Genomic DNA, 207,550 nt, shown 5'->3' on the forward strand with positions numbered 1-207,550 from the left:
CAGGAAAGAAGGGAAAGGGAATAGGCTTTTGTTTCCTCCATGTGACTCTTCGCTATTCAATTCACTACTGTGGTTGGCAGGTCGAATGCCACCGTGTGATGGACTTGCCGTGATGTCTTAACTTCTGTACCCTGGGTCTTCAGCATTTAAAAGCTAACTCAACAAGCCACGGTACCTCAGAGAACACCAACACTCAGAAGGGAAGCACAGGGAACAGCAATTTATTATTATTTTTTTTTTTAATCTGAACTCATATTTGTAGCTGTTTTAAAAACATTATCAAGAGTTACAGCTCTATGAGTCTTCATGGTAGCAGGTTTTTTTCCTATGCAATGGGACCCTACGGCAGGTGCCCATGGAGAAGTCTTGCAGGTGAAGCAAGAGCTGTATATCTTTGCCACAAATGTGTTTTGTTTCACTGTGCCTCCTGATTTTAATGCCACCCAGTTGCCTGGTGCTGGGTCCAGGTAATTTTTTTCCTTTCTATCACATTCCTCTGAGAGAGGACCAACCGTAGGGTCATTTAGATTGGAAGGGACCTCGGGAGGTCACTCGGTCCAAAATCCTGCTCTCAGCAGGGTCAGCTGCGAGGTCAGACCAGGCTTCTCACAGCTTTAGGTGTTTCGTGTTGGTCATCTTCTGCCCACAGCTTGCAGATCACGAGACAGGAAGGGGAGCAGTTTGAGCTGTGTTGGGTGGAAAGTATCCAAGAAGATGATTATATGTGATTCGTGGCAGTCCTTGTTCACTGAGAACATCTTTCCACTTGCAGGCACGTTAAACTGCCTCTTCACGCTGCATTTGCACTATTTCATTAAGCTGCTCTGGTAGTGGGCTTCAGTTGAAAGAGTATCTGACCTGGCTGGGGTTAATCTTGGGAGGGGAACAGGGACAGTACTCGCCTAGGTTGACTTGCTGATAAATCAGCCTGAAGCTGGCAAGCGACCCATGCTGCAGCATTTTGGTGGAAAGCTTGGAGGTGCAAAGGTCATGTGCCATTTTTCTAGGCAAAATGAAGTAAGAAATAAATACCTGTAGGCATAAGGATTATTGTTACTCCCCTGCTCCCTTTTCGCTGTTAAAATCTTGCATTGCGATTTCTCTTCAGGCAAGGGTGAGCATCCTTTTGGAGAGAGCGCTGAGGCCTCTCTTTCTCACGTAGGGTTCTCACACACTGTTGGCTGGCCACGCTGTGTGAGGGTATGGCTTGGTGCCAGCTCGGTGCCAGCACTGTGAAGCGATGCCGTGCATCCCTGTTTCGGGCTCTGTTGGTGTTTGTTGTCAGCCCTCTTCAGGCTTTTGCTAAAGAGCCCTGTGAAGAAATGGAGCTAGATCTCCTGCCCAGTCCATCAAGGGAGGAGAGTGTTAAGAGCAGAAAGCCCATGTGCACTGAGGTTGTCCCAAGTACAAGCTGGGGTATGCTTGGACTCTGAGATACAGCTCTCCTTCCTCCAGCAGGAACATCAATAGAATCTGCTTGGTTGTGTCCTCTTGCTGTGGATGTGAGAGAAGCGACCAGGTAGCCTCATGCAAGCTCTTGTCTCGCATGGCTACTGACTTAGTGCTTTTTGTGCAGCTATGCTCCTGACTTAATGCCAGGTGTGGGCGTAGCTCTGCTGTGTTCTTCCTTCCTCTGTCCATGGGGTTCCAGCGTGCATTTAAAGTGTCTCTTCCAGGTCCCAGAGAAAGTTTATGAAATCCCTGTGCATGTTGCAGGTCCCAAGAACAGGCTGGCTGTAGCTGTATGTTGTCTAAAGCTCCCCGCATTGAGAGGAGTGCTGGATCAAGGCCGTTCAACCCTGGCATCTTCAGTGGTTCCAACTGGGTGCTCAGAGAAATCATCTTGGTTTCCATCCTACAACTCGTAGGAGGTACTGCAAGTACCTGTTAGGACCAGTGGGGAACAGAGTGGTTGGGTACTGCATGGAGTAGCAGAGGAAAAACCTGGTTGTAACCTCCAGAAGTACTGCATTGGGTGTGTAGTGGGTTGCTGGTCAGTGCTTTTACCTCTTGATAGTTACCCGGTTAGGACCCAGGTGAGCGTACTAGGTATGTGAACACTGATTTTTCTTCTGCTGCTGCTTCGGTTACTGCCACTCTTAATGTAAAACTGGCAGGAATAGATGTGGTTCGGTATGGGTTTTGGATCTCATTGACTGATCTCCCTGCCTCAAATTGCTTCTGGTATTACTCAAAATGACTTTCAGTCAGTGGTAGAGCTACTCCTCCGTCAGCTGCCTGTTCAGTCTCAGCTCTTATCCACCAAACCCCGATAATCTGACAGCCTCCACGCTGTCTTTTTAATCAAAATCCTTACCACTGTCTTCTCTGACTTGTAAAGCTTGACCTTTAAGAAGGTACCCGAGCCTCGATATGATATATCACAGTGGAGTGTTAGTAGAAGTGGAATCCATACAGATACATCTTTGAAAAACCCGAGCTTTAAGACCAGCTCAGACCACGGATGTTTTTGATAGACCGCCAAGAATTCTCTTATTGTCTTCGGTAGGTTCTGAGGGACGATCTCAAAAGAAGCAAACTGAAAATATTTACTTTAGAAGGCTTCTGTAAGTCTGCTGGCTTTTCATGCTTCGCATAAATATGTAGCCCAAAATAAAACTGTCAAAAGGTTTGATGTTTTTACTTGTGCAGGACTTGTCTGAGAACCATCAAGTTGGTTTATGCTCGTTGGGTGCACAGGACAGCATCCCCCAGGAGCAATTGGTAAATGATTTGGTTATTAAGGAATGTGGTATCCAAAAAAGAAAAGAATTGTGTGCAGCAGGTCACTGGAAATGTAGCACTTGATTAAAATGATGTCAATCAAATTTTTAAGGTTTCAGAGTAAGTATTTTTGGAAGGTGGTTGTTAGTAAATAATGCTTTTGAGGGTTTCTTGGAGAAAGTGCAGGAGAGCCAGTCCCTGCTACTTAATTGCCCAGTAAATGGGGGATAATTATGTGGGTTTTGTTGCCGCTGGCGGTGGTAAAGATGGCCGAACAACTCCTGCTCCAAGAAGAGACTTGGACAGACGTTGTTTAGAAGCAGAGCTGCTGTTTCTTCTGCGTCTCCTCGTCGGAAAAAAGCTGCAACCCCATAGTGGGAAGGGCTTGCTGGAGAGAGATGCAGTTAGATGGGCGACTTGGCCTGGATTTGGGCTGCCTCATTTATGAAGCGATGAGAAACGTCTCGGTGAGCAACCAGGGCACAGACTGAACACTTTACTCCTTATGGCGAGACCGCTGCGGAAATAATCTGCACAGGCAGGCGCTTGTGTTTCATGTCAGGAGAGCAGGCTCGCTGGCTGCAGCCATCGCCTCGGATAATCTTATCCAGAGGCACTTCACCGTGCCTGGAAGGTAAGTAAGGAGATAGGAGGACAATGCAGAGCAGAGGTCAGGTTTGAGGTGCCTGCAGCAGATAACGAGGAATCTTAAGAGTATTTCTCAGCTATGAAGAGAATGAACTAATCAGAAGCAACCATGGAGTCTGCAGGTATGATTTTATGGACAAAACAGCCCTCCTTCTGCTAAAGGCATAACCTGGTTCAACTCTAGTGATTGCCAAGTGCATCTTGACTTGTCACAGCCCAGCGTGTAGTTGCACTTGGCCAAATACATCTCCGATTTCCCTGCAGTCCACAGTGATTTAATTAAGGTATTTATTAGCATTAATAAATATCAGCAGTAGTATTTCTTCTTGTAAGGCTGAAATGGTACCTCGAAGAAATACATTGCCAAGGAAGATGACTGAGTAACAGTTGCCCATTGCTTACAACCGCTCTTCAGAAGAGACGTGGACTTGTGTGTGGTTTTGAGCTCAGATCCCTTTTTAATTACAGGATGGAGCTGCAGGCATGCCTTCAAACGGATTGTTTCCCCGTTTGGCTCTACTGTACATCTAACTGTATTTTTTTACCCTGCATTCATGTGATTTAAGTACCTCTCTAGAACCATCACTGTTTGGCTGTGGTGAGCAATACAATAAAGATGAAGGGAAAATAAAAGTGAAATAAAAATAAATAAAGCAGCTGCAGTGGGTAGGGAAAGGAAAATGAAGTAGAAACAAAATAAAAGTAAGCACGAAAGTCCACATTTGCAATGTTGAGAATTCATCTTCCTCCCTAAAAGTCTTCCCTGGAAAGAAACAAGATTTGCAAGAGGAGAAAAAAACCCAAACCCAACCAACCCCCCCTGCCCATGGATTTTTTTGTGTTTCTTTCTCACTGAAGGACCGTGTGAAGTTTGCTGGCTGGGTTTTAACAACATCAGGGCTTATCTCTTCTGGTTTGCTGTCTGTGGTGCAGCTCTCCTACTTGAGCTCAGGACTTCACGCTGCTTTCATTTTTGTTTTACCCGGGATGGTGTGAAACTTGGGTAAATGCTGAATGAGAAGCTTTATGCAGTTGCTGTGGTCTAGTGAGTGGCCCCCATGCGAGATGTCCGGTGCTAAAACCGAACTGTTTTTGCGTAGAACTCCTTTAAAAGCTCTGTTTACAAGTAGCTCAGTGCTGATATTTGTGACTCAGGTGGTGGGGACATTGCCATCTCCTCTTCTTTGCCTTGTGCTTATTTTCAGCAAAAATGAAATCTCTAATTTCAAGAAAAAAAAATTGAAGTTAAAACCTCTAGGCATGGATTTAAAATATTTTAGGTGCTGCTGTTCTGTATTACTTGTAAATCATTTGTACTCTAGCATGGACTATCCTCTGTGCTGAGAAAAGTGGTACTGTTTTTTGCTCTTGCTTGGTTTTGTTTGGGTGGTTGTTGGGTGGTTTTTGTTTTTTTTTTGTTGGACTGGATCAACTTTCTTTTGTGCTGTTTAGATTTTCTGGGAGCATTAATCTACATACTTTTCTTTCAGGTATGCTCTTCAGGGGGTGGAGGGGACAAGTATTTCAAAAACTTGAAAAATTTTCCTTAGGTGAAGGATCATTACGGGTTCAGGTGATGTTGCTGTTATTAGTGAGACTTCTGCCAGCTGCAATTTAACATTCTCAATGTATAAACGTTGAAATTCCTGATCATTATTGAAGTATGTGTATTTGCACGCTTCGTGGAGCTGCAGCTCTGAAACCCTGGAATAGTGTTTAGCAAGTGGCTGCTGATGGATTCAAAGGGAAGAATCACAGGGGTTGGAAGGGACCTCCAGAGCTCATCGGGTCCAACCCCCTGCCAAAGCAGCTCCCCAGCTCATACTGCACAGGTCGGCGTCCAGACGGGGCTGGAATATCTCCAGAGATGGAGACTCCACACCCCCTGGGCAGCCTGTCCCAGGGCTCCCTCACCCTCACTGGGGAAAAATTCTTCCCCAGGTTGGTGCAGAACTTCCTGTGCTCCAGCTTGCAGCCATTGCCCCTTGTCCTGTCCCCACAGACACTGAAAAGGGGATGGCCAGTTCCCCCTGCATCCCATCCTTAAGATATTGATAAACATTAATAAGGTCCCCCCTTAGTCTTCTCCTCTCCAGGCTGAACAGCCCCAGCTCACTCAGCCTTTCCTCACAGGGGAGATGCTCCAGGCCCTTCATCATCTCCGTAGCCTCCTCTGGACTCTCTCCAGGAAGTCCCTGGGTTTTTTATCCCAGGGAGCCCAGCACTGGACACAACACTCCAGGTGGGGCCTGACCAGGGCAGAGCAGAGTGGGAGGATCCCCTCCTGTGACCTGCTGGCCACACTCCTCCTGATGCCCCCCAGGATCCCATTGTCTCTCCCAGCCCCCAGGGCACACTGCTGGCTCACGTCATCTACGAGCACCCCCAGGTCCTTCTCTGCAGAACTTCAGCCTTACCCAGCAACGGTAATTAATAATCACAAAATACAGTTGTTTTGGTATCTGAGCTCCATGTGACAAAATAAGCATTGTAGGGTGCAAAATAATTGTCAGGCTGCAGCGTCAAATGTGGAAGTTGAGCAAAAAATGGTGAGTTAGGGACTAGGTGCACACCAGTATCATGTTTTGTAGCCCTTGGGGTTCTTCTCCAGGTGGGCTCCTTCAGGAACGGCATCTTGAGATGGGTGTGCCTGGAACTTTAGAGATGGGAAGTGTGAAATGGATGGAAACAAAGCTCGAAACTAGCAACAAAAAATTCCTCTGGTTTCATTTTGGAAGCATTGCCTGAGGCTGTCCTTACTGTGAAGACCAAGACAGAAGATACACCATGGTGACATGGAGGATGTGGGTCAGGCCAAGTTAGGCTTGAAGGGTTTGATATTTTGGGGCGTTCTGGGTGTTTTGGTCTCTTGTGTTTTTGCTGGTCACCTTGTGGGAATCATTGCCTACTGTAGTGGTGACCAGGGAAGTAAATTTTCTTTGGTGGTGTTTGCTTGCTGATAAGACTATTTTCTTTTAACACATTTCCTTTCCTCATTCCCTACGTGCCTTCTAGTTTCTCAAGAAACAAGGTGTGGGTCCTTCTGCTGAGTTACTGTCTGTATTCCATGTGCGAGTCCTGGGTGGGTGAATGGATCATGGACTGATGTGCAGCCCTCCTTAGTATTTTGAGGAAAACAAGTAATTTTGCTGGCATTACAAAGTATGTGCAGCCAGGGGGTTAACACCGTGGCTGAAATGTTTGTTTGGGTTAGGCACCTTGCTCACTGTAACATGCCTGAAAATGGTGAATCTGCGTTTGTTCTTGCTATTTTTCATTTCATTTATTTACTTATTTCCATTTTATTGTTGTCCTGAAGCAGTTAGTGCTGCAGTACGTTGATTTTGGGGCAAAAACAATGTAATGCAGTTGCTGTGGTCTGCAGGGTGTGGTTCGGTGCGGTCTTGTTTCTGATTCCCTTTGCTAGGCTGAGCTGGGAAGGGCTAATTATAGAGACAAACTGGGGAAGGAAGAGAACAGGGTCAATTAGAGCATCCAGCACAGTTTCCTTTAAATTACTGGTTGGGTTTGGATAGATTTAAAAAAAAAAACCCACAACCAACCAAAACCCCAAACCCATTAAAGAGGCACGGGGTGAGATTTCAACTGCTCTGGTACAGCACGAGGTTGGCAGCTACAGGAGATGTTCTGTGGCTTCGTTTTGAGTTAAGTAAAGAACGTTTTGAATTAGCAGTGCTGGTAATAAAAACTCCTAAGTTGAACTGGAAAGGGAGAGGAGCTGTTGCTACTGGTTTTCTTCTTTAAGCTCGCGCTGAGTAGCAGTAGGTGGTGATAAAAATGAAGCAAACAAGTGCTCTGCCCCCCAGCCATTGAGTAAAATGGATTTTCTGTGAAAAAGGGTTTGTGTGATAATTTGAAGTCTTGTAATAAGCTGTTCCGTTCCACTAATAGGATGCAGGGGGCAAAGCAGTCCTGTGTAAATGTCACGTGGGTCAGTTCTGGATGTGTTTTATCTCTAGTTGGGAGACCAAACTGGGACTAGACTTCTCTTTCTTGAGGCTGGGTTATGGGTTTTAAAGGTTTGGTTGGGTTGTTTTTTTCTGAATTTATGTATGAACTAACTCAAATCAGAGGACACAGTGTTTAAAGAGGTGATGCAGAAGTGGTACGAGTTTTTGGCTACGTAGTTTTGGCTCGAGTTTTTGGCTCGCAGGTGTGGACAGCAATAAACCCCTGTGCCAACTGGAATCCATGCAAGTCAGTTAAGAGCACCATAAAAGCTGTTTTATTTTTTTTTAACCAGGTGATTCTTTCAGTCCCTTAACACCTTCTTGTCTCAGTTTTCTCCTCCTTGGTTACAAAGGCTTGTGTTTCTGCTGTGTATTTTTGCTTCTCCTTTGCCGGATTGCATGTGGGGCAACGTGTGGTTACTGGGAATCGCTGTGCAGGAGTGGAAGGAGGCAAAGCAGGGAGAAAAATCCAAGTTTCATCTGCACTGCTTTTTAATTTTTTTCAATCCAGATTGGCAAGTTCCTTTTGCCAGTGGCGTGACTCATCCCGGGCTTCCTTGCTGGAGGCCACTTCTGGCAGGGCATCAAAGCAGCAGCCCATGCTTTCAAACTAGAGCTGAACCAAGACCTTCCTTGAGTGAAGGGAGGCTGTTTTTCTGGTCTTGGGATTGTGTTGGAGATGGGTGAGGTGCGCCCAAATCTCAAGGGAATTCGTGATAGGCTTGATGGATTCATCAGGAGGGTGAGAAGCTTTCTTCTTGCTGTTGGGGGGACCACATGTGCTTGCCCAGCTGGGGGGTGCTTGGAAAAGGCCCTTTGAGATGAGTGGAATATTGTTTCCTCTTTTTAGTTCCATTCCTTTGTAAGGCTTTAGAGTTTCAATTAGGAGAATCTTAAGCAAGGAAGGGAATTTTCAGTTTTATTTTTCCTGAGGGCATAGGCAGAGGGTGTGCTTTGCTTGGGGCTGTGATGCCCATAGATACTTCTGCTTTCCTCTCCTGTTAAAGCTAACAATATAAATGCTTCTCTCTCATTTTTGGTTCAATCAACTTGGCTTTAAACCTTTTGAAGAGTAGGGTTTTTTCATAAGCTTATTTACCTGGAGCGAGAAGTGAGAGCAGTTCAAGCAGGAGGGATTTAAGGTGGTGCAGGGAATCACAGAAAGACACACCTGGACCGAGGAGAGGACATTGTATCACATCTATGTCACCAGTGATGTGATACAGGAAGTTCCTTGCCATGAGCATTATGGTTTCAGTTGTGTTTTTTCGAAACTGAAACACATTGTTGGTTGGTTTTAGGTTTCTAATATTATTTTACAAATGGGTTATGGTATTATATAGAGGTTTTTAGGCTTACTTTTCGTGCCCCAGTTACAGACCCAGGTAACAACCTTGTTGTTTGAGGTGGATCCATAGGAAGGCCAACAAAAAACCTGTAAGTTAACATGGGGTCTTGGCATGCCTATGGGCTCGGCTGTGGGATATTTCTCTTCTGTAGGTGTCGTGTAAGGGAGAGAAAAGCTTGAGAGGAGATGAAAAGCATGTATTAAATATTTAAACTCTGCCTCTTCCAAATGTGGGATGGGTAAGTCCTGGATAATCAGGAAAATGCTGGTGGCTTTGGGTTTTTTTTCCCTAATGGGTTGGAAATGGAGATCAGCATCCTGAGCTGTCAGTCAACCTTGATAGCAATCTTAAGTTATACATGAGGAAGAGCCTTAGAGGTACAGAGAAAGAAATGCAAAGTTATTTCAGTAAGGCTGTAGTAGGATGTGAGAGAAGAGCGTCATGGTCATATAAAAATAATGATTTGGGCTGCAACATCCTGGCAGGTTGGGGCAGGGCAGGATCCCCTTTCCCCTCATTGGAGGGAACCTGCTCCACTGCCTGAGAAAAGTGCCTGAAAAGGGAGTTTTGCCTTTTTTTTTTTTTTTTTTTTTTTTTTTTTCTTCTGTATCTTGGATTTGGTCCTGTCCATTTTATTTACTGGCACTTTAAATACTTAATCACTCTGGTCCTTCTTTTGCTGTCACATTTCACACGCGTTTCTTCTCTTTGCTCACTTTTTGCTCACTTTGTGGTTGCTTCCAGCTGTCAAAGTCCGCAGCAGACAGTGGTCATGGTTTTCCTATCATCTCTATCCCACATGTGCAGTCCCTGGAGTTCTGGATGGCTGCTCTAGTACTTAAGAAAAATTGCTTACATGTACTTCATATCTTTTTCAGCTGGTGTTGATGCATCGCTCTGTGAATTCCCTCCTGTCTCTTTCCTGCCCAATGCTCTGTGACAATTTAGGACACTTTAAACACAAGGTTCCTCCCTTTTTCCTTCGGTGTTTTTTTTTTCTTTTTCTTTTCCTCAAAGCCAGCAAAGTTTCACATTTTTATTTCAGATTGTTTCCTGCAGAGCACTGAGGTGACTTTTTCATGTCTCTGACCTGTCAGCACAACTGTTGAGCAAGAGAAGTTTCACTGTGTGAAATGGTTTTGCTCTTCAGTTTTTGAATTAGCCCTTTAGGTAAGAGCACTCCATTGCAAGGTCTTGTGGTTTCTGTCTGTCTTACAGCTAACTTGGCTGTATTTCTAATTAACATTTTAGGTGGTCACCTTCAGGTGAAAACTCTACCCGAGTGTAGAAAGCGGCTTAACTACAGTGAGTGTGCTGAAGAAATTAATTCTTTAAGTCTGTGTTAATGATTTTAATAGTCTTACTTGATTTTTCTTCCATGGATTTAACTTGCTGCTCAAACTCAGTGCTGCGAACGACTTCGTTTTACGTCCTACAGTGTGCTCAGCCTAGTGAAGATATTATACCCAGCTTTAATTCTCTCTGTTTCCTATGATTCTCAGTTAACCCTCTCTTCAGGAAATCAGTGGCTTCCTGCAGACTATTTGTAGTTGTTGTTGGCCGAGAGAAGCGAGGTGATGTCTACACAATGAAGTATGACAAAGCGGTTAGGAAGATTAGTTTGGAGGTACCAGGGTGGTTGGGTTTGGGGTTTTTTTTTGGTGTGTTTTAAAGCATTGTTGAGGTGAAAACCCACAGCAGCGGCACTTGGATTCATCTTTTCTACTGGTGTTTGCAGACTGGCTGATGCTATTGTCCATTCCTTCATATGTGAAATCTAATCTGTGCTTGAATTAGCCTTTGTAATAAGGCTCCAGCTTGATAAGGGAGTAAACAAATATTAGAGCATTGCCACCAAGGGCTTTATCTTTCACTGAGGTAACGCGGTTGAGCTTGAACGTAGCTTATTTATGCAGAGAAAACAGACTTATCAGCAGTCCTGAATTACCTCTATTGCAGAGAGCAGGCACTCCTGCCCCGGAACAAAGCCGGATTTGGCTAGATGGTCTCTTCCCTATTGCAGAAGTAAAATATTTTCCCGTTTTCCCACGTGGATGGTATTTCTGGTGCTGCCTACGTTGTGCACGCAGAAAATGTATAAAGAATCCAGTGTCCGTGGGCAGGTCTCGCATCAGCCCAGGGCTTCGAGCGCCGGGGCTGAAATGTGCAGCCTGTTCCCTTGGCGCCTACACAGCCCAGTGACCTGGTGAGGAGGAGGAGGATGACAGCAGGGCCAGAAGCAGATTGTTGCCATTGCAAATAAAACCACTTGCTCTGGAGCAGAAGGATCCTGGAGATCAAGCCATTTTCTTCTGTGGAATGTAACTAGCTAGTAGAGCTGTACTGAGCCTCACAGGTTGAGCAAGATATCATCTCGGTGTCGGAAGGTGGCTGGTGTTGTGGGGCTGGTGGCTGTTATTTATTTACTTCTGTTCAAGCTTGGAAAGCGGAGGCACAAGGGAAGATAAAAATCACGTTAAATGAGGTACTTCTGAAGTGTTTTTATGACTTTCTAGAGTGATGGTGATGTGAATTTTTTTTTACTTTTTGAGGGGGAGCTGGGGAGGGAAAATCGAGTTCAGAGATGATTGTGCAGATGACAAGTGGTAGCACTAAGGTAGAGATGGTAGGTACTGCAGATAGAGGACGTTTCATCCTGTCCTTACGCAAAATTCTTGTTGAACTTCTATGTTACGGGGGAATCTTTTGTGAAATAGCACCCAGACACCTGCTGGAGAGCACCCCCTTGTTAACTCTTGCAAAGTTTAGCAAGCCACTGGCCACGCACGCGAGGTATCTGGGGAAAAAAACTTTCAAGTTCTCCATGTCATGGGAGACTGAGTAAGCTCTTGTCATTTCATTGTATTCTATATAAACTCATTAGCTAAGGCTCTTGGCTTCATGTTTCTCTGAATTCATATTTCAGATGCCCTAGTGCCACCATTTGGTGGCTCTGATATTCATCTGATTGTATTGTTTTTGTGTTGGCATAGCATTGTGGTTTGGTTTGTGCTGGTTGTGGTGCAGACTGGAGGGACCTGCAAAGCCTCGGGGACATAAGCAGGTACTGAAAAGAGGTAGGAGTGTGATGGAGCAGACTGTAGACTGACAAAATCAGTGACTAGGCCATCGTGCTAGGGTCAAGCGGCATGATATACAACGCAGTCATCAACTTAGGTTGGTGGAGGTAATTTAAAATTCAATTTGGGCGTATCACAAATAGCCCCAGAGTAGTTTTGGAAGCTGTCTTGTGTCCAGGTCTTGCTTCGTTTTCCTCTCATTCATGCTCATGTGGACACTTGCCAGCAGAACTCACAGGCCTAAAGCTTCCTAAGAGCTTCTGGTTGGTCTTGGCCTAGTGATCTATGTGTGTCACCCACCTTAAAACTGACCTGGTGACCAGAGTCATGGAGAAGCCAAGCTGATCCAAGCTTTCCTCTGGAGATCTCCCCAGGTATCTGGAGTGCTTGCTCTGCAGGCCTCTGAACTTAGTGGGGTTTGTGGGGGTTGGTGTGATGGGCATCCACTTGACTCATTTGGAGAGAGTCAACTCCTCTGTCTGCCTGATCCAGATGTGTTCAGCTAGAGTTCTGGCTGGTTGCTTAGATGGTTGGCACATAAAATGGAAAAAGTACTTGTCACCCCAAGAAGTGCTTTTGGTGGATGCGTTGACTGGCTCCACGGTAATGCCCCCTTGACTTTGGCTTTGATCGTTTTCAATCACAGAAAGCAGCAGCCAGATGATCCCAGGGAAGCAGCATAGTGGAGCACGTTCCCTTTCTACAGGAACGTGCTGTCCCCCTTGATTCAGTTGGCTTGATCCAGTGTTGCTCATATGCTGCAGTGAAAAACCAGCTTGTGTAACCTTCCCTGAGGAAGACTGACATGCTTTCACCCAAAAACCCTGGCAAACTAGCAAGGGTCTACCCTGAAACAAGGTGTCATCCATGGCATATTCTCATGGAGGCCTGTGACAAGGACCTGTTGGGATCCAGTTTATTAGAAAACCAAATTAGGAGCGTGTTTTCCATGGCTGCTTGTCAAAGAAGCCTTCTTGATTTATGTTCTTGCATCTTTTGCATCTGAGATGAAAACCAGAATGGCTAAATGATGAGGTTCAGGGTGATACGAGCCAAACAGATGCACTTGAGAAAATGAGACTTCAATCTTGGATTTACTTAGCTCATTTCCTAGTGTCATTACATGATCCGGATGATGAATGTGCTTTAGTTGTGTGATCCTACACTGAATATATTTTTAAACATTTTTTTCACGCTCCCTTCTGTTGATCTCATCACATAACCAAGTTAATAGATTTAAGGCAGTTTGATTTCCATACCATATGCTCTCTAAGGCGTTTTGGAGGGATAATTATGCTTACGTATTTTGCTGTACCGTACAATGCCAGTATATACTCTGCTTTTCAGGTAACAGTGGTAGTAGGCATAAGTGTTCTCAGAGATGCTCTGAGATGACTTGTGTTTCCAAAGGTGCTCTCTCCTGATGTCTTTTAGAGGAGCCCGGAAGGGCAACACCTTGGACATGAGGACAAAGGCTGGAAGTGCTGGAAGTGTTTATTAGACTTACTCACCCCCCTCAGCCTGGTATTGGGATGTTTTCCTTGAACTTCTAAACCATTATTTCTCTAATATTAATTATTGGGGAAGGTAGGAGTTGATGCAGAAAGCTGTAAGTATTGCAATTAATTAAATTATAAAATCATAAAAGCCCAGTCTCTTTGGGGAAGGATGCAATTAGTTTTTTCTCAATATTAAACAAATCGTGACAGGTGCTTGAAGAATATAATCGGTTGCAGTGACAAAGTGCTGCTGAGGCTTCACTAATTACTTAAATCACTGGATCAACCCACTGAAGCTGAGAAATTTAACAGCATCTGGATGGTACTAAATAGGTTGCAGCTTTCTTTAAAAAAATACAGTTGGTCATTTCGAGTGGCTTGTGTTACAGGTGAGCAGGTTGTCCTTAGACTAAAGATGTGACTGAGCTTTGGAGGAAAAAAGACAGTTGGATCATTTTGTGTCTTTGGCCATGAAATTTCCTCTTCCTTGCACACCCTTTGGGTTTTTTAATTAAAATTTGAGTGATTTTTGTTTATGATGGGGCCTGGTAGAATTCAAACCTGGATGCCGGTGTGGCTGCTGCTTGTTGTTGTTGTTGTGTAGAGAAGTTTGTATTGGCCCCGTTAAATTTTAACTTGACAAAATAGTGCAGAGAGAATACTTATTTTCCCATAGCAGATTTATTTCTACTGCTTCAGTAGAAATTCATGTCCTTTAATGTTGAATGATAAACTTACGGTCTTAGTAGAGAAGAAAACCTGAAGTGTTATGAAAATAGAGCTGTAATGATTGCCATAATTAAAGATAAATTGAGCAAGGAAAAGGAAGTTGGTACAATATAATGGGGAGTGACTTTATTCCATCAAATTCATTGCAGTATTTTAAGAGTATCAAAGCTGAAACCTCTACACAGCTGATTTTGGGACTGTGTCTGGGATGTAAGTGGTAAAGGAGACTTCCAGGGAAAGGATCTGAATAGGTTCGATGATTAAAAATTGTGGAATTCCTTCACTGTTAGTGATTTGGAAGATGGAGATGTAGGAGGTACTTTCCTTGAGGAAAAACGTGAGACCTTGGGGTGACTTTTGATGGGGGGGGAATCCCAGATCAGCAGGTTACAGAGTATGAGAACAAATAACTTTGTCTGGTGTTTCACTCTTCATTAACAAAGTAACAATCCCCAAAGTTCTGTTTGAGAGAAACATGTTTAAAAAAGGGCGATGTCAAAAGGCCCTCCTTCTTGTAAAAATAGTCTTTTGAACCTGATCCTGCTTCAAATACTAGGGTTTGGGGTGCTTGTCGAAGCCAAGTGGATGAGTTTCAGCACATACTTGATTGAAAAGGCTTAAGGAAAGTGGGAAATCCATGAGGCTCAGGTGGAAAGTCAGTGAGGACAACCAAGAATACAGCAACTGGGTTCCCGTGTGTCTGTCAGACCCCAAATGTTAACCCCTTAAAAACCATTGGTGTGCATGAATGTCTGGGAAACTTTAGGTTACATTCTGCCTGCAGCCAAGGATAATAACCCCAAACTGGTTACAGTGCATTTTTCTGTAAAAGGAACTTTTGGGCTGAGGATGGAAAGGTGGGATAAGATCAGAAACAAGTTCTCTATCCTGAGAAGTCAGCTAAAATCTCAGCGTTCCGGTATAAATCATGCTCTGCGATTCCAGTGCATGCGGTATCGGGGTGGATCTGGTGTGTCAAGGAGAGGGGTTTATGGGGTAGGAGCATGAGGATGAGGCTGGTGTGAACAGAAAGAAGAACTTTTCATATCATCTGATCTTCCAAAAAAAAAAAAAACCCAAACAAAAAAACAACCAACCCCCCCCCCCAAAAAAAACGCAGTGAAAAATAGAGCGATGGTAAAGAAATAAGGAGACCTATTTTCATCCTCTCTGAACAATGCACGTTGATTAGCAAGAACTTGGCATTTATCCAGTCAACTGAGAGGAGTCCTGAAAGCCTTTCCAGGCCAGATTGATGTCTCTCACGATTTCCTTTCTAGTGCCTTCTTAATTTTTCCATAGTGCTTTTTAAACTGGCAAGAGCAGCACATCCGTACTGTCTTCCAGCCACGCTCCCACTGGTAGCTTATCTCAGGAGTCTGTAGTGCATGGGACAAGTGCTGTGTCTTTGTTTGCATGATGAGAGCTGAGAGGTAGCATCTGCTCTGGGACAGACCCGTTCTTGCTGCAGGGGGATGGCTTCTTGCATGATACAGCCCTGGGGCAGCTGCTTGTTGTGACCGGCGCCACTGTCCTGACGTTTCTAATTCTGCTGGTGAAATGGAGTGCAAGTAATCACAAAACCCAATAGGTTAAATCTTCCCATTTTTTGCTACGTTATTTTCTTGTTGGATCCCCTTTTACCCCCCCCCCCCCTTTCCCCTCCCTGTTTCGTAATGACCTTGCTTTGCCTCCAGTAAGAAAATTGAACTAATTTTGTTGACTTGTCTTTTTAAATACGCGTTATTGGATTTACCCGACCTCTTTTTCCTGATGTGGAGAGTCCTGCTGGCCTTGTGCCAGCTGAATAATGTGTAGTAATCCGAAAGTGTTTGGGTGAAATGGCTTATGGCTCCCCTCCCCTGACTTCTGCTTGAAACAAAATGATTCTCGTGCACCTTGTAGGTGTGTTGATGTAGTTGAGTGGATGAGAATTTGAAGTAAGCCCTTTGTGTATGAAGAAGAGATGCAAGAGTGAAAATATTTCAGCTGAAATAGGTGCAAAAATTGAGTGACACAAGGAAAAGTAAATGGTGTAACTTCTTTAGGGGAGATCCTGGGAGGTGTTTTTGTTTTGAGGTCTGGTGACTTTAGAGAGGTTTGTGATCTTGGATCCTATTTTAAAGTGGCAAAAGGTATGAATTCTCTTTTATGACGGGTGCTGGATTCCCCATAATCAGGTTCTAGTATAGGGAAAATGCTGTCTATTTTCTAGGCGATGATGTGCTCTTGGAAAAGCATTTAGTAGTTCCCATCTCAGTTGTCCTTCATGTAAATAAAGGGTGGAAAGAAAACCAGCTCTGTTACCTGAGCTGGTTTGACTACAATCAGCATTGCGTCTCAGTTTCTTCAGATAACACCCGGTTGACCTTGGCTGCGCCCTCTCCCTTTCCAAGGGCAGTGAGATGCTGAGCTGGTGTCGTGTTTTGTCCTAAACATGTGTCCTGCTCGGCGTCCGCTCCATGGTGTGAGGTTGGGAAGGTACACTGGGATGGAGAGATGCATGGTGCTCCTTGCCTGGTTTTGGGTGGACTCATGGTCTTGGCAAAGCCTACCACCTGCTCAAGTCACTCATTGCTTTACATTGATGCTCAATGTACCCAATATGTTATTGATAGTTGGGACAAGATTTTAGGAACTGGGGTCTGGTTTGTGCAAATAATATGTTTATGGGGTGGGAAAAGTGAAAAGTCCCCTGCAGAGATGGGGGTGTTGTGAGGACCTTCCTTTCTGTAATGAGCCCTTCTCCAAGGACACAGAGAGTGAGGTCTGCAAATTGGTTCAAGCTCACGGAAGCTATTTGGTTGTTCCCTAATTTAAAAGTAGCAATAATAATTTTTAAAAAGATTCAGTAAACTTAAGGATTATGTTTATAACCAATTCTTCACTGCAGCTTTGTTACAGGCAGCATTTTTCTGTTACTAGCAAAGAAAGTATCTAAAATCCACTGCTAAGACTCTTTACGAAGGAAGAGGCTTAAAACCCATGTGCACTGCAGGTTTTGGAGGGATGCCTGTATTTCATCTCTTGTGTCAGGTGGAATTGATGGGTTTTCTGTACTGAGATGCCGAGATGGCTGTGTGTCTTGTGGGGAAGAGGCACCTCTGCTTCCCCTTGAACGGGGAAGAGGAAAATTGGGAAAGACAGTTGGGCACGTGGTGGAAAGCAAAAGGTGAAAGGGCACAATGACTTTCTCTGGAATAACCCTGCAACTGAAGCTAATAGTCATGGAACAATTAGAAGAATCACCTCTGAAATATTCAAAGCCAAAATATCCTGGGGGAGGCTTTAGATTTATAGCAGGTTTCAAAGAAAAGGAATATAGGAGGTGGAAGACTAATTCTTCTCCTTGCATTTGGCACCCCTCAGAGCAGCTAACTGTTTCAGGGCAAGTACGATTATCTGTTGACTGCAATTAGGGCAAACGCCGTCACCGGAGCCGCTTTCTAAGCTGCCCTGCGGTAAATGCATGAACAGATGCCAAAGAAGCAGTTTTACAGACTTGGCTTAAAACAGCTCTTCTTTTTCCTGGTGATGTTTCTACTTGGGCTGTGGAATTGTCTTTGAGATGTTTAATACTTTCCTGCTGCAATCTCCATCATCTAATTTCTTAAACCATCTGAGGATGCTTGACCTCCGACAGCCAGGCTGCCTGAGCTGTGTGCTCAAGGACCATTTGTTTTCCATTTGCTTTAATCTTTCCTTTTCAAGGGTGGACCGGGTCAGAATGTCTTTGTTGTAGCTGTGCTCTATCCTAATGAAAAAATCTAAACACCGCCCCTCCCCCCCTCCCCCCCCCCAAAAGGGAAGCTTCCACACCCCCTTTATTCTGGATGAGAAAATAGTCCTCCTAAAAGATAAGGAAGATATGTGGAAGTTCAAGATGCTCTGAGGGAAAGAGAAAAAGCAAATGCATTGTGCTACTTCAGATTGAATATGCTCAGCTTTAATTTGTGCTTGCTGAAGCAGGGAAGTCATTCCACTGCTGGTCTTGTGAATGTGTCTATTTTTGCTGCCTGATCTCCAGAGAAACCAGATCTCCCACCTGCAGATGAGATGGATTTTATTTTCTTTTTTTTCAGATGATGTAATGAGATTCAGGCTGTTACCTCAATCGGCTTAATTCTTACTTTATTGGGCTAATATACTGAGTATTTCTTCATTGTTAAATTACTTAGTTTTGAAATTTCTTTGCTCCACAGCTTGGTTTCTGCTCTGTTGTTGAGCATTGAGCTCCAGCTTGGCTGGTGAAGGTGGAAGCTGTTGCCCAAGTGTGAGACTGAAATTGTGATGTGAGCTGCTATGTTGTTCAGGCTTTTGCCCAAAGCTGGGGAGATAAAAATGAAACACAAAGTCCATGTGTGTCTTTGTCCCCCAGTGTCATTTTAATTCTTGTCTCAAGGTGCTGTGTGTGACCACCTTCACGTTGGGTGGCCATATCACCCCCCAGACCAGCCTTGAATACCCCAGGGAATATCCGGGGTGACTGAAAAGCCACGTTGATGATGTTGGTGTGCTGTGTTATGGCATCTGCTGTAGATCTTTGATGTTGGACCTAGTAGGGCTGGTGAGACGTTTGGAGTCAATGACCTTGAAGGTCTTTTCCAACTGAAACCATTCTATGATTCTGTGAGTGATGCTTTCACTTTGCCTGTGAAAACATTAGTCGTGTGTAGGAATTCCTCCTCTTGCTGTTAGTATTTGTTTAATAAAGCCATCTTTTTTCTGCTCTTTCAATGCTTGTTTTAACCAGGCAAATAAAAAGTGGGTCTTGGGAATGGTACCTCCTATCTTGCATTGGATAAGAACCTAGTTAGGTAATTAATTAACCTTATATCCTTTTTTCAAAATCCAGCTTGGCTTCCTCCTACAACTTTGCTCCTGGACAAGCTGCAGAGGTGGAAACTTTCCCAATGGGACAATACTGCACCTCTGTTTATTAAAAGGATTCCTAATTCCCCAAAATAACCTCTTCTCTGCAGTCTATCCAGCTCTCACCTTCCCTATTCAGAAGGTTGAGGGTGATGCCACAGGGGTATCGTTTTGTCTTCATAGTCCTTCACGTGACATCCACAGCTTATTTCAGATATGTCATGAAGGATTAAAGCAGCTGTTGATAGAGACCTGCAGCTACAGAATTCCCAAAGAAGATTAAAAATTGGGGTGTGGGGAGAGGGTGTGGGTGTGGGGAATAGGAAACAAAAGATTAGCATGAGAAGCTTTGCCCCTGTTAGGGCCAAGGGGGCAGAAAGAGAGGCAGCAGTGCGGAGATTCATGCTAGAAACAAGAGTGGTGGGGCAAACGACACACTGATGGTATTTCAAGCTGTCCCTTCAGCATTAAAATATCAATATTAATTAGTGAAATAGCAGCCTTGAACTATTTTGGTGACGTGAATTATTAAATACTTGGATAGTTCCCTTTCTTTTTCCTTCTCTTTTAAGTATTACTGTTTTCAAAGAACTACGAAGCTCATATTTTTCAGGTAGCTGACAGTAGCTATTTTTAGGGAAGCTGTCATCTATAATTCAAGGGGTTTTTTTCAGTACTTGGGCTGTAAGAAGGCTTTTGTTTTTCAGTTTCGGGTCCTGATGCTTTCAGAATGCTCTTCGTCGAGTTTAAAAGCTGCTCTAGTGTTGTGGCACTTTTCCGACAGCTTAATTTGGAGATTGAGTGTATTGTTTTGTGGTTAGCTTAAACTCAGCGTCCTCATCGTGCCCTTGCTTGTAAGTTATCGTCTGAATATTTTTTATAAATATGGCCTTTAGAAGACAAAAGCTTATTTTTTTCATAAAGTAATTGGTGGAAGCCTTGATTAAAATAGGATTCATCCTGTTTGGTGTATGTTTTGGGGGCTTTTGAGGGTTTTCTTAAGGAAACTGAGCAGATCTGGTAGCACAGGTTTGATATTCCTTTCTCTTTGATGTCTGATGGCACATTTCTGAATGCTTTAAGATCTATTCTCTGTCCTACCGAGGCTGTCTGGAGAGTGTGTATGTCTCATTGGATGTGGTGTGTGGGTAACTGGTACCCGCATGGGCTGAGGAGTAAAAGGATACTTTCAAGCTACCCATATGGTCTGTCTGGCTTACATACATGAAAACTCTGAAGTATATAGGTTGAATGATCATAGAATCACAGGATGCTTTGGGTTGGAAGGGACCTCAAAGCCCATCTAGTCCCAACCCCCTGCCATGGGCAGGGACACCCTCACTAGACCAGGTTGCCCAAAGCCCCATCCAACCCGGCCTTGAACACCTCCAGGGATCCAGGGGCTTCCCCAGGCTCTCTGGGCACCCTGTGCCAGGGCCTCACCACCCTCACAGTAAAGAATTTCTTCCTAATGTCTAACCTAACACTGCCCTCTTCCAGCTTGAAGCCATGGCCCCTTGTCCTGTCCCTGCACTCCCTGGTGACCATCCCCTCTCCCACCTGCCTGTAGGACCTCTTTAAGTATTGGTAGGCCACAATTAGGTCTCCCCACAGCCCTCTCCTCTACAGGCTGCACAAGCCCAGCTCTCTCAGCCTGGCTTTGTAGAAGTGCTCCAGCATCATTGTCCTCCTGTGGACTCACTCCAACAGCTCCACATCTTTCCTGTCCTGGGGACCCAGTGCTGGACACAGCGCTGCAGGTTGGGTCTCAGCAGAGCAGAGGGGCAGAATCCCCTCCCTCGACCTGCCGGCCACGCTGTTCTTGATGCGGCCCAGGACACAGTTGGCCTTCTGAGCTGCCAGCACACCCTGACAGCTCAAATTGAGCTTGTCATCAATCAGCACCCCCAAGTCCTCCTCCTCAGGGCTGCTCTCCATCCATTCTCCGCCCAGACTAGAGCTGTGCTTGGGATTGTCCCAACCCACAGGCAGAACCTTGCACTTGGTCTTGTTGAACTTCACACAGTTAAGCTGGTTTGGATGCTGAACTCGGAGAAGAGTCGGATAGCACATGACATCATCTCTTACTTAATATGATCCTAAATCTAGTCATAAGCAGCTGCTGTATTTTTCTGATGATGCTGCAGTTGTTGCTGCTGAGGCCTGACTTTCATTTATTGCAGCAAAGATTCTCTTCGGGGAAATGATTTCACCCGCCAAAGGAAAAAGGGGAAGCAGAAGTTGCAGACTGGAGGACAAAGCTCCTGCGTGTTCATGGAGGGTTGCCTTCGTTTGCAGAGGGTTTTAAAAGAACAAGGATGGGGTTGTGCAGGAGGAAGCCTTGGTGATTTGTGTTTCAGATGGAAGATTTAGAGCAGAAGAAACCATGTCTGGCAGAAGAGAAAGCTCAGGTTTTTGTGTTGATGGGAACAGGTGGGTAGTAATTTTTGTGAAACGTAATAAAACAGCATTGGGAACATTGGAAAACATTTCCTTGAAGCAGATTGTTTGGCAAAGAGTTTTCTGGGAGAAGGCTTTGCAGTCATCCCTTTCTCGCTATCGGTTGCAGTCCATAATCCTCCAGAGAAAGAGGGAAGCGAGAACATCAGTAACAGCACTCTTATATCTTATCCTGTTACACTTAAATTTGGCTTCACACTTAAAATTCTACTAACATCTTCCAGGTAAACTCAAAGCTCTTAAGACTACAGGAAAAACATCTGAAATAATCAAGAATATTATTAAAAACAAAGTGATGAGATAGTTATGTAAATTGTTCCTAATTTTAATTTTTTTAGGGAAATACAGCACAGGCATTGTCACTTCAAACTCTTTACCCAAGCAACAGGTGATAGGATGAGGAGGGATGAACTCTCAAGCTACACTTGAACATTAGGAAAAAAGTCTTCACCGCAAGGGTTATCGGGCACTGGCACAGGGAGGGGCTGAGTCACTGACCCTGGGTGTGTTTAAAAGATGTGTAGATGAGGTGCTCAGGGATGTGGTTTAGCATAGGACAGGTATGGCTGGACTCAGTGGTCTCAAAGGTCTCTTCCAACCTGGTGACTCTATAATCTGTAGTGAGGGATGCTCTGTCAGATGATGCTCGAGCTCAGAGTTCATCTGGTTAAACTTGGAGTTGCTGTGAATGTGATTTTTGCTGCTTCTATGAATGAGATGCTTCTGTTGGCGTTTGGAACAGCGTCATCATGCCCCTGGCTGGCGACTGCTTAGCTGTTAGGAAAAGCAAAAACAACCTCTAAGAACATTCTGTCCCCCTGAAAGTCTCGCAACACTTGGGACACACCAAGCATTTCCTGATTTCCTGGATTTTTGTTAGTCCTAATCAGTTTACAGCCCTCGTTAGCCACGCGGGGAATACGAGAACTGCGAGTTCGTGTTATATGAGTGCCACCCTTGCAGCCTGAGAGGGGATCCAGCAATTTCTTTTGGGTTTTTAAAAATTATTTTATTTTTTAGACTTTTTTTTGTATGTTTGTTTCTGGCAAAGCCAAAGGAGCAGGGAATGGTGCCCGACACGGTGCTTCGTTACCAGAACTTATTTGTCAGAATGAGTCTTCTAACGATGCGATCTTGCTACGTGCTTGGCATTTCCTGCATCCTTGCTTGCTCTGGTGCTGAGAGAATGAACTCCTGAGTGCTGGTTGGTCAGCCAGTGCCACAGAAAGAGCAGGTTATTTAATGCTTCAGCACCAGTGCCACTCCTTATGCGTGGGGCGCAGGTTTTGGGGAGCGGTGGTGCTTCCAGGAATCAGTACACAATGACACAAGTTGGGAGCTCAAGAGAAAGGAAGGGTCCAGATCACCATTTTGTTTGCCCTGGTTTTGGGGATTTCATAGCATCATGTAGAAATGCTGTGGTGGAATCACAGGATAGGTGAGGTGAGAAGGGACCTTCAAAGGCCACTTAGTCCAACCCCTGCAATGAGCAGGAACACCTTCAGATCAGGTTGCTCAGAGCTTCATCGAGCCTGACCCTCAGTGTCTTCAGGGATGGGGCCCCGACCACCTCTCTGGGCAACCTGTGCCAGTGTCTCACCACCCTCAGAGAGAAGAATTTCATCCTCATGTCTCATCTAACCCTGCCCTGCTCCAGTTCAAACTATCACTCCTCGTCCTATCGCTCCAGGCCCTTACAAACGGTCCTTCCCAGCTTTCCTTTAGATCCCTTTAGGGTCTAGAAGGGGGACTCAGAGGTCTCCCCGGAGCTTCCTCCAGGCTGAACTAGCCCGACCTTCTCAGCCTGTGTTTGTAGGAGAGCTGCTTCAGCTCTTGGATCATCCTTGTGTTCCCCTCTGGACCTGCTCCAAGAGGTCCAATGTTCTCCTTGTGCTGAGGGCTCCAGAGCTGGACACAGCACTCCTGAGCTCTCAGCAGAGCAGAGGGGCAGAATCCCCTCTGGATCTGCTGGCCACACGTCTGGTGATGCAGCACAGGATGCTGTTGGCCTTCTGGGCTGTGAGGGCATGTTGTTGGCTAATGTCCAACTTTTCATCCATTAGTACCCCTAGTGCTTTCCCGCAGGGCTGCTGTCCATCACATCATCCCCCAGCCTGTTCTGGTAGCGAGGATTGTCCTGTCCCATGTGTAGGACACTTGTCCTTGTTGAACTTCATGAGGTTTGCACGGACCCACACTTTCCTGTTCCATCATCTTGCCAGGCACAGAGGTGAGGCAGACAATCACTTCTCCTGTTCAGTTGCCTCAGTCACCAGATGTCCCCAAGTATTCCTGTAGTGCCTTTATTTCAGTTTTCATATTTTTATGCTGTTGGTTGCATCTTCAGCTGTGGAGGCCGGAATCCCACAGATAAGAACTTAATGCACTCTGTAGCCCTGGTTAATTCCTCGAACGCCAGGTCATTCCCTGCACAGAAGGTGCTTTGACCTTAAGGGGAAGAAGAAATGATGATGATGTTGTTGACATCCTAATTTAGTTCCTTGTTCATCAGAACTGTTTGGAACAGCTTTGGGGAGTAATTCATTTTGCAACAGCACTTTTTTAGGTGCTTTTTTTTTTCCCCTTCCCATTTTCATTTAGTCTCAGCTAAAAGGTCTTAAAGAAGCTGACAGATGTCCCCATGAGATGCATCAGCAAGGGTGTGATGAATGGGCAGCAGCGTTTTTGCCCATCTTCCAGCTGCTAGAAAGAGGAACCATTGAGTGGTTGTCAGATGGCAGGAGAATATCAAAACTTCAAAACATAGGGTAGTGCCAGGCTCTGGAAGGGGTTGTCATCTACTGAGGGGCTTGATGTATCCATGGGCTTCTTAAATAGCAACAAATGTCAGATTGAAGTGTGGTAAACAGAGCCCATCTCTGAAAGAGAAGACAACAGACCTCTAGTGTGCAGCAAGAAGCTTCCAGGTAACAATGTGAATGGCAAGTCTCGTCCTCTCTACGGAAGGGAAAAGAAGCCGATAGAGTTGCTTGAAGTGCTGAAAAAAAGTGAAAAATTCAGGTAAATAACAGAGCCTGATGGATACTCCCTGTCAGAGTTCAAGGCCAGGTTGGATGGTGCTTTTGGTGCCTGGGCTGTCTCTGCCCATGGCAGGGGTTGGAACTAGATGGATATATCTTTGAGGTCCCTTCCAACCCAAACCAGACTGGGATTCTAGGACTCTGCTCAAATTTTTCAAGCTGCAGGAGAAGCCGTGGGCTTAGGAACAGCTTTAGAAAACTCTTGCAACCTGTTTTTAGTCTAGTTGTCCACTTAGTGTGGACAACTACATGTCTTTGGGAATGATTTACATAGTTTGAGCTGTGTGTTCACAGCTGCTTTTTTTTATATTCTGGGAATTCTCCTTGGAGGCTGAGTAGACATCTCTGTACCAGTGTGATACTGTGGGATCATCCCTCCTTGCAGAAATGTCCTCCCAGCAGAGGCATGGTGGTTAACTGACCAAGCGTGGTTTCTCCTTTTATTATGACTCACAACAATGATGGTCAAAAAACACTTAACAAATCTGCCTTGTTTGGGGGAAGTCAGGAGGGTTTATGTACAAAATCATTTGGGTTTGCAGAAGGTGAAGGGACATCAGAATTTTTGGGTTAGCCAGTGTTGGCTTCGAATGAGATGAAGTGGTTTTAGCAATGTACTTACAGAATTGGGACCAAATGGGAAAATTTAAAGGGAAAGTAACCACTGAAGGAGTAAAATGTGTAGCTGGGATCTAACTGCCATTGCATGCTTGTCCTTGTTGTCCCAGGAGGGTGGGTGGTTTTGGTGCCTGCAGGGTTTGTGTTTCGCTTGTGTATTGGCACCTCACAGCCCTGGGCCCAGCAGGGACTCCTACTGCTGCCCAGCATGTGCAGCGTGTCTCTGCTCCTGCTTTCAATTTCTGTTCTGATTTGGTCCCCTTGCTGTAGCAGTGTTTTGCTTTTAGGTGCTTCAGTCCCAATAAACCACTCTGAGGTGTTTGCACTCTGTACATGGACAGTCATGGAGTGCTGATTTATTATCTTTTCCCCCCTCTGAGCTTATCATCCCTTTGGAAGAAGTAAATCTGAATTGGGATTTACAAATCTAGTTGAAGATGTCCCTGCTCACTGCAGAAGAGTTGGACCTTTAAAGATGTCTTCCAACCCAGGTCATTCTTACTTACAAATCTCACTTCCTGCATTAGAGGTTTCATTCTTCAGAGCAAAGCTCCTATTATGGAAATTTTGAATGCAGTATTACTGCAGAGCAGATGTCTTTGCACCTCCTGTCTTCCTGCCATAAGTTGCTAGGGCCATAAATTTGCAGCTTAGGTTGCACCACCTCCTGCACTTGCACAGAGACAGACTGACATAGATGACAGTGTGATGATAATGACATCTCTTCCATCAGCAAACAGTGGGAAGATAAAAACACAGTGAGCATGGTGAGAAAGATCATTGAAATCACAGAATGCTTTGGGTTGGAAGAGATCTCAAAGCCCACCTAGCTCCAACCCCCTGCCATAGGCAGGGACACCCTCACTAGACCTGGCTGCCCAAAGCCCCATCCAACCTGGCCCTGAACACCTCCAGGGATCCAGGGGCTTTTCCAGCCTCTCTGGGCATCCTGTGCCAGGGCCTCCCCACCCTCACAGTAAAGAATTTCTTCCTAATGTCTAATCCAAACCTGTCCTCTTTCACCTTGAAGCCATGGTCCCTTGTCCTGTCCCTGCACTCCCTGGTGACAATCCCCTCTCTCATTTGCCTGTAGGACCTCTTTAAGTATCGGTAGGCTGCAGTTAGGTCATCATGGATCTTTCCCTTTTCCAGGCGGAACAAGATGATAAGAAGGAGAGGGTTAAGCATTATACAGAAGATAAAATGGACATGTAAAGCTATGCAATAACCAAGGTGTTGGGCATCTACTTGGGCATTTCTGCCTGTCTAGGATGTTTTTTACAGCATCAGCTGTCACAGATGTGTCAGTCTAGCATCAGTTTAGATGTTGCAGGGGTGTTATTTCAGGTACCAGGCTATTTCCTGCTGCAGGAGAGAGCTCTTGTGCCAATATATTCAGATTAAGCAACAAAGTATGTTTAATTTGGCCATTTCCTTATCAGATATTTTAAAGTTTATCTGTTTTCAGGAATTCCTGCCCTATGTGGTATGTGTTCTGGCGTGTCGCTGGATGGGTAATTCCAGGTTGTCTTGAGCAACTGATTTTGTTACGGTCGCCGGAGGATTTGGAATGGGGTTCTCTGTTTTTGCCATCCCTAGTCTGGATTATGGGTTGTTATAATGAAACCAAGTGAATTTTGCTTCTAGAATTGCCCCTTTACCGGCCTCAGTGCTGACACTAATCTCTGGGGTTTTTTCCAAATCATACAGTATTTAGCAAGCTCTACCCAGGATTTCAGGCTTTGGCTCCCACAGATTATCTGTGATATTTATAATGGGTACCGATGCTTCCAGTGGATGCTTTATTTGGGATTTTTGCAACATGTTGCTTACGCTGCCCCTGGAAATGAAAATACTGAGATTTTTCAGATGTTCAGAAAGACCAGGGGTGACCCAAAGCTTCCATTTCAGTTACTGTTCCAATGGCAATTGGAGCATCCTTGTTGGTTTAATGCCTGCTTACAGAATGACACTTGCCAAAAAACTTGCAGCCCCCAGGAGCGCTCACTCTCTGCAGTTGTATATATGTTTAATTTGAGCAACTGCCTTTGCTGTCAGGGTTTGTGAATATCAAACTGCTGCCAACCAGTAAAAAATTGTGTGTAATATAAAAGCAAACCTCTGTTTACAAGTTTAGCATTGACTGTTGTAATTTTAGCATGTTTTTACTGTAAACCCATTGGAGTAATCAGATTACTGCTGCAATTTTTAAAAAGTCTCTTGGAAAATAGCAATGTGAATCCATTTTGTATAGGTAGGACGTGCGATGTAACTTGTAACCTCTCCTGTGTTTTTACATTATGAGTAGAAATCAGAGAGCAAAACTGAGCGAAACCCATGCATGGGGTCAGTTTGAGGAAGAGTCTTCGTTCAAACATAGAAAATGAAAAAGGATGTAGAAAATAATAGGCTGAAATTATATTTCCTTAAAGTGGCATAAATTCTTCCGTTCACATGCGTGCCTGGTCGCGAAATTCTGGCCGGAGTGACTAGGGGAGTTTGCAGTTTTTTCTGACCTCTGAGGCTCGATGCACCCTCCTGGTTTCCATCTCCCGTGGGATCGGCATCCCATTACTGCTGAAGCCAGCGTGCCAGCGAAGCAGCCCGATGACGTTGCAGGGATAGTCGGGTCATTTTATAATCCCTTCCTTGAGTACAGAGATGAGCATCCCCTTCCAGTAAGAGGCCAGCTTGTTTTGACCATAAATGACTTGGATGTAGCATCACAGAATTGTAGGGGTTGGAAGGGACCTCCAGAGCTCATCGTGTCCAACCCCCTGCCAAAGCAGCTCCCCAGCTCATATTGCACAGGTCGGTGTCCAGACGGGGCTGGAATATCTCCAGACATGGAGACTCCACACCCCCTGGGCAGCCTGTCCCAGGGCTCCCTCACCCTCACTGGGGAAAAGATCTTCCTCATGTTGGTTGGGAACTTCCTATGCTCCAACTTACAGCCATTGCCCCTTGTCCTGTCCCCACAGACACTGAAAAGGGGCTGACCGTTTCCCCCTGTGTCCCACCCTTCAGCTATTGATAAACATTGATCAGATTCCCTCTCAGGCTTCTTCTCTCCAGGCTGAACAGCCCCATCTCACTCAGCCTTTCCTCACAGGGGAGATGCTCCAGATCCTTCATCATCTCCGTAGCCTCCTCTGGACTCTCTCCAGGAAGTCCCTGGGTTTTTTATCCCAGGGAGCCCAGCACTGGACACAACACTCCAGGTGGGGCCTGACCAGGGCAGAGCAGAGGGGGAGGATCCCCTCCTGTGACCTGCTGGCCACACTCTTTTTGATGCCCCCAGGATCCCATTGGCTTCCTCAGTCTCCCAGGGCACACTGCTGGCTCATGGCTACCCTGTTGCCTACCAGGACCCCCAGGTCCTTCAGATCGTTTAGATGTGCACACGTAGCCTTTAATTAAATAGTTGATAGTATCTATATCCAACATAGCCATTATTTTCATTAATGTTTCCTTGACCTACCATAATACACCGAGATGTGTTTAGCTTTATTAAAAGTTAATCCTGTGGCACGAGTGTGACTTACAAGGCTCAAATTAACACCTCTTTGCTTTCTGACCTCACTAAATTTCTTCCTTGTTAGTGGAAACTTCTGGCGTTGGTTTTGGGGGGCCGACTTAGCTCGGGGAACCCCAGAAGAGCCATGGGGCTTTTAGAGTGGGGTTCACACTTGACTTACAATTCTGCTGGATTCAGGCTATTTGGATGCAGAAGAGGCAGATGATTGTTATTCGGAGTCCCTGGAGAGTAAACATCTGGAGAGAAGTTGGGAATGCTTTTGGGTAGGTGGAGTAGCCTGATGCTTTATAGAGGAGTTTGACAGGAAGGGAAGGTCACTTTGCTCAAGGTAACCAACTTAAGTCCTGTTTGCAGTTCTCATGTGAGTCAGAGTCTTTGATACACTCTGATAACTGGAATAAAAATATCCAGCCCTCTCATAAGCTTTGAGTAAAATCTTGATGGGGAGTTATCCAGCTGAAGTGGGTATTTGTGTGGGTTTTTTTTTCCTCAAAGAAAAGGCAATGCTGGAGTCCCTAAAGCCAGACAAAGCCCAACCCAGCACTTAACTGACATCATCCTTGTTGCATCTGTGCCTTTGCTAAACCTATAGAAAAGCAGCTGGAGTGCTTCCCAGTATGTAAGTCCTGCTACCAAGCAATGTGCCGTGAATCCCTGCCAGATGTATCTCACTGGGACGTATTAATCTCTTTGCTTCAACTAGTGCGTGGCTGAGGATAGTGCATACTTGATGAGGTATGGGGATGAGACACAATGCAACACACAGTAACGCTTTCCATTCCAGGACCTCAGAAATGCTTGTAGTAAATTAAACTAAACTGCAGATCCTGGCTTGCATGGATGTAGATGATGGTGGGGCGGTGCTTGGACTGTAGGTTTTGATTCAAGGTACTTGGGGAAGAGCCCAAGGACAAGGAAACCTTGTGAAATGCTTCCTTTGAATGCTCTTCCTGGCACTAAGTATCTGAAGCTCAGGAGCTCCTGAGACCTGATGTGGGTTTTGACCTCGTGTTTTTTATGCTGGTCTTGAGCGTTATGTTCACACTGTCAAGGAACCATCTGAGCCATGAGGTTTTGTTCCCTTGGGGCAGTGCTCAGGGTAAAGCACAACATTTTAGGTAATGTTAGAATGTGCGTTACATCAACTTCTATCTGTATTAAATGTCACCTGCCACTTTATTGCCCAGATCCTGGTTCTAAGGGTCTTCTGTGTTTCTTTGTAGTTACCTTTTTGTCTTTGTATTGGAATAACCCTTGATATCTTCAAGGGGAGTTTTGAGTTTGTTAGAACCAGTTGGTTGAGAACCAAGGACCAAGAACTCTAGAATCGCTTTCATTTGAGGTCGGTGGTGAGATGTCTTCTCCTTGTAGTGATTAGTTTGGAGAAATTATTGGCTCAAGGCCCAGATCCACATCAGAGGGTGATGGTCATTTTCTCCTAGCCTGAAGCAGTTAAAATCAGAAGATGTTGTGTACCACACACCCATGAGAAGCTGATATTCTTTTCACAGTCTGGATTTTGGAGCAGCTGTAGGAGTAGGTGAATTTAGTCAATACAAGGTCCTCATCCTAGGAGTGGTGGAGCAAAACATCTGGCCTGTCAGCAGTGTGGATGGATGTCTGTGGAGGAGTCACATGTCCAATTACAGTGAGACCTGGAGCTTGTGACCACTGAGTAATTAAGTATTTTTTAAAAAAACTTGTGACTAGGCAGAACATTGTGTTTTCAAGAGTAATTTTGAGCATTGCTTAGGAAGGCCTTTGAACAGATAAGAGGAAATGGCCTCCAGTTGTGCTAGGGTAGGTTTAGGTTGGATATTGGGTAAAATTTCTTCACTGAGAGGATTGTCGAGCACCAGAAGAAGCTGCCTGGGGCAGTGGTGGAGTCTCCATCCCTGGAGGGGTTTAAATGGCATGTAGGTGTGGTGCTTGGGGATGTGATTTAGTGGTCAGACTTGGCAGTGCTGAGGTAACAGTTGGGCTTGATGATCTTAAAGGTCTTTTCCAACCAGAACAGTTCTGTGGTTCTATGACAAAGGCGACATTTTCCCTTTGACTGGAGTATGTCTCTAAGGTGGGATCTTCATGTTTGTTGTCTCTTTTTTTTTTTTTTCCCTTAAGTTGGCATTTTCTGCAACTGGCCAAAGTCTCAGAAGGCTTCTCTAACAACATCTAGAAAAAATGGGGCAGTCAAGGGGTGTGTTCCAAAGCCAGGGGCAGTTAACTGACTGCTCCTTTCCCAAGGTTGGCATGAGGTGTGAGGTATGCAAACATGGAAGCAGAGGCACTTGCTCTTAACTAAGTTATGAGGTGATATTAAGCGATAAGGCTGTAGCTGCTTTTGACCCGAGGAGAATGCTGCTGTTGATTGAGTAGGCCATGCAGTGTGTTGCTCACAAAATATGGATTGTATTCTCTGTAAAAGACGCTGGAAATCAGAAGGGCTTGTTGAGTCTTTGATGCTTCGTAGTCAGGGAAAAAAAGCAGCCGGAGCTTGAAGTGCTGTGGGTAGTTATGTCTAAGTAGAGGGGGGGCCTGAGGCGTGGGCAGCATTTGTGTAATACCCTTATTTATTACAGCCTTGGGGTATGAAAACCGTGCTCTTTTCCCAGGTGCGGGTTGAGCCATCATCATTTGCTTTCTTTAAGGTGACCAGTCTCATCACTTGAGTTCCTCCATGGTGCACTTGAACTGTTTCTCAAGGAGCTCTGTTGAGACAAATCACGTAACCTGTTTTTGTGTTGTTCTGTTTTGTTGTTTTTAGCATTGCTAACATGATGACCTGACAAGATACAGGACGGTCCTGACTATGCAGCGCAGGTACTGATGGGAAAGGATCCAATATGAGTGTAAATGATGTTGGAGGAAGACGACGCTTTGAGGATAGCGAGTACACGCTGCACATATACCCTGGGAGCATTGCAGAAGGGACTATCTACTGCCCCATCACTGCCCGGAAAACTTCCACTGCCGCCGAGGTGATCGACTCGCTCATTAATAAACTTCAGCTGGAGAAGACAAAATGTTACGTCCTTGCCGAAGTGAAGGAGTTTGGTGGGGAGGAATGGATCCTCAACCCCACGGACTGCCCGGTCCAGCGCATGATGCTGTGGCCTCGCATGGCCCTGGAGAACCGCATCAGCGGCGAGGATTATCGTTTCCTCCTGCGGGAGAAGAACCTGGATGGGTCCATACACTATGGGAGCCTCCAGTCCTGGCTGCGGGTGACGGAGGAGCGTCGCAGGATGGTGGAGCGTGGCTTCCTTCCCCAGCCACAGCAGAAGGACTACAATGACTTGTGCAGCCTGCCGGACTTGAATGAGAAAACGCTCTTGGAGAATCTCAGAAACCGCTTCAAGCAAGAAAAAATCTACACCTATGTAGGCAGCATTCTCATCGTTATTAATCCATTCAAGTTTCTACCTATTTATAACCCCAAGTATGTCAAGATGTATGATAACCATCAGCTGGGAAAGCTGGAGCCCCATATTTATGCTGTGGCAGATGTGGCTTACCATGCCATGCTTCAGCAGAGGAAGAACCAGTGCATTGTGATTTCGGGAGAGAGCGGGTCGGGAAAGACACAGAGCACCAACTTTCTGATTCATCACCTCACTGCCCTCAGCCAGAAGGGATTTGCCAGTGGAGTAGAACAGATTATTCTTGGAGCTGGACCAGTGCTTGAGGTAAGATGAAGGTGATAGTAGCGTGGAAACGTTTAAATGGTGTAAATAACAAACCCAACCCCTCCCCCCCCCCCAAACCCAACACAACCCCCAAACCACCCCAAGTGATTGTGGCGTTTATTATGACACTGGTTTGGGGTTATCTGGTAAACACTGATAGATAACAAAGGTACATTGTGTTAGCAATGAGAGCAGGTTGTGGTTTTGCCTATGGAATAATACCTGCCTCAAAAAAAAGAGGGGAAGATGAAAGTTGAGCAAACGTCTTGCTAATACAATCAGGAAAGCTGTGTTTTCATTTGAGTATTATTTAATATTGGTATATCTCAGTGACTTTTAGGCTTGAAAACTGAAGTGAAAAAGCCTTTCTTAAATTCTACTTGTGTGTAGTGTACTGGTGGTGGTGTGTTGCAGCTGTTTCTGCATCCTCAACGTCACTGAGCTTGGGGAATAGTCAAAGGTAACGTTTGTGGTCAATGCTTCGTTATCTAATCGGCTACTAGATTAGCCGGTGCAATTAGTGACTTTATGAGGACTTTTTCAGGGGAGGAAAGGAGATTAGATGAATTGCACCATTAACTTCCCAGATATCAAACTATGAAGAGAGATAGGAGCAGTCATTAATTAATTTGCTGTAACTCTTGGAAATGGTTTTCCTTGGACCTGTCAGTTTTACCTGGTAGAGGCTCAATTTTTTGGGTGGGGATTTTTTCCCCCTCACCTCCAAATCCAGATTTATAACCACTGCTTATCATCAAATGAGCTTGTGTCCAGAGGCAACAAAAATAGAGCTTTGCTATTCTTTTCCGTCTCTGCCCTTACTAAGCAGGGTGCAAGTAATTTCAGGAGATCCCTGATGGTCAGGGTGCTTGTTGGTACCCCCATGTTTCAGGATCTGAAGTTGAAGTCTACTTGCTCAGCTCTTGGAGAGCTAGCCAGGAATTCTGCTTTGCTGATGGCCACTTCTTCCCGGCGTGTGTTGGGGTTGGGTACAGGGGAGGGAAGCACTAAGCCTCTTTGCTTTCCTTTTGCAAGATCTGCAGCTGTTTTTAACCATAAAAAAACTCAAACCCAAAAAGGATTCGTATCCATTACTACTACTGCTTTTGGAGCAGAAGTTGGAATTCCTTCACTCTGCCAGCTGGATGGCTGCTGTCCTACTTCCCGAGCTGCCTCCGGGCCTGTTGGAGAAAGTGAGGGTAATCCAGAATTTTTTCTGCTCTGCCACTCCCAGAGTGTCACAAATCACAGAGGCTTAAAGATAAGATGTGCAGACTTCTGCTTTTCCTCCCCTTCCTAATATTTCCTAAAAAACGGATCTTCAGGGAAGATTTGATGATAAGGGTTGTGTTACCCTGCCACCCATTTGCAGATTTGACCTTTTGATTCCTTGCATTCGCTGTTGAAACCCACTTCTTGCTTCTCCATAACCTTAGATGTCAAATTTCTGTCGTGGTTTTATTTTCCCCCTCTTTTCTTCTCATTCTTCCCTCCTCCTGACATCATCTCTGAATCCCCTTGTTTTCTCTCCGCTTATTTAAAACTAAATTATCTTCAGCTCAAGGTTATCTTTTGGGAGGCAGCACCATCCCTCTTCCTGCTGCCACTTCTGATTCAGGGAACAGGGTGCAGCAAAAAAAAAAAAACAAAAACCAAAACCACGTTTCTAATAGGGTTGGATTGGGAATCTCTCTTTCTGTCCCTCCTTGCAAATGAGTTTTGGTAGCACGAGCTACCGAACTGCCTGTCCCTGAGAACACCTCCGCAGTTGCGCTCGCACGCCTGGGGCGGAAGCAGAGCACAGTTAAGATTTATTAATTTTTTTTCCTCTTATTTCCCCCTCCACCCCGCTCCAAAGCTTCGCTGTTTTCCTAATTTACCTTCTTTTGAATAGCCTTCGGCTATTGTTTGTGATTTCTTGTGCAAGACTCCTGTGAGTGCTTTTGGGGACAGCTCTGCAGGCAAGCTGTTATTGCCATCTAAACCTGGTGATATCATCCGGTCCTTGTGTGTTGCAGTGACTGCAGATAGAGGGGTGGGACCGAGGCAGAGTGTGTCATTTTAAAGCGGATTTGACCTGAGTCCTGTTGATTTTATTTATACAACAACAGGAGTTGATAGGGAAGCTTTTTATTCTCCTTGGAGCGGTTGCAATGCCCCTTTTTCAGTTGGTCATAAACGATATTGGAAAATATTTATATATTGCTTAAAATGGTAATACTTAAAATACCAGTTTTATTTTTTTTTCCTAACAACAGGATTCTAATTGGTTTATAAAGATGATTTTCATGACCTTTTTCTTGCATTTTCCTCCATTCTCTTACAAAGCACGCTTTTCCCAGTAGAAAATGGCTTTTTCCACAGGGGATTTGTAGAGCTGAGCTTACCAAAGTTTTGCCCTCTGGTTATTTGGTTTCAAGACCGAACTTATCAAATCCAATTAATTTACATAGCCATCAGAGCAAGAGTTGCACGTGCTGCAATCCAATTCCGTTCCGGATAGACTGCGTGCAATACTTGAGATGAAGACTTGGTTCTGCTCAGCTTGATGCTCCGTCAAGGACCTGAGCAGTGTAACTTTGCTGCCACATATGTGGTTTTCTTTTTCATTGAGATACCAACCTTGATATTATTTAAGACAGCATCAAGAAAGGGTGCTGGTCAGGGAAGCACTTCACTTCAAAATGGCTCTTCTTTTTCGGAGAGGGGAATAGGAGGAACATGGCCTTTGAAGGTCCCTCCCAACCCGTTCTGTGATCCAGTTAGGGGGTCTCCCTGGAGAGCTGTGGTTTAGCCTGGGCTTTTACCTGATAGAGAGGTAACTTGTCCATGGGAACATAGGACAGTGTTTTGAGACCTGGTTTTCTTTCTGATTAGATTAGCTAGAAACATCCAGATGAACTTTAGAGTTGGAAATCTTAGATCTTTAGAGGGCACGTTGACATGCCCGTAATCCCTGTGTCCATCGTTACCCTGGGCCGGTGGTGCATGATGCAGCACATGAGCATCTTCCTCCCTTCAGTGTGAAGCGAAGCATAAACCCTGCTTCAGCTTTCCTGGAAAGGTTCCAATGGAAGTTAATTTATTACATCATGGTGGGTTTTTTTTTGTGGTGAGTCATTTTTCTTTTAGTTCTAAGCAAAAAAATCCAGAAGCAGCAAATTTCTCTGTGTCCCCAGTCTGGTATCAGGTGAACTCAGATCTAAGGGAGCCTGCATGGGATCATCTTCTCACCCGTATCTTTCTCGACGTCTGTCACAAGAAGCACTGCGCCAGCAGCTGCGAAACCCAGACATGTTTTCTAAGCAGCTGTTTACGTGTGTCTTCAAACATCCCCCTGGGATTTCTCAATTGCTTAGAAAAATAAAACAGCAAAAAGCAACGTTTCTGTGCCAGAAGTGGATCAGAGGCAGAGGGTAGCTGTCGCTGTCCTTCATAGCTGATGTGCATCTGCAATATCTGTGCTGGGGGGGGAGTGGGGGAAAAGAAAAAGAGGTGATAGCTTGAATTGCTTTGGGGGAAAAACAGATTGCAGCTTGGCTTTCGTAGCGATGGCCGTGCTGTTTGCATTCCCCATCGGCGCTGGTTTGCATGGAAACCTTTGGAGCACCAACTGCAGTTGTGCTTTAATTTGCTGCACGATGTGTGTGTGGAAGTTACAGCTTCACTTTGAAGGTCTACAAGTCGAAAAGCTGATATTTTTCTTTATTATCATTATTATAATTATTAGTTTTAATCCTGATTGTTGGCTTGTTAGAGGAAAATGCGAGCAGCAGCCTCAAGTTCCCGAGGTTTCTTTCATGGGGCTGTGCCGTGGCAATGTACAGCTGCTTGCCGACGGAGTGGAGCTCTTGCAGCAGCTGGCTGCTGTTAGGTGCAAGTGAGAACAACACCACGCTGCCAGAATTTCAGTGGATGCTGCTGAATGTTTCCAGAGCTCAACAAAGAGCTATTGAGTGGAGTTAAAAAAAATAAAAATAATTGAAAAAATTTTATCAGTTAACTCGAAGAATCAGGCAGGGCCTGGGCTTTCAGTATGGGTGAGTGGCATGTGCCAGTGTGGAGATGCTGAAGGTAAATGTATGAGTGTCCTCCACTGCTGCTCCCAAGCATAACCTGTAGTGATCCCAGGTAGAATCACAGGATGCTTTGGGTTGGAAGGGACCTCAAAGCTCATATAGTCCCAACCCCCTGCTATGGGCAGGGACACCCTCACTAGACGTGGCTGCCCAAAGCCCCATCTAACCTGGCCTTGAACACCTCCAGGGATCCAGGGGCTTCCCCAGCCTCTCTGGGCACCCTGTGCCAGGGCCTCACCACCCTCACAGTAAAGAATTTCTTCCTAATGTCTAATCCAAACCTGTCCTCTTTCAGCTTGAAGCCATGGCCCCTTGTCCTGTCCCTGCACTCCCTGGTGACCAGCCCCTCTCCCACTTGCCAGTAGGACCCCTTTAAGTGTTGGTAGGCTGCAATTAGGTCTCCCCAGAGCCTTCTCTTTTCCAGGCTGAACCAGCCCAAGTCTCTCAGCCTGGCAGGATCCAGCTCTGCTGGCAGTTTCCCCTCTGCTAATTCCTGTGGAGTGTAGCCAGGGGAAGGGGGATGCTCTTTTCACAGAGCAAATGATGGTGTGATTATTTGCCTGTGGGAATAGACTTTTTCGAGTCGAGCATCTCTGTATTTTTACTTGGAACAGTGTTCATGGGAGGTATACGTTGAGGATGTTCATCTAGTTAATGGGAGGTAAACAAATTTCGTTAAAATGCACTTCAAGTAAAAGGACTTCTGATCTCATTGGGGAAATTCAGTTTCCAATCCCCTGGTGTTTAAGTCCTTAGGTTGTGTCTCATGTCTCTGGAGGGTTTTTATAGCCGAAGACTGGATTTATGTGAAGGAGAGAGGCAGCAGTTTGCTATTGAGCTCATTACTCGCCTTTGGTCGTTTCAACCAATAATATAAACAATTATTATTGATCTCCTCCGTGGCCTGAGGTCGGGGTCGGTGTTCAGTGCAACAACCAGGATGATTTTCTGGTTTTATTTCGCTTTGCCTTCTTCCCTCCCCAGCGCCCAGGCAAGGTTAGCGAGGGAGCAGCGCACAGAGATTATACAGATGATGCCTAATGTGGGAAGAATTTGTGCAGGCCTCCGCCGGCAGCAGCGACACAAAGGGCTCATACAGCAAGGCTCATGCACCGAATGCTTTTCACCAGCGCTTTCAAAATGCTGTTATTCTTCAGCCGGGGATATTTTACAGTTTCAGGCTCTGTATCAAACAGTGTCTTGTTCATCAGTTCCTCGGATGCTGAATTCTTCGGTCTTTTTACTTCAGAGGCTGCTCACAATATCCAGATTGGCTCTATCAGTGGCTGAGCTCAATATTACCACTGGTTTTAATTATTTGCTGTCTTCAAATGTTATGTTACCCTAAAGTCTGGCTTATTATGGCAAAAAATCTTTATTTCTGACCCAAGATGATTACAGGAAAATGGATTAGTTCTTCGAGTGGGGTTATGCCAAGCTGCCTTTTTCCTCCACCCATAGGAATTAGCAGCTATTTTATTTCTAGGAGGAAAATGCTAATGACAGCCCTGCCTTTGCTGGATGGAGGGGAACATTTCCCCTCACGGGGAATGTTTAATTGAACCAACATGTCCAAGCATCCCATCTTTTTCCTCCTCTCTCCTAGGCCACATCTTTTGGGGAGCTGGGGTGCGTGTGTGTTTTGTTCTGCCATTCGTTCTCTCTCATACCCTCCCAATTTTATTTTTTCCCTTTTCTTTAGTTTTTTCACCCATCTTTTAGGATTTCAGTTTTTCTTCTATTGATCTGTATCTAGCTTTAATAGACACCTGGATCTTGAGCCAGCCAGCCTTTATGCCCCCCCCCGTGTATCTGGATATCTCGATTTTATAGATATTTATAGATACCTCTGTATCTTTACAATATAATCCCAAGGTTGACTCGAGCAGTGATTGTGTGCTCATGCTTGCATGTAGCCAGTAGCCCAGATGATGCTCAGTTTTGTGTGGTATTAGAGAACGATTGATTTAATACCATTTGTTTTTTAATCTCCCACTGACTTACTGCACCAGCCTATCTGTTATTTGGTGTTGGATTGAGCTTGGGTGTTTTTAACTCAGATATCAAAGGGCATGTTTTCTATGGCATGAAGGAAAGACTCTTTCCTGAAAGCTTTTTGCTTCACCTTTTGCTTTACATGTTTATCAAATAGTAGAAGGATGCTGTAGCAGCCTGTTAATGGCTTTGATCAAAGATCGTGCTGCGCCTGTCCGGTAAGGCTTCCACGAGGGCTTAATAACCAGGGCACAGATTTTTTTTATCCCTACTGCTCATAGCTAACAGGGCACCGTGTTTTGCTACTCACAGAGTGAGGGATTTTGTATCCCCTGTCTCCCTTTTCCCAGTCGAAACACAGATTTTTGGGTTTAGGGCTATTTCCTGAGACCCTTTTGACTTGTTTTTTCCCTGGCTGGGTAACCTGTATTGGATTTTACACGCTGGGCTTGGGTGCTGGGTGGATGCCAGAGAGGTGATGTGCTGCAGCTTGGTCACCCGTGGTGGCGAACAGAAGAGCCGGAGAACAAGGAGCCTTTGTAGGACAGGGACTACACTTGGCTCCAGTGGTAGCAGTTGACAAATTTTGGCTTTTTAACGGTTTCTGCTGTCCCCATGGCTTTTCCAGGCACAAAACCTGAGTGCTGTACACTAAGCATTGCTGGCGAGAGCGTTTCTTCGGTTGGCTGCCTGAAGCAACATCCTCTCTCTCCTCTCATCTGCTCTGCAGCCAAGGTGCTGGTCTTACTGAGCTCCATGAGTTCCAACAAATTGTTTCCCAAGGCAGCAAATAAGATTTTCTGACTCTTCTTGGTGCCTTCAAATGTGAGAGGCCTTTCCATCGTATAAATAACACAGAAATTGCTATTGATAGCACACGAGTTGTTACTGTCACTAATTTTATACAGTGGGGAGAGAAAATGCTGTTAGTTATGGGTTGTTTTTCTCCCTTTAATATCTCTGGTGGTTTGACCCCAGCCCCACACAGCTGCTCGCTCCTCTAACGGTGGGATGGGGAGAGAATTGGAAAAATAAAAGTGAGAAGACTGAGTGGGTTGTGACAGACAGTTTAATTGGCAAAGCAAGTGAAGGAATTCCTTACCCACTTCCCGAAAACTTCTCTGCATTATCAACACAGCTTTCTGCACAAAAAAAAGAGCTCTGTCCCATCCAAACCCAGGATGGTGATCGTTGATGTCTATAAACCTAAAGAAAGAGGGTTACTGCTGGAGTCGAGGCACTTGGCTGGCGCTTGCTCTTGCCTCTTCTTTACTTTGCTTTTTTGTATGAGCCCGGACAGGTCTGCAAGCATTGTATTTGTGAAGGTACCGAAGTACCTAGCTGCCCTAGGATGCAAGTTAAGGTGTGTATATATGTGTATGTGTATATGCACCCTATATATACCCTTTAGCAAGCAGTTGTGTGGAGGGAAGCAGCTGGTGCTGAGCCTGCTCGTACTGCAGATGAGCTCCTGTCTGGTCCTGCAGCAGAAGGCCTCAGTGACCTACAGCAAGAATGCAGTTTGAATCCCAGCAGCTTTGGAGCATAGAAACTGAGGCAGATGTAGAGGGTGGGTCAAGTGGTTCCCTTTGAAGACCTCTTGTGCCAACTGCAGCACAGCAGCCATGTGATGTGTATGCCTTGTTTCCCCATATACTTCCTATAGGAAGAGAGAAGTCAATGCCTTCGTTGATGACTGCAGGTAGAGATTGAGCTTTGCTGTGAATAGTAGTCATTGTTTTGGTCTGTGTCAGCAACTGTGTCTAAACCCAAGAGCTACTGGGGTGAGCGGTGTTGCCTGTTTCTTCCACAGCTTGGAGAAGATTACGCTTTCTTTGTGGTCCTAATGTCTGCAAGATAAAGAAGCTTAACCAAGTGCCTCCTGCTTTGCTCAAGTAGCTTTGCCCAATTCAACAGAAATCAATTTTAAAAAGTAAGGCAGTAGCGAAGCGTAGACAGCGGCTGCACAAGTCTCCTGAAGCTCGTGACAGCATTTTGGGGGAGGCAGATAACATGGTTGTTTCCTGTGTTTGTGGAAGGGATCCACCTTAGCTGGGGCAGCTGATCACGACTCGCTTTTACTCGTTTAATTAAGATGGATGAGGGATAAACGTCGTGCCAGACGGTTGAGCCTCTGGCTTTGTCACAGTGATTGGGGATTTGGACTTTTTACGGGCAAAGGCTGCGAAGGAGAAGATGAAAGGACAGGCTGAATCTTAAGAGTTACTGTTGAGTCTAAAACAGTGGAGGTGTTTTGCAGATGGTTTATTTTAGGACATACAAAACATATTTTTTTTAAAAAGATTATGTTCGTTTTGTATCAGCAGGAGCAACAAATTAACAAAGCTTTCTGTCACTGTTGGTCAGTGCCCTCTGTGCATCACCACTTGCTCCTGGGAAGCTTCGTGGTGTAGGTTAGCACCACCTCAGTTTTTGGAGAGAGCGAGGTCCTGCTTCTTTGCTCACAAGGATGGCCATGCTCAACCAGATAAAGGCGCCACCTCATCCTTCATCCCATCCCTACAGGACACTGGTCAAGGTGAGGCTTCTCTGCCAGTCTCACTGCTTTGTCATTAGTAGCTCAAGGATCTCCTAAACTGGTGGCAATCTCTGTCTAATAAATCTGGATGGTGGGTTTTTTGAGGGATCAGCTTGACTTAATGAAGCTTGTGATGACTACCACAAATTGTCTTTGTTCCAGCCTTCACAGTAGGAACAGCAGCATACCACTTTCTTTGTAGCTTACATCTGGGTGGCTCTACAACATACTGCTAACCCAGTAAGGTTTTTCATAAAACTGCACCTTACTGCTAGGTGAAGGCTGAAGTATTTGGTAGGTCTTAACGACGTGACGGGTAAAATGAACATTGTCTACATGATTTAGCTGTTGTCTGCCTATGCCGGTGCTTCTCAGCCACAGCAAAGCCGCCTGGATATGAAATGAGCTGTTTAATCTTCCTTGTTGTAAAAGCAGAGCATTTTTTAAAAGATCTATTTCCATTTTCAAGAGCCCTAGCCCCACCAGCGCCTGTAAATAAAGCCAGAATGCATAAAAAGATGGGACAATATTGTTTAAGACTCAAAATAGTTCAAAATTCAGCACAGCACAAGACAAATTGGGATGGTTGGCCATTACTTACAGTCACAAAAGCAAATTATATCCATTATAAAAGGCAGCAGGAGGCCATATAACCCACTATAGGAGAAATAAGGATCTGAGTAATTGTGATGAATTCTTATTTTAAGCATTACTGGATATATTTAATTTTTTGGTGTTTAACAAGACAGTTAATACAATGTGGGCCAGTTCATGTTGTTATGGGCAGACTGGTAGCAGGGTATAAATGTGGTGGTTCCTATGAAAATACATCAAGAAATGCCACACATTAAGTAACTATGAATCTTGAGAGGGAAAAGAAAGATAGTTCAACAATTTTTGGTCATAATGCAGTGAAATATGTGAATTTTTCCAGATCTGTCTTGTCTTCATGTTTGATAGAAGGGAATGAGAACAGAGAAACGGGGTTCCTATGCAGCAACTTTGTGGTAGGAATCAAAAGATTTACTGATTGTCCCAAAATAGGCAGATTTACTTACGGTTTTTAAATCGGGCGAAAAATCTTGGACAAGGATCCATGTGAGCGCTGCCAAAGCAGAAAGAAAGCGCGTGGATAGCAACTCCCGTGTCCAAGATAAGGGGAAAAAATGTTAAAACTTGACTCTGCTTTTATCAGTGAGGAAATTGGAAATATTTGGGAGAAACGGTAGGTTTGGGGAGCAAAGGTTTGATGTGGCGTGGCGGGTCAGGGTGGGAGCCGTATCCCAAGTATTTGCTGCTCGAGAGCTTTCCAAAGCAGAGCAGATCTAATGTTTCCAGACTTCAGCAAAGCATCTGACGTGCTTGGAGAAGAAACAAAAAGAGAAGAAAAAGGGGAAAGGAAAAAAGACCAAGCAGATATTAAGAATGTGAAATCTTTTGGGTTTGTTTTGGGTTTTTTTTTTTAAGAATCACTTTTTTCTGTGAATTTGTAAAAATTTAAATACCATCTGGGAGACGTTAAGGGATAATGCTGAGTCTCCGATGGGAAATTGTCGGGTTCAGGCGGGGTTTTCTTCTTACGGCATGCAAACATCACTGTGAAATTGAATTATCCCTTAATTAAGGAGATCCAGAAGATTGTCCTGAAGAGTGGAAAAATCCACAGGGTTGTTTTTGTTCGTGAAATCTAGGTGGAGTGGACAGTATCTGACAGAGCTGGGAAAGGTTTGGGGTTGTCTCCTTGAAACAACCTTCTCTACAAGGCTTACATCTATTTCTTTATCGAAAATAAACTTTACAGGCTTTAGAAATGCACTTCTAGGGCTCCAGAAATGTTAAGTTGGACGTATTGGAGTTTATTTCTTTATTGCCTAGGCTACGGCTGAGGAGCGGCGATGCTCAGAGGAATGCATTTGAATTATCAGGCTGAACTCTGCGTTTCTGGGCCAGAGTTTTCTTGGTATTTGGAGGCCTCTGGGATAGAGGTAACCTTGCCAACAGTTCGTAAATTTGAGCCAGAGTTTTTTACCTTAGTCAGGAAATTCATGTTTGAGCTTTATTTAAGCTGGGATTCACGGTGATCTAATCCCAGCACGCTGCCAAACCCAACCAATTTATGTTTTAAATTTCTCTTGTAGTTTGTTCTGTTTTGTTTTGGTGTTTGTGTTTCGGATCGCTCCTCTCTGCAGCGCTGGTTTGTTTTCTGTTGGGGTTTTTTTTTCCCCTGGAGCCATTAATCAGGAGCGGATGAATGCGCTCAGTCACCTTGCAGAAAGCCTCGCCGCTAATTGCAGGCACGGCGATGGCGGCGGCGAGCAGAGGAGCGGTCGTCACCGCAGGCACCGCGCTGCCGCGGAGTGGGGCAGAGCCGACCTGCCATGCAGCGGGATGCGCTGTCCAGGGAAAATCATAATGAGGAAATGCTTTGAATTGAATTTCTCCAAATAGGGAGAAAACACACGATGGGGGGTTGGAAGTGTTGGGAGTTTCTGTGCGTGTGTACACCCATCAGTCTGTGTTGCCAATAGAATCTATACCGTAACATCTACTGTATAGTATCATATTATTGTTATAATATACAGGCAAATCTGCGTTGCAGGTGTTGTGTGGAAGTCCAAAGTAAACCTGTATCTCTAACCCAGGATCTACAATAATAATAATGCAATAACAGTGTAACAGAGGTGGCACTTTGCAGCTCTTTGTGCTTATGCACACAGCTTTCTTTGCTCCACAGCTTGGTTTCTGCTCCGCTGTTGAGCATTGAGCTCCAGCTTGGCTGGTGGAGGCAGAAGCTGTTGCCCAAGGGTGAGACTGAAATTGTGATGTGAGCTGCTATGTTGTTCAGGCTTTTGCCCAGAGCTGGGGAGATTCAAATGAAACGCAAAGTCCACGTGTGTCTTTGTCCCCCGGTGTCATTTTAACCCTTGTCTCGAGGTGCTGTGTGTGGCCACCTTCACATTGGGTGGCCATATCACCCCCCCCAAACCAGCCTTGAATATCCCAGGGAATATCCAGGGTGACTGAAAAGCCATGTTGATGATGTTGGTGTGCTGTGTTATGGCATCTGCTGTAGATCTTTGATTTACTGCTTGTTTCATTTTAAAGAGGTGAATTATGGAATCTCTGATGGCTGCGTCGGTCACCGAACATGGCTGCATTTCTGCAGACCGCAGTCAGCAGATCCACACCATCAGGAAAAGCAATAATACCTGGGTAGCCCTGGAGGGAAGCTGAATTTAGCTCCAGCAGAGCTTGGAGTTCCCATAGACATATTGACAGGTCCAGTCTTAGCTTGGTGGAGCATTTGTGTTGGAGCTGCCCAGGGAGGTGGGTGAGTCGCAGTCATTGGAGGGGTTTAAAAGAAGAGTAGGTATTGTGCTTGGTGACATGGCCTGATGTTGGACCTAGTAGGGCTGGCTAGATGTTTGGAGTCAATGACCTTGAAGGTCTTTTCCAACTGAAACCATTCTATGATTCTATGATAATCTCCCAAAACTTGCAAATCTGTGTTGCAGGTGTCATATAGAAGTCCAAAATAATATATATAATTACATCTCCACTAATAATATGTAAAATATAATAATAGACACACACAAATCTGCATTGCACATAGTGTGTAGAAGCCCACAATAATATATATTATAATACCTACTATAAGAATACAATAATATAATGTTATATAGCCACAAAAAAAATCTGCATTACAAGTGTCAAGTAGAAATCTAAAATAATTAAGTCAAACTCCGTGCAGCTGAACATCCTCCTTCTAAAAACTGTTAATTAAACTTCTCAAGCTTCAGAAGAACCCTTGTGGTCATACGAGTAAACCTTTTTTTTTTTTTTTTTTTTTTTGCTATGGAACAGCATAGCCCTGCTGGGTAAGTGAAATATTTTGGTGAATCCCCTGAAACAGCAGCTGATAGCTACAGGGATGATGATCCATCATCATTCACAGCGTGATCCTTGGAGCAGAGCTGTTGATTGCCTGTTCATGACCCTACTTTGAGCAGTGATTGTTTTGGGTAGCAGTTAGAGCACAGTGAGGCTCAGGGTTTTTTCCCCCCTTGCACAGACTAACCTGCCCCTCTGCTCTGAATCCTCTCTTAATTGCTGACCGAAGTGTGCTTTTAGATGAGTGTTAAACAGGATGGGGTGGGAAAGTAATGTTGCAAGAGCATAGACCTTCAAGGATCTTTCCTTACTTGTGAAAATGTGGGTTTGCATGGCAAGGTTTTGGTTGTGGTGAGGGCTGCAGGGTGGCTTCTGCACGAAGCTGCCAGAAGCTTCCCCTGGGTCCCACAGAGCCAATGCCAGCTGAGTCAAGGACAGACCTGCTGCTGACCAACGATGAGCCCATCAGTGATGGTGTCAGCAGCTCTGGGGGAACAGTTAAGGAGGAAAAAGAAAAACAGAAGCAAGTTTTTTGCTATCAGCAAAGGGAGTGAGAAGATGTGAGAAACTCTGCATCCCACAGGTCAGAGCATAAGGAAGGGCTGGATGTGCTCCAGGTGCCAGAGAGAGATTCCCCTGCAGCCTGTGTTGAAGACCAGGGTGGAGAAGGTTGTCCACCCTCAGCTTGTGGAGAGGCCCCGCACTGGAGCGGGGCAGGGAATGGAAGATGCTGTGACCCACATAGGAACAAGCTCCTGGCAGGACCCGAATCCTATGGAGAGAGAGGCCCATGCTGGAGCACGTTTTCTGGAGGGGACTTGTGACTCTGGGGGGGACCAGACTGGAGCAGTCCAGGCCTGGAGGTCTGCACCCCATGGAAGAACCCACACTGGGGCAGCTGGTGAAGATCTGAAGCCCATGGGAAGGACTCGTATTGGAGAAGTTCATGGAAGACTGTCTGCCGTGGGTGGGACTCCATGCTGGAGCAGGGGTAGAATGCCTAAAAACTCACTGAGGTAGGTCATCTGCCATCATAGCTCCCCACATGCATGGCCAGACACTTCTTAAATCCCTGGTGATTTACTCTTTCTCCCCATTTTCACGTCAAGTTGCTGCTTAAGTAACTTCTTTTGGCCTTGCTACTCCACGTGTGCTCGATGGAGCTGCACGTTGAATGTTACCCCCGAGACACGCGGCAATACTTCCTAAATTGCCTTGTGAGCATGTAGGCAAACTCTGTCTGCTTTCTTAATATTCTCAGTATAACAAGCAGGCATCTCCGAGCCGGCAAGCCTGGATTAATCCCGGACTCAGGCTCCTTCAGGAGAGATTACAACCCATAATACTGGCATTAATGCTGCAAGATGGGAGCGAAGCTTCCCAAAGTGCTTACACGGCACAAAGAAACTTCACGGAAGCCTTTCGACTTGCATGCTGCTTTCTACTTGTGCTGCAAAGGAGAAAACTGGTTTCTAGAATTACATCACAATTATAATATTTGTAATAATAGGGATGTAATATAAATAGCCTTATGGCAGGAGGGAAATTTATGGGTAATGAATGGGTGCGACCTGCCTGTTGCTGCCTTGAGTTTTTTCGTTCTGGCTCGTGCAACCCTTCCCTCTCTAGAACATCTGGTTTTCATCTGCTGCAGGAAAGCCAAATAATTTCAATAAAACCGGGAGAAAACATGCTGCTTTAAAAAAAACCCCAACCTGACGTATTGATGCTTGCCTGGTTTTCAATTAAACTCATCAGCCTGGGTTACCGACAGCGTGGATGCTGATTCGGATGCTCGAGGAGCTGCATCCTCTGATGGACCATGCAATTACAGCTTAACGAGGTCAGAGTGCCACGGGTTTTTCTTTCCAAACAAGGCTCTGAAATGATAAATAATGTGAGCTGAAGTTTACTGGGAATTTTGGAGCTGAGGTGTCTGATCAGCCGCGTTTTAGTGGCACCAGCCACGGTCACTCAAGGGTCAAGCACGCAGCAATATCTGTGTTAGCCTGCAACAAAGGTGTCCATAATAGATATATAGGGATACCTATCTGTACCTCTCGTATATTTATTTTATATGAGGTATATTAATAGAAAACACTGATCTGCAATACGTAGATTTAAAATAAATCTATATACACACAAGATAGACGAGTCTGAAATAAAGTACATTATTCTCTTTACATCTGCCCCTCATAAATCTGATTCAAATTGTCATTTTGGCTGATTTGGAAGTTTAGCTGCAGCGTGGGTCAGCGTCTGCTTAATCTCCATCTCACTAGCTACCCCCCTCCACTACAGTTTAGTGTATTTTAATTGTGCTTTATTGATCATCAGGCTTTTAAAGGAGTCCATAAGCTCTTCGCAAGGACTCGACGGCGTGCAAATGGAACATGTGTCTTGCTCCGAGCTGTATTGACCCCAGTGGTCAGGCACTTGAGGAATATGTAGTAATTTATTAATTTTTTTTCCATTTAGGCTGCAAAACTCTTGCAGATCGTTAGATTGGGCCCTTCTGCCCTTGCTGTGTTTTTCGTTTTTGCTGTAAAAGCTTTGCTAAGATAGAATTACGAGTAAGCAAAATATATAGCTCTTCTCTGTATTAAGAAGAGTACCTGGGAGAAGCAGCTATCTGAAGAACTAGGTTGCCTTACCTGCTAGCTGAAGGTGTGAAGGATCCTATGAGCAAATACTGATGTCTGGGAGCCGTGAGTTTGCATTTTGACCTTTAGTGGCTGTCACTTTTAAATCACCTTATGGTTATCATGTCGAAAGATCTTAAGCACTACTGTTTTTCCAGAAAGTTTAATTAAGTTTCTGGCTTTCAACTTGAAATTCAAAAAGTCAAATAGGTTTGAGCTTCCCATGAAGTTTTGTACTTTGATTGTGCTGTGTTTCCTTTGCTTGACTCAATTCAAACCACATTGGATTTGACTTTGCCCCAGACTCCCGGATTCGCACTCTGTTTTACTTAGAAGCACAATTTCTTTGGGTAAGGATGGGGTTGAGCTAGATTGCTTTCAATTGCTGAAATTAATTATGGAGCTACTTTATTCTTATCTTTGATACATTTGGGTTTTGTAGCAAATTTCTCTTTCCTATGTTTCTAAAAACACCGTGTTAATCCCAAACCCACTTTGGGCTGGCTTGGGATCTTGATCTGGTTGGGATTAGGGTCAGTCCCCCATATATTATGCTAGACATCCCTAGGAACAGAGTACAGATGAAAACCTCACATAGTGATGCTGATGCTCACCACTGTTTATCTTCAGACTTGGATTTTGGGGCTCCTCTGCACCAATTCAATCCTTTTTTTTAACATTTTTTATATAGTCTCTGATACCTTGGGACTTGAATTTCAATTTTTTTTTCCATGTCTTGTTTCAATTTCTACCTGGGTTGTAATTATCACAGTGACTTCAGACTAGACAGCTGATGAATTTTTAGTAGATCCTGTCCGCCTGGATGTCATCCAAGGGGTGAGACAGGGAAGAAATGACAGAGAAAAAAAAAAAACAGAGGAGTTGACCAGGGTAATAGCCTCACGTATCGGATGCCGGAGGCTGGGTGACCAAAGCCTTCCTGCTGAATTCCGGCCAACATGAGGTAGGACAATCGTGCTGCTGTTCTCTTGGGGAGTTATAAACAAGAGGATGAGGCTCAGCAAGAGAAAGAAAGGTCTCTCTTTCTGTATTTTTCCTTTTTTGTGAGTTTTTTTAGATTGCTTTTCCGTCCCTCCTCCTCCTGAACTGCAGGCAGAACTATTTAGAAGAAATACTGTTTTCACATGAGTTTCATTTTTTTTAACATGGTATTTTACTCGCTGATTAAAGTTAATAAAGAAATACATTTAATGCTCTCCTGATAAAGATGCAAACAAAGCCTTCTTTACCAGTAACAGTGTTTTGCTTTGGGGTTTTCTAAAGCCCCCATCTTTCCCATTCAGGTAAGTAAATGTGCTCCGGCAATTTCTGCTGCACCCTGCATGCATCCTTTTTTAGGGAGAAAAGGAAAGAGAATAATAAGCAGCTTTAAAACTAAGTAAGTTCACATCATTGCAAATGGAAGCTTCTTGCTTTAACCTTTCATTCAGCGTGACGCTCTTTATTATTTAAAGGAGATATCCTCCCACTCTGCCCCTATAAAATCTTTACAGATCGCTCCAAGCAATTATGTCCCAAGACATTTTTCTCTGTACAGTGACTGTGCTGTGACTGCTTGAGTGATCATCCCCTCAGTGGTCTCACCAGGTTCAGGTATGGGTTGGTTTATAGTGAGAAAAAAACAAATTGCTCTCTGGCAGTGGTAACTATGTATGGAGTAAAGGTTTTAGAAGTGGATAACGTGTGATGAAGAAAGGTTCGTCCGGATCTAAGAACCTCCAACCTTTCTGTCCCCTGTAAGACTGGTACCTTTGTGTACATGTGCTCTACTGAGTTTGATTTAAATCATAGAAACCATCATCTCTGTAGTTGTGCCTTAACTGAAGGGAAATCCAAGACCTCAAAGTTACACTCTTAATGTTGTCTTGTCTTGTGTTCTTTATGGAGAACATAGCATTATGTCTTGAATTAGACATTGTGAAGTTAAACCTAGTTGGTGTCAGTCACAAGTGGTGGTCCCCCTGGTTTGGTGTTGGGCCCAGTTCTGTTTAATATCCAGATCAATGATCTGGACAAGTGGATCAAGTGCAATCTTAATGATTTTGCAGATAACACCAAGTTGGGTGGGAATGTTCATCTGCTGGAGGGTAGGAAGGGTCCACTGGGGGATCTGGACAGGCTGGATCAATGGGCTTAGGCCAGTGGTATGAGGTTCAACAAGGCTGAGTGCCAGGTCCTGCACTTGGGTCACACCAACCCCAGGCAATGCTACAGGATAGGGGCAGAGTGACTGGAAAGCTTCTCAGTGGACCTGAGGGTTGGTCAACAGCTGCCTGAACATGAGCGAACAGCAGGCCTGGCTGGCCAAGAAAGCCAACAGCATCCTGGCTGGTGTCAACAACAGTGTGCCCAGCAGGACCAAGGCAGTGACTGTCCCCCTGCTTGGGGCATTGGTGAGGCTGCCCCTCAAGTATGTGTCCAGGAACATCAGCGGAGTGGAGAGGGGACTGGAGAACAAGTCTGATGGGGAGTGGCTGAGGGAACTGGGGTGGTTTAGTGTGGAGAGGAGGAGGCCGATGGGAGATCTGATTGCTCTCTACAACTGCCTGGAAGATGGGTGTAGTGAGATGGTGGTTGGTCTCTTTTCCTAAGTAATATGTTAGGACAGGAGAAAACGGTCTCCAGTTGTTCCAGGGAAGGTTTAGATTGGATATCAGGGAAAATTTCTTCACTGAGAGGGTTGTCAAACACTGGAAGAGGCTGGCCAGGGCAGTGGTGGAGTTACCATCCCTGGAGGGATCTAAATGGCATGTAGATGTGGTGCTTAGGGACATGGTTTAGTGGTTGGCCTTGGCAGTGCTGGGTTAATGGTTGGGCTCGATGGTCTTAAAGGTATTTTCCAACTGAAACAATTCTGTGAAGTCACATTCACCTTCTGGAAGCTCTATGTTATCTAAGGGTGGTGTGGGCAGTAGCTTTGGGGCTGGGGCTGTGCCTTCGGCATCGCTAGAAAAGCAACGTCCTCCATCCTTCAAGAGTGCTTCAGCGGTCCTTCCCCGCTCCAGGAACAACTTCCATCATCTCCTTTCCTTGCAAATGCAGGTTCTCACATCAATTTTACATGCTAAGCATAATTAGGAACAACCCACTCTATTCTGATGTGTTGCTGTGTGTTAGGTCACCACCTGCTTCCAAATAATAGATGACAATGGGTTTTTATGTAGACTGCAAATATAGTGCTTGGTTTTCCCCTTTTTCATATCCCTGTGCTCCTCCAGGTAAAGATGTTGGGTTCAACTGCTGAATCTTGCTAAATTCGGGGGGAAAAAAATACCCAGAACTTGTACTTGAGCTTTGCAGTGTGTCTCAGCCTGGCAACAAAGTCTGTGTACTCGAAAGCTTCTTGGGTTTTCCAGCTCTTCCTGTTAGTCTGGTTTAAGATAATAATATGTCTGTCTACAAAACTTCTTGTCTCTATCTGTATCCTATCGCAGCTACCGCCATCCCAGCGTCGGGTTGGGATTTTCATTTATTTACTCTAGAACTGAGTTACAGAAGAATTACCAAGAGGCTTAAATGCACTGTGGAGATTCTTCAAAGCTTGAGAGAAGAAATGCTCACCTAAATTTTCCTCTTGTAGAGTTTGCAGGGCTCTTTGGAGGGGAGTTGCGCACCATTCGCTTAATTATGCCTCAGTAGAGAATGGAGCGTGTCAGCTGAGTATCTTCAGAGCAGGGAGCAATCGGGGAGGGCTTATCAGGCTCTGCAGTGGCAATTAAACAGGGAAATAAAAAAGAAATGAAGTGTACAGTGCCTATCTACTGGAACCTGCTGCGTCAGGAAAACAGAGGGTATTTTGTGAGCATCCACTCCAACAAAGCATTGCTTATTTGCATGAAATTAGTGGGAAAGCAAAGTCTGCTGCTACTGTTTTACTCCACCAAGCAACGACTCCATGAATTCTCTGTGGATTTTCTAAGTGCATCTTCTGCATTTCTCCTGCTGTTGGCTATGCAGCGTGGCTGGCATGGATTATTTGTATGTGCAGCGTGGATTATTTAGCGTGGTGTGGATTATTTAGCATGGATTATTTATGCATGTCATAGCATGGATTATTCTTGAGTGACTTCTGGTGCAGTGAACAGAGGCTCATTGCTTGGTTATTGTGAGCAGGTCACCATCTCGCCATCCGTCACGCCCCTTTTTGTCTCAATAGTGTATAATTTGAATGTGGAACTGCACAAACACGGTCATTCCAGGGATTGCTGTATTTTTCCTAAAAAGCAAAAAGAACCAAAAGAGCAGCTGGTCCCCAGCCCATTACGCCCAAGGACTAAAGGGATTGTGAAGTGAAATTCAGTTCCTTTGGAGACTGGGTTTGCACTGCAGTGCTGGAGCATCCTCAGCATCTCCCTGCTGTGGGGAGCTCTGGGGACCAGCTGAAATTGTGCAGGAAAGCAAGCTCACATCTGGGAGGACCTCAGCTTCATTTGCTGCCACATTTGGCAGACATACTGCCAGTGGTGGAGGAAGATCCCAGAAGGGAAGCTCAGTGCTACTTGGTTGCCACTTGAAAAATTGGGACTGCGTTCCATTCTCCAGTTTGTTCCATTTTGGGTCAAATTTCTGATGCAAAATGTGTGATTTGTGTGGGCTTTTTGGTGTCTGTTTGCTTGAAGTCGTGCAGGTGTATGCCACCGGCCTGAAAATTAATATTTGAAGTGATTCTCATCAGTGAAAGAAAGGCCTCAAACTACATTTCTAAACACAGGCGTGAAAAAAATTGAGTAGAATGAAGATGCTTTTGAGTCCCCCCTGGACTCACTCCAGGACCTCAATGTCCTTCTGATGGTGAGGAGCCCAGAACTGGACCCAGCACTGGAGGTGCAGCCTCACCAATGCCAAGTACAGGGGTACAATCACTTCCCTAGACTTACTGGCCACACTATTTGTGACACAAGCGAGGATGCCATTGGCCTTCCTGGCCACCTGGGCACACTGCTGGCTCATACTCAGCCTGCAGTCACCCAACACCCTCAGGTCCTTCTCTGCCTGACAGCTCTCCAGCCAGTCTCCCCAGCCTGTATCTCTGCATGGGGTTGTTACGTCCCATGTGCAGCACTCTGCCCTTGGCAGTAGCGAAGAACACTGTGCAAAGCTATAAAGAGGTGATTTTGACGGGGTGTACCTTGACAAGAAAGCTCATTTTCAGCTTGGAGACCTCTGCACATGAACGGCCAAATTAAAACACTGGGCTCGTCTTGTGCCAGGGGGCATCAGCCCTTTGGTGCCCGCGTCGCAGCTGTTCCTTTCTCCGTAGGCAGCGGGTGGCACGGTGTCGGATTTACTCCCAGCTTAGTAACCTTTATCAGTTTATAGAACACCTCTCCATCCTGGCCTCAGAAATACTCAGGTTTCACACCTTTGGAAAGCTGACAAGCCGAACCTCTGAAATCCTCCTGTTGTGCTTTACCTAATGGTGAAAAACACCTGGTGAAGCAGTTGCATCCTCTCCTAAGCCAAATGCCTGGTCAGAATACGTTGGGGTTTTTTGGAGGCTTCTCTTTTGCTCCCTAAAAATAATCAGTGCCAGACGTTGTTTTTCTTGGCACATCCCAAACATTCTTGTCACCAACAAGATTATTTTTTAATTATATCTATATTTTTTCAATGCTACGCATTGGTCCAGTGAAATATTTTTTGCAGGGCCATGCAGCTTGGAATCTTTCTCCACAAACATCTTTTCGTGTACTTGGAGTTCAGCGAAGCCTTTGACACTGTTTCTCACAGGACTCTTCTTGAGAAACTGGCTGCCACCAGCCTGGCCATGCGCAGCCTCTGCTGGGTAAAACACTGGCTGGATGGCCGAGCCTGGAGTGGTGGGGAATGGGGCTAAACCCAGCATGAGGCCGGTCACAAGTGGTGTTCCTGGGGCTGGTCCTGTTCAATGTGACCTGGATAAAGGGATTGAAGTTCGGGGAGGATACTGAGCTGGGAGGAAGTGTCAATCTGCCTGAGGGTTGGGAGGCTTTTCAGAGGGACCTGGACAGGCTGGCTGGATGGGCTGAGACCAACGAGGGAGGTTCAACAAGGCCAAGTGCAGAGACCTGTGCTTGGGACGTGACATAACCCTGGTGCAGCACGGCAGGCTTGGGGCAGAGTGGCTGGAAAGCTGCCTGGAGGAGAAGGACCTGGGGGTGTTGGGTGACTGCAGGCTGAATGTGAGCCAGCAGTGTGCCTGAGTGGCCAGGAAGGCTGATGGCATCCTGGCTTGTGTCAGAAATAGTGTGGCCAGCAGGTCCAGGGGAGTGATTATGCCTCTGTATTTGGCATTGGTGAGGCTGCACCTTGAGTGCTGGGTCCAGTTCTGGGCTCCTCACCATCAGAAGGACATTGAGGTCCTGGAGTGAGTCCAGAGAAGGGTAGCCAGGCTGGGGAAGGGGCTTCAGAGGAGTGGCTGAGGGAGCTGGGGGTGTTCAGCTTGGAGAAGAGGAGGCTAAGGGGAGACTTTTTCACCACCTCCACTGACCTGACAGGAGGATGCAGAGAGGTGGGCGATGGTCTCTTCAGCCAGGGGAGAGGAGATGGGACAAGGGGCAATGGCCTCAAGCTGCTCCAGGGCAGGGTCAGGTCAGATGTGAGGGAGAAGTTCTTCACCGAACAGGTTATCGGGCACTGGCACAGGCTGCCCAGGGAGGGGCTGAGTCCCCAACCCTGGATGTATTTAAAAGATGGGCAAACGTGGTGCTCAGGGATATGGTTTAGCTTAGGACAGGTATGGTTCTTGATGATCTCAAAGGTCTTTTCCAACCTCATGATTCTGTAATTCTGTGATCAGTCTGGCTCCTTGAGGTGTTGGAGTCCATCCCTGGTACTTAGCAATAAGCATTTTTAAACACTGATTTCACCACTTGAACTACATTAACATGGGGGAAAGACATTTCTATGGACTCATTAGATGTCCAAAGCTGCCCATGGCTACTGAAAGTTGGCAAGCACTGGAAAATGTTAGCCCAGCAGAGTAATCTTAAGTGAGCAAGTAATGTTAACCACATGCAATGCACTAGAATCCAGTGGTGCAGCTTAAAAGCACTTGAAATTTTGGAACTGCACAAGGAGGAGTTGTGGATTATTTATATAATCTTGGAGAAGAGCAGGGAAGGGCCGGAAACGTGTCTGTTTATGTTTGACCTTGTCCTTACTCGTGTGATATTTACATGGCAGAAAACAAATGTGGTTTTTATTGGATTGATTTAATGACAGTGCTCTGATTTTTAATTTTTTTTTTTTATTTGGGTTTTTTTCTTTTTTTCTTTTATTTTTGGAGGGGGATGGTGTGTATTATTTTTTTTTGTCTGTAACCAGCAGAAAGTAGCTGAGGTCTAAGAGGAAGGATAACAGGGGCAGAAGCCAAAGCTGGGTTTCATATTACAGTGGTATGTTTTTGTTTTTCTTCATTACGCATATTTCTCCTGGGAAAAGGAGGAAAAATATGTGTGTAAAATATACATGAGGGCTCCATGCCTCTGTTAAGAGGTTCCAGATGGGAGGCGTTATGGTAGGGACACTTTCTCCAGCCTTTTGGTTTGTGGCATTGATCTTGGTGATAAACTGCAGGAAAGTTTCTATTGGGCCCAGAGTGGTGAATGCTTCCATTTATTTGGGTTTTAATGTTTTTTTGGACGTCCAAGCACGTTGTGAGAAGTTGAAACTTGGTTTCTAAACATTTGTGGTTCCATGTAGAATTATTATATTTGAAAAAAAAAAGGGGTGGGGGGAGGAAATAAATGGGGTTTAGGGTTGTACACTGGACCAGATACCTCTCCAATTGGCTGGTGAGGAGGGAATGGAAGCTGGTAGAGGTGCCTCTCCAAGGGATGAGACTCTTGCCGACAGGCTCTGTTTCACTTCCATGACAGGCAGCGGCCCTCTGCTCTGGCTGAGGTTGGCAATTGCAATGAAGATGCTCCTCTTCAAGAAGACTTACCCAAATTCTGAGGGCTTATTTCCAGACCTGTCCTCAGGCTAAAGGTCCACAGCTCATCTAAGCAAAGCAAGCAGTGTTGCACCAGGACTTCCCCAGCTCAGGGAAGCCGTCAGTGATAACAACCTTTCATCACCACTCTTAAATGAGTCACAGCTCCAGCAAACACTTCTGAGTGCTACTAGAGCCATCTCAAAGTGACAACAGAGCCTGCTTACAGCAAAACCTGTTACCCTGTGATGTTGTCCTAATGGAATGTAGTCTCCTGTGTGGATGTATTTGCATATTTAAATGACTTTTTGTGGTTGTTTTAGAAGTACTTGGTTTGGTTTGCTGTGTATCATTTGAAACGTCAGCATTTCCAAGACAATATGCTTCTGGCTAAAAAAGACTTGTGGAAGTGTGTGGAGCAACAAGTGAAGACTGCCCTTCTACAGCTGTCTGTAATGCCTGATGTGCTAAAAAACTATGGGAGATGCTTCAGGGGCAGCACTTCACCCCTGTTTTCTGCTGAGCACTGAAACATGTGGATGTTTGTCTGGTTTTGAAAATGGATAAGTCCTGTTTTCTGTAACGGTGGCTTCACAGCACATGAGGCATAGAGTGGTCAGCTGGGCTGGAGACTCAAAAGCCTCAACCTTGAGGAAAAGAGTGCCGTGTATGTTCTCATCAGCTCAGCTCAAGGGATGTATTATTTACAATAAGACTTTATTTAAAGTGAAGGGAATCAGCTGTGACCCTGCCGGCTCTAACACACTGCAGTGTTAATTCTAGCAGTTACCGAGGAGTTTTAATTGCAGCATTGCTGTACTTCATCTGGCTTTGAAAATGGATGGTGCGAGGTGGGGAAGCGGTGCTATGACTTGATGTGACTATCGAGTAGGTCAGATATTGCAACTTTAAATAGAAATGAAGGGCGCTTTTTTTTTAACCTTTTAGACGCAGTTTTGTTTCTGCTGCAGTGATCATTGATTGTGCTGCCCGTCGGGGCAGCGTGAAGTCCCCTCCTTAAGCCGTGACTGGTCATTTTATTATTCTGTGATTATTTCATGTCTCTATCAATGTGGAAGAATGGTTTGAAGTTCTAACAACAGGAGATTTTCCTCTGGCTGGGGACCTGTCAGACACTTGCTATCTGTGCCTGACATAGTTTGTTCTTTGGTTGCGGGATATAAACGTTGGGAGTTGTAAACATCTCCTGGGTTGGAGAGACTGCTGTAGGAGAACACCGAGATTCCCAACTTCATCTGGGGATACTTCAATAAATCCCAAGCTGAACCCCAGTATGATCTGGGTTTTTTTTTCCCCACCAAAACATTCGTTGGCTGATGTGCTTGAGTTTGCTGGAAAACACGTGCGTTTGGTGGCACCTCCCAGCACCGCCCACCCTACGCATGAAAATAAAATGTATGAGCGGAGGACCAGGGATGTGAGCCAGACCTTAGAGATTTGGCAGCCTCCAGGATCCATCCGTACCGGCATTTGCCGATGACCATCTGCCAGCTTAGACGGGGTGGCTTTTTCCCATTACGGCGGTTGCGTAGGAACACTGTTGCCGTTCGGGAAGAGGACTCAAGTAGGAGGCTTTGGTTTGCTTTTGGGGTTAGGGGTTTTTTGCATTGTGGTTAAGTGGTAATTCCTTTTATATTTTCCAGAGTGTTGCTTAAAAGGAAAAATCCGAAATGGGCTGATCTGTGCTTAAGTATGGGAAAAGGAGGAATATTTTGCCAACGTTGAAGCGTTTTCCAGGAATGCAGACTCTAAATCCTATTTCTTGCATAGCTGATAAAGCTCTGTTGTTCCAGATGCTCTAAATCTCCCAAACAAGTGTGTATTGTAATGACTTTTATAGGACTTTATCCAGTGTGTCTGACCCTGCAAGTGTATTTGATGGAACTCTTCGTATTTCCATGCCGTACTCTGGCAGTTCTTCATTTAAATCGACCCCAAAAACTTTCTCCAAATCACTGTTCTCCCATTAAAAGTCATTTTCTCCCATGAATGATATGCTGAATGATACGCATTTTAGGTTGGATAATAGGAAAAATTTCTTTACTGAAAGGGTTGTCAAATGTGGGAACAGGCTGCCCGGGGAGGTGGGCAAGTCACCGTCCCTGGAGGTGTTTAAAACAAGGGTAGGTGTTGTACTGGGTGACATGGTCTAGTGTTGGATCTAGTAGAGTTGGCTAGATGGTTTGACTCTGATCTTGAAGGTCTTTTCCAACTGAAACCGTTCTATGATTCTCTGATAATCTCCCAAAATTTGCAAATCTGTGTTGCAGGTGTCATAGAGAAGTCCAAAATAATATATATTATAGTAATACCTATGATGATGATGAAGTCTTTGCCAGCCTTTTGGACCTGTTCTCCATAAGGTCCAAATGGACAAGAAGAAGGGGAAAGGTCTCATCAGCATTTCCCAGATCTCTTTGTCTTTTTAGACTTCCCCATCTGAAGTATTTTCAGGTCACACATTTGAAGGGGTCTTTGATGAGGGATGAAATTAAGGAGAGGTCAGGGTTGTATTTTCTGGTTGCAGTGGTGGCTTAAAAATTTGCATTACTAATATTATGGGAAGAATGAGAAAGCTAAGTGCTTTGAGAAGTTTGTAAGCAATAAAACCAACAACCCCAACACACTAACAGGAGATGCTAGAGAAAGCAAGTGCTACCAAAAAGATGTTCTGCTGCGTTTGCTATCAAAGACTAGGGCAGAATTGGATTTTGTTCTAGGCAGTGTGTTGAGAGGTGACTCTGGTGTCCCTGCTCTCTCAACACAGTGGAGAAGGTAGCTAGGTACTTGAAAACTGAAGAATGATTGAGGTTGGCAGGGAACTCCAACCCAAGCAGGTAATGGACGTTTGGTCTGTCCATGCTCAAAGCAGGTCAAGTGGACTCAGATCACCTTAGATCAAATCCCCAGCACCTTTAACCAGCTAACTGCAGGGCTTGCGGAGGTTTGAGTGCTTTTACTTCCTTCTTTCTCCTGCTAGAGACTTCTATTACAAAGAAGGGCAACATGGATCTAGTATTTTTTTGTAATTATTTTTTATTTTACAATTATTTTTGTTATGGTACAGCAGCAGCTGGAGCTCTGCAGATCCTTTCTTTTAAAAATACTAAGTTGGTTTTATTTAACACAAATTCCTGTGTGCTGTAGGTATTGCCAACCAGGAGGTGCTGTGGGGTTTACCAACTATAAGGGGGGTTGGATGGAGGAGAAATCCCTTAATATGTGTCATGAATCAGTCTGAGCTGTGAATGAAAACTGATACGTATGAGAGACTTGAAAATTTGAGATGTACGCGTGTGTATGTGGTTTGTTCAAACCCATATTTGCCAGAGTCTTCTACTTGTGTCAACACCCAGGAGAAATTTTTTCTTTAATTTTTTTCTTTAATTTTGTTCTGTAACGTTTGAGAAAAGCGTTGACTTTGTCATTTGACCTTGTGTTTAAAGTGCTTTGTCACCTTTGAGGCAGGAAATGGAGGATTGTGGTTTGGCTCCACAACGCCTTCCAGTGCCCGTTGGAAGGAGGACTGAAAGAGAAGTCTTTGAAAGGCTTCCAAGGTGGACATTTGGCAGTTGGGGGTTGCGCGGCCTTCTCGGTGAGAGCTCTGCTCAAGTGCTGCACCGTGACCGCTATACCTACTCTGTGGTTGGTGCTTTTTGCCCTAAAAGTATCGATGGATTCATTAGGCGGTATGGAACATCCAGCCATGACCAGGAGAATTCAAAAAGGAGGTGTCAGCACTTGAATTTATACTCAATAGCTACAAACTAGATACTCAATGGTAGTGCTCGACCACGCAGAACACTGCCTTGGAGGAGTCTCATAAAGGCTTGTTTTACTTCTTAAGATTTCCCAGTGTGGCTCATAGTTTTTGGCCGTGGCACTTGCATAGGTGCTTCTTCAGTAGTCATGGGCTTAGGTGCTTCTTCGGTTGTCGTGGTCCCTTGATGGTTTTCAGGGCTCCTCCTTGAAACCAAATGGTGGGAGGAGGGAATCTCAGAGCAGAATCGTTTTAGCAGTGCAATTCGGGTCGATGGGTTTTATCGGGCAGTAAGCTGCAGATTTATAAGAAGCATTTCCCAGGCCAGACTCAATAATGAGAAGGGATTTAGCAAAGCTCTAACTGAAGTATTGAAGATGCATTTTATGTTCTGGTCATAATTTAATATATTTCTGTTAAAAAGCAATGAAACAGGACAAGAAGAGTGCTGGGTGGTTGGTTGCAGGTTGAGTGAAAACAAGCAAAAATTATCTTCATCATCCATACATTTATATTTCAGGATGCAGAAAGGAATTCTTAACTGTTGAGTGACTTAATAATTTTAAAAGCCAGTGAACGCCATGGTGATGTAAAAAAGACACTAAAATTACAGAATTTCAAGACTTTTTTTTTCCTCCTGTGTGTCTCTTCCATTTGGAATAAAGGGATTTGTGAATTACTGTTTGTCTAAGCATAATGTGTGGAATATTGGGAAAAATAACCTTCCAACCTGGAAATGGATTACAGGTGGTATTTAAAACCACCACTCTCAGCTGGAGCATATGCTGGGCATCTCTAACAGAAGCTATGAATGAAGCACGTGCAACGTCAGGGATTCATTGGGCATCATATAGTCTCCGCAGCCTCTTGTCCTTCACTACCAAGGTGGTGGTGACTTTAGGACCTTTAATTCACCAATATTCTCTTTAGTTGCATACGTTCAGACGAGGATTTCATTTCCGCAGCTGCTACATCGCTGGCTGACGTGTTGAGTTTCCACTCTGCTTATACAGGGACAAGTTATTCATACTTTATGAATGCATTTGATTCATGAATTCCCAAATTCACAGTAAACCTGGGAATATGAGTTTTCGAACAGCCTCTTTTCTGATATTAACCTTGTTCTTATCCCTTGCAGGAGTGAGCATGGTTAAATCTCAACTGCCAGTCCCTTCAGTGCTCCCACAATGGAATACAGTCCTTGCCTGTGGCAGGGGGTTGGACTAGGTGATCTTTGAAGGTCCCTTCCAACCCAAACCTTTCTGTGATTCTAATATAACAATTAACATAACTATTCCACAATGGCATGGCCCTTCTGGAGATATAAGCAGTTGGCTTGTTTGTCTTTTGGTATATTCGCACTATAGGTTTCTAAAAAAATTAAATTTATGTTTGAAGTAGATGGGAAACCATTTCAAGACTCTTGTCTGCTGATACATTTCTCTTTCTGTATAGCAAAGATAAAATGATGTATCTGTTTAAGGGTGAGTGCTGGAGGCTCACTTGAGGAAGGAGGCATGTGTTTTCCACTGGTGCTGTTACTGTGTACAGCAATACAGGTGTTACTGTATGTGGGAATGACATCCAAGTAGGATTAGCTAACAGCATTGTATTGTTGTTGCCATATGAGAACAAGTCATGGTGGGGTTTTCCTAGATGCAGGGCTCTGGAAAATCACTATTATTTCAGGAAAGACGTTAAAATACTCCTCATTCCATCTGTAATCTGTAATTAATCCAAATTGCATTAATATTCAGTCCCAAGCTGAAGAGACCAAGAGCCTTTGTGATTGGACAGAGGAGGAACATGAAGAATTCAGCCACGAAGCTGTTAATTCGCTTTATTTATTTATTTTTCCTTGCCGCCCACGATAAGCATCTCTCTGTGCAGGAGGGTTGTGGGAGGCAGGAGGAATGGAGCTGCTCGTTCCTCTGCCTTCTCTGAACCGTTGAATTACCAGCGCTGGGTCCAGAGGGATGCTCGGCTCCTACAGAGGAACGTATTGAATTTTGTTTCCATTGAAATATTGAGCCCTGGCCAGTAAAAGCTTTGGTCTCCCCGAGAATTTTAGGAATGCTGTTACACAGTTTTGTCCGTTGAGCCGCTCAGCAGCTTCGAATCAATGAGTCAGTAAAGGGAAATAATGCGAACAGAAGATAATCTGTTTGAGGGAAGGAGTTACAACTTGGTTTTCCGAGGCTGAACTATTCTATTATGCGCTGGCTGCAGAAGTACGTGGTGTCCCCTTCAAGTATATATAGATTAGGCATGCATAAATTGAATTAATAACGCTTTTTTTATTAGCCCGATAGTTCTGTTGGAGAAACGTGGTGAGTAAACCAAACAAAAATGCATAAAGTTGTCTCAAGTTAAACATCAGGCGCTCCTTGAGCTACTTGTTGGCCCTTCCCCAACGTGCCTTTGCTGTAGAGTATGCCCAAAGCTTTAACAAGATGTTGATTCAAAGAGCTTTCACGTTTAAAGAAAAACACCTGAAAGAGGGATATTTTTTGGACATTGCAACCCCATGCAGAGCTGCAGGCTTGGGGAAGGGTGGCTAGACAACTGTTATGCAGAGAAGGACCTGAGGGTGTTGGGTGACTGAGGACCAGCCAGCGGTGTGCCCAGGTGGCCAGGAAGGCCAACAGCATCCTGGCTTGTGCCAGACACAGCGTGGCAGCAGGTCCAAGGGAGAGATTATGCCCCTGTGCTTGGCATTGTTGAGGCTGCACCTCAAGTGCTGGGTCCAGTTCTGAGCTCCTCACCATCAGAAGGACATTGAGGTCCTGGAGTGAGTCCAGAGAAGGGCAGCCAGGCTGGGGAAGGGTCTGGAGGGCAAATCCTCTGAGGAGCAGCTGAGGGAGCTGGGGGTGTTCAGCCTGAAAGAGGAGACTGAGGAGAGACTTTCTTACTGCCTACACTGACCTGCCAGGAGGGTGCAGAGAGGTGGGCAATGGTCTCTTCAGCCAGGGGACAGGAGATGGGACAAGGGGCAATGCCCTTAAGCTGCCCCAGGGCAGGGTCAGGTCAGATGTGAGGGAAAAGTTCTTCCCTGGCAGAGTTGTGGGGCTGTGGCACAGGCTGTCCAGGGAGGGGTTTGAGTCCCCACCTCTGGATATGTTTAACAGGTGGGTAGATGAGGTACTTAAGGATATGGTTTAGCATAGGACAGGAACAGTTGGATTCGATTTTAAAGGTCTTTTCCAACCTTGTGATTCTGTGGGTAACGATTTCTGTAGGCGGTTGGCTGATAATATAGAACAGGGTCTGGCCTATTAATGCAGGGAAAAAAGCTCATTAAAACAAAAAAGTGCATGGGGAACTGCAGCAGAAAATCCTTTTAATATTGTTTTTGCTTAAATGCTTTATTAAATTATAGGGAAAGGTGATTAAACTAGGGCTGCTGTCCATTTAGTCTGTTTGAGTTCATGTTGCCGCTGGCTTGTTTCTTCTCAAGTGAACAGCGGTAATTAGGTGTAGGGAAAATGTATTGTATTGCCTTCACGTGATGTCTGATTGCTGCTGATCCTATTGGAGGGCAATGTTAGGAATAGAATTAGGATTATTTTAAAAAAATAGAAATCAGTGGCAACACACTAGCTTGCATTGATTATCAACATGTTCTGCTTATAAGCTTCTTGCCGCATCTTCCGCTTGCTGAAATCCGTGGAGGAGGATGGGCAAATCCTTTGGAAACGTTAAATAGCATCTTGTAATGCTAAAATGCTGCTTCTTGGGGAGAGTCTGCTGGGATTTTCATTGCCAGGAGGGTTTTGGGGCTTCAGTGGTCACCTGGAGGTACTGTCACCTTTGATGCCCTGCTGAGGGTGGGGTAGGGGAGAGGTGTGGGGTGCTGGGAGCATTTTTTGGTGGGGGTAGTAAGCAGAAAACAAGTGTGAGCAGCCTGAAAAGATGTGAAACCTCTGTAAGGGGAGTGTTCCTTAGCTGTGCGTCTGAAATCATCTCTCAAGTATAATTGGGTTGTTTGGCAGGTTTCAGCTATCCCAGAACTTGTTTTTAGTAAATGAAAGCAAATTCATATGCAACAGTTTGAGTTTAAACAAATTCCTGTATTCAAATAGGGGGAAAATCACGTCGTTATTCTGCTAGCAAACCTCTTTTGGTTCTTAAGTAATTAATTCTAACCAGATTTGCTAAATAAATCTGCCTGGGAAGATAAAAGTACACATGAAAGTGTACATCACGCAGGTACCGAAGGTTTCAAATGCCTTTTCACCAGGGTTTCATTGAATTTAGCTTTTCTTTTCTTGTTTTTCGATGCAAAGTTAAATCTGAAAAGGTCATTTGAAAAGCTTCAGATTATGGATTTAAAGCCCTTTTAATCTTTTCTAATAAACAGCTGAGTAGGGAAGAAATCTGTTGGGAGCTCGGAGCTGAGCTCTGATATTAAGTCTCGGCACAAAATGTATTTGGAATTGCAATTCAGTGTCCATCCGCAAACAGCGCGTAGAAATTATCTTGCCTATCAGTGCCTCCAATAAATTTGGCTTGGAAGAAAAGGTGAATGATTATCAAAACTGGTTTAATAAATGAACCATTAATTGGGCCTGGCAGCTTGACAGCTCCTGTCACCGTGGGGCAGCCTATTATTCAAGTGATTTAGGCGCAATCGAAAAATACTGGTTTTGGGTGAAGCTGAGCTGTGGTTCTTACAGGTTTCCAACAGCTCTTCTGTTGAGCGATTTCTTTCAGCCAGCAATAAATGACTCTCTGTACTTGGTAAGGCAAAGTTTTAATAAAAGCTTTGCATAATCAAGACTTAAAAGCGTTTTGATTTTGGAAAACCAACAGTAGCAAATCGAAAAGACTGCATCTGAAAATACTCTGGGTTATACTGATGCTGAGTATGACATTGTCTAACATCTGAGTAGCCTTCAAACGAAGCTCCCTCCCCCCTGCCTCTAATTCCAAATATAATTAAAAAGCAGCTTCCTCTAGCTCATTAAAATTTAGACTCTTGTTAGAGCAGTCTACTTTTATATTTATTTAAATAAGTAAAGCAGAGCCTTAATATAGACTGCAATAACTTGCCATACTAAATCTCTCTCGTATGGCCAACGCTTTATTTTTAAACAGCATTTCTCCACACGACGTGAGTTCCAGGCCAGTGTGGTCCCCAGAAGCTCGGTGTATTGATTTGTAGGCCGTGCCATTAACTTTCACTGTATCCTTTTCTATTAATTATAGAATGATAGCAAAGCCCCCGAAGTGAAGCTGCTGGTGACGTGCATGTAAATAAGGCAAGGCGTTGGCTTCTTGAAGGTAACGATGGCGTCTCTCTCTCTCTCTTCCCAGGCTTTTGGAAATGCGAAAACAGCACATAACAACAACTCCAGTCGCTTTGGCAAATTTATTCAAGTGAATTATCAGGAGACAGGCACCGTGCGAGGGTAAGTGATGCTCTGCGTGCTCCTACCTGCACAGGGAGCCTAAACAGGGGATGCACAAAAAAGAAGGTTAATTATTTTGGCCAGTGTATGTCCCAAAATGGAGGGGAAGGTGGATGGGAATACTTTTTTTTTTTTATAGTATATTTAAACCTGTTGGTATATCTGAACTGCATGCTGAGGTGTGAATACACCTGAGCTGGTTTCAAACCCGTTGAGCGTTCCTTAATCATGATGTCAAGTTTACAATAAAGCTGAAATGGCACTTTTCTGCTAAAGATAGCCATCAAGGCAGGGAAGGGGGATGTTTTAGCTCAGATGAGTTGGGGGCTGGAGCATGTGATAGGAAGCATAGGTGGAAGGAGCTGGCTTTGCTCTGTCTCTGGAAGAGAAAGCCAAGGGTGGGGGGGGGGTTAATCTCCAGCTGCCTAACGGGTGTTGCAGAGGCCATGGAGCCAGACTCTTGATCACCATCTTAATTCCCCATATGCTTCTGTCTCTGCCTTGACATTTCTGTTTTAACCAGTCCTTGACCGGTTTGCCCCCTGCCGAGCCATTGCAAAGAAATGCTTGTATCCACTGTGGTTCTCTATGATTTATTTCAGCATCTCTTTTCCTCCCCGAAGCTCACTGAATGTATAGCTGTGACCCAAACCTTCCTTTGCCAGGGAGGGCAGTGCTGCATGGTTGGACGCCTGTGGATGAAACCTTCTGGGTGGGCTTACCTAAGCCTGCCTTTCTCTTCAGCTTTAGGCAATTTAGACAATGTCAGGTCACCACAAAGTGACTCAAGCTAGCTCTAAATGAGCAGAGCTACATTAACTCAGTTTTTTTCTCTGGGTTAATTAACACAGTTGGAAAAACGAAAAGTAGAAGTAGCATGCCAGGGGCTGTATAATTTCTGCAGCTAGCTAAGAGATCTCTTGCTGGGACTTCGTTGTTATTTTAGAGAATTGCTTTGAAAATCTTTTCTTTCTTACTTTCCAGCAGAATGGTATCACACAAATAGCTTCCATTAATTTTCCCAACGAGCTTGGGTACTCTGTGTACCTTCCTGCGGTTTTTTCATCCTACGTCAAATCTGATGTTCTTTTTCGTTTTCTTTTTTTCTTGAATTTCAGTGAACAGTTCTCTTAAAAGGATAAGCCTCAAATTATTCCATTGTTTATTTTTTTTTAATACCTACTGGAATATAGCGTAAAAAAACCCCAACAGAGGCCTTGACAGAGTATGATCGTGGCATGGCATGTCAGCTCCATGGAAGTGGCTTTGATTTATACTTGGCAGATAGGTGCAAATACTCTGGTTGATAAAATAAGAGGAATTTTCTCTCTTATTTAAAAAAAAAATGCACTTTCTTGGGTGTTGGTTGCATGGTGTGATGTGACTGTGTGTTGCTCTAAGCTTGCACGTCTGACCTGATGAAAATAAAAAGACATTTAAGAAAACCAAACTTGTATAGAACGGTTTGGGTGAAAGGGACCTTAAAGATCATCAAGTCCCAACCCCCTGCAGTGGACAGGGACACCACTCACTACACCCGGCTGCTTAATCCCCCATCCAACCCAGCCTTGAATACCTCCAATGAGGGGGCAGCCACCACCTTTCTGGGCACCCTGTGCCAGGGCCTCACCACCCTCGTAGTGAAGAATTTCTTCCTAATATCCAATCTAAATTTGCCCCCTTCCAATTTAAAACCATTCCTTCTTGTCCCATCACTCCAGGCCCTTCTAAAAAGTCCCTCCCCAGCTCTCTTGTAGCCCCTTCAGGGACTGGAAGGCGGCTCTAGGATCTCCCTGGAGCCTTTTCTTCTCCAGGCTGAACAAGCCCAAAACTCTCAGCCTGGCTTCATAGGAGAGGTGCTGCAGCCCTTGGATCATTTTTGTGGCCTCCTCTGAACCCATTCTAGCAGTTTCATGTCCTCCTTACGCTGGGGACTCCAGAACTGGACACAGTACTCCAGGTGAAGTCTGATGAGAGTGGAGTAGAAGGGCAGAATATGAGATGTCAATTTTTTCCAGTCTTACAAAGATCACAAGTATTTAGGTTTTTTTCAAAATTTAGCCTAGATTTTATGCACAACCCAAGCCAACTATTACATGTCTTGTTTTCTTCATATATTTAACTGCAATTTGCAGCCCTGAATCAGGATTTTGCTGTTCGTTGGCTGAAAATAGCAGCACAATAATTCCTTATAAACTCTAGCAATTGAAAGATCCCAGACTTGAAGCAAATTTAAATTTCAGAGCTGTAATGGCCATGAGATTTTGTACCAGTCAACCCCACCCCACGAAATGGAGTCTTTGAAGATGCCTTTAAAATTGACGGAGCATGAGCAGTGGCCACAGTTAAGTGCATTCCCAGAAAGCTTTATGAATTTATTATGTCCTCTTCGATGATAAGCAAGTTCTGGAGGAAGGTCTTTGCAACCTGTTCAGGTCTTGTAAGCTGATCAAAAGCCTCAACGTCTGACATGCTCCATAAAACTGCAGAAGAGTCAGATAGGAGACATTTTAATTCAAAGCACCAGTTTGCTGGTGTAATGGTAAATCTGTGCAGTGGCATGAGGCTGGCGCTCAGCTACCACGAGCTGGCACTTCCAAACGCGCAGTGCTCGGGGGTTCTGCCTGTTGTGGTTTGTGTGTGAAATTCAGGCTGACATTTCAGGTGATGTTAGCTAGGATGCCGAGTACAGTCTTGGTGGCACACTAAAATAGGTATTTTGCATGCAATCACGCTCCTGGAACTACTTTTCTTCCCTCTTAAAGATAGATTTGCCATAATTGACAACAGGGAAGTAAAAAGAAAACGTTTGGAGACATCTACTTTTTTATATTTGTTTAGCCTTTTCACTGTCTCATTACAAGAGGGGATGTATGTTCTTTCCAGGACACGTAGTCATGACGACCTTCACACTGAGCATGGAGTATTTTATTGGAAGAGCATCTTTGTTGCATCTACCAAAAAAACACTTAATAATAATACCAATAACAATAATACTAGAAAATTCATCCTGCTTCAAATAGTGGTTTGGACCAGATGACCTCTAGAAGACTCTTCCAACCTAAATTATTGCACGAGACTGATTTATTGATTTGATTTTATTTTTTTCTGTCTATAATAAGAACAGAAATCACAGGGGAAGGGATGAAATGTCAAGGGCGGTGGATGTGATCCAGGTTGTCGTACAGCAGCATGCAGAGCTGCTCCCCATAGACGTGAGTGGGATCTGGGACACACTGATAACTTTCTCGCTCCCTCATCCAGTCACTGAGTCCGCAGTGAATTTATGGAGTGGCTCCGAAGAGGGAAACTGGTTTCACGTTAGAAAGGGGATGTTAAAAAACCGACCATGTTTGTGGGGAATATCCTTAGTATGTTTTCAGCTTCCTCGCAAGGAATACGTACATATCACAGAATCATAGGAGTTGGAAGGGACCTCGAGAGCTCATGGGGTCCAACCCCCTGCCAAAGCAGCTCCCCAGCTCATACTGCACAGGTCGGCGTCCAGATGGGGCTGGAATCTCTCCAGAGAAGGAGACTCCACACCCCCTGGGCAACCTGTCCCAGGGCTCCCTCACCCTCACTGGGGAAAAGTTCTTCCCCATGTTGGTGTGGAACTTCCTATGCTCCAACTTGCAGCCATTGCCCCTTGTCCTGTCTCCACAAACACTGAAAAGGGGCTGGCCAGTTCCCCCTGCATCCCATCCTTAAGATACTGATAAACATTAACAAGGTCCCCCCTTAGTCTTCTTTTCTCTGGGCAGAACAGCCCCAGCTCACTCAGCCTTTCCTCACAGGGGAGATGCTCCAGGCCCTTCATCATCTCTGTAGCCTCCTCTGGACTCTCTCCAGGAGATCCCTGGGGTTTTGATCCCAGGGAGCCCAGCACTGGACACAACACTCCAGGTGGGGCCTGACCAGGGCAAAGCAGAGGGGGAGGATCTTTTTGGTGCACATCATACTGCTCTGCTGTCTTTTCTTCTCTACTCCTGCCAAGAAGAGTATGCCATTGAGGGTTACATGTGCCATTCCCAGTAGCAAGGATTTCCAGATGGAAATGATTTATTTATTTTTTAAAAACAATTTATTTTCTTTTAATATTTTAGCTGAAAGGAGCAGAGAATTACCAAGACACAAGTAATAAATAGATGTGTCTTCCCCATTGGGAGACTGTGGCGGGAGAAGCGAGTGTAAGAGACACCTCCTTGTCCTACCATGCACAAGGTTCATTGGGTTTTCTGATTCATCTGTTGGCTGCTCAAGTCGGTGCCACGTCACTGGGCGTCTGTAGCTGGAAAAACATAGCTACATCATGAAAATATCCAATTATAACTGCAGTTTCTAAAGTCCTATCATTACTGGTTAGTATTGTTTGGAAGAAAAAAAACCTGTCGAAGCTTGTTTTAGCTCCTCAAGCTTGAAGAAAAGGTATTTAATATGTAAATTAAATGTTTTTGTTATGGAGGCTCTTAGGATAAAATGTAAACACCAGTAAGGAGCTTTTGCAATTGTTTATTGTTTGACCATAGCCACAAGTTAATAACCCAATTTTTTTCTCAAGAAGAGACTTTTTTGGAAGAGGAAACGATGATTTGGGGATGGATTCTGCAGCTAAATCTGATCGTGCAAACTTTTGTGCCCAGATATGTTCCTTGTGTGCACAAATCATGGTCTGCGAGCAGTTTTATTTCACTGCCTTTGGATTAAATAGGTATCCCAGATTCTTTGTTGCTGTCAGAATTTCCCCCTGTGCTGCCTGGCCGTAGGCTAACGCATCCGAGATCATGTTTTTCACATCTAAGTTAGTGTTGGCTTTGTATCAAACCAAAAAACCCTCAAAAGCCAAACATAATATTGGCCTTGTTCTGCCTAGGAAGAAATTTATATAACTAAGTGAAACAAGGCTAGAACTTGTGTGTGTGTGTGTGTGTGTGTGTGTGTGTGTGTGTGTACTAAGTCTGAATGGTCCTGGTAAAGCTGTGTTCATTTAAGTTGAATATTGGGTCAGTGAATAATGTTTCAATTTGTTCCTTCTAGAGCTTATGTTGAAAAGTACCTCCTGGAGAAATCAAGACTCGTCTATCAGGAGCACAATGAACGGTACGTGCCTCTGTTTTGCTTGCGGGGCAGGGTTTGACTTCTATACGTGCTGATAGCGTGGCACAGGTAGCTTAAAACCCCGTTGGAGCTGGCACGGCAGGATCAGGATTTTCACACTTTTCAGGCTTCAAAGAGAAATGATGCATTTTATATTTCTCTCTTTAGGGAGAAATTGTACTCCCCGGGGAAAATCAACTCCGTTATGTTATTGACAGTCCTTGACTTTGAAGTCCATTGTCTCTATAATTCATGTTGTATGGGTTAATAGGTACCACTTGTGCAGCTTGTTGGCTGTTTAATATCTAATTTGCCGGGAGGTGGGGAGGTGGTCTGTTAATTCCATTTTACAGTTCTTAAGATACTTAAGATTGAAGCCATCAGAAGGGCCTCTACAAAAAGCTAAAATTATGTAGACAACAAATTTAAGCAAATTGTTCCTACCTAATTGCAACATATTTTTGTTATATACTCCCCTCTTGGTAATTATTACTCTGATTTTAAATAACTTTGCTGCTTCTAGTTGTCTTTCAACTCTTGATGCTTTGGAGCTAGATATGCAAGGAGTTTTTTTGAGTGCTCATGGGCTGATCTCAGAGTGGAATAGCATGTAGAGCTTCAACAAACCTACTCTTGGGTGTTCTAAGACGAGTCAACTTGGTTCCTCTAGGAAAACGTAGAATCATAGAATCACAGGATGCTTTGGGTTGGAAGGGACCTCAAAGCCCACCTAGCTCCAACCCTCTGCTGTAAGCAGGGACACCCTTACTAGATCAGGCTGCCCAAAGCCCCATCCAACCTGGCGTTGAACACCTCCAGGGATCCAGGGGCTTCCCCAGCCTCTCTGGGCACCCTGGGCCAGGGCCTCACCACCCTCACAGTAAAGAAATTCTTCCTAATGTCTAATCCAAACCTGTCCCTTTTCACCTTGAAGCCATGGCCCCTTGTCCTGTCCCTGCACTCCCTGGTGAGCAGCCCCTCTCCCACTTGCCTGTAGGACCCCTTTAAGTATTGGTAGGTCGCAATTAGGTCTCCCCACAGCCCTCTCCTCTACAGGCTGCACAAGCCCAACTCTCTCAGCCTGGCTTCATAGGAAAGGCACCCCAGCCCCCTGATCATCCTCATTGTCTTCCTCTGGACTCACTCCAACAGCTCCACACCTTTCTTGTCCTGGGGACCCAGCGCTGGACTCAGCACTGCAGGTTGGGTCTCACTAGAGCACAGCAGAGGGGCAGAATCCCCTCCCTCCACCTGCTGGCCATGCTGTTCTTGAGGCAGCCCAGGATGCGGTTGGCCTTCTGAGCTGCCAGCACACCCTGCCAGCTCTCGTTGAGCTTGTCATCAATCAGCACCCTCAAGTCCTTCTCCACAGGGCTGCTCTCCATCCATCTAAAGTATTAATTTAGAAATACTGTTGCACACTTAGCATTAAGCCATGTTATAGTTGTCTTGGAGCAAAACAGAGGAGCTTTGCATTGGGGTGGTTTTAGCACTAGTAATATCTGAGCATTTTGAATATTTGAGTAGCTGTAAAAATAGAAGATTTTTCTGTTCTGTCATAAGAACTGTGACTTGAAAATCTGTACCTTTTTAAAGTCAATTAAGTATTAAAAATAACAATAATTCCTGCATGACAAAGAAATATGCTGTTCTGAATCTAATAAATATGTAGGCGTCGCATGTGTCTCTGGAGGAAAAAGTGATGACATGGGCTAGGAATTCTCTAAGGATATTCTAGGCCAGTGGATGTCCTTGGCTGGAAAAGAGGGATCTCATTCTCCATGACTTAATTTAATCTTTTGCATCGCTGCAGCGTGAGTCTGGGCCATTTCTAAACAGGTTGAAGTCTGAGTTTGGAAGCAGGAAAATCAGGTTATGAGGTTTACCTGCGCTTCTCTGCTTAATGCTGCTGCTTCGCAGGAAGCTTAACTTCTCTTTTTTCCTCACCAGGAACTACCACGTATTTTATTACCTCCTGGCAGGAGCGAGCGAGGAAGAAAGATCGGCATTTCATCTGAAACAGCCTGAGGAATATCATTACCTCAACCAGGTGGGAATATTGTATGGGAATACAATACAGGGTCTTGCCTTTTCTACTGCGGGTATTTAGTGCCGACAAAGAAATGGTGGGGAGTAGCAAGACATGGGTTGTCTTAATGCTCTGTAGGCAGCCTTCCACCATTGGAAATTAATCTGCGTTGGCGACCTCAACATCTTTATAGCATTAAAAAATAAATCAGTGTTTCCTTTTTTTCTCCCCCCTACGTGGGATATGTTAAATCTATTGTAATTTCAACTGTCAAAGGGAGAACCAGTAGTAATCTAGCTGTTACCTCTGTGAATGCTTTTTACCTGTTAACGTCTCGCTGCTGGGAAGGAGAAAAGGTGAAAATGCGTGATACTAGTTGCTCTTCAGGACATAATGTCTTGCATGAGGTAGTCCTTATTCTGGAGCTTCATGGCAGGCTGCTAGCATGATCCTTTGAATTTATTGATATTAAAAAGTTTAGTGTGAATAAAACTACAGCAACCATTGAAAAATGTGTGAATTAAAAGGAGTGAGGTCTTACTGATGGCCAAATAAACTCATACTTCAGAAAATCTCATTTACTTCAGATATTTAAGATGCCGTTGTCCAATGATGCTCATGGGTAGGGACTTCAATGCTTTTTGCTAAAGGAAAAAAAAAGATAAACAAGAAATAGAAATATATAGAAGAAAAGCTACATGATGGTTTTAACTAATTGCAACTTTCTTGGAGCTGAAACATGATTAGCAAATAAAGAGTGATTTAACCCCGAAGCTAATGAGAAGCTCGTACACACAGTGCAATCCAAACAGCCGTTAGTCTTTCTAGAAATAAAACTTAAACTCCAGCATACATCTCAATTGCCCAGAGCTTTTAAAAGATCTTTTTCAAGTGGGCTATCAAAGCCAAAATGTATTGTAATATTAACAACTCCCACCCACTCCTGGCAGGAGCAGGGAATTCACACAAATGAAGAACATATTAAGAGCTGAAGGGTTTTTGCTCGCTGTCTTTGCGCCTCAGGCATTGGTTGGAGAACATGGTGTGATCTTCACAACCATCTGCGCTGCAGTTTTTTTGCAGCGGGAAAGTGCCAAGATCGTTTGGATTGAATGTTTTGTCAGATTCACAGATTTTGTTTGGCAATCCGGGAGTTTTGTTTTAATTATAGTCCTCTTTTTTTTTTTTTTAATAGCAGTTTAATGTGCAAGGACATTAATATTTAAAAATAAGAAATCCAGTGGCGTGTGATGTGTGGATCTAATAGGCATGTGATAATTGAGGTTGAAGTATTTCTTTTAATTGGGATGCTGTGAGTGAGTAGGCTGGAGAAGGGATGCAGAGTTACATCAAGTGGATAAGGAAAGCGGACTGTGGACTTGGCTGAGCGCGGTATATGGACAGTAGTGGTGGTCTGAATTGTTAGGGTGTTTATTGTAATAATTTAAAAAATTTTCATAATTAGGGCTAGCATTAGAGAGAGCATTTAATACCAGTGTTGGTGGGAAAATGGCTCCCAGAGACATGTTCAGGGCATCGTTTCAGACTAAGGCTTTCAGACAATGTGGTAACAGCTTTCCTGTGCCCTATAAGCAAGGTGAAAGATTAAAATAAGGAAATAAAATTGGGGTGGGAAAGAAAAAGAAGTGGAGGAACAAGGAAAATAAACTTCGAAAACATAAAAAGGGAAAGGAATAAAATGACCTGTGAGCATTTACTGTAACTTCAGTGTGTCCTAAAGAAATCCCTGCCTTTTTGCAATGTAAAAGAACAAGCTCAGAAATAACCTTTTTAGCTAAAAATTAAATATTAACATGAAAAAGCTATAAAATATTGAACTGGGCCCCTTCAGTCAAGGACTGATTCAGTACTTGAGTCAAGTGTTGGGGTTGTTTTCTCCCAGGTTCCTCAGCTCATGTTGCATTTTGCAAAATAAACATGCGTTTTGCATCGCAGGTGAGAAATAATCTGTCCAGCTGCTTCAACAAAACGTGCTGGTACTCTGCTGATCTGTAAATGCAGGGCGTAGATTGTGGGGGAAAAAAACCCAAGAGAAGAGAGATTTCATTTTTGCTATTTTCTTTGTTGGCTTTTCATATTTGTCTGGTTTGGAATTAGGAATTTGTGGAATTAAGTCTTTATTTTAAGTTCATCAGGAGCTCTGGTGCCATGTGTTTTCTCCGTCTTGGGACATTTCTGTGCACCTGGAGACTGGCCGTGTCCTTTGACTTCTCTCACCTCCATCCCCATGAAAAAGATAGTTCCTGAAAAGCTTTCAAGTGTTGCTTTCTGCTTTGGAGAATTGCACTTTTCTAGCACTTACTCGTGTCTAGAGCAGAGATTGAGTATAGAACCAAAAAAACTCTGCTCTTTGGTGTGAAGAGTCTTTTTTTCAGCTGTAGGTAAACCAAAGGTTTCTCCAGTCGTGGAGTGAAAGAAAAGATCTTCAAATCCACCGAGCTCATTGCCTGAGTACAAACACTGTAAGCAGGAATCGGAGTACTGCAGGTGCAAAAGCGTTTTAAATCTGACCTCAGGAAAAAGAAAAACGAGTGGCTATGCAGAGTAAGATCAGTTCTTTTACATGGAAAGTCAACGTTGCTTCCCTGCTTGAAGAGCAGGTAGTGGGAGATATTTTTGGTCTGAACACTACTTAACCCCATCTGCCTTGCTTTCAGATGACAAAGAAACCCCTCAGACAGAGCTGGGATGATTATTGCAATGACTCTGAGCCGGTCAGTACAAGTACCTGTGTCTTCTGTGTTGCCGGTGCAGGACTGCTGCTCACTTTAATTTGTTAGGTGCACCAAGACCTGAGCAGAAAATGAAGCCAAATTAGGTTTAGCTTGTTAATTACCCTCTCCCTCTGCCCTGCAGTGGTGTCGCTTGTGTGTTATTAAATGCTCATGACAATGCAGATGGTTTTTCCCTTTCCCTTTTCTGGTTCCTTCCATCTGGAAAGCTGCTTCAACAGTTGGATATGGTCATCTAACTTTAGCAAACTGAGGGGGGGGTCTTTTGTTCCTTCTTGATGTAATGCATGGTGATTTATGGAAATTGCCATACGGCAGCAATGTGACAATTGAAGTTCTTTTCCCATAAAACAGCAGATCAGTCTCTCCAAGCCCTAAGAGCTGCGTGATTTCATGATGGTGGTAGCAGTGTATCTGCTCTCCAGCTTCCAGGGGAGAAAAAATAAAAGACAAAATAAAAACCATCCCCACAAACCATCTGCAGGAAAATCAAATCCTGATATGATTGGTCATGCAAAAATAATTCCTTCCCCTAAAATAGTTCTGCTGGCATGATCATCCCTTCCAAATGGATTGACCCCAGAAAAGGGAACAGTGAAGCTTCTCTCCTTTCCCCAGCTTCTCTAGCACCAACCGAGTTGGAGGCCTTGGCTTCAGTTGGCAACGTGCTTTGAGTGTCTGTGTGTCCCGTGATGGTCTCTGTTGGTTTTTGTCTTGCACGGGGAAGCATGTTTCATTTCAGCATGTTGTTCCTCCTGATTTTGCTGTGTGCTTAATGGTTACTGAACTCTAGCTGATGCATCTGGAAGAGTCAGAGGTGACCTTGGAGACTTGGCCTAAATGAGCATCTTAATAAACAAGATTTCAGCTGTAAAATCCTTAGGAGGGGAGGAAGGAAAGGATGTCTGGTCTCCCAAAGGTTTATCAATGTCGAATATTGGGTTAGCGTTCTTAACACCTGAGCATCCTTGGAGGTCCTACAAGAGCAGAGAGTGAAGAGCATATGTTTTTCTATACAGTTCAACACACTGAACTGTGTTACAAAGGCCTTTGGGAATGGGTTAGGACAATTTATTGAAGGAATTAAAATTAAAACAAACCCCAAATTTGCCATCTTCTCCTGGAGAAGCCGACAGTGCCCTGCAACCTCAGGAGCTTGGGACTTAAATTATTACACCAAAAACGCGTGCTGGTACGGTTTGGCTGTTTATCTGGTGTTTTATTTTGCTCAAGATCATTTTCTGTGATGTTGGTAAATCCCATCATTGCTTCATTTGGTAATTCATTCTTAAATGTAACCTGGACTTCTCCCCCTAACCATGGGCCCAACCTGCTGCGGAAGTCTGGTTTATAAAGAAACACCATTTCTTATTTCTTCTTTAAACTTCCTGTGGAAATCCATGGATTGCTTCAATGACAGTACACGCAGGAGATTCACTTTTGCTGGGAAACTAATTTCCCTGGAGGAATATTAATGATGGGTATGGTCTGTGGGCATGGACTTGGAAATGCTTGTCTGCCCTAATATCAAGGAAACTACTTTTTTTAATGATTACTGTCCATTTATCATCCATTAGGAAACAGTACGGAGCTGAAACACTACAGAGAGCATCTGCTTTTAAGTAGCTGCAAAAGGCCTTTCCATGTGGATTAATGAGTTCGGCAATTGTTATGTAAATCGTTAATTAAATTGCCTTTGGCATCCATTGTGCTACTTCTGAGCTTGTCTGTGGTGTTTTGCTGTTGACTCGTGACTTAATTTTGGATGAATGATGCCACAACATGAAATTCTCGCCTGGAATGTGGAGCGCTGCTAACAGCGACTCATGGTGTCTTTCAAAAAAGCTTAAAAAAAAAAGGGCTGACTTGCAGAATTTGTTGGTACATTTTTGCCTTGTGCCCTCCAGGTCCCACCTCAGTGGATGAGAAACTTTCTCCAAGTTCTGTTCGGTGTAGCAGCCAAGGGAGCGGGTTGGCTCAGGTGTGAGTTTGAGGGACAACTTCTTAGCCAGCTATTTTATGGTGTAAATAATTCCAGTGCTGATCCTTGATGATCTCACTGATCCATAGCATAGCTGTCTTCGTTGCATTCCTTTGTTAAAATGGGTTGTTTTCAATAGTCTGTTCAACATCTCCAAACTCTCCTTGTCTGTGCAATAGTAACTCATCCCTGAGGACCTTTGATAAAAGAATTTAGGGTTTTCTTGTCTGGTTGGACTTCTTCAGCTTTTAGCCGAGGGGACAGAACAACTGTTGTTGAGTACTCTTCGATGTTGAAATAAACACTTCAATAAGAATTTCTCCCCATTACCAGTAACTGTTGAAGCTTTAATTTGGGAGAAATGCTTTGAGACATGAGGCTGCTAATATAAAATAATTTTATTCTATATATTCCATATTTATTCTAGATGTCTGATGTATTCTCTGTGCTTGAAGTCAGTCCGAGTGTCTTTTTCAAGTAACAGTCATCGTCCCGTGACTGATTGGTACCTGTTAAATGATGTTCGCTGTATTATTCGCTTAACTCTGTGTAGTGTGACTCCAGAATTAGTTTGTGCACACTTGCTCATCTGGTAAATACAATTTACAGACAAATAGCCAAAAGAAACTCTGAGGATACAGCTGCTTAATGGTTACTTTAAACACGGTTGCCTGGATTAACTTGTAGAAGGTCTCTATTTAATTTTTAGTAGAATATTATATGAGATTTAGTCTAACGCTTTCTTGTGTGATGCACAGGAAACTAATCCTGATTGAGAGATTAAGAATTTTTATAGGCAGCAATGGGAAAAAGTATTAAATATGGGCTGTGGAGTGAGGAAATAATCGATAATCCAGGGGGGGTGGGAGGCAAAAGGAACTTGGTATCAATAGTTTCTATACATATTTAAGGAAGGTTAATTTCAGTGTCTTCCCTAACTGTTGGTGCAGGACAGTGTAAATTGGGTCCAGAATGTTATCAGATTGCCCTGGAAGTACCAGTGACTGCCAACAGGTTGGGGGTTATCTGAACACAAATCGTTAGGCACGTTAGCCTCCAAGACATGTAACATGTAGTAGATTTCACATTCTTTTTAGAATATGTCTTGGCAGTTGGAGTAAAGTTAGTGAGAAATACATTTAAAGCTTTCCCATGCAGGATTAAATTCTTTCACATTTTACATGAAATTACGTGCGTTCTATTTTAAAACTGAATTCTTCCTCTTTAGTTACAGGAGCTGCTAACGGACCGGGACTTAAATGTGGAATAAACTGCTTGTAAATGTGTAGCACATTTCATCTTGTTGTTAATTCACCTCCTTCTTGTATTCTAATTGTCTAACGATGACGAGCTCTCGCCGTACTGTTAGAATGGGCTGGCTCACTTCTTGTGTTTAAGGTGAAGGTCAGGAAAAAAGGGTCTATCTGCCAAAAAAAAAAAAAGCCAAAAATGTTGTTTTGGAAAAGGTATACCAACATAGTCCTCTTGGAGATCTGGGCTATTCAAAGCAAGGCATTTGTGATGGAGATGTAGTGACCTTTGACACAGTATCTCGCCACACTGTATAAAAACGCAGTAGAGAGAAAAAATGTGCATGCATAGGCTAAATAGTTATTGTCTTGAAGTTTGGAGTCTGGTTTGCTTTTCCTTAAAGTCCTTGTAGAAACAGATTCTACTTGAGAGCTTGATTTAAAAAAAAAAAAATTAGAAAAGAATATTAAAACAAATTTGATACTTTTATGTGTATGTACTCTTTCGACTACTTAGGAAGAAAAAAATCTACCTTGCTCCTGGAGCTGATCTTGGTTGTTTTATTGTATTGCCTATCTGTTCCTCACAATATCTGCTATGGTGCTGTGAAATCCCCCCCCGTCCCTGGGCTGGGTGTCGGGGTAATCAGTCACAGTTATTCCCCGTAATGTCAGTGGGGCCTCCTGGATATGTCCTTTCCCTGTGCCAGATTGGAAATGTTATACTTGCTGATAAAAGACAGGAAGATCACTCTATGATATTTATGAGGTGTTGACTTGGCCATCTGGACTGGTTCTGATCTTAATTTCTTTCAATGCTTAATCTTTTTGTTTCAACTCAACAGGACTGCTTTTCTGTGGAAGGGGAGGACTTGAAGCATGACTTTGAGAGGTTACAACTAGCCATGGAGATGGTGGGGTTTCTTCCCAAGACTCGCAGGCAGTGAGTTTATTTTCTTTATTGATAGCTTGGAGATTACATCAACTAATATAACCTCCATAATTAGTGAGATAATTCTCCTCTCTTGATTTAACTGTGGTACTCAGTGTAACTCATCGGGTTGGTTAGAGGGAGTAATTGGTGAGACACTGGATGAGGTTGCCCCACGGAGTTGTGGATGCCTCATCATTGGAGGTGTCTAGGCAACCTGGACTAGTGAAAGATGTCCTTGCATGGCAGGGGGATTGGACTAGATGATCTTCAAAATTTAAAGATGTAAACAAAATATGCCCATCATTACTGGAGCTAATGAATCTCTTCATACAAGTGGAGCGTTGACACCTGGAAGTATTTGTCAACTGTTCGTGAACAGCTATGCCTTACTCTGCCTATTATGAATCCAGATCCTGATATAATCAGAAATCCTGATCAATAGTCTTCACACTTAATCCTTTGCATGTGGTCTCTGGTTCTGTAGACTCATTTCTGACTGGCCTTCATTCACTTAATTCACTGTGGTTGCTGGTTGAAAAACTGAACTTAGTTGGGTTGTGGTACCACCTTCCTCTGACTGCAAGGAATCACATGCTTGTCGTGAGGGTTGTCTCCAACTGAAACCACAAAATAATTCCTCTGGTGTTGATCTTGGCTTGAAAGTCTTGAGTAGGTTTGAATGAATTTGATGAACATGTTACTTAAGGTTGGTAACGGGCATAGGAAAAAGTGTATTTAAAAACAAAATTCCCTCAAAGTGAGTATGGTGTTGATGTGCTGATGTCCATCAGTAGTTGGAACACCATGAGAAATCTTGTGCTTTTTTGAGACAAAATGTTCAAAGAAGAATTTACTGAATGTGGTTCTTTCTGTCTGAGATCCTGGAGGTTTGCGTGGGAGGAGAATTACTGCTTTGTACTAATAGCACTTGAAACCCTGCTCATCACCTTCAGTAAATGACATTCAAGATGTGTAACATCAATATTAATTCCCTTTTTTTTGTTTGCAACCAAGTGGATTACCTCCTGTTCTTTTGAGCACCAGTTTTCTTCATTTTTAATGTGTCAAGGAGCCTTTAACTGTGAGACATTGTCCGGCCTTCTGCTCCAACAAATTTTCACTCAGCCAAGGATCTTCTCCATAAGCTAATCCTTTATCCCTAACTAGCAACAAACCAATTAGGAAATTAGGATTCCTTTTTCTCCATGCATTCCACACACTTGGATAAATCCAATTATACATACTTCTAGTGTAAATATATGTCCACATGGGTCCTTATCTTTGAAGAATCAGCTTTCAGGAGTGAAGTTTTTATCAAGCCTGTTTAGGGTGCAGTGAGAGAATTTAGTTGGTGGAGTAAAACACTAAGTGTCAGGACTGAGCAGAGTTGGATGTCACAGTAAATTGACTCTTGATTTACTGTGCAATAACTTTCCTTGGCACAAAAGGTCTTGTATTTCTCTTAGTGAATTGCACTTGTCAGAAAAATAGATTCTTCTCTGTATGAGGAAATTTAGTCTGCTTGGTGCTGTACAACCTTTAAACGATAAATAACCACCTTCAGCTGAGTATATAAAGACATTCAAAGTATTGCAACACTTCTGCAAGTGATTGTTTAGGGCAAAACAAGGGGTTTCACCTTTGTGGAAACACAGGAGAGAAATGTTTATAATTGTCTCCCTGTAATTTATGATAAAGAATCAGAATCCCCATTTTAGAGATATGGAAGAACAGCTTGGAGAGATGAAGGCGTGCTGTCCAGACAAGCTTGAGTCAAATGCAAAGATGCCACTTGGCTGTTTGAGGATGTGGTTTGCTTCTTAAAGCTAACAACTGAATGGAAATTAACTTTTCTGTTTTCTGTAGAATTTTCTCTCTCTTGTCGGCGATACTGCACCTGGGTAACATCCGTTACAAGAAGAAGACCTACCGGGATGACTCCATTGATATTTGTAACCCTGAAATACTTCCTATCGTGTCAGACCTGCTGGAGGTAAGCCTTCGCTTTCCATCCTGTAACCTTCCCAACTAATGAGCCACCTCTGTTTCACAGTAGAATTTATTTCCAGTTTCACTGAAGGGTGACTTCTCTTGCATTACCTTTCGTATGGGCTCTTCATGTTTGCCAGTGAAAAACTATAAAGGTTTTTCTTTAGTTAGGTTTTTATGGATAGGGTTTCCCCCTTCCCCTGATCTTCAGTTGACTGAAAATACTGCTTCTGTGATTAAAGTTTTAAAGATTTCAAGCCAGCTCTGGGTGGAATGAAAACCTGCCATTCAACACAGTAGTTTTTTTTAACTGCCAAGCACCAGCTCCCTCGCCAGAATTTCCCAACGCTCTTGATATCTATTCCAATATTTGTACAAGAAACTGGAGCAACTGGAAGACCATCAGCCCACTCTTCTGGTTCAGTTACTGACTGTAAGAGACGCTGAGCTTGCTCATCATATTTTGCTACCTGTTGTTACCACCAAGCTTGTATCAAAGATGCTGGAGGGTACATCTCATCCCTTTAGTACCTGTTTATGGACCTATTATCAGTACATTTACCTAGGGTTTTTTTGAACCTCTCAATACTCTGCTGTTTAACAGCCTTTAGCTAAAGCACTTTGTCCTCCATGGTTCACCCCTCTGCCAGTATCATCTGGAACAGGTTTGTGGGTCTCAGCCCAGATGGCCCAGGGCCATATCCAATCAGTAAATCAGGGAAAACCCCAAAGATCTTATGAGAGCTGCCCTGTTAGCCCCAGCAACTTAGAGATGTGGCATTACTTGGTCCTGATAAAAGTCTTGACTTATTGAGCCAACTTGTCCTTCTCCCAACTTCCTCTTTCAAGAGCTGAGGTCAAAACCTCATAACATGGATACAGAATCATAGAGTTGTTGAAGTTGGAAAAGATCTTTAGGATCATCAAGTCCAATCATTAATGTGTCACTGCCAAGTACGCCAATAAGCCGTCTCTAAGCGTCGCATCTACGCATCTTTTAAATACCTCCAGGGATGGTGACTCCATCACTTCTCTGCACAGCCTCTTCCAGTGCTTGACAACCTTTTCAGTGAAGAAATTTTCCCTAGTATCCACTTCAAACTTCCCCTGGTACAACCTGAGGCCATTTCCTCGTCTTACCTTTTACTTGGGAGAAGACACCAACCCCCACCTCACTACACCTTCCTTTCAGGTAGTTGTAGAGAGGATAAGTGGACAGAAGCTCTCTTTGTGGTCTCATGTCTCTTGAAATGCTCTGAACAGCTTATAACTCCAATGAATACTGAAATGTCATACTTATAGTTGGTGAAAACAACTATTACCTTAATCCCTTTGTACTCACTTGACATTGTGGAAGGTACATTTCTGTTAATTTTATGGCTGCATCAGAAAATGATGTCATTTTGCGTATACATGATGCTCTTCTCACTTTTTCCCTTAAAAAACTGGTGTGCTGTCTCACTGCGTACAGAACTTGGGAACTAGCTGTCAGATTTTCATAGCACATCATTAATGTTTGGAATTTAGGGAGGGAAGAGCTTCTGTAAAATATGGTTATAAGCAGCTGGATGCTCTTTGCATCTTGGCCTCGGAGGCTGCAGAAATAAACAGAAAGGAAATATGAGCTTAGAGGAGAATGTTGTTGATCTTACCCCGTTAAAAATGACCATAGTAAGAGCACCAAGTCATCTGAGAAGTAATCAGTTTTTTAAAAAAGCTTTGACTAAGAGAGTGACGTGGAGACCTGAAAAAGTTCCAAGCTTTGGGTCTTTGCCCTTGTTTTCTTCTGCAGACAAGCTCTTCTGCAACGTCTGCATGCTGGAAAGTATCGGGTTGGTTGTTTTTTTGACACATGAAATGATGCACTGGTTAAACCACACAGATCCCAGGGTGACCGAGTGCCATGGTCTGATAGAGCACAGAGCACAGATGCCATGCAGGTGGTGTCAACAATATGTAAAATAAACCCCAACAAACCTATAAATTTTTTTAACCTCCACCACTAGATCTGACCTAGATTTCTGTTGACCTGAGTAATTCTTTTAGGGCTAAATGACTAGACACAACATAAAATACTTGTTAATTAGACGAAGGCAATGCAGATCTCTGGTATGATCTTGTGAAATACATTGCTGGGTTAGAGCAAGTGGTGTTGCTTGTCCTTCAAGTTACATATTTATGGCAATTTATCCATGGAATCGGAGACGTTGGTTGCCTCCAAATGTAAAGTTTCTAGTAGACCCACTCCCCACTCAACTGAAACAAAGCAAATCATCTCATTTTTCAGAAGAGGATTTTTTTCTCTTGCAGACCGCAACAAGTCTTTCATTCCTGCTCAGTTTTGACCAAATGGAGTACTAAAAGGTTCAAACAGATCAATCATCATCACAAAGATCATCCATTGCGCTTCATTGTTAGCCACTTAGAACTCTCACATTAAGCATAGGGACTTCTCCTGAGCCAGAAACCAAAAATATCAGTTGAAACATTTGATGCTTTGTATTTTACCTTATTTGGGTAATTATTTTTATGACTATTACTTCCCTCCATCCTCCCCGCCCCCCACTGTGGTATTGAACAGTGTAGAGTTTTTCTTTTCAAACTGAAAATATGAATTGAGTTGAAAAAGCTATTTAATCCCCTCTCCAGATCTTGGTGTCACTTGTTAAGACCAAAAAACTGTCTTGGAATAAAAAATACTAGTAGTTGACAAGTAGTTTAACTTTTCATATGGCCACTGACTGCTTGGCAGGAGGGTCTTAAGCAAAGCAAAGGCATGTAAGAAACCAGCTGTGCTGTGGTTGATACTTACTTTGGGGGGTGCTTTGGTTTGGAGCTTTTTCCTTAAATGACATGCTGGATTTGTCCCAACAAGGATTTGATATGGAAAAGAGAAGCAAAAAGGTCCAACTAGGCTTGGTGGAAAGGTTCTGAGAAGTGGAAGAGACTGGCCAGGAAGAGGATACAGAGGTCTTCCTGCACAGTACCCATGGGTCGGTAGCCTTCATGGAAAGGAGAGGACCCAACAGCCTGTCTGAAATGAAAACCTGAGGCAAAGCTAAGGTGTTAGCCTCCTCCAAAAGAAAGTCTGGCCCTAATTATCATGAGCTTAGCTGGTTTATGTTGGAGCCTCTGAGGACAACTGGGGGAACATCCCTGCTACAGCAGTTAACGCATCAGCCCTGAGCAGCTATCCTTCCTCTGTATAATGAGATTTGCATCCCCGTAACATGAAGCTAATATGCAGATTTTTGGAAGGAATCTGGGAGGAGATGATGATCTGCAATAGATTTGATTTTTTTCTTAGATACTGACAACCCTTTCCAATACAGGTTTGGTTTATTAAACATTCAGAGCAGCATTTGTTGAAAAGAGCAAACTGCAATATAGGATTTTGGCCAGACTCTGTGGATCATTGTTTCATTTACAGTAAGACCCTGATTCCTTTTTTTTTTTTTTCCCTGAGACTAGACATAGCATGTGGATTATGTGAGGCTTTTGGCAAGTTTTTCATGGCCTTTGTTTAAACTTTGCTGAAATACTGTGCTGTAGCATGATGTCAAGGCTGCCTGATGGATCAAGCAGACGTTGAGTCTTGTGCAAGCACTGCAGATAGCACAGGTCCTCTGCACAAATCATAAAAGATTGGATAAAATTGGGGAAGACTTTTGTATTTCTTGGGAAAAATCTGGAAAGGCTCATTTGTGAGCTTACTAACAAAAGTAATCTAGTAGGAATAGTTCACCTTGAGAGACTATTTTCTTCCCCCCCCCCCCCATTAGAAGAGCAAGAACGTTTTTGGTTAGTTTACTAACACTGAAAATTATTTCCATGGATGGAGCATTATGGATGGAGCATTGAATCAGGAAGGCAGGTTCTGTCTTCACTCAGTAGATCTCTCACGTTCAGTGTTGAGACCCAGGTAACCAGCCTCAATGCAAATCAAATGGAATGTGAGTTATTGAGTGCCCTAAATTAGTTTGGGCGGATCTCTTTGTTTGCACTGATGATGTCAGCTTTTGGAGCTGGTGTCTGTCTTCGTGGGAAATTTATGTGTTTTCCCCACCCCCCTGAAAAATTATCTTTGGCTTCCCAGAGGGATCCCCCAGACTTTGTGCTCTTCATGTTGGATAAGTAGTTGGAGAGCAAAAGGGAGGTGAGGATTATGTGGCAACCGGTGCTTGCATGCAACCTCTTCTTCTGGATCCATTTTCCAGATGAAGTTTTGGGGATCATAAAATTGCAGAATGGGTTGGGTTGGAAGGGACCTATATGAAGACCATCTAGTCCAACCCCACTGGAATGAGCAGGGACATGAGGAGGGTTGGGCCAAAACTTGAGTCAGATAATTTTCTGATTGGTTGGTTGAAAGGCTGAAGAAAAGGTTCGTATCTTTTTCAAGAGCTACTGATAGAAATCTGAGTTTATTTTGTTACCCCACACCAGGCAGCTCCTGAACAAGCACTCGCCACCCTAATCCCTTTCTCAAATATGGGAGGAGAGAGAAAATAGGATGTTTTCTTGTTGTCAACTTGGAAATGGTTCATTTTTCTTCAGCTGCTATAACATAATACCCCAGCATTACTGGAGAAGTAGTCTCTCCCTGCCTTGGCTCCAGCCCAGCTCTTGTGGGAGCCCGCCGGCTGTCTGCTCCCTGCCGCGCTCGGCTGACGTTTATAGCTGTGGTGGCATTGCCGGTCATCCTGCGCTGGGTTTTAGAGCTCTAGTCATCCAACCCTCTCAGCGTTGGTTGGACTTGCATGTGGCAGCAAAGTCTTAAATCTGTATTGTGTCCCTGTAATTATGATACAAACTCCTACAGGCTGTGGGGCATTTTTGAGAGAGAGAAAGCAGGACTTGACCTTTAGCACCAGAAAGCAAAAAATCCACGAAACATAACTTAGGAGTATAACTCCCAGGGCAAAAACTAAAGAAATAAGTTTGATTTTCCTCTTTCCTAATCAGCTAGGATGGTTTTTGTCTCTGTTTTAACATCTCGTGCTTTACAGGAGGTGGAAGCACAGGATGTACGTGATGGGAAGCTGCAAGTATCTCAATGCACCAGGTGTCCTTAGTCATCGGTGTTCACTCTGTTTATCTTTAGAAAGCTCCTATGGCTCTTTGTTGGCATCAGGACTCAGCTACCTTCAAGCTGTGACCTTAAATGAAAATTAAGATAATTTGGCTGTACCCATGGTGTTGGCTCTCAGCAATCAAGATCAAGCTCCACTGGGTGGTAATTGCAGGCAGAAACCCCAGGGAAATGCAGGAATTAGCATTTCCATCGTTGCAAGTACCTTTTTGTGCTAAAAGATGATTCGACACAATCCCTCTGGGTTAGCTCGCAGCAGCTCAGGAGATGAAGGGTGGCCGTCTGCAGGTCTCATCCATCAGGAGAACAGAGGGAAAAGGAAACCGGGTTGAACTTCAGATGGGCATGGGGAGGGATGGCGAGGGTAGTTGTTTAAACCATTTAAAATCCCAGTGTTTGCTGACAAATCTGGGACTTGGAAGCACTCAGGCTGTTTAGGGATATTGCATCGGCCTGTTTTGATTAGTAACCATCTGATACCCCTCTGCCTTGTTGCCTTTGATAATTAAAAAAAGCCAGCGTGCTGGCTGCCACTTCGCAGCATCCCTGAAGTGGGCTATCGGATGGTGTAAAACTCAATTTTGTACCAAGCTGTGCAATTGAGGGAGAGCAGCCCATGGTCCCACAGTCACAAGCTGTTGGAAGAGTGTCCACATTCTGCATGCAGAACTGCAGTTTAAATATTATTATTGTTTTAATCACCATGTTTCTGAATGGAGAGGAACAGAAACCAACCGTGAAAACTTCCCGTGGATTTCTGGGGGAGTTTTCTTTGGTTTAGAAAGGCAAAATCAGATGGTTAGAAACTGGGGGACATTACAGTATCACTGAGGTCAAATGGACTGGTTTTCAAGGTGTTGTCCTTCAGATTCCAATGGTGTTGACCTTGCTGATAGTTTAAGGTCATATCCATGTCACTTAGTGTATTCCATTTCCATGCCACAGCAACAAGTTGTTATAAGTGGGTTTTGCAGGGAAAATCCATTATATAAAAATATGCTGGAGTTTATCATTCCTGTGACAGTATTTTTCATTAAAAGTAGTAGTGTTCTGTCCAGAATGACGCCGTTGTTGCAACAGTTTGTGAGATTTCTTAGGACTGGCTGGTTTGTTTGCTTTGCTTTTATGACTGATTATTGGGTTATACTGGTAAGTCAAAGTCAATAAAGAACTGAGTTTCCTGTAACTCATGTCAAATGGTTTACCTGTAGTAAAAGCCTGGCCTTGGAGGGTTTTAGAAACATGGATTTGGTGCTTCTAGTATTCAGCAGAGGTGTTGTCAACAGATCTGGTGTCTGCATGGAGTCCTTCATGTAGGATAAGCAGCTTGGACAGACTTCAGCGCTCAAGCACCATCATCTCCATATTGATCCTTAGCTACTAACGCCCAGCTCAAAAATTTTTCACCCACTAACAATTTCTTTTTTGACATTGAAATTTAGCAAAGAGCACTCAGTGACTCCAAGTATTTAGGTCTAACTTACGTCTAAGTGTATCATCATCTATTTGGGTAGAGAGGGCATGCTTCTCAACTTCTCTGGCGTATCTTAAAATAAGAGGGTCTTGAATATGTTGGTAGAAGAGGTGGTTTTCTCCTGACAATTTGTGACCATTTAATTTGCTGAAGTATCTGTATTTACACAACTGATTCTTTTCTTTTTTTCCTTCAAACTGGTTTCTTTTCTGGCTGATTAGAGGTTGTCACCTCACAAGGAACTTTACTAGGGAGTAAATCTCAAGTGCTTTTCAAAAGGTTTCTTCCTCCTCCTAATTCCTCCCTACCCAGAGAAACACAAAAGAACCCACCCACCCACCCCCAAACTGGCTATCTCAAACTTATTGCATTCTTTTGCTCGCTTGCAGAGTAATTTCTATGATGTCATCTTGACAATGCTAGAAAGTTGACTTATTTTGCCAGTGAAGACTGTGGGAGGGAGGAGCTGCACTGGGAATGAAGAATACCAGTGGGAAATTGCTAGAAATGTGGTGACTGAATGCAGAAATTCAGGTTCCCTTGAATACATGGTGTCTAATTTCTGATGCTGGGGTTTTGTGCCAAGTTGTCTCCTCCCCAGTGGGTAGCTCCTTCTTAGGCATTGAACATTAACCCTGCAAGCGCTGGTAAAAGTGGGGGTTGGGTTATTTTGGGGTACTTTGAAATGAAATGTATAAATTTTAAAGGTATGGAAGTACTTACATTTATAATTATTTCCAAAATATTAGACTTGAAATAAACTATTCCTAGAATAAACATTAATGTCAAGGTTTTTCTTTCAGGTAAAAGAAGAGATGCTCTTTGAAGCCCTGGTTACCAGAAAGACAGTGACAGTAGGAGAGAAGCTGATCTTACCGTACAAACTAGCAGAGGTCTGTACATGATTCTCATTATGAAAAGGGCAACTCTTAGGATGATTTTCAATGCTTTGAGATGTATGTTCAGCTGCAGTAGAATTTCTTTCCATTTCTTTATGTAAAAATAATGGAGGAGAAGTTAATGTGTATGAATCTAGAAAATTGTTGACTTCTACACTGCTCCTGGAAAGCAGGTTTGCACGTTCTATGATAGTCTTTCACAGTTTTAACGACTTAGAGTTGTGTAAGAGTTATCCAAAGCAGAATGGAGCATTGCTGAGTGTATATGATACTTGTTAAGTAGTAGTCTTCATATGTTGTTCCTTAAACTGCAGCACCAATTCGTACCACAACAGAGTGAGCAAAAACTCAGCAAAAGAAGGAATTCAAAGAAATTTAATTTGGTTCTGTAAGCTGTGAGAGGAAATTCCTGGGCTCTGTGGGTGAAGTAGGAGTAAGTAGCGGTGGGCTTCTACCTTCAACATCACTGATGAGATCGCTCAAGATAGTGGGAGAGTTTGTTGTTGAGGAGATTGAGGCACCTGTAGACCTGGGGTTTCTTGGTTGTCTTCTACATCTTTATGAATTTTGGGTTATTAGCACGGAATTAGAAGTATGGAGCATTCTTACCTAAAAAGCCTTGAGACCTTAGGTTTTGTGTGGGTTCTTGAGCTTTGATTGACATCCCTACCGTGCATCTACTCCATACTAGAGAGATGTATCTCGTTGAGCGTGGGTGGTTGGACTCACCCATAGGGATTCAGGCTTTGTTTCACTTTGTGCTCTGCACAGGGGTTGAGGTTTCATCAGACAGTGTTGGAATATACGTGGACCACAACTCAGCGTAGAAATATTTTCTGTGAAACAGCTAACACTCATGTGGTCATTCTGTGATCACAGCCTGACTGCCCTGAGATCTGTAACAATCGTCACCTCACCTTGGTAGTCCCGAATGGGCAGAGGAGATGCAGGTGTCCTGGAGTAATCCTTTGCTTCAGAGGTTTGAAGGCATCAGAGCTGAGATTGGACTTTGTTATACCAAGCTTGCTTCGTTACACCTTCTTGCTTCTGTTTTCCCCAGCTGTAGCCCCACCAGCTGTAGCTCCACCAGTGCACAGAGAGGATGCCTTTGGATTTGCAGCGATGCTGCATTCCTCTCTGTCTGCATGCTGGCTCACTGCGTGGGTATTGCACGCTGATTAGAAACGTTGGGCTGTGGTTTGGGGCTTTTTTCTTTTTTTATTTTGGTTTTGTTTGAAATCATGGTTTGAGTGGTTAGCAACTCCTCATTTAAATGTCTCCTTCATGAAAGTTATCAGGCTCTCATCCTGGGTTGGTTCTGTTCATCTTTGCAGTAAATGTATATAAACCTAGAGATTTTATTCTGGATATATTTGATACTTGGGTAAAAGGTATTGAAAAAAATCCTTGAGTCAGGACATCTTGCAGCCAGACATGCCAGCAGTCTAAAGCCTACAGTGACAGCTGCAATTAGCAACCATCTCCTCTGTATTATTTCATATTATGCTGCTTTGCTTGTGACTTTTCTTGTTGTGCTTTGTCCCCGTGAGTTGCATGCCCCTTTTACATTGGGCAGAAAAGTTGGCTTTATCAACTCTGTTTCTGTCAATAAGTCAAGATTTTTTTAGTCAAGTCAAGATTCTCTGAGTCTTACCTGTATACGGCTCTTCAGCTGGATGACCTTGGAGAATCTAAATCAGGTTAGCAGGTTAAAATGTTCTATTGAAGTCCACCTAAAAGGTAGGACTCCAGCAAAGCAAAAGCACTGCCTCATGCATACCAGCAGCGGCCAGTGCCGTTGTCTTCAGTTGAGCAAGCTCTTCCCAGCACATACAGATTTTGGTTTACTCATTTTTTTACAGGGGCGGGTACAAGATGTGCAATAGCAACACCTGCTCAGGCAGAGCTGCAGCCCAGAGCAGCTAAACTGTTTCAAGTGGTGATCTGTTGTTTCTTGGTAGTCGGTACCTGTTCCTTGTGGTATTGCAAGGAGTGTGGAATGAGCATGTGGTTCTTCAGGAAGACCTTGCAAAGAGTCATGTTCCATCAGGTTTTTCTGATCGTTCGGTGAATCGTGGTGTATTGTTAAGGAGTTGTGCTGACATTTGGGTATGGCCCAGTGTCACTGGAGCTGCTGGTGTTTCTGAAGTTAAGGAGAGACCTGGCTTGGAAGGTAATCAACACGCCTTTGTAGCTGCAATCCCTCCTTGCACCGATGGCAAACGTGGGCTTGACTTTAGACCCTATGAGCCTGCAGCCCTGTCCGCTCTCACTCTTTCTCCAGGGGTTGTTGAAATTGAAATGAGCAAGGACACCACATCCCTAAATAATGCTTACATTTACCTCTGGCAGCTGGCTCTTATCTTCAGAGCCACGCTGGCTTGTCTGCCACAGAGCTGCCTCCTGGAGCCATTCATTTTTCCTTTTATAGTAGCTGGATGGTATTTTAATGCAGTGTTTGAAACGTTGTTTGGCCTAACACTAAGGTTTAGAAGCTTTACGCCGTAGATAAACTTAGAAGAAAAGCCCGTGGATGTGAAAGGCTGCAGTTGTGTGCAGGGGTGTCTAGGTTTGTTGTCCAAAAGACCTCTTAATGTCTTTATCCAGAGGGAGATGGTGAATTAACAGAGCTAGCAGCAGTTAATGGATTTCCAGGGAAATCACTGTGTATCCATGCAGGGTGAGGGCAGTAGTTGGTACCAGCAAGCGGGCCAAGTCTGTTCCGTTCAGGTATCAAGTTCAGGTGCCCAACAGAAAGAACACCCACCAGCCACGCTGAATGTCCCACAGGGCAGCCTGGTGATGTCTGTCTGGTAGGGAACGCACAGCCAGTGTAGGAGCAGGGCTCTTGAGTCAGGTCGTTGTGGAGAACTTGGGGGTTGTTAAAAACCTTTCTCTTGTTTCCTGCCTGTAATCTGAGCGTCAGTTTAGGCTTAAGCTGTGCCAGGAGCTGACCTCCTGGGATGTGTCTGTCTTCCTGCTTCTATCTAAATAATTCCTTTTTCTCCCATCTCAGCTTACTGCAGGGTTCCAAGGCTGTGAGTTTATGCCTTGACTAACACAGCCCTACACCTCAAATCCATTGAACATTTCAACTGTTTTCCATCAGTCTCGGTACCCCTGTACCCTCCTCCCCCATCGTCGCCTTCATCAGATGAGGCAAAACTCGTTATCAAAGTAAATAAACCTGGTAGTGAATCCTCTTACACCCTCCAGAAAATGTCTGGGTTTTTTCCACGATGCTTTCAGTTAATTTAGTTCTGTTGGTATTTCTCAAGTGAATGACTTTGCAAAAAGGCTCTTTTAACAGATCTTTATAATTTTCAGCCATTTGTGACTGCGGACATTTTATCCCTAAGAGTTAGTTAATGAATTAATTCACACTTTCAGAAGTCTGATGGGGAGAAAGAAAATATGTGAGATGACTTCTTGGGCAAGAAGTAACCTCATTTTCTCCTTCCTTTAAGCCTGGAAAGCTCTCATGAGCTGGTGGTTTGATGTGATGAATGTCACCATAAATATGTCTTGAATTTAACTTAATTGTAAGTGGAAAATCACTATCTTAAAAACCAGAGGAATTGATAGGGACTGAGTTGTATCCAGGGAGGTCTCTGCAAGCAGAGATTGTGGGGCACAAAAAAAACCCAACCAAGGGGTGTCATTTCCTGGCCCTCTGTCAGTCCTAGATGGTGACAGCAAGACCTGGGATGCAAACGTGATTCTTCTTTCAGTCCCTCTGTGCTGCCTGAAGTGTCCCCAATTCTGGTGCACGATCAGACTCTACGTAACACCGAGAGATTTAGAAGTATTTTCTTTGCAGGCTTCCCTAGCGTGTGGCGTGGCCATTGTGTCCCCATGCGGATGGCATGGGGTTGTTTTCAGTTGGAAGGGAGCTGCCATCATCTAGTTCGACTGCCAGCGTTGCACCCAAAATGCAGCCGAACCCGTGATATGCTTTTTGTTCTGCAGGAATACATGGAACTGTAGGTTCAGGGGAAGGGAGTTAATGATCACTTATGTGAGTTGGGTCAGGTTTGCCAGCAGGAATATTCAATCTTCTGAAAAAAGCAGAGGGTGCAAAGCATCAAGGCCACGTTTTTAGGTAGAGCGGGAGATGACAATTCGGGTCCTCTGTCATTGCTGAGGGCTGTGCAGCTTTGCTCCATCCTTCTGTCGTCTCAGATGTCCATTCTCCCTGGGTCTGTGCTGACCTAGAGAAGGTCCTTGAAGGGGAAGGAGAGGTGGGACAGGTGCATCTCTCCCTTTTTCCTTTTCTTCATGTCATACTGTGTGACTTGACCCTGACCTTCGTTACCTGGGCTTGAGTTTCTTGCTGATGACTGCAAGGCACTCTACATTTTCATGAATAACCATCACAAGACGGTTATTTTGGATGATAAACTGCCCTGCGTTAGCGGCTTCACTTGGAGAGAACATTTAATTTTCAGCATGGTAGCAGTTAATTGGCAGAGACACACCTAGGGAAGCCTTGCAGAGCAGACCTTAATGAGAGGGGGAAAAAAAGCCTTTCATTATGGCAGAGCGCGGAGCAATGTTTCATTAGTTTATGTCCTGGTACTGCCTAATGCCTTTTCCAGACCATTATGAAGACAAAAAGGAACGGAGTTCCAGAGCCAAACGGCAAGATTTTAAATGAGAAAAAAAAAATCATAGTTGCAACTAATCATGAGCTTTTAAACAGGCTGAAAACATTAGAGGAGAAAAAAGTGGGAAGGAGACAAAATAATTAATAGCATGAAGAAAGTGGAATGAAAATTCTCCGTCCTGAAGTATGAGGACAAGGGACACGTAATGAAATAGAAAGTAGCAAAACTGCTGGAAGCACCTACTTAAACCAGACCCCATTAGCTCGGGAGGCTCATCGTCACCACAGGTTATTAGCATCAAGAGCTCAGCAGGATTCCTTTGAAGACCTGGTACGTTGATGAGTGTCTTCAGAATTAACAGAAAATTATTAATAGAGTAAAACTGAAACCCCACAAAGCTTTTAAGAGCCAAGCAAGCGTCTCTGCTTCAGGACATGAGGGCAACCTGTCAGTGTAGAACTTCAGAAGAAACTTTTTCATGGTTTCTTGGTTTTCCCTTCAGAATGCAAGGAACAGGTATGGTTTGTGACACAATACAGATTCCATGAGGTTAGTGGGTTTATAGAGCTGGTGTCCTTCATGTATTTCTTCATGGGATTCAAGGGCCTGTATTAGGGAGGCAGAGTCCATCAATGTTGGATCTTGGGTTTTTTAATCTGTCCCAATGATTCTTTTCTACAAGGTGTTTCTGTGCCCTAATTTTTCCATGAAGCAGTGCATGTGATTTGCTACCGAGATGTGGCTGGATGGAGCTCACATCTACAACATCCTCCAAACCTGCAGAAACTTTGTGGCTGACAATGTACATCTGAACAGGGCGGGAAACTGTGGTATGGTTACTCTTCTCCTCTGTGCCACCATGGAAATTCTTGTGTGTTAGCTATGTTCATGCTACTTACTTGGCACTAATGTTGGGGTGGGGGGGGAAGAGGAAGACTCAGGTCTTCAGCTCAGAGCTCTGAGCACAGTCCAAAATAAGGACTTTCCGAAAGAAAATGCTGACTTCTCATGCACCACTCTGCCGTAATCAACCCCCCCTCTCCAACTGCCCTTTCTGTCATCAAATCCATTCTTGACTCTTCAGAAGCTTCTTTTAATTGCGTCTCATTACTGGAAAAAAAAAAAAAAAAAGATGTTTTAATTTCACAGGGTCCCCTTTGTTACTTAAATTTAGGCTGAACTCATGTGAAGCCTTTTGTAAGAACGGAAAGGAACCGGGCCTGGATCGGTGAATCGGCTCTTCCCACGCCGGATAAGTTTGATACAGTCGCTTGAAATATGGGATTTTTCACTGTAATCTCAATCTGAATAAATTCAGATTGATTCCTTCTCAGCCTTAGGCTGTTTGTCTACACTTGATGTAGGAGGAGGTGTAGAAGCTCCGTGACTGGAGCACCGACTTTGCCTCTGCAGCTATAGCAGCCAAGGTGTGACAAGAAATAATTTCTCTTTGAGGAAGCTTGCCAAAAAAACCCTGTAAAAAAAGCTTGTAGTGAAGGTGATGATACACCGGCAGAACGAGTTTTTCTACGATAGTGTCTTCTGCTTGGGAAGGTACAATGGAAAGGCAGGATTTGGCTTCTAAAAGCTCAAGTGCTCATTTTGTCCCCACGTTAGGCTTTGTGGTAGGAATGCTGGTGCTTTGTGCCTGTGAAGTAAGGAGCAAATTGCCCTAAATGTAGTCTACAGATTCCTCCTTTGGTCAGGTCACTCTTCATGTGCTGCTTAGTAACCTGTTAGTTTATTTATGTACTGGTTTCACTGTGAAAACGTGGATTGAAGGGGATCTCGGTTTGTGCTTTTGATAGATTCTGGGTGAATATAGGTGGAGGAAACAACTTTTTCAGCTGAAAAAAGTGTTTGAAATCTTTGCTGGCAGCAGACTCTTCAAATTTGGCTGCCTGGTGACTCTGTTCTTCTGCAGCTCTTCATGGTGGGCTCACAATTGTCCTGTGTGAGCACTTCCCCATAGGGGCTCTCTGTGCTGTCCTTTTTTCTGTGAAGATGAGAACAACAGACTTGTTTTCTGGAAGAATTTTATTTCGGGAAGAGAGAGGATTTTTTAAAATGCATTCATTTATTTTGATTTGTTACAAATGATGTTTTCTAACCACACTGCCCTAATAGAAGGTGGAAGACTTTGACTGAAATCTGTTTAGGACAATGGCACTTGTAACCACGTGGCTCCACAGTTAAGACTGTGAGAAAAATGGCTAACAAGATTTTGGTTGGTTTCATTGAGTTTTGGCTGTAGCCTAGGTGCTTTTTTTCCTGAAAAGCATGACCACAGCATCTTACAGACATTCAGCTGTAAGATATGACAGTATTCCACATGGGGACTTGCAAAGCATCTCTAATAATAAATAGCAGGCAGGCTCTCGGCTGTGATGGGGATGATGGGTTTCCCATCTATCCTCTTCCAAGTCCAGCCTACCACCAGCTGAGATACACCTGTACACCCACGGGAGACAGTATTGCTTCACATTTTCCATTTTGTTTTCCCTGTTAACATCCCATCTGACGATGAGAGGAGTGAGGAGGGGGAAGGTTACAGGAACATGCTGACAGCTCCGGTGTTATTCTTTGGGAGTCGTGTTAGTGCAGGAACAGCATGAGCTGTTTCAGTGGGAACATAAGCGAGATAGGGAGTGGCATCAGGACAAACACGTTAACCCATGATGAAGATACCTCAATGACATTAATGTTTTAACTTTTTAAAAAGTAGTTAATTCTTAGTAGTTTATTGCAGGTGAACTAGTAGCTCTGAAGGACTTTCTTGTCACCCAATGGTACATTGACTCAGATGAGTCAAAATCCATTGAGTTGTTCTGATGTGGCTGGGATTTTTTGGAAAGGGTGTTGGCATGGTTTGGGAGGGGCCCTATAAGTATCTCTGAGTAATACAGGCTGGCAGGTTGGAGGTTGATGTTGGTGAGTGTGAAGGTACTGGTAGAGAGAGCAGAAGAAGAATTACAAAAAAGGTCTTTGCTACATAACATTGGAAACTAGGACCAAAAAGTAATAATAAAATCTCAGAATCTGAGAACTTTATAACTGGTTTAGTGAAAAAATTCTGCAGCACCTTCTTGTTCCAGTGTTGATCGAGGAACGATCCTGTATTGTATTGTAATGGCATTCCAGTCTACTTTTTTTTTCCCTCTTTGTAAAAATCCACCCATAAGTTCTGGAAAACATCATTGACACTTGCATCTCCTGGATAGAATCCATCATCGGGACACCCCGCTGCCTCCTGGCTCCGGGGGGATACTGGAAGGTCTCTGCGGGAACGTGGCAGCCAGGGAGGAAGGCAGGAGCCAGCAGTTGTGGTAGTGCAGAGCTTAGGGGGTTAGAATTTTTGTATTTGAGTTTGAAGTAGGTGGTTTGCAGGTACTTTTATAGAGGTTAAACTTAAAAATGAACTTTTTCAGGGAAACTTACAGCATTTTTCAATGAACTTTTCATAGTTAGGCTCCCCTTGCATTTGTCACTCATCTTCTTCCAGCGATCCTTTTAAAGATATTTTACCTCCTTAATCAAACATTAAAAAAAAAAAATCATTAAAAAAACCCTTTTACAGGCCAGAGTCAGAGTGATGCGTTAACGGTTCGAGTTCTCTTAGGAAAAGCAAACATGAGAATGACAGGATTTTAATATGATGCTAAGATAAAATACGAGTATGGAAAATTTACATCATGCTTAGCCAGCCCGAGTATGATATAATACTCCTTGATGCCAAGATAGGGATTAAACTAGAGCCTGATATCCTGCAAGAGTACTTTCCTCTGGGTGTTAAGCCTCTGTTTAAGAAAAAAACCCCAACCCAACAGCTAAGCCTGCCTGTCTCAGCCTGTGTCCCGTGACCCAAAGGGGAACCACAAAAGCTGCTTAATCTATCTCCTGCCGCAGGACACGGCTGCAAATGTGAACCAGACGTGCGGTGTATTCAGTCATAAATAGAAAGCGAGCAGAACAGCAGGAAACCGTAATTCTCCGTGCGCGCACACGTGCGACTTGGGACCTGGCTGAATAGGCTGAACCTGGTGGGAGATAAAGAGTTGAGACACTAAAACCCACGTTTGGATAAAAAGAGGGATGTAGACCTTGCCTTATTCCAGCAGTTTATGGTTTGACATCTGTTTGGGGTTGGTGTTTTTTTTCAAATCCAGCAGCATTCTCCCAGTTGCGGTGGCGAGCTGTAGCGCGGATGCGATGCACCGCCTGGTTTCGTATGCGGTGCTACTAGACTTCATCACCACCTCTCCACTCCACCTTGTTTTCTGCACCCTCCATCACACAGCTGTGCTTCACAGCTACGTGTCTCTCCCTTCCATAGGCCTTACTTCATCTCAGAGCAGGAGTGACAAACCCCGTGAGCCATCCCTTAGCAGTTGTTCTGTCCCTACAACTACAAATCCAAACTGAAGCCACCTTACATACGGGGTATTTTCCAGCCCTCATGGAGCAGTAACGGGGACAGAGAGAAAAATTGGATTGCAATAGTATTTTAGTACATGGAGTAGCTACTTCTCGGAGAGTAGGGCTCTTCTTATTAGCTGGCACCCCTAAGCACTACTCAAATAAAAGTATATTTTGAGTCTGTTTTATTTAATCACCTAATTCATGATCTCTGTGGAGATTGTCATCACCTAGATGCCTACGTGCACTGTTTACAATTGACTGCGTGTCCAAGACTGATTGAGAACAGAGGATTGGCTTCTGTTCCTGCATATTAGGCCTCTTTGAGACACAAATCAAGTGTCTTAGGAGAGCTTGAATCACTCTTGGTCTTGCTTATTCTAATCTTAGCTAAGTCCTATCCCTAGCACTGATATAGCTCTTCACGCTGACTAAGCATTGCTAATGTATAGGAGTTTTGTGAAAAAAGAGAGATAAATGTGGGGTTTTTAGAACAAAACCTGAATTATTTCATCGTTTACTCACACATGCAGTGTGATTTTCTTGACTAGATGCTTGGAGTTAAATATGAAAACAAATACGCATTTTTCCCCTGGGTTTTTTTTCCCCTATTTGATAATATATAGATCACTTAAACCCGCAGAAGTGATTGAGGGAGGGAGGCATCATCAGAAAACATTTGGTTAATACCATGGGTAAAATCCAGTAAGTATTAAAATGTATTTTTTCCACTGATCCATCTTGGAATAAGACATTCGTGTTACAGTAAGTACAACTTTAATTATGAAGCCAAATTTCACCTTAGAGAATAAATGGGGGGAAAAATGGCAATGGCTGATAAGGATTTAAAACCAGACATCAAATGATAACAAAAATGAAATCCTGTGTATGATCTTCAGATAATAGCTCACTGCATGATTTTTAGGGTAGGATATTAGCAGGTTCCTGGGATTTAGTGCCAAATCCCTGTGAGCAGAAGCGCCAGTTGATTCACTGAATAATGCACTGAAGATTTATTCCACCTATTAAAAGCAAAAAACCCAAACAAAGACCCATAAAGCCACTAAAATCTGTATATAGATATGATTTATGGAGGGATTTCCTGAAGAGGAAGAATCTTAGTGCTGCTTTCTTATCCCCCCCACACACCCCCCCGCTCCCAAACATTTCATTGGAAGCACCTTTCATCCTTGTATAGAAATTATAGGAAGTCTATGAAAGGCCCTAAGGGAAAACGGGATATTTCCTTTCTTCCTGTGTTGATGTCTTATTTCCTGAAGAGAAAAGGAATCTCAGCTTCTGTTATGTGCAAGTAGAAAACACAGTGTTTCGTGGTGTCTGGCTTTACTTGCATAGCTTAACCTCTAGCTTTGTGTTTTGCATGGTCTTGGAGACTTCACACTCAGAACAAAACATTTTTTGCCATCCTGGAATTATTCTAGTTGGGCTTTATAAGTAGTGGTTGATACAGGTCTGAAAGGAAGGGCGTACATTGCCTGTTTTCTTCCTAGAGGGCAGGAAACACCCTCACACGTGTGTGCTCGTGGACGCATTACGGAAGAGCTGTTGGGTCCCTAGGAGAAGACAAAATCCATGGGTAGTTTTTATGGCTGTATCAAGATCATTCTGATTTTAACAAAGTAATTTTTGAAGACTTTTGCAAGTTCTTGTTGTAAAGTTTACAAGGAGAGTAGCTTGTAAAACCAGATGGGGTTTTTTGAGTTTTGGATTTGTAGGCAACACAGGTGCTTACAACAGGTTTATCCAGCGGGAGCAAATAGCATCTCCATCATGAGAAAAACACACACGTGGTCTTTCAGGGTAAATGCTGAAAAACTGCAGAAAGGAAGGAGCATGACCAACGAGGCAACAAGTCTTCTAGGCTAACATTGAGACAAGAAGTCATTGTTGTCTTCTAAAAAGCCATCGTTGTCTTCTTAAAAAGTCTTGTCTTCTAGCTCCGATGAATTTTCCATGATTGTGCCTGAGAAATGGCATTTAAGCATCCTGTTTTCAAGTACTCAGCTCTTAGCAATTCTGGAGCGGGTGTACTGACCGCATTCCCACATCTATGTTGTTCCCTGGTGAAGAACTGGAAGAGGATTTGACAGCATTATGTTGAGCGAAAATTGTTGAAGGTGTAATAACATCCTGTTGACCAATTGAATTGTTCAGCGTGTTGTTACGGTTGTTTCGTAGATTTGCATAACACTGAAGAAATAGGATAAGGGTTGTAACCTGTCACAGTTAATCAACTCTGTGGGGTTTTAATCCTCATTAGGGCTTTAATTCGGTTTGGTGCTTAACGCTTACTCTCCAGTTCTACTTTCTAAGTCAATTTCTCATTAACTGAGGCTGTACTTAAGAACTGGCCTCCAAAACGGGCACACGCACACTTCATAAGCCACATTTTTTACAATAGTGACCCAAACTAGACAGCTGCTATCCCACTGTGCACGTGTTAAAGGGCTTTTGTTTTTCTGTACAAAATTGGTCTTTGGGTTTTTCTGCTTCTCCTTTTTGTAGGGGAGCACATGGTGCTTCCTGCGCCCGGGAGGTAGTATTGATGGGGCTGATGCTCAGCATTCCTCCTGAGAAAACTCAGTGGCTGTTAAATTTTAGTATTAGTAGCTTTTTTTGCTTTTTTTTTTTTTTTTTTTTGATGAACTGGTCATAAGACCTGCCAGTACCTGAAAATCCATCACCCAGCCTTTCTCTTTTGTTTGGGATCAGTCTATCTTGTCCTTTCCAGTAACGGTAAAGGAAGATGAGCAGATCTGTCAATGAGCTAAGATGCTTAAAGTCTTTAAAGGTATGTAGCTGGCTCTTAAATGCCACAGGAATAATTTCTCACCCAGAATTGATCAGTGAATCAATATAATGCTCTTCCTAAGTGATAACAAACGGGATGAGCTTTGCTTTGCCTCCGCATTATTCTAATTTGTGGAGTCTCCATGTCGAGTGATGCGCTGCACAGTTGTTATTTATTTTACACAGGCTTTTTTTTAAACAAAACGTTAGTGGGAGTGTTGATGGAGGTTAGGAGAGTCTTTCATGCAGTGTGTTTATTTGTGTCACAGATGTTTCATGTTGAATGTGAGAGGCTGGTTGCTGCTCCAAATAGGGTCTATGGTTGGGTTGGTTTGGATGGAATTGTTGGGGAGAGACATGGCTTTTGCATGTCAGCACCACTCTGGATCTCGCTGGGTGTAGTGGGCTCTGTGCTCCGGAAAACATTTATCTCAGTCACAGGAAGTGTTTGATTTAAACCATGTTCCTTCTGGCAGTCTCTTGATGGCTTTTCCCTCCAGATCTGTTTGCCTTCTACTACCTGGGATGTACAATCACCAGGATGTTGCTGCAGTTGTGTGTGATAAACCAGAGTTCTTCACCCTTCAAAGCTCTTCAGCATTTGTTTCCAACCATCCTTTATTGTCCAGGATTTAGTTATTCCCTGTAGTATGAAAAAATGATAAATACTGAAGGTTTGGTTGTTAGAATTGACCTGTTACACTCTTTTTCATGTATTGGGTTGGTCAACAATATCAGCACTGAATCCAATAAGAATCGCGGGCTGCATGCTGGGGAGCTTCTTATCGCAGCAGATCATGGATAAACACCTGTAAAAGACTAACTGGGCATCTACAAGGAGGGCAGATCAGCAGTGTGGCCTTCATGGTCTGCAGCCACACTGACAGGGGAGAAGCTGGAGTCATCCGAAGGGAGACCAAGGGTTCTGGCTGGTGGTATGTGGGCATGTCTTCACCTTGCAGGTCTTCTGTTCATGTTACAAAGAGCCACGGTCCAAATCCAGGGTAGAGCTTGGTGTCTCTTCTCTACAAGGAAGAGCCGTGTTTGGTGAGGGTGCCTTAAATTAAACCTTCACTGAGGGCCAAACCCATCCAGCCGTATAAATAAAAAGTGGACTGAGCTCAGCTGTGATGGGACCACATTGATGGCAGCCTGTGTTCAATCAGGATGGGGTTTTTGGTACAGAAGATTCCCCATCAGGTCATCTGCCAATAGGCTCGTGTATCTTAAATGTTGATGTTGCTTCCACATCAACAGCTTGTGTCTACTCCAGTACTATATCTGAGGGGAGACCTTATCACTCTCTACAACTACCTGCAAGGAAGATGGAGAGAGGTGGGGGTTGGTCTCTTCTATCAGGTAACAAAGACAAGATGAGAGGAAGTAGTTTCATATTGTATCAGGGGAGATTTAGGTTAGAGAACAGGAAGAATTTCTTTACTGAAAGGGTAGTCAAGTATTGGAACAGGCTGCCCAGGGAGGTGGTGGAGTCACCATCCCTGGAGGTATTTAAAAGGCGTGTAGATGTTGTGCTTGAGGACATGGTCTAGAGGTGGACTAGGCAGGTTTAGGCTGTGGTTGGACTCAATGATCTTAAAGGTCTCTCCCAACCTAAGTTATTCTGTGATTCTATGAGGTCAAAGAGCTGGAGATGGTTTTGGCTCCAGGACTGATACTCTGGAACGTTTGTGACATTGCAATGCCAGTACAGGCTTTCTACAAATTCAAGCCTGAGTTTGACTGGTTTTGGCAGCCCTGCATTGCCAGGAAGGTCCAGGGAGACCTGCAGAGGAAAGATTTGAGGTTCGAAATGAAATTGGAAGTGAGAGGAATTTTTTTCTGATGAGTTTTTCAGAGTCAGTACATCCAGTGCCTGAGCCTTACAGCAGAGGAGCCCATCTGCTTGTGCAACACTAAATTTGTGGCAGGTTTTTTTTAATATTTAAAGCCATAAAATCCAACTGGCAGCTTGTAGTGTGAAATCTTTTTTTTTTTTTTTTAATTATGGTTTCCAAAAAAAATCCCAACTTGTGGCAGGATGATTAAAATAGTTGCTGGTTTAACCAAGTTTTTAGGAAGTGAAAATGATTATTTAATTGTGGTTATTTATGTGTAAGCTGTTGTGGTTTCTGAACATGTAACGGGGTGAAAGAAATGATCGTTCTGGTATATATGAAAAATGCAATATATTTTTTTTTCCCTGATGTCTACATGAGCTGTGGCCGTCCACCCCCTGCACAGGCTTTAACAGCAGCAGTGGAAAAAAGAAAAAACTATTAAAATCCCACCCTTTAACATCATTGTGCATGGAGCTTTTCTGGTTTCTGCTCTTCGTGAGTCATTGCTTCTGTGGGAGGCGGTGGCACGGGGCTGCGTAATGCAGAGCCACTGGTGTCACAGCAGAGGAGCCTGTGAAATTACAGTTTCTGTAGAAAATGAAAAGTTAGTACGGTGATAATAGTTTTGTAGATGGTAATTTTTAAAAATACTGGGGGTTTGGAATTAGAGTGCAACCAGTAGAACTGTGGTTTATGGCAAGGGAGGAAAAAGTAAATTTTCTGTCTATTTTTAAAGCAGATATTTATTATTTTTCTTCATTTTCTGGGGGATTTTTTTTTGGGGGGGGGTGGAGCTCTAACTTCTGCTTTCCCTGGGTTATCTGGGTACCAATAAATATTTAGAATGATGCCAGCAGAAAAAGACCTTTACTCAAAGTTTCAAATCTCAGCTGAGTGCCAAGATTTGAAGGAGCGGAAGGAAGAAATCCTGACCCCAGCACGGGGAGCGGCGGTGACTCTCGCAGGGATGGCAGCAGGCAGAAGATGTGCTCGTATGTGTTTAGCGAGTTTGTAATCTTAAGAATTAAGAATCAACTGAGCTTGTACAAATGTGATTTGCAGAGGCTTTTAATTTGAGCAAGTTTGGTTTTCTTAGATTATATCTTTTCCCGTCTCTAAAACACAGGCTGTCGCAGCCCAAAGTGTAAGTCCTTGCTCCAAAACACTTCAAAGAGCAATTTGAATTCCTAAGTCTGCCTTCCCCTTGTTCCTTTTGGCAGAAGATCTTTCTGAAAGTGGATCTATTTTTAAGGTAGCCTGAATCCGATGCCCATCGTGCAAATTTTCAGGCTGATTGCATTTGGTGATACAATCTTCTGTAGAAATATCTTGTCTTGGAGTCTTAGCAGAAGTCGACCATCCCCAACAAAGTGGCATTTTTAGCATTTAATAAATGAAACATGCATATATATGTGTGTGTATATATCTCCTTGATCTCCTTGCTGGCCCAATAAGCAGGAAGCCTATTGATTAAACCCTTGTCTTCAGCTTATTTCCTGAATCGCCAAGTTGAAGTGCATTTGATCTCTCTTGTTTTCGAATCAGCAATATTTTTGCCTGCATGCAAGATGTTGTGCTCGCTTTGATCCCAGAGAGATTTGTTTTTGGCGTCCAAGGAGCTATTTTTATTTTGCTTTGTGAGCAAAATGGTGTTCCAGATCTGCCTAACCATCACGTAAGACTTGGGGAAGGGGCAAGAAGCGAGAGGTGACTACCTGAAGACAAGCCCTATATAATATGTGCTACATATTTCAGGGAATATTCCCATTTAATATATGTAGGATAATAAATACAGGGATTCGTAAATATGGGAACAAGTATTTAAGTGCTTACTTCAAACGCTGTGCTGCGGAGGAGTGAATGTAAGCGCGTGGTACAATCCTTTCTGGAGTAACAAGCCCATAATCACAAGAATATCCTGGGTATTGAACACCAGGTTGGGCAGGCTGAGCATCCTTCATCCTGCTGCTCCTTCGCAGCTTTACCCTGTCAAACAGAGAAAATCCAAGTGAACATTTATGGAATGGGATAATTTCAATTGATTGCTGTATTTGTTTTATATTTCAAGGGTTATTCTGGACTAGTGGTGGTTTAAACCACCCGCGGGGTGGCATATGATGATGCAAGATGAATGGCTGAAAGGAAAAGGGGAAAGCTTGTTTCTCAAGTGAGCTGTTCCTGTAATTTAGGAGGAAATGTGAAAGCATACTCTTGAAATTGCAGCAGATCCTTAATTTTAAAAGAAAGGCTATTCCCTGTCAGTCCTCAGATGGGGCAGTTTTGTATCTATTTGGGTTAAAGAGGGGCCTTATCTGTAATGTGATATCATCCAGGATCTATTCTAAACAATGAATACTTTATCAGCATGGGGGGGTAGGGAAGCACCCAAAGCTCAAATTATATAAAATAAATTAATCTCTATGCTGGTGTTTTATAAATGATGTTTTATAAATCCTGCTCTGCTCTGCCCTGCTGAGGCCTCATTGGGAATATTGTGTGGGGTGCTGGGCTCCCCAAGGTTAAGAAGGAAAGGGAGCTACTGGAGAAGGGACAATAAAGGGCTGTGGAGATGCTGAGGGGACCAGAACATCTCTGATGAAGAGAGGCTAAGGGAGTGGGGACTTTTGAGCCCAGAGAAGAGAAGACTGATGGGGGATCTTCTCAGTGCTTATAAATACCTGAGAGGTAGGGGCAGGAGGATGGGTCAGTCTGTGTTCAGTGGTGCCCAGGGGCAGGACAAGAGGTGATCTGCACAGACTTGACTATGGGAAGTTCCACTTAAAACTATGAGGAGGAACTTCTTTTCTGGGAGGGTGGCAGAGCCCTGGGCCAGGCTGCCCAGAGAGGTTGGGGAGACTCCATCTCTGGAGACATTCAAACCCCGTGATCCTGGACTTTGTTTTGTGCAGCCTGCTGGAGGGGATCCTGCTCTGGCAGGAGGTGGGACTGGATGATCTCCAGAGGTCCCTTGCAACCCCCATCAGTCTGTGATTCTGTGATGTTACCTGAAGGCAACCTCTCTTCAACTCTTGAAGCCAATTAAAAATCTCTCCATTTAGAAAGCAGACATTTGATACTGTGGACGTTGGGTATGGCCAACTTCACTCACGGTGCTGGTGGACATCACCCCATGCAAGCAGATGCATCACAGAGTGCAGATGTGGGTTTAACCAGATGGTTTTGGGGTGACCACATAGCACGCAGCAGCACTGGATTGACCAGATTTCTTTGCGGATTGAGGGGTGGAAATCCTACCAGGAGACCGCTCGCACCGTGAGGCAAAGCGAGCACCCCAGTTTCTGGCCCTGCTGCATTTCATCATCGGGGGGAGTGTGCGGGGAGAAGCGCTGCGGCAAGTCTGCGATGACAGAGTCTGTCGAGGAATTCTTGGTCTGTCAGTACAATGGAGAGAAGAAATTGGCTTATGAATGCCAACAAATTTGCAAATGAGATCCATGTGTACGTGTGCTCCATCCCCCTATATCTCTATGTGTTACTTTGCCAGGAGTTTCCTACCACCTCTTATGATACAGCCAGTGTTTCTAAAAATAACTGTGGAAAAATCCAGGCCGTTAATCACATTTTTGGGTCCCAAGTATAGCAAGGAGAGCAGTTCTTCAGGGGCTTCCAAGCTTGCCAAGCCCATCTCATAGGAAGAGAGTGATGGCTCTGCACGTCTCTGGGGGAAACTGGGCAGTGTTGGGGTGGTGCAGGAGTAATGCTACCCTCATCTCTTGTAGGAAAAAAAAGAGGAAAATTGAGCCATAAAGCCCTTCACATCTCCTGTAGTCTCTTAAGAAAACAGGGAGGGACAAGTATTGCCATATAAACTTGTGTCTGACTATATAGATAGAAGAAACATTCTTCATTGGCTTTAAATAGAAATGGTTTTCAGTTTCAGTTGCATGGCTTTGTGTTGGAGCAGTTAATTGGGCTGGTTTATACTGGGACGAGGCATAAGGGCAGCAAGAATCATTCCTGGGTCTTGGCTTTTGTCTTTCCCCAGAGACTGATTTTTCTGGTGTGACAGAGGCGCTGATTGTTTTCTGGCTTTATCCAATTAAATAAGCTGAGAGAGCGCGTGGGGCTCGCTAATTGGTCTTGACATTTTCTGTTCAGCACTGAAACATTTCTCCACATTTGGGGAAAATCCAAACAACAGGAGGGGTGAAAAAAAAATGAAATCAAGCAAATCGTGCTGCTTATAATCAAACCAGCCAAAGCCCCTTTCCCAAAACCTTTTCTTCAGTGAGGGGAGCATGGGACAGTTGCTGGAAACTAGACCTGTTGAATAACTCAACAGCTCAGTCTTTAAAAGCTGCATTTTGGGTTGTAACAATGCTTTTTTTTTTTTTTTTTTTGGCAAGTAATTCATTGTTAAATTGTTGGCATATATTGTAATGGTCCTTGCAGTGTGGCTTGTCTGGTGGTATTTTATTGCCACCAAGCAACAGCTAGTGGCTTATGTATGCTGTGAGATTGTGAGCATCCTCAGTCACAGAATCATTAAGGTTGGAAAAGACCTCCAGGGTCATCTAGTTCAACTGCTTCCCTAACACCTATATTACTCACTAGCCCATGTCCCGAAGGACCTCATCCAACTTTTCCTTGAAAGTTACCATCCTGAGGGACGGGACTCCACCACCTCCCTGGGAAGCCCGTTCAATGCCCAACCGCTCTTTTGGAGAAGAGATTTCTCCTCATTTCTAACCTGAACCTCCCCAGCAGAACAGGCAGTCCCTGGGAAACTTGACGTTTTCAGTACCGCTCAGGGATTTACTACAGGGATTCATAACCCTTTCACTGGTACGAGCACTGCCTGCCCCAGCCTGTGCTTTCACATCGCTTGCTACGTTTGCTGTGTAATATCCACCTTCCTTTTTCCTTTGTGAATAAACTTTTCCAGGAATCTTAGTGAGGTTAAATAAATACTTGTAAATAGATTTTAAAAAATTGTTTTCCCTTTTTTCCTTTGGGGATTTATGGTGGGATCTCGTGCATCATCAGCTTGAAGGTACCAAAGCAAACCAAGCCAAAGTCAGGGGGCACGTCTCACAGCCTTCCGATTGCAGCTGACTCCCGATGGCATCAACTCAACACGCTGTAAACTGCAGTAGTTGACAAAAGCTTTGGAAAGGGAGAAATACAAACATCGGATGCTGGAGCTCGAGAAGCAAACCCCATTTCTGTGCAGAGCAGGAATTGTTTCCAATCAACTTTTTTTTTTCTTTGTTTCTTCTTTCAGGCAGTGACTGTGCGAAACTCCATGGCGAAGTCGTTGTACAGCGCCCTGTTCGACTGGATCGTGTTCAGAATTAACCACGCACTCCTCAACTCGAAGGACATGGAGGAAAACACCAAGGTAACCTCTCACCAGCTCATCTGGGCACACACTTGTGTTTCAAAATAGATAACTACAGGATAAAACATTACCCCGGGTCCTAGCAGCACATTGCTTAACTTCAAGTTACCTTTTCTTCGGTTAATGTTTCAGACGTCGACGTTTAAAGTCGCGTTTCTGAGCTGGGAAGGGTGAAGCACCTTGAATAATGAATCATCAGAGTAGCTTGGGAAGAGGTGGTTTGTTCTTTGTTACATCTCTTAGCAGCAGAAGAGTGAGATTAGAGGGCGGAGGGGAAAAAAGGTTGCCACAGGAAGAGCAAAGCTGGCGCGGTGCTGAACTGCTCCCCCAAAGAATTGATGGAAAGGATGACATGAGTTTCCTGTGATAGCAGAGGCTGGGTGCTGCAACCCAGCACATCCTTTCCAAAACCTGTCATCTATTCATCCGTGCTCAATGCGGTGAGGGGATGCTGACCCTGAAAAGCATGGGGTGTACATCTGCATCCACGCACTCACGTGCTTGCAGCTCACTGCTTAGTTTACCCTTGTCTTGGAAATTCTGGGTACAGGCCAGCAACATGTGGGTTGTTTTATTTTTTTGGGAAGGAGGGGGGTGTTGTACATCCAGGCTGAAGCTGCAGCTGCCAAAAGGAGGATTGTTTTGCTAAGAGCTAACGTTACGTTTGAATTATGCCGTCGGATGGCAGTCACAGAGACTTGCAGCGTAGCTGGTCCTTTATTTAACTCCATAGAAATGCTTGTGGAGCATAATTATAGACTGGAAATAAACAAATACATGTGTATAAAATTCGGTTAGATGCTTTTTCTGACAAAAAGAAAAACATTGTTAAAGTGGGTGACATCCACCGTGTCTTCTGACTGCATATGCTTCCTCTCCCTCTGTTTAATGTTTTACCAAAAATGTTGTGTTCTTCCCTGATGTTATTTTTTTTCCCTAAGTCATCAAAAGTTTTGTCTGGGCTGTCAGGAGAAAAAAACCCCACCACATGCATTTGGTGAAGCAGAAAAGGTGGATTCCTTTCGGCAAGGAAAAGCATCTCAAATACCACCCCCCCTTGTTTTTTACCCCCAATGAGTCAATGATTTTTAAAAAAAATTATTTTTAAGGAGTAATCTGTTGTGTAATATTTACATTAAAAAGAAAAACCAGACGGGGACACTAGAGCTTACTTAGTCAGCATGGCTGCAACAGCAGCACACAACAGTTGGTGTTTATGGGCCATTAAACTTTGGTTTCCAGCCTCATGTCTCAGCAGAAAAGAGCCAGAACAGCCCAAATTCGCTCTGTTTTCCAGCATCACCGCCACGTACTAACCTTCCGCTTCCTCCAGCCAAGACTCCCATATGGCATAATCACCATCCTCTTGCCCGTCTCGCTACTTCTCATGAATTTCTGGTTTTCCCACCCAAACTCATAGCAATAAGAGTATGGTCAGGCAGCGAAAGCGTTGAGGAGCTGGGAGTGGTGTTGCCCTTGCATAAGAGCAAATCTGCTGATATCCAAATTGGCTGATATCCAGGACCCGGCACGGCAGGAACGTGCAGGATTGTACCAGTGGTGAGATCCAGCGAGGCAGTCCTGGGCAAAACATGGCTCAGGCTTTCTGAAACAGGAAGGTGGTGCACAAAATATCAAGAAATATCTGCTTCAAGAGACAGAAGCATAGTTAGGTTTGTCTTTAGAGTCCTCTCTGAACACAGATTGATTTTCAGAAGTCCCTCAGAAGTCATGAAATTGCAGCAATCCTGCCCATTTTGTGGGTAGCGAGGTTAAAGCAGAGAGTTTCTGTGCCTGTCGCAGACCTGGGGAGAGCAGCTTCATTAAACATTGACGAGCTTTTTTCTCTCAGATTGTTTTATGGTGTCACCTCCTGCCCCCCCCTTCTTTTTTTAACCCCTGACTTGTGTCCTTCCAGCACAGAGGGAAGGAGGAGTGCCTGCCTCCACCAGGCAGGGCTGGGAATAGCTGCTCCCTTGCTCTTGAGGAATAAGGCCAGCGAGCAGCCAGGGGCAGCCCAGGCTCTGCAGCCCTGGAGGAACTGTGGTGATGCCAGTTATTTTGGTTTCTCCTATCACTTCACAATCCTTTTGAAAGCCATTTCAGCTTGTGCTCGGAGAAAGCTTGGATGAAGATCTAGGTGGTTCTTAACATGCCATATGTGGTCTTGGGGTTGGGTGATGCCAAACAAGTAACTGGAAGGTGGACTGGGAGCAAGAGCGCCTCCAGACCCTGGGAATAGTTCCTCACTGCAAGGCAAGATCTCAGCTCAGAGAGATCTGCTCTGCAAGATCAGCAGATGGACAACAGCATCTGCTTCTTTCAATGCTGGCATCTACCAGCTCCCTCAAAAAAAAACCATTATCCAAAAAAAAAAGTCTCCTAAATGTGTTTTGCATCTGATTTATGAAAGAAAAATATGGTCTTGCACATCACCACTCAGGGTTGCTGGCTCCCAAGTTTGCAGTGGGTGAACAATGTGCAACTCACTCTGCAGCAAATCTCCTGGCTTAATCCCAGCCCACTCTTGCCACCAATATTCCTCTGAATTTTAAGATACATTTCTAAATAATCCTGCAGGCTTTGAAGGTTAGGAAGGGTGTCAGGTGATGGATTTTTGGCAGAGGCCTTTCTTAAATGACAGTTGTGTTACATAGATGGCTTTGAGTCTTTTTTTTACCTCTAAATTCGGGGTGAATGTGAGAGGAGAAGTTGATCACAAAAAGGAATGTGAAAATATATCTCTTCATGAGCATAAATTTTTATTTTGGTGGTCATACACAGCTGTCCTATCAGCAATAGTCACAGAGAGCTTGTATAGCCTTTGCAGAAGTTGGCTTGACTAGAGGCACCTGGTTGTGATAGCTTGGGGTTTTGATGTGAAGGCTGAAGGTTGCAGAAGGTGGCATGGCCCCAGGACAACCTCATCAACCAAATCGCAGGCTCAACCAAACTGGTGGTGGGCATAATACTCCTCTGGGTTGGCTGAGGAGGCTGTTTATGGCTCGTTATGCCTATTTAATCGCTGGTGGACTCTGTGGCTTGGTGATAGGTGGGAAGAAGACCTAGAGCCTGACAAAGACCATGTCCCAAGAGAACTTTGGATAATGGGAGTGGAGCCAATTTTCATGTCCCAGTATGTGTGTTTATTTGATGTCAGCAGTAAGGAGAAGATCAAAAGATGAAGCTGGGTAAAAAAAAATAAGCACTCGGTTGTCGTTCTTCCAGTTTTTCAAGCAAGTGTTTGGAAGATGTAAATCAGGCCTTTGATATCCAGTTTTAGTTAAATGTCCAGTGAATTATTTTGGGAAAACACAGTGGGATTTGGCTTATCTTGCTTGCTGACAGGACTGGTAGCGTATTATTTCTGAACCAAGTTGTGAGTAAGTTATTTGATACAGCTTGTTTCACTGCTGAGAGCAGCACTGCTGTGTATTGGTTACGCTCCGAATCTCCCTCTTCCTTGGTCTCTTCTCTGCTACTATCAGCTTCTTTTATGTTCTCATGATCCCCTACAAATTGTCTGAAATTTGACCTTTATTAATGAGGTCAGAGACTTTTCCTATTCTTGAGAACTAGATCACTGAACCTCAGAGTGTCTCTTATTTAATTCCCTTTCCTTAAATTAGGTTAAGAAATGTTAGAAGTCCATCTCATTGCCTAAAGTGATGATAGGCCAAGTGCAGGGTCCTGCATGTGGGTCAGGGCAATCCCCAGCACAGAGACAGGCTGGACAGAGATTGGATGGAGAGCAGCCCTGAGGAGAAGGACTTGGGAGTGTTGGTGGATGAGAAGCTCCATGCGACCCTGTGCTCTGGGAGCCCAGAAAGCCCCCCGTCTCCTGGGCTGCATCCCTAGCAGTGTGACCAGCAGGTCTGGGAAAGGGGAATTCTGCCTCTCTGCTCCACTCTGGGGAGACCCCCCCCTGCAGTGCTGCCTCCAGCTCGAGTGTCCTCAGGACAAGGAGAGTGTGGAGCTGTTGGAGCAAGTCTAGAGGAGCCTGCAGAGTATGATGCAAGAGCTGGAGCACCTCTCCTGCTAAGACAGGCTGAGAGAATTGGGGTTCTTCAGCCTGAGGAAGCCTCTGAGGAGACCTCCGAGCCTCTTCCAGTCCGTCAAGAGGCTCCAGGAGAGTTGGAGAGAGGCTGGTGCCAAGGGCAGGGAGGTTCAGGCCCAGGGAATGGCCTTCAGCTGCAGGAGGGCAGCTGGAGAGGGGCTGGGAGGGCAGAAATCCTTCCTAGGGAGGGGGAAGCCCTGGCACAGGGTGCCTGGAGAAGCAAACGCGTAAAAAGACAAACATGTATAAAAAGACAAACTTCAAAATGTAATATTTTTAAGAAGATACTTTAAAAAGTGAATTAGCCTCTTTTTTCCCCCTAATATATAACTTTTCTGATTTGTTTTATAAATGTATTTACGCATATATGTTAAAATCTCTTTTAGTATCAGGTCTGACACAGTAAATTAACCAGCATTTAAATAAAGGGGGGGGAGGGTTTGGGGTTTTTTCCTCAGGTATTTCATGTTAAATTATGTGTGTGAGAGCTTGAAAACTTTAAGCTCGTGACCTGTGTCGATAGTTCCATAAGGATTCTGGAAGTGTGTGCCTTTTGTCTTCTAAGTCCTGTTTTAATGTTGTGGAACACAGAGTATTTTGTCTAGAGTAATTTTGGGGAGCTCTTGTGTAGCATAGGGAGATGCTTGCACAGCGGTGGGGTAGTTGGGGTTGGAATTTGCTTAATGAAGGACAATGGGGTTGGAGCATGGGAATGTTGTGGATGAGAGAAAATCACTTTGACCTGGTTCCATTATAACTTTTTCATGTATAATGCAGATAAAATATGAGCTGCCAATTATGCCAAAAGTTTAAGAAGACTTCTTACTGAAATCTGTTTTAAAACAAGGTGAAGCAGAAGATTTCTGCTTGTTAGGCTGTTGTTTAATTAATATGTTTGTGAACCAGAGGGTTGTCACGTGTGTCAACAAGCAGGAGAAGGATGCTTGACCCTCAGGAAGCAGCAAGCGAGAGCAAATCCCTCTGCCAGGCTCAGTCCCCAGTCCAGTGGCTTTGCCATTTCCATGCTTCCAGGCTGTTTCTCAAGGGCATTTTGCCAAGTGATGCAGACTCCTGGGAAGCTGCTCAAGCACCTTCAGTAGTCATGGCATGGGTAGGGGTGAGGAGGTAGAGTGTAACCCTGGAATAGGGAGAAAAGTCTGAATGAAGGATAAAACAGCCACAGACCTCTTGAAAAAAACAAGCTGGAGTCTTGCTGTTGTGCTTTCTGTATTGTGTTGTCACTTGTTCTGGTAGGTGAAGTCTGTGTTGTACAAAGCTTCAACTCACAAGCCCACAGCAGCTCTGTCTGTTACAGCTGTAGGTGGTTCCCTGGTCAGGAGTTGAGCACAGAGGAAATAGTTTCCTCCCACGTTACGTGGTCTGTTCAAAATGGACAAACTGCAGCATAGAGAGACTTGCATAGTCTGGTTTCTGTCTCTGACAGAGGGTAGTGTTAGGAATGTAGTCATATGAAATCCTCAGCAAAGATAAGACCAATAAAATCAACACCACGGTTCCTGGCACCTCTCAGGGTCTTCTCAGGTAGAGGTTTTTCTCCACCCTGCTTGAGGTTTCTTCGTTTGACCAGTGCTAATGCTTTTACCTTTCAATATTTTTATTATTTAGTTGTAACATATGAGCACTGCCTGTAGATGAGTGAGATGGCATTGGTCAGACGTGGAAACTTACTCCAGAGTGCAGTTTGCTGATGAACTGCTGTCAGAGATCTCCGTACACACATCCTTCAAACAATTCACTCCTTTTCTGGTTACAACAGGCTTGCTAGACGGACACCATCTGAGTTTTATTTGTAACAAATTATTAATTACTTAACAGTCCCGCAGAGGTTTTTAACTGATGGGTTATGTTTGGCCAGGGGTCCACTGCCACCTCTTGCCTGGCTGGTGCAAGAGGAGCAGGGTTAGTTTAGGAGGAGAAGAGGGGGAACCCTGAGGTTGCAAAGCAAGCCGTGAATTTACAGTGGTGTTGGCCTCATATTGTCAACATTAAAAAAATCCCTTGGTGCACCCATGTCTTGATGACCATCTCAAGAGATCACTGCGGGTTAGAGAAGAGACCAAACGGGCTTTGCCTGTTCAATTTGGAGGAGAGGCTGGGGTGCGATATGTTTGAGGTTTACAAAATCATCCAAGTGGTGAAAAACCAGCAATTTATAGAGTTGTACTTCACTAAACCTTGCCAGTTGCCTCATGGGGTATGGATTTCATAGAAGAAAACACTTCTCTGTTGTGAACTTCCCAAAATTTGGCCTGAGAGGCTGTGAGAGATCATAGTGTCAGTGAGTTCCACAAAAAATCGGATGGTCCCTCTTGCCCATGAGGCAAAGGGAGTGTGGAGATGCCTCTCCCCCTCTCACATCTGAAAACTCTGGTGCTGGTAGAAAAGGGTGACAGGCCATGGAAGAGCCATGCTTGCATGGCCAGTATGGGATGTCCTACTGCTACAGCTGGAGGTGCTGGATTAGGAGAAGGATTGGGCTGGTTCTGCTGAGCATTTGTTGCATCCTGGTGGCAAGGGCTAGGTTAGTTATGTGGGAACACGGGCCCTGGGACAGCAACTGTGGGGAAACTGGGCTTGGTTCCCTTCCTTGCCTAGAGAACTTTGTTCAAGGCAAACAGTGACTGAGTCTTCAAAGGCTGCAGAAGGCAGAGAAAGCAGACAATCAGGTCGTTAGGATAGAAAAGGAGCTTTTAATTATGAAGGGACCTGACTGGGGGTGAGTTCGAGCCCCCCTTTCCATCAGCAGTACTGTACATCCCCTTCAGTCAGTGTGTTGGGGTTAGGCTTCTCAGTAGGAGACACACATCAGATATGCAAGGTGGATATTTTATATTCAGTGCTATTTGACTTCTGACCAGGCTTCTTTTCCTTCATTGCAATGGATTATTTCCAGGCAAGCACCTGCCATGCAGGTATTCCTTCGGAAGGCTTGCAACCAGAGCGCATTTGCTTAGACATCTTGTATTCACCTTGTAGGCCTGTTTCTGTGGACTATCTTGGCAGCATAAGCCTTTTTTTCCCCAACCCTATCCCTGTTTTTCCCCCTCAAAAGAAAAATCCCGTCTTATATCTGATAGAATGACTTGGAACTGGGTTCAACTTCCTTCAAAAAATGACAATTTGTTTATAACTTTTAAACCCCAAACCTTTCAAAGCACTTTTCTTTTAGAAAAAAGCCATCTGTCCAGATATCTAAAGTTACATGTTGCTTGTCTGATGTAGGTCAGATCTTCCAGATGGCATCATGACAACAATTCCAGGAAAAATTAAAAGTCCTGCTATTAAGTATATTTAATTCTGTTCGTAGGCTTTTGATTATGTACTGCATACAAATAATCCGTTTACTTGATGTGATTTTATAGTAATCCACATTCTTACTTCTCTTGCAGACTTTATCCATTGGTGTACTTGATATTTTTGGGTTTGAAGACTACGAAAATAATAGTTTTGAACAATTCTGCATTAACTTTGCCAACGAGCGCTTGCAGCACTACTTTAACCAACACATCTTTAAACTTGAACAGGTAGGTCTGGAAATACTTACTCTCTGATGCCAGCGAGTGCTGGCATGAGTTTGCGGCGCTGATAGAGTTCTTAAATTGTCTCTCTAATTCTTGTATGTTAAGGTGTGTACGTTCAATTATTCAAACTTAAACTTCTGATTTACTGTGTGACTTAGCGCCACCTGTAAAATAAAATCCAGCTGGCGATTTGCTGGTTTTAAATAAACCTTTTCAGATATAAGGTCTTCATCATGAAGACCTTAACCATTGCTTTTTTGTCTCCTTGATGAGCTCAGAAGGCTCATCCATGAGCAAGGTCCTTCTTGCCTTTGTCCAGACTTGCCGCTGTGTCACTTAATATGACATAAAAGTTCTCTTTTGGCAACTGTTGAAAATCCCACCTCAATCTTCTTGTGGCTTGTTGTTTTCCAGCGTTAATTTGGGCAGAGGGGGAAATGTCACTCTCATATATATTCAGCAAGGTCAGACCTGAGTTCCTTATGACCTCTGGTAGCCAGGCAGATTAGGAAGGGTTGAACTTTAAGCTTTGCTTTAGGTTTGTTTCCAGCCTTGAATTAACCTGCTGTAAGAGAAAGAACAAAAATACAGGCCATAATTTTGCAGGTAACATGGCACAATCTATTAATTGGGAAGGGAGAAGCCTTTTCCAAACTTCATTTGTTATCTACCGACAAGCAGGACAAGAGAGTCACTAAAGCAGATGTTGTTTCATTGATGGAGAACATATAATACATATGCATAACATATATAATACAGTAAATATTTTACAGACCTTCAGAATGTTTGGGCATTTGTCAGGTTGGTTTTTTTTTAGTGCCAGTCTGCATGCCCTCCCTTCAGGTGAAATTCTTCTTTGGGTGAGGTCAAGGGAAATCTTCCTTATCATTAGTTTCGGTAGAGCTCGTGTTTGATGAGCGGCCTGCGTCCAGCTGAGATCAGAGCATTAGAACAGCCCTTCCCAGAAATCCTCATCGTTTGGGGTTGGGTTTTTGTGCCTCTACTGCCTTATAAAAGATAGGAAAAGTCAGAAAGAGAAATCTCCTTGAATGTGAGTATGGTCAAAAATGAGCAATAGATCCCGGATGGACCATTAGGGGGATGTTTGCTCTAGTTTGATGCTTCTCTGTCAGAGCTGTCTTTATTTTTTTTGTGAAGGTTTTTATTTCAGTTTTGTAACTTGTCTTCGTACGCTGATGCACCCTACTCCATGAAGTTAGCGGTAAAACCCTCCCATATTTCTTGGTGGAGGTCTGTTTAACCATTATCCACCATAAAAAGGCAAGCTAAAGGGCTACTGCGAAGCCAACATAGCGATTCTTTTTCTATAAAGGCAACTAGAAGAGACTTGGGAAGGTAGGACCCTTCTGGAAAGCTCAGGGAGGTGGGACTTCAGAGCTCTTGGATTTTGGGAGCCTCTGCCAGCTTCACAGGAGCAAGCTGTGGATGCCAGCATGCATAAGGGAATTCCCATGGTTGGGCTGGGATTTCTTAGCGGGTCAGTGCTCCACCCAAGCCCACAGTATATGCAGAGCTCCTGATTGCAGCATTCTGTAATTCTCCTTAGACTGGCTTATAATCAGTGACCTAATTAGCTTTCTCCTATAAATCTGCCAAGCACATGAAGTCATTAAAGTCAGTGTTTGCTGTATGGATGAGAGAAGCAGTTGTGGAGGCATCTGATTGCAAAGGATTTGTTCCAGTTCTTAATGCTGGAGCACGTCATCTGTCTAGGGCTCTGCTGGTGGAAAATACGGTCATCTCTTCATAGTTTGCTTTCTAGAAATATAAATAAGCTTTACAGCTGCCTGAGCACTAATTCTTGAGAGAATTATTTGTGCAGTTTAAACATTGATATTTCCTACTCTTGGAGTTACGTGCTGCATGTGGAGGAGTGGATTTGATGGAAAGAAAACTGATGATACATGGCCAGATTTTGGGTCTTCAGAATATCTTTCCTCTGTAGCTGGCCTGAAGATTAACCTGCTGGTCTGTGGATGAAGAAGTTTGTGTTGTGTTTCAAGATAGAAAAAATAGTGAGGTTACTTTGTTCCCAGATATTTGCAGCTTTCCAAGGGTTTATTTGATGTCTTGATGGCTGAAAAATGAGCGTGGTTATTGGTGAAGGGTTTCTGAAGTAATGGTAGAACCAAGTGGGGGAGGTCCTCCTCTGTAGCCAGAGACAGGCTTCTTGTATCTCCAAAGCTTGCAGACAGGTTGCTGAAATACTTGGACACTCCAGCTAAAAGAAATAACAAATATACAGCAAGTATATGCTAGGGAATTTAATTTTTTAAATTGTAATAGAATTTGTGTGCAAGAATGGTATTTAGCCATGATGTCATTGTTGCTGATGTTATGGAAACCAAAATACCAACCCCAAAGTCATCTAACAGCAGTGTGGGATTATTTTAACCTTTCTTTTTTTGTTGTTTTCTTGGTGAAATCCAATATGCACCTCATGGATCTCTTTTTAAACCTTCTGTCTGAAGACAATTCTATTTCCAGCAGTTTGCAAACAGCCGACCGAGGCATCCTCGGGCAGTCTGGCTTCAGCCCGATGCCTCCTATAGCTACAGCTGCTGTTGCACTGTGTACCAAGAGTCTACAAAGGTCTTTGCAATAGCAACCTTCTCTCCTTGAGCCAACCATATCCATAAGGATAATGCATCACTGCCCACTGATTGCAGAGCCTCTGAAGACAAAATCTAACCATGAGTAGTCAACCTTTGAGGACTGAGAGGCTCAGTTCAAATTTCTCTTGTGATTGGAGGTGGAAGAGTGGATGCTCCCTGAAAAAACACTGTTGTGCCCCGTATGACAGGCAGAGAAACAGCAAGCTCCTCAAGTTATCGATTTATTATCTGGCAATATGCCATTGCATGTAACTCTTTTTGAAAAATAAAAAAGGGTGCTTAAAGTACATATTTTTTTTAAAGGATGCTTAATGCTGTTTAAATAATATTTTTAGGATAGGAAGATTTCAAACTGCAGGATTGTTGAACTAAAGTGTGACTCCCATTGTCATCAGACCTCCACAGTGTTGGCTTGGGTCCTTCCCCTCCCTGGGGACCCAGTCCTGGGTCTGGAGGGGACTGGGTCTGGACAGGCTTCATTTGCCACCCCTTGTTCCTCGCTTTCTCCAGATGGTGAATATTCACAATGTATAATATATAGAATATATTATGTATACGTACTCTAATATCATAGAATAGTTTGGATTGGAAGGGACTTTAAAGACCATCTTCTTCCAACCCCCCTGCCATATATAAAATGTAATATATAAAATATGAACCCCCGGGACTGCTACTCTTAAATCTGTGTAGTGACATCCTACATAGGCAAATCAGAAAGCATCCTTAAACTATTGTTAGAAAGTGCTCTGCAAAGCTCTGCTGGTGGGGTGTGCTGGTCTGAAAGACTTGGAGGTTTGGGTTGCTTTGGGTTTGTTGTTGTTTGTAGTTTTTTAAATTTGATTCCCTGATCTTTATTGAAAGTCCAGCATAGAGAGGTGTGGTATCTGTGTGAATAACGTGAATAAATGAGAGAGGAGACAGGAGTGAATGTATTTTTGTCACAAGTTTGGAAGGGGCTAAAGGCATTTAGCCTGTAGGACCAGCCTAGTGTTCACCATGACCATTGTGGAGGTCCTCTTCACATTTCCAGAGCCCAATACGTCTTGCAAAGACCACATTGAGATGTATGTATTTATTTTCCTCTTTAATTTAAATAGCAAGAGATTAAACTAATATAGCAGCTGATCACACAGCATCTTTAGGCTCATGCTTCTTCTGGCTGGTGTAAGGGCAGGTTGGGAAGAAGGATGTTCCTACAAAGGGAGCGAATGGGACTGCAGCAAAGCTGTGTTTTGCCAACCCAATTTTCCCCATTTTGAGACCAAAATAGAGTTTAGGACTGCAACCCCCTGTTGCCACCAAAGCGTAGGGAGCTGATGTGAGCTAAGAGATGGATGCTGCAGAGCTGGTGTAGCACGTACGACCATGAAACCCTGGGCTGAACCTAATCACTCTAATAATGAACAGCCCAAATTACAATAAATTAACATTTCAGGCTGTGTACATAAAGCTGATGTGAGGTTGTCAGCAGGCAAAGAATCAGCTTCAAAACCAAGCTGAATTCACGAGCCATTTGCTTAGAGGCTGTGGCAGCGGTCACGTTGCAGAAGACCGTCTCGAGGACCACTGTAAGTGGGCAGCAGAAGAAATGCAGGGAAAGGCTGGTCATCAAAACCTGGCATTGCCAGACATTATCATTAAAATAGAGCAGCTTATAAACCTGTTTATAGATGGTTATTTACAGACCACGTGGATACATACCTATATAGACTGAATCTGTAGGCACATCATAAAAAATAGATGTTATTTTTGAGATATGTTTTCTTATTTTTAAGTGCTTATATTTACAGCTGTGTGTATAAATTTCTCTTTTACTTAAATTGAGAACAAACACAACAGTCTTCATTTGTAAATGGCAGCGTCAGCATCGTCACCCTCAGCATCTTCTTCTGGAGGGATGTCGGGAACTCAAGGCATCCGCGTCGTCTGCGACGTGTAAGCGCCGGCACCAAAACAGACATTGGTCTTGTTCATTCAGAAAGTCTCTAATAATAAGGATTTCCCATTGAGAGGATCTGTCTTACCGAGCTCCTTTTAATTATCAGCCGATGTCGGGATGATTCTGCGAGGGCTGGCTCGTGATGCCCGCTTGTGTTTGATGAATGAGCAATTAATCCTCCACGGGAAGGTTTAATTCCTGAATGAGCAGATCCTGCTTGGATCTCTCTTGCATGGAGAGATTGCCCCACACCTTGGTACCATTTCCAGCCTTGGAAAAGCTTTCCCAAGCTCCCCAGGATTGATTTTAGGATACATCCATATACGGATGTACCCAGAAAGGAGCTTTTACAAAGTGTAGTTCCTTTAGTTTATCATATAACAATGACCTATTTGAATGTATTTTATTGAAACATTAAATATTACATTATTTCCTGGAAGGTTTTCAATACAGTTTGTAATATATGCCATCATTCCTTATTTTTTAACCAAGTCTTTGGAGACATTTTTCATATTTACTTGTCTATCAGCATCCTCAAGGTCATTGGGACCTTTTCCCTGGGTAAGCGATCAAGAGAGAAACAATTTGTGTGCTTGAGTTTAGCAGCTCCAAGCTTCTGTTTCCAAAGGTCGGTATTATCCTGGGTGTCAAATTGACTTGTAATATTTTTTAAGGTTATTTTGAGATTCTTTGAAGCTGGGGGAGTCAACTAGGCATGAAGAGAGGCGTGGAAGGGGGTTTAATTCCTAGTTTCTCGCTTTGCAAATGCTGCCTGCAGCTGAAGCAGACGGCGTTAGGGGTGAGAACACAGGAATTTCACACTCTTCTGTTCAGCTGTGAATTTTTAGGCAAAATATGTGTGTTTAGACATCCAAAAGTATCTCCCTGTCGATTGCATCAGAGCGTACAGCTCTGGATCGCGACAGAACGTGATGGGAAGCGTTCCCACACGGAGATATGCTGGAAATAGAGATTATTTTTTTTTTTCAGTTGACTTCCCACATTATTTGGGGAATTTTCTTCGTATAAACAAGATTTTCTTATGCTCCAGTAATGAAAGAGGGGAGAGCATCATTCCCTGTCTTTGGGCTTGAAATGTTAACAGTTGGGGGCTGCTTCTCAATTTTCACTGCAACTAATGGCAACATCCCTACAGTATAAGATGTCTGCCTCTCGGGCACTGAAATGCCAAGATATTTTGGTGGCTCTTGGCTTGCAGGCTGTGTGGATGGACACCTTCCAGACCTCTTTAAATCATGGCAAATTTTTTACCTCTGATATCTTGTGATTTTATATTCATGCCTGATTTTTCACTGCCTTTTAGTTTCGATTTACTAATCCCTCTGTTTTGTGCTTTAAGACCAATAGGAAAACAATTTGGGGTTTTATTTTCTATTTTTATCAGGTCTCTCCTCATTCATTTCATCTCTGGGTTTCCATGCTTCTCTTAAGCTTTTCAAGCTTCTGCTCATTCCTTCCAACCACCTCTTAATTTTACCATATGAATTTGGGGAGCAGTAGCCCTCAGTGAGGAGATTTCTCTAGATAAATGTGAGCTTAAAAATCATATTTAATGCTTTTTCCTCTAATTCCACCTTTTAGCATTCGGTTTTACTTGCCGTTGACCATGGTTGGATATGGAGTCATATATAATAGAGCATGTGTGGATGTGTTGAGATGTTTTTTCCAGCATCTCCAAGATACTGTTGAGTGTTTTCCCTCACTCAGTATATAAACCTTGAATTGAGCTGGGGATTAGAGCGTTGAAATAAAATCCCAATAAGAGAACTGATCCAACAGTCCTGTAAAGATAACGGGACTTGTTTCTCTACACATGGAGCTATAAAATGAGGGGTGCTTTCCATGCATAGCAGTTGGATTTGCATCAAGCCTTGAGTCCCAGTTGGGAGTTTTCCTGACGCTCAGCCACGTGTATTTCAATCTTAAATTCGTTATTGTGTGTAGCATAAACAGCATTTCTACTCTGGGCTCAGCTGTACACAGGAGGGGTTTCTCTTCCTTAGTGCCTAGCTATCTCCTTAAATTTCCATATATAAGGAATATTCTTCCAGGTATTCTGCCACATTCTATTTATTTGGTACCCCAAATTTTTTATGCCTCAGATGATGCCCTGTAGAGACTTATGCTCCTGTCCTGAGTTTCAAAGCCTGGACGCAAACTTTATGGTGCTTTTTCATGATCTTTATGGGTCTTTATTTTATGTTTGAACACCACAAGTTGGTTTTCTTCTCATAGTGTTGAGGTCTGTCTCAGCATTTTAAGTTCTAAAAAAATCCATTCCTTGCAAACAAGAGAAACTCAAACTAGAACCTGAGGGAAAGGCACAAATTTGTGCTGGGGAGGTTTAGGCTGGATGTTACTTTATTGACCTTATTGATGTTTATAAATATGGAAAGGAAGAACAGATCCAGGCTCTTCTCACTGCTGGCCAGAAATAGGACACCGGGCAATGGGTGCAAACCGGAGTAGAGGAAGTTCCATGGGAATATAAGGAGGAGCTTTGTCACTGTGGGGGTGATGGAGCCCTGGGACAGGCTGCCCAGAGAGGTTGTGGAGTCTCCTTCTCTGGAGACATTCAAACCTGCCTGTTGCTGTGTGATTTAGTCAGAGTGACCCTGCTCTGACAGGGGGTTGGACTAGATGAGCTTTTGAGGTCCCTTCCAACTTATAATGATCCGTGATTCTGTGTTAGGAAGAGGTTCTGTACTGAGGGGGGGGTCGGGCACTGGGACGGGCTCCCCAGGGAAATGTTCACAGCCCTGACCTGGCCTGAGGTCAGGAAGTGTCTGGACGATGCGCTCAATCCCATGCTCTGACTTTGCTAGCCCTGTGTGGAGCCAGGAGTTGGACTCAATGGTTCTTATGGGTCCCTTCCAACTCAGGAGATTCTGGGATTCTGAGATTCTGTCATTCTGATACACTCTTCTTAAGAGCTTACCCAAATCTTTTTCTAAACATTGAATGCAATGATGCAGTGCATATGGGTTTTTCCCCCTAAAGAGAGACAAGATGAAGTCATCAACCCCCTTCTTTCCCGAGCCTCAGCTGAGTCAAAGAGGCCGAATTCATATTACTCAATGGGAGGAGTAAATCTGTACATTTTTGGGGGGAGTAGGGGTGCCAAAAAAACACAAGTCTCTGGACTTCACTGTACTAGAAGCTTTTGTAGAGTGGTGATGTCAAAGGTTTGGTTCTTGATGTAGAATCATAGAATGGTTTTGATCAAAAAAGACCAAGATCACAGAGTCCAACCATCTATCCAACCCTACTAGGTACAACGCTAAACCATGTCACCAAGTACAATATCTACTCTTCCAGGGATGGTGATTCACCCACCTCCCTGGGCAGCCTGTTCCCATATCTGACAACCCTTTCAGTAAAGAAACTTTTCCTAATATCCAACCTAAACTTCCTCTGACACAACTTAAGAAGACCATTACCCCTTGTCACTAGCTAAATGTGGTCTGCTACAAATAAGACATCTGAATTTGCCTCTAAACATAATTTACTTTTAAGTCAAGGTATGAACTTTAATTAACCTCCAGTTACTTTGGACTTGATGACCTCAAAGGTCTTTTCCAACCAAAACATTTCAAGGTTTGAGGGGTGGTTTTTTGTTTCAATGGGCTTCCAAGTATGTTGACCCTGTGTTTCCTAAATGAAAACCTCGTGTTGTTTGGATCTAATTCCTTAATATTCGAGTGCTCTGTGAGGATCTGACATACATCAAAGGACAGCAGAGACTTTATTGTTGAACTCCTAAGCGAAGCAATATTTGGAGGTTGCTTTTAAGGATATCTCCTGAATTCTGCAGAGAGCCGGTCATCATATGATGAATATTGAAATCACATAGAAGATTAACAGCTGAAACTTAATTAACATATGCGGACAGACAGCAATGACTTCCCCTAAAGCTGCTACACAATTTGCATGGTGTTTTGCAGAACAGCAACCACCCAGGGAATGACATTGGTCAATCAGAAAACCATGGTTCTTTCTTCTAGGCTGTGATTCTTCCTGAAGACAATCAAACCGATAACTGGAAAAATGCTAGGAAAAAAGAAATAAGGGGGACTTTTTTTCCACTTAAGCTTGGGAGTGATCATTCTGGCATAGTTTCTGCTGCTGCATATGCTCTGTCTTGAAATGAGAGCATGTATCTTGAGTTATTGTGGAAAAGGTTATTAGTTGAGGACTTTAATCCCTCTTCGTATTTGGCCAACGCAGCCAGAAGGTTGCACTGGGGATAGGAGGGAGCAACGGACAGACAGATGTGTGGAATAACTGCACAGCCTGGGAGTGAGTGTTTGTGACCCACACCAGAGGAAAAAGAAGAGCAGAGGAGAGGGAGAATTAGGCAAAATGCTGCAGCTGAAAAAGCAGAGGCCAGTAGGTACGTGATGACCAGCTGCAGGTCATGTGTTGCAGAGCTGAAGATGAGCCTACAGTTTAGACCTTGAACTTTGGTCTCTTATGGCCATCTATTGAAGTATCTTAAAGAAAACCAGCTGGTGTTGCCAGTTAGTTCTTCTGCATTGGTCTTTGGAGTAGTCGAAAATTTTTAGTGTGGTTGGAAGAGTTTTTTCACAGCAACGTTAGCTGCAGCTGCCAAATGTCCCACGCGGAGCTCTGGTTGTGTAGAAGGCTTCTAGAGCAGAGTGATGGTGTGTGCCTGGGTTGGATGTATGTTAAAACTCTAGATAATTGTAGGGAGGGTGGGAGGAAAATGATATGTGAGTAAAGCCCCCATGCAAGTAGTTTGAAAAAGAGTCACAATAATAAATCGGTAATTCAAGTAATGTGCACCAACCACCCATCACCACTAAAATAAGGTTCCTCTTTTGACCTCATGGTGAGGTTTATTGCTCTCTGGGTTCTCAGGACTGGTCCTGAGCAGGCAAAACTGGGACTAATGGACCCTGCATGCGATTAAGCAGTTGTCAGAAGCAGGCGGTTGATAAACGATGCCGACTCCCATTACTGCTGCACGCATCGCCGTCTCTCTTAAATCACTCGGGCTGAAGCTCAACGCTTGTTGAAATAACACGCAGTCTTCTACACTTGGCTGGGTTGCCATATAGAAGCTTTTTTCTACTGTCTTGCCCTAAAAATACAGCAAGTCTTAGTCAAATAGATGATCTTTAAATGCCTGTATTTTACCAGGGACATGGGAATGCTGTTCTGCATGCCTTCTGTGTCCTGGCTGCTCTACAGGAGGTGAAGAAAAAAAAGAAACACGGTTAAAAAATAACAATAATGCAGAATTATTCCTTATATTTGGGATGTATTTATTTTTTCCCCAATGGGATGTGTAATGTTTTGAGCTGAAAAAGCTCGAGGGCCATTAAAAACTCCTATGCCGGCACACATATGCATGGAGTCCATGGTGTTGGTGTAAATGTATCAAAATGTCTCCTGAATTTGGGACATTGTAGGTTTTTAGCCAGAATATCTTTGTGGGATGTCTCAAAGCACGTCAGGCTCTTTAATTCTAAAAATAATGTATGTACAGATCGTTAATTTTGGATGGAGATAACGTTAGAGAGCTGGAAGAATGGGCTTTTTTTTAAAGTCTTTTTATCATATTAAAAACTAAAAGGAGAAGCAACAATAAAAACAAATTGGAGTGACATAAAGTACATCATATTAGTGCAATTTTGAGGAATTTTTTTTTCCTTTTTTTCCTTTATTTCTGCCATCAAAATGCCAAGCCAACGTGGCTTGGATCCATCGGGCTTTTTCCAACACAGGGAGTAAGGTGCACTTCCAATAGTGCTATATCAAGAGTGAGTCACAAGTCTTAAAAACATATGATAAAGATTATGATTTTTATGGACAGACCAGTTTGACTTTCTTCCAAACGCCCTAAAACAACTTCAGCAGAAGACTTCCAGAGTAATCCAGCTGCAAATCCATCTTGGAGAAGATAACCTTTATTAAAGAGCAAGGCTTGGAGTTATTTTAGTGGAAAATAAATACGTTGGGTTAGGTTTTTTTATTCTCCAGCACGAATTTGGGGACAGACCCTCACTTTTACTCTAAAGAATTGTAGCTCTGCTGGTTTTGGAGCAGTGATATCTGCTAGCCGAAGGTCTCTGGTAGCCCTTGTAGCACCAACCATTAAGATTGTGTGATATAGAAGAGTAGAGTGAAAGAGGAAAGGCAAGTCTTGCTTTTTCAGCAAATAAGCTGTACCACCATTTTCTTGTAGCAACTAAATAGTAGTTGACACAAATAGCTTGCCTAAATGCTGTAACAGCAAGCCAGGAAAGGGCAAACCAGGAACAGCAATGCATAGCACACCCCACGCGTCCTCGGTGAGCACAGTCTGCTGAGCCAAAGTCTGGTGCGCCCAAAATTGTCGGATGCTGTGCATTTCCCTGTGGTTTACATCATTTGGGTAGCTCTAGGTTGTTTTCTTTTGCACCAAAAAGGAAATACTGGTGGTGTTTCAGCAGAAGAGATGTTTGTTTCCATAAATGGTGCGTCAGTTTCCACAAAACCTTTTGACTTTGACTTTATGCACCCAGTATCATCATGATATCTCTGTTTTTCGGGGTGCTTTTTTTAGGAGGAATATAGAGCAGAAGGAATTAGCTGGCACAACATCGACTATATAGACAACTCTGGCTGCATCAACCTGATAAGTAAGAAGCCGACAGGCCTGCTCCATCTGCTGGATGAGGAAAGCAAGTAAGTGGGAAACTGTTGGGTTTGCTGATGATACTTGTGTTTTTTTTACTTAAAAAGCGTTTATCCTTTTGTCTTACCTCTTTCTTCCCAGTACGCTGCTAATCACTCACTGGACTAACTTATCATCGTTTTGTTTCCCCCAAAAAACCCAAAACAATGAGAATCAGAAAAAAAAGAAAAAAAAGGTCTTAACAAATAATTCAAATTCTGTTTCAATAATCCATTAAAGAGGAGGACAAAAGTTTCCTTGGCTTTGCTTCTCGTTTCTCTCCCTGTCTCTTGTGGTGTAACAGTGAAAGATGCTTGAAGCTGAGCCAAGTGAAGGGTTGTGTGGGTGCTCGTGCCTTTGTGGAACCTAAAGCACGTTGTGTGGGTGCTGGTATTCAGTTGTATGGTGGCTTTAACAACTTTCTTTTAAAAAGGAAGCCAGAGGGAACTGTGGGCATGTTTACTTAGGGGCTGCACAGCTTCAGGTGTGTTGGGGATGTGCCTGAGCTTTGCGTCCTTGGGTATGCCCATCCAGCTTGTCTCAGTAGAAGTTATCACATGAGCTTGTGGCTTCTGGGTCTATCTTTGGGTGGAAACTTCTGAGTGTAAAGGATGTCCTGTCGGATGCATGAGCCAGTTTTCTCTGTGTGAAGGGCACAGAAAGGCCAGGCGGGTTCACTGGTGTTGCCTCGGATCCAGTTGGCTCTGAGCACAAGGCCTCCTTCCATCATCTGCTTGCAGGTTTCTCCTCTGGTTTTTTGTCTCGTTGACCAGACATGTGGCAGTGATGCTGTCCTAGTGATACTGTACCAGGCTAAACCGGCTTAATTTATCTAAAGTTGTGAAATAGACCCTTGAGTAGTGTTCCTCTGGAGTCAGTGCTGGGTCCAGCCCTGTTCCATATATTCACCAGTGGCTTGGAGGAAGAGCTGGAGTTTATCCTCAGCCCCTCAGCCATATAGGATGTTCCACCTAAATATGAGGAGGAACTTCTTTCCTGGGAGGGTAGCAGAGCCCTGGGCCAGGCTGCCCAGAGAGGTTGGGGAGTCTCCATCTCTGGAGACATTCAAACCCCTTGATCCTGGACTCTGTTTTGTGCAGCCTGCTGGAGGTGATCCCGCTCTGGCAGGGAGTTAGACTGGATGGTCTCCAGAGGTCCCTTCCAACTCAAATCATTCTGTGAGTTACATATTTACATGAAGTCTAAGGATGGAGGTTTGGGTTGCCCTCACCAAGAGGTTCCTCTCAAGCTCCCTAGTAACTCCTGAAATTGAAGTGGGATTGCTAGGCATAACAACTCAAGATTTCCTAAATGCCAGAATACCCCATATATATAGGAGCAGCCTAAGCCTCAAAACCGATGACACTAACTTGGGGTGTCAGGGAAGCGTGGGTACCCTGCTTAGTTTCCATGCAGTGGGCACTCAGTCCAGAATGCCACCATAAAAATACACCTATTTGTGCCTTCATAACTGATTCTAGACCAGAGGTCTTCAGACACCAGATATACCTTCTACTTGTACGTAACCATACCGAAATAGCGTTTGCTTACTATCTGCAAGCATAGTAGCTGAGACTATCTCTATTTTTCTAGTTTTAGTCAAGAAACAAATGTTAAAGCTTTCTCGTTGGGTTCACGGCTGTCTTCTTTTTAATTCTCTCCACTCAGTTTTCCTCAAGCCACAAACCAGACGCTGCTGGACAAGTTTAAGCGTCAACACGAAGGGAACTCCTACATTGAATTTCCAGCTGTTATGGAGCCAGCTTTCATCATCAAACACTATGCGGGCAAAGTGAAGTATGGAGTGAAGGTCTGTTGCCCAGCTGTTCCCCAACAGTTGTTTTAATTTATAATTTTCTAGCTGCGGTGGGGAAGAAGAGTCACAAAAGGTCCACAATGTTGTTTGGAAGAGGACTTGGCTAGAGGAGAGACATGACGGTTGGGAGAGAAGTATTTGGGCAAAAGCTAAGCTGAAGTGAGAAGGTGGTGAAGGTTGTGTCTTTCCGTTCTCCTTCATGTTACAAGCTTTGTTTGTTGGCGTTTTGAGGGAGAGTTAGGGACACGCCCTGAGGTTGATGCTACATCCCAGCTATGGGTTGCTGTCTATCCTAGCTGAAGCTAGGACAGTTGAAAATTGAGTATTTGATAACCATTCTGGACTTGGTTCATCTAGAAAATCCAATGGGCTTTCTCCATCATTAGCCATTTTTTAACCCAGGTTACGTGAGCATAGGTCTCAGCATCTCGCTTTAAATCCCTTGCAAATGATTTCCAAGTTGTCCACATTATTAGCCAGAGCATTTCTTCTGGGGGGGGTGAGACTATATCAGAAATGATACCATCACAAATCTGTAAGTGTGTTTCTGATGCAGTAACTGCATGTGACAAGCTTCAGCATCAGCTTCAAGGTGGTTCAGAGAGCAGCATTTTGGATAAAACATGTATTTTCTGGGCATAAAGAAGTGTCTAATATGGGGCCAAAAAAAAATAGAGAAGCGGAATTCAGTAACTGCTGTCCTAGGGATAGCCTGGCCAAACTCACCCAACATTATCTTGTAGATACCGTTTACTTTCCTCTTTTCTTCCCCTCCTTTTTCTCCTTCCCTAGGATTTCCGGGAGAAGAACACAGATCACATGCGCCCGGACATCGTAGCTCTCCTGCGAAGCAGCAAAAACGCCTTTATCTGTGGGATGATCGGGATCGACCCGGTGGCCGTCTTCCGCTGGGCCGTCCTGCGGGCCTTTTTCAGGGCGATGGTGGCTTTTAGGGAGGCTGGAAGTCGTTACGTGGAGAAGAAAACTGGTACGTGTGCTGACCTCCTAATCCTAGTGCTTGTTGTTCACCAGCAATTTAGGTCTAATATATTACTGGGGTGTTTTAAGCAGCCTGACTTACTAGGAGTTATTAATCTATTATAAAGCCTCCTTGAAACAGTATCCAGAAGTAAAGGTATGTTTGGATTTTAACACTGCAAGACAAGGTGTTTGTTGTACCGCTGGGTCAGGTACATTTCCTTTTCATAGGAAATCCCAAATGATTTGAACGGAGACGCTGGAATTACTCAGCAAACAAGGCAAATTGGTTTTGCTGGGAATTCTTGAGCCGTTATTTCTACCTGGAAACAAACCAAAACAAAAAAAGGAACTAATTCTTCTCTAAAATTTTTCAAGCTGTTCACCCTTTAAAAGCTGCAAGCGAGCTTGTCTCAGGGCTAGCAAAATCCACTGCTTCACAGTCATCCAGAACTGCCTCATGCCAAACACCGGGGCGTTAAATCAAAGGGAAGTAATGGTGCATCATCATGCTGTGGCAGGCAATGCCTGGCTGGGCTTTTAGGCCATTTCTCTGTGTAAAGCAATTTTGGAAAGACAGGTACAAGCTATTACTATTCATTTCTGGGCACAAGAGGGCTTGAAATTCATGATGAGATTAAATCTGCAGCAGGGACAGTGTCAGTGGAGTTAAAATTAAGCACGGGGCCGTACCGTGAATTATTTTTTTTCTGGTCAGAGAGGTGTGCATCAAGGAGAGCCAAGGAGCCTGGGACAAGGGACATGGGCATGGAAACCGTACAAGCAGAAAGAATAATTCTCTTGTTTGGGGTAAATAATAGCATCCTGAGAAGAGCTGGAGGCAAAAATCAGCTTTCAGCTCTTGAGGCTATTCCTCTTGAACTGCTCAGATGCAGCGTAAGAGAAAAGATGTTTCTCATGAACCCGGGTCTGCTCGGCAAATCCAGGCAGCATCTACAGGCAGCAGAGTTTTGAAATGCTGAGAGGTGGATAGCAAAGGCACTGGGCATCAGGAGGAACATCACTGAAAGAGTTGGCTTTGGAAATCTGTCCTTGGGTTTTCCTGCCATTGCCTTTTGGCCTTGCTTAAAGCCCAGGCTGAACTGAAGTGAGCTGGTCAAGGAGAGAAAAAGATGTTCGGTCTTGGGAAGGAGTAGCTAATTTCAAGCCCTGCTTTGCTTCCTGTGTTGCTGGCATTCAGTCGTGCCTGCCATGCTTAGCTCCTCGCTCACTAGCTTTCCGCTTTTCAATCTTGTCTTTGTGCATTATCTTCCATATATATATACACACACATATATATATATCAATATATAGGTATAAAATAGAGTCCGGGATGTTTTCAGGCAATATCTGTTGGGAGAACATGCCTTGCCAAATGATGACAGAGCTGGGACCAGTGACAGTCAAGTGCCTCTGCTCTCTTTGGAGGAGTGCCCATCATGCCCTAGCATGATTTCTGCCCAGGTAGTAGTAGCACCTAGCAAGTTGAGAAGGGATGTTATTAATGTTTATAAATATCTTAAGAGTGGAACGCAGGGGAAATAGCCAGTTGCTTTTCAGTGGCTTATGGGGACAGGACAAGGGGCAATGGCCTCAAGCTGGAGCAAAGGAAGTTCCGCACCAATACACAGAAGAACTTTTTCACAGTAAAGGGACAGGCTGCCCAGGGGGTGTGGAGTCTCCTTCTTTGGAGATACTCAAGACCCATCTGGATGCCGACCTGTGTGACCTGTCCTAGGGACCCTGCTTTGGCAGGGGGATTGGACCCGATGGGCTCTGGAGATCCCTTCCAACCCCTACAATTCTGTGATTCTGTGAGATCTGTAAGTGTTTTCCTTATGCTTTTCATGGCAGGACCTCATGCCCATCTCTCGTTCAGTTGTCCTCCAAAATCCCATCTGTCTTACTAAAGCAAGCATAGTGTCTGCTACCAGATGCTGCTGGTACCTCCAGAACAAAAGCCCCAAATTGATGATGTGCACCTGTGGCAGAAGGCATTTGTGAATTATTAAAGAATCACTAATATTACCCCATCTCAATAGACAAAAGCAGACAACCAATGACAGTGTAGGTTTAAGTTGGTTTAGGTTTTTTTTACCAAGCCTTTAATTAGCCTGAGTTGAATGCCTTACTGCCCATGGATGTGGAGCTTTTGATAAAATTAAGGTCAGTTAGCTGAGAATAACTTCACCTGCATACATTCATCCAAGTGGGTATGCTTCATCTTTGTATATCATTTTTGTGTTGCCCCCTTCTTGCTTTCCGAGCTCCGTCTGCTGCTGCTCCCATCCGTCATGCAGGGGTAGGAAAACATCTGAAGCCTGCTTTCTTATTTGAGGCTCTTGCCACTCTTTTATCTTAACCCCACATGGATCTCCCTTGCTTCTACCTGTCTGAAGGCCAGTCCAAACCACAGTTACCATACCCAACAGGGGTTTTAATTAAAAACCTCCACCTTCTGTCTAAGCAGCTCTGCAAAACTTTGCTTTGCTCTCCTGTTCCATCATCCTTTTGGTTATTTTCTCCATGCCAGCAGTGCCAACAGCTGCCACGGATGCTTCCATCACCGTTTTTTCCTCCTGGCTTTGGGTACTGTCCTTTTTTTTGTGCTCCTAATATATTTATGGTGCAGCTTTTTAGCAACTGTACAAATTATCCTTGTTAACCCGGAGGAGAAGAGCAGCAAAGCATTGTCACAGTCAGTTTTGGTGGGTACCTCTTACAGCACTGCCAGTCCTCCTCAGATGAAACACATCAGGATCTGGCAAGCTGCAATTGGCTGGAGAGTGGACTTTTTCAATATTAGTATCATTATTATTGTTGGTATTGATTTTATCAGGGAGGATTGAGATAATCCAAAAGAACTATGGGTCTGAAGTAGAGTTGTTAATGAACTTTGATTAAAGGAACACTATCGAGCCCTTTTGGGTAGAAATTTGGCTGATTGACCTTTTGTTGCTGTATCATCGACATGAATTTATTACACAGAAACCTCCGAATTCTTTGTTAGCAAAAGCTCAATGGAAGAACTTATGCTGTTCATATAAACCAGGCTGTGGAGACTCCCAGCTTTCTCATCCTGGTTTTCCTGATGAAGGGTCCAGGGGCTGTGCCCTCCCTCAATGCACATTTGCATTCAGCCAACAAGGGTTGCTCCTTAGGTTAGTGCCTATTGCGGCTGACCTACGCGATAATTCTATCTCAAAAACAGTCCCGTTGACTTCTGCTGATTTATTCCTGAACTGGGTGCTAAAAAAAATAATCACCACCACCCTCCAAAAGAATAATCCCCCCTCACCCCAAACCTGTATTTGCCAAATAAAGGAGATTGCAATCAAAATAACAACCTTGAAGGAGTCTGAGGTGGTCTTAATGCAGGACGGCCCTTGACAGTGTTCCTCTGGCAAGTTCAGATTGCTCCTTTCTGATGATGTAATGCATTGGTAGGAAATGCTTCTGTACACACTGACACAAGGTAACTCCTCGGTGACATCACACCTCAACGGGAGCATGAGGTGACTCTTGACTTGGCCTCCTAAATGATGACGGACAGGTGCTGCCTGTTTGCACTCCTTCCCCCCCACCAAAAGTTCTCTTAGCCACGCAGCCATGTTTTCTTCCAACTCTTGACTTCAAACCCATCCTACTTAACTGCAGGCTCTGCCCTCAAGGAATACAGAGCCTGTGTTTAATACAAATAATGTCAAATTTTATTTTTAATTGCCAATATCTGACCAAAGTGTGGCACTAGGGTGCAAGGTGATAATCTGAGATGGCCATGTCTGGGAGCATCTGTACAGGGAATTGCAGGTAACACCTGGCAGAAGCACGGAAAGGATTTTAAAAAGCACTTAATAAAAGTAAAGGTTTACCTAATCATCTATTTTTTGACCAAATAAGCTCAGGTTGATTATAAAGTGATTATACTCTGGCTAGTAAGGGTTGAAAGTGGGGCTGGGACACGGTCCAGCCCATCGCTCCTGTGTCATGGTGCTGGGTCTGGAGGAAACCGAGGTTTAAATTGTGTCGAGCAACCCTTGAGCTCTTGTGTCCTTTGAGCTTGCTCTTTACCCTCTTCAATTCCTGCTTTTATAATCTTTCTTTTCTCTCTGTTTTGTTGTTGTTGTTTTTATTTTGCTTCCCAAGGGCATGATGATGCAGTGCCATGTGCGGTTTTGAAAAGTGTGGATAGTTTTAGCTTTCTTCATCACCCAGTTCATCAGAGGAGCTTAGAGATCCTGCAGAGATGCAAGGAGGAGAAGTACAGTAAGGCTTCACCATCCACCTTTCCCTCTGATACGACGTTCACATACCAAGAAATGGAAACCATGTGCATTCAGCATAGAAAGGGTTAAAAAAAAAAGACACCCACCTGAACCAGCTGCATTATAGAAATTTTGAGTCTAACAGGAAATTTCAAGAGTCAAATTAAATGCAAACCCACGTCTCTTGAGTTATCACATCGTTTTGTTGGCACTTTCCCCATTTATTCACTGACTTTTGAGTCAGGATGCTGATGCCAGGGGTATTTTTCATGTGTTTTCTTGTTGTTAGCACACGTGTGATGATCACTTCAAAGCACAGCAGGTCCAGTAGGAATAGTCCTGATACAAAGTGTGTGGCTGATGCAGCTGGAATTTGACTGTATTTGGATTTCATTGGACTTTGAAAATAACTTTAGCTTGTGAAAATACACTCTCTGAGGGCTCATACTTAAAAGTAAAGCATCCGGCTATGTTGCTTTACAGAATGAGTTGGGTAAAGATGCACTTGGTCTCCGTTTCTTCCTCCTCACTCCTCTGTCACACAATAAGCTCATGCTGCATGATAATATGGACACTTTTGCCTGTGCTACTATATTTTATAGCTATAAAAACATATTTGGTGCTCATATCTTTAGATATATAATTTTTCTACCATTATTCTCTTCCTTCACGTCATACATAAGAGCGCTGCTGTATTCACTCTTCCGGGGCAAATCCTCCACATGAGTTGTTAGCTTAAACATTGTGCAACTTAGGTGTAAATGCAAAAAAGGGGTTTTTTTCTGCAGAGCTGAGCACGGTAAGTACAGTAGTTGCATGTTAAGTCTTCAGAGATACACTTTTCCTGCTCAAGACTGTATCAGATTTCCACGCTTCCTTAATTTAGACCATAATTAATAATTCTGACTACATTATTTTTTCCTGCAAGTTCCCACCGTTGCTGCTTGTGCTACAAGGAAATACAAAGCACTACAACAAACACAGCATTAGATTTTCTGAAGCAGTGTCTGAACTTTCTGATACTACTAAGAGACTGTTGAAAAGGAAGGTGAACATCGGTAGCTTAACTCTAATTGAAGTTAATTAAATTTTAAATAATTAAACCTCAGCCATATGGGAAGTTTGAAGAAGGGTTAATTTGCAGTTGGTTAGGTTTAGGAAGGAAATTCCTACAACTCAAGAGAAATGGAGCCTTAATTTAAGCTCAACACCTTAAAACCTTGTATATCATAGACTAGTCCACATGGTTTGGTCTCTCTTAGGTTAAAATGAAGCATCGATCTGAGAGTAACATTTCCATAGTTTGTGGATTGGCCGAGACCGTCTGACCTGACAAACGGGTCATTCATGTTCAGCATGCAGCAGTTGTCTTCCCATGGGGTGTGCTCCTGCAAGCTGCTTCCCCGGGCTTGGTTTCTTTGGCAGGATAAACCAGGCTTGGAGCGTGAGTAATTTCTGGGACCAGAATTTAGTGAGCCTGTGGGCTGAGAATGCTCAGGCTGAGGTTGGCCCTGGGGACTTGGCTTTGCTCAGAAGTCAGATGAGGTTTCATCCATGGCATCCTTGAGAGAGGGAACAAACAGGTCACTCCTTGTCTTGAATTGCACAGTAAGTTCTAGCTATACAGAAAGAGAAAAAAACTAATTGATTTGGTGAGTTTATTGAGATTCTCTTGAGGTCATTTGGCATTCAGCTTATGTAGCCAACTGATAGCCCTTCCCTTACAACTTTATCCGCCTCACAGGTGCTTTTGGAGTCTATTGATTGATTTATGGTCTTCCACAAGAGCAAGGCCACTGGGTTTAGACATCTCTTGAGTTCAAGCCCGAAGCTCCACTGATGGATGTTCATAAGTAGGAAGTAGACTGGGATTATTCAAAGCTCTTCTCGATGGGGGCAAAGCCCTGTTAGGCAAATCAGACTGTTTTTCTGAAACACTGCGAGCATGTGTTTGAAAAAGCAGAGTAATTTTATTCCTGAATTGTAAAATGAATCAGCCTGCATGTGAGTTGGGTGAAGGGAGGAAGTGGTTTCCACTCACACCCCTGTTCCTTGCATGCAGCGTATCAAAATGCACAGTTTAATAGCTTATAGTCACCATACACAATTCTCAAAGCCACATGTGACTCATTGGCCTAAATCGAAAACGTTTTTGCCTTTCATGTCTAAAACATACCCCACTCTGTTTGCCAGAAAAGGGGCTACATCAATATAACAACTTCTATTTGTGTGGCCTGCATTTCTTCTTTTAGGAGACAAATGATGCCACAATACAGAAAAGTCTCTTCGCTTTTTCTTCTCCTTTTCATCATCATCATCTTTTTTTTCTCATTCTCTTTTTCTGTATAAATCCTCTTTAACCACCCTTGTGCACCATAATTTATATTAATCAAAATGTTGCTTAAGGTGCTAAACTGGCAGAATTACACTGTGGTTTTAATCCAGCTGCTATCTGGAAGCCTGAAGTAGAAATCTTTTGCCCGAGGAATGCAAGTTGTGGACACCATAATATTTTGAGACAAACAGGTCTTCACAATTTCAACCTGATTTGATGGGTTAGGTGGTGGTTTGGGCTTTTTCATACAGGGATTTCTTTGGTGGAGGGTGGAGTTAAAAAGAAGGACAGCTTGCTGCCAAAAGAAGGGCATGAACTAAAACAGAAATCTGAGAAATACCAGTGAAAAACCCATTTTTAATTAAATGCCTTAGGTTGGAGAAGGCAATAATCCTCTTAATGAGGATGTATTCAGGCATAAATACTATATAAAAATAAGATGAGGATGGATGTTAGGTGCTTTCTTAGTGAAAAACTAGCCACAGGAAATACTAATGCAGTTTTTAAGCAATTTCCTGATTATTCTTTTTTTTTTCCTCCCCTTTACAGTTGGGTTTTTGCCCTCTAAACAAGCTCCTTTTGGCACAGAAACTCCAGTCTTCAAATGGGTAAAAAAAACACCCCTAAGATGAGAAACGTAACAAAAAACAATTCAGATATCAAAAGAGGGGATTAGAAGGAGAGTTTTGATCTGCAGGCACTCAGATTATCTGCCGTGCTTTCCAGAAACGTCCACAGTTGGAGATTGCAAAACCATTCTCAGCAGGAATGAGTTGTTCCTGCCTTGGAGCACAGGCAGGATCAAAGATAACCTGTGGCAACACATTCCCAGATTTTCTTTTCCTCGTATTTTTGGGATGTTTGGACATCTTTAGATACAATAACTTAACCAAATGGACCATGAGCTTTCACGGGCATCTCCTGCCCAGTGTTCAGGCTTTACAACAAGCCATTACATCACCTGAACAGGTAGAGGAGAACAGTAGATGGCCCGTTAAAGGGATGTCACTTCATTGAGGTTTGGCAGGAATTTTTCTGCTTAGAAGTTTCAGTTGCTGAGAAGTGGCAGATCAGCAGGACGTGCTCAGATCTCTGCTGAGTTGCTTTGTGTTCATCTTGAAAGTCAAACGATCCTTAGGACACCTTTCAGTTCAGCATCTGGGCTGTATTAAATAAGGAAATGATAAACATGAGGAGGGAGGGATATGCTATTGCTTCTTCCTGTTCTCTTACAGACTCATTTCTTTTTAGAAAGGGATTTTGGAGATAGGTTTTTTCTTTATAATTTTTTTCTCCCACTGCAGAAATCTCAAGGTAAAGGAATATACATGTTTTTCCCCATGTTCAGGTGAGCGCTACGCTGTTTCCTGTCTCACGGTAGTGATTTCAAGACAGTTAAAAAATTGCTCAACTGTTTTCATGTCAAATTTGAGCTTATTTGGTCTTTATCTGTAGTTTAGTGACTTGAAAAGCATTTTGTTGTCTACAAAAATTGGTTTCTGTCTTCCTAAACACTTGGTTACAAAACATTTTCACTTTGGGTGAGGTAACAGCTTGTAAACATCAGCTTCTGTTGCTGTGCATGAGAACTTCTTTGGCTATTTATCAAATATAAATTACTCTAAAAATACCCCTGTCATAGGTTCAATAGGTAAAAAAGTCACCCCATGCAGTATATACTACTCACTATATGTGTCTTTGGCCATGCATCTGTAGGAAGGGGAGCAGTGTGCAAGGCTTGGGGGAGAGCGGCTGGAGAGCTGTCAGGCAGAGAAGGACCTGGGGGTGTTGGGTGACTGCCAACATGAGCCAGAAGTGGTGGCCAGGAAGTCCAATGGCATCCTGGCTTGTGTCAGACACAGCATGGCCAGCAGGGCCAGGGAGGAGTTTGTGCCCCTGGACTGGGCACTGGGGAGGCTGCACCTCGAGTGCTGGGTCCAGTTCTGGGCTCCTCACCATCAGAAGGACATTGAGGTCCTGGAGCAAGTCCAGAGAAGGGCAATCAGGCTGGGGAAGGGGCTGGAGGGTAAATCCTGGGAGGAGCAGCTGAGGGAGCTGGAGGTGTTCAGCCTGGAGAAGAGGAGGCTGAGGGGAGACCTTCTCCCCACCTCCACTGACCTGACAGGAGGTTGCAGAGAGGTGGGCGATGGTCTCTTCAGCCAGGGGACAGGAGATGGGACAAGGGGCAACAGCCTCAAGCTGCCCCAGGGCAGGGTCAGATCAGGTGTTAGGGAAAAGTTCTTCCCGGAAAGAACTGTGGGGCTGTGGCACAGGCTGCCCAGGGAGGGGCTGAGTTACCTTCCCTGTGTGCATTTAAAAAAAGGGTAGATGTGCTCAGGGATCTGGTTTAGCTTAGGACGGGAACAGTTGGAGTTGATGATCTTAAAGGTCTTTTCCAACCTTTTAGTTCTGTGATTCTGTGAATAAATGACCTTTTTTCCAAGCACCTGACTTATGTCTGGGTGTTTTGCCCTTGCAAGCAGCTGGGATGTCCCATGCGCAGCAGAGAGATTAGGAATGTTTTGGACATGGAGGAGACAGGTGGGTGATTCCCCCGACCCCAATCAGTTGCCATGCCTGATTGGGGTCCCGACCCCCAGCCCCGACCTCAGCATGTTCTTGGCCAGCAACTGTAGTCACCTGACAAAACACAGTCATAGTCAGCTTTACTGCTGTTTGTACGAGGCTTCCCCTGAGAAGAATGACATTTGTCTCAGGTACAGTCTTCAGGGATGATTTTTCCCTTTCATAAAGACTGTTCTGGAATTGCAAGAGCATCTGTATAAAATAAGGAAAATTAAAAAAAAAAATTATAAGCATTTCCCATTCATCAAGACAACCTCTTCCTTCACCCCATTTGCTTACTGTCTGGTACAACATGTCCCTAATATAATGTGAATGTGTGGGAGGGGAATTAGTAGGCTTGAGCAAACAAAGTTGCTCATAAGTGCGATGACTCTGCGGCAGAGAGGTAGAACTTAGCAGATGATGGGTATGTCGGCATCCTTGGCACCCTTGTATGCCCAGCATGTGCCATGACACGTATATGCTCCTCCTCACTGTAGTCAACGCTAAGCTATGGCTCTGCTAATTGCCTGTTGGTGAAGATCCAGGTAGAAACATCTTTTTTCATGTGCTACCTTAGGTATTACTCGGAAGAGCCCGCGGACACCACTCTCAGATCTCCAGGGAGTCAATACCATCAACGAGAGGACCCAGCGGTAAGTCTCCTGCTTTTACGTTGGTACAACAAGGAAATCTGGGCTGGGAGAGGCCTCTCTGTTGTGATAAACTGCTGTATTAATGTTTCTCCTTGCTTGCTTCTTAATTTTGTCTTCTCTTTGTTCTTTCTCTGCTGTGTGATTATATCTAAGAATCTTTTACCTGACTTAATGGTAGGCAGGGAAAGCAACTTTCCTCCATTGATTGTACATGGTGGCTAAAAGGTTGCAAAAGAAGTTAGTGGATGTGCCAATATCAAGGAAATAAAAACAAAGTGAGGATTTTTCTAGAGGAAGAGGGAAAAAGGATGTGTTTGGGTGCAATGCAAGTGGTGTGATGGTGGCTCTGGGTGCCACTGAGTGTGGAGGACCTGGGAAGTTACAGGGCTTGAGATGGTACCTTATGAAATGTTTGCTTGGTTTTAAGGGAAAGAAGCACATAAGCTTGAAAAAAGTTCATGTTTTACAGGTTTATTTACATTTTTTATTTTTTAAACCTTCCTAGAAGGTTCTGGCCATTCAGGCAACTACTTAATGAGGCCTTTTTGTTTGCAGGTCAGGTCTACACTTTGAGATGCAGATCTGTGCTCTTCTGCAAAGTTTTTCCAATTGCATTTCAGAATAAAGTTGCCTGTGAAGCAAAATTTCTTCATTTCAAAGAGATGTCTGGGCACTAATCCTCCTCCTTTTTGTTCAACTACTCTTGTGCTGTCCCTCTGTAGACCTCAGAAAGTCTGATCATCCATATATCACCTCTAAAGATGCTTCTCTGTTTCCCTGTGAGCAGATGTGCATGAGTGCTGAGGAAGGATGTGATCAGAGCACTCTCAGCTCTTAAAATGATTGCATGGAGCTGCAGATATTCATGTGTAATTTCATGGCTGCTCTGAGTTTCACGAGAAGTCCAGAACAAGTCCAGGGGAATCTGAAACTTTCCCATGAAACATGTCCATTGGATCCCCTGTAATGGTTCTTGCATCTCAGCAGCCTTCCCTTCCACACAAAATAAAGTATCCTCCAAATATCTTAATAAAGCTCATTTTTCACTAGCTTTAACACCAAGTGGCCAAGACAGATACTAGATACACATTCCTTTTTCTTTTTTCTAGGGGAACACAAGTGGCTTTTGTTGTCTGGTTTTGTTCACCATGTGAGTTCCATCAAGACTAGAATATCCCTCTTGCCCCAAATATCTTCCCTTTGAGAGTGGTGGTGTCACCCTGCTGGAGGAGAACTGAATAGTCTCCTATCGTTACAAGTTGGCTTATTTTTAGTGGTCAGGTGGGGTGTAGTTTCCATTAAATCATTGGGTTGAATTCATAAATCTGTGCCACTTCTTGAGTCCTGGCAGAAATCCAGCTTGTGCAAGCACACTCACCCTGTCGTGGGAAGGTGATGCCACCCTGGTTGTCCTCACATCAGTCTTTCCCAGCTCTCCTTTTCTTCCTCCTAATGTTATAGCTGCTACATCTCTTAATCTATTGGGTTACAATGATGATGATAGATACCTGGTAATGTGTGAGGCAGAGAAGGCTGGTGTCTCCAGAGATGGCATTCGCTGTTTCTGGCATCTCTGGTTGTGCAGGTTTCCCTCAACATGATGTAACCTGAAACTTTGTCCCTGTGGAGATCTTCACGTGTAGATAAGAGAAGTTCCACAGTTTCTCTAGCACGCCTCCCAGTCCAGTGTTGGTGCATGGAGAACATCTGTCAGGTGGGATGAGGCTTTTCTTGGCTGTGCAGCTCCAGCTGTGGAGGCATGTTAGCGCGGCAGCAGGCGCTGACAGCATTTTCCTAGCCAAAAATATAGTCAGTTATCTCCCCAAGGGGCTGTTGTAAAGGCTTGGAAACTCCTTTCTATCCCAGGCAATGTTTTTATTTACTGGAGTTCAGTCTGTGGTCAGCTCTATTTATTTGACTTAACCCAAGCCAGCATAACGGACGGGTTGCCCTAAACAGCCAAGATCAAGAGCAGCAACTATTGTGTCTTCCATCATCCTCAGCAGTTGTACTGTTACAACAGGGTCAGGACAGAGGGTTTATTTCCTGGTTTGCAGAAAAATGGACTTTGAAAGATGTCCTATATCTTATGTTCCTTCTGGTGTGGTGCTTCAGTAATATGGTCCATGATCTTTGCTTCTCTTAAGCATCATCAGTGCTGAGTCCCCAGATATCATCTATTCTTCTGAAAGCACAAACCGGCTCTCTCCTAAGATCTCCTAAAATCCAGCCTGCACTTTCCAAGTTGGCAGGTGATTTCAGTACCTTTCATGGTGGATGGTTTTGATCTGAAGTGTCATGGTTTTGATTTGAAGAATCATATTGCACTTGATAAACGTTGGTGTTGCAGTTAAATTGCACTTGTCAAGCAAGAAGGGGTAAATACAGGGGTGAAGGTAGCACATGTAGAAAAGAAATTTAACAGCTTTCCAGCAGATAGACTGGCAAGTGATTTACAGAGCTAAATTAAACAGGAATTTGCTTTCAAAGCCATCTCATGATCATGCGGTCGCTGATAAGCATGCGTTGTACATCCAACCCACAGGATAGCCCGGGGCTTGCTTCTAAAAGCAAATTTGAGGCATGACATCACACAGGAAGTCATTGCGGAGGGTTTAGGGAGCCAAGCACTCTCCTCTGATCTTAGAAGAAAGCGGATGGGTGGTTTGCACATGCTGGTGGGGGGCGGGGTGGGGGGGGAAATCAGCGGAGCATCGGGAAGCCAGTGTGCCTTGGAAGTGCCGTTAGCGACCATGGAGTGATGAAAGCCACACCAGCGCTAACCAGAACGGCTCAGGCTGTCTGTTTTCTTGCTGGTTTATGTTCATTGATGAAACTGTTTTATGTGGAGTGATATCTGAGTGGCCTGCAGGAAAACAGGTGTTGATCAGTCTGTCTTGAAACAGTTGGCTTGATGAGATGATTGACCTCCCAAGTACCAAAGAGGCTGTGTAGGCCACCATATGCATGTATTCATCCTGAAGTCTCCATAATACACAGAGCTGTCATTTTCTATATTTTTAATACTTTTTTTTTCCAAAACCACATGGGAATTTCTAGGGTTTTCTCTTTTCTAGTCTTGTTCAGAGTCCACATATCCACAGCCAGTTTCAAGCCTGGAGTGCATTGAGGTTTGCCAAGATTAAAGGTGGGTTGTAGATCCCAAAAGTGATACCTATCAACTGGTGAATTTTTTTTCCCCTCCTGCAAATAGGAGGTTGTTAGTGGATGGGGCCTTAGTTGTAAAAAGAAAGAAGCTGGACAGGAGAGATCACCTGGATATTTAAGCTGCTCCATGGCCTTCCTTGAATCGAACAAGCCGCTTAAAAAAAGCGGGTCCTGGAACACGCAGCCGGGGCTTTGCTTTGCTGTGATTCATCCTTTCTTTTAGTAGTGATACGTGACAAAATGCTGATTAAATGGGGCTGGGAAGGAATTGGGAAAGTGCTGCGGCAGGGCACTCCAGTGTCGCATTGCTCCAGGATCTGGCTCCAGACTTTGAGCCAACTGAATGAACAACTTCATGTGCTTTGGGTTTTAATTTCGCTTGATTTTTGCCCTTCCTTCAAAGGCAAAGGGCTGCCTTGTTGCTAGACCTCAGTAGTGACCCGTGTCAGAGGCCACATTTAACCCACTGTGTCCTTCAGCATCCTCATGACCAGAAGATTAGTGCTGCATTGAGTGTTCTCCTATTCCTTTTCCTTCTGTCTGAGATAGCTCTGGGGTTGGAGGGAGGTCACAAACCCCACATCCTTTCTTAGCTCACATTTATTTCATGTGATGGTTTCTGTAATGCTGATGGGGAATTTAAAATTTAAAAAATCCCACAAAACCAAACCCAAAACCTGACCATCAAACCAGTTGCATGCAGCCCATGAGAAGAGGCATTGCATAACCCCAGATATACCACAGAAAGGCTCTTCAACTCTGCAAATTATTTGCCCTAACATGAAGTTTTCTCAAGTTTCCCCTCCTCCAAAGGAGAATTTTGGTTCCTCTTGCCATTGCCTTCAGTCCTTTTGCAGCCAGGTGAGTCTTTCTGGAGGCCAAAGCAGTTCAGCTCCATGGCAGAGAGGACCAAATTTTGGCAAGTGGTTTGTGTTCAGGTCCCAGTGACTGATTCTGGGACTGGTATCCTTCATTTGTGGCAAGTAATTAGTGTATTGCAAAGGGTCATGTGATGACCAGCATCATCTAAAGTTGTGGCTTAATGATGGCAGGGCTGGCTGGTGGCAGATGTCACAGTCTCATACCCTTTGGCTTCTTGGGATATCTGCAGACCCAAGACTTGCAGTTGGGAGAACTGGGAGCTGTTATTCTTCTGCTGATAGTTTTGATCCTTTTATGAATATTTGATTTTTAAGAGATGCTTAATTAGCTGGACGCTTCATGTGGTGTCTGGTATCGAGGTCATTCCATGGGAGCAGATTTATGATAAAAAGAATAAAACAGCAGTGTTGTTTTCTACCAACGGATTCTTTTATGATCTTTTTTTTTACTTGGTCACAGGACCAGTTGAGGGGGTTTATGTCTTTACTAACACTGTGCTGTGTTTGGTGTTGCAGCGATGCCTACGCGGTTGGCTGGAACAGCCGGATGGGAATGCGACACAGCAGACTCGCCAGCCCCGGCGCCTTGCTAGACAAAGATGGGATATTTGTCAACGCGACCAACAGCAAGCTGCTGGAGAGGGCCCACGGAATCCTCATGTCAGTGCAAAAGGAGGGGATTGGGGTTTATTCATGGAGCGTGACAAGCAGCCTGGGGGGTTAGAGGAATGTAAATAGCCAGAAGATAAAAATACCAAGGTTTCAAAGTAGAGTTGGAGACATTTCATCGTTGGGTCAAAGCGACCCCAGCGTGTTTTACGCATCTGATTTATTTAACTCTTATCATTGGGTTGTAATGATAGAGGTGGGGGAGGAGAGAGGAGGAACGAGTCTGCCGGTCAAACCAGTCTGAAGATATGACAGCGTTGTAACGCAGTCGCATTTTTTAATGTGATATCAGAGTTTCCATTACAAATTAGGTGGGGAAATGATGTTGATGATTCATGCTGCAGCTTCATCATACGGTTCAGAGAACATCGCTGGGGTGGCTGGCGTTAACGTGGGGTGTGGGGAAGCAGGCAGGTGGTCAGTCCTTTCTGACAGCACTCCCTCAGTCTACCCAAATTACCGGCGTCCCCATCGTTTCCAGTGTAACCATTCCCTTAAATTGGATACCTGCCTCTCAGATCTGTGCCACTGAATCTGTAAAACCTGTTTGCGGCACACAGAACCAGCCGAATTTCAGTGCAGGTGAGCAGAAGCACCCACTGAAGGAGACTGGGAAGGGCTTGTTTCATGAACTCCTCCATTCAGTGACTGCACGTGTGGACTCACCTGAGCCCTTTATTGTCTCCCCAGGCGAAATAAGAACTTCAAAGCCAAACCGAATCTCCCAAAGGTGAGCAAGACACACCAGGTTTCACCTTGCTGGTCTGTGGGTTACCAGCGTAGGGGACAGTGATGAGGTGTTGATGGGCAAGAAAAAGACCCATCAAGACCTTGGGCAGCTCAGCTCTGTTCAGGGCACTCTAATTTATATCAGATGGAAAGGTGTCAGCCTGATTAGTGTGGGGAGAGTGCTCTATGAGTGCTTTCATCCTCCTTTCCTGGGTTTATTCTGGCTCTTTTTTATTTTGTCCTCCTGGGACAAAAATACCTGGTGTTTTAATTAAAGCACACACATGGTGGTGAAATTTGGTAATTAAAAGTCTAAATTAAAATGAACGGGTGGCTTATGCAAGAGGGTTGGTACCTGATGGACAACAGGCTTGTCTAATATTCAGCTTCCCTCCATCTTGGCTGCATTTACTGTATTGTATGAGATGCCAAGAGATGTGCTGGATCTAGAAGAATAATGCTTAATATGGTCCTTGCTGATGCTGCATTACTAGTTGGGAATGGAGGATCTAGAGGATCAAGCTCCTCCTGGGTTTACCCCTCCCTGGGTGCACCTGAAGAGGCACAGATACAGTTCATCAATGAGCTGTCGGTTAACAGTGAATAATTTGTGGATGAGATCTAGTTATTTTTGTATTTATCAAGAACAAATGGAATCTCTCTTTTCCTACAGCACATGCTGGATGTGAAGTCCCTCAAGCATCTAACCAACCTGACACTGCACGACCGCATTACCAAATCTCTCCTCCATCTCCACAAGAAGAAAAAACCGCCCAGCATCAGTGCCCAGTTCCAGGTACCCCTCTGCCTTTGATACGGGGCGGGGAATCAACAGCAAATACCTGTCCCAGTTCCCTAGGGTGCCTGTCGCATCCTCACCACTGTTGAGGATGTGAACTTAACCGAGGAAGTGGCTTGGGTAAGGTAGGAGACAGTTTGTAGGTATCTCAAGAGTGTAAATGGAGAGAAGCAAGGGGCAGAGGTGGATATCGGGGCGGGAGATGATGTGGTGGAAGAAGATGGGGAGGTGAGGATGAACTGCAGAGCAGAGATGCTGCGACATCCCTGTCCTCTGGTACCTTGCTTTCCAAGTCATCACATTGAGGCATCCAGAAACGGCAAAAATCCCCAAATTATGTTTTTTTACAGTCTTTTTACTTGCGTTCAGCCTCTGAACTCCAGCCTGGTGTCAGGACAGCCAGAATGAACTTCAATAGGGGTGGAAAGGTCCCAAAATATTGCTGCATTATCTTGAGGCAGGCAGAGGAATCCACAGTAGGGATCAACTCAGCGTTTGGTGTGTCAGCAGCGCTGTCCCTAGGAATAGCCACAGCGAAAATATTCCTTGGATATCTGCCCTGGGGCTTGGGAAGAGCCACAGGAGACACGCATGAGCGGGCGGTAACATTGGGAAGCAGCTTTTCCGTTAATAATCGGTTTCAGAGCAGTCTGGCTTGGGTTCGGCTTCAAAACAGTGCATTTCTCATTGCAATGTGGGTTATTTTTAGAAAGCCTCTGGGTAAGATTAATTATTAATGAACAAGTAAATCTTTATTAATGATACTGACAGTGGGAGTGGGTGCACCCTCAGCAAGTTTGCTGATGACACCAAGCTGAGTGGTGAAGTTAATTGTGCCGGAGGGACAGGATGCCACCCAGAGGGACCTGGACAGGCTGGAGAAGTGGGCCCAGGTGAACCCCCTGAGGTTCAACAAAGCCAAACGCAGGGTCCTGCACCAGGGTCAGGACAGCCCCCATTATACATACAGGTTAGGAGATGATGTGCTGGGAAGCAGCCCTGAGGGAAAGGACTTGGGGGTATGTGTGGACATGAGCCACCAATGTGCTTCTGCAGCCCAGAAGCCCTGTGACCTGCATTGGAGCCTTTTGTTGTATCTTCTGTCCCCTGCCCAGCTGAGGAGCAGGGTGACAGAGTGGCCTTGGGGGGCACCAGGCCCCTAGCCAGGGTCAGCCCATCACAATTTATTTTTTAAAAAAGAGTGATTTTGATCTACTTTTAAGAAAACCCAGAACGTGCCGGCAGACGTCTGCCACGTTGCCTCCCTTCCGCTCCCCGGGTTGGGAACGACAGGGACATTCGCATGCAGTTAATAAACACAAGGCAGCTGCATCGCATGTGCCTGGGATCCATCCCTTGCTCTTCCCCAGATCCTGAGTGTAGAGAATTTTTTCTAAACATGAAAGGCTTCCCCTAAAGGCGTCTTTAAACCGACAAGGAGAAGAAAAAGCTTCCTGCAAGCAGATCTGGAGACGAAACGCTTCTATCCACCATCACGCCGTTTCATTAATGCAGCCATTCAAAACGTGATAACTGGGCTTAGAGTAAATATGCAGCGGAATCTCTTTTATATAACTGAGCTTTAGATGCTATTAAAATTAGGAGTAATCAACTCTAGAGCACATTACTAATGCCACATAGGTGATGTGCTTGGCAATTAAAGATTAGACGGTTGCGCTGTCGCAACCGTGCCAATATAAATCCATATTTACAGGCTAGATTTTTAATATTGATGCAGAAATAAGGGGAAATGTGAAATGAAGATGTCTTCTCTGTTGCAGGCGTCTCTCAACAAGCTGATGGAGACCCTCGGCCAAGCAGAACCTTATTTTGTCAAGTGCATTCGATCCAACGCTGAAAAGGTAAATCCCATCCTGTTCAAAACGGTGCCACTAAAAGTCATCTTGGAAATATTTTGGGAATTGACAGAGAGAGATAAAAGCCCCAGTTGGAGCTAGGGTGAGAAGATATTTGCATGTGAGGAGTGGGAAGCTTGATGTGAACCATTTGGGTGTTGCTCTTGATAAGCTGCCCTGGCTTTTCTTGTAATTGTAGAAGCGTGTCTAGATAAAACATTCAATGAAATTGTCTCGGTTGAAGCTCCAGCCACCTGTAATAAAAATTTACAGACCCATGAATCCACTCGCGCTCTTCTCGAGCCCTAAACCCGCTTTAAAATGAAGTTACTATAGGAAAAAAAGCAGACACTTCCAAAACAACCCCCGTTACTCAAACGGACTCAGCGGAGCCTCGTATGGTTTTAAATCTGGCTTTAAGCATTGATTTGTCTCGTGGGCTGAGGACCCTCAGTTCAGAGCGAGGGTTGCGGTAGCACAGCTTTCCTGGGGATGAATCTTTCAACATCTTACCCAGGCGTTTAACGATGAAGCTTTCTGCCTACGAGATTATCTCGCCGCTCACCGTCGTAGCTGGGACCGTTGTGTCGTGCAGATGTGCTACATCTGCTGAATCCCTTTTTACTCTTAAAAGCTCCAGTTAAAGGAAATATTTGCTCATCGTTGGCCTGTTTCTCCCCTTCCAGCTGCCCCTGCGGTTCAGTGACAGCCTGGTGCTCAGGCAGCTGCGATACACGGGGATGCTGGAGACCGTTCGCATTCGCCAGTCGGGATACAGCTGCAAATACTCCTTCCAGGTTGGGGAAAACCCTTTCAGTCTTCCCTCACCTTTTATTGTCGTTACTGTAGTTGTCTGAATGTTGCTAGCTCATGGGTTTGGGGTTTCTCTGGCATTCACCCTGTCACATTGGTGCTGGCTGCGTACCATTGGGAGGGTGATTGGCATCCTCTAAGCTGCTCAGAAGTTCTCCAGGTTTTCCTATTTTCTTCTTTTCCATGTTTTTGTCAGGTTTTGTGCACATGTCAGGCCTTTCATGCTTTGCTGGTGCCGATTGGTTTCCTGCTGGCAGCTGCTTTGAGCCAGATGTTGTGTCCTGCACAGCAGCTGTTTTCAACAGGAGAACCACTCTGTTCTTTCTTGCTGAGAGCACAGATGCTATCCTTGGGAGGATCTGTCCCCTCGTACCTCCTCCTCTCCTTTGAGTCCTCACAGCAGTAAACTGATGGAGCATCTTGGAGATGCTTTGCAGATGCTGGTAACCCCTTTTCTTTAGCAGCATTTTTAGCTGAAGATGACCCCGTGGGTTCTGCAGAACCTCTTCTCCCACGCCAAAAGATGTTTGAATATTTCTGGCTTCCTACTTTGATGTGTTTCCCATCAAACCAGAACTGGTGGAGGAAACTTGGTGCTCCCTGGTCTGTAAAATGCTATCAGCTCACTCGATAAAACTGGTTTCATGTGGCCAGTGGGGCAAATCCGTTATTTATGGAAGAAAGGACACAGCAGGACTCATCTAACCAAATCTTAATGGTTTGGGTTTTGTGGGGTTTTTTTTTCTTCTCAGGATTTTGTGAACCATTTCCATGTCCTCCTGCCACAAGGAATCAGCCCTTCTAAGCACAATATCCATGACTTCTTCCAGAAAATACAACTCGATCCAGACAATTACCAAGTCGGAAGAACAATGGTAAATGTTTATCCTCAGCTCAGATTTATGTTAGAGATACAGATGTAAGGTGTGCCAGCATTTCTGTAACAGTAAGTTAACATCTTTATACATGTTTTTTAATTACTGACCCTGTCAGAGGTGGCTTAGCTAAAATTATCTGCTGATCTGGGCATGCAGGAGACAGAAACCAGTGGCATTTAATTGATGGAAGCCTTCCATGCTAGTGGGCTTTTCTGGGTTTGGGTTTTGTTTTTTTGTTTGGTTTTTTTTGGCCAGGTTTTCGTGAAGGAGCGGGAGCGGCAGCTTCTCCAGGACCTGCTCCATCAGGAGGTGCTGCGCCGCATCACGCTGCTGCAGCACTGGTTCCGCAGCATGCTCTGTAGGAGGCAGTTCCTGAGCTTAAGGCAAGCCGCCGTGATCATACAGGTAGGTGATGGTGACTGGTTCTGTTGGAAATGACAAGCTGTAAATCCCACCCGTACAGCTGATGGCTAAAGTCAGGTTCCCTCTCTGAGGAAGGAACGTACAATCCGGATTTGACTTCTAGTGCCATATAAGTTGGGGCATGGGGGTTGAGTGAGCTGGAAAGGTTGTGTGAGGGCTGGTGCTCTCCCATCCCCATGAGACACTGGGAGTGTTCAATAAAACGGGTAAATGAGGCGCTTCGGGAGATGGTTTAGTGTGGTGTAGGTCTGATGATCTTGAAGGTCTTTTCCAACCTTGATTCTATGACACCCCTTACGAGGAACTGCCTGCTGTGTTTGCAGAGATATTGGCGTAGTTACCAGAGCCGAAAGCAGGGTGAACCATGCCCAGACCCTCTTGTCCTCGAGAAAGCTGCCGTTGTTCTCCAGACCCACTGGCGTGGCTTTGTGGAGAGGCGGAGGTTCCTACAGATGCAGTTTGCAGCCCATCTCATCCAGAGCTGCTGGCGGGAGTACACCAAGCGACGGCATGACGCGGCCACCAGCATCCAGGCAGCCTGGCGAGGACACCGCGCAAAGCAGTTGTACGCGGCCAGCAGAAGCAAAGTCGTCTGCTTCCAGGCGGCCTGCAGAGGATACTTAGCACGGCTGAGGTAACGCCGTTGGCCTCCGTTAAAAAAGAAAGCATATTTCCCGTGGTGCTTGTTGGGGGTGGAGGCGGTTGATGTGAATTTGGGCACTGCTCCAGCACGGTGGCTTACAGAGGATGGTGTCCCTTCGTAGGATCCCTGACCCTGTCCCGACCTACTCTGATCCCTTCGTTTGTCCACGCTTTCTAACAAAGGAGTTTATTTAGCTGCGTGTCCTACTCTTAGCACAAGCAAAGCCTATTTCAGGTTGGAGCACGTAGGCACCAAGGGAATCCAAGGCCATAAATACTCAGGAGGGTTTTTTTTTTACCCCTTGGCAGCAGCACCAGTTTAAGTAGCCTATTTTTATCCCACATTGCCTCACCAATCTGGTCACTGTGCTGGCTTGCAGGGATAGGAGATACTGGAGCCAGCCGCTGTGAAGGAGAGAGGGTTTCCAGCCGTGCTGTGGCTTGCTGGCTGCAGGGCCATTCTCTGAAGACGCTGCCTGCAAGGTGTGGAGCACCTGGACATAGGGTGGAAGATTTGGGAGCTGCAAAGAGCTCTTGGTTTGGGATGCAAGTCTCTGCTAGTTGTACCAGAGGCAGCCCAGGCATGATGGTGAAGGTGAAGAAGCTGAGAGGGTGCAGTGGGTTAAGTTCTTCTGGCTCTGTCAGCTTACAAATGACCTAGACCAGGGATAGAGGATGGACCTGCTGCCATCAGCATGAGAGGAACTTGCAGGTGCGTTGGGACTATCCTTAAGTCGGAGAGGTGACATAAAAGGAGAAGGTTGAAAGCTGAACATGTGTTCATGTCATCTTGCTCTGTGCATGCAAGGAGGGTTGCTTGAGATGCCAACCGTGCTGAGATTGATGAAGGTGGTGGTGATAACATGCTACCAGTGCAGTGCCTTGTGGGGAAGTGAGCAGGCACAGGGGTACAACGTGCTGGTTTTCTGCTTTTCTTGCAGGTTTAGAGCTTTGAAAGAGCAGCGATTGAAAGAAATGCAGCTGGAGAATGGCCTGTCGGGTAGGGAAGATGATGGACTCGAGGCAGATGATGCTTTGGAAATTAAGGGCTCTGACCCGTCTAAGTGGGAGGACAGCTCGTTTGAGGAGCGAGTGAGAGCTATAGAGGAACATAAATCACTGATGGAGAATAATCGGGTGAATCACATGGACCCACTGGATACTTCTGCCAATTTCTTGTACAAAAGGCATGAGAGAGCCAGTAGCCAGAGCGGGATGGACACTGAAGAGGAGGTGGTTGTGAGAGAGAGACCCAAGTCACTGGAGGATCTCAACCAGAAAAAAGTGGTTCGTGCTAAAAGAGAAAGCCGGAGGATGCGTGAACTGGAACAGGCGAAATTTAGCTTGGAGCTGCTAAAAGTCCGGTCCACGGGCGGGTTGTCGCCTTCAGAAGAGCGGCGGTGGTCCACTGAGCTTGTATCTGAGGCACTTCATTCCCCTCAGGGAACCCCAGAGAGCGAAAGCTCTCAAGGGAGCTTTGAGATGTTAAGCTGTGAAGATACCCCAAGTAGTAAACTCGTTTCCTTGGTTTTAGATGAGCAAGATGTGCAGTCATTTTCTGCTGACTCTCTGCCTAGCAGTCCCCAGGCTCATCTGCAGGAGAAGTCTTTCTGTGCGGCAGATGTGAACAGCAATTTACCCAGTTGCAGAAGGATACCTTCAGACCTGGAGCTACCTGATAACCTCACCATGAAGGAACGTGTTGTCTGTGACCCCCAGAATGTTACATGCAAGGTACATCCAAGAGAAACTTTCCTTTCCAGCAACCTGCCTACTTTCTATGTTCCACCACAAGACAGTGTGAAGCTGATGGAGAACAACCTGAGGAACAGAGCAGTGGAAAGAGAGGGGAGGACAGTTGCATTCTCTGAGGTCAGGAAGGACTCTGAGCCAGACCAGGGCAGAGCCTTGGGAGGTGAGGAAGAGAAGTCCTCTGCCAAGAGAGAGGAACGTGGGACAGCGACTGTGACACAGGCCCATTCTCCAGACTCTGTCATCAAGAGGCTGGAAAAGCTCAATGTAGAGAAGGAGGAACGGCAAAAGCAGCTTCAGCTGCAAAATGAGAGGGAGATGATGGAGCAGATCCGTCAGCAGAAGGAAATTCTGGAGAAACAACGCAAAGCCTTCGAGCAGCAAGGGAGGATGGAAGCATTGCAAAGGGCTGAGCAGAGCAGAATAAAGGATTCCTCCTTCAAATCAACAAAAAAGCCAGATAGCCGGCCTCAGTCAGTCCTCATCCTGCACCCCCAGAGCAGAGGGGAGCATAGCCCCACCACGGGCATAGCTCCAACCTCATCGGTGGACATTAAAGGACTCACCGTTGGGACCAGGGGAAGCTCTCCAGCCCACAGTGCCCCCAAAGACAGACCTGTCAGCATGTTCATGGAGCGAAGAGAAGGTCAATCAGGATCAGCGCTGGAAACACGGAGCCATTCCAGACCAGCACTGGACCCCAGAGACCTCCCAGGCAGCCACTTCTCAAGAACAGAGCGCCTCCGGCAGCCCCGGATGCCCAGCCAGGCCACCGAGGAGACAAGGGCCAGCACCATGTTCTTCACGCCAAAAGACAACCCCTTCGGCCTCCAGTGAGTAGAAAGATGACATGCTTTCTCCATAGGCTAAAAGAAATGTTCTGCTACAGGTCACATTCCTGGAGGCTGTACAAAGCCCCTAGAGAAACAAAGATGGGTTTCTTGATCTGCTGGCATCAAACGGGACGGGATTAGAGGGAAAAGAACTGCAAGTATGATTTATCGGTCTCTTATGTGATGGGCGTTGGGTAAGCCAGGGGAGATAAACATGGGCCTTAGGAGGTGAAAGGAGATAACAGGAGGAGGTCTGACACTGCTTTCACTTACCCTAGATGAATGGTCATGGGAGGTTATTTCTCATGGTAAAAGATTTGACACCGTGTCACTTACACGTGTAATGACGCTGGTAATGCACTTAGCAGCCGTTAGTCTCTTGCATTCCTTAAATGATGGGCTGCTCCCATGGTCTGGAAAACACGGGAGGATCTTGGAACAGCATTTGTCCCCACTCTATGGTGTTGCTTAAGCTTCCTTGTCTAATTTTAGAGAGGTTTAGCTCCAAAAAGTACATTTAGCTTAAAAAAGGACGTAAACACCACCTCCCCCCCCCAAATCCTCCTGCAAGGGTCCAAGAGCTACCAGTGAATGTTTGCAGTTGATAAGGTACCTCCAGGTGTAGTAGCGACAGGAGGAGATTCCCATTTGATTTGTGCAGGTTCTTTATGTCTGGGCACACATGATGGGGGGTAAAGGAACAGTCAATAAAAAACCAAATATCCCTTTGTCATCTTATTCTGCGACAGAACAATCACATTTGAGAATCCAGCAGTGAAAAGTACCATCTGTAACCACCACTATGGCTGGAGTCAGCAGGCAGAAGTTAGGATCTTCTTGTCCTTTGGTATTAACTCAAATCACAAAAAATTCAAAGCGATTCTGAAACCCTGTGACCTGAAACTCGCAATTTGGTCTTGAATACTTGGGCCACGGACTTGTATACTCCAGCAAGCTAGGCTGGCATGGTGGGAAGGCTTTTAGGAGATGAAATATGTTTGTCCTGTTGTGTTTCAGCAGAGAAGCAAATCATCAATGCCCATCCAAGGGTGAACTAGCTAGGAAGCCATTTAAGATGCCAGGGTCGGGCAGAGGAGAGGTAAGCTGTGGCTTGTTTATTTTCTCTTTTAATTGAAGGGGTGGGGGGAGACAACCCTTTATTTTGCCAATTTTCCCTTAAAAGCTTCAAAGAAGTGAACTAAAAAATATGAGGGCTGATAAACGTGGGGAAGGGGAGTGTGATGGTATGGCAACCGAATAAAACAAACCTCGAAACATGAACCCATAGCAGCTCTGGATCAAAAGGATCTCACGATCCTGATGGCAAACACCATCCAACACAGTCTGTCTTCATTTGGTGTAACATAAGTTTGAGTGACATCCATCACTGTGCATTCTCACCGTGTTGTCTTGGGTTTTGCTTTTCCTAGTCCTTTTTTTTGTTTTGTGCCCTCATAATATTGTTTCCCCTCCCTGGGCTGCAATGTCACTCAGAGATGTCCTAAGGCTGTATTTGAGCTACACTACGATGCCAAAAAAATGGTAGAATCTCCTTTTTATTTTTAAAAAAAAAACCCAAAACAAAACCACCTTTTTTGTTTGTTTGTTTGTTTGTTTCTTTTATCATTTGGTCAAGCAGGTTCCCAGACCGACCCATAAAAAGAAAGCCCGCATGGCGCGGACGCGCTCCGATTTCTTGACTAGAGGTACTTTTGCTGATGGGGAGGGGGATACGGAGGAAGATGATTATGATGGCAATTTTGAGTTCCTTCTCTCCTCTGACCAACCTCCTCACCCCGAGGCGGTGCCTCCTGCCCGGCTGGGGCAGGCCTGTTACAGTGACTCCGAAATGGTAATTTTTTCCAACGTGTCGGGGGAGATTTTAAAGACCAAGGGAGCGAGCAGAGCTGCGGGAGCCTTTCTCTGCTAACCTTAGCTGCACTAATCCCTGCACCGCTGCTTCTCCAACTTCCAAGGATGCTGTAGAGGGGTAAACTCAAGTGAAGACAGCAGAAATGGATGTGAAATAGAGAAATCATTCCTATTTCTTGGCTGTGGGAATGTCTTCTGGCTTGATTCGCTATCAGCTGTGGTTTCTGTAGCTTTTCAGGAGTCTTGCCACTTAGACTACCACAGCTTGCCACAGCTACCTAGTTTTTTTGGGAGTTTAACCTCAATAGCAAAACTCCCCCCCGGGATCCTTTCGCTCTACAAGTGATCTATATGCATCTGCAGAAAAGATCAAAGCAAATATTTTCCAAAGAGCAACAGACAAGACAGAAAACAATATAAATCATGCACCTCCTATTACTTTTGATTTTGTATCCTCAGCCACAGCACCTGATGATTGTTCAGTCCTCTGAGCAACACTGGCCCACAGCATCTTAGAGAGACCAAAAAGGTGTAAATGGGGTGATAAAAATACAGTGAGAGTGAAAGAGAGGTTTAAAGGAAAAAACCCACCTAACCTTAGTGGCTTTTTCAAGCACAGCGATTGGTCTTCCTTGGCAAGTCAGCAGGCTGCAGGACCGTGCTCCATGAGCCTGTTGAGCATTTCCATCTCAGGCTAAATCTCCCATATGGATAAGCAGCTTTTGGAAAATCACAAATCCAGAGTTTTTGGGAGCAGGGGAGGCCGACAGCTCCCAAACCATTTGTGGGGGTTTTTTCACAGTGGTGGAGATGTTCCCGTAGAAGTGTGGAGAAACAGAGCTCATGGGGCTCTGCTCCAGCTATGATACTGGGCATGGAGCTGAGTATAAAACCAAACAAAAGCATGAAAACCGAAGTCGGCGATTTATTTTGTGCTACAGCACTGCCATGGGTCCAGCAAACGTCTTATCTGATCCTAAAATCAACTTTTCCAGGAAAGTCAGATGGCCAGGGAGGGGTTTTTGTTGACTTTTCTGTTAGCAGCTTTTATTATAAAGGATAATTTTTTTTCCTGGGATAATTTCCTCACGGGAAGGGGACAGAGATTTGCAAACTCCTTGAATTTTTAAGGATGATTTTAAACCCTGCTTGAAAGACACTGCTGTATTAACTGAGCTCACCTGGCTGCTCTGTAGTGCATCTCCCTGCTTTTGTAGCTCAAGAAAGGGAGAATTTTATGTAGTGAAATACATTTTTTACATAGCCTGGCAAAAGCCCCAGGCGAGAGGCCATGCTGTACCTGGATGCTACCCACTTACTAAGTGTTAGGATCTTTTTTTAGCCGTAGAAATCTTTCTGGCTGGGATGCAAAAGGCGCTTGGTGAGCTCCATCCATCCTCGGGAGGGACCTGGCTCATGCCGCTCTTTAGAAACGCTCCCTGGGACTCTGCTCACCTGGTTTAACAGCTCTCACCGCATGCGAGTAGTAGTAGGTGCCAAATGTCTCTCGTCTCTCCTGTATCCCTCTCCTCCTCCGCTCCCTATCACTGGCTCTACCTGGTGCTCAGCTCTTCCGTCCCTTGTGCGGTTGAGTTCTGCTTCCTAGCGAGCGCTGCCCGTGAAGTCGTGTGCTCGGCGGTACCTTCCGTCCGTGTGTCCTGGTGACGTGTATAGTGTTTCCATCTGTATTCTGTATTGCAGGTTTGAGACCGGCCCTTTGGCCTGTGGCTTCTCTGGGTCAGGATCGCCACAAGTAACAAAATTTAGGGACTGCTTATTCATGTTTATTGGCAGAGTCCCGTTGGTTGTTGGAGATGATGGAGCAGCCTATGATACTGGTGCATGTTGGTTTGGGTACAAGCTCTAGCAGGGGGAATGCCTGTGTAGACACATTTCTTGTGTCTTGTGATGTTCACAAGATGAAGACAAGTCAGGCAGCCACCACGCGCGGCCTGGTTTCTGTGCTAGTGAATGAGTTATTCATACAGCTTCTGCCCCTGGCTATGACTTACCAAAAAAAAGCCTCTCTTGTGCTGCTCAGTGGCCATGGGCTGCTGGTTAGACAAAAGGGAGAGCACGTGTGATCTCGTGAGGCTGAGCATGTGATGGCTCACCAGCTCCACTGGCGCCAACCTGCCCATTTTGCCTGCCAGTTTCTTACACTGTCAAGTCAATGATTGTGTATCACCAGCTGCTAAGTCGAGTTCCACCAGAAACCCATGCTTCTGGCCTAACGTATCCCAGAGCACCAAAGATCAAGAGCATCTTCAGCCAGAGCTGAAACCCAAAGTGCACCAGTATATAAGGTGGCTGCTGAAGGTACAGTTGACTCCAAAGAGCTAACGGGCTTCCTGACAAGACCAAGTCTTTGAAGGTGGCTTGAGCATTTTGGCAAGTGATTAGCTGAGGGTTACCCCACCTTGCAGTGAGACAAGTCTGAGTGGGATGGATAGCTCCTGGCTGTGGTCAACACATAAGAACACCACTTCTGTTTTGTGCCTCAGCCTGGAGAGCTTTCCTGCAGAAGATAGAAAGCCATGGTTAGGGAAACCACACCAGAAGCATCTTCTGAATGCATTCTCCTTGGGCAGAGGCTCGTAGAGAGAGGGTCTTGGATAACAAAGGAACAATTTGGCTCTGACCTCCATGCTAACACCACAGATTGACAAACATCAGTCCAAGTATCTGTCACCAGATGATGCCAAGCATGCCAGAAGAGCCAGCAATAAAAGATCTCTTGTCCTAAACTTTTCAGAAGGAGCATTGCTCTTTAGGAAGCTCTTCAGTGCATCATGTACCACTGCTGCCTGCTGGGACAAGTCATCTTGCTTGGCCACAATTACCTCTTCCTAGTGTCAGCAGGCGAAACGCAGGTTTTTCTTTCAGAGGAAAAATACTTGGTCCCCTCTTCATCCAGGGTATGACCCCAGACATCCTGGCTACACCCATTTGCCTGCATGTGGTGTTTTGTGGTGCTCCCTGGCCAGGGATTTCTGGTGCAGAGGTTTGTCTTCACATCTGAGGTCGTTTCCTATGGAGACGAGGCTTTTGCCCATTGTTGCTCCAGCGATCCCCTTACCCAGCCAGTACCAACAGGCTTTAAATGGCTTTGAAATAGAAAAGAAGGGAGTAAATCCCTGTCCCCCAAAATATACATTTAAAAAAAAACCCTCAACCACCAAACCAAGCAAAGCCCTGAAGGTGATTAAAAGGTTGAAATTACTCAAGACCAAAACTGTATCATGGGGGCCAATATTTTAATAAGTCGTTTTCCAAAGCAAGTTGTCACTTTGGGCTGAATGGAAATCGATTTTTATGGGTTTTGAGGGTTTATTTTTTGATTTTTCCCTAGTATCCATCTGCAATTTATGTGTGAACATCACATAAATGTGTAAGTGCGACAGGAACAAGAAACCCTTTGATGGTTTAGGCAGCTTCTTTCTTTCCCAGTGGCAATTTTGCCTTATGTGCTGCCATCTCCTGGCTGTTTCAGGAGTGAAAAAAGAAAACATTGGAGAAGAGGAAATGCAGTAAATGTGCCTCCCCTGCAGCCCATATTTTGTATAATTTTGTTTGAAATATTTATAATAGAAGAAAAAGAAATGCTTAAAGACAGAGTGGATTCAGCTGAGACATTTCACCTGATGGGGAAAGCCAAAGGAGATACTTGGCCATCATCTCCTGAATCCTTTAATTCATCTCAATTCCCTGCTTTCCTTGTGCCAGAAACCCAACAGCTACAAACTGGGGGGAGGTGGAAGGGGGTGGGGGGGAGAAAAAAATGCTATTTTTTTTAATACAGCAAGACTCTTTTAGGTCTATTTAATGAAATCCTGGTTGGTTGAATTCTTGCAAATTCATTTCACCCTGAACAGGATATTGAAAATGGTCGCAGAAGTGGAGATCTGTTGTATTAACACTGAAAAATCTCTTGGTTTATAGAGTTCATTTTGATGTGTTCTTGGCACAAACACTTTGATCGACTTTTTTTGTGAAGTCCTCAACAAAAGTTGGGAGGAGGAAGCTCTTCTGGGCCAGATCTGTGTGGTTGAAGGTTCCTTTGGTGCTAGGGAACACCACAAAACTCTTTATCGTGGCAAAAGATCATGGCTAACATGGCTCTTCTGGGATGGAGAAGCCAGACCATGCTGGTGCAGGCTGAGTGATAAGGACCCATGGCTTGGTGCCCACTGATTATCATCATTGCTTGCTCAATGTAGAGTTGAAGCAAGGGAAATCCCTTTCTTTTTTAGGAGAAGTTAAGATATTTCTGTGGTTGTAGCTAGCTCAACAGGACTGTAGTTTTTCACTGGAGGCAGAACTAAAGATGTAAGTGATAAAACATGTAATTTTTGGTAGGAAAAGAAAATCAGCTGGCGTGCCAAGAGCTGTCTCATTTTTAAACACTTCGTGCTTGGAATCATTGCAGACAGTGCAGCGATTCGCCTCTGGGGAAGGCCAAACAAAACTGCACAAAACCATGTCTCAGGGGGAGATCGGGAAGCTGGCGGCCACGCAGAAGAGCCTGGCTCCAGATGGGAGGTAGGAAACATGGCTGGAAGTGGCATATGAGTCCCTCCCATGTCCCTCTTGCTCTTCATCACCTTGCTGAACCACCTCGGTTCCTTTGGAGGTCCACCATCCAAAGCCAGCACATGAGTTATTCATCCCACCTTTCCTGTGTGACCGCGGACGTGCCCAATTAGAAGGGGTGTCCTACTTATATTGTGATAAGGTTTTGATGACACAGACCAGGCGTCCCATCCCAAACCACCCAACTGCATGTATGAAACTTGAGTTTCTTGCCTTTCCTGAGGATGTGTAGCCTGGTTTCTCTGGTAGAAGTTGTGTGGACGTAATTTCCCCCCTCAAACTTTATGAAGATCTGGGAAATTTGTGGTAATTTTGTGTAGAAGGAAACTTTCCTAGTTGAAGTGTTTCCTCTTTCCATGACTTACTTCCAGGCCTCACCGAGCCAAGATGAGGTTCTGGGGGAAGGGAAAGCAGGGGGAGAAGAAGACCTCACGGGAGAAGCTTGCTACCCAGTCTGAGCTCCTAGAGTTGTATGCAGAGCAAGAAGCCCCTGGCAGGGAGGTGATTTCTGGCTTGCAGCTTGGTGAAGGTAAGCAGTGGGGTGGCACGATGCTGTTCTCCTAAGGCGCAGAGAAATTGCTTTCGCTTCCGTGGCAGAGGGAGAAGCTAACGTCAACCTGGCCTTACGCTACAGCCAACCATAGCACAGTATGTAGGGGCCTGATGAAGATAGAGAGCTGAGGAACATTGGCTTATCTGTAAGGTGAGGGTGTCTGTAAATGGGAATATTGTGTACGATGGTGCAGTCTAGCTGAGGCTGCTGTGGGAAAACGGGTTGAGAAGCTGCACAAATCAGGTGTCCATGGTGATTCATGTCTCTAGAATCCATGGACAGCATCGACCCAAAACAGTGGCAAGTAGTTTAGAGGGTGGGATCCAGAATGATTCTTGAGGAATTTCTTGTTTCTGATCCTCTCAGCAGCAGTCTGAACATGGACAGGTGCCTCCCCTATTGACAGAAAGGAAATAACAAAAGGAGAAATGACATATAATCTTCCTACAAGTACCACACGCTGCTTTTCTCCTCTGCAGGTTTATGGTGATGCCCATCTCCATATCTTAGTGGCAGAAATATTTTTCATCTGCTTTTCAATCTCTTTCCCCCTTTGTAATTACCCCCCATAGAGTTGGGTCCTCACCACCTGACACCTCCACGGAGTCCTGAGCTGTCTGGTATCTACCAACGGGAGTTTAAGGAGAACAAGGAGCCCTCCCCCAAAGTGAAACGCAAGCGCAGCGTCAAGATCAGCAACGTGGCTCTGGAGCCTGTACAGTGGCAGAACGACTCGCTGCAGATCATAACCAGCGCTAACGACTTGAAGAGCATGGATGAGTTTCTCCTGAAAAAGGTAACTCCTGATCTCGGTGTGCCAGGTAAATCCTCTGAGAGCTCAAAGAGACAACAAAGCCAAGATTATCCTGAAGGCTGCAAAGGGTGCACAGAGTGCATCAGGGCAGACTTGGGAGGAAGGGTGAGCACACTGTGCATGCACCATACAGTCACTCTGTGTAGGAACTGCAGCTTCGGTGTTTAGATTTCACATAATCACAGACTGATGGGAGTTGAAAGGGACCTCTGGAGATCATCCAGTCCCACCTTCTGCCAGAGCAGGATCACCTTGAGCAGGCTGCACAAGAGTCCAGGATCACGGGGTTTGAATGTCTCCAGAGATGGAGACTCCCCAACCTCTCTGGGTAGCCCGGCCCAGGGCTCTGCCACCCTCCCAGGAAAGAACTTCCTCCTCATATTTAGGTGGAACTTTCTGTAGTCAAGTTTGTGCACATGGCCTCTTGTCCTGTCCCTGGGCACCAATGAACACAGACCCACATACTCCTGCCGCCCCCCCCTCCCCCCCCCCCCCCCCCCCACCTCAGGTATTTATAAGCATTGAGAAGATCCTCCTCAGTTTGCTCTTCTCTGGGCTCAAAAGTCCCCAGTCCCTAAGCCTTTCTTCATCACAGAGATGTTCTGGTCCCTACAGCATCTCCACAGCCCTTTATTGTCCTCTCTCAGTAGCTCCCTGTCCTTCTTGACCCAGAGAGCCCAGCACTGCATGCAATGTTCCCAACAAGGTCTCACCAGGACAGAGCAGAGGTAGGGAGGAGAACCTCCCTCAACCTGCCTCCAGCTTTGAGTTGCTTCTGGTCACATCAGAAAAGGGTGATCCAGTGGGGCAGGAGTTGAAGGCTGTGGGGAAGTGCTCATGTTCTGCATGCAGGAGAAACCACCTTGTAATCACTACTGTTATTGTCTGCCTATGGGGAAGCAGCTGCTCATAGTGCTGCTTCATCTCACATGGTGCTCTGCTGCAGCTAAAGTCACATGGGTGTATCAACCCCTTTGTTTTCCCAGATGAATGAATTGGATAACGAGGACAGCAAGAAGGACACGCTGGTAGATGTTGTGTTCAAGAAAGCACTGAAGGAATTCCGACAAAACATCTTCAGCTTTTACTCCTCGGCGCTGGCGGTAAGTGACCAGGTGGCGGGGGGGAACTTCATCCTCCAGGAGAAATTAGATGCTCTGGATACTCCTGGTGTTGGAGACATGGCCGAGCCTTCAATTTCTGGTCTGCTCACCCCAAAGGATAGGTGCTCTTCCTGTGTAGTCAGTCCCATGAGCTGTAAATTTGGGCAAACTCTTCTTAATGAGCCACCTCTCAATATACGTTGAGCGGAGATTTCTGATCTCGTCATTACAGCTTGTGCCTGGGCAAATGGGACATAACAGTAGGTCAGTAAACTCCTGTTTGCCACCCAAAGTGCCTGGAATTACTACAAGTGAATGGAGATGTCTCTTCTGCTTCTGAATCTGAGCAATGATTGCTATGGCTTATGGTCACAGTGATCAAAAAAAGCTAGTTTGTTGCTTGGAACTAAAAGTTTCTTCTAAAATTGAGCTGGCAGTTAATGTTCTCCTGCTCTGTGCTCTGAGAAGCCACCCTGCCAAAGGTCATGAAACTACTCTTTATTAGATGATCCTTTTTTCCTTCTTTTAATCATACGTGGACTTTCCTGGAGTAGTTGGAAGCCAGTCAGGCTGAAATAATTGTCTGGAGCAGAACAGGCCATCTGGGGTGTATAAAAATCACTTTTCTTTTTGCTTCTGTTTCCTTAAAAGATGGATGATGGGAAGAGCATCCGCTATAAAGACCTCTACGCCTTATTCGAGCAGATTCTGGAAAAGACCATGAGACTTGAGCAGAGGGACTGGAGTGAGTCTCCAGTTAAAGTCTGGGTCAATACCTTCAAAGTCTTCCTGGATGAATATATGTTAGAGTACAAACCCACGGACTACACCACGGTGAAGGTAGTCGGCACTTTTCCTAAGCCACTTGAATGTTTGGGAACTTTCTATGGGGTTGTGCTCTCTGTAGACATGTGGGAACCTCTGTTGTCTTCTCTGCTTTAAGCTGAGGTGGACAACGTAAGTCAGCACACAAAGTGTGATTTATTGATTGCATTTCACTGGGCTCAGCAAGTCCCACTTCACAGCTCAGCTGAGCTGGGCCTCAGCCGATGCCAATATGTAAGTGTTGTCTCCATGTCAAAGGTGCAACCATCGGTGGACTATTGGAAAGGCAGCTCCTGGTGCTTCTTTTTTATTTTTTGGAGGTTTTTTCAGTCTTTGTGGGAAAGTGAAAGGGATAGATGGTTTCCTCATCTCTTGACCTCTTCCCAGGTGACCACACACTTGGGTCTCAGGAGAAGGGGGCATGGGCAGTGGCTCATCTCAGGGTCTACCCACGGTTTTTAAAGCAGTTAGAGCTTGCAGCATTCCTTTTGCAGATCTGAGCTCCTCGCTGCTGGGTCCTTACTGTCTGTGAGGACAACCACAGGGTCTTAGGCTGGGCTTGGAAGATGCTGTTTATTGAACAAATAATCTTCTGGCTCTTCTGCTCCAAATCTTCCCCAGGCTCCTCTCCAGGCAGGTTTTCTTCTGAGCAGTCTGAGGGTTAGCTCCATCTGCAGAGCTTGCATGAAGTGGAAGAGCTTTAGGTCACTAATGCTGCTCTTGGAGGTAGAGTGACTAATCCCAGCTCTGAGGTAGAGATGGAGACAGTTTTTCAGAGGAAGTGAAAACGGGGTGATCTGTAGGAGAGGTTTTTTTAAGTGACTCTCCAGGGGCTGAAATGCACTGGAAGATGGGCTGGAAAGCATTGGGGCAAAGGTAGATACAAACCCTCTGTACAGTTTACCTGAGGAAATTGCCTGTAAATATGTTCAATGTCTTTCTGCTTCCAGGTGCCAAAAACAGAACGAAAAAAGAGAAGAAAAAAGGAAGCAGATGTGGTGAGTTGAGTGGTCTGTGCAGTGAGAGACCTCCTCATGACATGTTGAGTTCTAAATATCAGAGTGTAATGAACATACAGCCATGGAAGGACATGCTAGGAAGATGGACGAGGTGGATTGGGTTTGTGTGATCAAGGGTAGCTGTAGGTTGTCCTCCAAAAACACGTCTGTCAAGACAGTACATGTAATGTCAGGAGTTACAGATGAATTGAGAGTGAGAACAGTGTTGGTTTGGGTTTGTGTATAAACCAAGAGTGTGTGTTTTACATCTCTAATATGAGACATAGGAGATGGCATCTCCTTTTTTCCTCTAGGATATGACAGTACTAGGAATGGTGCAGATGCAGAGTAAAAAGGGGTCACGGATGCATGGAAGACCTGAACCCAGAGAGGTTAACCAACCAACCTCAGCACTAAGCAAGTCTCTAACCTGCTTGCATGGTGCCTGGTTCCCATACTGGCTGGATTGGGCTGAAACCCCATACGGGTTATTGGGCTGAAAATAAAGCTAAAATAGCAAGTAAAAGCAAATAACAGCTAAAAGTTGGAGAGCTGATTGTGTTCATCTGCCTGTTTTGCAGCAGATTAACTGCCCATCTCCTTTTTCTGACCAACCTTTGTCATTGTAGGTTGAAGAGCACAACGGTCACATTTTTAAGGCCACCCAGTACAGCATCCCCACCTACTGTGAATATTGTTCCTCCTTGATCTGGATCATGGACAGGGCTTCTGTTTGTAAATGTAAGCATGTTCTTTTTGCTCTTCTTTTTTTCAGGTGATTGTATCACAGTGATGAGGTTTGAGATTTTGAAAGGCATTTGTTGCTGTTTCCTGCAACCCCACTCTCAAGTAATTTGGGTTTTTTCACATTGCAAGAACTTTTGGGATAAATCTTAAGGGTTTCTGAAGTCTATCCCAGCAGTCCTTCCACTCTTCATGGCATGGTCATTTTTTATGCTCAGAGCTTTTTACACATATCCTATAAGGTCCTACAGTCATCCCTTAAGATCACACCGTATTCAAGTGTCACAGTAGGAAGGACATTAGGAAGTCAGGTGTGGAAAATGTGCCCTATGGCTTCACATAGGATGCCTGTAGTTCTCATGACCATGGCACATTCCTTTGGCTTAGCCCATTTGACCTTCAGGCACACAAATCTTTGGAGAGATCAGGAAAATGGAGGACCACCAATGGGAAAGGTTGATCCATCACTTTGTTTTTTCCAAAGTTTCTTTAATTAGGTTGGAAGTATTGAACCCTGAGGTATTTCAGGCTGATGTCCAGTGCAGGAAGAATACAAATCAGATGCATTGTCCAACCTCTTTGAGGGTACCAAGTGTAACAATGCCAAGTGCACAGTCCTGCACATGGGACGTAACAACCCCATGCAGCGCTACAGGCTGGGGCAGAGCGGCTGGAGAGCTGTCAGGCAGAGAAGGACCTGGGGGTGTTGGGTGACTGATGACAGACCATGAGCCAGCAGTGTGACCACGTGGCCAGGAAGGCCAATGGCATCCTGGCTTGTGTCAGACACAGCATGGCCAGCAGGGCCAGGGAGGAGATTGTGCCCCTGGACTGGGCATTGGTGAGGCCGCACCTCGAGTGCTGGGTCCAGTTCTGCGCTCCTCCCATAAAAAGGACATTGAGGTCCTGGAGAGAGTCCAGAGAAGGGCAGCCAGGCTGGGGAAGTGGCTGGACGGCAAATCCTCTGAGGAGCAGCTGAGGGAGCTGGGGGTGTATAGCCTGGAGAAGAGGAGGCTGAGGGGGAGACCTTCTCCCCACTTACACTGACTTGACAGGAGGGTGCAGAGAGGTGGGCGATGGTCCCTTCAGCCAGGTGACAGGAGATGGGACAAGGAGCAATGGGCTCAAGCTGCCCCAGGGCAGGGTCAGAGCAGATGTGAGGGAAAAGTTCTTCCCTGGCAGAGTTGTGGGGCTGTGGCACAGGCTGCCCAGGGAGGGGCTGAGTCCCCACCCCTGGGTGTGTTTAACAGATGGGTAGATGAGGTGCTCAAGGGTATAGTTTAGCATAGGACAGGAACAGTTGGACTTGATGATCTTAAAGGTCTTTTCCAACCTGGTGATTCTGTACCAAGGTGTGATAGCTCAGCGTCGCTCATGGATTATTTTCCCAGTTGATCTATTTAGGTTTTTTAATGTTTCATGGGACTTTTAAAATGCAATAGAGATCTAATAGAGATTTTGTCCCTGGGAACTGCAAATTCCATGTGGTTTTAAGCTGCTAGCCCTGAGAAGAGTTACTTAATTCATATTAATTAATATTTCTCAAGCAATCTGACATTTTTGGATTATTAAATGCTATTATTCTTCATTTCAGTATGTAAATATGCTTGTCACAAGAAGTGCTGTCTTAAAACTACAACCAAGTGCTCCAAAAAGGTAAATGTCTCTCCCTACTTTTCCTTGGTTATACATTACAGAGTATGGGCTTGTATGAAAAAAAATACATGTGGGCACAGAACTTGATATAACGGTGACATTCACGCTCCTTCCAGATGGAGCTGGTACTGGAGGTCCCTGGAGGTCCCCCCAGCCTTCGGTGTTTGCTTGTATTTTGGGAATAACACAGTGATATATCACTATATATCTGCCCGGTCGTGCGGCAGATGCTGCGGTGTCATTCCCTGCTTTGGGACCATGGTGAATAACAGAAAGCTGCCTTGGTTAGTGGCTTTTAAAGACTTGGAAATGGTGGGTTATTCTTGGAAATCCAGGGATTTGTTAACCCCACCAGTCCCTGCTCAGGCTCATAGCGTGGTCCCCAAATGACAGCAGCACTACAGCCAAGCAGGGAAGAGTGGGGCGGAAGATGCTCAAGCACATGCTGCTCCTCAGAGGGGAATTACATATCGGTGGCTGGTTTTAAGGACAGTGAATGAAGGCAGCAGGTCACCCCAGCTAATGAGGATTCATCAAGATTTGGTTGGGGGTTGGGTTGGAGGTTTTTTAGCAGTTTATTTTATGCTGTTTATGCGCAAAACAATGAAAAAAAAACCCAAAAGAAGGATCATGCAGCCAGGATAAGAATGTGCTCAAAGCTCTGTCAGCTCCCTGAGAGGCTTCTCGGGGAATCATAGACTGGTCTGGATTGGAAGGGACCCCAAGGATCACAGAGCTCCAACCCCCTGCCACAGGCAGGGACACCAACCTCCAGGCGTGGAGCTACACAAGGTTGCCCAGAGCCCCATCCAACCTGGCCTTGAACACCTCCAGGGATGGGGCACCCACCCCCTCTCTGGGCAGCCTGTTCCAGCCCCTCACCACTCTCTCTGTAAAAAACTTCCCCCTAATATCTAATTTAAGCCTTCCTTCCTTCAGCTTCAATCCATCCCCATTGTCCTGCCATTGCCTACCCTTTTAACAAATTGATTCCCCTTCTGTTTCTCCTCTTTGTATGGGGAAGAACAGCCTCTCCATAGCATACAGCCTCCAGAAAGCTGCGTGGTTATGTTTTCCCCAAGAAATAATCTGAATGTCTACATGGAAGTTACAGTCAAAATGCAAATATATTCCAGGATGTCTGTATAGAATTTGCACTTTGCTTTTTCCCTTTCTTGATGGCATTTCTCCAAAGCGCTGGGAATGCCTCACATGAGTTTCTGTTGTGACACCTGGGCAGGTCCATGAGATTTCTTGAGTGCTTTAATTATTTTTTTTTCTTGGAGAAGTTCAGGGATGATTGGAGCCTCTTCATTTCTTGGGTTTCTTTGCTGAAGGAAGTTCTTGTGCTGTACCCAAGGAAGCGTGTCTCCACACCTGGGCGGTTGGACGTCCTTCTCTAGGAAGGCTCTGGCTTGTTTCCGCTTGCTGGGTCAATGACTTTAGGATTGTTTTCAGTGACAGGAAGCCATGTACCACCTATGATGCTTTGAGAAAGAAGTCTTTATTTTCTAGCCACAGTTGATTTTGCCACTGTTAGCTTTGTCCTGGACTGGATCTGTTTCTCCAGATCTGTGGTGAACTTGAGCAAACATCAAGATCTCTCTCTCGATGGCTGTAATGTTGCTTTCATCCAGGTTTGGTTCTCCTCTCTGAGCTACTTGACTTGAGTCCTCCATTCAGGAGGACTTTGTTCACATTTGAATTTAACAAATACCACATCTCCGGTGAGCGTTTGAGGCTGGCAAAAGACAGACAGAGATGGGGTTTTCATGCTCATATTTTGGCATCACATTTGTTCACAGATGAGAATTTGGAGTTGCCAGAGTGGCCAATTAGGATCTGAGTACCAGAGACTGGTTTTTACCTGCTCTGCTTTGTGCATCCTCTTTAAGCAGTGAAATCCTCCCTGGAGAGGGTGCCAGAGGGTCAGGAGGTGGAAGAGGACCGTGCCAAGCTGCATTGGCTCCATTGGGCTAAGAATATAGCCACAGAGGGGTGCTTAAAGAAAGACAATTCAGATTTTTATGACTTCAGATGCGTGTCCAGGGTCCAGTTTAGCATTGCAAGATGTATGTTGATGGCTTTCCTTTCCTTCTCCATTAGACTGACTTGAGGGTCACCTGGATCAGCTGAAGGAATTTGAATAGAGGTTGGATCTGAGCACTGTGCCAGAATGTCTGCCTAAAAGGATTTTAAACCCTTTTTCTTTTTTGCTTCCTCCCTGTTTTCCTCTTCAGTATGACCCTGAGCTGTCGTCTCGGCAGTTCGGTGTGGAGCTCTCCAGGCTGACCAACGAGGAGCGAGCGGTTCCAGTGCTGGTGGAGAAGCTCATCAACTACATTGAAATGCACGGGCTGTACACAGAGGGCATTTACAGAAAGTCGGGCTCCACCAACAAGATCAAGGAGCTGCGGCAAGGACTGGACACAGGTGAGAGGATGGGAGAAAAGAAAATGAAAACCAAAAGCACCTGGGGATAAAAATCTCTGCAGCAAGGTTAGATGTGTAGAAGGTGGGATGCTTCATCAGGGTGAAACAAGGGAGTGGTCCATCCTTCCTTCCCCAGCTGCCAGCAGTGCCTCCAACCAAAACTAGAGTCACCATCTCATGTTCTTTAGGGTGTAGCATGTGAAAAAAGGTGTTCTAGTTGAGGGGAAACATTGCCCTACCTGACACCGCAGCAATCGATGCCAGCAGGAAGAGAAATCCTGGTCCCACCAAAGGTTGGGAGACCTGGAGAATGCATTTCTCTCTTGTTTTAATGCATGGAGCTAAAATCAGGTGATGGATTTCTTGCCATTAAACACAGCGTGGTTTTGGGGGTGGGCCATGAACATTTTCTGTCACAGAGGAGTAGCTTATTGTAGGATGGTTTGGGTTGAAAGGAACCTTTTAAGGTCATCTAGTCCGATCCCTGGCTACCATAATGGCTTTGTATTGTTTTGGGTTTTTTTTCCCTTTCTCCCTCGATCTGCCAAACCCAGACATCGATAATGTGAATTTAGACGACTACAACATCCACGTCATCGCCAGCGTGTTCAAGCAGTGGCTCCGAGACCTGCCCAACCCTCTCATGACCTTCGAACTGTACGAGGAGTTTCTGCGGGCAATGGGTAAGGAAACTCCTTCGCTACCCTGTTCCCTTGGCAGAAGGAAACAGTGGCCACGTCAATGCTGAACATTTTATTCACTCTTTGAGCCCAAAACAGCTGGTTTTCATGAATATTATTTACCTGGTTTCAAAGTCTGGGTGGGTTTTTTGTCCATAAGGGGTTTTTTTAATGTCTTGCCTTTGGTGGCATTTTCCATCATGGTTCAGCAGATTTCAGCCTAAACCAGTAGCCAAAAGATCAGTCCTTTTGGGGTTGTTGGTTGATACTCACCTGAACGTGAGCCAGCAGTGTGCCCAGGTGGCCAAGAAGGCCAGTGGCATCCCATATGTATCAGGAATAGCATAATCAGCAGGACCAGGGAGGTGATGATTCCCCTCTACTCAGCTCTGATGAGGCCACATCTCGAATACTGCGTTCAGTTTTGGGCCTCTCACTCCAAGAAAGACACCAAGGCCCAGGAGCATGTCCAGAGAAGGGCAACAAAGCTGGTGAAGGGGCTGGAACACAAGTCTGATGAGGAGCAGCTGAGGAACTGGGACTGCTAAGTCTGGAGAAGAGGAGACTCAGGGGAGACCTTATTGCTCCTCCCAGCTCCCTGAAAGGAGGTTGTGGTGAGCTGGGCTCAGCCTCTTCTCACAGATACCCAGCGACAGGAGCAGAGAGAATGGCTGCAAGTTGTGCTGGGGAGGTTTAGGTTAGGAATGAGGAGAAATCTCTTCTCCCAAAGAGTGGTTGGGCATTGGAATGGGCTGCCCAGGGAGGTGTTGGAGTCACCGTCCCTCAGGGTGTTCAAGGAAAGGTTGGATGAGGTACTTGGGGCCATGGTTTAGTGAGTAACAGAGGTGGTAGGGGGGGACAGTTGGACTAGATGATCTTGGAGGTCTTTTCCAACCTTAATGATTCTGTGACTCTGTAATCTTGTAAGTAGGCAGTAAGAAGGAATCGCTTAAAATAGGAAGGCAAAGTCAGAGCCACCCCTAAATGCCGGTGCTTTCTCTGCAGGCCTCCAGGAGAGGAAAGAGACAGTGCGGGGAGTGTATTCAGTCATCGACCAGCTCTCCCGCACTCATCTCAGTACCTTGGAGCGTCTCATCTTCCACCTGGTGAGGTATGTTGGTCCAGGGCAACTTTGGGCAAGGGGAGGATACTCAGACATCCTTCATACTGAAATAGCCAAGACTGAAGGCAGGTGGGCAAGGGAAAGAGAGGAGCTTTCAAGTCCATCATGTCATCCCAGGAAGTGGCCCCAGAATTCTTTCTCTAAATGATGGCAAGCAATCTTACTGGTAAGCAATCTTCTGGTCACCCATGGTACCTGCGAGTCTGTGGGTTGTTTGGGTGCCTTAGGAACACCTGAGATGTCTTCAGGTTTGGCTTTCTCTATTGATCAGATCAAAGATGAGGGCAGAGCAACAGACTTACTGGCAGAGCAAGATAGTGCTGTAGAAGTGTCATCTCCTCTATTAATCCGTGGCCGTGAAGTGAAGATGCTTTCACCTCTGATTTCTCTCTTCATCCCTTTTTTTTCCAGGATTGCTCTCCAAGAAGAGACCAATCGAATGTCAGCTAACGCCTTGGCTATTGTCTTCGCTCCCTGTATCCTTCGCTGTCCCGATACGACAGACCCGCTGCAGAGTGTTCAGGACATCAGTAAAACAACCACGTAAGGCCGGGATGCTGGGTGATCCAGCTCCATTTCCATTACCGTCATCCCGCGCCTCTTGATAACTCTTAGTGTGGCCAAGTGGTTCAAGAAGAGAGAGCTTTAGTTGGAGGTTGTAAACACATTAAACACATCTTCCTGAAGGTATTTCATGTTCTCTCAGTCCCCAAGATGGTGTTGCACAGGAATCTTCAAGCGGTGAAGTATCCACAAGAGCAGAGCAACTTGCTCTCCTGCCCAGCACATCTCAGCAAGAAAAAATGGAGCTCATGCTGGCACGGTTTTAGTTAATCCCATTTCTGGCCAGCAGATCTCTATCTTTAGTGAACTTTCTCTCTCTTTATTTGAGGAGGCGAGCTTGTTTGCTCTCCAGCAATATTACTATTGCGCACTTCGCTTTATTTAATGTATTTGACATAATTGCAAATGTTTTATGGAGAAAAAGTGAAGCACTTGCCCAAATTCAGCCTGGCTCACGTTAAAGAGCTTTAAAAATAGATAATAGAGACCATGATAATAATGGAAATCATCCATCTGAAGGAGCTGCTTTATGTATTATTATTGTTGTTGAAGACCAGAACATGCTTGGGAGACCCAGCTGGTAGGAGCACTTGTCCTTCAGCAGTATTTCTTTGTAGCTTCTCCCTTCGACTTCAGTTATAGCAAACCCTCTGGTTTGATCCCACAGGAAGGATGGTGTGTTTCCTGTAACGCACTCCTGGCAGTATTAAACAGTCAGCTCAGCTAGAGAGGCGCACTGGGGCATTGCCATGTGCGAGTTGGAAGCAACCTACCTTCCCCTCTTCGAACGGGAGAGAGTTCTCCAGTGGGAGCCTTGTCTGTTTTTAATTTCTCTAGTTCAAGATCACATTGAATAATTTCCTTCTCCCATTTTTTGTCATCTTTTGGGTTGTTTTTCCCCCCCTTAGTTGTGTAGAATTAATCGTCATTGAGCAGATGAACAAGTACAAGGCTCGTCTCAAAGACATCAACAGCCTGGAGTTCGCGGAGAACAAAGCCAAGAGCCGCCTCTCCTTGATCCGCAGATCGATGGTGAGATGCCAAAGCTGTCTCTGTTCCCTCCTGTCCTCTTCTTGCCCACTACCTGATCTTCTCCTGCTTATTCCAGCCTCCCAAACTCCTCGCAACCTCCCACACCATCTCCCTCAGTGCAGGGACTCTCAGCCCCATGGCGGCTCCTCACCTTTGCAGGGACCTATCAAAGCATGAGGAAGTGGGAAGGGTCCGTGGAAACATGGTCACTCCAGCTCAGACGCCCCTGATCAACGTTTCCACCTTCATTTGAGCTTATTTGGTCCTGGGTTGAGTCAAGCCTTTCATTGACTGGCTGGATGTCATCCCATGGGAGACCCGGACCGTGCTTTTTTGTGCTCAGTTGCATTACCTGAAGCCAAAAAGAGTCACGCTCTGCTCCCACACTGCCCTTCTGAGAGGCTCAAACTCCATCTCATTGAGCTACCACGCTTCCCAGGGGCCGTCGGGCTGTGGATGCACGTTGTGCTTGGCTTGTTGGGCTGCGGGAGAGGGACGGACTCGGTGTGGCTCAGTCGTCCCAGGCTTAGGCTAAGGAGACTAACAGCTCCTGTGCTTGGACCTGCCTGCTGTGGTCCTCAGGGACACGTTGCTCCTGCTTTTTTGGGGGATGAAATCCAAGCAGGAGCTGGCCAGTGTCATGAGGCCTGAGCTGCAGAGCTGCCCTGCTCATCCCAGTTTAAAACAAAAAAGAAAAAACATGAAAAAAACCCCACAGGAAAACGGATAGAAACGGGTTTTTGGAGGGGCGGCGGCATGTGCACTCTAACCTTCTGCTTTCCTTTTCATCTCCTCTCTAATCCAGAAACCCGTACTAATTGCAGTTAGATTTATGAGCATAACCCGCAGCTCAATCCCGGTATGTATCACCTGCAGCGCGCCCTGCGCCAGCCGCCGCGTCCCTCCGTTGTGTGTGACCGCCGCTCATTCCAGCCCCGTCCCACCGGCCATTGTCCGTGACTTTGCCCATCCCGTCCCCAAAGCGGGCGCCGCTCCTCAGGGCCACCGTTTCTCCCACAGGTCCCCCGGGCAGCAGGAGTTCGGGACAGCCAACGCCTGGCCACCCTTGCACGCAGCTCCTCAGAAAAACCACTTCCCACCCCATTTTCCCCTCCCTGCTTCTATTTTTCCTGTTTTCTTTTTCCATCCAGTGCTCCTCTCCTTTTTGCTTTACTTGACTCATCCCTTGCCAGCTTCTACTTGCTCAGGATGCGTTTCATAGAATAATAGACTGGTCTGGGTTGGAAGGGACCCCAAGGGTCACAGAGCTCCAACCCCCTGCCACAAGCAGGGACACCAACCTCCAGGCCTGGAGCTACACAAGGTTACCCAGGGCCCCAGCCAACCTGGCCTTGAACACCTCCAGGGATGGGGCATCCACCACTTCTCTGGGCAGCCTGTTCCAGCACCTCACAACTCCTTCTGTAAAAAACTTCCCCCTAATATCTAATCTAAACCTTCCCTCCTTTAGCTTTAGTCCTGCCCTTGTCCTGCCATTATCTGCTCTTTTAAAAAGTTGAATCTCCTCCTGCTTATAAGCTCCCTTCAGGGACTGGAAGGCTGCAATGAGGTCCCCCCGCAGCCTTCTCTTCTCCAGGCTGAACAAGCCCAGCTACCCCAGCCTCTCTTTGTAGGGCAGGTGCTCCAGCCCTCTAATCATCCTTGCAGCATCAAGTTGCTTTCACAGTGCTGCTGTATCTTGAGGTGGTGGATAACACCCTCCAGCTTGGATGCCTCAGAGACCATAAGGCATCCAAAGATCTCCTCCATCTTCTTGGAGGAGAAGTACCACTACCACCTTGAACTCAAGGTCAGGACATCCAGGTTTGGACTGGGAGGGGTCCAGCAACCCCTGTTGTTCCCCAACTCCATCCCAGGTTGAGTTTGAATTCCCAGTGAGACCATCAGAAAAAGGTGCCTGCAGGTTTTTAGGGAGGCTCACAAGGTTGTTTCCCCTCCTGCTGGGTTCAGCCCACAACGCTTCTCCCAGACCTCATGAAGTTCAACAAGGAACTTGGGTAGGGACAATCCTCAACACAGGCTGGGGGACAATGTGATGGAGAGAGCAGCCCTGCAGAAAAGGACTTGGGGTACTGATGGACAAGAAGCTGGGCATGAGCCAATGATGGATGTGCCCTCAAAGACCAGAAGGCCAACAGCATCCTGTGCTGCATCACCAGAAGTGTTGCCAGCAGATCCAGAGGGAATTGTGCCCCTCTGCTCTGCTGAGACCTCAGGAGTGCTGTGTCCAGCTCTGGAGCCCTCAGCACAATAAGGACATGGACCTCTTGGAGCAGGTCCAGAGCTGGACCACGAGGATGATCCAAGAGCTTGAGCACCTCTCCTATGAAGACAGGCTGAGAGAGTTGGGCTAGTTCGGCCTGGAGAAGGCTCCGGGGAGACCCCTGAGCCACCCTTCCAGACCCTAAAGGGACCTAAAGGAAAGCTGGGAAGGACTGTTTGTAAGGGCCTGGAGCAATAGGACAAGGAGTGATAATTTAAACTAGAGCAGGGCAGGGTTAGATGAGACATGAGGAAGAAGTTTTTCTCTCTGAGGGTGCTGAGACACTGGCACAGGTTGCCCAGAGAGGTGGTTGGGGCCCCATCGCTGGAAACACTCAAGGTCAGGCTTGATGAAGCTCTGAGCAACCTGATCTAAAGGTGTCCCTGCTCACTGCAGGGGTTGGACTAGGTGGCTTTTACAGGTCCCTTCCCACCTCACGCATTCTGTGACTGAATAATTCTGTGATCCTTCAGCACAGGCAAGGGTCAGGAGACAGAGAAGAGCATAATTCGAGCTCTGATGCCCTGATGCTGCTTTGCAAGCCCATGCCATTTTGCAGGGTTTAAGTCCACAAGCTAGTGGAATCTTTGGGATCTCCAGGGGTTTGGCTCATAGGATCCAGGAGCCCATGTTGAAAAGTTGTCGTCAGCAGAACACCGTGTCATGTCAGTGGCTTTGCAGCTGAAGAAAGGTCTCTGAGATGCAAAGTTAAAAGATGAAAGGGGTAAAATGGAGGAAATCTTGCTTTTAAAAGAAAGAAGAGGCTCCTTTACCCTGCAAACCTGCTCTGGGCGGGTGGTTTAAGCAGTCCTACACAGAGTAAAGCTGTGTTGCGACCAGCTCTCCAGCTGCAAGGAGATGCAGATTCATCCTGCACCCGGTGGTTGTCAGGAGGAGGGCAGCAAGTAGTGGGCATGACTCAGGGTGGTCGACATCTTGGTCTGTTCAGGATCTTGAATTTAGAAGACCTGATGTGTCCAGTGACAGTGACAGTTAAGAATAAAGCTTTTTAATGTCCATGGTATCCCCGCTCCCCCATCTCCTTCCAAATCCGTCTTTTTCTTTACTCCATGGGGCAGATCTGTAGAGCTGGTCCTCAAGATATTGAAACAGTTGCACATATAACATTCTTCCATACATGCTGCTCCCGTTTAAGTCCTTTGGTGGTGGTGGTTCTAATTTTCTTTTTTTTTTTTTTAAAAAAGTTTATTCAGAGCTGCATTAAATCTCCCTGTTTAACCATGGGCACCACGATTGACACTTATTGTCTCATCATCAGAGGTGGCCTTGGTTTCTGGAGCTCATGTACATGAGAGCAGAACATGGTCAATGTGATTAGGTGTGAGTTACTGTTTACTGAAGGGGTCAGTGGAGACCCTTGGGGTGATCTGGAAATGTCCAGGGTGGGTGAGGGAAGGATGCAAGATGTAACCCAATGACAAAGCGGGAGCTGGGTGCCCTGAAATCAAAGGCCTGGTGATGCTTCTACCCAAAGCTGACATGGCCACCCAGCAGGTCAAGCTTCCTGTCGCACGGGCTGTGGGCTTTGCAGAAACCCATCCTGCTGCCAGCTGGGTTTGCTTTGAAGTCTAAGTTGCACTTGGCCCATCAGCCAGCAGATGGTCCATCAGCACCATCCTCACTGCCTCCATCCTCACCCCCTCCATCCTCACCCCCTCCAATGTGTTGAGTCATTCTGGCACCTCTCCCACCCTGGGTGAGATTTCAGAGGGTCCTGGGTGCGACTGCTAGTGATGCACTGAGGACCGATGGCCGGGGCCATCTTCACACCTTGGGAAAGCAGTGTGGTTGATGCCAGAGATGTTTGCAAAGCCACCTTGGCTGGTGGTGGTGATGCCATTGTCTCTCTTCAGGGCAAAGGACGCATACGACGTGGCACCTACCCTAGCCCAACATCGCCTGTTGCCGTGCGCTTGCCCTCGGTGACAGATGTCCCCGAGGAGACCATGAGCAGCGAGGAAGCCATGGAGATGGAGGTGACGGAGCAGCAGCAAGTGGCCATGCAGCAGGAGGAGAAGGTGCTGACTGAGCAGATCGAGAGCCTGCAGAAGGAAAAGTGAGTCTGGCTGAGGGTTCAAGCCACATGTCCTAGCTATAGGTTACCCATGGATGTTGCTTGACATCATGTGGTTGATGTGCTGCTCACAGGATGACACGGAGGACTCCATCCCTCTGTGATCTCTTAGCATATGTGCATCCCTTTCTTCCCCTCCTCACCTTTTGGGTCCTGTTGGGTCAGTGGTTTGGTTTTGGCAGGGAGGAGCTGACATTTGAGATGCTGACACTGGAGCCACGTGCCTCCGATGATGAAACCCTGGAATCGGAAGCCTCCATTGGCACCGCCGACAGCTCCGAAAATTTGACCTTCGACTCCGAAGGAGCCATCTCCGATCGCTCGGGTAACTCCAGCCGTTCTTGGGTTTGTCAGAGAACAGTTTGGGTTGAAAGGGACCGTCAGAGAACATCTAATCCAACCCCTGTGCAGTGAGCCTGGGCAGCTTCAACTAGTCCGAGTTGCTGAAGGTTTTCTGTAGCTCGTAGGGGCGTGCGCTCAGTTTCCTCCTCCCTGCAGAAAATTTGAGCCAGCAATTTGATTGGGTGGAAAGAGGATTCAGAGTTAATCCACGTGGACCTCGGGAAGTGGGTGTTGGCACCCTGGGTTAGGCGGGGAGGTGAGGTACTCCTCTTGCAACACTGCATCATCTTGGGTGATGCCACCTCAAGCAAGATGCTGGGAGCATTGTCCTGGCTCGATGGCGTGCATCTCCAGGGAGTGTGCTGGGATGCTGGGTGATTTTTTAGGGTGTTAATCCTCTGGTGATCCTTCCCCCTCCTCCAGAGAGAAGTGTAGCACTTACCTCCCTGCGCCCCATCAAGGCGGAAGGACCAAGCCGACTGCGAAGGCACCCCAGGATGCGGCCAGACCCGGTGGACCCAACTGACGCCTCCATCTCCTCCACCTCTTCCTCCCAATCATCCACCTCCTGCTTGCCCCACCTTCCCCGGAAGCGCTTCCAGATGTACTCCAAATCGCCTTTCTACCGAGCGGGGGGGTCAGGCGAGCCCCCCGAAACCCGAGCAAGCCCTGAGGGCTTCGTGGGACCTCTCCGTTATCCCGAGGACCGGCCTCAGTTCACCACCCGCGGGACGTTCAACCCGGAGAAAGGGAAACAGAAACTGAAGAGCGTGAAAACCTCCCCCCCGAAAACCAAAGAGCCCCCAGATGGGGGGACAGGGGGAGGACGCAAGAGAAACCCCGAGGCTGACTGCGCTGCCGCCCAATCCCTCGTCCTCCTGGGGAGCAATGAGTTCATGGTCTGAGATGCTCCATCCCAGGAGTGCGTGCTGGGGCATCTCTGCCCCCCGCCCACCCCACATCGGGAGCGCTCCCCATGGCTTCCTCAGATGAGTTATTAATTAAAAAGGACCCGCGGGGGATGGCTTTAACGGTGGCCTTAAGGGTTTTGGGGGGAGGGTTGGAGGGGTGTTGAGACTTTCTGGGGGGTTGGACTGGGGATGGAGGCGCTACAGCTGGCTCCTGCGCCCTCCCCTTCAGAGCGTCCCACTTCCCGGAGTGTCACGCCGCCAACTCATCATGCCCAACCGCCAGCGGTAGGAGAAGACCCCAGCCCCAAAACCCCGCCAGAGCATCCCGAGCCGGCGCCAAGCCCTCTGCGCTTCATCCGCCTCATCACGCTGACGCCAAGCGCATGGAAAAGCGTTAAAAATCTGCCAAAAAAAACCCAACTTTTTTTTTTAAGGTTTTTTTGTTGTTTTTAACATGACCTAACCACCTTTCCTTATTTTTTTTCCTTTTTCAGAGACCATCAGTATTAAAGAATAATAATAATAATAATAATAATCAAGGACTACTTGAAGCTGTATTTGTTCATATGCCGATTACTGGAGTTTGTTGTAAATAGATATAATTTTTTTTTTAATATTTTTCCCCAGACAGGATTTTGTTTTGTTTTGTTTTCTTTGGTTTTGTTTATTTTTAATTATTATTATAATAATTTTGGCCAGGGAGGAGGGAATCGATGGGCCAACCCGTCCCACCGCTGTCACCACCTCTCTATGCATCATTTACATTCAGTTTTTGATCAAGAAATCCCCCGAGGTGTAATTAGCATGATTTAAAAGCAGCACCCATGATATGAATAATTAACAGTGCTAGCTAATGACTTGGCTCTTCATCCCTCCTGTGCCATTGTCTTTGTCACCTTCGGTGGTACCCAGAGAAGCTCCAGGAAAACCTCTGGAACAGTGAAATTAGGAGCCCCGGGGCGCTAATTTAGGTTAATCAAGTCTGGATCCGTCCTGAGCGTCTCATACTGATCCCTGAACGCTACCAAAATGGGTGAAACCCCCCCAGAATTGAGTTTTCCTGGGTATTTAGTGTTTCACTGGGCAGCCCCACAGCCCTGGGTTTAGCTGAGCCGCCCTTCGGCCCCTCTCCCCCTGCCCCAAGTGCCGTTTGAGGGGTGGGTTATTTATTGAGGACTTCGGTTTGGGTTATTTTGGTTCATTTTATTTCATTTTCTCATAGAACCACTTTGTGATTCTATGATTTTATTTTTTAATCTTAAATTATTTCAAATTTTATTTTATTTTGTGTTTTATTTTAAATTTTTGAACTTTTTTTTTTTTAATTATTCAGTTTAATTTTTTAAAAATTTCTTTCCCCAAGGTGGGGGGAAGCTGCTGCAGGGAGACCGGGGGGTGGGAACAGCACCCACCTCCACGCCACATCCCGGGAGCGGTACAGGACCCCAGCCCATCACCTCCCCCAAACCCATAGGAGAAGATCTTTAGGAGCGCCCCGGGATGCACTGGGGAGCTGAGTGGTGGTAGTCCACCAAGGGCTGATCTCCTGAGGACACCCCAAAACCCCCTCGGAGCTGGAAGCAGCAGAAGCATCCCCAGTGCCAAAACCAGCTGGTCCAGAGTCTCTTGCCCCAAATCCTCAGAATTGCACCCAAAGTGGCCAGGCAGGAGGTTGCTGAGGGCGGGATAAAGGGCACCAGCCTCTTCCTCAGGTCTACCTGCCCCAGCGGCGCAAGAAGTGATGGAACAGTGGAGGTAGGCCCCAAATGTATATATACACATGGATATTTCTTTGGATTTATATATAAATTTCTCTTATATATGTATATATATTATATATATATATAAAGGAAATACGTATATGAGAATATATATTCTATATAGAGAGCAAAATATATATTCTATATATAAAGACATGTATAGAAAGGAACATACGTAAAGAATATGTTTCTTCATGTCATTTGTTTCTTATATATATAAATATATATAAAAAGGAAATATGAATACTATGTAATAAAGACTATGTATACCCTATATAAATATATAAAAATATATAATAGTAAATATATATACTGTATATAGTAACTATATAGCGTATACCTATTCTTTACGTATAGTATCTGTAGCCTTTGTCCTTACCTATTTCTATATTTAAAGAAACAAACATCTATAAAAAGAAATATGTCTTTATATATTTCTTCAGTATATTTACGTATAAGCAACTTATAATTTGCATATAGCAAATAGTTCTCAGACCATCATATGTATTTCTTTATATCTTTATATATGTATATAGTATATGTATATATAGTGTATATATACAGTATATGTATATAATACATGTATATATAGTATGTATGTGTATATATAGTATATATATGTTTATATATTACACGTAAGTAGTATATATATGTTTTATCTATAAAGATATGTGTATATTTATATCTTTATATATATAAAGATATAAAAAAGAATGTATATCTTTACATATATCTTTATATACATATATACACACTATGTGTACATATACAGACACATATATAAAGATATATGTAAAGAAATATATATCCTTTGCATATAGAGAGAACATATATAGGATATATATAGAAAATATATTTCTTTTTATATATAAAAATGTATATGAAGAAATATACGTTCTCTAGAGAGAATATATAGAAAATATATTTATATATATTATATGTGTATATATATATAAAAAAAGAAAAACATATAAAAGAAATATCTCTGTGTATATATATATAGAGAGAGATGTCTGTATCTGTCTGTCTATCTATACATATATATCGAATCTGGGCAGGAGCTGAACCCCCAGAAATTTGAGGAGGAAAAGGGGATTTCCAGGAGCTCCCCAGCAACTCCCAGGGGATTGGGGGGGGGGGGGGGGAGCAAAAAATGAGGTTTATTCCAGAGCAGCACGAATGTATTTACTACTGGCAAGGTGAGGGGCTGCGTGCTGTTTATTATTATTATTATTATTATTATTATTATTATTATTATTATTATTATTATTATTATTATTATTATTATTATTATTTGTAATGGAATTTTCTTTCATTTTTGTTTGTTTTTTTTTAAGTAATTTATAAGTCTGCCGTGTGTAAATTAAATAAAGTCTGTGTCGTGAGAGGGGCCCTGACCCTGCACCAGCGCCAGGATGTGTGTGAGCTGGGGAAAAAAACCCACCAAAACCAGAAAGAAAGGTGGGAAAATAGAAAGGTGAAGGATTTTGGGGTGGAACGGAGTGCTCTGCCCACTCATCAACCCCCAAATTTTGAGGGGTTTGGGGAATTTTTCCCTTCAGAGCATGGTGGGTATAGAGTGTGGTGCTAATTAAAGAGCTGTAATGAGGAGCACTGGGTGCTGTGAGGGATGCTGGGGAGGGGGGCAGCAGGGAGACTGAGCCCGTCCTTCCACTTCTTGGTCTTTGATTCGGATGATTTTCTGTTTCTTCAAATTATTTCTGTGCAGTTTCTTTCCCTACAGATTATATCTAATCAGATTACTCCTATTTCAGTTATATTCAGATTGGGGGGATGTTCCAATTTATTTGTATTCAGGTAATCTCAGATCATTTCTATTCATATCGTTAATTTTCAGGTTATTTGCATCCAAATTATTTCATTTTCTCTCTGTTTACGTGATTTGCCTTCAATTCTCTTCAGATTGTTAATTTTTTAAATATTCATTAGCTTTTAATTCATCTATTAATATTTCCCTTAACCTCATTTCCATTACACTTATTTAATTGGGATTATTTATTTTCATCTTCTCTAGATTTGCTTTATTTCTAACCAGATGATTCCTTTCCCATTTATTTTTCAATAATTTTTGATAAATTATTTGATAATTCAGATTACTGAAGAGGGGTTCTTTTCATTTAATTCAAGTCCAGATTAGATCCAGTGTTCCTATCCAGAATTACTTCTAATCAGACTAAATTTCTATTTAGTTTAGAATCATAGGATCACAGAATCACAGAATCACAGGGAATGGAAGGGACCTCCAGAGCTCATCGGGTCCACCCCCCTGCCAGAGCAGCTCCCCAGCTCATACTGCACAGGTCGGTGTCCAGACGGGGCTGGAATATCTCCAGAGATGGAGACTCCACACCCCCTGGGCAGCCTGTCCCAGGGCTCCCTCACCCTCACTGGGGAAAAGTTCTTCCCCATGTTGGTGTGGAACTTCCTGTGCTCCAACTTGCAGCCATTGCCCCTTGTCCTGTCCCCACAGACACTGAAAAGGGGCTGGCCAGTTCCCCCTGCATCCCATACTTAAGATATTGATAAACATTAATAAGGTCCCCCCTTAGTCTTGTCCTCTCCAGGCTGAACAGCCCCAGCTCACTCAGCCTTTCCACACAGGGGAGATGCTCCAGGCCCTTCATCATCTCTGTAGCCTCTTGGACTCTCTCCAGGAGATCCCTGTCCTTTTTATCCCAGGGATCCCAGCACTGGACACAACACTCCAGGTGGGGCCTGACCAGGGCAGAGCAGATGGGGAGGATCCCCTCCTGTGACCTGCTGGCCACACTCCTCCTGATGCCCCCCAGGATCCCATTGTGTCTCTCAGCCCCAGGGCACACTGCTGGCTCATAGCCACCCTGTCATCTACCAGCACCCCCAGGTCCTTCTCCCCAGAGCTCCTCTCCAGCAGGTCACCCCCAGCCTGTGCTGATTCCAGCGGTTATTCCTTCCAGGTGTCAGACTCTACACTTGTTTTTGTTGAATCTCATCTGGTTTCTAGTTACATTCTGGTTTTTAGTTACATTCCGATAATTTTCCATTTCTTTGTATCCAGATTATTTCTATTTGGATAAATTATTTTTCAATTTATTTATATCCAGATTATTTCAGGTTATTTTTATTCAGATATTTGAAAAATTACTTGTATCCAGATTCTCTCTATTCAGATATCTTTTAATTTCTTTGTATCCAGATGATTTCTCTTCAGAGAATTTTGGGTTTCAATATCTCTGGATTATTTCAGATTATTTCTATTCAGATTATTTTAAATTTATATCCAAATTCTTTCAGATTATTTCCCTACCCCTCATTTTAAATTTATTTCTATGCAGATAATTCTTTTGCAATTAATTTCTGCTCATATTATTTCTATTCATATTATAACCAGGTAATTAATTTGCTATTTATTCAGATCATTCAAAATCAGCTGGTGTGCATATCCCCCCCCCCCAGCTGCCACCCCCACCCCTCCATCCCCCCCCCACCCTGAGGATGGGCACCCTGAGTCAGCGGCGTGAGCCCTCTTTATTTGCTGTATAAAATGGGGGGGAGGATGAGCAGGAGGCTCCCCCACAGGGACATGGGGACAAGGGTCCATCACCATATGTCCCCCTGGAACCACAGAGTTTCATCAAGGTGGGGGAAGAAGGGGGGAGTGCACTGTGAGTGAGGGGCAGTGATTGCGGATGGAGGGGGGACACCCGGCCCCAAGGTGGTGTCACCCCCCCACGATCAGCAGCATCACCCCAGGGCTGATGTCACTCCTGGCCTGGCTTTGTCCCCAACCAATGTCACTGCAGGTCTAGTACCAACCTCACCCCATGGCCGATGTCCCCTCTGGGCTGGTGTCACACCCCAAGCTGGTGTCCCCCCTGGCCAGGACCCACCCTGCGTCCTCATGGGTGCTGGTGCCACACCATGGGCACCTTGCCTGGCTTTGTGGGCTCCTCCAGGGTTCAGGACAGTGGCACCCACCCCAGTGAGGTTGTCCTGCTGCGTCTGGCTCCTGCTTGGGGATGTCCACCTGCCACCGGCTGTACCCAGTGAAGCTGGTCCTGTGTCCCCAGCTGCCAGCAGCATCCTGGGATTCAAGCCACCACCCTGGAGATGGGACCACGGCCACCTTCACATCCTGTGGTGAGGAGACCTGGGGCAGGAGGGGCTGGCAGGGTGATGAGCCAGGTGACATCAGGATAGAGGGAGGTCAGTTCTTGAACATGTCACACAGCAGCTTCTCCATGGGGGTATTGCCGATGGTCCGGCGGAAGAAGAGCAGCTCCACACGCTCGGAGGAGATGAAGCGCAGCGCTGGGAGGAGCAGCAGCAGCTTTCCAAACCTAGGAGGATGGATGGGTGATGATGAGCGGGTGTCCCCACCACTGGTGTCACCCGTGGGGACGTGGGGATGGCGGTACCTGACGGGTTGCCCTGGGTAGTGGGAACGGTTGTGCTGGCCCAGCATCACCTGTGACTGGTCCTGCAGGTTCTCCACCTGTTCAGGGTCCTTCAGGCCACGGGTCTCTGCAGAGACAAGGGGACAGTTAAGGTGGGGTGTGGACAAGGGGACAGGCAGCAGTGGGTGCCAGTGGGTCCCCTCACCTGGTTTGAAGAGCACCACTGCCTTCATGCAGGCAAATTCGGTGGGGTCGACAGCCAATGCCTTGAAGCGACCGAGGGTCTCCTGCAGCGCCCGCACATCCAGGGCAGCTGGCAGCAGCTTGCCAGGGGCTGGCTCGGGCACGGCCAGAAGTGGGCAGCTCTCCAGGGGCATGGACCATTGGATGGCACAGAGCAGGAACAGCTCACTCCATGCTTCCTCCAGCAGGATCACCTGGGGTGAGGTGGGGGGAGAGCCCCAAAAACCCTCATCACCCCCAAAGCCTCCAGCACCTGGAGCTACCACGGTTGGTTGGGTTGAAGAGCATCTTCTGGGTGGGGAACCCCAAGACCCTGCAGTGAATGTTGCGGGGATGCTTCAGCCATCCCCATCCCACCAGTTGCCTACATTTTTTGGGGGTCCCCGTTGTCCCAATAGGGAGGTCCCCAGTTCCCCATGGGGGTCCCCAGCCCCACCTGGTCACGGAAGGGGAGGTTGGAGAAGACAGGCAGGTTTTTGGCCCATTTCACTGCCATGAAGAGGAGACGCGCTGAGGTCTCGTAGACGTTCTCAGGGCTGGCCGCTGGGTACGGTGCCACCTGGTACTCGCCAGCAGCTCGCTCTGGCTCACCGCCTGTCACATCCACCGTCTCATCAGCTGCAGGGATAGAAGGGGACACTGGCAGCCACTTCACCGTGGAGACAACCTCCACCCATCCCCACCCCACTAGCGGGCACCCACCGTCCTCAGGCTCTAGCTTGGCGCAGGTCTCGGCTGTCATCAGGCTTGCCATGAACCGATGGTTGGTGGGCGGAGTGGCCGCTCGGGGACCCGGGGTGACAGCAACAGTGGCACCGGGACCGCGAGGAGCTGGGCAGGGGTTTGGGGGAACCTCGCGGGTGGTGGCCACGTGCTCGGGGGGCAGCTCAGTGTCCAGCTCGATGCTGTCCAGCCGGACCTGGGCTGTGCTGCGAGGCTGGCGCTCATTCTGCACGGCTGCAGGGACAAGGTGACGTCAACGCTGGCCACCCGGCTGTGTGCCCCCCCCCCCCAACCATCACCGTGTGTCTACCCTGCCCATCTCACCATCTTTGTTCATGCCAGCTTGCAGGCACTTCTTCAGCCGACAGGCCTGGCACTGGTTCCGGTGCGCCTTGTCCACCGGGCACAGCCCCGTCCCTGCCTGGCACCTGTGGGGAGAGGTGGCCCCAGCTGCATCCCCTGTCCCTCAGAGGTGTCCTGCTTCCATGCGGGACATGTCCCAGGGCGGGGGGGGGCTTTGTCCCTCTCAGGTGTCTTGTCCCATTCTCCAACCCCCACAATGGGTGTCCTCCACCCAATGGGTGCTGCAGCCCCACAGGCACCTGGCCCCACCAGATGCCCTGTCCCCCGTGGGTGCCCTAACTCTCCCATGGGTGTACTGTCCCAGTCAATACCCTGCCTTGATGGGTATCCCACCCCAGTGGGTGCCCTGGATCACCTCCCCAAGTCCCCTACCCCACTGGATGTTGTCCATCCCTGGGTCCCTGTCCCGCCCTCTCCCAACCCTGTCCCCACCTGTAGATGAGCTTCCTGCGGACGCTGCGCTTGAAGAACCCGCTGCAGCCGTTGCAGGCGTAGATGCCGTAGTGCTTCCCGCTGCTGGTGTCCCCGCACACCTTGCACAGCAGCACGGGGCTCAGCGCCTTGCCGGGGGCTGGGCTCAGCCCTGTGGGGGTAAAGCCACCACACTCAGGGTTACTTGGGACACCCCAACATGCCTCATCCTTCCCACCAAGTCCTCGCTGCTCCTCCCCCAGCCCCCAACCCCAGCATCCTTGCCATGTGGTGGCTTCCACCTCCACCAGTCCAGCCCAGGGATGTGGATGGGGACACGTCTGGGACTCCAGGGATTCAGCATGTCCCCAAGCCCCAGTCCCTGGGGTGCTGTAGGTCAAGCTTTCATGGGACTTTTTAAAGAGGGTGAAATGTTATCCCTCGGGATGGGGAACACCAGGCGTCCCTGTGAGGCGATGCCAGGCATCCCAGAGAAGGATCACAGCAGGCGCCTCAGAGATGGTCCAGGAACCATTGGCATCCAGAATAGGGTTGTGGCTGGGAACTGCAGGCATCCTGCAGAAGGGCATAGCTGGGGACCCTGAAGCAGGACCACGATAAGGCTCACAGAGAGGACTGGGGACTGCGGGTATCCCAGCCCAGAGAAGAGCCACAACAGGGGCCCTCAGCATCTTGGAGAAGGATGATAGCTGAGGACCTCAGCCAGCTCAGAGAAGGACCATGATGGGGTCCCAGACATCCTTGAAAAGATTCATGTGATGGGGACCATGGGTATCTTGCAGAAGGACCATGATGGGAACCCCAAACATCTCAGAGAAGAACCATGATGGGGACACTGGATTTCTTGAAGATGGCCCGTGATAGGGACCCCAGCCATCCATGGAGAAAGATCACAATAGGAACTCCCAGGTATCTTGGAGAAGGGCTGCAATAAGGACACAAGGTGTCCAGAAGAAGGCCCGCAGTGGGGACCCTGGGCTGCTGGGAGAAAACCTACAACGGGGGGACCCCAGGAATCTTGTAGATGGGCCATGATGGGGACGCACTCCCCTCCCCACCAAGAACCTTGAGGAAAGCTCACAGTGGGGACCAAACCATCCTGGAGAAAGCCCCCACCAACGACCGTGGTCCCACCGTGTCGCACCCACTCAACCAGAGCAGCACCTCTTACCCGTGGGGCTATCATCCAGCCCGGCGCTCACCACCGACCCCGCCGGCGACGCAGCCATCCTGTACCTGCCCTTCCCGACCTCTCCCTCTGCCCTCCCTCGGGATCCACCGCCGTGGGTGTCCCAGGGGTCTGGCGAGGCGGTGGGTGCTCCGGCAGCTCTGCCGGCAGCGGGGCTCTTGCCTTGCTCTCTTCAAGGCAGCTTATCGGCAGGCGCTGTGTAAGCAGCCGCCTCTTTGTCACCCTCTTAATCTTTAGTGTCTGCGCGGGGCGGGGAGGGGAGGGCGGGGGGGGGGGGGGGGGGATCAATCAGCCACGCGATGAAGAATTAAAAAGGTGCTGAGCCCCAGCCCTGTAACCCTAAACCCCGCGACACCCAAGCCACCTGCGGGCCACCACAGGCTGCCGTGGGGGTGTCACCCCACTGTTGCATGTTAGCACCCCCCCCTCATCCCCATCAATCACCCCAGCATTGGGAGACTGAGATTGCAGCAGGGGGTGGGAGATGGGGCTCAGGGTAGGGACCCCCCATATCCCCCCCTCTGTCGCGCCCCCCCCCCCCCCGTCCACCGGCTTGGGACCCACGGGGTCCTATAAGCACATAAGCCCTTTGCTAAGGCGGTTAGAAGAGAATAACGAAAAGTGGTAATTAAGGGGGGTAATTTCCCTGCCCCCAAGTAATTAATTACCAGCCCTGATGGTGAAGGGAGGGGCGATATTTGGTGCCCGCCCACCCCACCCCCCCCCACCCCCCACCCCCAGCAAAGCAGCTTATCCCTGGTGGTCAGCAAAGAGTCCACCCCACCCCTGTACCTCAGTTTCCCCTCCCAGGGGGACAGGGAGCCCCCGGGGGCTGCTGACACTGCAGCGGGTGGGGGCCAGGTGGCCCCCGGGGTTACGCAACCGCCGCTAAACCCTCGCGGTGACAGGGCAGCACAATTTGGGATTTGAGGGCTTTAGCCGCTAAACCCCCCCTGCCCAGCTCAGGGCGCTGGCGGGCGGCTGCCGTCACCCTGCCTGGGCCAGGGGCTGGACAGGCTGGCTGCAACCGGGGTCCCCAGTCCCCACGTCCCTTCTGGGGGTGTCCCCAGGCCCCCACATCTAGCCTGGAGGGGCCTCAGCCTGCGGCCCTGGGGATGTCACTGCTGCCCACAGCGTCAACGGAGGTGTCGCAGGGCACTGACAGCAGGTCGGTGCGTCAGGCTGGCGGCAGTGCCAGCAGCGGAGCTGGACTTCACCCCCCTGCCACCACCCTGCCTGCTGCACGATGCCATCATCCTCTGCCACGCGGCTTCAGCCCTGCCGCCCGCGGCGTGCCGCCATCCCCACGGCCCCAGCACCGCTCCACCACCCTGCCTGCACATTGCTCCATCCTTCCCTTCCTGCAGCATCCTCCATCACCCTGCCCGCAGCATCCTCCATCCCTGCCTGCACATCACTCCCTCCTGCCTGCACCACCGCTCTGCCCGCGCTCCATGAGCCCCGCATTGCTCCATCACCCTGCCCACCGCACAGCTCCATGTCCCCCTGCCTGCACCACCGCCCTGCCTGCACCATTGCTCCATGTTCCCCTGCCTGCACCACCACTCTGCCCGCACTCCATGAGCCCCGCATTGCTCCATCACCCTGCCCACCGCACAGCTCCATGTCCCCCTGCCTGCATCACCGCCCTGCCTGCACCATTGCTCCATGTTCCCCTGCCTGCACCATTGCTCCATCGTGCCATCACCCTGCCTGCAGCACAGCTCCATCCTCTCCTGCAGCACCCTCCCACCCCCAGGACCCCCCTTCACCCCACTGGGGTGCCCCGTCCCACCACGCCGCTCCCCATCCTGCCAGCCCTGACCCAGATCTCTGACAGCCGCCATCTGCGGCAGCGGCCGCCCTCCTCCCTCGGCAGAATTATGACGCTGGGCTAATGCGGCAGGAGCAAGCTGTCACCTCGCCCTGCCCGTCCCTTGCTGGCAGCTTAGGTGCCTCCAGGCCCTCCAGGAGAGCTTCATCCATGGCTGAAACATGACTGAACCAGGGGATTGGGGGAGGGACAGGGAGCAGCTGCACCCCGGGGTGCCGGCCTACCCGTGGGTGACGTAGGGACCTGTGTGCCCAGTGCCGGTGGGCGCCGGGGAGCGGCCAGCATGGCGATACACGCTGAGTCGGCTAATTTGCCCATCCCCTCCTCGCCGTCGGGTAAAAGCCAGCTCTGGAGCCGGGATTTGGGAGGGGGATTAGCCGGCCCAGCCATCTGCCGCTGGCCAATCATCGGCATGCCCAGGAAAGGCAATCATCACAGAAATATGGTTTCCCACCCCGTTTCTCCGTTCCACCCTGCCCAGGTGGGGTCCCCTCAGAGCAGCACCCTGTCTCCCTCCAAAGCTGAGCACACCATGAGCACCCGCCCCAAGCACCCCAGGGTGGGAGGGTGGGGAGGGGGATAGACCTGTCCCGGATCAAGAAGAGCCCTGAGCAGGCCCGATGCCACCACCGAAGGGCTGCGGGGTGGGGGGGTGAAGGAGCAAACGTTAAAGCCTGCGGTGGGGTCGTGACTCGGTTCGGTGACAGACGCTGGGGCAGATGCCATGGGATTACCCAGCCTAAAACCTGGATATCTGCCCCCCTTCCCCCCGCCCCCCCCCCCCAGCAGGCAGAGAGCATTTAATTACTAATTTACTAATTACCCAAAGATGCTGCTGACCAGCTCGAAGCCTGTGGTTGGGGGCAGCCCCAAGGCTCCAGCTGCCCTAATCCCACCAGCCATCAGGAGCCAGCAGATGTGCCCTGGCCAAGGGACATCTCAGTTGGGGACACTGGGTGATGCAGGTGCCAGCATGGGGTGGTAGGGGACGGGAGGGGATGGTGGGGATAAGAAGGGGATAATGGGGACCAGGAGGAAACAATGAGGATCAAGGGGAGATGATGTGGAACAGGAGAAGATGATGGGGACCAAAGAGGGATGGTGGGCACCAGGAGGAGCTGATGGGAATCAAGGGACAGTGGGGATTGAGGAGAGATGTTGCAGACCAGAAGTGGATGATGGGTGAAGATCAGGATGAGCCAGTGTGGATGAAGGGGAGATAACGAGGACCAGGAGGGGAAAACGAGGATCAAGAGAAGGTGATGGAGATGAGGGGGAGATGGTGGAGACCAGGGCTGAAAGATTTGGAAGCAAGAGGAGATGACAGAGACTTAAAGGAGATGGTGCTGACAAGGAGGAGACCAGGAGGAGATGGTGGGGCCCTGGAGAGGACAAGAAGAATTAGTAGGGAGTGATGGGGACTCAGCAAGGATGATGGGGGTCTGGAGGGGACAACGGTAACTTGGATGTGACCAGAGAACAATGATGGATGATGGAGAGCAGGAGGTGATGGCAGGGACCAGGAGGGGATGGATGGGGACCAGGACAGGACAGTAGGGACCATATGGGGACCAAGATGGGGGATCAGGAGGGGTCAGTGGGATGTTATGGGGGTTGATGGGGATCATGAGGGGATAGAGAGGACTGGGCTGGGATGATGGGGACATGGAGGGGACGACGGGAATCAGAAGGGAAGAACAGGGACTGGGAAGGGATGGTGGGGAGCAGGAGGGGACAGTGGTAACAAAGACGGGCCAGAGGGATGATGAAGATGAGGAGATAGTGATGAAGCCCAGGAGCAGCTAGGGAGGACCAGGAGGTGATAAGTGGAGACTTGGGGTGGACGCTAGGGATGAGAAGGGGGGGTGTTGAGAACCAGAGGGTACATCAGGAAGATGTGGGAAGGTACAAGAGGGCTGTGGGACCAGAGCTGGCTGGGAAGAGTTAACGTGGCCGCCCGGCACTGAGCCGTGCCCAGGTCAGGCTCCGGTTTCAGCTGTAATTAGCTCTTGTTTATTGGAGGCTCCGTGATATATGATGCCGTGGAGGTCGCCTGATGACAGAGGGTGACAGCTCCCACATCACCCTCCCCAAGACCTGCCAAGTGCTTTGCTGACTTCCCAGCACAAGGATTAAAGTTTAATGTGGCTCTGGAACTGACCCCAAGGGGGGGACACGGGGCTGGGGACAGGCCGGTGGCTGTCACATGGGCCACCGTCAGGGCAAGAGGCACTTTGGCACCGAGAGGTGTTTTGGCACCAGCCTGGTGGCCACCGGGTACCAGTACAGTGTGGCCACGGGGTCATTTCATGAATCCTTTTGGGTCACCCAAGGGGTTTGGTGATAAAACCTCGCACTGGCTTGGATTTGTCCCCCTTGGGCAGGCCCCAGGTGGGACTGGCTCAGTGCCCGTGGGGCCGGTTGGTGTGGTCCGGGCACATTCCCTGGGCACCAGCCATGTGTGGGTGCCAAGAGCCACATGTGGGTGCCAAGAGCCACACCACTACAGTGCCTCAACGGACAGATTGAGGTCCTGCCACCACAGAGACAGTTGGAGCAGCAGCTGCTTGGGGCACCGTGGTGGAGCAAGGGGACCTTGGAGTAGTCCCCAAGGTAAGGGCACCTGGGCAAAGCATGAGGGATGGGGCTGGCATGGTACCGGAGGCTATGGGTTGGGTTTTGGCAAGGACAGAGAGGTCCCCAAGGTGGGGACCTCCCATGTTCCCATGTCCCCAGCTCTCTGGACATCATGCTTTCTCCTTACAGATGAACCTCCTCAACCAGGTAACGGAGGAGCCAGTGGGGAGGGCACCCACACCAAGGTGGTTCCACCCCTCCGTCATGGCACCCAGTGCCCACAGACCCCATGGCTGGGACCTGCCTGCTGCCAAGTCTGGGAGTTCTGGGGTGACAGTGTACCTGGGGGGCTGCTGTGGGTCAGGGATGGGTGCCAGAGGCGGGACTGCAGCAGGAATGGGTGCTGCCAGGGTGGGCACTGTCAGGGGTGGATGCTCTCAGGGTGGGTGCTCTCAGGGTGGGTGCCAGCCTGGGTCCCATGTTGCTCTGTCCCCTCTCCCCACAGGTGAGCAACCTGGCACAGACCCTGCAAGCCCTGGACAGGTTCTTTCTCCAGCCCCGGCACTGGCTGGGCTCCTGGGTGCGACAGGTTTGGGGTGTTGGCATGGGGACCCCAGCCAGGGGCTCGGGCAGGGGCATGGCAGTGGTCTGGGCAGGGTCCAGTGCCACCGGTGCTGATGGCAGCTGTTTGTCCCTCCAGGTGAGCAGCTCCCGGCAGGTAAGTGCCAGTGCCCCACAATACCCTTCTCACCCTGGCTCAACAGGACCAAATCCAGCATGCCCTGCCTTTTCCTCAGCACCCATGGGTGCTCAGAGGAGATGGCTCCCTTCTTGGAGGGTGTCCCCATCCATGGGGAACCATGCTAGGACCGAGCCACCGGGGATGGAGATGAGCCAGTGGGATTGTGATGCTACTGGCATCGCTGTGGCTCTGGTGGCCCCCAAACAAACATGGATGCGTCCCCAGACAGCGGCTGGGGTGGTGAGCACAGCGGCGTTCTTCCTCTGCGAGGGGCTACTGGGCCAGCACTTCGACACAGTGCCCAATGGGGTGGCCGAGCCCCAGCCTGGGGACCTCTTCCTCTTCCCGCTGCTCTCGGGGGGCCCCGGCTGGTGGGGTGCCCATGCTGGCATCTACTGTGGTGATGGGGAGATCATCCACCTGGAAGGTGAGTCTCAGGAGGTGGTGACAGTGCAGAGACATCCCTGTAGAAGGCAAATGGGGTAGAGCATCCCCTGCGCCCCATAGGCAGCTCGGGGATGTCCCCACTGGGCATCGTGGCCAAGCACAGCAAGAGCCACCTCCTGCGGACGCGGGGTCCGGCCACGGTGCTGCGGAAGAGGGGAGGGCTGGATGCAGCCGCCCTGCGGCAGCGGATCCGGGCAGCCATGGACCAGGCAGTAGAGTACGACGCCGTCACCTGCAACTGCGTCCACTTCGCGCTCGCCCTGCTGGGCATGGGCCAGCTTGCCACCGCCACGGTGGGTGCCACCACCCTGGGGGACCCTGACACCGTCTCCAGCTGAGCATCACCGCAGCCTGTCTTCTCTCCCAGGTGTACCCAGCGCTGCAGTGACAGAGGTGGTGATGTGCCCAGGGACACACGGGGCCACAGCATCCTTCCCGAGGAGGGATGTGATGCAGGTGTCACGCCAGCTGCTTTGTGATCCCTCTTGCGTGCCAGTAACGAGTCACACAGAGAACTTAAGACAAGCCCCTTCCCGTTATGCCGAGTTCCCTTTCACTTTCCTTTCCCCAGAAACTCCTTTCCCAGAAGCTGCTGCTCACACACAATTTTCTGCCCACCCCCACCCAAAGGGCACAGATGCTGTTTTTGCTTCCCACAGTTTCTTTAGACAAATAAAGAACCTCTTCCCTTGCCAGCATTTCGTTTTGAGCTGGGAGCTCTGGCTTGAGGAGAACTCTGGGGGGGTAGTTTCTTGGAGGCTTCATGTCCACCGTAGCAGACATTTTAGCTGCCCTTGGCTCCAGGGAGGAAAAGAGAAGGACCAGGCAGCTCAGGATGGAGGAATGTGTCTTGGAGGCAGGTTGGAGATCTAACCCGTGTGCTTTTGGTGATATCCTTCAGTTCTTGATTCCAGTGTTTCCAGGAAATCCCAGCTCATTTGTCATTAACAAAGTTACTGATTAACACCAGCTTTAAGAAGAGGCAAAAAACTCAAAACACATTTGGGGATTTCCAGGGGCTTCTGCTATTTCTCCACCCTCTGAACACAGGAAGGATGTGTTTGGCCCCACCCATCCCATCTATATTTCCCACAGCCCTCGGTGGAGACACAAGCAGCTGGCTCCGTCACAGTCCCAGATGAAAAGTATGTCAAGCTCCAGCAAGGGGGTAAGGATGGTCCCCTCCCCGCACTCCATTGCAGGCAGCTCTTCATGCCGCCATCGCACTGGGACAGGAAGAGCTGTGATGAAGGGGGTAGAGGGTTGTCCCGAGCTTCCCCCAACCCCCAGCTTGAAGAATCCAGGAAGGAGGGGTGAGTTGTGCCTGAGCCAAGCCCTCGTGCCTGGCCGGAGTCATCACAGGTAGGGTGGGACAAGAGTGGTGGTAGGACCCCCATTGCTGGTGTCCAGCAGCGTTGGAAGTAGGAGATCAGTGAGACCTTTGCTGGAAGTGGGCGGGGGCAGAGGGGGGGTCAGGATGTGAGCAGCAATGGGGCTAGTTCTGCTGCTTCCTCACCCTCCCTGGTGTGTTTGGCTGAAGGTCTCTGAGTTGGTCAAGTTTCTGCTGCTGTGGCGTAAGTACTTCACGAAGGTGTCAGAGGATGATTTGCAGCCTGGGGACCTTCTGCTTGTCCCCATCGAAAAGAAAACTGTCACAAAGGGCATCTACCTGCACGCAGCCACCTACTGCGGGGAAGGAGAGGTCATACACTTACAGAGTAAGTGCCCCCCTGCCCCCCGCTCCTGTTCAGGAGGTGGGGTGGTGGTAGCCAAAACATGACCTCATTTTCCAGAGATCGATGATATCGCCAGGATCAGCAAGGAAGGCTACAAAGCCATGAAAAGGCAGAGAAATGGATTCAAGATCTTACGGAAAATAGGTGGGATCAACCACTCTGAATTCCTACGTAAGGTCCGGGAGGCGATGAACTGGGAAACCAAGTACGACCTATTGAACAACAACTGCATCCACTTCGCCCTCCACCTCCTGGGCTTGTCAGACCGCTACACAGAAATGGTGAACAGGGGCTGGGTGTCATGGGTGGGGTGGAACAGCTCCTGCACCCACCCATGGCCAGCCCTGCCTTTGCATGCAGAGCAGATCCCCACTGAGGCTGACCCGTGAGTGGTGGGACAGCAGGGGAGACAGCAGTGGGGCAGCATGTGGACTGTTTTCTCTTGCAGGTGACATACCCATGTGAAGAGCGCAACTGCACCGGTGAGGATGTGAGTATCCCTGGTGTCATCCCTTCTCAGGAGGGCTGTGGGGTTCCCAGGAGGACTGTGTGGTGCCAGTGAGGGCTGGGAACCCCATGGGAACTCAAAGGAGGGTTGTGTCACCAGTAGGCTATGGTGCCTGAAGAGGAGTGGGTTCCCCTGGGAGGACTGTGGGGTCAGGGAGGGGCAGCATCCCTGGGAGGGATGTGGATGCCTCAAAGACTGGTATTTTCAGGATGTTTAGGGTCTTTGGGAGGGATTCGGTGTCCTCAGGAAGGCTGCGAGGTCTCCAGGAGGGCTAGAGTCCCCAGACATGACTGGGGTCTCCAGGATAGCTGCAGGGTTGCTAAGGAGGTCTGAGATCCAAGGGCGACCAGGATCCCAGGGAAGCTGCAGGGTCCCCAGGAGGGCGGGGTTTCTCAGGGGGCTGGACTTCATGGGAGGACAGACGGATCCCTTGTATGAAGGGGTTTCCCAGGGGGCTGGGGTTCCTGTAAGGATGGAGGGGTCCCCAGAAGGAATAGGTCCCCCGGAGGGAGTGGGTCCCCTGGAAGGAGGGGTTTCCTCAGGGGCTGGAGTCCCTGGGAGGATGGAGGGGTTCCTGGGAGGGAGGGGTTCCCAGGAGCGAGGGGGTCTCAGGAGGGGTGGTGTCAGGGAGGGTGCAGGGTCCAAGAGGGGTTTGTAGGGTACCCAAAAGGGCAGCACTGGTGGGGACCTATCTGCACCGGGCTGGGCAGGGGATCGAGAACCCATGCACCCCCCTTTCCCACTGTTGCAGGAGAGCAGCCAAAATGCGAGAGGTGGTGGTGCGACCCCGAGTTCAATCCCTCTGCTGGCACTCGGAGAAGCCCCAGCACCGCCCGGTGCACCCCAAGGCACCGCACAATAAAGATGTACCATGGCATCACGGCGTGTGACGGTGTGTGATGTGTGAGCTCCGTGAGATGCACCATCCCACCCCCAACGCCACGACTAGCCCGGCTGACACCTATTTAACGCTGATGGGCATCCAAACCCGTGCAGGGGTGCAGCACTGGGGACCCCTTTTTGGAGTTGCAAAGGCCCTTTCCAACCCCCAAATTTCGGGAGGGGTCACATCACCTTCCCTTCCCTGAAACCGAGCATCCCTAGGAGCCTGGGGAGCCTCAGGGCGGTGTCAGAGTCCCTTTCCCCTCCCCCCGCCCCCTCTCCCCCGCATGACGCTGACATCAGTCCCAGCATCCCAACCGGCTGCATCCCGACCGCATCCCGCCGCCATGGCGGCCAGCCCGGCCTACGGGGAGGAGAAGGGGGGCTCTTCCAGCCTGGGGGAGCCCGAGTACGGCCACGACCCCGCCAGCGGTGGCATCTTCTCCTCCGACTATAAGAGGTGGGGACGCCTTGCGGGGGGAGGGGAGGTGGGAGAGGGGACCACGGGCTGGCCAGATGGCCGCCGCTGCAGGCCTCGGGCACCATCCCCGCCGGGGATGTGGTACCCGAACGGGGGCTGGCCACAGTGCCCGGGGTGGGGATGCAGACGGGGGTGAGGGTGGGGATGTGGATGGGGGTGAGGATGGGAATGGGGACACGTTCATGACGCTGTCAGTGCAGGTCCCAAAAGAGGGGAAGGTTTTGGGGGAAAACCGTGGGGTTTTGAAGCTGATGTTGGGGGGGGGGGGGGGGGGAATCCCAGGGGACACCCACTGCAGCCCCCCAGCCCTAGGCCGGGGGTACCCTGGACACGATGTCGGGTGTGTCCCACACACAGGCTCTGCTGGGTCCTGTGGGTCTCATGAGGGTCCCCAGGTGACAGCACCCCTCACTGAGGTCCCCGGGGGGCTGGGGTGGGACAACGTGGGGACTGGGAAATGTCGCTTCTGTGGGACAGGCTGCCAGGGGAGGAGACAGGGATGCAGGAGAAGGGGGGGGGTGGGGGGGGGGGTGGGTGGTTTCTGAAGCTGTGACAACATAGGGATCCCTGTGTCCCCCAAGCCCTGTCAGTGTCCCTCAGTCTGGATGTGTCCCCCATCTCTGAGACAACCCCCAGCAGTGTCCCCCACGGTGGCAGTGGCCCCCTAGTCCTCACTCCCTGATAATGTCCACCAGTCTGGGAGCATCCCCCCAGCCCTGATCCACCAGCAGTGTCTCCCAGCCTGGATGTGGGCCTCACACCCCCAGACTGGCAGTGTTCCCCTCTCCCCGGCCCCCTGGCAGTGTTCCCCACCCTGACAGTGTCCCCCATCTCTGATGCCCCAGCAGTGTACCCCTGTCTGGCAGCATCACGGTCCTTCCCCCCCCACCTGTGTCTCTCAGCCTGGCAGCGACCTCACCCATTGCCACCTAATAATGTCCCCCCTTCCCTGACCCCCTGGCACTGTCCCCTGCTCTGGCAGTGTCCCCCAGTTTGACCTGGTCCCCCCATCTCTGACCCCTTGGCAATGTCACCACATCTGGCCGATGGGGCAAGAGAAATGCCATCCCACCACCCAGGTGATACACACGCATGTGTCCCATTGTGCAACCCCACCTCCCAGGTTGGACAGACAGAGGTGTCCCCTCGTTCCATCCCACCACCCAGCTGAGACACCCACAGGTATCCCATTGTGCCAACCCACCACCCAGGTGGGGGTCCCATCATGACGTGGGGACCCTGGCCAGGACTGAGCCACTTAAAGTACCTGTGTAGGAGCTCCATGCAATGTCCCCAGGCTCCAGGTGCAGGATGGGTGTCACTTGGCACATGACACCCTGGGGTGGCCTCATCCACCAGGAAGAGCATCAGGATCCTGGCTGCAACCCAACCCCAGCAGCAGCATCAGGTTTCAGCTGGTGGTACCAGGAGGAGGAGCGGGGCCACAGCCCTGCCGCGGTCCCCAGGGCCACCAGCCCCGGCCGAAGCCATGCTTTCCCTGCCACCCGTGCAGAAGCTGCTGCGGCAGCTGCCGTCAGGCCCGACCGGGCAGCCAAAGCCACCGGTGGGCTGTGACACAGCGGAGGAGGTGACGAGCCCAGTGCTGGCCACTGAGGCCAGACAACCTGCCTGCTACAGCGCCCTGCGAGCCGATGAGCTGCGGCCACTTGCCGGCCCTGAGCCCGTGGTGGCCACCAGCACCGGGCCACCGTCGCGGTAAGACTCCCCCAGGGAGCCCCCCGGGACCCTCTGGTGATGGTGGCTCTGACCAGGCACTGTCCCATGGGTGCCACCCCCAACTGCTGTGGGTGGAGGCAGCCTTGCAGAGCCCCTCTGGCTCAGTGGGGATGGGCAGGATGGACGTCCATTAGAAGGGACAGTGGTGACAAGCAGCCTTATAAAAGGGGACAGTGGTGGCATTGTCCCAGCCTAGGGAGGGGACTAGGGAAGGGGTCAGTGTCGGGGTGCACCCATACCACCATGCCCTGGACGAGACAAGGTGCACCCACCCCAGCTGGACAGAGTGTCCGTTCCATGGGAAGTGATGTGGGGACATCCCACAGTGACAACTGCAGCCAGGCTGGGATGGGGTCCTCATCTCAGTGCCTGGGATGAGGACAGAGGTGGGTGCCAGCACCGCAGAGGTCCCTCCAGCTCCTCTTTCACCTGGCTGAAACCCAACTCCTGGCCCCATAAATATTGCAGGGTGGGGGGTCAGGTTCCCAGTGTGATGCCAGGCTGGGAGCAACAGCAACAACAAAACCAAACCCCAAAAGTCATTTTTAGACTAAAAACAGCAAATGGCATGATTTCTGCCCTCCCTGGCATGATGCAGGCATGATGACCTCAAGGAGATGCTCGACAGCAACAAGGATTCGCTCAAGCTGGAGGCCATGAAGAGGATCGTGGCGGTGGGTGTTGCTGACAGTGCCAAGCGAGCCATGCTGTGCCGTGGTGCGGTGTGTTGTGATGTGCTGTGCTGTAGCGTGGCGTTGTGTGCCGTGGCGTGCCATGCCATGCTGTGCCGTGCCATGCCATGCTATGCCATGCTGTGCCACGCCATGCAGTGCTCTGCCATGCCATGCCATGCTGTGCTGTCCCGTGCCATGCCATGCCGTGCTGTGCTGTGTCATGGCAGCCGACATGCATCATGCTGCTCCTTTATACCTTAGATGATCGCCCGGGGAAAAAACGCCTCTGACCTGTTCCCAGCGGTGGTGAAAAATGTTGCCTGCAAGAACATTGAGGTGAGGAAGGTCTAGTGTTGCCCTGGCAGCACCCAGGGGTATCTCCAGGGTCTGGTGCCACCTCTGCAGGAGGGCTTGCGGGGTGGGCTGGGTTTTGAGGAGCTCTGAGGTGGCCTTACCACCTTTACCTCACAGGTGAAGAAGCTGGTGTATGTCTACCTGGTGCGCTATGCAGAGGAGCAGCAGGATCTGGCCCTACTCTCCATCTCCACCTTCCAGCGAGGACTCAAGGTGAGATGGTTTGGGGACCTGGGGAGGGGTCAGGGGAATGATGACCCCCCCACACACTGCAATGCTGCAGCCCACCCTGCATATCCCCACAGGACCCCAATCAGCTGATCCGTGCCAGTGCCTTGCGGGTCCTCTCCAGCATCCGTGTGCCCATCATTGTGCCCATCATGATGTTGGCCATCAAGGAGGCCGCCTCGGACATGTCCCCGTACGTGCGCAAGACGGCCGCCCACGCCATCCCCAAGCTGTACAGGTAACGAGGGGTCAGCTGCTAAATTTTGGGGGTGCCAGTAAGAGCCCAGAGCTGGGGTTCATGGCTGCTGGAGGGATGGGGGGGGAGTTTGGTGCTGCCCTGCTCTTCCCTCGCAGCCTTGACTCGGACCAGAAGGACCAGCTCATCGAAGTGATTGAGAAGCTGCTGGCGGACAAGACCACGGTGAGCTGGGTGCCGTGTCCACCCTGCCTTTAAATCTGGGGACATCACCATTCCTGCTGACCCAGCATGGGGATGCCACATCAAGCCAGCACCACAGTGAAGATGCCACCACACTGGTGAGTCACGCCAGGCTTTTCCTCCACAGCTGGTGGCCGGCAGCGTGGTGATGGCATTCGAGGAGGTCTGCCCAGAGCGCATCGACCTCATCCACAAGAACTACCGCAAGCTCTGCAACCTGCTCATCGATGTGGAGGAGTGGGGGCAGGTGGTCATCATCAACATGCTGACCCGCTATGCACGCACTCAGTTCCTCAGCCCCAACCAGAATGTGAGTATGGGAGCCATGGGGTGCCCTGGGAGCCTCGGGGTGCCCTGGGAGACCCCAAGGAGGTGAGGTGAAGGGGGGTGCTGTTGAGGAGGTGGTGTGCAAGGCATCCCACCTACCGGCAGGAGTCCTTGCTGGAGGAGAGCGCCGAGAAGGCTTTCTACGGCTCTGAAGAGGAGGACACCAAGGATGCCAAGGCAGAGGCAGCCTCGTTGGCCAAGCGCAAGCCCTATGTCATGGACCCTGACCACCGCCTGCTCCTGCGCAACACCAAGCCCCTGCTGCAGAGCCGCAATGCTGCAGTGAGCCCCCTACTCCATCCCTGTCTGTCCCCCAAGGCCACTGGTGGTGTCCATTGGCCTGGGCTCACGATGTCCCCACCAGCCAAGGAGCCACTGGGGTGCCTGAGGGGATGGGCATCCCCAGAGTCAGGCTTCCTCCAGGTGCTGCCAGGTGGGACTCCATCCCTTGGAGCGTACCCATGCCCATCAGGTGACGCGCGTGTGTGTCCCCACAGGTGGTGATGGCTGTGGCGCAGCTCTACTTCCACCTGGCGCCCAAGGCAGAGGTCGGCGTCATCGCCAAGGCGCTGGTGCGGCTCCTGCGGAGTCACAGGTCTGTGGCACCTGGGTTGAGGTGGTCCCCTATCCGCCACCCCAGTTGATGTGGGCGCCCATGGAGAGCCCCTGGGAGCAGCCACCAAAATGTCTGGCCCTGTAGAGCTGTTGGGCTGGGGCAAATTGCCAAAAAAGAGAGCTTTCTGGCAGTCCACACATGGGGTGGAAGCATCACGGTGGCACCAGCTTGGTGGTGGGTCCTGCCCTGTCTTCACAGGTGGGGGTCTCAGCCCTGCCCTGTTGATGGTGGTCCTCTCCTTGTTCCCACAGTGAGGTGCAGTATGTAGTGCTGCAGAACGTGGCCACCATGTCCATCAAACGGCGGGTGAGTCTCCAGCTTGGTGTGGGAGGAGTTGGCGCTGTTGACTCTGGAGTTGAATGAGGGCCTAGTCTGCAGGGTCACTGGGGCCACCTGCCTGTGGGTGGCCTCAGTGAGGGGGGACAGGGATAGCACTAACACCACTGGCTCTGCATGCAGGGGATGTTTGAGCCCTATCTGAAGAGCTTCTATATCCGCTCCACAGACCCCACACAGATCAAGATCCTCAAGGTGAGCTGGAAACACCTGGCAGAGCTCACCACTGGTGGCTTTGGGGCTTCATGGAGCTCTTCCCTGTGGGGCAGCTGTCAACCATGCCCTGGAGACAGGAAGACAACAGAGACCCTATGCCCTGGTACAATGTTTCATGCTGGCCTTCTCTTCTTTCCTGCAGCTGGAGGTCCTCACCAACCTGGCCAACGAGACCAACATCTCCACCATCCTGAGGGAGTTCCAGGTATGCCATGGCCATACTGAGGCCACCAGGGTGCCACGCTGGCATGGCTCTGGGTGCCAAAACACCACCATCAAGGGGACAGAGGAGACTCCTACCAGGAGGAGTTGGCTGAGGCCATGCCAACCCCAAGCGTGGCTCCAAAGAGCCAGAATGTGTGATGACCACATGGGGGGGATGCCTGAGTGGTCATGTGTCCCCAACATGCCTGTGCAGACCTACATCCGCAGCATGGACAAGGACTTCGTGGCAGCCACCATCCAAGCCATTGGGCGCTGTGCCACCAACATTGGGAAGGTGCGGGACACCTGCCTCAACGGGCTGGTCCAGCTCCTCTCCAACCGTGATGGTGAGTGCACACGGTGGGGTGGAACAGGGGCTCGTTGCTCTCAGGGCAGGACTGAGACCAGGTCTCTGCCCACAGAGCTGGTGGTGGCTGAATCTGTGGTGGTCATCAAAAAGCTGCTGCAGATGCAGCCGGCCCAGCACAGCGAGATCATCAAACACATGGCCAAGCTCACCGACAACATCCAGGTGAGTTGGGACATTGCATGGCCCCCAGGACGGGGGAGTGGCAGCGGTGCCACGTGCCCAGGGGCATTTTACAGGTGCCGATGGCGCGGGCCAGCATCCTGTGGCTCATCGGCGAGTACTGCGAGCACGTGCCCAAGATTGCGCCCGACGTGCTGCGCAAGATGGCCAAGTCTTTCACCAACGAGGAGGACATCGTCAAGCTACAGGTCATCAACCTGGCAGCTAAGCTCTACCTGACCAACTCCAAGCAGGTACCAGGAATACGGCCCCCACGGCGTGCCTCGGTTTCCCCACTGGGGAGGGAGAGGCTGGCTGTGACTGTGTCCCCTGGTGCAGAGCAAGCTGCTGACCCAGTATGTCCTCAACTTGGCCAAGTATGACCAGAACTACGACATCCGCGACCGGGCTCGCTTCATCCGCCAGCTCATCGTGCCCACTGAGAAGAGCGGGGCCCTCAACAAGTACGCCAAGAAGCTTTTCCTGGCCCAAAAACCTGCTCCTATCTTGGAGTCCTCCTTCAAAGGTACCCACCCCTGGTTGCAGGTAATGGGGACAGGCTGAGCTGTCACCGCAGTGCTGCGTGGTTGTCCCCAAGCTGCTGACACCTCTTTGTCCTGCTGTAGATCGGGACCATTTCCAGCTGGGTTCCCTGTCCCACCTGCTCAATGCTAAGGCAGTGGGCTATCAGGAGCTGCCCGACTGGCCAGACGAGGCCCCTGACCCCTCCGTGAGGAACGTGGAGGTGGGTGAAGCACTTCAGGGTGCTGGGGTGCATGAGGAGGCTGAGGTGGGGGTATCACCTGGAGGAACTGCCCCAGAAGGTGCCCAGGCACTGTTCAATTACCACCCTATGTCCCCTATCTGGCACCCACACACCTGCTCGGGGACAAGGGTAGCTGTTTGGGCCCCCACCCACAGGTGATGGCCCCGCTTCATCAACCCTGTGCCAACAGGTTCCTGAGTGGACCAAGTGCACCAGCCGGGAGAAGAGGAAGGAGAAGGTGGAGAAACCTTTCTACTCCGACTCAGAGGGAGAGTCAGGGCCCACAGAGTCAGCAGACAGTGGTGAGGACCTGGTGGCACAGCAAGGAATTGGGCAGGGGTCACTGTGGCAGGGACATGAGAGAGGTGCCATCATGGTGGAGCATGGGACAAGTGCCACCACCGTGAGCCACGTGGCAGAAGCCACCATGATGGGGCATCAAGGAGGTCCTGTAATCAACAGTGAGGCATCAGGCAGGGGACACTGCAGTGGGGACATCCCATTCTGGTGGGGACATGGCAGGGGACACAGAAGGATGTGGCAGGGGAATGCCAGGATGCAGTAGGGAGAAGCAGGGATGGGGGGGGGGGGGGACGGACACAGTGGGAAGATGCAGGGGTGCAGTGGGATGTAGTGGAGGGATGCGGGGGTGCAGCCGGAAGCAGTGGGAGGATGCAGGGGGGAGGCAGCAGCGGGTGGAGGGGGGCACAGTGGGATGCAGTGGGAGGGTGGAGAGAGTCAGTGGGACGCAGCAGCCGTGCCCCTGCAGAGCCCGAGTCTGTCAGCGACGAGAGCAGCAGCTCCAGCAGCTCTGGCAGCTCCAGCTCCAGCAGCGAGGAGGATGAAGAGGAGGAAGAGGAAGAGGAAGGCAGCGGGGAGCAGTCAGAGGACAAGGAGGAGGAGGAGGAGAAGAGGCCAAAGAGGAAGGAGAAGGAAGGCTCCCAGAAAGCAGCCCTGGGGAGCGTGGGCAGGTACCGCCTGGGAAGGCAGGGTGCCCTGGGTCCTGGTGCACCTGGTCCTGGTCCCCAGGACCCCTGAGCCAGTCTCTCTCCGCAGCCACAGTGAGGAAGAGGAAGAGGAGGAGACGACAAAGAAGGCCAAGAAGAAGAAGGCACAGCAGGGGAGGAAGGGCCACGCTGAGACCTCATCAGAGGAGGCCAGTGCCTCTGAGAGCAGCTCCTCGGGCTCCGACTCAGGCTCTGAAATGGAGGCCAAGCGGAGGAAGGTGGTGAAGGCTGGGCCAGGGTGGGGGGGGGGGCAATGCAGGGACCCCCAGGCCCCCCATTCACACCACCCATCTATCTATCTATCCCCTTGCAGCCCCCCAGCAGCAGGGCCGGCCCCAAGGAGATCTCCTTGCTTGACCTGGATGACTGTGAGTGGCTGCCTAGGGCACACAGGATGTCTGTCATGGAGGTGCTGGGGAAACTGAGGCACAGGCACCCACCTTAGTGGGGTCAGGGTCCTGCAGGTCTTTTGGGGGCTGCTGAGCTCAGACAAAGAACCGGTGGGGTGAGTGGTTCTTGTCCCCAGAGGATGGTTGTGGGACAGGTGGCTGTGCCAGCAAGGCTGTCCCTGTTGGGGCTGTGCTCAAGGGGACGGAAGGTCCCATGGGGCTGTGCCTGTAGGATTGTCCCAATGTGGGCGTGCCACCAGGGCTGTCCCCACAGGGCTGTGCTGCTGAGGCTGTTCCCATGGGGAACATCCCAATGGGCTCATCAGAGCTCCATTAACCCTTTCCTCTCCCCACACCCCTGCAGTCACCCCCACTCCTCCTCAGCCCATCCCCTCCAGCAGCATTGTCTCCACCAGCCTGGTGACCGACCTGGAGGGCCTCACACTCACCGACACATCCCTGGCACCTGCTGTAAGTGTTCCCAGTGCCCTTCTCGAGGGGTTCCTGGGACTCCTGCCACCCAGGGGGGTAGGTTGGCAGCCCACACCTGTCCCTCGGTCCCTCACAGCTGCTGAGCCCGGCGTTCAGTGCAGTGAGGACCTATGAGCTGCTGCATCGCATGGCGGGTGAGGGGCTCTCAGTGGAATACTGCTTCAGCCGCCGGCCCTTCCCGGGGGACCCACACATGGTGGCCGTCCAGATCCAGATCTCCAACAACACTGACGCTGAGGTGAAGAGCCTGCGGGTCAGTGAGCCCAAGCCGCTCGCCGGCATGCGGATCCAGGAGTTCCCGGAGATCGGTATGGCACGGCACCACGTGGGGTGTGGGGACAGGGGTTGGCTGGTGGCATGCGGTGGCAGCCCTGTGGTTTCAGAGTGCCTGGCGCCCGGGGACACGGCCAGCGTGGTGATGGGCATCGACTTCTGCGACTCCACCCAGGCGGCCAACTTCCAGCTGTGGTGAGCGCCCGGCGCTGGGCAGGACAGGATGGGTGTCTCAGGAGACGGGGGTAGCGTGGAGTGCTCCAGGGATGGGACAGCAGGGCAGGGCATGAGTGCTCCAGGGGATGGGGAAAGTGGGATGGGCACCAACATTTCTCCAGGGGACATGGAGCCAGAGGGGACGTGTGACAGCTGGATAGGGCATATGGTACCCCAGAGCATCAGGGACAGCCAGGTGGGCACCAGGGAACAGATGGCAGGTGAGGGCATGGCGTGCCCCAGGGGACAGTGGGGCTGGGAAACGGGGACACTGGGATGGGCATGGGGTGGTTGGAAAACAGCAGGAAAGGCACCAGGCTCTCTGCAGGGGACAAGGAGGTGGGAGCAGCCCCAGATCCAGCCTGACAGACTCCCCCTATTCCCGAGGCCTTTCGTGCCTCAGTTTCCCTCCAGCCCAAGGCAGGGACGGGAAGCGGGACACAGGAGGGAGATTTTGAGCACGTGCCCCCCCCCTCCTGCCTGTCTCCATAGCACCCACACACGCCACTTCTACGTCTCCATCCAGCCGCCTGTGGGGGAGCTCATGGCCCCCATCTTCATGAGTGAGAACGAGTTCAAGAAGGAGCAGGGTGAGTGAGGGACGGGGACGGGGACAGGGACAGGGTGGTGCACGGGCACCCAATGCCCCAGTGCCAATGCTCACTCCCCCATTTTATCCCTTCTGCCGCCCTTGCCGTGGCCTTAGAGCACCTCATGCGGCCAGGCGAGGGTAAGTGCCCACTCGGCAGGCCCCTAGACTAGCTCTGCCCCTCTCATCCCTCTCAAGCACCCCACAGCCTGTGGGTTGGGGTGACCCCATGGGGTCCCTGGATGGTCTGAAGGGCTTCTGCTCCCCTGGCACTCCCAGGACCATGTCCAGTGAGTGGTGGGGACACCCTGGCCCAACATCCCCCTGCTCCTGGAGCAGCAGCATCCGCGCCCTGGCACCATGGGTAAGGGTCTGCACTGAGTGGTGGCTGCATGGTGCCCTGGAGCACTCAGCCCCATCACTGCCGGTGACCAGAGGAGCCTGTCTCCAGGGACGTGGGGACAAGCCCGGGAAGGATTTTCCTGTATCTCTTTCTGCCAAGCTGGAGAGAAGCAAGCAGGGCAGCCCGTTCAGGATGTCATGGGGGACCTGGATGCAGGGAGCTGGCGGCTGGGGAGGCTTGGTTTGGGGATGGCAAAACGGGGCTCAGCAGGGACATGGCTGCTGGGTGCGTGGCTGGAGTTGGGCAGGTGCCTCTGCTGCCTGCTCCAGGGAAGCTGACGGGCATGAGTGAAATCACGGAGAAGCTGACACTGTCCGAGAAATGCCGGAGTGACCACACCATCGTCCAGCAAGTGACCTCGGCTGCCAACGTGGGCCGCGTGCCCTGCGGTGCTGACAACGAGTACAGGTAGCCAGACCTCCCACACCATGACCAGGCAGGCACTGTCACCTCTCCGGTCCCCCACGAATTACTGTGGGGACGCTCAGGGCTTCCTTTAGGACAAGGGGCCTGCGTGAACCCTCCCGTGACCGTGGCTGGGGGTGGCAGATGCCTCCCCAGTCCTCACCGGAGCGTCCTGGGAAGGACGGGAAGGAGACAGGGGAACAGATCGCCCTGAAACCCTGTGTTTGCTGGTGGGCAGGTTTGCGGCCAAGACGATGACCAGTGGGAGCCTGGTGCTCATCACCCTGGAGCGACGGGAGGGGGCTGCAGCCCAGCTGACTGTCAACAGCGAGAAGATGGTTATCGGCACCATGCTGGTGAAGGACATCATCCAGTCCCTGGCACAGTGACACCCAGGCCCTGCCGCACCCAAAGCCCTGCCCTCTCCCACCCCACCTCTGCTCCACACTACTCACCAAAACGCTCCCTGCCCTGACTTCTGCTGGGTTATTCCCCCCCCCGATCCCAGAGGGGCACCAGGCAGTGACCCCCAGGGCCAGCCTTGTCGCTGGGGGGAAGGAGCGGGACAGGGCAGATGGGACACAGGGTGAAGTTCTGCTCAGAGCGGCGGCAGCTCCAGTTCCCACAGGAGCACAGCGTGCCTCCAGCCCCTGGTTCCTCACCACCATCTCCCAGTGTAATCCCTATTTATTATGTCCAGGATCTCCCAATAAAGCTCTTCTCGAACCTGCTCCCTTCCTCTCCTCTGCTCTGTGTGCACAGTGGACAAAATAACCCCCTTTGCCAGGGTCTGCCAGCCACCCTGGGGCAGACCCAGGGGACCACACATCCCTCACGCAACTGGGGACACGCAAGTCCCCGGGGGGTGGCACTGCTTGGATCTAGCTGCCACTAACTTGCAGAAAACCCAGCACAGACACCCAGGGGCAGGGTAAAACCCCCCTGGGGCTTGGCAGAAGGCGTGGAGGCATTGGATTGTTCGATCCTGACCAGGGATCTGAGAAGCCCTGGGAGGTTTCCAGCTATTTATTCAAAGCTCGTGATTTGACGGCAGAAATACCTGCTACGTCAGGGCTGGGTCTATTCTGCAGTGTCACTGGAGGGATTCCTGGTGCTGGCTCTGGGAGGGTTTTCATCTCCAAACTTGGGGGAGGGTGGTAGGGGGTGAGGAAAAAAAAAAAAAAAAAAAAAGAAGGAAGGAAATTTGACTCTTTATCAAGCTCTCTCCTCCCAGCAAGGGTTGGGTGGGATTTAAGAGAGCCCTGGTTCTCCCCTTCCAAATCTGCAGCCCAGCAGGGACCCAGGCCCAGCACTGGAGGGAGAGGATGAGCAAAGGACGCACGGGAAGGCCTGAACCCCGAATCGCCTTGAGTCCGAACCCTTCTGCTGCCACAAAAAGGGTGAGGGGCTCTATGCTTTGCTCCAGCATGTGGGTAGGAGACAGGCTAAGATGACCTTTATTATTTTCTATTTTACGGTGATTAAATGCCAGCCAGAGCCACAGCACTGCCAGCCACTGGGCACCAAGCACTTCTCCCACAGGGAAGAGCCCCATCTCCACAACGTCCAGGGTGGGGGCAGTGGGTAGAGCTGCGGCTGTAAGCGGGGGCCAGCAGCGCTGCCACCACCCCGCTCCCCTTCTTTTAACCCCTTGGGGTATCCCGTTCCCCTCACACAGAGGGCAGCGAGCGCCGCAACCTGCGTGTGAAGGGACGCCCGGGCTAAAGCAGCCCCAGGGAAGATCAAGCCACCGCCGGACGTCGTGAGGCGACGAGCCACCGCCTCAGGGCGGGAACGGCCGCGCGCCCCAACGCCCCGCGCAGGGCACGCCGGGATACAGGAGGAGTGATTGGGCTGGGGAGGGGAGGGGGCAGTGCGCCACGCGGCGGGCGGGCGCAACGCGCATGCGCATCGGCCCCTCCTCTCCCCTGAGCGCCCCACACACCCCCTCTCCCCCCCCACCCCCGCCGGGCCGGCGGCCCATAAAAGCCGGCGGGGCGGGCAGGACTGACTGCTCCCGTCGCTTCTTTCTTCTCTGGGGGTCTGCTCGCTTTGCAGTTTCACCCATGGCCTTCCCGCCGGTGAGGGGAAGCGGAGGGAGGAGGAGGAGGGGGAGGCGGGACACGTGCTGCCGGTGCCTCAGGGAGGCGGGGGGGAGGAGAGAGAGGCGGCCCCTTTAAGGCCGCCCCGTCACGTGGTTTCACACGTTGGCGGCGGTGGGTGAGCGGGGGGAAGGGGGGAGCGGCGCTGAGGCGGTTTCGCGCCTTTTCCCGGTGCGCGGCAGCGGAGCGGAGCTGGGATCCCTCCTCCCTCAGCAGGGAGCCTGAGCCGGGGCTCCCCACCCTGAGGGCGCCCCCCCCCCCCCCCCCTCCCCCCCCGCCCGCCACGCCGAGGCCGGGCCCTGCCCCTGAGCGAGGCCCCGCGGCGACCCCTCCTCCCCAAGGCACAAGGGGCTCCG

The 207,550-nt window shown here is 46.8% G+C and overlaps 6 protein-coding genes across 9 annotated transcripts in view; 5 read left to right on the forward strand and 1 right to left on the reverse strand.

Annotated features, from left to right (window-relative positions):
- Window positions 1-31,372: 31,372 nt before the first annotated feature.
- On the forward strand, window positions 31,373-176,673 carry MYO9A (myosin IXA; the record flags this gene model as incomplete). The annotated part of the gene is made up of 43 exons (XM_084268004.1): window positions 31,373-32,215; window positions 64,395-64,489; window positions 69,527-69,589; window positions 71,537-71,636; window positions 74,294-74,350; window positions 78,445-78,542; window positions 80,400-80,526; window positions 87,892-87,981; window positions 106,905-107,021; window positions 114,489-114,623; window positions 125,788-125,909; window positions 127,567-127,708; window positions 128,507-128,702; window positions 132,839-132,958; window positions 138,438-138,513; window positions 143,079-143,222; window positions 143,922-143,961; window positions 144,634-144,756; window positions 146,541-146,621; window positions 147,302-147,412; window positions 148,181-148,303; window positions 148,562-148,711; window positions 149,053-149,363; window positions 150,313-151,956; window positions 152,974-153,055; window positions 153,596-153,808; window positions 158,258-158,370; window positions 158,793-158,950; window positions 159,547-159,770; window positions 160,775-160,891; window positions 161,543-161,731; window positions 162,667-162,714; window positions 163,344-163,455; window positions 165,053-165,114; window positions 167,355-167,547; window positions 168,102-168,230; window positions 169,233-169,338; window positions 169,762-169,893; window positions 170,823-170,946; window positions 171,752-171,805; window positions 175,105-175,307; window positions 175,508-175,650; window positions 176,091-176,673. 43 exons carry the CDS (start codon window positions 31,373-31,375, stop codon window positions 176,570-176,572), a joined length of 7,992 nt encoding a protein of 2,663 aa, XP_084124130.1. The 3' UTR covers window positions 176,573-176,673.
- Window positions 176,674-182,545: 5,872 nt separating this feature from the next.
- Window positions 182,546-185,725, reverse strand: NR2E3 (nuclear receptor subfamily 2 group E member 3; the record flags this gene model as incomplete). Its single annotated transcript, XM_084267970.1, has 8 exons — window positions 182,546-182,678; window positions 182,757-182,862; window positions 182,941-183,172; window positions 183,415-183,596; window positions 183,681-183,935; window positions 184,026-184,129; window positions 184,497-184,647; window positions 185,668-185,725. The coding sequence occupies 8 exons, from the start codon at window positions 185,723-185,725 to the stop codon at window positions 182,546-182,548; spliced, it is 1,221 nt and encodes a 406-aa protein (XP_084124096.1).
- A 4,000-nt stretch (window positions 185,726-189,725) lies between these two features.
- LOC311194728 (uncharacterized protein) lies at window positions 189,726-191,623 on the forward strand (the record flags this gene model as incomplete). Its single annotated transcript, XM_084267927.1, has 7 exons — window positions 189,726-189,807; window positions 190,065-190,132; window positions 190,286-190,303; window positions 190,602-190,685; window positions 190,797-190,814; window positions 191,064-191,265; window positions 191,346-191,623. 7 exons carry the CDS (start codon window positions 189,726-189,728, stop codon window positions 191,621-191,623), a joined length of 750 nt encoding a protein of 249 aa, XP_084124053.1.
- Window positions 191,624-192,387: 764 nt separating this feature from the next.
- LOC311194888 (uncharacterized protein) lies at window positions 192,388-194,405 on the forward strand. Of its 2 annotated transcripts, XM_084268128.1 has the most exons (5): window positions 192,388-192,453; window positions 192,826-193,003; window positions 193,079-193,302; window positions 193,470-193,511; window positions 194,281-194,405. In XM_084268128.1, exons 1-5 carry the CDS (start codon window positions 192,424-192,426, stop codon window positions 194,389-194,391), a joined length of 585 nt encoding a protein of 194 aa, XP_084124254.1. In that variant the 5' UTR covers window positions 192,388-192,423; the 3' UTR covers window positions 194,392-194,405. The 2 variants fall into 2 exon arrangements, with proteins under 2 accessions (XP_084124254.1, XP_084124253.1); XM_084268127.1 differs by lacking the exon at window positions 192,388-192,453 and having other exon boundaries at window positions 192,659-193,003.
- Window positions 194,406-194,758: 353 nt separating this feature from the next.
- AP3B2 (adaptor related protein complex 3 subunit beta 2) lies at window positions 194,759-205,823 on the forward strand (the record flags this gene model as incomplete). Of its 3 annotated transcripts, XM_084267952.1 has the most annotated exons (28): window positions 194,759-194,871; window positions 197,228-197,303; window positions 197,565-197,639; window positions 197,775-197,870; window positions 197,963-198,123; window positions 198,240-198,306; window positions 198,452-198,634; window positions 198,757-198,933; window positions 199,149-199,246; window positions 199,519-199,573; window positions 199,727-199,798; window positions 199,962-200,024; window positions 200,238-200,370; window positions 200,446-200,555; window positions 200,630-200,806; window positions 200,892-201,078; window positions 201,179-201,297; window positions 201,509-201,620; window positions 202,088-202,289; window positions 202,381-202,546; window positions 202,639-202,693; window positions 203,079-203,185; window positions 203,283-203,514; window positions 203,590-203,674; window positions 204,188-204,285; window positions 204,402-204,425; window positions 204,957-205,095; window positions 205,331-205,823. In XM_084267952.1, 28 exons carry the CDS (start codon window positions 194,759-194,761, stop codon window positions 205,479-205,481), a joined length of 3,333 nt encoding a protein of 1,110 aa, XP_084124078.1. In that variant the 3' UTR covers window positions 205,482-205,823. The 3 variants fall into 3 exon arrangements, with proteins under 3 accessions (XP_084124078.1, XP_084124076.1, XP_084124077.1); XM_084267950.1 differs by lacking the exon at window positions 204,402-204,425 and having other exon boundaries at window positions 202,375-202,546; XM_084267951.1 differs by lacking the exon at window positions 204,402-204,425.
- A 594-nt stretch (window positions 205,824-206,417) lies between these two features.
- Window positions 206,418-207,550, forward strand: part of CPEB1 (cytoplasmic polyadenylation element binding protein 1) — a gene marked incomplete at both ends in the record, with an annotated part of 37,729 nt that continues 36,596 nt past the window's right edge. The window contains one exon of the mRNA XM_084267851.1: window positions 206,418-206,492. Coding sequence (XP_084123977.1) covers window positions 206,418-206,492 — 75 coding nt within the window. The remainder of the gene's footprint in view (window positions 206,493-207,550) is intronic.

Source organism: Gallinula chloropus, assembly GCF_964237585.1.
Source record: "Gallinula chloropus genome assembly, chromosome: 9".
In the NCBI taxonomy this organism is placed as follows: Eukaryota; Metazoa; Chordata; class Aves; order Gruiformes; family Rallidae; genus Gallinula; species Gallinula chloropus.

Coding starts and splice junctions, on each gene's coding strand:
- LOC311194888 (XM_084268127.1), top strand. CDS start 192,775: ATGGGGCTAGTTCTGCTGCTTCCTCACCCTCCCTGGTGTGTTTGGCTG. Junction 193,303..193,469: donor CAGACCGCTACACAGAAATG/GTGAACAGGGGC, acceptor TTTCTCTTGCAG/GTGACATACCCATGTGAAGA. Junction 193,512..194,280: donor GCAACTGCACCGGTGAGGAT/GTGAGTATCCCT, acceptor CCACTGTTGCAG/GAGAGCAGCCAAAATGCGAG.